Source organism: Drosophila mojavensis, unplaced genomic scaffold (assembly GCF_018153725.1).
Source record: "Drosophila mojavensis isolate 15081-1352.22 unplaced genomic scaffold, ASM1815372v1 contig_16, whole genome shotgun sequence".
NCBI classification, from domain to species: Eukaryota; Metazoa; Arthropoda; class Insecta; order Diptera; family Drosophilidae; genus Drosophila; species Drosophila mojavensis.
This window is the reverse complement of record NW_025318693.1, coordinates 931,577-1,179,274: the sequence shown is the minus strand read 5'-3', so window position 1 is coordinate 1,179,274 and position 247,698 is coordinate 931,577. Positions and strand designations below refer to the sequence as shown.

The window sequence follows — 247,698 nt, the reverse complement described above, 5'->3', positions numbered from 1 at the left end:
TCGATTCGAGCACCAATTGCTACCAAAAACTTACCTGTCTGTTGGTGGACAGCGTATGCAACAATAAGGGTGCGGCGCGAGGGTAGTACACAGGTCCATGCAAAAATCAACCCTCGCGCCAAAAAAAATGAGGCATATTGCGTTCGGGTGGAATCAACTACAAAATACTCGCTCACATTTGAGTCTATCCAATGCTAATGGCAAAATATGTACCTGTATTTATAATTCTTTAATAAAACGAACAGCCAATAAATACATAGTAGCTATATCGCTCGCCTGAAATATTACACGAAACGGAAATCTCTCTTTACCTGGCAAGCGAGTATATGCTTAGAGTGGGTCTCAAATCGGATGCGTCATTTTCATTGAAAATGCGTTTGCCCACTTGGTTACAGCGCCAGTTGCTCTGCCCACACGAGCACACACATTAATATGCATATGCAAGTGTGTGCGTGTGTTACATTTACACGCGGGCTACGTGACCGCCCTGCTATTGAGCGACTTTTTTCCTACTTCCGCGAAAACAGAATACGCAGCAGAAAATCAGATGCTGTTGCGTATTTGACGATTTGTTGTTTCGGGTTTTTCATTCACTTTGTCATCATCGGCAACTCGTGCAATAGATAGAACGCATACATACATACATATGTATGTATAACGCAGGAGGCAGGAGGAAGTGTGTGGCACGCGAGGCATGCCACAGACATTAACATAGTTAGAGGCAGAGGGTTAGTTTCCTTTCTTCGCTTTGTATCTGAGCCCTGTGTCTACGTACATGTGTATGTGTCTGTGTGTGCGGCGTTGCTCTGTGTCCCATTGCTGGGCGCTGACGTCACGATCGCCCAATTAATAAATGAGCTCATTAAACAAATAACCCAGCCTGCATTGTGTATGCGCGTGCATGCGTATGTGCGTGTGCGTATGTATATGTGTATGTATGCATGTGTGCACATATGTGTAACTGCGCATTACATACGTAGCAACACAAGAATACTCAGAAAGGGAGCTGTGGTGGTATTACACGTACCAAGAGACTCAATCTGAAGTTTCTATACAATCCACACAAATCAGGAGACTATGTGAGTTTACCAATTTTTATCGACAATAACTTATAATTAATAAAGAAATAAATGCATAAAATTAAAATAAATAATTACATATAATAGACACAGTATACGAGTATATACGAGTTTATGTAAATTTAAAATTCGCAGCGAAACCCCATTTCCAATGTGTTCAGAGCATAAAAAGTATCTAGCAGATGCATTAGGGCCGTCGACAATCTATTTTTAGTGCGTGGGGCGGCTCGACTGCGACTGGGTGCATTTCGAAACGTGGCGAAAGTGGGATCGGCACTCGCTGCACATCACTGTCGTTGTTGTTGTTGTTGTCGTTATGGTTGTTGCTGCTGCTGCTCCCTCTCAGAGATAATAAATTTGGCGCACAGCTGAGAAATAATCATGCCCCGACAATGCGGCGCGCGTCGTCTTCAGTGTGCCCTCTGTTCTCATTTTGTTTCAGTGTATTTGTGAGGCATCTGTAAATTTTGCGCCAATTTGTGCGGCTGCTTCTGCCCTGCTGCCCTGGCGAAATACCTGCTGCCAATTTTGAGCGAATTTTTGCGCCAAAAACCAAAACCAAAACCTGAATCAGACGCAGCCGGGCAACAGCTACCAAACACCGGGCACCACCTGGAGCATGGTCACCTCTTCCCGCCAGTCCTTCCGGGTCCTACACATGTTGTTGAGCCGCAGCTCATGGCTGAACAAGTGCTTTGGTTTTTTTTTTCTTACTCCTCTTGTATTCTTCTGCTTTGTCTGATACCCTGTAAATGTATGTAGCCCATTAAAATGTCGACAACTATTTATAAATGCAATGAAATTGATTAAATACCTTTTATTAAATATAAAGTCACACTAATACGAATACTAATTACAAGTATTAATGCCCATAATATGAAAATGTTGTTAATTAGAATTCCAAGACAAATTTTTATTCGCAGCTGAAGCCGTAATTGCGCCCAACTATGATTCATGATGTTTATACTTCAGCAATGAGTGTTTATACTTCGAACATGCCATTAAGCAAATGGATGTTCAAAGATAAACAAATTAGTATCCTGTTGCTTTAGTTGTATAAAAAATGCAATTAATCAATTAATGATTTTTTAGATCGAAAATATTGCACAGCAATCGTGTAGGGTATGTGCTAGTTGCGACTCGAACTGTGCAGCAGTGCGGCTCAAAGAGAACGCAAATTCTTGTTTTTCAAGAGAGGGAGGGGGGCGGCAGGCGGCTAAGGGGTAAGAGGGGTAAGAGGGGTAAAAATAACATCTGCTCTCAAAAGGCCGGAATGCCTTCAAATCGACTGCAATGAAGAAACAGCAAATCCGAACTCTCGTTCTAATGACAAGCAAGCGACATTGAGCAACTGTAATTTATATGTATGTCTACTAAATATGTATATACATTAGAGATATACATATATGCATTATACATATATATGTACATATGTACTATTTTATATATAAATAGAAAAGATTTGATTGATTGATTTTATAAAATAGGGTTACAAACTATAGTTGGAAAAAGTATTAAAATTTTTACAATCGTATATTATTATTGATGAGCAGAGAATATTTTATTTATAAATAAAACCGAAAGTGAGAAAAGTGATATTAAACACATATACATATATAAATACATGTATATACATTAGCTTGAGTTTACAATTTGACTTCGTTTGAATTTAGTAGTAATCATCTCAGCTCAATCTAAATGAAGTTTTTGTTATCTTTTTATATCAGTTTAGAATGCTAAAAATATCCAGATCTTAACTAACTAACTTATGGAATATAGTTGTCAAACAAGTCCATCAAAGAAATGTCGTAATAGAGACACTCGAGTTCCAAGGGATCGAATTCGCTGGACCAACATCGCATGTACATATGTATAATGCTAGAAATAGAAGAAGAAGAAGAACTCCGCGTACGAAAATCGAGTACCGAGCATTTATTTTAGAAATATACAACCTCGCGCTTGGGAACCGCTCGCTGAATTTTCCCAACGCCTTCGAGATCTGTGTGAAAGACAACAGACGTCGGCGACAGATTGGCTTTGGCATACGATCAATAAATATAGATACGATCCACAAAGGGGGCCCTCCTAAAAAGCGCAAGCAAAGCTGGGCCTAACCGCTTCAACACGTATACATATACAAAGATATATGTATGTATGTACATGTATGTATATGTATGCATGCGTTCGTTCGTCAAAAACAGTTCCGGTTCGTATATCAGCTTCCACACGTTTCACATTTGTAATTGTCGTCGTTGTTGTTGTCGTCCACAGTGCTAATTTGGTTCATTTATCTCGGCTTTCGGGCAGGCACATAAATATACATACATACATATACATATGTACATACATATATCTACAATTGCTCTATGTGCCTGGTTTATTTTGGGGGTACGCCTAATTGCAATAGTTGCCCGCTGTCTGAGAGCTCATAAATCTCACGCGCCTCCGATTGCAGCGCTGATTTCGCTGCGGCTGTGCGGAGTGTCCAGTGTCCAGTGTCCAGCGTGCAGTGGCTAAGCGCATAGATAGCCACGGCAGCCGCAATTAGGCAAAGAGAAAGACAAGGGCAACGGCAACGGCAACGGCAAAGCAAAGGTGATCTGGGAGTTTGTCGCGCTCTCACAGGCCAGGGACCCACCCAGCTGGCCCGTTTCGAGTGACCAATGTCCAGCTCATAATTCACGAGGCGAAGGAACGAGTTGCGTCTGTTGTTGTTGATAGATGCACAGCTCGAAATGATATATGCATGTGAGAAAATGCATAAACACATGCATATGTATACATGCATGCATATGCGTGTCTGTATATCTATATATCCCATGTATATTCACATCTTGTCGGGGGACTGTCGGCGCTTGAATAAATCAAACCAGCGCCTTGCAAGTGGGTCAGCACTTGGTGTTGGCCTCTTGCCTTGCCTTGCCGCGTGGCATGCCTCAGTAGCGGCCATTGCATGCCGCACGCCAGTTACTGCCACCGCCAACTGACCCACTTGTGGAAATCTTAGCGTTCCGTTAGTTTCTCACACCCAAAACTGGTTGAGAACCAGCGACAATTGTCGCTCGACAGAGCCAGCCGCGCGGAAAATGCCAAACAATAGGCACTCACAGAAAGAGTGGGGAGGGAGGGGAGGCCAGCATCGCCAGATATGTAGACATTCAGATTGCGACTGCTTTTCCAACTGGTTTTTCTCCGTCTTCTGCGTTTTCTGTTGTTTTTTGCCTTTTTATTGCGTCGCCTTTGCCTTTTGATTGTCTCAGATTTTTCCTGTTTTTTTTTTTTTTTTTTTTTTTTGTTTAATTCATTTCGTTTCTTTTCTTGTTGGGCCTTTCTAATGCACAGGCGAACAAAAGAGTTTGTTAGGCCAGCTCAGTGAGCGCTTGACTCGGGTTCAGATGAGTTATGGACCTGGGTGTGGTGACCTCTTGACTGGGACGCTCTGGTGGTTGCTTTCGCCGTGGCTCTACTTTATATGCACTTCAATTTCAAATGTTGCGCTAGACCCAAATGGACTCTATTAAGGTAATGCGATACGTGGCGCATGAAAAATCAAAAAAATGTTCGGCTGCCCTCCTCCCCCTTCCCATAGCTCTGACATTGATGCATCTATAGCTGTAGCTGTAGCTGTATCTAAATAGTTTTTCTGTGCTCCGCTAACAGCATATGGTCAGCGTTTGGTCAGGCGATCGAGCGATGATCCGTAAATAATAAAAAAAAGAGAGCAAATTAAACTATTTTTGGCATATTCGATTACATTGTTGCCCACTCGGGCCGACGCGCAGCTGCCCAAATATTTTGGCTTACGCTGTCAACAATTCTCTAATGGAAAGTCGGGTAGCGTGCAAGTTTTTCAGCTGCCTTCCCCGGCATAGGGTCGAGTCGGAGGCGGGGGCGGAGGCTGCCCTCCCTATTACAGACTCTTTTTTCTAATGCCGCCGTCACATGATAAACTTTTCATTTGTTTGTAGTCCGTCTGCTGCTGCTGCTGTTACAAATATACACATTTATCTCTATACATATACACCATATACACATATGTAAATATGTGTGTATACTAGTTCCACATCCAATCCCTAGCTCGGCTCTGCCCTTTGTCTGTCATCAGAGAGCGCGCGTGCGCGCGTTTTGTTTATTTTTATCTGCTGCTATTTCAGTTATGCAGCCGCTGTTTGGCTTTTCATTTATTTACTTGAATTTTTGCTTTGTTGTTGTTTTGTCACACGCCCTGTGCGCCTGTTTGCATTTCCACGTCCATCTCTCCGGCTGCAGATCGGCGGCAGCTCCAGCCTCGTCTTGCATCTCAGCCAGCAGCTCCGGCTGACTTCCTGTCTAAATAATTGCGCATTCAGCGCAAACACATCCCCAGTAAGGGGGGAGCAGCAAGGCAGATCTAAGTCGAATAATATATACACTATATGCGACAGGTAATCATAGTCTCTGTATGTACATATTTGGAAATTTGATATTATATATTTAAATGCGATTGTCAGTTAAATACTTGGGCAATCGTTTATATAATTCTATGTACATATGTGCGTACGCCATGATACCCCTATTTAATGTTATATGTAAAGCTAAGTAGACAAGCTATAACACGACCAAAGTCCACATGACAACTCTAGATCAAAAAATGTACTTGAGACATACATACATATATCTTTATTGTATTGATCAATATAATTTATTGATTTACTGCCTATTTCCGAAACTTTAAATACAGGTATTTCGTCATCGACATTGTTTTATCTGATTTCCGCAATTGTATTATACATAGATACATATGTATATATGTATGTATAAGAATCTGAGTGAATTTCATGGAACCATTTTATTGTTGTTGTAGATTCAGCCCATGAAGAAATCACATACGCATAAAAGAGTGCTTTTGCTAAATGTGTGTAGATAAGAAGAGTTTTGTACATACATACATATACACGTACATGTATGCATGGCGGCAGTTTAAAACATGACGACTCACACTCACATACTGTACCTAAATTTAGTATGAGTCAGTGTGTGTGTCTTACAGAGGACATTGCGAAAGCTGCCAAACATTGAGAAATTGTAAGAGACCCAATAAAAATCTAGATAAAACATTATTTATTGCTATTGTTGTATTATTATTGTAGTCGGTAAATTCGAAAAGTCCATAAAGTAAAATAAACATAAAATCGAATCAGTAGTTCTAATTGGCAGCTTTCTACAGTAGCAGTAGACATCATTTACGATTATGAATGACTGAAAGTACGAGGTAAAGAGAATGTGTGCGAGGGATAGACAGAGAGAGAGAGAGAGATATTTATATATACATGCATATAAAAGACTCACCGATATGTTTGCAATGTTTACTATTTATTTTTAAATAATTGACTATATTGAGAATTGTGTAAGATCATAATCATATGAATCGCAATAGCTGTGTGTCAAACGTCAATCGTATCTTGTCCCAATTGATGATCATTAACGCTCAAGACGCGAAAACGAAGGGAGCCGAAGTCCCTCGTTCAGAGGGAGAGCTGTAGTATGATTTTTCTCTCCAGAGCGTCAAAAAGAGACAAATGGTCAACTGTTATTTGCTAGCTACATACATACACACATATATAGATATGTACATACTTAGGTATGCTAAAAAGTAAATCATAAGTCATTTTTGGATGGAAAAGCAATATACATTCTATTTAGTTCTGCTAAATTAGCTCATTAGTGAGAGTTAACAACATCAAAGTAGTCTATGATTAAAATATTGACGATCTATTTCAGATCTCGTTTTGTGGTTAATGTGGTCAATTTTCTCGCTAATCGACCGATGTATACCGTTAAGTAGTGTTAAGTGCTACCGCAAAGAAAGAGGAACAGGGAAGAACAAAAGAAATCTGATTGAATCCGCTGATGACGTTTGGCTTTCAGCGCATAGCTCTGTGCACGATTCACACAGCGCCCGCTGCATTGATATTTTAATGACGCATTCTATCAGCGCATTCGTCATTTGCTGGCATCATAAACAAAAGATCGAAAATTACGTTTTATATCCCTGCAACATAAGCAGCTGGTGAATAAATATTTAAGATCATTCAAACATGCGGGCTAATGACTTTCCATCGCATTATTATGGAATGCTTAATAAGAGCTCAACGTATTCTTGACTGATCTATGGGGGCGGGTCTAGGTGCTCATCAATGATCAATTGATAGCCTACTTTGTGTTTAAATGTGATATTTGATATGTAGCACTCAATTCTTTGAAAATTGATATACATTCTAATACTTGGTGGTATAAATATTCATCGATTTTAATATAATTATCCCTCTAAATCATTGCAAGTAAATCCTTCGGTCAACATCCACGATAAATTCTGATTGGAAGCACATTCGAACACAGCGCAAATATATATTCGATTACCTTTCATCGCCATGCTTAGTCTCCTATCGATAGTTGCGATATCACGATGTCAGCTGATTGCGAGTTCGCAGTGCTGTAAAATGCATTTGTTGTTGTTTTATAATCGCTCAGCTTAGATTTATAAGAAAAACATTTGTTTTAAATAAAAATGATTCGCAAATTGCATTGCATACTGCGACTAAACAGCACAATTACTCAAAGCATATATAGACAGCGGGCCCCAACGATCCATTGCAGAAATTATGCAACGGATGAAGCAAATGCGAATCATAAAAATGACAGCTCCAATACGAAAAGAGGAGGAGCTGCCGGCTCGTCCAAGAACCTGCCTAGCATACGAAATCCCTTTGCAGCCGCACACGAGAAGACCAAAAACTCTTATCTGACAATGGTGGAAATCTTTGAAGAACGCGATGTGCACAGGCGCAACCATGTGGAGTTTATCTACGCCGCATTGAAGCACATGCCCGACTTTGGAGTCGAGCACGATCTGGAAGTCTACAAGGCGTTGATAAATGTTATGCCCAAGGGAAAGTTCATACCAACCAATCTGTTTCAGGCCGAGTTCATGCATTATCCGAAACAGCAGCAATGTATTATCGACCTGCTCGAGCAGATGGAGGACTACGGCGTCATGCCCGACTACGAGATGGAGGCAATGCTGTTGAATGTGTTCGGCAACAAGGGACATCCGTTGCGTAAATACTGGCGCATGATGTACTGGATGCCCAAGTTCAAGAATTTGTCGCCCTGGCCCCTACCTGATCCCGTGCCCGACGATACGCTGGAAATTGCGAAGCTGGCTGTGGAGCGCATGTGCACAGTGGATCTACGTTCGAAAATCGATGTGTTTGAGACAAGCGAGATCAAGGACTCGTTGGATGACACATGGATTGTGAGTGGCATGAGCCCCGAACAGTCTAAGCTGCTGCGTGAGCACTCCCGCCAGAAGGCGCTCTATATTGAGGGGCCGTTCAACATATGGATACGAAATCGACGCATCAATTATTTTACATTGCGCGCCGATGCGGACCCGGAGTTCCTTGCGCAATTGGACAAACCCCAGGTGGATGAAGATGATGTGACCCAGATTGGTGTGCCGCTCTTTGGACGTGCGCCACCACGTCGCCACAATCAGTTGGGCAAAGTGCGCTCGGTACATCAGCAGGACGATGGAACTATATTCGCCATCTGCGCCACGGGGACCTCCACCAAGGACTCGCTGCTCTCATGGATTCGCCTGCTGGAGGCACATGGCAATGCGTCGCTGGGCGAAATACCCGTACTCTTTAGATTCACATCCACTGTGCCCGCCAAGGCCGAGCAAATCGAGGGCCCCTCCAACCTGCCAGCACACTCCAGTGATACAAGTAGCAATAAGGAGCATCCGGACAGTAGACCGTAGTGAGTTCACTAAAATAAAATAAAATTGCCGAGCAATTGTCATGTGGAGTATGTTATCGTCTAGGTTTTATTAAGTAGGCGTGGGCGAAATTAAAATTCGTACATGGTTTTCAATTTAAAATTGCATTGTCTAAAGAATCAGAATATATATATATATGTGTGTATGTTTACTGGAGATATACATATATATACTGGAGCAGTTGAGCTTAAAAGAAAAATCACAGAACTCAAACTAAATGTAAACAAGATCTGCTACAATTTCAGCATATACTCAGTTCTCGTATATGCTTATCGAAATCTCTAAACTCTAATTTTAAGTAATATGTACATGTTTCTATATGTAATCCGTGTTGAGATATATTGATAAGCTTTAATAAGTATTCAAATCTGTTCACTGTCCGCCAGCAGAGCCGGTTTGCGCATCTATTTTTGAAATAGATGAAATTCCGTTTGCTCCGCTGAGTTTTATCTACTTCGCTCGCGTCTTGTTGACGGGAAATACTTGGGTGACTACACCAATGCCCTTGCTGGACATGCCCTCGCGGAAGAGTATGCGCATGCCAGGTCGCACATACTCCGGGTGTCCGACGAACTCAAACATGACGGAGGCCGAGTCATTGGTGCCCAGCTTCTCACCACCCATGATGCCACGTATAACTGCCGTCTGACGTATGCTCCCAATGTGGACCGTTGTCTGAAAGCCCACGTAAATGGCGGTTGCATGGAAGAGCACCGAGACCTTGGCCTAGAATGTAAATAAGTTGTGCTATAGATATTGCTGTGTGTTCAGGCAGAAATATTCGAATGCTCAACTCACTTGAAAGAAGTAAGTGCCATATGGCTCGTCGATATTTCCTGAATCACCCAACAGAACCATTCCGCTTCGCAACGGTGGCAGCTCCTGGGTGGGCGTGAACGATAGCGATGCACTTTGGCCAGCGCGCACAACTCGACATGGAGCCTTGTTCCGATGTATGGTATGAACAGTAACTGAGTGGAAGCTGCCGTTCGGTAGTGGTCCAATTTTCATGGGCATATTTTCGGTGAGGACGCCCTGTACCAGCAGGCCGCCAACAACGGATCCGACATCAGTCACCCGAAAAATTTCATCGATTTGAAACTCGCATGGCTCTAGTTCTAAGCGATCCTTTTCAGCATTGCTGATGCCTGGAGACAGCACGTAGAGAAATTTTGTCACCAGATTGAGTCCCGTTCCGGTTACATTCGAAACGCAAAATATGGGCACAATATTCTCAGACACCTGGTTCGACCCAGCCGATATGGCCTCATCTGTATTGGTGACAATAAACGGCACTTTGCGGCAGCCGATATTCGTGAGCAGAGTGCGCAGCTCCTGCAGTGTGGCATCTGGTGATGTAATATCCGTTTTGGTAATCAATATAAAGAATGGCATATCTAGAGCACGCACAATGGCCAAATGCTCCTCAGTGGTGTCATTGCATCCGCTGCCAGCGGACACCACAAGCATCGCATAGTGAGGTGAGTAGCCGCTCAGAGCCTGGACCGTTGTGCGCATATAGCGTCGATGACCTGCCAGGTCCATGAATGTAACCAGCTTTGTGGAGCGATCGCTTATCTCCTCGGCAGTCATCATTTCATTGTACTTGTAGTTGACCACATTGCCCAAGGCATCGAAGCCTAAAGTTTCATGCGAAATGCAGGAGGTTCGACCTGAAAAGAGACTCCAATTAGAGCTGCTCCAATTATATATAGCTTCACTTATTACCCGACTGAATCTCGTGCATGTGCCGAAACATGTTTAGTCGCGCACGCCCATGTCCATTGTCCAGTTCGTCTTGTGTAAGCACGCCCAGCAGCGTGGATTTGCCAGCATCAGCGCCACCTAAAACGGCGACGCGCACCTCAATGTTGTGCTGATCATCAGGGATCTTGCGTACGAGCACTTCGGCAACCGAGCGCCGCATGTCAACTGTCTTGCGTCGCAATACGGATGTGCTGGCGCCCAAATGGTGGGCCATTTGCTTGAGCGTGGTAAGAGAGGCATTCATGTCCTTATCGCTGAGGCCCTGCAGGTGGCCCGCATCGGAGACGCCGATCTCATAGATGGCCTCACCTTGTCCTTCGCGTAGACGCCATTTCATTTGGGTGACCAAATGCTCAAAGCGTTGCTTTGACGGATTCACCAATTTGAGCTTGTACTCCACATTGCCCAGCTGTGGCTCCGGGGGCAGAACTCCCTGCTCAAAGTCAAAGATTAGATTACTTTTGGCATTACTGCCCGTGTTGTTGTTGTTGCTGCCACTGATTTGGTTGCTCTCATTGACATGACCATCCGTCTCATACTCGCTGCTGCCGCTGCTGTTGCCATTCAGCTCTTGCTCTTCGTCGAAGCCATCGTCTGGTTGATTTGGATCGAACAGGCTTAAAAACGAATCCATATTGTGGCTGCTGTGAATGATCAGAGGAAGAGAGAACAAAGGAACGATCACATCATATTTTATTTGCTAAACATTTTTGGCCAAGTGCGCCATTGAGCGAATATACATTATATTTTTGGCTTAGCCTCTTTTGCTTGTAGTGACCTTGAAACGCTTGTTTATGTTTGCATGCATACACAAACACACACAGTCACACAAACACTGCTTTGGGCACGTATTACTGTTCCTATTTACACACATACGTGTAACTATTACTTTACATGCTTATTTAATATTATTATCAAATGGAAATATTCTATTACTTTATAATTAGCGCCTCCCTTAGCTAAATCAGACCGAGTACGACTCGATGTTTTGCTATGTGCGCCGAATGTGCCACTGGCCCGAAAAATCGATTTTTGGGACGCGGGCGCTTTGGGCCAGTCGTTTCACAAACACATGTAATACTTATGTATTCATGTGTCCAAGCACACGCACATGCACATGGACGCACACACACACACATACACACATGTATTTCACTCGGGTAACTTGCTCTTGGGTGCGCTTCACATCTTGCAAGAATTTAAGTGCTTTTCGTTTTCCGTTGCCTTTCGATTTTGTTTATAACTTGTTCTGTTTTGTGGCAATCACATGTACACAAACACTGAAGAGCTTTCTGCTTCCTGTTCTCTACATTAGCGCATATGCATAATGATATGTCTTATGTTTGGTTTTGCTTTGCTCTCCATATTGGCAGATTGTGTAGCGCATGCGGCAGTCAGTAAAGCGTGGACTGCTGCTCATTATTGGCTTGTGTTTTATGTTTGTTTTTCGCATTTTGACGTCCTCGACGCTGCTTCTTGGCTTTCTATACAAATCGCTAGCTATGTATGTATTTGTTTTGATCAGCTGTGACTGCGACAGCTGAATGAAGAAATCAGATAACGAATTTGCACTTCTAGCGTAATTATTATCTTTTCAGTTTGGCTTCTTTCACAGGAAGCTTTCGATAGTACTTACGTGCTTATGTTTATGAGTACGTGTCAATTGTATAAAAATAATTAATTGCAAATAGCACACCTAACCAAAGTTAATATATAAAAGAAGGAATATATAAATTATATTTCTCTCCTTACATTTTTATGAATATTTTACTCAAGCAATTGAAGATGCAAATTCTGTTTATGTGGATACGAACTTTTCATCATACTTACATTTCACAATAGGTCTTAATTTGCTTTGAGTTAAACCTGTTTATTCAATGCTATGCAATTTATATTGAGTAATAATGCACTTGGATTGCGTGAGACGCTTTCGACTAAATATATGTTCAGCTATGTAAATCTAACAGATATTTACGAAATAATCATAATTGAACACTGTGAACTAATAATTTCGAAAATTTGCGCCAAGAAACACGCTGAACATAAACAAAACTTCTTATTTCTTACATTATTGTTTGTAAATAAAATTCAGCCTGGCTGTGCAAGTGTGTAAATGAAAACGAAACACTAAGCGTATTCCCTCTGCTCACATTTTAATCGACTTAAATTTATCGATAGGATATCAGCTGTTGCTTAAAAATTGCGACTGCAACAAAGTGACAATTCGTTACAATTCATGAACTGGTTTTTGTTTTATAATTATTATAGTATAAGCTCAAATTATGTCTTGCTTGAATATTGATACTTAAAATAGAAATGAGTGTTGTAATTAATATATTTAAATACTAAATGTGCGTATGCCAAAGAATATCTATAAGAGAAATTTAAAAATAGTAAATTACATAAATAAAACTAAATTTATCTGAAATTATTATTACCGCCAAAGTCATTTTGTCATTTACCAACACAGGATAGAACTGAGGCTGCCAACCGCCTCAGATGTGAAACCGTACTGATAATAATTTAAATACTTGTTCTTCAAGCATTCCCACTTAGTTTCTGATCGTTGCCAGTGCAGGAACACGTTGATAGAGAATATGCCCACCGTCTACCGTGGAACAATTGTACACACGAAGTCATTTAATGAATTCGAATCGTTTAAGGAGGGCTTTGTTGCCGTAGAAGATGGGAAGATAATTGGCATTGGCGGTGATTATGACAATTGGCTGTCCACTTCCAAGATCAATGCGGACTTGATTAGCGAAGTGAGGCTGTCTCGATTCCAGTTTCTCTCCCCGGGCTTTTGTGACGGTCATATTCATGCTCCGCAATACGCACAAATTGGCCTGGGAATGAGTGTTCCTTTGCTGGATTGGCTAAATACGTACACGTTTCCAACTGAAGCAAAATATGTTGACAAGGAATTCGCGCAGAAGATCTATAGAAGTGTTGTTGTAAGTAGCTGTAACTCATAATAATCACTATTAGTTTACGTTTCTTATCGGCCAATCATCACATTGTGTGCTCACAAGCACTCACACGTGCACACACACATACATGCAATCAAATTAGCTTCCATAGTAAGCTTTTGCTGGCCGATCATTTTAACGATCGCTTTCATTCCTAAGCACACATACACACACACGCACAACTCACTGCATATGTATATATTCTGTGTCTGCTTCGTTACACCAGCTGATAATTTGATACTCTATATAGGAAGCTACACTTCGCTGTGGCACCACTTTGGCCTCCTATTTCGCTACCAACAATTTGGAATCAACACTGATCTTAGCTGAGGAAGCGGCACGTCAAGGCCAGCGCGCATTGATTGGAAAGGTCTGCTCCAATTGCAACAGTCCCGACTTCTATGTGTGAGTGTGTAGAAACATGACAATTAATCAATTGATCCGTAAGTAATCAAGGTATTATTTACTCTGCAGGGAGACGACAGATGAATCGGTCAGGGGAACGGAAGCATTTGTTGCAGCAATACGCAAACTGAACAATCCCCTTGTGTTGCCCACTATAACTCCGCGATTTGCGCTCAGTTGCAGCATGGAATTACTGCAGAAACTGGGTAACATAGCTAAGCAATACGATTTGCATGTGCAGAGCCACATTAGTGAAAACTTGACTGAGATAGAGGTGGTAAGAGACATCTTTAAAACGAGCTACGCCAATGCCTACGATGATGCGGGACTGCTAACGAAAAAGGTTTGTTGAATGTTGACTTAAAAAAACCTTCAAGGAAACCTAATCTGTTTCTCTAATACAGACTGTCATGGCGCACGGAGTGCATTTGCAGGATGATGAGATTGCCTTGCTTAAGAAACGTGGAACGGCTATTATTCATTGTCCTGCTTCCAATACCAATTTAAATTCTGGCATTTGTGATGTACAGCGTCTTATTAAGGCTGGATTAACGGTGGGCCTGGGCACGGATGTGTCTGGGGGGAATTCCGTATCCGTACTAACTGCCTTACAGCGCGCCATAGAAGTTTCCAAACATCTTGACTTCTTTAAAAAGCAAAATATCTTAGGCACGGGGCGATCTGAAACGCAAGATAACGACTACCAGCAATTGACGTACAAACAGGCTTTCTATTTAGCCACCTTGGGTGGAGCTAAGGCATTAGCCCTAGATCATATTACGGGTAACTTTTCTGTTGGTAAGGATTTTGATGCTTTGCTGGTGGACGTGAGTGTGCTGGAGAAGCCACATCGTCCGCTTACTGTTGACGAGCTCTTGGAGAAATTCATTTATACCGGCGATGATCGCAATATTAAAGCCGTATATGTGGCCGGCAAGCTGGTTAAGGGCACAGTATAATTAAAAAAGAAAACTGTGATTGCTAACGATAGCTCTTCGCAGAGAAATGCATAATGAATTTATTGCTATTTCCGTATATATGAATAGGTCTATTTTAAATGCTGAAAATAAAGGGCTCTTTTTGGGTTGGAGTAACATTAAATCAAGTGTTTTACATTCTATTCTATTTAGTACAGTTTTGATTGGTCAACCACACACATTATTTCATTTTTACAAACAGTTTTATATGTACTCGGATATATATATATATATATATATATATATATATATATATATATATATATATATATATATATTATTATATTTAATTAGATCAGCTTATTTAGTTTTCATAATTGCATAGGCGTTTATCATAATCACATATTGGGTTGGGACCAGGTCATTTTGTTTTTAACGCCAATAATTATAATAATTGAGCTTTTGAAGTATTGAGTATAAGATATATAGAATTGTTTGTTTCACAAATCATAGCTATAGAATGTACAATTACCAATGATTTAAGGATTATATGATGTTCAGATCTAACATCTGTATTATCAACATTCCTAACGGCACAAACTGTTTAATTACAATTTATTAAATAATGTTTTTTTGCTCTTTTTTGCTCGTACACAGTTTGGTTTGTGTGTATTTGTGGGAATGTGGATGGGCACCTAAGATTTAGTTACAAAATTAAGTAAATTGTCCATAAATATTTTAGAATTTCAAATCGGGTTCATTTTGGGCTAACTAAAATGTATATGCCTTATGTGGCATACACAAATACTTTGACTTTACACATTAAAGCTTACACTCTTACATGGCTTTAAACTAGGTTTAGCTAATAGAAGGATTGTTAAATCTATTGGTGTATATATTAATATATACTTATAATAGCTTTAGGACACATTTTAAGCATTGAACATGTTTTGCTGTGTGGCATCGTTCTCGAAATCTGTCCAAGCATTATTTAATTCAATAAAAATCAGCTTGGCGATTTCCTCGTGTTCCGTTCCATTATGCTGTAAATGTGATATAGTGTATAAAGAAAAAAAGCATGAAATAAATGAATGAGCTCACCTTATCTGGATGCACAGCTAGGCAGGCGCGTCGGTAGGCCTTCTTCACCTCGGCGGGTGTAACCATGGTGGACATTTCGCAGCGTTGCCATTTGGCATTCTCCCAGAGCACCATATGCATGGAGCAGAGCAAAGCACGTATATTGTTTTTCTTGCCGTCAGTCTGTAATTCCAATATTACTACAGGTATTCTTTAGGTAGATAGTTACAAATACTTACCCATTCCATAATGCGCACCTTCTTCGGATCCATATCTTTCACCAACTCCTCTTTGCGCATCTCGTTTATGGATCTCGGCCCCTGATTCATTTTGCTACCAAACGAATAGCCCTGCTGTCCCAGAATATCTGCAAAAATATCTGAGCTCTTGGCTCCGCCACCAGCGCCTGGTTGCTGCGATGATTTTTGCGCATCAAAGTGCGTTCGACTATAGTCCGGGCGTGATTGTTGAGCTTGTGGTTGTGGTTGCGGCTGCGGCTGCGGCTGAGGCTGCGGTGGTGTCCTCACAAACGGTGGCTGTGCTTGCTGTTGAGGTTTAGCTTGTGGTTGAGGCTGCGTTTGGGTCTGTGGTGGACTTGGCGCTGGCTTGTGCGTCGGGCTGGAAAATTGTGTAGGTTGTGGACTATGGCCAACAGGCGTGCTGCCCGCCGACTTAGCACCAAGCGTGCTGCGATTAAAGTTTATATTTAGATCAGAAGCCAGGTTGGCAATGTCAGCAAACGGATCTAGTGGTTTTTGTGGTTGCGTAGGTGATGGTTCCTTTCTGGGCGCAGCTGGTGTTGTGACGAAGGTCGGTACCGTGCCCACAAAAGGTGGCAGATTGCTGCTGGTTGTTGGTTTTAGATTGGAAGCCCCGATGCCAACATTCTGATCCATAGAGCCAAATATGTCAAAAAGATCTGCATTGATCTGCGGCTGTTGTGTAGTCTGCTGCAGCGGTGGGGGCGGCAACACGTCTGGAATGGGTGCCGATCCAATGCCAGTGGAGTCATCATCGCCAAAGGCACCTAACAGGTCGAAGCTAGCATCTGAGCTGGGCATGGCACTTGCCAGTGGATCAGCCGCAGCTGCTGCAGCTCCAGCACTTGGCTGTTGATTCAGATTGAGCAAATCAATGGGAGGCGAGGGTTCTGGCATTGCTGTGGGTGTATCATGAGCAATTTCCGTAACATCGGGCAACACTAACGGCGAGCTCGATCGTTCCGACTTTTTAACAGACGCTGGCGGAGAGGATTTTGTGCTGGGCTTGGTCACTACAACCAAAGTAAATCGATCAACATTAATTATTTATCTCAACTAAAGCGAGCGTGAACTTACCGAAATTATCCAGCATCTCCACATACTCTAAATCAGAACTAAATAAGTTTTGTGCATTACGTTTGGACTTGGCTGGCAGCCATGGTGGCTTGTGGCTGGGCGGAGTTTCTGTATCCGTTACGCTTAATGAGAGCGACACGCAGAAGTTTGGCGGCACCTGCTCCGGATCAGGCAGATCATCGAGATCATGGGCATTAAATGTGATGAGTGTCTCTGGCTCGGGCACAAAGCCAGTATTAATTTGAAACTGACAGATCTTGAGGCCCTGCGGTCGCACCATGCCCTTCAACGCATTACGCGCATGGTACAATACAATAGTCAAGTCCCCACAAACTGTTAAGTTGATTGGCAGCACGATTTTGCCTGGACCCGCAATGTATAGCCTGAAATAGAATAACATTAAAATTAACCAATCTATATGTGAAGGAAGTTTTTTAGTTTACCGCATTTTTTCGTAATCTTGCAGCGTAGTGAGAAGCAACATTTCGTTGCAGTAGACCTCCATGTAAAGCCGGCAGCCATCACGAGCCTTGGTCATGCGCGGCACGGGCTGACAGCTGAGCGAAACCAGGTTGATATTCTTGTAGTGCGGAAGGAGCGGCGTGGGCCGCAAAATATCACCAAAATAGTAGAGATATCGAAACTCGGAGGGGCGCAAATTAATTGTGTGGCGTTTAACAGCAAATACTTGCACCGCGTCCTCTGGTTCCCGCAGCAAATCTGCGTACATAAGCAGAGCGCATATAACAGTGGCCGCTGTGCAGCCGCCCGAGTCGCCAGTTTGCACAATGACAACAGATTTGGGATCTGCGTTAAGGAAGTTATACATATCCGCTGAAACAGTGAACAGGCCCTGAAATAGAGTTTAGTCATTAAAAGTATTATGGGAATGTATCTTCGCACTTACCTGAAGATTGGGGGCGTGTGCCTGTGGGCATCCATATACAGAGCCCGCCTCCACAGTTCGTACTGGTGGTGGCAGGCGCGGTACAGTTCGTGGTCCAAAATTATAAATGCTTATCTTTTGCGGTGCAAAGCGACTCTCCAACGACAGGCGCACATCCTCAATGTTATTCGTTTTGTAAGTGGACTCGAAGCCATCCGAGGGGCAGGGCATTACCAGAACTCGCGAAGTGATGTGACTAATGTCTAAGTCGTTTCGTGCAATCGATTGTTGCATCGTTTGCATCACCTTGGTTGAAGTATCTTTTAGGTTCTTGAACAGAGTGCCAGCACCGCCACGCAGAGAGGACAGCAAGCTACCGCTGGCATGATTTGCCGTCGAGGTCGATGCAGCAGGAGCAGTTTGTGGTGCATTCGTAGACATGGGCGTTGGTGTGGGCACAGCCGTAGGATTTGGATTGTCGCAATAGAACTCGGAGTGGCTCGTTTCGGGCATACTTCTCTCTGGACTATGGGCTGGCGACGTCTCTATGGGCATTCCGCGCAAATCCAACGGTCCCTTAAGCGACCAGTTGCTTGTCTCAGCAATCGCTGCCAAGCGCTCCAAGACCATTGAGATGTCATAGCGTTCAGCTGGATTCACTTTAAAACAGCCTTTTATAATCTCGCGAAAGCAATTGTAACGGGAATCAGGAGGCATAATATAGTTGGCATTGATGATACGCAGCTTGCCCCCATCCTCAAATGGATGTTTTTGATAGCACAAAAAATATAATATACAGCCAAGTGCCCATATATCGGCCTTGGGACCAATTGGATAATTCGACCATGTGTCCAACATTTCAGGCGCACGATACATGGGTGTGGTCACCGTATTCAGCTGATCCTCAAGCATATTGCGTTGATGTGCGGTCCATTCAAATGTGGGCGCCATTACCTCCTTGCTGGCTGAACCAAAGTCGCAAAGTTTGATCTGCTTGTCATTGCCAATAAGGAAATTTTCAATCTAGCAATGAAATTTATATATATAACGATTTGATTAGTTTTTAAAAGGCATTTGCTGAATAGTTCTCTCGTCTTGATATAGACGATTAATATATTACTACATACATAAGTTAAATTCTATTCTCGCTTGCAATAAATTGGGGTTGCTTTTCAATTGACTTGACTGGATTCACATTAGGCATTTACAGTTCCTAATTACCTTTATATCACGATGAGCTATGGGCGGCGACTGTGTATGCATGTGGGCAACGGCGCGTGCCATTTGATAGAAGATGCGCAAAATAAGAGGCGGATCGAGCGCTGAATTGTCTACTCTAAAGCAGTCCACCAGAGAGCCACCTTTTGAAAGTGATGAAATTATAAAATAGGATTCTACTTGATCATTGTAAGCCATCAGTTACCCTTGCACAGTTCCGTTAGCAGTAAAAACTGTGCGCCATGATGGGATGTAGGAGGAATGCAGCTGGTGCCAATGCAAGTGACAATATTGCTATGCCCAGATAGTTGCTTATGGACGCTAATCTCATTGTTGATTGTTCGGCAGGCCTGCTGATCGGCGGCGATCAAGCGCTTGAGGGCGTATTCTGTGCCATTTTTCACATCTTGTGCGACGTACACAAAGGCATATCCGCCTGCAAATAGAAGGGGAAACGTTGATAGCAAATCACACTGATAAGCGGGGGCGTTCAATTTCAGTGACGACCCAAACTCATTTATATAATTAAATATGCATTATTTATAAGACCGAAAATCAGAAATTTGATACTCTTTTCTTGTGATTACGAGTATATGTGTGTGTGTGTATGTTTGGCAATGTGACTCATGGGTCAAGAGAACGGCTGAAGAACGCTTGAACTTTAATAACAACTTGAGGCACCAATACTACTGTGAATACAGCATGTATGACTCTTAGCGTACATCTCATACTCGCTAACAAAGCAACAAGTCTTTCATTCTGTTTCACTGCGAAAATCAGAAAGCGGAAATGAAGAGCTTGTAGATGACGTTGTGGTGTCATTGTTGGCTGCTTTGATGGTAATTACAAACTTTCTGAAGAATCCAGCCATATTTAACACTCTATTACTATTGATTTTTATGCACTTGCTTGGGGTTAGATTGTTTTTGTTCGTATATTCCTCATTTTTCTAACCTTCGGCTATGACACATTTTGTGCGCAGCTTCAATCCGGAGATTTCCACATATTGGCCAACGTAATCATTGTCCATGCTGCCACTGTTCACTGTGGCATTAGTGGAACCTCCTCCTCCTCCATTACCACCTGCATCGGATGTGGTGTTAAAGTAGTTAAAGTTTAGCGACTTGAAAAAATCGCCCATATTACTCGACAATGGTATGTTGTGTGTTATAATTTTTGATTGCTGAATCGCGAGCTAATTTTAGGGTTTTTGTTTATTTTAACCGAGTTTAAACATTTTCGCTGCGGACACAACAAAAATTGCTGCGTTGCTTTAGTATTTATTACTTCTGTTCTGGTATTTTTTTTTTGCTTCGTTGGACGGGCATAAATGGTCAGCTGTTTGCTTAACACCGAGTTTAACAGTGAAGCATTTTAACATCTACTCATTTTCAACAAAGCTCCATTTTTACAGTTGTTGTTAAGACATTAAAAAAAAAAAAGAAGATAACATTAGATTTTGAAATTTGAAAAATATAAATTATTAGATTTTGCACAGCTAGCCAAAAACGACGCCAAAAATTGGCTTACATTGGAGATTTCAGCATGAATTAATTTCTGTTAAGTGGAGTGATATGTAAAGTGTGGAGTGATTATGCTAAGCCTAATATATGTAACGTTTTTCAAAAAATAATTTTATATAATCTTTTAAATGCCTTAAAGTATATTTATTTATTTGCTTCTATGATTGGATAATTTTTTTTTAAAGTTAAATATTGGAATATAAAGAATATTTTAAAATAGTTAAGTTAACAAAAATACACTATGCAACATGTATAGACTTTTGACAGTGTACTAGCTAACTTATTTTCTAGATTAAAGAAAGGGAATACGAAAAAGATTTAAATTTCCTTAGTAAATTTTAAAACTAGTTTAGATGTAAAGTTTAATAAACGTTTAATTAAATTACCTTAAGTTAGCATTTGAACGTTTTTGAAAAATATTTATTCAGTTTTTTTTTGTAAGAGATTTAGTATTGTGCATATTAGTACAAATGTCTCTAGTCTTATTTATTTCTAATTCACGGATATTAACCTTTGGCCTTCAGATAATAATTTCCGTTAAATATTGGGGGATTGCGTTGACCTTGCAGGCAGAGTTACCCGCATCTTTAAGTCTTATAAATATGTATGTACATACAGTTAATTACATAAAGTATAAACCCTAAAAAAATAAATATTTTCCAAAGACATTTTCAGGCCTTTGAACTAATACAAGGTCGGTTAAACATTTGTCAATTACAGATACATTTGTACACATTATGCTGTTGAAACAGTCTTCGATTTCCGCCGAGACTTATAAAAGACTTAATACAAATAATCAACAAATCATCGAGAAACAAATAACAATCTTCAGTCTTTGTTTTCGTTTGTAAACAAATGTGAAATGCATGACAAAATACAGAAAGAAAGACCAAATACGATTTTAAAAACCCATTTACGGCACAAATACTGTCTGTATCTGTTCGAAAGCAGGGTACGTTGTGGATTGCGATACCAATGACAATTTTATTTTTCTGCTGCTTTCGTCGTTGTTGTTATTGCTGGCCATTGTTGTTTTGCGTAAATTGCGCGTCTCGGGTAATTTTGACACATTTTAAAGTGTCAAGTGTGCAATTTTGTTACATTTGCATTTCTAGCCAACGTAACAAATGCCATACAATAATAATGACAAAAAAAGAAACATTTTTCAGATAATGATGGCTTTGGCTTATCATGCGAGGCTCAATAAACAATGTTTCGCAATTAGTCAAATGAGTGCAGTTATTCTCGGGCTGCGACTGCAGCCATTTGGACTTATCATGGGCAATGCGATTTAGCATTGACACATTTTCCATTAGTTGGCAATAATTAAAGTTAATAAATATTTTTCCACACCATTTAGCCGCGTAACTAATATGGTTAGAACTTGTGAAATGTAACGAATTGAGGGCGAATAAAATACACATTCTGTTTGGACAATTGTGCGGGAAAACACGTCTAAGCCCGAGAACAATAATGAGTTGCCTTGCACCACTTTGGCTGCTGTTGGTATTATGGGTGCATTGCGTATACGCACAGAGTTACCGATCGATGCCCAGCGATGCGCTGACATTTACTCTGTATAATCCTTCAAGTGGCCAGCAATTGGTACCAGTACGTTATATACTCTCACGCACCGTCAACAATAATCTGATTGAGCTGCCATCGATGGGCAGGCTGTGCTCCTGCCAGGACTACGCGTGCAAGTGCTGCCTGGGCCTGGGCCTCGGCGTGATAAGGGAGGACGTGTGTCTCAACGTCGCAGGCAATCTGCGAGACCTCAGTGTCAATTTTGTCGTTGAGCTAAACCATCGATCGTTGGTCGACTTTGACATATCGCCCAGAAGTCTGCCGGATTTTTGCACGCCCTTAATGCTGCCGATTCCCATTTTTGCCTGCCTGCGACTCTATAACATACATATCATCGACCGGAGTTTGTATGCTTGCACCTCGCTGGTATTTAAGATGCTGTTCCAGCAGATGTTAGAATACAAATTGACCTGCTTGGAAGTGAGCGTCAGGGGCGTGGCTGTGGTTGCTGAAACGGACTGGAATAATGATCAGATTCAGCTAAGGACGATTCAGCAACAATCAGCAAACAACAAACTTGAAGTCTACGCTGCATAAGTCGATTGTATGGCCCATGGTTTATACATGTACACTCATCCATCCTCCACTCATTCTGTTAAATAGTAAATCTAACAAAGGAAAAAAGTGAAATTTTTGTTAATTAAAAAAAGCATTTTATTCAAAAGCCGCACCAACAAGAAACGACACAATAAAGCGCTATGAAAATTGCGAAAATTGCTAATAAAAAGTTGGGCCAAGTGTGTGGCAGCTGCGTGCGTCTGTGTGTGTGTGTATGCATGTGTATGCATATGATGCGGCTGCCTTGGATTTGTATCTGTATCTCAGCATCTTAAACAAGGTACACAGCTCATTGGAACACACCTACTTCTGGCCACTTTCGTTTAACCACTACGGCACATGGCAATTATTTTTCTGCCCGCTATCAAACAGCATGCATCTGAAGCCGACAAAACAGTATACGAGCTTACGAGCAACCCAAGTGCGACTCGGAAGAAGAATTGGGGCTGGGGAGCGCCGTTGGCACTTTAGCGTGATGGGCTGTCAAATGGTAATTTGTCACTTTAAGCATATAACTAATCGTAGTTAAAGTCTAGGCTCTTGTACTTATCAACTTTTATTAGTAAAATTTATGTTTAAATAACACTGGCCAACACAAGTCGGATGTAGCTTTCCAACAAAATTAGGACTGTGGTTTTAAGCAAAATTGCCGAGCTGACTTCGACTTGAGTCACTGAATAAGTCCAAAATGTTTGGCGCTAAACTTAAAACTTTTTTATTAGGAAATATTTATTCTGTACTAAAATATCACATCTAACTACATCTTTATTTATCATTATCTGCTGAAACACATTCGCCGAAAAAGAGAGTGTAAAATGGAGAGTATGAATAAATTTAGTCAAGTTAATTTATATGACAAATTATCACTTTTCTCTTTATTAGAAACCTTGTTGACTTGTGTAATAAACGTTGCTATTGTTGACCATTTTCTGAAGTTGTAATTATTTATTTGACATATCTAAAAGAAAATTGGTGAAAATGACAATGATAAAAAGCATTACATTAAAATTTTGTTAAAATAATAACAGCAACGGGGGTGTTGGAAAAATAACCAAATAATAATCAAACAAGACTAAAGGGGAAATTATATTGCACTTAGAAATTATTAAAAAAAAAAAATAAATTATAATATTATAAATAAAATGCTGTTAACAAAATAAAGATTTTTTTTTTTAAATATGAGTCTAATAATAAATTCCCTGCTCGCTTTTTTTTTTTTTTAAGTTATATTCAAAGAACTGGTTTTATTTATTTATATTTTTAAATGAAATAAAAAACTTTCTTGTTTAACTTCTAAATTTTGCGTTATTTCCATTTTTAGAAGAGACAATCAAATAAAAAAATCCACATTAATTTTTATTTTTAATTGTTTTGTTAATGCATATTTTAAAATTTCAAGACCTCAAACTCTTCTTTATTTAATTGATTAATGTGGTGGTAGATCAATACTTCTTTTATTCCTAGCAGAGATTTTTTGAAACCTATTTAGTTAAGCTGCGCTGTAAATTCATAATTACAGAAGAAGTTAGACCAAAATATATTTATAAGTGCCAATTGCCTTCATTTGCATGACAAATTAAATAAAACAGAATAATATGTATTACAAATTACGCGCAACTAATTAATGATACATTAACTGACGTTTATTTTCAAAGATTTACATTTGTATATTTTTAAAGCATTTTCTACCTCAAATATGCTTGTATGATTTAAATAATCAGAGATAAACTACAGTTACCCAATCATCGGATCAACTGCACTGATGCGAAACAAACGTCGTTGACGAGTGGACCGCCAAAAAAGAAATGAAATATTGTGAGTAAAATTTGGATCTCTGCATTCGCTCTTTTTGCCACTGATGTTGCTTTTGTTGTTGTGATGTGTGTGTTTGTGTTGTTGGCTGCTGGTGCAATTGCGCAATTGTTCGCAGATTTTGGCCGCATTGTTGTTGCTTTGGCTTTTATTTGGCATGCTTTGCTTGAGTATTCGTCTGCCCCTTCTGCTGCCCCTTCGATCGACATTTTGTCTGTGTCTTGCTGTTTTTTCTTTCTCCTCGCTGGTGTTTGCTTAGCTGTCTCAAGCTCAAGCTTCAGCTCCAGCTCGGTCTGGGTCTCTGTCTGAGTCCCAATCTAAGTCTCTTTGGCCAGCTGTTGCTGCTGCCGACGTTGCTGTCGGCGTCGCTGGGTATACATGTATGTGTGTTTGTGTTAGTGGTTGTTACCGTTGCCAACATCGCAGTTACCTTCGCTGCGGCGGCTGCTGCTGCTGTTAAGTTGTTGTTGGCGTCGGCGTCCAAACACATATAGATTCCCCCAGACATGTGTACATATATATGTGTGTATGTATGCATAATAATTTTTACTTTTTTCTGTCGTTTTCCAGCTCGATGCTTTTTTACTTGCAAGCAAAAGTTTTTCATTTGCGTTCAGTTGTATTTCGGTTCGCGTTGCGATCTGTCGCACATTTCGTCTGGCTCGCTCGCAGATACAATAAAAACACAAATTAAGAGCCGTTTGTTGTGATCATCGTCAGCAAGGCGTCAAGGAGCAGCAAGTATTGGACTACTTAACAAACAGGATATTAAGCCGAAAGTTAAAATCTAACGTGAGTTTTTTCTATATGACGCATAAATTATATATTTCGAATATCAAATATTTTAGTTAAGTAATTGTTGCCTCTCAAAAATTTCATTGCCTTAAATTATTAGTTCTTGTGCTTCAATTCGAATTCTTTAGTATTTACGCTTTCAAATAATCTGTGAAGTATTTAGAGCCCGACATTGACTGATATGCCGTAGATATTATGACATTGATGCCTTTTGAAATAAAAGCGAATGCTTAAGAGATTTTATGGGTCCACAGCTTACCGCATTTGTGTGTGGGATTGAATGAGTTGAGGCAATAGCATCTGCATATTCGTGCATAGTAGTTTAGATGACAGGCTTTATCCATCAAACCTACGGACCTTCAACTTGGCATTCGATTGATGTGCCCGAAAGTTAAAAAAAATTTCACTTTCAGTTGCGACACTTGGGCGCAAAAAGAAAAACGACCCAGGCGCTAATACACACACATTTACACTTCTTCACTCTTGTCATAAGCCGGAAAGTGCTTGCCAATGCTGACTAACATGCATGTGTAATTAAAGATGCTGGCAAAAAAAAGACGGAAAAAATAATAAAAAGTAAAATTAAAAACAAAAAAAGACCATAAGTAAAAAGCATTAATTTTAAGAAAAGACCAGCCAAGAGACCGACCAGCAGCAGGGCTACAGCATCTTTAAACTTTATGATCTTTCAAATTTCACATTTCATACTCGCACTAACAACAAAAAGTACAAATATGTTTAAGTGAAAAACAAAAAAATCATGTAAAGTTTCTCACTTTTGGGTGGGAAATGTTAATCATAAAAAGTAAAAGTGAAATTAATACAGCGCCGGCAAGCATCACAAGCAACAACAACAACAATAACAACAAATTACATTAACCGCATACGGCCACATTTGCATTTTGCACATGACAACAACTGCAGCAACCACAACAACAACAATAATAGCAACGACACCAGACAAACATTACGACAATCGCTGATAACAATAAGCAACGAACGTTCGATTGTTGACCCGACTACCAATGATATCGGACATCGTTAATCGGCAACGGCTCCGATTTAGATTCATTAAGTGCAGCGCGCAACGTGCGAATATTGAAACAAAAGCGAAGCAGAAGTAGCTGAAGAAGAAGAAGGCGCTGCCGTTGCTCACGTGGGGGCGTATACGTAATTTGAATGCAGTCTTTGTTTGCCAGATCAATTGGTATTGCTCGCAGCGTTGCCAATCGTGGCTGGGAAGTTGCTGTTGCCTTTTGATTGACAAGCTGACAAGCTGAAGCGACCGAGGGCCCTAGAAGAGCAGCTCTTACAAGAAAAGTGAGAGTTTGAAGTGTGTGTTTGTGTGAGAGCTGTTAGAAGCCGACACAACTCGCACTCGAGCTCGAACTCAAAGTCAACACACAAGCTCAAGAGTCAATGAACAAGTCGGCGATTTGTGCCGCTGTTGCCAGCAATTGTGCTCAATTGAGCTTGTTGCTATAAACGTAATACCCAATTAATGGCAAACGGCACGCCTTGAGTGAGAAAGCCCATCATTAAATGTGCGCCGTCTGTCGCACTGTAGTTGTTTGTCGTCGTCGCATGCAAATGCTGAGCGTTTTAAGTAGTAGCTCGTAGTAGATAACCTCAGCGTATAATGGCCAACATCAATACAACAACAACAATAACAAATCCCAAACAGCCAGAGATGAAATTAAGACCTAAGCTCAAACTTAAATTGCACACACATAATAATAATTGCAGTTTGCATTTCAACATAGTTATGCACATAATAGCAAACCCGCAGGGCTATGACTCCGGCTCTGGCCATGCGCCGATAAAGTGTTTCAGTCGCATTTCCTGTCTCGCTTCTTTTCAAAACTTGAAGTGATGTAATTTTCATTGAACAAAAGTGGCCAAAAAAAAGAGAGTGAAAAAAATAAAAATAAAAATAAAGAAACAAAAATGACGCTACGAAGACGCAACGGCAAAGCTTCAAAAGGCGAAACATCAGTTGATGGCTACGACGTCGATGTCGGCAGCGGCTGTGCCGTGACATTGAAGCCGACAGCGCTGGCATCGCTGCTGGCGTCGACGCAGCTGTTACCGGGCAGCGGCCTAAAAACGCTGGCCGACACTTAAGAAAAGGCTTATAGAAAAAGAGACCAAGCGCTCAATAGCAAGCGTTGACTTCTTTTTGACGTTTGGGTTTTTTCTTGCTTTTGGGTTTTTGATTTGTTGTTGTGCAAAAAGTAAAACTTGTTTTTGTTGTTACAGTGCGCGGTGATTGCGACGATTTCATAACAACAAAAACCACAGAAGCAGAGCCAGAGCCAGAGCCAGGCCAGAGCCACAGCTAGCGGTAGCAGTTGTAGCCAGTTGAACTGGGAGCGCGGCGCACTCAGCCGCGTCGCCGCCAACTTTGAGTTGAAAGTGAAAGTCAGCAAGTCGCGAGCCGCGAGCCGCGAGCCGCGAGTGGCGAGTGGCGAGTCGGCAGTCTGAGTTTGAGTTTCGGCCACGAGCACCCAGATTGACCGAGTCGTAGTCGTGCCGTGAACTTTGCCGTGCGCATTTATTGAAATTGCAATTCACAATTCGCTTAATTGTTTTTCTCATTTTGTCGGTAAATTTTCACTCATTAGTGGCTCGCTGGTAGCGGTACGCGGCGTATGCGTAATATCGCAACATCTCAGTTCATTCAGCCCAATTATGCGGCCAATCAATAGGCCAAGCTAAAATTGATCTGACGCAAATTGCGATAAATGGTACTGCAACTCGGCCATCAATCTTAGGCGCAGCACTTACATAGTTAGTTACTTATCAGATTGATTGGCGTGGGTTACGCCCTCGAGGCGTGATGCCAAATCAACATTAATCAGACCGAAGCAGTCGTGAGTTTGTTAGAGTTTCGATACCAGATTGAGCTACTGACAGCTGAAATGGGCTTCCCAAATTTTGACTCTCTTCTCTAACTTTTCACAGAATTACGTCAAAGCTTTATGGCGTAATTAATGCAAAGCTAAAATCTACATCAGAGAAGATATATCTCAAGGGCGAATATCGAAATGAGATTTTTATCGAACTTTTACTAGAATGTAAATATAAATATAGCTCATAGGTTGACATAAGAGTGTAAACAAGATGAACTCGTCTTATCCGAACAATTAATTGCTATCGTTCAGCACATATACATATATATTTTATTATATATTTTTAATATCTGCAATTTCAATATTTGTTGAACAAAATCTAAAAACAAATTAACAAATATTTTCTGTGTACACTAAATGGAAAATATTTGTTTTTTTTTTTTTTTTTTTTTAGACTTCAAGCCGATAAGAATTAGTTAATTAAAGTAAGCAAACTTGTATGAACATGGTTTGTTTTATACAGTAATCCGATTTGATATAGATGTGTGATATAGTAGGATGATTAGAGCATATAATTCTTAATAACAAATAAATTATTTTTAAATATGATACAATTATAAAAACCTGTCTAAGTGTATTCAAAAGAGTGAACTTCCTCTTTTAGATAAGACTTGGCGAAGGCAAACTCGAACTTATGTTGAAAACTGTATCAGTGAAGAGTGTTCCAGGTGCAAAAATATTATCAAATACGTTGGTTTGTTGTTCATAGCCAAAGGCAAGGCATTGACTTTGATGGCATGACAGCTGCTTAGCTAGGGCTTAGCTGCTTAATGCAACTATGAAGGAGGCGTGGCCGTTGCAATTTTACGCCCCAAACTGTCATGAGTTGTCGCATTGGCACTGAGTGGAAAATAAAAATGTTGTTGCCGGCAATCGACAATCTACAACCGACAGCCGACAATTTCCTCATGCCACAGCGGCAAACGAAAGTTAGGCATTGCATTTTTTAATTGCTGTTTCGCTTTCTGAGCCCAACTCACCAACATCAACAGCAACACCAACCACATAAACACACATATACATACATAGACACGCAGATGCAATAAAAAAAAAAAAAAACAGTTTGCAGATGCATTCAGCTCGTTTGGCTGCTTGGCTGCTTGACTGGTTGTCAATAATTAAATAAAGAGCAGCGCAACCATCAATAATGAGCCAAATTCAATCCAACGAGGTGTTGAAAATCATAGCAATCCGAGTCAAGCCAAGGCTAATTAACCGGCGTGAAAACAAACACAAAAAATTCCAATTTGCAATTTGTTTTTCTAAAGCCGCAATTAAATTTTTGGATTATAAGAATCCAAAACAAGAAATTAGGCATTTGAATACGAATTTATTATAATATTTATTAAAAACAGGCTAATTAATATATTCACTAATTATTTAAATATGTCAAATATTTTTATTTTTTATATATATTAGTTAACTTTTTTTATATACACAAATTTTATTGAAATATATAAATATGTATATATATACATATATATATATTTTTTTTCGTATTTTTTCTTATAAGTATATTTCTGCATTTAGGCAAAGAGACAAAACTGTAAATATAAGCTACTCTTCGAACTCATTAGAATTTTTAATTCATTTCTTATTTATTTTGTGTATTACCTGTTTATTAGCCATTAAGGTTTATTGCCTCGCTTATATTATTTTTAGGCAATTATTTCGAAATTTCCACAAATTTCAATAAGAGAATTTTTCTCACGATAAAAAATACATGACAGAAGCAACGCCCTCTTTTGGGTTTGTTGCGAAAGATATAATCAAATGTAACAAGCTTTAACATAATTTATCTCTATCGAAGTTCATTAATTAACTTGAACCTTTAAAAAGGTAGAAAGCAGCGCTAAGCCCAGTGGCAGGCCTAATTTACGTAAGGCAGCCATGCGACGTAGTAAGTCTGAAGCTTCATTCCATGGGAACGAAAAACTTTGCTTTAGCCTGTAACACATATCAAGCTTAGGACTACTAAACATATATACAAATATGATTACGTACATAGTTATATATATAACACTTTGTTTGTAAGGGCACTGTAAGGGCACAGTTAGCTTGAAGCTGTTTGATGAACTCGCTAATCATGAAATTATAATAGCAATAAGAAGTTGTTGTAGGTTGCACACGTATACCCAGTCACGTATAATGCTCACCTAATAAACTCTCACTAATTTGATACAATTTTGCATCAATTTCACAGCGCACGCACCAAAAGATGGCGACACTGACGATTGCAAGGGCAACAGCGGCAACGGGGCGTATGAGTGCTGTGGCATTAATTATTTGCGGCGCGCTGCTGGTGGGCGTAGCTGATGGTAGCAATGGCAATACTAGCGGCGGCAGCAGCAGCGCCACCGGACGGCCTTCACTGCTGCGCACCGAATTGCGGTTTGGACGCAACCTGGATCCATCCAAGGTGCGCGTGGTGAGCGTGAAGTCGAGCCAGGGCGAGGATGTGGAGATTCTAGTGGGCAAGAACAGCCGCAAAGCGCGCGCCGAGGAGGCAGCCGGTTCGTTTTTCGTGCGCAGTTCGGATGTCAAGCGGCCAGCGGCTCAAACTAGGAATGCCAATGCCAATGCCAATGGAAGTGGCCGCCAGCTGGTCTTCGAGCATACGCCGACGCTGCTGAAGCAGAGCGAGCTGGCACTGCAGCAGCAGGACTATCGTCAACGCAAGGCCGAGGCCGAGCAGCGACAGGCGAAGTTTATACAGCTCCAGCTGGCCAAGGCGCACAGCAAAGCCTTGGAGCAGCGAGCGCTGGAGAGCGGCAGCAGCTCGCGAAGCGGCCGTCAGCTCGGCAGTAACGCCGCCTGGCAGCCAGTCTATTTCCAGGCACAGCCAACGGCATACAACAAGAACTACTCGTTTGCCGTGGAGCGCCAGTGGCAGCCCTTCACCTATGCTGCCCCAGTGGAGGCACAGCCACGCGTGCTGCGTCATGCGCAAGATACACCAATCAGCTTTCCCAGCGATCTGCAGTACGCTGCCTCCGAGCCGCTGGAGTACTACAGCCGAGATGAACGCGCTTATCCCAGCCACAGGTCTCGGCCACCACAGAACCTGATTACCAAGCACAACTACAACGCCTTGCCACAGAAATCGAAATTCGTCACCTATATGCCACACTCTGTGGTGGTCACGGCCAGCGCCGGCGTGGCTGCACCCTCGGCCACGCCCTCACGGCGCCCCGTTCAGGCCAGTCCGCATCGCAACCCCATTGGCCAGAGCACGCACAACGTCGTCGATGGGCCAGCAGTCACACTCATCGAAGGAGTCCGCGTTCCAGACACTCCCGAGGACAAGGTGAAGACCTGGCGCAATGCGCGCGTGCTCAACAACCAGCTGGTGCCATATCCCGAGGGCTACACGCCGCCGCGCGTCCAAATGCCCAGCTTTGACAGATAGGCGCGATCGGCTGGTGCCTCCACACAGCTGCACTTGGAATATTTCTACTATATTTATTGATTTGTTTATTTGTTAAGTTATTTATAAATGTTACATTAAACTTGAAAAGTATATGCCCCACAGCTAATGCATAAACTGATTCACGGTCCAGATATTAAAGTTCGACTTGCGCCAGATGCGTATGCAGGTGTTGGTCTCAATGATCACATGCACCACATGAATGGGCGTGGTCTGCATGTAGCCATTCTCGGACAGCCTGTACCGATAAGGCAGCTGCAGTTCCAGGTAAACGAATACCGCTGGATACTTCACGGTGATGGCAATGCTGAGGCTGTTCCGCTTTCCGTTGGGGGTATCCACGCATATTTTCGACGTGAACTCGAACTGTAAACGGAATACTATTAAGTTAAGAGTCTAATAAAAGAGAGTACTCCAATTAAGATGACCCGATAAGGACTTAAGACTATATAAGGGAAGTGAACTCAACTCAGGGCTACGCTAGCTAGATGAGTGCTAGAATAATTAAATATACATCTGATCAAAAATTTAACTAGCTAAAATGTTATAGTACGGGACGTAAGTCTAGAAGGAATCCTGAACCTTTTCCGATCAATCAAATCAGATTGGCACAGCTTGCCAATTGGGAGATCAATTTTACTTAAAGATTACAATAATATTTTCAGTTCATCTATACTTATTCTTGAAATTATATATTTTATATTATATATTTATGCACTCTATTTATGTGTGCCACAGAGCCTTAATTTTATGAATATCAAATCTGAAAACTAGACCTGAAATTTGCATTTTTAGCTGCAGAGTGCGAGATAATAATATAACATCGATAATTGATAGCTTTAAAATTGCAATGTTGGTAAACAAACTTGATCTGTGCGTGTTATATAAAGTTCCGCAAATTAATGTTTAGTCTCTATCCCTAATATGTGCAGAGATCGACGAGCGCATACAAATTGACAGGTGGACGTTGTCCTAATCAAAATTATATAGTTATGGGGTCTGTCACTAAAATTAATTTCATTTAATTATCCTTAACATCACATTTACAATAAAATAATTTATCGAAGTACATAGTAAAGTACAGTACTCACTGTCGTAGGAAATGGAACTTACCTCTAGCTCCGGATCTTTAATTCCCACAGCACTGGCAATGTTGGTAGGAAAGAAGTAGGTGCGTGAGAGTTGAGTTTCGCCACGTCTCAGCTGAAACTCCAGATAGGCGTTGTGCTCATTGAAATCACCCTGCAACAGATCCTTTATTGGTATGATCTTGTCATACTGTACTCCATTGGGCCGCAGAGTAACTGCCCAGGTGCTCGAGTTGCGCGGCATGAGCTGCGACCACAGATGAATATGGGCAACGACATTCAAATTTTTGGTATCGATGGTTGGCTCGTCACAGACCAATGAGATGTTTAGAGACTTCGTAGGCTTATCGTAGAGCGCCACAATGGCAACGGGAGCAAGAAAATCCCGAGCCCAATAGTGCAGCAGCTGTGTTGGTGTTAAGCAAATAGCATTATCAAGAATCAAGAATCAGGAATGCAGGTAGTAAAAGCTAACCTTCCAGTTACCAAAGAAATCGATACCAGACCACGAAGGAGCTACCCAGACATCATTTAGCTGCCAGTAGAGCGCACCCATGGTATTGTGCTCCGTATCGCGCAGGGTGCGATATAGCTCCGTCTCCACCTTGGTGGCCATGGCATGCGATATTTGACTGAAGTAGATTAGCGCCTCATCGTAGTCCTTGTCCTCGGGCAAGGGCAGCGGCAAATGCTGATGCAATTGGGTGGTTATGGGGACCATTGCAAGTGGATGGTGCTGTCGATGGCCCATGACTTGTGCCAGATCGTTGTCACTTCCTTTGGTCCGCTCCCAAGCATAGGATCCAGGAAGCGATTGAATTCCATACTCACTCGCGAAGCGTGGTCGTGGGTAAATATTTGGATCCCAAGCATCCTTAAAGTAGTCATAGAAATGCACTGCAGTCATGGTAAAAAAAAACAAGCAGTTTGATAAGCTTATCAGGCTTATTATTGTCTTTTAATAATACCATCTCCATTGTGGTTATCCTGTGGATTCTCCGATATGTAGTTGTCCCTCTCGCTTGCCTTGCCATTCGACGGCGAGGACACCAACGGCTCGGGGCGGCTGTTATGTGAGACGATTTTTAGCTCGTGTATAACAGTGCCCAGGTACAGCTCGCGGTATTCGGCCTTGAAGCGATCGATATCGTGATACGTGTGATACCAGTTCTGCACGAGTGCCGCCTCATTCTCATTGTTGCCAGCAAAAATGGCAATGCTTGCGTGATGGGACAGGCGCTTGGCATTCTGACGCACCTCTTCGCTCACCGAGGCCAGAAATTCGGGCGTCGTTGGGTACATGGCACAGGCGAACATCATATCCTGCCAAATGAGTATGCCCAGGCTGTCAGCCATATCGTAGAAATAGTCCGATTCGTAAACACCGCCACCCCATACACGTATCATATTCATATGCGCTTCCTTGGCCGATTCCAGCAGGTAGGCAACTGAAAGGATATAAAAGATAAAATAATAAGATCAAATACTGAATGTATTCCAAATATTTTGTATACAGGTTTTATATCAAATACATATTATATATAGTAAATAATAAAAAAGACTGTTATATACGAAAAAGATGACCCCATTCCCTATAAAACTATTCATTTTTTTAGTCGATATATTAAATTTATATCAAGTCTTCTATCGGTTTTTCAAATAAATTTACTAGCAGATAAAATAAGATACTTTCATTATATCTTAAGATGCCAAAAAATTATATATATAGTTCGGTATGAAATATAAATATAATTCAGAATAAATAATCTCCTTAAGTCCAATGCAGATCAGACAGAAGACACCAAGAATATTTAGAGACATATTTCCCTTAGCTTGGAATAACTTGCCATTGAATGAGCCATTTAGGTCATGGTTATCTGCTAGTCGTGCATTTTATTTTCATAAAAATTGTAAACAAATATTGTTCTACAAGCAATGCATTTCAGAAGCTATCAGTAAGTTCAGTTAATGAAAATTATTTAATGATGGGGTAAAACCAATCTTACATATTACATTTGAATGGGATATTCCAAGTTCTAGTTCATTTTGATTAGTTTGCATTTTCAATTGAAATTGAACATATTGAGAATTGCAACAATAGGTTTCGTCTCTAACATATTTAAATTCAATTCATACTCACTTCTTTCTGGGCTTTGTTGCTCTGGCAATATATGGGATGGTATATAGTTGCTGCCCTTCATGAAAATCTCCAGGCCGTTGACGCGAAACAGAAATGTGTTGCCTCGACCATCCGGCGCCGACCGCTCAATTAGCTCCAATGTGCGAAAGCCAACGCGCAGCGACTTCTGGGACATGGTCTTGGCACGCACTTCCGGTCCAGATGGATCCAGCCAGGCGTTCAGTGTAAAGTGCAGCGGATAGAGCTTCTGATCGCCATAGCCATTGGGCCACCAGGCAACGACTTCCTCCTGCACAAACAACAAATGCACTTGACACAGATGCCAATGAGTTCAATTGCCGGCCGAGCAATTAGCGGACGGTACTCACAATTGGCACAGCCTGATCAAAGACAATTACGGGTGCCAAGTAGCTGATCGGCTTGGAGATGTATGTGTCGATGACCACGGTCTGGTTCAGTAGCTCGCTGGAGACGTTCAACCGTTTCGCATTTAGCAGATTGGCAGCTTGATAAAGTGTTTGAGGGGGCAATTTCAAGGTCTACTTACACGGCATAGAAGACTAGCTGAGCATAAAAATTCTCTTTGCCTTTGGTGTCCATAAAGCAGCTAATGTGCATGTTCCAGTGTGTTTCATTGCGACTGATGTCCACGTCGACGTCGCGTAATAAGGCCACCTCGTACATCTCCAGCTGCACGCTCTTCCACAGGCCCATAGAAGGCACCGCCGGTCCCCAGTCCCATGCAAAGCTCGCCTGCATCTTGCGCAGCATATTGACATGGCACTCGCCATGATAACGCTCTGGCGGGCAGGCTGGAGGCACACTGCGATTTGCGGCGTCCAGCGCTCGCGCCTTAGCTAGAGCTGCCCACACGGGCGATTTGATTTCCACCTCCAGCACATTGTCCCTCTCCAGGAGCTTACTCACGTCGTACGAGTAGCGCACAAACATATTGTCTGTGCGTCCCAAGAGCTGACGATTCAGCCGAATCTCGGCTACCGTGTCCACACCATGGAAGGTCAGATTGAAGCAGCGCACGCGCTTATAGTGATCCACATCAACTGCACGAGTTTGGGTTTAAATGATCAAATTGTCGCTGCACTGGATGTCAATGCTGCACTCACACTTGAACTTGTTTGTATATGTCCAATTGTCGTAGGCCATCCAACGGAGATCCACATCGTTGTACGCATCTAGCACATTGGGCACGGCCAGGGTCCGGTGGAAGGCACTGTATATGCCAGAGGGCAGTGTCTGATTAGCAGGTAGGGTGAAAGCTGAAACATATAATGGCACACCATAAACAATACTCAAGGAATGGCTTTCATCTATTTGATAAACTAATAATGCAAGTAAACGCGCACCGAAAGCTTATCGATAAGCAAAATACACCCAATGCTGATTGTATGGCAATTCATGAAATGTGTATTTCTTGAGTGTTGTTGATCATTGTTGTTTGTTAATTAGATTAATCGAATTGCCACTGACAGCTGCCTAATAATAAGCTAATACTTACACCCATTCTGATTAGATATACTCCAATTAGTGCCCAGCACGATAATTTCGACAGCATCGCCTTTGACCCGCGTCCCCATCAACAGGTGGAGCAGCAGTCCAAGTCTCAGCAATTTACCGTAATCGGTGTCGCCAGCTTCCCCAAGTAGCCAGCTCCTCATTTTTTGTTTTGGCACGACTGGCACGACTTATTTACAAATATTTATAAACCTCTTTAAGTTGCTGATTTAATGCTAAAAAAGCAACAATTCAAATTATTTCAATATATATAAATACACTTTTTCCTTAAGAACTTGAAGTTCGTACCGCTGCTTCCCAAAGTGCAAATACTTATACGTCTGGCACTGGGAAGGGCTGCCAAGAGACTGCTTGATAAGTGCCGGTCGATCGGTATTTGACGATCGCCGATCGTCGGGTTCTAGAGAGCGTAGAAATGCTAACAGCGAGACAGAGAGAAAGAGAGGGCCAGAGAGAAAGATTATGGGTACTCATAGCACTAGCTAACACACGAATGCAATCATTTAATTAGTTTTCATTTGTTTACTCTATATATTTTTGTTAATTATTATTAATATATCAAATATATATTAATATAGACAAATAAGTATTATATTTTAGTCGCTTGTCTTGAACATAAAAACGTGAATGGGTTGTAAGTAAACACAGGCTATTGCAAAGTTAAAAATTAAGTTCTATTTAGTATACAAAAAATGGTTTACTATAAAAAAACTTAAGTAAATATTAGTGTCCACTCGTCATTGTTAGATTTGATTACAGCACTCCAATATAATATATTTACTTGTTGGAAAGCCTCACGTGAATGCGGTAGAGTGAGAGTGCTCTTGACACGCGGCAGCTCGACTAGGAGATACCCTTAACCCTGAGCAAACAAAATTGGATATATATAACTTTAATGACAATCAATTTATAAGTAAGGACATGGATCTGATGAAATTTATTGAGATAATTACATTTCCAGATTACATTAAATAATAATTATAATTTTGAAGTGCCCCCGACTGAGAGATACCCATTATTTTGATCTGTTATGTTCCGAAATTTAAGCAAATATGTTTAATTAGCTACAAATGTGTTTAGCAGGCATTTTGAAGTGTTTCTTATCAACATTGCCAAATAGATTAGAGAAGAGCATGAAAACCGTATATAAACAAAAATATGGGATGGGTATTGTGCATTATAAGCAAGCATTTAGGATTTATTTTATGTTCCAGGAATATTTCGTTTATCCGCAGAGCAAAACACTTTCCATACAAATTTCGTATTGAGAATCAAAGCTATCTATAGTCAGGGGCGTGGGCACAAAAATTGAGAAACTTTGTATGTTAAATTTAGACATTGCATTTTGAATCAGATTCTTGAGCAAGCTTTAAATTCTTTATATAAAATCATTTTCTAGTCGATGTGTATATAAATGTGTATATACATTTGGTCATATACCACTCAAATCATATATTGATTCATGGTCTTAACAGCGATCTGCTCCGCACTGAGTTTTAAGCAAGACGAATCGTTTTTGAAGTCCAAGTAGATATTTTGCACCGGCACCGTCTGTGTGAACCCATTCATTGAGAAAGTGTGCATTTGATTTGCAAGTTCCGGATCAACCAGCTCCAGGTAGACGAACAGGGCTGGGTACTTAACGGTAATGCGCAAGCTGAAGCTGTTTGCATAGTTCAGGTTTGGGTTGGTGCAGTCGACACCGACAACTTCGAGCTGTTTAGACAAAAAAGTTATAAGAGAGTGTAAGAATATTGAGTACGGGCTTACCGTAAGTTCCGGATCTCTCAGTCCAACAATATCCTTAATCGGCACCGGGTAGAAATAGTTTTTAGCCACAACTCGATTATCCTCATCCCTTAATAGAATTTCCAAGAAAATTTCCTGCTTGGAGTGGTGTTCGTAAAGGACAGACTCCAGAGGTATGGCCAGCTGATCTATGGCACTAGAGCGCTACAAAAATAAGGCAATATTGATTCACTAAAAATATATATGGTTTTTTGTAAGGCTTACTAAACCGATGGCTCGAGCGATAGCTTTTTTGGAGAATATGTCTTTCCATAGAAATGTATTAATAAAAATATTATAGAGCTTCACATCGGGACTTTCCATATGTTCTTCGCGAGTTACAGTTATATTCAGCTGATCTCGGGCATCATTATATAGTACAATGATATTAGTGGATGCCAGGAACTCCTTGGCCCAATAGTAGACTATCTTGTAGTTGCCGAAGAAATCTATGCAGGACCAAGTGGGCGCTACCCAAACATCATTCAGCTGCCACATAAGAGCACCCATTGTCTCATAGTTGCGACGCCTGCTTCGAAAGACATCCATAGCCAACTTGGTGGTCATCGCCTGTGACACCTGACTGAAGTAGATGAACTCGTCTATGTTGTCCTCCCAGTTCTGAAGTGTGAAGGGAAGCTGGTAGGCTATTTGCCGTAGTAGTGGTATAAAGCCTTTGGGATCGTGCTGACGTTGGCGTATTAAAGCCGCTAGGCTCGCATCACTCGTATCCTCGCCAAGCAGACGTTGCCAGGACGAGCGCATGGGCAGGCTAGCGTAGCCGAACTCAGAGACGAAGCGAGCCGGTGGATAAATATTCTGTGCAAGCGCGTCTCTTTCATCTTCATAGAGGTGAACTGCAGACATAAAATGGAATTATTATAATTGGAATTACTAAAAAAATAATTATGATTACCGTCGCCATAGTTTGGACTCTGCGGATCCTTGGCTAGCTCTTTGCCGGGTTCGATTACGCCCAGCGAAGGCGTGGAAATCATGGGACCTGGTCGCGGACTAAAATCGTTCCGCGAGATTATGTCCAGCTCAGCGCACAGATTGCCCATGAAGAGCAGCTTATATTCGTCCTCCAGGCGCTTCGCTTCGGTTCCAAAATCAGTTCGATTCTTCACCAAATACAATTCGATCTCATTGTTGGTCACAATCAGAGCCAGGCTGGCATGGTAGGCGATTCGTTGGGCATTTTGCACTGCCTCCTTCCGCATGGAAGCCATGCGCTTACCATCGATGGGATAGGTGGCCTTTGTGAAGGTCATGTCCTGCCATACCAGTAGCCCATAGCTATCAGCCAGGCTGTAGAAATAGTCCGACTCATAGAGGCCACCACCCCAGACTCGAATCATATTCATGTTGGCATCAAAGGCCGATTTCAAAAGATGTTTCACTGTCAATAAACGGACTTATTATTATGGAATTCCATTGACTTACTCGGGTGCCAATCACACACCTTTTTCCGTATCGGCTGATAGTTCAGGCAAGGTGTGAGCCGGCACATAATTCACACCCTTCATGAAGATGGGATGGCCGTTAACACGGAAATAAAATGTTCTACCCCTCTCTGAAATAGTACGGATGTATTTAGTCACACTTTGCTTTGGACTCAAAATGATCCTACCATCCTTATCCTCCACTAGTTCGATGGTGCGAAAGCCAATATGCAGCAGCTTTTGAGAATCAGTTCGTAAGTTTAACCTGGGAACGCCCTGGCTGCGATATCCCTTCAAGTCGAACAGCACGGGATAGAGCTGCTGTTTCCCATAGCCATTTGGCCACCAGAGCTTGACTCTCTCCTAAGCATTGTTAGTGACAAATTAAAGCAGCTCATATTTGCCTATGAACGTATTTACGTACTTTTGGTATGTGAATCTGAAACTCCAGGGTGGGTGAGGCATAGGTAAGATGCTTCTCTTCTACGATAAATGGCTCATCCAATAGTTCGCTAGAGACGTGAGAGAGATGAATATATGATATATTGGCTAATTTTCTAGCTTTAAGTTTCCCGCTTACCTGGCATACACGATAAGTTGCACATAGAAATTCTCGGCATCGGGTGTCTTTAGGAAAGCACGACAGTCCATTGTCCAGTGGGTGTCATTACGCTTGATCGCCACGTCGACGTCTCGCAATATTGCAACGGTATAGTACTCGATGGTAACGGGCTTCCAGATGCCGGATGACAGTGCGGCAGGATTCCACTCGCCACCAAAACTCATTTGTATCTTGCGCAACATGTTGCGATGGCATTCGACATCGCCGCGAGATTGCGGACAGCTGGGTGGAGCACTATTGCCATTCTGCTCCAGTTCCATGGCACGTGCATTTGCCTCTATCAGCGGGGAGAGCAGCTCGATCTCTAGTTGATTATGTTTCGGGATGAAGTGCAGCAGATGACCCACCGAGTAGGAGTACCGGACGAACATATTGTCCGTTTCGCCCAGAAGCTCGCCATTTAACCTGATCTTGGCCAACGTATCAATGCCATGGAACGTCAGATTGACTAAGCTGTCCTGGCCCGATTCGTCAGCTAGAAATTCGAATGCGTAAAGAAGATTAGGAAAACCATGAAAACAGGGAATCTGCAAGGCTGCTCAAACCCAAATCAAACGTTGTGCTGTAGATCCACGTCTTGTTCGCAATCCAACGGAGCTTTACATCGTTGCCCGGCTCCAGTATATCTCCATATTCATCCTTAAGAGCTGTATAAACGCCGGAAGGTAATTTTGCAACCTTAAATTGCTTCGCTGAAAATACAAAACAATGATAAAGCGTTCCCAAATCACTGAAGTTGCAGTTAAAGAATTTTACAACCAATTAATTGCCCAAGCTTTGACAGCAACAAATCGAAGTCAACGTCAAATACTTTATCTTATCGCACAAATACAACGCTGGGGAGGCCGGGAACAATGCGAATTTCAATACTAATTTGATATTACTCAGCAAACGCATATAGACCAGAAATAGCTCCGATCAAGGTAAAACTGTTACTCCAAATACTCACTGGAATTGGCTTCCCGCAAGGTCCAGTCCTTGGACAACTCATTGACTTGCACCTTCCTCGCGTCCAGTTGCGGCAGTGCGAGCACAATAAAGCATAACAAGTTTATTATTTTGAGCATGATTTCTTTCTTTTCAATCAGCGTCGCATTTGGTTTATTGACATCTTTCTGTATGCGCTTTGTTATTGTTTGAAATCTTATCACTGATGTAGACGTTTCTTCAATTTATTTGCCACACTTTTCCGAGCACAATGTATCGATTCGGCGTCACGTTAATAACTGAATCATTGGCAAACTCTACAAACATTTCGACCCATTTATTGACAGCTTATCAGCACGATTGGCTGTGGTGAGATTGGCTCTGCGCTGCGTGGATATAGCCTAACATAATTAAACCACAGCGTCAAATTTAGACATGCGGCGAAATTCAGGTGGCCCAAAATCAGTTCTGTGTAGAGGGGAGACTGACTTTTAAATGTGCATTTAGACTTTTAAAGCCATTCATTTCCTTTATCAATTAAAAATCAAAACAGATTAATATGAAAATAAAGCAAATATTGAATTCAAAGAAATTACAATTAAAATATGTATTTTAGTAAAACAATGAGTTAAGTGAACAGAATAATATTATGTAACTATGTTGGTCCTACAAATTAAGTTAATCTTAATATGCTTGTCTTCAGACCAAGTCTTATATACGAATATTCCAGTTTATTGCAGTGATATTAATGACATTTATAAATATTTTAATTGGCGAATATTTGAATCAATTCCCATTGCATATATTTGCATATAAGTATGGATTTATCTAAAGGTATAGATTTATCTAAAACCTTTTACTTATGTATTTTAAAAACACAATTTTCATAAATTTTTAATAAATTGTACGTTTAATCACATTTAGAAAAATATACATCAATTTTTCTTAACTAAGGTATAAATTGTTTTATTCATTAATATTTATAATATAAAGAAGTTCAACAGATATTTTAGGTGAATTATTTTAGTTAATTATTTTTGATATTTAAGAATTGCATTGTATTAATGCCTTTGCTTAAGCATGTTAAGTTCATAGCAGCTGGCTGCTTAGTGCGCATGGAATTTGAGGATCAAGCCAAAGAACTTAACTAGATACTAACAGTTAATATTGGTGTTTCCTTATGGTTAGTCCCGGATTCTCTCTTTTGTTTGCATTGCTAACTAAAACTATTTAATTACACCCGACCACTTACACAAGCATACACAATACACCCACACACACACACACACACACACATTTGTCTAGATCGCATCTATAGCTGCCACTTTGAGTGAATGAATGCTAGCAGAATCATCATCACCATCGTCAGCGCCAGCAACGGAAGCTGCGCATGGTGGTAGCTCTGACAGCCGCCGCCCATCGCTGCCAGGTACTCATCCTCGGTCAGGTACTCCCGCACATGTCGCGTCTTGTTCATCATCCAGTAGAAGGCCTTCATGTTGCCAAGTCTTTTCAGCTCGGCGCCAATATACTTACGTATTTTGGCATTGTATCGATTGAGCATGCGCTTCTCATCCGAGCTCAGCATGGTGCCGTCGATGAGCTTCGGCTCGTAGGGCACCAGGGTGACAGATTGGAATGCTAAAAAGTGCTCACCGCTGGTCGTCGTTTTGCCGGTGTCCAACACCTCCAGCACGTTCTTGATGCGCACGCCATAATCATCGCGTTTGTAATAGCCAGACTCTAAATCAAGGAAATGAATAATTGGTCAGGACGATATTCTAATGAAGGGTATGCATCAGCTACTTACCACTGGAGAAGAAGTAGCCCTGCTTGAAATGGAAACTGTTATTCTGTCCGTAGGCCACTGAGATGGGAGCTACATGACAAATACATTGATTAGTCAAATTGGAGATTCATAGTTGATCCATTTCACACTTACGCTCCTCGACAGAGCCGTAGGCGCCAATGCCATGACCTGTTGCCTGAGGATAGTCGGTCATCTCGTGCCACACCTTGGCGCGCACAACGCTGTCCAGCCCGGATGGCTTCACCGAAGCGGGAAATATTAGATCCGATATGTGCAGAATGCCCGCTAGCACGGCTGTGTACGCCCTTTTCATATCGCGCGTCGGCTCACCGAAAATAAAGGTGCGCGACATATCCGTTGTGCCCTCCAAGTACTGCACGCCGGATTCGATGACCAACAGACTCTGGTCAGAGACTTCAATGTCCGTCAGATTGTTGGAGATGTAGTAGGGCAGGGCTGAGTGCTCGCCGTAGGCGATCACTGTGCGCAGCGACAGGCCCTTGGCATGGGTCTGCGAAAGCAACCAGAGCTCTACCTCGTACTTGATCTTCTCCTCGGTCCATTGCTCCGTATCGAATCGGGCCTCTAAGTTGCTCATTGCCTCGCAAATAGCAGCGGCATCGCGTATGTGTGCCAAGCGCATGCCCTCCTGCTCCTCCGAGTTCTTCTGCGCGCGCATGAAAATAATTGGCGAAATGTGCTCTACGACAACGTTGGCAGGCACGGCCGAATAAATGGCTTCCGAGGCACCCGGCTCCTGGACGCAAGGCGCTGGCACAAGGATGCGCCTCCAGATTTGCACATAGGTTCGTATATCGCTCCATATGTGCTTGTACTCCTTAATCCTGCAGAGAATGAGTGAAGTGTATTAGTGAAAAGATAAAAGATATATAATATTTATATTATATAAATAAATGTTTAATACGTACGAAAAAAAGAAATGTAATAAAATAAATATAAAATAATATACATATATATATATAAATAAATAAATAAATAAAAATATAAAATATTAATAATGTCTACACATATGTATTGTATACAAAAATATTTAATTTATAATCCATCTGCTTAAAATACTTAAATGCCTTTATCAATCCATTGATTCTAAGTAAATCCATTTTATTTCGTAACTCACCTGACACACAAGTCGTTGTAGCAATCGGTGCGCAGGTGCAAATCAATGCCAAGACTGATCTTGCCGTGGTCCACATAGAAGAAAATGTCCTTTTGGCTGACAATAGCAAATGACTAAAAGGAAACAAAAGTTAGGTAGGTCTGGGAAAATAATGTCTGATGTCTAATGGGGCATACCTTCACCACAGGTGTGTAGGGAATGTCTGTGCCTCGAATGTTAAATAGATATGCGATTTCCGTCAGCGACGTAATAATCATGGCGTCGCAGTTCAGATGGGCCAGTCGGCGACGCAGCTCGGTTACTTTATCCTCCCACTTCTCGCCAGCAAAGTCGCGTGCCTGCACTTGGATCACATGATGTTTGGGCGTCTCTGGTCGCTCAGAGCCCCAAATCATGTCCACCAGATTGATATTGATCTTAATCAGTTTCAAGAACTTGTCCGCCAGCTCACGTTCCCAGGTCAGCCATAGATGATGCGGCACCAGCTGTGGATCGGCGCCAATGCGTTTGTTCATGCGCACCTGGCTGCCCAGCCAGCTGGCAATGCTGACATTGCCGTCGGCCAGAAAAATCTGCCAATCACAGTCCAGCTCTCCGTCCGCCTGCTGCACAAAGCGCTTTTCCAGCCAAATGGCGGCGCCACCTTGAGTTACGGCCGCAACGGCCCGATTGCCCGTATAGCCGCTGAGATAGTGCAGACGCTGATCGCGTACCGCCACCTCCTGATTCAGATGCTCGTCTGTGGAGGGCAATATATAGCCATAGATCTCCGGCCCCTCAAGTGTGGCGCGAATCAGCATTTGCTCCCGCATCGCCAGCAAACGGCTGCGATACATGTTGGTGGGCTGCATCTGCAAATAGAGGGCGCAGTTCATTAGCATTCACGGATCGATAATCCCGGGGTTAGTTCATACGCACCGGCCTGCCCTTGCGGTGCTCGCAAATTTCACGTCGATAGCCGACAGGTGCCTCTGCCGCAGCGACGCACAGAACTATCAAAAGAAAATGCAATAAAAAACAATGTTAAATACGTGAAAGGAATGTTGATAAATAACGTTAAAATTATTGCCATTTGATTTGAAATATGTTTGCCCATCGCCTAATGGCCCCACTAGACGAACTATAAATGCCTAAGAATAGCAACAAGTGCGTCACAATATTATTTTCTGTGATCCAAGCAAATTTCCCACGCTCGCTAAAAATTCACTTGGCCGCGTCGGCGTATGTTTATTTTTGGCCAAGATTGAGATGTCGAGGCAAGCGTACTGGCTTCAATACACCGTTAAGTATACATACATATATTAAAATTAATTGCAATTTCAATTTTGCTTTCAACACTGATTATTTGTGCATCGTCCGCGTTGAGTCACCCACTGGCCACGCTGCGTATGCGTAATATGATGTATTCTCACCGTGCGGACCTGAACAATTGCCCAGCGAGACTTCCGCTGTGACAAGTGACTGACGGCCATTCCATTGCCAAAATATTGTCCAACCGCTGACGTGCGATTTGTCAAAGCAACCGAACCAAGTTCTCTATGGTTTCTGCTCAGTCCAGAGCATACATACTTAGATATTTATGTAGAGCATGAATTGATTTATGGCCCCTCCCACAGACAGGCTGGGTCCCAATTTCTATTATTAAACTTTTAGCTAGAGAGAGGTATAAGAACTTGGTCATAACGTTTGCAATAGGCCTAAAAATGTTACCTTGTTAGCTTTTTTAATTAAAGGGCTCTATAAATAATATATTACATATTTATAAAATATTAAAATATTTGTATACGATATTTTTGATTTAAATATTGTTTAAATAAATAAATGTTCAATATTATTTCACTATTGAGCTTAAAAACCCAAAGAAAGTGTATTTGTGTTTCATCATATTTTCAGTTTCTTAGGTTTCTTAGATTTTTTGGTTAAAGAGAAAATATATGAATTTAAGTTTCCTGTTAATAGGCGCATATTCATATGTACCGAATTAGTTTTTGCTATTGAAGAGAATTATGTGGAATATTTGAATATTCATACGCATATTTCTGCACTCAGTTATGTTCATGTTTGATTTTTGATTCGTTTTGGATGTTTAAATTTAGACATTATGCCTCAATTGATGAAGCATCTGTAGTTCTAGACTCATGAAATTTTCTGTTTGAATGGCGAAGGTCGTTGCTAATATTACGAATTTCAAGTTTAAATAGCCTTAGCCATAGCCATGTGCAAAATGGAATTTGCTTTTTCAACAAGTAAAAACATAAAATAATGTAAAAACCACAAAATAGTACAAGTACTTACCCAGCAAGATGCTCAGTGCCAGGCGGCAGATCCGAATCCAAATCCAATTCCATTTGGCTGTCGTCATAGTTGTTTGTGTTTGCACTTAAGATTCCCCAGAGCGTAAAACTAGTGCTCCGACGGTCGGGAATTGTTTGTTTTTTGGCCAGCAAAAATTAATAGTACTCTTCTTCTTCTGCTGCTTCTGCTTTTTTGGTGTAAACAAATCAAATGGTTGCAATTAATGAGCATGAGCTATGGTCTAAGGAAATGGAATGCAGTGGAAGCTTGGCATCTTTAATGGCCATTTGTCAGGGCACTGCACTTTTCCGGTTAATGACCGGAAAGTGTACAAGTGTGAGTATATGTATGAGTGTGTGTGTGTGTGCTTTCTTTTCACTTTCATTAAATTACTTGTCTTTTTCCAGTTCGTTCTACTTATTGCAGTGGGCGTGCCGCACCACACAACAATGTCTCTTATTCCTAGCCATCTGGGTGTTGGCTCTGGCGCTTTCTACTAATTGATATGCGACTCGTTGGACATTGCAACTTCTAGCTACATATTCCCTCAACGGCTCAGCGGCTATAACTCATTCATTCAGCTGCTACGTGTATATATGCAAAAATAACTATGATATCAGACTATTTTTGTATTTATAACTTCCGTTCTTTTGCGATCGGTGTGTATGTATGTGTGTGTGTCTTATTTTTCATTTTTGGAAAACCGAAAATTTGGCAACCAGTTTTGTTTCCTTTTGGTTTTTTGCTTTGTTTAGATCTAATTTTGGTAGTTTTTACGAAACTTTTAATTGTTTTCTCTTAATTGATCAAGCGTAAAGGCGGGCATAAAAAAGAACTTGCTACTCATGCTGGAAATGAGCCAAGCTCTATGTTTACATATGCAAAACAATCCCAGACTGTGTGCGTATATACATACGTACATACACATATATATATTGTATATATTTCGAACCAATCATTCATTTGGAACTGAAATAGGCGTGCGCCAAGTTCCATGTGCCATAGAAGGCAGCTCAAAGGGAAGCGCAACGCTCGTCATCTGTCGTGGCGATCTGCCCGCCAATCAGAGATGGCAAGCAAGTTGATTGATCGTGATTGATGGCGATTAATGACTATTTATGCCCATCAAACTCAATTCAAATGCTGCGTGATATGCATTTCACAATTTCGATATATCGACAGTTAAATTATTTTCTATTTATTTATATTTTTTTGCAATAATTTGACAATTTGATAAGATTGTATCAATCGGATAGTAGCAGGCGTGTTTTGCATTTCAAATGATCTTGAAGTGAGTCTCTGGGCGTTGCTATATATTATTGATATTGTTGCTTTCATTGCGGTTGCCCTTGTTTCATTGTTACAGAATTGGCACGACTCACAGCAAATGCTGCCCACAGCCAACAGCCAACAGCAATTCCAGCAATTGCATTGAAGGCAACATGCCATAGAGAAAATTGCTATTAATTATAAATAAAACAAATGCAAACAACTTGTGGGCGCACACTTCATAACTACTTAAATGTGAAAGCGCCAACTTTTGTTTTTGTCACAACACCCCCGCTTGGCAATTATGTGCTTGGCTTTGGCAGCCCAGCCAAGATGGGAAACACGAGCTATCATCTTAAATATGTGTAATTGTGTAACTCTTATATGTGCATATATCCTTGACTGCATGCTAAACAGTTGCCAGCTTAACAATAATATAAACAATCGCCATGATAAATGCGCTCATATTACACTTTGACTGCCAACTGCCAACTGGGAACTGCGGACTGGCTGACTGCCTGCCCTTAGAAGTTCATTGCGGTTAGTTGTTAAAAAAAATATAAACTACAAATAAAACATAACAAGCAAAGCGCAAACAATAACAAAAATTACAACTGACATTGGTAAGCCGAAGATAGAATACGCTTTCTTATAGGCATTTATATACTTTTGTAGCTAGATATACTATAATATGGCAGTTGATTTCGTAATAAACTTTAATTTCTTATGAGACATTCTTGAATATAGGTAATTCGGATACTACTTCTAGGTATATGAGCAGTATTTGTGGTAACGTTACATATGAACAAAGACAAAAATCAGAATATGGCTATAGCAGTTATAGGAAGTTTTCCGATAACAAGGTTCGTTAACAGTATTTATAACCTTGCTTTGTAAAATTATGCTTTATTCGAAGCAGTGTAGGAATTGTACATATATACTTTGAAAAACTATATTCCACTGTTAATTCTATAAGAAATAAAGTATTTGTGGTAACTTTTTATTGATATAGACATATCCGTATTTGGATATTTTAACTTGTCATAGATGAATATACCCTTTCTTTGCTGCGTTACACATTTAATGAGATAATCATATCCACTATCCTAAGAAAAGCGGCACACCTGCACTACAAATAGGCCAACACAGAAAACAAGGCAGACAATTTATGGACGCGCTCTGTTTGTGTAGTGCAGGGGCATTGTATCAAAGAAGCTGCAATGCTGTTTATTTTATGCTTTGTTTGTTTTTTAGCTGTTGATCCAATGCATTTCGTTTCAATTTCAATTTCAATTTCATTGCAATGCCGCGACCGCGACCGCGACTAACAACCAAGAACACACTCACACTCACACTCACAGGTGACTCACGCGCATAAAGCCAAGAAAACATTGTGCCAAAAACAATATAATGTATATATAGGATATATATGCACAACATAAACATACGAGTATATTTACTTATTTTATCTTACAAATTCTTTTTTAATTCTGCGTATATATTGAAAATGCAAATATGCTTCTACACAATAAGGAAAGACTGTGATATTGTGCGGAACCAAGGCCATGGATTATAGAATTTTAGAACCTATCAACAACATTAGATTGTGACAAACATTTTAGAATGACTCCATTTATCAGCACTAAAGATCATACATATACTAGTATGAGCTGTTCCAAAATTCAATTAAATATTTAATTATCTAATGAATGCTTAGGTCCTATATATATATTGTTAACAAAATAATCTTCCAATGTTTCAACTATGTTTTGAAAATACTAAATGACTAATTGTCAATTGTTTTGAATTTGGATTAGGATAATCACTTCTGGAAACAGTTTATATTTATTTTAGATTAAAGATTTTATCAAATAAATTTAATTTCCTTTAAATACGTTTATATATACTTCTGATCTCATTTTAATGTATTCATTGTTTCTTTTCAAAATGTTTTTGTGTGAGAATTGTCAGGTTTTATTTTTTAAATATTTTAACTGTTTCACTTTATATTCAGAATTAACAACCCGTTTCATAGATCTTAAATTTCCATTTAAATTTAGTCACAATCCAACAAAATCCTTGTATAACAGGCAAATTTGATGCAAGAGTGACAAATAGTGTGTAAAACATTAATAATTACACGCTGTGCACTTTGTAATGCTGAATTATAATGTGGAATAGTACGTATACGACGCGTATGTCAACGTTGCACAGCTGTTTAAAATAGCAACCGCATTTTAGAATATATCTGGTATTCTACCTTTGTAGTTTTTACAGAATATGTTCACACGACTCGCTTGCAGAATGAGCAGACAGAGAGGGAGAGAGAGTGACAGAGTACGAGCGAAAAGCCAAAGGCGAACCGCACGCGTGCAGAGCAACAAGCAAACTGAACAACATGTTTCATGTTTGCTATTTTCTGTGCTTTCAAATGTGAAAGATGAAAAAACGCTCATACGAGCGAACGCATACACTACTTACACATACACTAACACCGACTCACACATACGCACACACCCATGCTCATGCATTCATGCATACCACTATTTAATTCGTTTCAAATAGAATTTATTTTGAACGCACGCAACAGTGGGAGAGAGAATCCAACAACAACTACAACGAGAACAACAACAAGTCGAGCGAGAGGCGCGTGAGCGAGAGCTTTGGCTAACGGCAGACGCGCATTAGACAAGCAAATGACAATGCCGCTGGCGTCGACGCCGCCGGTTAAAAAGCAAATTGTGAAAAAAACACGCGTCTCTGCTTAGCTGCATCACAGTAGTTGCATTTCCTTTATGCGCTGCCTTCGCTTTTGTTTGTGTAACATAATCTTGACAATTTTTATTGTATGTGCTTATAACTTTTATATGTGGTTTACATTTCGTCTCTGACAGGGAAGCCGGATTGGCGTAGCGTGTATGTGTTGGGCTTCCAACTATTTTCAACAATTTTGCAATTGCCAGTGCTAGAATTAGAGTTGTGAAAATTATGTTGTCAATTGACATTTTATTGCTTTTAAATTGACAATGATCAATAGGACAGAAATCTAAAGTTTTTTTTCGTTTTGGCAATTAAATAATTCAACAACCACTGTGCAGGCGATTGCATAAGAGCACATAAACAAAAATTCAACACAGAAAGACTGGCCATCCGCAGTCTCTTAATCTCAAAATGAATTTGTTTATTTCCCTTCAGTCACGATGCCGATGTCGATGGTGATGTGCGCGCCTCTTCATTTCGCCCATTAAGCTCATCAGACAACTACAACAATATCGCTAAAACACAGAAGACTCAATCAAATAGGCAGCGTAAGTTCTTTTTTCCTCTCCTGTAATCTACTCTCTCTCTCTCTCTCTCTCGCTCCCTCTCTTGCTGCTGTCAATAGTGATGGCGCATGGAAATGTTCCACATGTGCCTTATATTTATTATGCTGCATCGAGCAACAATTGTCGTTGCCCTCGAGCTTTCTCACTCTCTCGATTCTTTATGGCATCGTTCAATAGATCGTGCTCTCATTTGTTAGTCAATTAAAATACGCCTTTGATGCGCCGATGTGGCAAAGCTTTTAATCCAATGCAATTAGTCGCTTTGGTGCGTTGGCGGGTTTTTGAAAGCGGCAAAGTTTTCAATCATTTCTGGTTGACCTCTGTAAGTTTTTATTGGGGCAGAGCGATGATTTGCTTTTTGTGTTTTTAATTAAAGCTGTTCACCAATATGGAATAATCGGCTGCATTCAAAGCAAACAATTTTCTTTTAACGTCTAATTTATTGTTTATTTGAGACAAATTCTCTAAAAAAAATATATATACATATATATGTAATAATATACAGAAATATCAACTTCAATAAATTATAATTTATTAAATTGCATATTATGTATATATGTGATTAGATTTATATATATTTCATTTCCGATTTTTGTATCATATATGATATTATATATGTAAAATAAAATATATATAAAAATAAAATATATATATCACAAATAAATTTGTACATAGTTTTGGAAATTCAATCAATTAAACAAGTCAATGAAATGTTAAGAACATTCACATTGCTGGAATTTAAAACCAAAATTCAAAATAACGAATTGTCAAGCTTCTGGTATTCTTTCCTGAAAAAAGGAATTGCATACTTTCAGGCTGCTCTTAAAATATTTTTAAATTTTTATTTATTTTTTAATTGATTTTAACTTTATCTTATGCAATGTGAATTTAAAGATATTTATTTGTGGGTTTTCATAAATCGAAAATATTTATTCTGACTTCTTATCAGAGTCGCAATAAAAGTGTTCTTAAATCTAGACCAAATTACTAAAGATAAATAATTTTGTATTGTCTTGAACAGAGAAAAACTTATAGAATAGTGTCAAATTATAATTAAACAATATGGCAATTTATTTCTTTTTATTTGTTTTCGTTTTGTCATTTTTTACGCATTTGCATCGTGCTCTAGTCGGCAAACGTTGGACCCAGCATATGGAGACGGGTCGAGTATTTGATGCTGCTCCATTTGATAAAAAAAAGCTCAATCTCAAAAGTAGAAAATATATACAATGCACCAGAAGCAGTCTGTGTTGAAGACTTAAAGACATTCATCGGTCTCCTCGTTGCCCATGGCAATGATTACGGGTGGCGATAGATCCACATCGAGTAGCTTCATCTGTGCATCCTCCTGGTCCAGATCATCCTTGCCCAACCGCTGCTCCTGCATCTCAATGTCCAGCGTACCATGTTGACGTTGGAAAGACAACACAAATATGACCAACGAGATGACAATGAATAAGACGGCGGTACCAGAGCAGAGGGCAATGATTAGGGTGGAGCGGCTGCTGGATGCCAGTGAGAGGTGAGCGCTGCGCTCATCGGCCAAATTGCTATCAAATGTTTGACCCGCATTGTGTGGCGGATACGAGACAAGAGGCGTTGCAGTGCTATCTTCTGCCTTGGCCTTTGGCTCCTCTTCCGACTGCTCTTCAGACTCCTCGGATGTGTCTTTTTCAACTGGCTCGACAACGATGCGTTCCGTTTCCGTTTCAGTTTTCTCTGTTTCGCTCTCCTCTCTGCTCTCATCTTCGGCAGAATCATCACTTGCTTCAGCTTTAGCTTCGACTGGGGAGGCTGTTGAGCTGGGCTCACTTGGTGGCACGGATTTCGGAGAGCTGGACTCAACTGCTACAACGGACGGTTGCTCAACCTCCGGTTTTATTTCAGCGGCAGCCGATTGCTCTTTGTTAGCTTCTGTGGGCTCGACAGAATCTTCAGTTGATTCTTCCGATTCCTCAGATGACTCTTGAACTGATTCTTCAACTGGTTTTTGAACTGCTGGCTCCGTTGATACCACATGAACCGGCTGAGCAGTGCTTGGTGCTGCAGGTTGTACATTCAATTCTTTGCCTTCTCTTTCAACGTCATTTCGGACTGGTTCTTCATGCTGAGCAGATTCAACTGACTGCACTGGTTGAACTGATTGAACTGGTTCAGTTGATTGATTTGATTCAACTGATTGAACTGCTTGAACTGATTGAACGGGTTGAACTGACTGAGCTGATTGAACTGGTTGAACTGATGGAATTGACTGCACTGATTCTTTTAATTCAACGGATTCAACTGCCGATTTGACTGATTGAACTGGCTGCACTGGCTGAACTGCTTGAATTGATTGAATTGACTCAACTGATTGAACGGGTTGAGATGCAGGAACTGATTGAGCTGATTGAACTGGTGTCTCCGAAGTATTATCCACATTGTGCTCATCTTTAGTATTCTCAACTAATTCAGGCTTCGGTGTTTGAATTTCTTCTTTTACATCTGGTGCTGCCTGTGGCTCCTCCTGTGTTTCCACATTTACTTTTGAAATATCGATGGGCAGCAAATCGTCAACACCTTGTTTTTTGGTCACCTGATGCTTGGGCACTTCAAATGTGGGTGGCGGTGTTGTCACCACCTTAAGCAGTACTTCATGTTCCTTTTCCAAGGCTAACAGATTGGTTTCTGTTATGGGCTGTTCCGTAATTGCACGGTTCTCATCAAAAATTACGGCCACCAGATCGCTGGTTACACTGGGCAACGGTCTGCTCTCAGATCCCACCAAATCGCTCTCAATCGCGACCTTTGGCGTGGTTGACTCAGCTACTTCAGGCTGATTTACTGCTAGTGGTTGCTCATTCTCTTTCTTTTCCGCTGCCGTTTCGGTTTCTGCTGTTTTCTCTTCCTTAACTTGCTCAGCCTCAACTGCTATCTCTTCCTTAGCGGGCTGCTCAACATTTTCAATCTGCTTAGCCTCTTCAACTTGCACTGGGGCTTCGTTAGCTTCAGCATCTAGAGTTTTTGGCTCACGTACACCTTGAGCTGCTTCTGAAATAAAGTAGTCATTTAGTACTTTTTCGCTTATGTTTTGTTTTTAAAAGTAAACCCACCTGTTTGCTCATTGTTGTTGCTTGTTGCTTTCGGCTCAGTTTCTTCATTGTTAACCTGTATGGTTGCCACGAGAACAGAGGAGTCTGCCTCGATTTCCGACTCTACCTCACTCTTCACCGCATTGCGTATGCCCTGCTCCAGGCCTTCGCCACCAAGCGCAACAAAGCTGTTATGTTCAACATCGTCGTCAACTTCAGCAGCAGCAGCAGCCGCAGCAGCAGCGGCAGCGGCAGCAGCCTCTTCGGCCTCGAGCCGAACACTCGTCTCGTTGACAGCAGCAACAACTGTCGGATGGGGATCAACATTGGCTACGCTCGTCGGCAGCAGTGGTGGGTTTGCCGTGGTGACTTCATCAATGTCAACAGCCAGCTGGGTTGTTGACTCGGCTAAAAGTAAAGTAGAAAATAAATAAATAAATAAAACTAGCTTATATTTCATGTGTGATCTTGATAGTTATAATTAATACGTTATCATAATAAATTCATAATGGAAAAGCATTAAGAACTGCATTTCACCAGCTCAACTTTCTCCCTGCTCCACTCAATTCAAGATTCAACAACAAAAATATTATAAATAATAGAAATGCACGAGATGCATTCTCATAGACATTTCATTAATAGCTAAGACGCTACAAACTTGATAAACATGCCATTTAACCAAATCGTAAACTAATATAACTGCCATCACATACGCGCGTCAATTATCATTTTATGGCCACGACAACCCAACCCAATCCATTCAGACAAATACATATACATACATATATAAATATATGTATATATTGTACATATATGCATTTGTATGCATCCACAGAGCTATAATCGCCGTCATCAGCAGCTCACATTTTCTCACACATTTCCATTCAGAAAATGTTCGGCTGTCGTTCCTCATTCCGGTGCAGTACCTATCTAGATGCATATGTCCATGTCCATATCGACGTCACGAGCAACCCAAATTCAAGTCCAGAAAAACGCCCGCGCCTCATAATTCAAAATGCGTCCAATTGTCCGCGATGCAGTGATTAAAATTCCAAACACACACATATGACAACAACAACCACAGACAAACAAGAAAAAAAATCGAGGAATCCCAAATTAGTAACACAATAAACAAACCAACGAGACTCGGCAGACCGCCCCATCCAACAGGCAGTCGCCCAAAGTAGCTGCTTTATTTATGATTCGATTGTTCTTCCCCGACGCACACACACACACACACACACAGGCTCACAAACATGCTTCACATGAATGCAACTGCATTCGTGGAAATTGAAAATTAGTTATCTACTACCCTGCACGAGATACGCATCTACGTTGGGCTCAATGACCATTTCTCTGCCACATCCACACACATCCACTCCAATCCCTTTGGGAACGCCTCGTAACAAAAATAACAAGAACGAACAACGGCAGCGACCAAGTGTCTAAATGTCTTAAAATGGGACAAGCCATGCGGCACAAACAAAAACAAAGACACAACAGCATCCAAATGAAATGGCATTTACACAAAATAAAAGAAATCGATTTTCGACTCAGTTTTCTTTGCCTGCTGCACCGCCCGCTGATGCGGCTGCAGCGACTGCAGCGACTGCCGCGGCTGCTGCAGTTGCCTGAACCGGAGCAGTGTCATCTGCCTCTTCCAGTCTAGTCTTTTATAAATGTATATATACATATATATATATTTGTGTGTATGTGTGTTAAAAATTATCTTTGTGGACGCATTGAAATGGCCTCATGTTGTGTGGCATGTTTTATAGGTGGGAAAACACTCGTACATACATATGTTTCACTGTTACAATGTGTAAAAGCGAATATTACACAGAAATATCCTGTCTCCTAAATAGTTTGAATAAATCATTTAATTACAGATGACATTATCCATTATTATTTGCCCAACAAGTTTTATTTTCTGCTCGCTTTCTTTATATGCGTGATTTTATTTATTCTATTCTATTCTATTTTCATGAGTTTTTAAATTTTGAATATATAAGAGCTTAATATATAAGCCTTTGCTCTAATTTTTATTAAAGTCTCTTAAGCCGAAAAATCCAATGGAAACTTTTGGAACTCAAATTTATTCAGTTTCTACTTCTCTATTCTGTGAATTACACATTCTAAATACATAAGACTCTTTAGAAAATTTCAATGATTGACATATTTTTGAATTAAAGAAGCTATTAATTCTTAACATAAAAAATTCAAAGAACTGAGCTACAATGTTAATGACTGCTTCTTAAGATCTTAGTCTCAAGCGTAAAAAATAAGGAACCGGAAATCGTATGGAAACTTTTACTCATAACGCGAGGAATTATAAAAGCTGACTATATCAACATTTCTGGTTTTTTTAGGGCCGTTGAAATGCCGTTAGTTTTTGTATCAATGATAATTTTTAAGCATACAAGCGGAAATGCGATGCAAAAATTTCGCTTTGCAAGCCGCATATCAATATAGAAGCATATCTGTAACTGCGCTTAACTTCCGCAATATGCAAGTAAAGAAGTACATATATACACATACATATATATATGTGTATAGGCTGATGACTGATTAACAAGGATACCAGCAGAAATATAGCCCGACCTTAGCTGAAGATCATGCTGAGTAATAATAATGAGGAAAGTACAATTTCTAAGAGTAATTTTTCACTGAGGAATATGCATAATCTAATCATATTCGTATTTATATGTACATATATAGAAAGAGCTGCTTGTACATGAGTTCAAAGACATCTGTCCTTTGAGAGTGCGGTTAGCAGCTAAATCATTTTATTGCGTTTGGTTCCATTGTTCGAGCTGCTCGCTACCAGAAGCTTCTATATACAATGGGTCTGCTTTCTTTTGTATTGTGTTGTTATTTTAGATGGGGCGAGCAATCTAAATGTGAAATGTGAAAACCTAAATATTATATGTACATCATCATTATGATATTCAACATTAAATTTGTGCTTTCTAAGAATTTAGTTTTCAGTCATGGCATGAGTTTTGAGAGTATATTGGCTGACCCCTTCCTTCCCGTGAAGCTAATCAAACTCAATTATCTGAACGGCTCCGCTTATCTGAGTTTTATCGCACAACTTGAACCCAGAGCGCTGCACTCGTCTCAATTGCCCTGTTACTAAATATTATTGAACTTTCGCACGGTGCTGGGATTGGATTGGATCGGGTTGCGATTAGCGAGGGGCCATTTATATGACACCCGAAAGCTATTGGAGATTTGTTGTGGCTTTGGCGGCGCCTCTTCCGTGGCACAATTACACGAACGCGACTCTTTTGAATTATGCCACCAACAAAAGCCAAAAGAAGGAAAATGGCAATGATGTGGCTGCTGCGGCTGCTACTGCAGCTAAATAAGTCAAAGGCCTATAGCGATTCCAGCGATAACAACAACAAGCTCTAACAACTACAACAGCAAGTTTATTACGCCAACCATCATAATGACGATGAAGATGAAGTAGCTGCAGAGCTGAGCTGCAGCCGCAGTTCACAGCCGCAGCTGATGCAGTTGGCGTATCTGATACGAGTACTTACAAGTCAGTGCCAAGCACGGAGCAGGCATCGCAGCCAGCATCATAAAGAGCAGCGGCAGCAGCTGAGACGACGCATGTGCGGGGGCATGTGGCCTGTTCCTGTTGTAGCATCTGCCAGGAACGGCTTTGCAGCTGTCCAGTGGATGGCTCTTCGAAATGGCCATGTTGAATGAGTGATTGATTATTCTGTCGTTTCTTGTTGCAGCGTTCGTCCGAATAAAACTGGCCCAAACACCGATCGACGACACGCACACTTCTATAGTAGTTTAATATCAGACAGTGAGCGCGAGAGGGAGAAAAAGATTCTGTCTGTTCTTTCCCACTTCTTCTTATTCAGCTGTCACTTTCACGTTCTCTTCAACTTTAATTTCAACTTCGACTTCGACTTCGACTTGGACTCAGGCCATGCAGCGAACCGAACGCGTTGGCCACTCACAAAGAACTAAAGTTGAGAACGCGTGCGCTCTGGAATTTTGTTGCCTCTGCCTGTGCTCTGTGCTGCTGCCAGGCAATGCACACCACACACCACACACAAGAGTCCGTCGTTTATTGATGACGCTGACGTTGTCGTGTAGGTCGCTGTCTCTGTCTCTGTATCACTATCCCTGTCTCTGTCTCTGTCTGTGCCTCGGCCTCTGGCTATGGCTCTGCCACTGCCATTGCCTCTGCCTCTGCTTCTGCTGCAGCCGCTGCCTCTGTCGCTGCCGTCAGCCGGCTGCCTGTTGGCCCCTATACCCGTCTGTCTGCCTGGCAGATCCATCAACATGCGACCATTTGGGCGAAGCTGCCTTGCATTTATTTGCTTTTGGATAATAATAGGGCAGAGGCAGGCATACGGCTTCTGAGTGGGCCTACTGTGTGTATACATGTGTGTATGTGTGTATTTAGCTTGTGTTGGTCTGATAAGTGCCTGTAAGCGCCATAGAACTCGTTGAACCCCTCTGATCAAGCTTCTGCGTGGGGTAAGCCAATGTGTACCAACATATTTGCAGGGCCCAAGCTGATATACTTTACATCATCATCATCATCACCAGCATCATCCTCTTCATCATGAAAGCCTCTTCAGCTTCGTAGGTAGCCAATTCGCTGTTACGCACTTTGTGCTGGACACTTGGGTCGTCGTGCCGCAGTTTCAGTCTCTCGCCGCAGCCTCTTCGCAGTACTTGTATTGTTTATTGGACACAATACAAAAACCCCTCCATACAAAGGAGAGCAGGAACAATGGAAGAAACAGCTTCGGGCCAGCCACCGCATTGAGCATCAGCTGTAGCACGCAATGAACCAGGAATGGAACGGTAAACGGTAAACAGCAGCAGCTACAATGTACGTTCGAGTAGCATATACATACATACAAATATATAAATGCATATATGTATGTACATACATATATATTTCTGTATTCAAATCGTAATGTGACGTTGTGCGATATCTGTTAATTCAAATTGATTGAACCTATTTATTCGCCTTAACTACATTTTATTTAATGCTCTTTGACCAGGCATTACATAAACTTTCAAAATAATTTTTTTATTATTATCTAGCACAGTGCTATTTTTGTGCCCTTGTGGAGAATATGTTAATAATATCATTAAATGTGAAAGGCATTAAAGTGTGCTCCACATAAACGTATGAATGACCCAATAAAACCAAATCTAACTACTATTTGTCTGCCTATTTGGCATTGAAATAGGTTTCCATTCAATTCAGACTTAAACCACATTATGAATAGATATATATTCTTAAGTTGTGAAATAAATAATTTGAATGTAAGATTATTCTAGCAATAATATAGTCATTCTTATGCCTATAATGAATTCAGAAGCTATGAATATATAATAATTTCCAATAGCATTATATAACACATTGAAGGAATTCTAAATATTTTGAAATTGTAAAATTTGAGAGCATACCCAATTTGCTTAACTTTCATTCAGCAGATAACCACAAGATGGTTTTGTTATGAGTCCACTTGGATCATCAAGCAAGATAAATTGCTCAGTGGTTAGCAACATGCAACATGCAACATGACAACTGCAACCACAAAATGACAAACATCGCATAAACCGCACTTCACATAACTAGCAGATGTCCGATTATGGGTTTGTTAAAATTTAATACATATGTATGTAGGGATATATATGTATATGTATATGTTGAAATCCATTTTTGAAAATTTTCCAATTACATGAGATCAAAATCTGGCACGTGTAAGCAACATAATTAAATTCATATTAAATGACATACACATAAATAGATTAACTATAGATTGCATTCAACGCGTTCCATCCCATATAATTTCAGCTCGAACTTCTATCAATGATCTGATTCCAGCTCTTCGTTCAGACCCAATGAAGTCAATCAACCCAACGGTGATTCAAGTGCGCTCAACTCGCCTGCAAGCTGTGTTCCATGGGGGTCTTTAAGTGCAAGTTGACTGGCTGATTGATTGATTGACTGAATGATTGAATGACTGACTGGTTGGTCGGACAGAATGGCCAGACTGAAACTTCTCGATAAACTTTCGACACTGACGACAAACACGATGACGTTGACGACGAAATGTATGGAACTATTCATATATACCTAAATACACTTAAAGAAATAAACAGTTAATAAGAATGTAAACATATATGTATATAAATTGATTTTCAATTTTGTAATAACCCAAATTCATATTTAATAATAATAAAAATACATATATAGTCTACTCTCGTTATTTCGAAACTCGAGGGACTCTTAAAAAATTACGAATTATTGAATGTTTAAAATATTAAATGGATCGAAATTTTTGAGAGAAAATAAATAAATCTTCCAATTATCAATTATTAAGAAATTTTATTTAACTGCTATAATTTTACATATTCGTTCTGAATGTTCAAATTATTAAATCTTATTATTTATTATTTATTATTATTCTTTGAAAAGAACTCATTTATTAGAGTTTGCCTCGAAACACAATGCTGCTGCTCAGACTTTTCAATAACTTTAATAATTTAATTATAGAGTAAGCATATACACATATAAATAGGCAACATCTCTCCAGTGTAGTAGAAAATTATTTTTTTAATTCCAGTGTATTCAAAAATATATTTACATACATTTGTTGTAGCTATGTGTTTTTCTTTCTTTTGTTTTTGTGTGTGTGTGTGTTGGTTGCTGATGTTGTTGTTTGAGTAGGTTTTCCTTGTAACATTCGCCGTTACGTGATGCGGCCAGTTCAATGGATCTCGGGGACTCGGGGACTCGCAGTCGCAGTCGCAGTCGCAGTCGGGAATCTCTGCTTCTGCCTCGACTTAACTCGACTCGACACAGCTTGTCGGCCCACTGTTTATGTTTTATTGATTATGGCGGCAGCAGGTAAGCCCGGGTCGTGGCATGAAAAATTTGACTAATGTGAGCGCGCCTTCAGATTCAATTTAGTCGTTAAATATTTAGATTTCGTGTACGTTTTTTTTCTTTCTTTTAGATCGCTTGTTGTAGCGCAGCCAAGCAACAGGAAGGAATCAATTGGTTTTCCTTAGTCATGACGATGAGACGGAGATGGAAACGACTGTCGACCGTTGGCTACTTCCTCCAAAACCCTCCAGTGTTCCTTTTGTTGTTGTCTATGGCGACGGCGGTGGCAGGCGCGAGTTGTCGTTGTTGTTGTTGCTGCTGTAGTAGTAGTTGTTGTTGTTTTTTTTTTATTGTTTACTTTTTGCTTGTCGCAGTGCTCACAGCATTTTACGATCGGCAATTGCTCAGCCAGTCAGCGAGCTGTGGCATTGCCGTGTCTTATGACTCAGACCGATGCGGAAAATACCTTAAGCTATATATAATTGTAATTAGAGAAGCGAACCGAGTTGCCGGCCAGGATGGGCAACAGTTAAATGGTTCTTGGCAATGGTCATCAGCTACCTGCTCTTTCTACTTGACTTGGACTCATAAACACATTAAGAAACAATTAGCGCCAGATTAGCGCTGTGCTTAGCCATTTTGCGGATTATTTGCTGCAGCCAAGGCCTCGATCGGGTCTTTTCCCAAGCGGCATCAATCACTTTCGTTTTATGACCCGGCAGCCGCGGTTGCCCCTGCTGCAGCTGATAAGCTGCATCGGATTATGTATGTATGTGCATACAAATGCAGTTACTCTTACATATGTAAATATATGTATATAGAGAGGCAGCTCTTTGGCTGGTGCTGATGCGATAACCGAGTAGAAGGGCTAACCCTGGCCGGAAATGCAATGCGTACAGCCCGACTCGATTCGTATAGTCTTCAGCTGAAAATGACCAAAATAAATATTGAAAAAAAAAACCGAGAAATGGTGAAGTTTATCAGACAGCAAGAGCACTCGCAGTGAAAAGTGAAATGTCAACTCATTGTCCCAGGGAAAAGTTGAATCAGCCTTTGATTTAAGGCCGATATTTCGGGCTGTGTGCGCGTACATTATGCAGATGTACACCATTTCGAATTTCGAATTACGAATTTCGAGTTTCAAGTTCAAAGCAAAGCTTACAAAACGGCAGTCCAGATCAATTAAAAAGCGAAAGCATATCCAAGTCTTTCATTACCCTGTCTTTACGCACAAACCAAAATAAATAAGATGGATGCACACTGGATACGCGTATCGAGAAATTCAAATATCGTAATTACGTTTCCATAAAGCAATAATTTAATTTTTAAATATTTCACTTACCGGGATCTATGATCTATTAAAGTAGCGAGTTTTAGAGATCGGGAACATTCCCCAGATATATCTCAAATTACATGGATCACAGCTATTTCACACTAATTTTGTAATTTTAAATTTAAATGATGAGCACAATAAAGTGAACTCTTAGTCAAGTTATGGTTCAATCGGCTTTTAATCCATACAAAGCGGTCAGAGATGCAATTCAATGATCTGATAAAAAAATAAATACCCACATTAAAAATAAAATTTAAATGTATTTTTAATACGGCTGTAAAATGCCCTCGTCAGGCAGTGTATGAAAGTGGCCCGAACACGCCAGGTTGCATTATATAATTATCACACGTGTGAGTTAATATGTGCCTATCATAGGGAGGAAGAGCAAGGCAAATATGTTGGGCAATCGGGTGAGGTATGGGAGTGCAAGTGCCTATTACATAGAATCCATTAGGCGGCAACGAAAGAAAGCTAACGAGGTGATAACTGGTTGGGCTTGAGTCAATGCCGGCGCCTCGCTTGACGGAGTCTGAGACGAGCTATGCCCGTGGCCTCAATCCCTTTTAATTACCGGCACTCGCTAGTTTAATTGTCAAAGCTTGTTGTCAACTGTTTACCCACTCGGACGCTGGCAGCACGCGTCGAGCTCAACGGATGTGTCACAATATTTAAATTAGCGTAAACTGTTTTAACGCCAAAAGACAAAAAACCAAAAAATTACCAGACACTGGGCCGTGGGCTTGCCCAATGCAATGTAAAATACATACCATATTTATCGTACGTGAATGTATGACCAGCCAGACAGACAGACAGCAAAACGACCAGACCAGACAGACAGACAGAGAGATAGTTAGATAGTCACTTTGGGGGTCAACTGTGGGTCAGTGGGTCGGTCGGTGAATTTGACCGGGAACTGAAATCGAAATTGAGTTGGTTTGCCCACACTTGTGCCCGAGAGAGTGTGTACGAGTGTATGCACAACATTTTACAACCCCTTGCCAACTTGTTGACGCGTTATTAAAAAGCCATATAGACAAACAAGCTATCCGTAATGAAAGCTTTTCAGCCAACTGCTGTGTGTGTAGTGTTGATGACGACGGCGGAGCACGTGGGACGTGCTGTCAGTCAATTGTTTTCAAGTATTTAAGTACACACACTCACACATACACACACACATTCGAGGCTGACACAGTCAAGCGTATGAGTAGCCGTAGAAATCTGGGCATGGGCTGGAGTGCTGGCAGAGCAAAGATCCTAAATAAGCAGACGCTCTGCCGCTGCCACGCCGCAGTCGGCGAAGCTGGAACTCAGCCACTGCGATCAGTGCTTATATTAGGCAACAGGTTATTGCAATTCAGCGAAAATAACGGAGACGTAGACGGAGATGGTGGCGGAGGCGGTGGTGGAGACGACAATGGAACGTGGTGGAAGCCGCGCCAACTCAAGACGATAAAAAAAAATAAAATAAAAATAAAACAAAAACAAATATGTAAGTAGCTCCCAAAAAATTAATACACTGCGCCAAAAATTTCTTGCATGCGCACAAAATATGCAAGGTGTGTGCTAAGACATACACACAGACGGCATATACATACATATGTAAATTGAATGGGATTTTCATCAAAATTTCCCATACAGCAAAACTCCCTTGTCGACTTTTCAAAGCAGCTAAATAATATTATGATATTGAATAACAAATAATAAAGTAATTATTATGAAAATTGTTGAGATGGCTTGGCAAACTATTGTAATGTTTCAAAATAAATGAAAATTAAATTGATAAAATTTCATAAAATTAAGAAAATTAAAATAAATGAGAACTGAATTTAAAACATTTGCCTAAGATGCAAAAAGTAATTGAAATACCTGCATGAATCCTTGAATTAGTTATGCATTAATATATTGTTGATTATTAAGAAAAAATATTTAAAATATAGAGCTACTTTCGATTCATATTTTTATTTAATTGAACCATTCAATAAAATTTATATGGAGATTTATCGATTTGGATTTCACTTAAAGTACATTGCGAAAGAACTTAATTTTTTTACTTTCATTTTATATAATTATAGGAAACGAATTTTAATAATAATATAATATACTTTAATAAATGTGATGTGTAATATTTATAAAAATATTTATAAAATAAAAATAAATAAATATAAATAGTTTTATATAAATATTAAATAATTGAATTTAAAAAAAATTATACTACATACATGTACATAGTATTCATAAAATTTAATTTAAATTTAAATATTTAAAGTATTAAAATGGTCAACATTTAAAAATACAAAATTTTAAAAATAAAAATATTCTCAAAATAAAACCTGTTCTTGCAGTAGATCACCTATTTTTTAAGCACTGTAATTGAAGCGTTAACAGTTTTTATTTATGGCCATAGGCTCTCTTTCAGTAGTGGGCTGCTATAATTAAAAAACTACCATGGCATTTTGCCAAGTCATTGGGTGAAGCATAGGTGAGAAGGAGGAGAGGGGGAGAGGGGCAAGGTTTCAGGAGAAGAGGCGGTCAATTGGCTACAAGTATTAAGCGCAGTGTAGAAAACTGACGCTCACTTGAAGGTAGTGGCGTCCGGATGCGCCTCAGCTTGGGCGCACAGGTAAGGCACACGACATGCAGGTGGCCGGCTGGCTAACTGCCTGCCTGGTTGGCTGGCTGGCTTGCTGAGTGCGCTCAGTGGCTCAGCCGATTGGAGCTTGGAGCGGCGTGAGTAACAAGCCCTGCGACTCGACGATTGTCGCTCGGTGCGGCCCAAAGCCGCAAACGCGTGCACAGTCGATAAAACACATTCGAATCGAACGTTAGCAGCGAGCGCTGGCCACGATCGCGACGACGACGAAGGCAACGACGACAACGACGACGAAGAGGGCAACGGTGACGGCACTTTGATTGCAATTTTCATTCATATCCATTCATGCGAACATATTGCGACTGCTTCTTGGCGCTGGTCTCTGTGCCTCGGCCGTTGTTTTTGAAAGCTCCGGCGGCACTTTCTTCTTTCATTGTGTGCGCTCGATCCTTTTGGCTCTGGCAAAGAAACGCGTGGCAGCTTTCATTTTCGATCGATAGCGAACCGGTTCGGACTAAACGGTTAATATTATTACTTAATCCAGCTTTCATGCAATCGCCATCCTGCCAGCCATGAGATTGCTGCGTCTGGGCCTGGATTTCGTCATGGTGGCTCTGCTGCTGCGCCAGGTGCTGGCCACCATAAGACATTCGCGCGAAATTATTATCACAGATGCGGTAGGTGTGGTGGCACCAGCTCTGCCTGGGGAGGAGAGACCGTTTCAAGCTCTGTGACATGCGCGCGCCACTGGAATTCCTAATTACTTGAATGTCACAACGCACGCGTCGCTTGGCCTCCAAATGTCAAGCAATAAATGTGCCAACTGCGCGTGTGTGTGTGTATGAGTGTGTGTGTGTGTGTGTGTGTGTGTGTGTTAACATTTGTGTTAGCCAAGTAAATACCTGAGTGTGACTTCCTGCCAATATTTGCTCGGTTTTTGTGATCGTTGCAGGTGCGCCGCATACAGCACGATGGCTACAATGTGGAGCAGCACAGGGTAATAACTAAGGATGGGTATGTGCTGACCCTACATCGCATACCCCAAGTCCAGCTGGATGCGAATGGAACGTTCTACACCGTACTGCGACGCCCTGTGGTATTCTTGCTCTCCGGCCTCTATGCCTCGTCGGATGTGTGCGTATGCGTGGCAGGTCTTCCGCTTGACCTGGTAACTGATATCTGCAGCTGTCCATTTGCAGGTGGCTGCTCAACGGACGGGAGGACTCACTGGCCTATTTACTGTGGCGCGCTGGCTACGATGTGTGGCTGGGCAATAATCGCGGCAACATCTATTGCCGCCACAATCTGTGGCTCAACACGACAGATCGCGAGTTCTGGAACTTTAGCTGGCACGAGATGAGCGTCTACGATATGCCCGCCCAGATTGACCATGTGCTGCGCACTAGCGGCGTATCGCAGATGCATTTCGTGGGCATCTCGCAGGGCGGTACAGTGTTCCTGGTGCTCAACTCCATGCTGCCCCAGTACAATGCGGTCTTCAAGACGGCCACGCTGCTGGCTCCGGTTGCCTATGTGGACAATACGCAAAGTGGATTGGCGAAAATTATCGGACCGATCTTGGGCACGCGCAATTATATCTCCAAGATCCTCGAGGGCGTTGAGATGTTCTCAACGAACAAGTTCTTTAAGAAGTTTCTGTCGATGACCTGTCTGGACAATGAAAAGCCTTTGGTGTGCATCACCCGGCTCTGGCCAGCGGTAGGCTATGATACGCGCTTCCTCAACAAGACGCTGCTTCCGGATCTGATGGCAAACTTTCCGGCGGGTGGTTCCGTGAAGCAGCTGATGCACTATTTTCAGGGATACGTGTCTACCAAATTTCGACAGTACGACTACGGCCCGGAACTCAACTGGCTGCACTATCAGCAGCTGGAGCCACCGGAGTATGTACTGGAAAATGTGAAGACGCCGGTCACAATTTTCTTTGCGGAGAACGACTATATTGTGGCACCAGCGGATATCTGGCGTCTGGTCGCACGTCTGCCCAACGTCGAGGCCGTCTACAAGGTACCCTGGAAGCGCTGGAATCACTTTGACTTTATCTGCGGTCTGGGTGTACGCGAATACATCTTCGACAACATTGTGCTCTCCATGAATCGATATGAGCAGCGCCGCAGGCGTTGATCAAAAAGTCCCACAAAATGAATGTTTTTCTGTGCTGCAAGAGTCAAGTGATATGATACTAAACAGGCTCTCAGATTTTCTCTTGAAATCATATCGCTTAACTCTCCCAACAGAATGGTGGCCATAGAGTATTATATGCCAGGGACCTTCAGCCACAACTTCTACCAGTGCCAAATACTTAACTAAGAATATATATTGAATCCATGGTTGATTCTTTGTAAGATATTACCTGCGGATATACGTACTGATTAATAAATATATTATTTATAGTTTCGACTTCAAGTCTTTGAAATAAAACTAGAATAAACTGCTTCCGAAGGGCAGTTAGAAACTTATCGAAATCGAGTTTAGAATTTTGAATAGAAATAGTTGCCAATAAATTTTAAATTAGTATTCAAATTTTGTACAATTGAATTTCTTTCTCTTATACCAGTTTTTAAACTGTGAAGGCTGTAGTATCTGCCTGTACTTCGCATCGCCTAATCTATATCAAGTTAACTTGGTTTTTTATTATATTATATTTATACAATTACAGAAATCACCAACATTTAGAAAAACCCTTTTTTGCCAAATATGCAAAGATGCACACCTTCGAAACCATAGAGGATTAGAGTCGAACTTATATTTACTTTAATTTTCTTATCCTACATCAGTCATAATATAAAAATGTTAAAATATTTTCATATGCGTATTGAATCAATTTTTCATAAATGCAAGAAAAAGGATTGATAAGACTGACTGCAAAACGAAATGGAATACAGGAACTAAAACTAATAACAACCGAAATGAAATACAGATAGTTCCTTTTGTTGCACAGCAAATAAATTTACAATCTTTAATTCAATGACATTAAGGATATATTAACAGTGGTCTTTTAGTGGTTTTGATATTTACATTCCGCATTGATTTGCTTATTGAATCCGTCTACGTTATTTACATCATCTGTTGTCTAATGGAGTGCAGTGGCGCTTATCTTGAGCTCAATGTAACGATGCAGAGTCAACGCTTTTTTGCTTACAATCGGGTGGGTCAGCGTGCCCAGCAGACTTTTGGCTGCCTGGAAATCGTTCTGCAAGGCGAAAGTAACGGCCAAATTGTACCGGACAACGTTCTGGGCAGCATCGAGGGACTTTAGCTGCCAGTCACGTGTCTCCAGATCAAGAGCATTTAACGAATTCACAAAAGTTGGCTCCAGATGGTCGCGCGCCTCTCCGGATTTGTCCATCATCATTAAGGCCTCGCCCGCATACATGTGGCCCAGCAATCTGTATTTTAAAAATATTATTATAAAATTGTCTCCCACATTCGTAGCAAATGGACATACTTGTGTGCGTCGGAGAGACGCTCGCTCTGCAGCAGATGCTTGGCCATTTCCAGTGCGGTGACGTGATCACCCAGGCGCAGGGACACAAAGCTGTGCGCCGCATAAATAGCATCCAACATGTTTTCCATCGATTCTAAGCTAATCGGCTTCGATGGGTTGCAAAAGTTATTGTCCTGTGTTTGACTCCATAGCTGCTGTGACGAGTCTTTCGGATCCAGTGTTTCGTCAGGTGAGGCAGCCATATAGAAACTGGCCTTGTATTGTAGAGATAGGGTGAGAGCGTTGCGCAGGCATAGAGCTGCAAATTCAAGTGTTGGCTCCGGCACCGCAGTGGAGTGCGCTCTGCAGGGATGCGCAAGAGAAATGCATACAAAATTACAATTCGCTTTTACAAGGCTAACATTTTGATACTCACCCATATGGTTTAGATCCTGTTGAGTTTAGGCCACTATCTATCGTATGGCGATCCTTTCCAGGTAGTTTTTGCTAAAATATGTAATAATATGAGCAGAGAAATGGAATTGATTAAGGCATAATGACTTACCGCCTCATGCTCCATAATGCAAGCTTCGGCCATTCGATACCAAAGACGTGGATTACTATGGTACTGCTTGACTGGCACCAGGAAGCACTGAAACGCCTCTTTGGGTCTACGGAGATGCAACATGGCGATGCCCAAGTTATACATGATCTCACACGATCGTGCCAATCCCATTGTTTGCAGAGAGCATTGCCGTAAATTCGATGTTAGCTGCTGATCGAAGCGCAGTGCATTCTGAAAGAATTTTGCCGCGATTGCATAATGCCGTACACGCAAATGGATAACTCCCATATTGTTGGCGATGCACGTGCTCAGTTGCGGCGTCACAGTTCTAACAAAAGAACGAATAATGCCATTAGGTAAACAAATTTAAACCAATGACTAATCTAACTTACCCGGCCTGGGTGCAGTCATCGTTGATGCGCATCAGCTGTTTAGCGGCCATCTGAAAGTCTTTCATGATGTAATACTGCTGCGCCTTCAGCGCCGCAATCTCTGGTGTCCCATCCTCGGTTATGACCACAGGCTTGCGATTAAGCACATGCGTTAGCAACTGCAATAGCCGGAGAATGCTACCGTTTTCGCCAGCAGCTCTCGTTACACTACTATCCAGAATTGGCGTTGCGCTCGCCACAGCTGTGGGCGCTGTTGTGGATGCAGCACCTGATGCAGCGGCAGCGGCAGTCGAGGCTGTAGCTGTTGTGGTTGTCGGTTCCTCCAGGCTGCTACTGGGACTTGCGCCGGGTGCACTAGCCACTAGATTCAATTTATACTGCAAATAGTCGAGAAATGCTTCAGCACGATTTAGCTGATTGGTGGCCAACAGCAGCTGCAACTGCAACGTGGCAACAAGCGCAGCCATTTGCTTCTCCAGTGCCTCCAGCCTGGTCACCAGTGGCGCCAGCCTATCCAGTGCGGTGCCGTACATATGCCGATGAAAGTATATGACCGCTTTGTTGTAGCGTGCCACGGTAAGGGCGCTGCCGACATTCTTTAGTGCAAGCGGCACAGTCGGCTCGCCAGGCGCCGGTTGGTCATTATCCAGCTTTTCAAGTTCATTGAGCAGCGTCTGGTGTTGCAGGCAACCAGTTTTGTAGTAATTCACCACCGCCCGATTGTGACGCAGTATAAGGCCGCTGCTCTCACCTTTCGTCTCCAGCTGCTGTAACAGCTCCAGGCATCGGTCATACTCCCGACTGTTGGGCGGGAAATAGGTTATGTCTGTGAATGTATGGATTTATGAATTGTGTGCGGCGCTTACTTGTTGAACTGTTCATGGGCCTGGCAGAGTAGATTGTAATTTTCGTCATCGCTGTCTTGCGTTTTCGTCGGAGAATCCGCAGAGTCCATGCCAAAAATAAAAAAACAAAAAAATCACACACATACATGACAACCCTATTCACACATACGCTTATGACAATACTATAGCTATCCCGCTCGCACATCACAACGTTGCAGCCCTGCGCGCAATGACTGAGCCGGCACGCACGGTTGCATTGTGTGCGTGCCGACCTGATGATCGGTTTCTTAATTAATTTTATGAATTTTGTGTTTGACTAATTTTAAAAATAAATATAAAAACTAATATGAAAGGTTTAATAACTTAAATTAATTTAAGAATTCAAATTAAAAATGCAGCTATAAATCAAAAGATAAATTATTACAAAAAAAAACAGTACACAAATAATTGTTTTAATAAAATGTAATTGTACAACAGGGCTTTCTTAGCGGGATAAACTATAGATACGTGAAATAACACATACAAATAGGTTTGGCTCAAAATAGTTAAGCCAGAGATTATCTTAAAATAAACGGAAATAGAATTACTTACCCTAACACTTTGCGAAACATCACGTTTTTTAAATTTAAATATATAAGCGAAAATTGTTACGCATTAGTTTTGGGGTAAAGTGTATTATAAGTTATGATATACTCTGTAAAAATACATGTCGAATTGCTTTGCGTCGATTGCTATGGCTTAGGTTTTCAAATAATAAATAAAACACTATTGGAAAGTTTAGTAAAATACATGTATTATTATTATTGGAATTATTTTGAGTTGATTCGAAATACAATACATATATTGTTCACTAAAATAATTCAAAAATATTCAGTAATTTGCACAACAGTTGCAACTGTATAATTATACATATATATAGTACTAATCCATGGATGTGGAGGGTAACTTTTTGCTTTACTATCGCAATTATTAACTCAATCATTCAAATTTTATACAACAACTAAAGTTTTTGGAGTGGGATGAGGTGGAGGAGGAGCAGGGATGTGCTCACACTCGGATTCGAGACGTTCTCAAGCCCTACAGACTTGTCCTGCAATGGGACTCGTTGCGATGAGACGGTGCGACGGCCAGTCCGTACTGGTTTGATGGATGTATGTATGTATTATGTACACTAGAAGGTAAATATGTATGTATATTTTATATATATTATATATATTGTATAGTATATAATTTGTATTGTATGTATACCATTGCATATAAACATATTAATTTAGCAATAAAAATTCCCAATACTTCAGCTGGAGCATGCTTAACATTAACTGAGCCACATCCGCTCGCCCCAGCTGAAGAAGCAGTTGGTGTTTCAATTTCTTTTTAACATCTATTATTTCGTTATTACTCGTAACTGGCTAAACACACACGCACACATACAACACACGGATTGATTTTGCCTAATTGGTTTTTCGTAATTTTCAATTCTTAAGTTTTGTTCGTTTCGAGCTTTTGCTTCATTGCATTGCTACTGCTGTTATTGATATCCTGAGCGGGAATCAGCGACCTTATGTGTTGCGTATCTTGCCGGGCACATAGTTTTTATCGATGACATTCTCCTGCAGGAACATATGCAGGCAGCGCTCGTTCTGCGCCAGCGGATGTCCGGCTATCTTATTGATGAACGCCTCCAATCCCTTTCTTCGCTCTTCGATGAAATTCTCGTCAAAGAGACCCTCGTCGCCACGGAAAGGCATCTGTCGCTTCCATGCCTTGCCAGGCAATGGCGGCACCACAATCTGCGTTTCATCAACCAAAACTAAATGAGAATGTGGCTCAAAGGCATCCGTACAGCATGCTTACCTTGCTATCGCGCTCCAGTTCATTTCTTAGCCATTCAAAATCGCTGTAGCGGCGTCGCACACTCGATTCCTTTACTTTGAATACCGGCAAATTGGTCTGTCATAAGAGTAAAAATATTGTTCAATATAAAGTTGATTTTATACAATTGCCCTCAAAATATTTGTATCTCTTATTCCAGCCCGCATATCATACTTCCGTATATCAGAGTATGACTCAAGTATATTTTAATGCCACCCAAAAATCGGACACAAAGCGAACGTCTGTGGACAATGCTACACAAAACGCCTGCTGTTATACCCTATTGCTAATACAAATGAATTGTTACTACATTCATGTGTTTTACTTATATTGGGTATAATTGTCGGCGGTTGTCAGGAGTCTTAAGATATTAAGAGATCCAAAAATGATAAACATTCAGAAATAATTGAATCCGATCGTATTACATACATGATTTATAAGCATTGAATATCGATATATAAATGTAACTTAGTAAAAAGCAAATTGAGAAATGCAGACAGGGTATCCAACAGTCAGGCACTATCTATACTAGTTCACTTTTGTTGTGAGTAATAAGTATTGCTCAGCTTATAGGCGTATCAGACACAGCACACATTTATACAAATGCCCCCAGAGCAGTTACGCACACACTTACACAACCACGATTACTTTATCACCAGTTTTGGCACTTTTGTGCAAGCTCTGCTCGCTGATATTTTGCATACAAATGTAGATGACCCGCTGGAGCCCCGACATAGGACTGTATTACTCACCCTCATGCGCACTTCATAGTCTGTGTAGCGCTTCTTGCCCGCCGCCATGGTGGTTAACGGATTGACAACGTCGATTTCGAGGAAATTTGCGGGCACGGCGTAGGCATCGTCTAGCGTTTGTTTCTTAACATTGAGACGACGGGTGGCGTCAGCGGTACCGTCGGACTCAACCATCATAATGTTGCAATCTGCTGCTGTTTCTGCTTACGGACTTCTAGATGCAAGCACGCCCCTCTTGTGGTCAGTCTTTGCCACGAAATGTCGCAGCGACCGCTTTGCCTGCAATGCAAATAAAAAGAAGAGAAACGCACACGCACACAAGAAACGAGTTTTTGTATTTGTCGCTCTGTTGTGTATTTGTCGTGGTCTTTCGTCTCTGCTGGCGCTATCTCTTTGTTTGCTGCTGCTGCTGCTGCAGTTGTTGCTCTTTTAATTTTTACTATCGGCTTAGCTTAGGTAATTGTGGTGAAATTTTAATTACTACGCTCGCTTTCAGTTTGATTCGCACGCAAAGTTCAATCGATGCCACATTTAGATGATTTACAAGTGTTAACTAGTTTAATTTAATTAATTGTACATAAAAAACACTTTCTACACTTAATCCAATAATGCCAAAATGTGCCTAAAAAATACAGTGCAGGGTTGCTATATAAAACTCAGGGCTGTATCGGACAGATGAACAAAATACTGAAAAATACTGAAAAATTGTGGTCACACGTAAAGTCATGTGACGGCACGTGACGTCACAATAAGTTTTACACAGCCTGACCCGTGTCAGAGTGATTTTTCTTCGTACTTGCAACGACGTCGCAGGCCAAAATTTTGCGTGTGTGTCGCAGTATTATTTAAAACGGAAAAATTGTATGTTGAAACGCCAACTTTAATTGAAATTAAATCAGAAAATTTGATTCATGAAATCTAATTGAAACCGATTGTTTTGTTTTGTTTGCAGCTCGAAATTTGCTGTGCACTTTTCAAGGTAGAAGCAATCGCGTATAACAAAAAATTCATTTCGCAAAATGAACGCCCAACAAGCACAACGGGAGCATGTCCTTGCTGTTTCCCGGGACTTCATCTCCCAGCCACGTTTGAGTGAGTATCCAATTGCTATCAAATTATGTGCGGCTTGTGAATTGTGTATTTAAAAATTGTATTATTGTCGTAACCCGTGGATAATCGGCCGCCATGACAGTTTGTACGAATCGTTTGCAAAAGCAGAGCACGAAACAGAAAATCAATATAGTGTTTTTGGCAACGTTATTACTCCTACCCATTCGAGTGAATTCACTAAATGTATCATACTCAATGGTCTGTACATAACAGGACTTGAATCTATGCCAATAAGAACTAAAAATTCATTTTTAATAAAAATTTTCATTGTCACATGACTCGATCATCAAGCTCAGCTGTTTGCTATTGCCATTCAAAGCGCGCTCCCAGAGAGCACCTGACTAGCAAAAGTTGGGCAAGCGAAGAGTAAAAAGAGAAACAAACTGCTGAAAAATGATAAAACCAATGTAAAAGTAGATTTCTGGTACATATTAGTACATAAACTAATCTTAAAAAATGGCCAAGAATTATCATGTATAATGATAACTTGTTTTCAGTGGAGTTGCTTTTATGTAACGAACATTTTGAATTGCATTTCACGCATTCTTCCATTGTCGTATTTTATGTCAATTATGCAGCTCGTGCTTCAAATAGCAGCTGCTTAAAGCCAGTTTGCCTGTCAGCTGACTATTTAACCCCGTAACACTCACTACGAATTTTTGACGTTTGCTTTCTTATCGGATTCTTATTGGCAACCACTTGTGCATTCATGTGAAGAGCGCTATTTTAACCTAAAATAATAGTTAATATGAAAAAAAAAAAAATATATATTAGAAATGAATTTTAAATATTTATTTGTTGGTATTTTTGTTTGTCTTTGAATGAACAGCTTACAAGACGGTGTCTGGTGTGAATGGTCCCTTGGTCATTCTCGATGAGGTGAAATTCCCTAAATTCGCTGAGATTGTGCAGTTGCGCTTGGCAGATGGTACTGTACGTTCTGGCCAGGTGCTGGAGGTGAGCGGCTCCAAGGCCGTTGTCCAGGTCTTCGAGGGCACCTCTGGTATTGATGCGAAAAACACGCTTTGCGAGTTCACCGGTGATATTCTGCGAACGCCCGTCTCTGAGGATATGTTGGGTCGTGTGTTTAACGGCTCTGGCAAGCCCATCGACAAGGGTCCCCCAATTTTGGCCGAAGACTTTTTGGATATTCAAGGTCAGCCTATCAATCCATGGTCGCGTATCTATCCCGAAGAAATGATCCAGACTGGTATCTCTGCTATTGATGTGATGAACTCGATTGCTCGTGGTCAGAAGATTCCCATCTTCTCTGCTGCTGGTCTGCCGCACAATGAAATCGCTGCGCAGATCTGTCGGCAGGCCGGTTTGGTCAAGCTGCCTGGCAAGTCGGTACTTGATGATCACACTGATAACTTTGCCATTGTGTTCGCCGCTATGGGTGTGAACATGGAAACTGCCCGTTTCTTCAAGCAAGATTTCGAGGAGAACGGTTCCATGGAGAACGTGTGCTTGTTCTTGAACTTGGCTAACGATCCAACCATTGAGCGTATTATTACACCCCGTCTGGCTCTGACCGCCGCTGAGTTCTTGGCCTACCAGTGCGAGAAGCACGTGCTGGTTATCTTGACCGATATGTCTTCGTATGCTGAGGCTTTGCGTGAGGTGTCTGCTGCCCGTGAGGAGGTGCCCGGCCGTCGTGGTTTCCCCGGTTACATGTACACGGATTTGGCCACCATCTATGAGCGCGCTGGTCGTGTTGAAGGTCGCAACGGCTCAATTACACAGATTCCCATTTTGACTATGCCTAACGATGATATTACCCATCCAATTCCCGATTTAACTGGTTACATTACCGAGGGTCAGATCTACGTTGACCGCCAGCTCCATAACAGACAGATCTATCCTCCAGTGAATGTGCTGCCATCTTTGTCACGTTTGATGAAGTCTGCCATTGGTGAGGGCATGACCCGCAAAGATCACTCCGATGTTTCCAATCAGTTGTATGCTTGTTATGCCATCGGCAAGGATGTGCAGGCCATGAAGGCTGTGGTCGGTGAAGAGGCTCTGACGCCCGATGATTTACTGTATTTGGAGTTCTTGACTAAGTTCGAGAAGAACTTCATTTCGCAGGTGAGTAATCAGTGATTGATATCATGAAATAACAAATATGCTGACTTTTGCTTTTTGAATTCCCCCAGGGTAACTACGAGAACCGCACTGTCTTCGAATCCTTGGATATTGGCTGGCAGCTGTTGCGTATCTTCCCCAAGGAAATGCTTAAACGTATTCCGGCCTCTATTTTGGCTGAATTCTATCCTAGGGACTCGCGCCATTAGATTTTGTTTAAAATTGTTTTGTTTTTGATTTATGTCCAAAATTTTGTTTCATTCATAATTTAAGCTGGTGGCGCAACGTGCGGCGTGCCTCCTTCTGCAATAATCCGCTGTGTATGCGTCTATACGTATACGATATACACACATATATACACATTAACTACAATATAATCCACGAAAAGGATATTAATATGATAATATCTACGTATAAAATCTGATTTGTGTATACATAGAGAGAGCCGAAGCGCAGTCTAAACAATAACTAGTTAAATATTTTCTAATCACTATATAAGCGGAAACTATTTTAAATGTGTGTTTTAGTAATCAAAATTTGTCAAAATATCATAACGTGTACATAAACTCAAATGAATTAACCCCAATCCACACCTTAAATGAAGAAGAAAGAAAAACAAAACAAAATAATGAACATTCTCCTTAAAACTTTGTTGCCGACCCGTCGATAATTTGTTAAAGTTTACCCATTTTTGTTAGGTTTTAAGTGTGTGTGCTCTGTAAATGTTTATTATTTCTCGATCATTGAATTGTTCAATTAATTTCGTTTCGCATACAGAATCGTAGCATTCCAAAACCAAATTAAATAACGCATATTTGTGTTTCTTTCGCTTGCGTCGCTTTCGGTCTTCTGTTTATTTTGTATTCGATCAACTTTAAGATGTTACAACACTTCGCACAAGTATTAAAAAAAAAGTTCTCTTTAGCACTCCCCGTCCCCGTCCCCTCACTGTTCCCTGCACCGAAACAATGTGAACCATTTGTACAGCAACTAAACTCGACAAACTAAACAATGAAATATGAAAAGTGCAAAAAAAGAAATCTGCTGCTTTAAATGTAACAAAATGTTTTTAAACAAAAATCTAAAGAAAACAAATTACATATTAAAATTATATTGATTATTTGTTCGTTTATTGTCCTAAAGTAAATAGAATGTTATTTAAAGTTGAAACTATGCATTGCAATGTTGTTTGTTGTCTGTGGGAATAGGGAGAAGATCCGCAACTATCAAATGAATAATAGACGAATGCAAATCCAATAAATGTTCAACGCATACATATATATTTAAATAATACTAGAACATTTAACTATGTATGTATACATTATACGAATGATAAATTAATAAATTACGCTGCAAGTCATGTTAAATATTCATTCAAATGGATTATAAATTTATTATACACAAAAATATATTAATACAATATATATTACAAGTATATGCTAGAAATTTCAGATTATTTTGAAAAGCCCATATACTCTTCCTTTCGTGAGCGTGTATTTAAATCAACTCTCAATTTAAATATCCAGTGGCAACCCTAAACTTCTCTTTACGAACCGAATGATATGCGAAATCGGCGATTACCGTTGTAATGCTGCTCGTTGGCTTTTAGTTCGCTTTTGAGACTGAGCAGTTCAAGTTGAGACGTGCCTCGTGTCGTACTATGTATTTGTGGTAGAACTTCAAATTGACTCGATCCAAAATGGCGGAGCCAGAGGAAGTCAAGTCTACACCAGAGGTGAAAGTGGCCAACAAAGGGAGTATTCTCTCGCATTGCTTGAAAGCCATTAAGGCTTTAAACAGTCGCTCTGGGTCATCGGTGCCTGCGATTGTTAACTTCATCAAGTCCTCCGGCTACGAGGTGACCGATATGGCCCGCATGAAAAAGCTTGTGGCACGGGCACTCAAAGTGGCGATGGGCACGGGTGACGTTGTGCAAGTGAAGCGCTCCTTTAAAATGTCAGCGACGGCAAAGGCGGAATCCAAGGCCATGGAAAAGATGAAGGCCAATCAGCAGAAGAAGTTGGACAAAGCAAAGGCTAAGGAGCAAAAAGTCAAGACCAGAACAAAGCCAGCGACTAAGAAGGACAGCGAAAAGACGCCAGATTCGACAGGTGCAGAGACGGCAAAACCAAAGCAGCGTAGAAAGAAGCCATCGGAGCGCCACACAAATGAGGTTTACTTTAATATCTCACGCCAATGCATATCCCCATCCTATTAATCGCATCGTATCATTAACCCTTGCAGCCCGCAAAGAAAAAGTCGACCGCAAAGATAGCTGCAGTTGGTGGTAAGATAAAGCCTGAATTGGCTGCGGGTGAATCAGACCAGACCACTCCTAAGAAGCCCAAAAAAGCCCAGCCAAAAGCTAAGCCTGCAAGTGCCAAAACAAAGGCTTTGGACAACGAAGTCAGTGCAGCGTCCAAATTGAAGACGCCACGAAAGTCAATTGGAAGCCTAACAAAGAAGGTGAACAGGCCGAAGATACAGAACAAGTCCATTAAAAAGTTGGTGGCCGGCAGAAAAAGCTTTGACGATCCGGAATCTGATCTGACGGATTCAGGACCAGCTGAGGCCTCAACCCCATTAAGCCCAACTAAGCAGAAACGTATGGCCAAACAGATTAAGTAACAAATTCCATATGAATTGTGAAGTTTCAATTCAAATTTTGTTTTGTATTTTGGATTAGGCAATATGCAAAATGCTTTCTTGTTTTCAATGTTAATTAATTAATTAATGTCAAATTTGCTTAAATTATGCTCGTCCTCACGTAGCTCCACATTTATAGTCTAATTTATCAATGTAAAAGTCGGCTAAATCGAATTATGATAGTCAATAAAATGTACCTCTACACTAGTTAATATAAATCTTGCGTTTATATATTATTAAAGTTATAAATGGATATTTAAAATGATATGCATATTTAGTTAACAAATTGCAGCTACTGCAGTTGAATATTACAGTTTTTGGCGCAAAGAAGCCTCCAAAACCTTTGGATCCCTTGTGGTGGATTGCGACGCCAGTGTGTGGCTTCTTCGCACAGTTATGTACCCCACCAAAAGCTGTTCACTCCGTTTGCAGGACGGCGTGTACTTGAACTTGAGAGCAGCAGTCACAGCTTCAGAGATATGGTAATTCGACAGCTGTGCTTTCGTCCCGCGCAATAATTCTTATTTTTACAAATCGTATCATCATGGCAGCTCTTGATGCGCGCATATTCACAGCTTCGGTAGCAATAGGACTCAGTGTTCCGATTCCTCTCATTCTCCACGTAGCCTTGCTTGACGATTGTACTTTCTGATTGCCTTACGTTGAAAATATGACAAATGGTTTATGTGTTTTCAGCGTATGTATGTACTTGTATTTAAATATGCATGAAACGATAGGCGAGAACAGCCGGTCCTCAGTTATAAGATTAAAACACGAACATACACATGTAAATAATATTTTACATAGAAATTCACTGCCATTAATACTTTCCGTTTGAATTCTCAACTTCCCGCCAAAGCATTTGAAAATTTTTCAACACTAAATACTAAGAGTGGCGCAGTTCGCGTGGGAACTAGCTCTTTAATAGATCAATTAAATAAAGTTAAAGAAATTCCTTTAGCTACGAAGTAATTTTGAAAAATTAGTTCAGAAGCTTAAAGGAAAATATCATAAAAGCTATACAACACAAATTAAAGATCAAATTTTTTTATGATTTAGATTTTTACGTGCGTAACCAGGTGCCGAATAACCGATGCGGATTGATCTAACTGATAGCACGTGTAACCTCGAACTATAATTTTCTAATAACCATGCGATATTATTATTGCCCACAGGTTTAGAAAATTGTTTTACCGGCAATAAAGTTATTGATTAGATCGCAATATGGGAAAGGCATCAAAGGACAGGCGTGATATATTTTACCGTTTAGCCAAGGAACAGGGATGGCGAGCCAGAAGTGCGTTCAAACTACTACAAGCAGATGAAACGTTTAATTTGTTGGAGGGTAAGATTTGAGCAAATCCATTAATAAAATTATGATAGCTCAAAAGTTTTCTAATTCGTAGGCTTAACACGTGCGGTGGACTTATGCGCAGCACCTGGAGGATGGTCACAGGTTCTATCGAAGCGTATGTACGAACCGCGATCGGAGAAAGACCGGGAGCAAGTAAAGATAATTGCTGTGGACATGCAGGGTATGGCACCAATCGATGGCGTGACTCAATTGCGGGCCGACATTACTAAGGAGTCAACCGCAGAGGAAATTATTAAATTTTTCGATGGCAAAAAGGCGGAACTGGTTGTCACTGATGGGGCTCCCGATGTCACCGGTTTACACGATTGGGATGCCTACATGCAGGCAGAACTATTATTGTCAGGTTTAAGCATTGCAACCTACATTCTCGAAGAGGGCGGTACGTTCATGGGCAAAGTGTATCGAGCAGCAAACACCAGCCGCGTGTATTTACAGCTGCAGCGATTTTTTAAGGATGTGTGCCTCTTCAAGCCATCCGCTTCACGCAGCTCAAGCATCGAGGCATTTGTGGTATGTCGTCAATTTACCATGCCTGAAGGTCATGTTCCATGCAACTTGACGTTGGAATGGTTCGACAAGCCGGAAGAGGCACTGAAAAACATTTCGGGAAAAATGGAAAGAACAATCGTGCATTTGCCATTTGTGGGACACCAGTGTGAATATGATGCGGATCTAAGCTACGAGCTGGTGATTATGCCTAGTTACTTGCAACTAAAATTCAGCAATAACATGTTTCTTTCTAGGATAAAGATTATACTACACACGATGCTGTACAAAAGCCACTGACAGCCGCCTATCGGGAAGTGATAGAGAAAACAAAATCTATAAACCTTAAAAAGAATTATTTCGTTGTTCGCCACGACGAGGAGGAAACATCTGCAGAGCCAAGTACAAGTAGTAAAAGTAGCAGTGCCTACGTTGTTCCTGACGACGAGGAGGAAACATCTGCAGAGCCAAGTACAAGTAGTAAGAGTATCAGTGCTTATGTTCTTCCTGATGACGACGAAGACACTTCTCCAGTGCCAAAAGGAAGTATTAAAATTGGCAGTATTTTCGTTGGTCGTCACGATCAGGCAGAGCCAAGTAAAAGTGGACAAAGCTGCAAAAATTCATAGTCCATCGACGTCTATAGCATGTTTATATACTTTAAGCATTATAGTGGCAAGGAGACAGCTTTCTAGTATAAATATATAATGAAAGTCCAGCGTGTCAGGGAATAAAAGGCCCATATTTTATATACATTTCTTTGACTGATGATTCTTATAATATATGTATATATTATTCCTACAGGTTCCACATTTTTTGTAAATAGTGTAATTAATTGGTTCTAAATATATTTATAAATAATGCACGGATAGCTTCTCTGCTGGTTTTACTCCATATTTGTACACTTTGTTGAGACTCTCGGGAAAGTCAGGCAAAAGGTTATTAAAATTCTCCACGTGATGCGTATGCTGTTCAGTCCAAATACCATCGCCGGTGAAATGAAATTCCGATTCTATCAGATATAAAATCAATGTTAATATCTCACTATTCTCCAGGGCGTGAACATTGGGAACAGGCAGTTGAAGCTCTTCCATAATTTCCGGGGTCTGCAACAGCAGCAATTTTTCCTCAATCCGTTTGCTAAAGCAGACAAAAGAACGAATTCAAATGTGTTCTGTTGCTATAAACTTGATCACTACTCACATGGGATACAAAAGCAAGTGTATGTTTCGGAATATGTCCTCTAGTTTAAATTTTTTACTTTGTAAGTATTCCAGACATTGCTTGATATGAAGAACGGGTATGTGACACCAGTTCGGATGCCGCGACAGCACATTGCGTAGCAATTGTTCATCTTTTTCTAAAATATTTCCCAGATAAATTACAATGTCACGACCTTTTGTACGATCCGAGCCATCCCGTGCAAATCTATAAAGCCGAATCAGAGATGATTGAGAATATATATGTATGTCATGCTAGATAAACCTATAATGGAACTCACTTGGCAAAGGCTTCCGAGCCGCATGAAAGTATATGCAACGAGGCACAGCGTACACGGAGCTGGTTTAAGTAGTCCAGACGCAAACGTGCTTTATTCTGATAGTGTACCAGGCGAAGCACGCGCGGATTGCTACCCAGCACTTGAAACTGCTCTATTTCATTTAGATCGCGAAGGCGCTCGAAGACAGTATCTGGTCCTAGGGTGAGCACTTCAAGACATCGAAGAACAGCATCCTCCTTAATGCCGAAGGATTTCACGTGCTCCAGTGTTTGCTTAAGACCATCACAAGTAGACATTAGAATTTTTGGCCGACGATATCCAATATCACGGATGTCTTGGTCATTAATTGTGGGGATCTCCTTTAGAATACGACGAACGTTGTCTGCATCCCCGTGCAGAAGGAAACTATTTTTACGCAACCGTTCAGCTGGAAACTTAAACACTGTAGTTAGCAACTCGACAATATCCTGCACGGACCGGAAACTCTTGTGGCGTACTCGCCCATATACACGCCATAGCTTCTGCAAATCTGCATCTTCCATTTGAAGACGTTCGCGCAAATATGCATTTAGTAAATTTTGTCTTAAGGTCTTTAAGGTGACGCTTTCATCAAGGTGTTCTTGCAAGTGGAAGTTGTTCAGCTGGACAGTCGTAAAGCATTTCATGAGACGTTCCGGCACATTAACATCATATGGTATACAATTGTGTGCTTTCAGCATATCTATTGGCTTGTTTATAACAGTTACGTATTTAAAAAGCGTTGGGATGGTGATGTTTTGGAATCCGCATTCAATGAGAACACTATGCCGATTGGCAAGTGTTGAGGCGTTATAATAAATAATCATCGGTTTTGTAACAATATCATCGACGCTGTAATTCAACGATTTTAATGTGTGATAGGAATTGAGCAGGTCTTTTCGCTTGACGGTTTTCAGCTCAGGATGCTTTTCTAGCGCCTGGGCCCAAGTACGATAGTTGCTGCCTGAAAGTCAATTTAGCCATAGGAACGATGTATTACCATTATTATAAGTACATACCTAAGGTTCGCGCCAAGTAGCTAGGATTCAAGGAATCCTCCGTTGTCCGTTCAAGTCCGCTTGATTTGCTCGGCTTTGGGTTATCCCCTTTGTTGGATGGCTTATTTAGTGCAGCTAAGCCTCGTGCTAAATAAACACAGCCGCGCGACAGAAGTTGGGCTTGACTTTGACTAGTTCGCAACATATTTATGTCATTTTAAATTCTATTTGCTCGCGGAAAACAATTACAATGTGCAACAGTTGAGGTATAGAATATTCGATTAATTACATTTGCAGCTGACAACAGCTGATTTGGCGCTGCCAACCTACGTAAAGAAGTAACCAAGAGCAAAATTAAACCAGTTGCCACTATCAGAACGACGCTACACGTGCGTTTATGCATTTTGAAAAGAACTATAAAGTTAAATAAAGTAATACTTAATAATGTCGCTTTTACGGATCAGGTATATGTTCTAAAATAGATAGAATTCACTTTTCGCCCACTGCTTACATATTTAAAAAATCTATTGTAGGAAACCGAAAACTCGGAAAGGAAAGAAAGTGTTGTTGGCCCGTGAGCCGCAACTCATTGAGTCGGCACGCACTATGTTATTCGTGGACGGACGCAAATGTGGTGGCAATGTAAAGCTCTGTATGAAGGATCTGCAACAGCTGAAGAAGCCGCTCGTTAAAGTTCTAAACCGTAAGAACGATATAACGCCATTCGATGATCCGTCTTCCCTGGAATTGTAAGTGAATTCACGGCAAATTCTATATCACCTGAATTTAATTGTACTTATATTTAGTTTAACAATGAAAAACGATGCGGCGCTTTTCACATTTGGATCAACGTCAAAGAAACGTCCAGATAACATAATCATTGGTCGTATCTTTGAAAATGAAGTACTTGATATGTTTGAGCTAGGCATTAAGCGTTATCAGTCGATTTCAGAGTTTAAGAACGAAAAGATTGGCGCCTGTGTGAAGCCCTGCTTAGTCTTCAATGGTCCGAAATGGGCCCAAACCGAGGAACTGCGTCGCTTGCGAAATTATTTCATAGACATGTTTCAGCGAGAAAAGGTTGAATCCATACGTCTACAAGGCATAGAACACGTACTTAGTTTCACGGTCACCGAAGATATGAGCATCCTCATGCGTTCATATAAAATCTTGCTAAAGAAATCCGGTCAAAAGACCCCGCGCATTGAGCTTGAAGAAATTGGACCATCGGCTGATTTTTCAATTCGTCGTACGAAGATTGCATCTGATGATCTATATAAACTGGCCAGAAAGCAGCCCAAGCAGCTTAGGGTTACCAAAAAGAAGAACATCAGCACCGACGCTCTGGGCAATACAAAGGGACGCGTTCATTTGGGCAAGCAGCAGACGGGCTCAATACAAACACGCCGCGTGAAAGCGCTGAAAAAGTCACCGGAGGAGAAACGTGCAGATCGCCAGAAAAAGAAAGTAGCACTAAAAGCAGCCGCAGTTGAGGCATTGTCAACAGCCGATTGATTTACAAAAAATTATTTTAGATTTTAATTAGTTATAATTGCAATAAATTGGTCCAGTTTAAAATATGGTTAATATATTGACTTAACTAAAAATATATACATATATATTCTTCTAGTGTATGGCATTGACAATGTTTTTGATGCGACGAGTTTTCGACTCGGCCAAGGCATCCTCGAGCGATTTGATTAGGTACACTAGACTGCTGACATCCGTTTGCACTATGAGATCCTTACGGTGCCGTCGCTCATCCTCATTCATTGCTTTCAGCTCATTCTCGCTACGTTCGGACGTATCTATTTCGAGCAGTTCACGATTTTCGTTTTTCGGCTCAGTATGCAGATACAGCTTCATTGTTATTACTATATTTGATTGTTGCAGCAAACAGCGAGAAGCAGTGCGCACCTCCAGACGCCAGTCAAGGTTGACTAGTCGGTAGGCACGAATATTGGCCGACTTAATAGAGCCCTCTACGAAATGTCGCTTACTTGTGACAAACTGTTCAAGCACCTCTAGCACATCGTCACTTAAATCGGGGAATATATTGCGCATATTAACCCGTTCACCATTAGGTCCGGACTTGGTGGTTACATGGATTAACAGTGATATTAAGGCTTCCACTGCCCGTTGCACCGCTTCACTATTCACATCGCCTGCATATTTTTTGGCTATCATGTCATAGCGCTCCAAGTTGGGTCCGTTCACCAGGTAGTCAAATGCCGACTTACATAGTTCTAGGACTTCACTGGCCGGACGTTGTAGTAACGCCAAATGGTCGCGTTCCACTTGGCTTAATCGTACTGATGACATTATGTGATTTTCTTTCAAAATAAAACAATTATTTTACATCCAGAATGTAAACAAATCTGATTTCATCTGATTATTTTGCTTAATGGTATGCTGTTCATTGCTGAGCTGCAATTGATACTTTCAGTAAGTATTCCGAATACAAATGAGTTTATATATATTTCTTTAAATCTATGTAGATAAAACCTTCAGATTTAATACTTTTTCTTTATATTTGGCTGCGTACTGCAATTTATCTAATAAACGCCGCTTTACAATTTGCATTTGCAGCAAGTTGGCAATTCTATTACATTTAATCGATTTTGCAATCGATTGTTAGCCTCTTCTGCTTTGTTTATTGATTGCAGATGGTGTAAACATATTAATTGTATTTATTTATTTATTTAAACAAGTTGCCACAACAGTATGGATTTTGATAGCCCGGAAGAAAAGGAGTTTCCAGGGCTTTATGCCTCTGAAGCGATCGATTCCAAGTCCAAAAAGAGCAAAGAAGAAAGTGACTGTAAGTAGATCAAAAGCTGAAAAAGGGCGCTACAACAAAAATAATTTGCATTTCTTAATTAGTTAGTGAAGGTGACCATGACAAGCACAGCAAGAAAGATCTGCTCATAGGTCGACGAAAGGATAAGAAAGATAAGGGGAAAGATCGTGGATATGCCGCCCTGGAAGGCGAAAGTTCGCCAGAAGAAGAATTGGACACAAAGTAAGTTAAAGCGAACCTTGAAATCCTCTAAATATCGCCTATAATTGATTTTCTCTATCCACTCAGAAGCCCTTCAAAATCGAAGAAGTCAAAAACTTTTAAATTTACGAGCTCAAAAAGTAAGGAAAAACGTGAAAAATCACGTGACAAGGAAAAGGAACCAAAAGCGTTAGAGGAGGAGCCGCCCCAAAAGGCAAAAGAGAAGGAACGTGAAAAAGAGAAAGATCGACACCATGATGAGAAGGAGCATAAAAAGAAAGATAAAGAACGCAAAGAAAAGGATAAAAAGGACAAGTTCGAAAAGAAAGATAAAAAAGATAAAAAGAGCAAACAATTGCAACAAGAGGACGCGAGCGAAGTTGAAGAAGTCTTAGCCCTTGGATATCCTATCTTTGGTGTGTCGATTAGCCTGGCCACAGAACGTTCCCGATGCCATGATGGAATCGATTTGCCGCTGGTAGTGCGTGATTGCATCGACTTTCTGCAGCAGGAGCAATCGCTCAAATGTGATCACATTTACAAAGTAGAGCCCATTAAGACGCGTTTGTTGCACTACAAAAGATTATACAACAATCGCGATAATGATGCATCTGTGGACGATATACCCACCGCCTGCAGTTTGCTAAAATTATTTCTGCGGGAGCTCCCGGAACCGGTCTTAACTACAGATTTAGTAGCACGTTTTGAGGAGGTGGCTTCACATCCCAAAGTCACCGACCAGCAAACGGAGCTGCAACAATTACTAGAGCAGTTGCCTAAATGCAATCGTACTTTGTTATCATGGATTCTATTGCATTTTGATGCTGTCATACAGCAGGAGCGTTACAACAAACTGAATGCTCAATCTCTAGCAATGTTGCTCAGTCCAACACTACAGATGTCACACCGCCTAATGGTCGTGCTATTATGCCACTGCACGAATCTCTTTCCGGACGTGAAGCTGATAAAGTGAGTAAACATTGGCCAGATTAGATTAAAGTGCGCATCATGCGGCCGTAATATGACAGATCTCCAGAAACATGAGTGTAGCACCACGCAAACGTACTCGTTTTCGTCGAATCGTCAGCTTTTTGTTGAGGCAGCCATCAATCTAAATACTGTAAAGGAGCCTTAACTAAAATTTAATATTTCTTGCAGATATGTTCCGCCACTTACGTCTAGCAGTCCTGGACTCCCGGACAATCCGGAGGACATTAAGACAGAGCTACGCAAGCAGGACAGTCTGCTGACTCAGATACACAGCGAAATGAATGCGGGCTTTATTACAAAAAAGCGTGAGGAACAACTTTGGGAGGTCCAACGTATCATTACGCAGCTTAAACGGAAACTTAGAAGCTGTGAAAAGAAGCAAGAGAAGTCTATTGATGAACTAGAGCACACCACCGCTGCACCACCAGCACCAGCACAAGCATCTCAGTCAGCAGCCCAACCAACCGAACAAATACCACCCACCACCAATCAATCAACTGTAACTGCACCCATCGTCAGTGAGGATACCATTGACTCTGTGCCGACGCACACGGTCACATCGCTCCAGCAGCATGATGAGACTAACATTGCAACTTCGCCACCACCCATAGAATACACCGTTGATAAGCAGACAGGATATTTGCTGTTGTCCAAATCAAATCCTCAGCGAGATGATCTTTTGCGGCTGCAAATAGAATATGACGAATTAATGAATTGGCAAAACGAGCTTAAAACTCGTATTCTTGCCGAGCGCAACGAAATCTTTCGCATGAAACAATTGTATGAGCAGGAGCTATTAAAAGCACAAGCTGCTCCAACCATAAGCCAGGAGCAGCTGCCTGCGGAGGGTGACTACGAACGAATCATTGAACATTACACGCGAGAAAATGCACTTCTTGAGCACAAAAAGCAAATGCTGGGCATGGAAATCAAGGAAGAGCGACGTGCCTGTATTGCCCTTCAAGTAGAGCTGCGAATGCAGGAGTTTTAATTTATTCAAATTATCTGTCGAACAAAGCAAATTCAAAAGATATCTCAAATATAAGAAAAAGCTTAGCTTTAAACAAAAGTATTCCCGCGCTTTTCTGCAAATCAGTTGGCAGCACAGTTTTACAGCAACAGCTGTTTAAAGCTCAACTACTGCAACAATACACAGAATTTAACCTTGCGCCAAGTTGGCTGAAAGCTTTTAGTGAATAGCAATTGGGATTTTGCAAGTCGCGCAGCTGCTTATTGTTTTGCATACCAATTTTTAAACAATTTATTAAAAACAAAATAAAGATGTTGAAGCAAGTTACCAAGCAATTGGCGCTGCAAGGCGTGCGCAACTTTTCGGTCAGCCAACAGGTGAGCAATAATCAGAAATAAATCTTTTTAGCCACTTGACGATTGGCTCTTGCGGTTTACGTAATAAAAAAAATTTACATGACCACATAAAAAAGAAAAAGATTTCTGCTGAGGTCTGAAATAAAATATATTCACTCTTGATCATACTCAGGTTCGTTGTTAACTGAAATTAAAATATTTTATTATTCTTATTTTTTAGAATAACTATAAGGTGACCGTATGCGGCGCCTCTGGCGGCATCGGCCAGCCGTTATCGCTGCTGCTGAAGCAAAATCCCTTGGTCACGGATCTGTCCCTGTACGATATTGTGCACACGCCCGGTGTAGCTGCCGATTTGTCTCACATCGATACCAAGAGCAAAACGACTGGATTCATGGGTGCCGACCAATTGGGCGACTCCCTGAAGGGTAAGTGGATAGGGCCATAAGTGAGGTTAGGTTTAATAATCCAGACTGGAAAATTAACACATGATCATAGGTTTAGTATGGTATTTTGTCTTTTATTCTAATTTAATTTGCAGAAACAAGAACAAATCAAAATTCCTATTTTTTTTTTGTTTTTCATGTTTCTCATATGCATGTCATAACCGATAAGCGTAATTGATGTGATAAGAGGAAGTTTATTAGACCTTTATAACTGGCTTTTAATCTGTGCGCGAACTTATCGCCTCTTAACAGTAGCCTATTGTTTGGAGCATAATACAAAAGATCAAAGTGCTTTCATATAAATCTAGTATTCTCGTTTAATCTTTTTTATTGTATCAATTATCTCGGACAGGTTCTGATGTCGTTGTCATCCCTGCTGGTGTACCCCGCAAGCCAGGCATGACTCGCGATGATCTGTTCAATGTCAATGCTGGCATTATTAAGGACATTTCGAACTCCATTGCCAAGAACTGCCCCAAGGCTCTGGTGGCTATTATCACCAATCCCGTCAACACCTGTGTGCCAATTGCTGCCGAGATTCTGAAGAAGGTAAGTTTTGCTTAACTCGACCACATAAGGAAGGTTGTCACTAATTGTGCTTATGCAGGCCGGCGTGTATGATCCCAAGCGCTTATTTGGTGTCTCTACCTTGGATGTGGTACGTGCTCGTGCCTTCATTGGTCACGCACTCGGTGTTGATCCCCAGAGCGTGCAGATTCCTGTGATTGGAGGCCACTCCGGTGTCACCATCCTGCCAGTGCTATCGCAAAGCCAGCCTCAATTCAAGGGCAACCAGGATGCCATTGAAAAGCTGACTGTGCGCATTCAGGAGGCCGGTACTGAGGTGGTTAAGGCTAAGGCTGGTGCCGGATCTGCCACCTTGTCGATGGCCTATGCTGGCGCTCGCTTTGCCGGCTCCCTTCTGAAGGGCCTCAATGGCGATAAGAACGTTATCGAGTGCTCGTACGTGCAGTCCAACATTACTGAGGCGACATTCTTCTCCACGCCGTTGGTGCTGGGTAAGAATGGTCTGCAGGAGAACCTGGGACTGCCCAAGCTGAACGACTATGAGAAGAAGTTGCTGGAGGCTGCCATTCCCGAACTTAAGAAGAACATTCAGAAGGGCATTGACTTTGCCAATGCTTAAATGTTATCAGCTCGCAGCTACACACTAGCCAGTCAACCAGTCACTCGGCCCCACTGTTTCCTTCATTAGCTATCATTTAAAATTCATGCCAGCATTGGTTATTTACTTAACAAATTAGATCTTCTTAAGTTGAAAAGTGTAAAACAATCGTTTGTCCAAAGATTAAAATGCAAACCGCTCACCATCTTTCAAAATAATACTGATACTTATGTACTTTCAATTTTTGGGAATCAGTAAAAATATGTTAGATGACATATGGATATAATATTTGAAAATTTACGTTTAGCATCAAGAGGGAATGGTTTTATCCCAATAAATCAGGATTTTATATACACATATAAATATCTAGATTATTTTCAATCTTTTAATAAGTTACCAAATCGATGCAACAAAGAGCTATTTGCCTCGATAGACTAATTTGCTTTGATTGATGACTATTGTTACTATGAAAAATATTCTTCAAGAAATGCGATATATAATTTAATTTGGCAATAAACAATTCGCAATAAACGTAAATAACCTTATAGCATATTAAAAATTAATATGGAATATTAAATTACGCCAAAGGCTGTAAGCTCACAGGTTCTGTTGATGGGATACATACATAAATAAGTTATTTTAGGTCATGATTGTAATTTTTAAAGCTAATTCTTCATTTAACGATTTTTTCACAAAAATTTTATTTATTTTATTTAATTTATTTTTGTTTAATTAGCGAGGTTGACTTTGACTTACAAATATAAATTTCCTCCTGTCTTCTAGTAATAAATGACAATAAATATAATGAAGTTTGAGTATGTGAAATTAATTTTTCTAAAAGTTCAGCTTTCAGTAGCTCCTAAACCAGAATATTCCCTAAAGTTAGTCCTTTTGCGCTAAATATATAATATGTGTATGCTTATTATTTTGGTTGCTTGTTACATTGAGATCAACTTGAACTTTATATGATTAAAATTAAGCATATGAAAAATATTCAGAAAATCAACTTTGTGGGCTTACATAATCAGGTTAGTAAAGCATAAAAATTTGAGTTCTCACATTAGTTACGTTCATAAATATATATACATTATAAATATATATATTATATGTATTAATATATTAAATCAGTGCAGCCTGGGAACGGATTGTCTTCAGTCGGCATATAGTAAGCTGACAACGTAATTGATAATCTAGCCACTGGCCAATTACGTAAGTTACGTAACTGGCAGTGTGTTACGTTGCTGAGTATATGTTCGTATTTACGTTAAATTCGAACTGCAAGTATCCAAATTATTTATAAATCAATCTACACAGTAATTCTTCATAGCTATTACTAAAGTCGAATTGGCTAATGATTCAATGATTATCAATGTATTAAAACTTATCTTAACATTATAAAATTATTTAAAAATGTATCAGGGGGTAAGTGTATTGAATTGCAGCAGCTCGGTAAGGGTATTGGGTCTTTAAGTTTTATTGTTTATTTCATTGATGCACAGTGCGAAATTCTAATCACTTCAGTTTAGGTCCGCATCGCCTTCAGCCAATCTGTGCCAAACAGTTTTCCTCAGTGTATGCGCAGCTCAGTCATGGGGCATACTATGTTTTCCTGAGGCTCACATACACACACCAATACACGCGCAGCCAATTAAGCTTCATTAAGATCAATTGAAAAACTTGCCCGCATGTCATATTTGCGTCTCTCTCCACCTTCCCCGCGATATGCTATGTTTGCCTGTATTTGTCGACGGTTTGTGACTAGTGCGTACACATTTTGGAATTCTTGACATATCGCATATTCATATTTATATACATATGTATGTGAATATATGTATGTATATACATATGTATATATTTAAATAAATTTTGTACATACATGCATGTTTCGTTGGAGATCGTAAAAAAACAATTGTCAAACATAAAAAATCTTTAACGTATCTTAAAGTAAACACATATAAAAATATTTTTGATTAGATCATAGATTGTTGAAATATAATTCTATTCTGATACTTTAAAATATAAGAAAAATTACTATCTAGATTAGATATCGCCATCTCACCCGAGGAATCAGAAATCCTGAACATAATAATATATTTCATTCTTCTTCTAATCTTCAAGAAGTTCAAAGTGTAATCGCTTCAATCTTCTTCAACAGATAATTTGACTAGTCTTGAATGACTGTAATACTGAATTGATTAACAATAATGTGATGACGTCTTTAATCAATATATAATACCTTCAATCAAGATAGACAATTTGATTTGCTAGTGGAGAGTGACCCAAGTTCCATATAACTCGAATCTATTTGACCAGCACACGCCCCCGACTTAATTATCGACGATCAAAAGGCAACGATAACAGCACCAAAACAATCAATTGATACAATTTCATTCATAAAATCTGATCAAAATGCAAGCAAAAATCAGGGAGCACTCAAACATGATGACGCTGACGACGACAATGGCGACGACGACGTCGATTCGATGTCTCCTTCTACTGAATGGGCACTGAGTGACCAATTGGTCGGAGCGTTTTTAATGAAATAATGAGCAGGAATCAATTTCAGACGCTTACTACATACATAACAAATACAAATACAATTTTGCCGGCCGGCCGGCGTTTTTCATTACTTATTGCACTATATATTAAAACAAATTGGTAGTCATGGATTTTCCAGCAGAACGCCCAAGTCCCAATGTCACTAAGTGAGCGAGCGAGTGAGTGAGTTTGTAAGCGACCTTGTACAATTTTATTTAATTACAAACAATTAAGCCACACACATCGGCCGAGCAGCCAAAAACGATATGCGACGCCCACAACGACAACAAAGTGCTATAAATTCAATTATAAATTAAGAACACAAATTTCAGCAGATGCTGCAATCCAGTTTATTCATTCATAAATCGTTCAAATTAAATTTAACGTTGATCGAGTTAGGTATCGATACCATTGATTAGTAATCGATGTCTGCTTTTGAATTTCTGCAATCACTGACATACATACATACATAAACAGTAAAGGACTTCATAGGCGGCAGCCGATATTTAAATATTTAAATATTATAGCACTGGAGCACTTTTAATTTTTATAAATTGTAATTTTGAATAAATTTGGAAATTGCATTACTAGATGGAGTTTCGTAGTATTGTTAAATTATAATTTAATGATCCTTTCTTTTCCTTATGTAAGCTTCCTCAGGCTTTCAAGAATCGATATTATCAAAAGAATTAGTAACGTCTTAGTGTAGTTAGAGCTTTCATTAAACAAATGGAGATGACCACTTAATTGACTTATCCTTTAACAAAGACTTCGCCGCATTTATATTTTTTCTCGTCAATCGTTCAGCTATCCTATAAATCTTTCAGATTTTGCTGCTATAATCACACCATTTAAGTAATCAGAGGCAAACACAGACTGCATCCACATCCACGTTGAGCCACATTAAATGGCGCCTTTGGCTTAAATAAGTCACAATTGTCAACAATTAATTTGAATTACGCGCGCTGTGTTGCGATTTTTTGTGATCCGAGAAGACTCCGACCCAGAGCCAATTACAAGGGCCAAGGCAAGCCAAGCGAAGTGGTTGTCATCTTTCATATGTATATTTGAGCTCCATATGCGCTCTATACGATTCTGATTGGATTTAATTTATTGGCGTGTTCTCACTTTCACTTTGATTGCATTAAGTTGTATCTGCTATATTTCTTACACCAATAACACGACAAATGGGTAAAAATAAAACGCTCTGCTTATATATCAAATAAAATTACTTCAAATAATTTATTCTTTTTTCGTTCATCACGGATACATTTTTTATATGTGTGTGTATATATATTGAGTAATATGACAAGCAGGTATAAAGACATCAAATGGCTGTAAATATCAAAAACCTTTAAATTAAATTAATTAATATTTTGATTTCGTGATTGATGTATTAGTATATAATACATTCCATTTAAAAAAATATGAAATGGGCTTTCTATTAAACAGGATAGGAGTTCCGCTATATCAAAACCCAATCTCACATTTAGGACGGGCCCACAATTATTATATCAGATTAAAGAAATTCCAAAAGGGGTTTTATTTAATATTAAGAGAATATGTTTTAGATAATATATGTAGATTAGATTGAATCTATTTAAAATGCATATATGTACACATATATTTTCGAATCTTCCATATTATAAAAAAAATTCTTGGGTCGTAACAGACATTGTGTCTTGTTAATGTTAATAAAGTTGGAAATATATGTAATATCATAGCAATTAAATAATAAAGGAAAAATAAATTTTATTTTCAAGCTAAATACATTTTCTTAAAAAATAGAAAATTTATTTATCATATTTATATTTTCTTAGTTTACAGAACTGTTTACATAATTCAGTGTTTATTAGATTAGTATTAGACCAATATTTATATAAGCTGCGATTTAGCTAACGTGCAAAGCACGACTCAAGTATTGGAATATTTTTAGAAATACATTTATGACCGCGAGTCAGCTAGGCAGTTGCCGTGTCTGAGGGCTGTAAATACTCTTATAGCTCGTGATCGTACGGGTCAGATGTCAAAGACGTCCGCACATCCGTTGTTATGGAGCCTGCGCAGAGTCTCATCATGTAAAGTGCTATGCTAAAGGGGGTAACAAGTGGACAGGCAACAAGTGGACAATGGGCAACTGCAACCCCAAAGTGCCATAGAGAATTAACAAAATATGAAAAACTATACATCTTTGTCATGTCGGGGCCTGGGGCCCGATCGACTTGGAGACATTGTCTCGTACCGTGGGCTGCGGATTTCGAAACGTAGCTGTTGTTGCTGGCTGGCTGGCTGGCTGTGGCTTGGAGAGCGTCTGCCCGACAGCCGACAACAAATAGCGACAGCAGAAATGGAACTAAAGTACAAAAACTATTTGATATTTTATGCGGGATTTTAAATTGATCTTAACGAAGCTTAATTGGATGCAACTGTATTGGTGAACTGCTATGCCCAACTCTGGACTCTGACACTACGTACATATATATGTATATGTACATGTGTGTGTTTGTGTGTGTGTGTGTTTGTGCACGCCATATTGGAATTTCGTTGGCGCAGATCACAATTACATACGAGTGCGAGGTATACGATCGTATATAATATACATATATACACACATATACATATATATGCATGCTTGTGTGTGTCTGTGAACGTAGATATGTATGCTGAGAGGCATGGCAAAAAGCAAAGAGCAAAATAAACAAAAAAAAAAAAAAAAAAAAAAAAAAAACACATACATATATGCATAAGTATATCGTAATACAATGTGATAATATTCAACTGGAGGATGAGAATGCTGAATGCTGAACGATGATGATGCCGAGCTGATGCTGATGCTGATGCGGAGTAGAGACTGTCACTGGGTTCAAAACAAATATGTGCAAGTGCGGCTCGTGTTTGTGTATGTTTATGCGCCTGTGTGTCTGTGTGTATCTTAATGGTTATGGAAAAAATATGAAAAATTGTCGCAGTGGCACTCGCATTCAACAACAAAAGTTTAGGCAGCGCAATTTGGTTTGTGTGACAAACTGTACCAAGTTTCACAAGTTGATGAAGAAACCCAGAATGCAAATCTGTATTTGATTTTAGAGCAGATCACTAAAATGATTACTATTATTACAAAAAGAACGTAGTAAAGAAAAAAAAAAAAAAAAAACAATTGCCAAATATTCATATTTCTTAAACATAAACATTAACCCTCATTCCATGACCTCTCATTAGTATTTTTTCCATCTTGCTATGTCTATTTAGATAATTAAGATCAAATCAAGACATTCAAGGTATTGATATAATCTCTATTGCCGAGATCTTGGCTACTCATTAACTCTGTCTGGATCCTTTGCTCCCTTGACTCATTGACTTTTTCGTATCGATCAGATGCTATCCTCGTTGACTCTTCTTAACCCTCAAGGCCTTGAGCCGGCAGGAAAACTCTCTGTCGCACACCCCACCCGAGGATATTCCCGCACCATAATAGTGCCCACATAATTGGCGCAATCGCAATGCAAAATGTTGTCTGATTATTCACACGCAAGCATTTACGGACTAAGGCTGAGTCGCATCATCTCTCCTACTGTGGGGTGGCTTCTTTCTTTTGCTCAACGCCGATCGCGTGTTTGTTTCCCATTCTCGATTCTATTTCCGCTGCCCGCATTTTGAAACCTGCAAAGACAAATCCAGACAAAAATGTTGCCCCATAGCGCGACCAAAAGTATCAAATTGTTGCTGTGAGATTCTTTCATGAGTTTTCTGCCGAATTAAAATGGGAATTTTTACGTTTAGCCTTAAGCGTGATGCGAGTTGATCCTGGGAACTTCAGGTTAAAGTTTTTGTTTCTTTTGCAAGGTCAATGCGGGCAGCAGCTAAGTTTATCGGCATCGGGATTGGGTGGTGCGGATTGATTAGAGCCTATAATAAATAGTGAGAATAGTTTAGACAGTTGATCAATAGAGCTCCAAGGAGATTAAAATGGGGTATAGTAATTGACACCTGGCAATAGATAAAATCAAAAAAGATTTACTAATTAAATGTTGTTAGGAGGTCACTTTTCCTACTCATTTACCAAAGGAACAGGGCTTTTATTTTTTCTTCACTTTCAGCGAACTCTTCCCTCCATAGAACCATCAGATCATATGTCACGCTACATTCTTCCATTCGAATTAGAGGCCCTCAATAAGTGCATATGGAATTCGTGTATATATATAGCTCTAAAGAGAGAGTCAGAACTATTTAAGGGCCAACGATTGGTGAACTTTCTTACTGACACTAAAACTAATATCTCTTCCAACTTACACAATTTACTCCCGCTTTTCCTCCCCGGTCGAATTCCTGTCGTGAAATCTTAAAACTTATACCAATGACCCACAATTTATTGACTCGTAAGTGCCCGCCTGTCCGATACCAGCATTTGGCCAAAAGGTCGAACGCGCAACCAAACGCGCGCCAATCCTCCAAGGGTGAGGTTTAGCTTAGGGGCGAGGGTGACACGCGCAGCAGCAGAGATATAGTGAAACGGGGAGCGAGAGAGGGAAGGAGATGCCCTTGCAAGCGTGCGACGCGATCCTTGAGGTCATGTGGTGGTAGGAAATAACGATAGCAACGCGACCCTCATGCGATCGTATGGCGTGAGAGAATTCCAATTAGAATAGTTCATAACGTTGTATAGGGATTCGTTTTGACCAAAGCTAATCGACAGAAAAACATTTGCAGGCATGCAGGCAGGTGATCAAATGCTCATTATTTAAATAATGCAAAAAAGTAAATATAAAATAAGGATATACATTATATTTGTTGACTATGGACAATGAGAAACATCTATCACACTTTAAATTTTATTCTTATACATATTCATTATATAATCTATTAATCATTATTAAACGATGGCATGATTATTATGAAGACAAATATTCGGAATGCTATAATTCAAAGTGTATTTGAATACTAGATTCTAATAGAGAATGTTTAAAAGCTTGTAAGCAAATACGCCCTGATACTAATTTTCCCAGGATATTTTGATCCTGTTCGTCAGTTCTGCTGGCTCCTCTCGGTTTCGAAAAAGTATACGTATAATACCCACTGGGAAGTGTCGCGAACTGGCAGCGAGCAGATTCTCAGGGCAAAACAAAAACCACACCCCACGGCTGCAAAGGCAAACCCAGAGCCAAAGGCAAAGGCAAAAGCAAAAGCAAAAAGTCACACGCGCCAGCATAAAACACAAACACAAGCAACACAGCCGGTATCTCGCCCAATGCTCTCGCTCTGTCTCTCTCTCTCGCTCTTCCGTAGCACTGCTGTGGCGACGGCCATTGCTCGTCGCTGATTGGTCGAAACTGGCTACGCTGCGTCGCTGCCAGCAAATTGGTATAAAAGGGCAATCATCGCGACTTGTGTGCTCAATTAAGGCCACAGGCACAGAGTCGAGCGGTTCGTCGTGCACGGAGCGAAATCATTGCAGCGAGTGAGTGAGTGAGTGTCGCTGCAGCATCATTCAACAGGAGTGGCGCATAAGTGAAGGCGAATGCTTTTGCGCGTGCGCCAAAAACTAAATGCAATTAATTCATTTACTACAATTAGTGATCAGTGACAATTGATTTTGATTTTGATTTCATTTTGTGCGCACTTTGATTACCGACTAAATGGATTAACACTTGAACAACCTATCAAAAAGAACTTTAGAAAGTGGTTTATTGTGCGAGTGCGAGTACGAGTGTGTGTATTTCTGACTGCGTCCCTTTAAAATGGAGCACGCCACCTTCGATGATCAAATCTTTGGTGACTTTAGCGGCGGCCCACTAAGTCCGTTGGGCGCCAGTAAACCATTGCTTCCGACTTCCACGGCGACGGTCACTCACAGCAGCCTGCATCCCGTGATGCTGGGCAGTGTCGTTCACGAGCTGTGCAGTCAGCAACAACAGCGGCTGCCCGATTGCAACACTATTTTGCCAAATGGTGGTGCCGGCGGCGGTGGCTCTGGGTCGCCCAACTATGCGCAGAAAATGGACTTTGGCAATAAGCTGGGCTGCTTCTCGCCCAGCCAAAAATACGAGTACATGACAACGCCCCAGAAACTTGTGGACCAGCAGCAGCAACCACAGCAACATCATCAGCATTATGCCGTAACGCCGCCGCCTCCACTCTCGCATTCCCACAACCACAATGGCATGCTGCACCACAAGCCAAACCAGCAACAGCAACAGCAGCAGCAGCAGCAACTGGTGGGCATTATGAACGACTATCATGCATTAAATGGCAAGTTGGATTACTCGCCCAAGGATCCGTACGAGCCTCAGCCGCAGCATGTTCAGCTGCAGCACCAGCAGCATTTGTACGGCGGCAGTCCGCATCATAGTCATGCGCATGGCCACGGCCATGGCCATGAGGATGCCAGCAACGGCAATGGCAATGGATTGCTGGAAGCGACACCGCTGTTACTCAGCAACACGTCAAATGGCAAGCATAAGAAACCGGAGGATATGTGCGTCCAACTGGAGAATGGGTCGTCAACGCCGAATGGCATCAGCAATGGCAATCCCACCAGCAACGGCAACAGTGCCAGCAGCAACAACAACAACAGCAACAATAATAGCAGCAACAGTTCCGTTGGTCCTGCCACGACTGGAACGGGGTCGGCGAGCACAACGGTTGGTGGCGTTGTCGCTGTTCCAGCCGCCAAAAAAGACAACAACAAGAAGAAGGGCGATCCCAATGGCATAAAAAAAAAGAAAACGAGGTAAGTGCTGAGCCGACAAAACTATTTTCAATTAACTTAACGACGGGAAATCAATGAAATTATTTCACAATTTATATATCGCACAATGGGGCGTATACTTAATGTGCGCGCTGCCAGAGTTAGCAACCGTCCTTATTCGTGGACGGCAGGGGACACACTGAAATGTGACTTTACTGCTTAAACAATAACTAAATTTATGATGCGGTGACTATTTCGATTTGAATGAACTTTATTCTAATATCATCTATTAATACGCAATCTAACCCTATTTGATACAGATACAGACACAAATACAGATACAGATACAGATACAGATACAGATACAGATACAGATACAGATACAGATACAGATACAGATACAGATACAGATACAGATACAGATACAGATACAGATACAGATACAGATACAGATACAGATACAGATACAGATACAGATACAGATACAGATACAGATACAGATACAGATACAGATACAGATACAGATACAGATACAGATACAGATACAGATACAGATACAGATACAGATACAGATACAGATACAGATACAGATACAGATACAGATACAGATACAGATACAGATACAGATACAGATACAGATACAGATACAGATACAGATACAGATACAGATACAGATACAGATACAGATACAGATACAGATACAGATACAGATACAGATACAGATACAGATACAGATACAGATACAGATACAGATACAGATACAGATACAGATACAGATACAGATACAGATACAGATACAGATACAGATACAGATACAGATACAGATACAGATACAGATACAGATACAGATACAGATACAGATACAGATACAGATACAGATACAGATACAGATACAGATACAGATACAGATACAGATACAGATACAGATACAGATACAGATACAGATACAGATACAGATACAGATACAGATACAGATACAGATACAGATACAGATACAGATACAGATACAGATACAGATACAGATACAGATACAGATACAGATACAGATACAGATACAGATACAGATACAGATACAGATACAGATACAGATACAGATACAGATACAGATACAGATACAGATACAGATACAGATACAGATACAGATACAGATACAGATACAGATACAGATACAGACACAGACACAGATACAGATACAGATACAGATACAGATACAGATACAGATACAGATACAGATACAGATACAGATACAGATACAGATACAGATACAGATACAGATACAGATACAGATACAGATACAGATACAGATACAGATACAGATACAGATACAGATACAGATACAGATACAGATACAGATACAGATACAGATACAGATACAGATACAGATACAGATACAGATACAGATACAGATACAGATACAGATACAGATACAGATACAGATACAGATACAGATACAGATACAGATACAGATACAGATACAGATACAGATACAGATACAGATACAGATACAGATACAGATACAGATACAGATACAGATACAGATACAAATACAGATACAGATACAGATACAGATACAGATACGGATACGGATACAGATACGGATACAGATACAATTACAGATACAATTACAGATACAATTACAGATACAATTACAGATACAATTACAGATACAATTACAGATACAGATGCAGATATAATTATTATAAAACTTCATTTAATCATTTAATCTGTTCTTTTACATTTACAGAACCACCTTTACGGCTTATCAACTAGAGGAACTGGAGCGAGCCTTTGAGCGTGCTCCGTATCCGGATGTGTTTGCTCGTGAGGAGCTGGCCATCAAACTGAATTTGAGCGAGTCGCGAGTGCAGGTTTGGTTTCAGAACCGACGGGCCAAATGGCGCAAGCATGAGCCGCCACGTAAGACTGGTTACATCAAGACGAACACACCGCCGACGGCTGCGCTGAATAGCTCATTGGCTCCGCCTTTCGCCAGTTTCCCGCAGACGACAACGGTCACGCCGCCGGGCAGCATGGACAGCTGGACGAGCTATCAGACACCCTACGAGCTGAGCCCACAATTTAGCCTACTCTCGCCGGCGGCGAGTCCCTATGGCACCTATTCCGGCCAGTACGGCACCTATGTGCACGAGAGCCAGCTCTTTCCCATGCGCCACTTTGACTACGGCAGCCCGCCGCGCATCGAGATGAACGGTACCGGCGGAGGCGGAACAGCCAGCGGCAATCCAGATACTGGCGATGGCTACCAGACGACAGATCTTCAACAGCAGCAGCAGCAGCAGCAGCAACAGCAGCACCTTGACGGGAGCACCAGCACCCAACTGATTACTGTGCACCAGCAGTTGAATGGAAAGTATCTCAGTGCCGAGGAGGCTAAATATGTCCAGGTGCAGTGCCAACCGCCCACGGGACTGGAGGAGAACACAGCTACCTGCCACATGGATGGGCATCACTATGTGGCCGCGGGGACAGCTGCATCCGGCAGCGATGACAATGACAGTGCTTTGCATACTGTGATCAAGAGCGAGGAGGCGGGCGTTAGTGTTCAGCAGCAACAGCAGCAGCAGCAGCAACAGCAGCAACAGGCGCAAAGCTATGTCCTGCCGCCTTTTTTGAACTAAGAGAAATGCTCACACATCGACGTCAGCAGCGACGCTTCGTCCCTGCCTCTGCCTCTGTCTCTGTACTCGCATCAGCACGCTTCAAACGGCCATTTTGATTTCATTCAATTTCAATCAAATCCATGCTGCCCGAAATTCCGTGGTATGCGTGTGTGTGCGTGTGCGTATGTGTGTGTGCAGCATTTCCAAAAGTTTTCAAGCTATAGAAAATACCATAAAAATATAGAAAATATGGCAGCAATTAGCAGAATTGCTGCCATGGGTTCCTTGTAATTTTAAGCATAGTTAAGTTGACCGACAACAACAACAACAACAACAAAATCAACAAGTCTTGCCAAAACTTAATGCTTTTTATTAGCCTTACTATCAAAATTATAAAATATATATATCATACATTGTTGGCTTTTCCCAATCGCCAACATGTACGGAATGCATTCCAAATGTGCCTTATTAGCAGTAACCAGATGGATGAGACAAAGCCTCTCGCTTTCTCCCGATTCTGGTTCATAATTATTGCCCCTAGTTGTATGTATAAATGTAGTATATCAAAAACTGTTGTGTAGATAGACAATAAAGTGTTTGTATGTTTGTATAATTGGCTTATAGTATATAAACAAAACCAAAAAATATTTTAATACATATGGTATATGAATCTTAGTAATCTAATTTCGAGTTTCAGTTGCTTCAAGTTTTCATTAGTCTAAGATCTAGCTTGCTTCTTAATATGAAATACTCTAGGATTTGCAATGTATATATGCATAAACAAAATAATACATTTATATATTAAATAATAAAGAAACATATTTTGTACCGCACAGAATTCATGTCAAACAAAACTATGAACGGAAAACAGAAAACAGAAAACAAAAAACAAACAAAACATCAAAAATCATATATGATTAGATCAAAATTTTCTCTTATTTTCAAACATAAAATTAATTTTGGTTGTTTTCAAGATTCTTCAATTTCCTCAAATCGCCTTAATATTTAAATAATAGGGCAAATTTGGAAATTCGATTCGTTTGGTGCCTCTTCGTCATACGATTAACTAAGAAGAACCGTTGCCTTGGTCCAGAACTGTCTGCCAATCGACGCCTTCAAAAAATGGATGTGCCTGCAGCTGTTCATAGTCCAAGCGCTGCTCCGGTGACAATTGAATTAATTGCTCTAGCAAATTTCGTGCGTTATCCGATATGTCCACAACATCTGACGGATATTGTACACATCCGTAGAGTTCCAGATGCCCGGGATGCATTACCTTGTACGACTGCAACAACCAATCAATTAGAATTGAAACAAAGGTAAATCGAATGGAGTAACTTACCACGCCCAATAGCAGCTGGTAGAGTACGATTCCATAGCTCCACCAATCTGAGCGAAGGGTAAGCGGTCGTTCTGGGGCCACGAAATGATTTTTTAAAGCTTGGAAACTCAGCGCCTTATGCACGTAGTTGTCATCAGAGGTTAGACCCTCGTTCTGGTAGAAGTATGTGAGCATCAATTGGCCAGACTTTCCCAGCAAAATATTTTCCATATGTAAGTCTCGCAATATAACACCCTTGCCATGCAGACTGTGTATAGCTACCGCCAGCTCGCAAGCCCATTGACGCAAGCAGACCTCAGGCAAACGCCTCGCCGTCGTCTGCTGTCGTCTTGGAGTCAGCGCTCCCGCCTGCAAGTTGCTCAGAGTATGCGAGACTGACTTAAGTAATTGTTGCGAACTGCGCACCAGCTCGGTAACATCACTGGCAACTGTCAATGGCTGTTCCGCAGGAAATAAGTTGGCGTAATCAACACTCTTGCTAGCCGTAGGGGTGTAGCTTTGTATGTAGTCGTAAAGGCGTCCACCCTCGGCCTGCTTGAGCAACAGGAAAATCTTCTGGTCCGACTGGAAGTAAGCCAGCAGTTGGCACATGTAGGGCACACGTTGTGGCAGAAAAATGCTTTGGGTGGGCGAATTGCTTGCTGGCTTCTCGATGCCCTTCATTATGCACGTTGGCCGCGACTGCGGTTCTGTGATGCACTGCACCTGCATGACGCGATCTCCCAACACTTTCAGGACCTTGTACTTAGCCAATTGATTCCAGGCACATTCTAATTGCGTTACACTGTCGACTTCATCTAGAGAAAGTTGAAATTGCAGCTTCCTGTTGCCATAACGAGCGACATCGGAACGCAAGAAATTTGCATAAATATCATCGGCACGCGCCAAATATTTGGCAATCTTGGCCTTGGCAATAAACTTGCGATCCTCATTACTATCACATTTAGAGCCCACAAGCAAAAGCTCCACGCCGCGCTTGTAACGCCTATGAGCATCTTCATACTCCAAATTGACCTCCGACTGTACAGCATGACTGAATTCCAAGGCCGCCTCATAAATGTAGTCGCTGTCTTCGCTCTCCACCGAAGCCATAGGCGTCAGCAGACGCGTGTAGTCGCGCTTAGATTGTTGTTCCTGTTTTTCCACAATCTTATCTACACTAAGCTGCTCTTGCTCTTGCTGTTCATTTTGCTCGCTATCGCTACTAGGTTTGTCACAGCGTGGATCCAAGAGCACCATGCCATTAGCGTCGTGTGGATCGTAGGGCAAATCGAGTTTATCGCAAATTTCAGCTATTGCACCGCTGCCAGGTATCTTGAGTGAGCGCTCCACATACAATTTTCGTAGCGGTGATGAATTTGGTGATTGCGCTTCGCTAAAGAATTGTGTGAAACTGTTGCATTTATATAGCACCGGATGCTGGGCGGCAAAGTCAAGTAGTCTGAGTATATAGTCTTTACGTAGCTGTATCACATCCTCATCGAAACGTTTAAAATAGCTACTGTCTGTTGGCTCGGGCACTTTACCCGGCAGCTTCATACTTTTGTGCCGGCGACTGAGTTCCCTATGCAGACGTTTGACCTCATGAAATCTTTTCCATACTACAAGACACGTTAGTGCCTGAGGCACCGAACGGGGGAAGACCTAGCAATAAAGTGCTTAATAAGGTTTATAGTACGTACAAATCAGAAATACTTACAATCGACGTAATCTTGTAAATAGTATAGCCTCCCTTGTGCTGTTGCGTATCAGTTACTGTGAAACTGTGTATCCATCCTCCCAGATTTAGGGTCATCGTAGCACGAGAAGATATAAAATTCTTTTATTAATGAGTTTGATTTGATTTGGTAATGGAGCCCAATTGTGGTTGCACAAACTGCTAATTTTCTCTTTTCGCTTCTGCTGTTAACTGATTTTCGTAAATGTATATTCAAGTATGCATTGTACGTAAAACATCATAAATTTTCTTTAGTAATTTCATGTTATATTGCCTAAAATCTATCTTCGGCATCTTCTTAAATTTTTTCCATTATTTTTGTGTTGTTAAACAGAACAGATGGGAAGGAGTTATAACAGACAGACACAGTAACAGTATCGAGCATTAACATTTTCCTAAATGTAAATAACAGTGGATATTTAAAAGTTCGCCAAATCCTCGGACAACTAAAAAGTCATCAAAGCATATTTATCTTAACTCAGAATTATATATTTACTTAGAAATTATATATTTCAAATTGAACGCCAAAAAAATTATAAAATAAAATATATAATGAATAATTGGTAGACTGGATAAGAAGGCGCAGATTAGACTTTCTAAACTATCGAAAAATATGTTTACCTAAATAACATGGAAAACTAGTGCTCAGTATATCATATAATAGGTAATGAGACAAAAAATTATAATAACTCTTTTGTATTATACTTTTATTTATATTTTTATTTGGAAAATACAAAGAGTAAATACACTCGATAGTAATCGCTAATGTACCAGCAGACATTAATATATATACCGAGCAGTACGTTTTGTAATGATAATAAATGCCATGCACAAAAGCCGGCTAAGATGTATAATTTTTTTAAATATTAAAATTCTTCTATCATATATAATTATAAAATTTTGTCGTTACACACTTTACTTATTTATCGTGCGATTTTGTCTCTTATCGATACTTTAAATATGCGTTCATCGCTACTAAAGAGCCATCTTTTTTTGCCGCGCCTCTGCCTCTCATTCTCAGAGACATTTTTGAGCGACCGACGACAAAGTAAGCGTTTAAAATCAATCAAATAATACAAATTAATATCGTCTTGTGACAGTGTGTGTGGAAAGACAGTTAAAATTATAATAAGTTTTAAAAACTGAAGAAAAAAAATAAAATAAAATAAATTAAGACGCACGCTCGCTCTCAGTGTATAAATTATTCATTTTACCCCCAAACGTTCTTTACTGTACTCGCAGATTCGTGTAGCGTCCACGACGACATTGAAAACGGAACGGCAGCCGAACCGAGCGTGCGAGTGAACTAAGCAGAGCGCTTGTCAACTCAAAAAGCAGTAGAGAAAAAGAAGGCGACGAAGACAGCAGCAGAGCATAATCGACGCCGCACGTACCGGGAGCATTTAAAATAATTTTTTCTGTGGATTAATTTTACTAAAAAGGATTTAAACACAATGACTGAACGTGAAAATAACGTCTACAAGGCAAAATTGGCCGAACAGGCCGAGCGCTACGATGGTGAGTACGAAAAAGGGGGACGAAAAAATTTTTTTGTCAGCGGAGCGCCAAGTTTTGGGGAGGGGTCCAGAGACATTGTCGTCGCGTGGCCTGCGCTACGTCAAAAATTGTGGAAAATATCCACAATTTATACAGCGGGTGACAAGAAAAGTAGAAATTATTAATTTTGCAGACATGTGTAGGTGCGCCCGTCTGCCATACCATAAGTATAAGCAGAAACAGCAGCAGCGTCGAATCGGCGTCGCCGCCGCATCCGATGAGTAGTGTTTCTGCGAAAAGACCGAATACCGAATGAAAAAGAAGATGACGAGGAGGCGAGGCAACGCTGTTGAAAAGAAAGACTGTGAAAGAAACATGTAAAACAAACCTGATTTTTACCGGCAAAAATTCGCGTGGTTTTCGTTTTTGCGTTGGCCTTTACAAAAAGGCAACTTTGTTGCGTATTAATTTATATGTATATATATTTATATATATATATATATGTATTTAGTAGCTACTTAACTAAGAAAATATTTAGGATGGGGGGATTTTTCAAGTTGAAATTTTGTGTATTTAGTGTTCGGCTATAGGCGCGCAAGGGCTGCGCAACGGGGAAATTACATCGTTGCTAAGGGCTGTTTTGTAGTTGCTTTTGTGTTGCCAAGTCAAACTTAAAGTAAAGTAGACAAAAGGAACATGCAACCGTAAAGGAGTAACAATTAATTGCATATTTAAATATGTTAACGGTTTGCCTTTGCTTGTATTCGAAATCAGTGGGGGACGAAAACTTCGTCGTTCTCTTGTTCCTTTCGCTCTATTTCTTCGGCACTTAAAATGTGCTTTTGTTGCGCAGCAGCAAGGCGGCGACGTCGTCATCATATGCCGTACTGCGAAAAATCGATGAATGAATCGATTGTGTGACTGGGGCCTCACAAATCGTTGAAGTAACGATCACCGACCGCTGCTAGACGTTGGAGATTTTTTTTTTTTCAGTTTTTGTTTATTATACGAATTAGTGATTGTCCCTTTTACTAAAACTTTTCGAAAAGAACTTTCTCGCATTATTTAAGGGCAGGAACTTGGCAACTCTGCTTCATAGTGCAGAAAAGAAAAAAAAATTTTGCACTAGCATTACTCATGCTTCTGTGCGCATGTGTGTGTACATATGTATGTATGTATGTGTGTTTGTACGTCTCAGAGAGGCATACGCACGCACGCTAACCGCAACTATCTTAACTACTCACACCATCCCGGTCGAAAATTGTTGTTGTTGCTTATTTAATTAAAAATACTTCAATTAATTAAAATGCTACGGCTGCTCAAAATGCAAAACGCTAGGCAGCTGCCGTTGTTTTTGGGAATTGACTAAAAAGCGCGCGCGCTCAACGACGTTGCTCAAATGTGTTTCCGTGTGCGTTAAAACGAGATAACTAGTGTTGCTGACACAGACACTGATGCCTCTTCTGCCCCAATACAGTGGTGGTCAGAAGTTTGCTAATATGTTTCTTGTATTCGGACAGAGGCAATAGCTGTAGTAATTATATCTAACAATTTTACTAGCAATTGACAGGAATACTGCCAACACTTAACACAGGCAGTTTTTTTTTTTATCTCCTTCCCTCTCGCCGTTGCTTCGCAGCTCCAAAGAAGTCAATCAACTATTAGCAGCCACTGCGGTCACGCACACAGGCATACTCCTCGCACATACACATGTGTACATTAAAGTCTGTATCACATGTTTTTCTTCTTATTTTTGCCTGCGTGAGCTCCAAACTGTCCTCGTCTGTGTATTAGTGCGAGCACTTGGCGTTGGCCTTGTCGCACTTGCGACAGCTTTGGTCATGCTGGAGAGACTAACACAAATGCATTCCAGGCAGCCGGCAACGTCTGGCTTGCTTCTCCTCTAGACCCGCTTCTTCCCCTACGAAGCTCCTACACAACGCCAACTTTTACCCCTTTCCCCCAGCCCCTCCATATACATTAACGTCAGCAGCGGTAGTTAGCCTTTAAGTGTGCTTTCAGGTGCGGACTGCTGCTGCTGCTCCCGTTTATTCTAGCTACGTCTTTTCGAGGTCGCTGCTGTGCACTTTTTTGTTGACGTTCAGCTTAATGTCGTCAATAGAAAACAGAAATACAGAAGAAGGCAGAGAGAGTTTACAAAATGTTACAGATTGACTGTTTTACATGTTCTTGTTTTAAGTTTATTTTATTTAAGTATTTTTATGCTTGAATATTTATACTTTTCTAATATACTCAGGCTAATAACCTGATAGACACGCAGATGAGTAATGAAGAAATTGCAAATACAATACAAATAGGCGTATCCATGTTTAAGCATATTTTATGTCTTGCCAAGCTCATCAGCAGCAACCGGAGCCAAGGGTGTATCGCTCGCATTAGACATCCTTTTGCAATGTACCTTTGTTAATGGCGTCACAAATATTGCCAAAGTTTTAAACAGCATGTTAATGTGACGTATATGGATGTATATGATGGGTGGGTGTCTTGTACATATGTGGGTGTACGGGTGTACGATGAAATGGGGCGGCGGATTGTTGATTTTGGCTTTTTGACATATTTTTTTGCTTTTGCGTTGTCATGCCGTGGGAATTTCGCTTTAATTATATGGTATTATATTATCTGGGCTTGTTTATTTTTTCTACAATTCCACAAATCTATATTTTGAAAAATTGGCATATTTTTGGTAGGCTCATAGTGCTAGGTGTTGGAAAATGCGTTACGATTCTGTGCCAATGCCAAACAACAATTTGAAGTTCACTGAAAAGTAGCAACAACAAGATGCGACTAAATTGAGCACAGTGAATCACACAGGCAACTTTATTTTCGAATTTTCACAGCTACGTGCTGCAACAGTATATAAAAGTAAACGAAAAACAAAGCTCCCGCTGTTTGAACGTAAAAAATCATGAGGGGTATGATGGGGGCGGCGTTCATGCTTAAATACATACATAGTCATATACATATATGTTAGCAGCTCGCAACTAGAGAGGGAGAGAGAGAAAGACTGATGAAGAGAGTAGTGCAGGCAATGTCAAAATGCCAGAATTACTCTATTTAGCACCGATTTGTTTCTATGTGTCCTACAAATATATATACATATAATTAACGTGTGTGTGTGTGTGTGTGTGTGTCAGTTGAAATGTTATCAATACGCACACAAAAGTAACAACCGACTCAAAAGTTGCAGCTGTATTTCGAAATAATTCAGTCACTGCAAATGCATGTGATTCATGACGCGGTTTTGAGCCGATGACGCCTTTCGCATTGTTGCCTAGCCTAGACAAATGTGCAATAATGTGAGTGACGAGGTGTTATTTTCCTGATTTTTCTTATCATGACTCTCCATGACAAAATTGGCCTAAAGCTGGCAAATAGTAGTCACAGGAAACAGCTATGTATATATCATCTACCTGAGTGTGTGATAGGTTATGTCATTAAAGATTGGGAGTTTGTCTACGCATAGATAGCGAATATGCGAATGTGAGTGTGGATAGCCGATAATATGGAAAAGCAAACAACTACAGTGGATACTAAGTTGAGGTAACTAATGATAGAATATTTATTTTCAGCATATCACAAATTCCGGCAGTGATTATATAAATTAGCATATTAGGCGCCTAAGAGAAATTTATTAAATGTATTTTGTTTATTTGTTGTGCACTTACAGAAATGGTGGAGGCCATGAAGAAGGTCGCTTCCATGGACGTTGAGCTGACCGTTGAGGAGCGTAATTTGCTATCGGTTGCCTACAAGAATGTAATCGGAGCACGTCGCGCTTCATGGCGCATCATTACCTCCATTGAACAGAAGGAGGAGAACAAGGGCGCTGAAGAGAAATTGGAAATGATTAAGACCTATCGTGGTCAGGTGGAAAAGGAGCTGCGCGACATTTGCTCGGATATATTAAATGTGCTCGAGAAACATCTCATTCCATGCGCCACGTCCGGCGAAAGTAAAGTATTCTACTATAAGATGAAGGGCGATTATCATCGTTATTTGGCCGAATTCGCCACCGGTTCGGATCGTAAGGATGCTGCTGAGAACTCGCTGATTGCCTATAAGGCAGCAAGCGATATTGCCATGAACGATCTGCCACCAACACATCCCATCCGATTGGGTCTGGCTTTGAACTTCTCGGTAAGTTAAATAACGCAGATAATGTTTGATTGAATATCAACTCATTAAAAGCGTTTTTTTTTTATTAATCTTAGGTGTTTTACTATGAGATTCTCAATTCACCGGATCGCGCATGCCGCTTGGCGAAAGCCGCATTTGATGATGCCATCGCTGAGTTGGATACGCTAAGCGAAGAGAGCTACAAAGACTCGACACTGATTATGCAGCTTCTGCGGGATAACCTCACATTATGGACGTCCGATATGCAGGCAGATGGTGTGTAATCGCCTCATAAATGATATTGATTTATCATATATTATTCACTTCCATTTGACTAATGTAATATATATTTTTGTCCTTTTTAAATATAGATTCCACAACAGGTGATGGCGAACCCAAACAGGAAATTCAGGATGTTGAGGATCAGGATGTGTCGTAATTTAAGTAAACCCCCGCCCTTCCATTTAAAACACAAAACAAAACAAAAACATATACCTTCTAAAGTAAATATAATACATATAATATATATGCATGCAACAATAAAAGAACACGCGCAACCGGGTAGTAAACAAGAATAACAACAAAAACAGCATCATCAGCAACAAAACATCAACAGCAACGATACGCGACAACTACTCCAAGGGCAGCAGCAACCACAGTAAAATATAACAGCAAAACAGAAAGAACACGAACAATAATAACAACAATGGCAACATCTACATCAGTAGCAGCATCAGCAGCAGCAGCAATACCCACAAAGTACATACAACAAATTCAGCAGAAAGCGGCACAAAGTGAGGGTGGTAATGGGCGTGGCTCTTGTTGGGGCTAGATTTAGGTGCAGCCATCGTCGTCTTCGCTGTGGAATGCGAATCTGTGCCCTGGCTCCCAAAGCTATACAGCAGCAGCAGCAACAACAAGCAACTACTACATTTGAAATTTTTTGCATTCGAGAAACAAAAGCATTATATTATATTTAAATAAATATTATATTTAATTCTGAGAAGCGAAAACAAAATAAACTCATTTCAAACTAAATACACACACTCGCACACACACACACACACACACAGTAAGCAAAACGTACATTTCATTGAAAGTTGGCATATTAATCATTTTACAATCTTATCAGCATAAAAATGAGAACTACACATAAAATTCACATCTTCAATTTTAATTTTAAGCCAGTCATAAAAGTAATGAAATGAAATAAAAGGAAATAACACTCAAAAATAAAAATACAAAAATTAATAAGCGCAAATTGAATTAAAGCGAAGCAAAGAAAATCGTAAAAACAAAATACCAAAACAACAAAATGTATGAAGTAAATGCATGAACAAAACAGCAACAATTAATTTTAATTTAATACGAAACGAAAAGCAAATGTGAAGTAAGAACGAAGTGAGCAAACAAAAACAAAGTCAAGCTTGAATAAGAATAAACTATGAGGGGAAAAGAAATGTTAGTTAAAGCGAAATTCGCACGAATAAATTTAAAACGAATTCTTAAGCTTAAATTTGTATGTATGTTAGTGTATTATTCAAAAGACACGGAGACACTGACACCGACACAGACACGAAATTCAAACACGGAGCAATCAATCACCATTTAAGTAAATAGAAGAGCTTTCTTCTTGGTTAACTATTTGATTTCTCTCATTCTCTCACCGCTCTATTGCTCGCAAGTAAAAGATTTAGGCGCAGTTTATGTTAGTCTTTTGATAAGTACAAGAGTTTGTTTAACGTTTTTGAATTCACTTCGACACAAACATTTCAAAAAACAAAAGTATTTGTAGTTGCTAAATAAATGGTACACATATATTTAAATATATATTGTATACATCTTAGTATATATACATTCAGATATATGTACTTGTATATTTTCTATGCCTACCACTTATGTAACTTGTAGAGAATTCGAATTCGAATATTTCCACATGAAAAGATCATCCCAAAATAACTACCTGCGACAAAATGTTTGCATTTAAAAACAATAATAAGAACAAGCCAGTAATTATATAATTTATTTTAGCTGAAAATGAAAAATCAGAAACGAAGTTTTATGTTTTCCCTATTTGTTGCTGCGTTCCAGGAAAACAATTTGACCAGAACAACAAACTTAATAACCAAATTGAAAAGCATTCCGTTTCAAAAACTTTCTGTCTGCACTTGTGAATGAGAAAATTTTATAAGTATATACCCGCACACATATATATATATATATATATATATATATATATATATAGGTGTGTGTATGTATTTATATTGAAAACGCAGCCGTGAAAACCCGAGCAGGAAATTGGAGCGTTAGGCAGCAGTAAATACTTAAATAATATCGAAAAACACAAGTTTCTTAAATGAAAAATGAAAATCAGCAAAACAAAAGCTAAACTGACATTCGTATTCATTTCAAATAAAAATAATTATTAAAAAAAAAATTGCGCATAAATTAATATTACATTGCTGATTGATTCAGATCCGCAGGGAAGGCATCGATATTTTATTTAGGGACGTAAGTAGGTGGGTACTGCGAATGTGTGGGCTACTATTAATTATATAAAGGAATTTTGGATTAAGTTTATATTTCATTATATTCCGGACAACTATTTGTGAGTGCATTTTTTTTTATATATAAAGGGCAGCCGTAAAAGTTAATATTATTCAAATTCTATTGCATATCCTACATAATGCTTAAATATGAAAGACCCTCATAATTAAAATCGCTTAGCAATGCAGATATTGTTTAATATATTTAATATGATAATTTTATTACAAAATTATTTAGCTTATTCAGGATTTGGTGTGGGACTTACAAATTTAAATTAATTTAAACATGGAAAACAACATAAATTGGCGTGAAGGGAAAATCATGGAACATGTGTCAATACAATGCAGTAGGACCGCATCTCAAAGTGCTCGAGTCTACTTCAGCTCAATGTCAAAGCCAGTGGCATTGAATACACTTGCAACTGCAGTGGAACTAGGTCTAGTGGCCATTGTTTGGGCTGTGTATGGCCAACCATCCGAATAGCCCACCACCACCACCGTCACCACCATCGCAAGCACATAACAAAAGAGGTACGCCACATACTATACGATACGGCATGTCATATGGCATATACAATTGCTTATATGTACATATATCTAAATATGAAAATCTAGGCAAATTGGCAGACAGCAGCACAAAGTAGAGAAGCCAAAAGGCCTAACGATTTATTTGCAAAACGTCGGTAGGTCTTGAGACAACAAAATATTGGGAAATGACGCTGCAACTGCAAATTGAGAAGTTGAAAGGCTTGGATAATTACAAAGCGTGGTCGATGACAGTGCGTGCGTATTTGGAGTCCGAAGATCTATGGACGGTTGTTGAGAATGGACCGGAGAACAATGAAGAGGTAGCTATTTGTCCAATATTCCATTTAGAGCTCTCATTTATTGCCCCAGTTAATCAATTGCAGTCACTGCTGAAGGATAAGAGAGCCAAATTCCTGATACTCTGCTTGATAGAAACGAAGCTGTGTCAGTTTATGGTCAGCATACGCACGGCCCGAGACCTTTGGAATTATTTGCGCACTCAGCATTCACTTCGTTAGGGCGTCCAGATTTTCTGTGCGAAATCGTGAAAAGAAACCAATAAAAATATGACATGTATATTGGCCCCAGCACTGTTTACCTCGCCTTATTGGGGCAGCTCTATTATCACGGGTTGTTCTTCCGGATCCTCGTCGAGTAAGCCCTCAAAATGCCAGTTTAGCTGCTTGACCAGTCTCTTCATAAGGCGCTCAGCGTTTACCATGAGACCACCAGCGTGGAGATTTACTAGCAGCTCGCGAACATCTTTGTAGACTGTGTTGTGCATGGTAGGCGCCATCAGCTCCTCAGGCAGATGCGGCAGTTGATGGGCCAGCACTTCGCTGTATTTCATAAAGGCTAGTTTGTATTTGCTAACAGCCGTCTCCGAGTGTGCCAGCAAGGCAAGCACCTTCCGCCAGTGGTCCAAAGATTCCACTGAATAGCCAACTAAAAAGAACACAAACGCCAGCTGCACCTCCTCAATTAGTGCATCGGAATTGTTTTCTAACTTTTCGAACAGTATGTCCACAGCTGCTATGCAGTCCATCGCATGTCGCGAAACATCCGCTGGAGGTGAATTCTGTGGAACACGTGTGGGCACAGCACAGAAACGTGGCGCAGTGCCCTGTACGGGCTTCAAGTAAGGCAGCATCTCACTCTCATCCAGCAGCAACTTGGCAGCTGTATTCCGTTTGCTGATGTTGTCCGCTCCACCACGTGGCCTGTCAGCATCCGTACAGGACTCTAGCTCAATGTTAGTACGAATTGTTCCCAATTCTGGGCGGCAGCGATTTACGCACGCCTCTGTAACGCTGCCAGTTAGATCTTTCCACTTACACACATAGCGATAGTCGTACGGGGCCAGAACGCGCTCAAGTTGTGCTAAGTTCTTTCTTATACGGGTACGCTCTAGCTCCGGATCTGCTGTCTGACGTGGTCGCAGCTCCTCCAATTCAATATCCCATTCACGTACAAGAATCTCATTAGGATGAAAGAAATGGACGAAGCCTACACGAGGCGCAGCGTCGCCATACGGACCGTGGGATGCGCACCACACATAATGCACACCTGGCGGTATCATTTTAACGCCACGAAAATCTGGACCAATGGTATACGAGCACAAGTCAATGCCAAACTCTGTGCCCACAGGAACGCCGGCTATGACCAAAACGGCGCCATCTGCTAGCAGGCGCAATGCTAATTCTGGATCCATTTGCATGCTGGAATTGTCCTTATTCATTGTAAATGTGTATCCTTGCGTATTTATTACTGTAATTCAAATATGAAGACAACTAGTTTCTCGCTCTGAAGGTATCTAAGTAATCGTTTACATTCATATGTTCATTTTGGAACATGTTCAGTGGAACTACTATTTGGTTTTTTGCTTGTATTTTAATTTTTGTCTAATTTTTACAAACACATTGCAGAAATGTAAAATGCACTAATTTCCTATCAAATTTTATTTAAATATATATATTTATATATATTTTAAGATAATTGAGACTGTTTTTAAAACATGAATGTTGTAAGCACGCCCGATAGGCTCCGTATTAATCGATAGTTTGTCAATTCTTAATCGATTTAACAAGTCTAATGAAATTCGAGACCGATAGAAAAGTTTTGATAAAGACGTTTGCTTGCTGTCGTCCAAGCGATCAATATTATATTTATTTTTCAGGCAATATTGCATAGGTTGCTATTTTCTTATTTTGCCGATAGACAATAGTCTTAATCTGAGTACGTCCGTTAAATTAGCTAGCAATCCCATATCATTTGTTTACGATAATGCTGATAAAATGACAGTAATTACGCTAAAAATGTTTTAAATAAATACAAGGTACAAATATTTGTAAGCTTAAAACTAATTATATGTATTATATATATTAGTTGATTTATTTACTACAAAATTAAGCAATTAGTACTGTAAACTGCGCTTAGTGCCTATATCGTCAAGTATCTGGCGCAGTTCCTCGTCTTCAAAGCGACCCTCCAAAGAAGGTATTAAAGCCTTAGCCTCTTCCGGCGCCTCCGGGCAGAGATTGCCCAGAGCGGCAAGTTCGAATTTGTGCAGTTTCTTTTGCATAAGTAAACTAGAAACAAGAAAATTGAATCAGAAGTTATGCTTATTGTAATGAGAGGCATTTTATGTTTACCTGCGTACGGACATAATGGTCTCTTTATTCTTGAATTTTCGAAAACTGTCTGTGTAGGCGTAGGTTTTCATGAAGACCTCTGAAAATTCCTGCTCTTCGTCAGCGGATTCATTTTGCCGTTTGCGATGATCCAGTAACATGTGCACCTCCGATATGAGCAGTGTTTCAGCATTCTCGAACTCTGAAAGACAACAACATGCGGTATATGAGAATAAATTAGATTGCGAAATTTTTCAATTCTCTTTGCAATTTACAAGTGAGATGCAACTGAATATAATGCTACAAGTTTAGCCAAAAGTATGAGGTCGAATGTGGCCATTTTCCACCAAGAAATCATAAATCTGACGCGTTTTGTTAACATCGATCTTAATAAGTCGCCGTGCATCGCCCAGCCTTAGATGCCCCAGCTTGGCTTGCTCTGCAATAAGCTGGTTTTTGTGCTCCAAATAGGCCTGTGGTATTAGACGCGCCACGCTACAAAGTGTACGTTCTCCTGCATCTAGCTTAGAGTATCCTGGCAGATCTGAAAAGAAAAATGTTGCTGTCAGTAGAGGTTTATGATAGTATAGGTTTATGATAGTTAATAATAAGCTTAATATTATACATGGCCAAAAGCATAAGCATGCATACATTCACTATACAAATGAATTTCTTATACATATATTTATATATATGAATATGTCAACATATTTGAATTGATTACCCGAAATATCCATTGGACTAGCCTTCCGACGCGGACAATGCATATACACTCTGGAGCTACTGCCTTGAGGCAGCTGGTCAACATTCTGGTTATTTTCGAAGTGGTGCACCAATTGCTGCCAGTCGTAAGCATCGTTTTGCCGTTGCCGTGCATAATCTCGCTGAGCCTGCTGGCGCTGCTTGTAAAGACGCGTATAAAGCGAGCCGCCGTAGAGAGTGCGCACGCCATGCTGCCGTATATCGTAGAGCCAGTGGAGTCGATTTTGTAATTGGCGATAATTGCGCAGCGACTCCACCAGCAGATCGAACTGAAAGGGTTTGCAAACTTGCATGAGGGCAAGGAAGCGCATGCAGCTGACATCGCTACGAAAAGCGCTCACATATTTGGTTATCCAGCTGACAGTGCGATTTGGCAGAATGAGACCATGGTCACGCATAATTTTGTAGCGTCGCTGGCGTTCTCTAAAAGTACATTGGCATTGGCTTGTAATTAAGGCAGGTTTCAATAAATGGGGCTGCTTCAAAATTACCTCAGACGATTGTTGTATGCACGGACTAGTCCACACTGCAGTGCCTCCACTAACTGCTGATCTGGTGACTCATCTTCAAGCTCATCATCAGCGTTTGCTCTTTGCTGTTCGATCATCACCGACAGCAGACCCTCGGCAGAGGAATCGTAGGGCGTGTCGAAATCTCCGCGTGCGCATCGATATCCTGCATTGATTTTAAACTGAATCGACGATATGTCATCGTGCCGAGGCGGCTCCAGGGATCGCATTTTGAATACATATGGCATGCGCTCGGGCAGGTAACAATTTCGTGCATGCTGCAAGCCGAGCAACCGCTCAAAGATGCCACCGAAATAGCAATCGTGATAGTGTCGTCGTACCTCCTCTGGTGAGAAACGTCGTTCAAGTGCATTGGCTATGGCATCCCAGTTGCCATAGCCATTTGTGTGTAAAGCTTGCAGCAGTGCACGCTCGTCTCGTGCCACCCAACCAGAATCGTTTGCAAACACCTGAATATCATCTCGAACTATAATGTAGGCATGGCTGTTGCGATGACTCCCGATTTCGCGACCTCGTGAAAAGCACTGCAAGCATATTAGGACGTCCAGGCATTCGGCACACTTGATATATGGCTCTGCGAGGCAACAGCGGCACATTGCACATAGAGTAGAGCCCGATGAGTGCTCGGCTTCGCTATCCTTATTCTCAACTCTGTCTACATTTTCATCGAGCTGATTGTGGAATGCAAGCTGATTATAATGAATCGTTACACACTTCGTTTTTCTATCAGCGCGGGCACGAGCAAACCTGGCAGATGAGCGCATGACCTCACGACTGTTAGCTTTCTCTGTAAAGAAGTAATTTAATGTTTGTTAAGGTGTACATGGCGCGCCATGTGGACCCCGTGGCTCTTGGTTTGCATCACTTGTAAGTTGCTAGTTGGGCTGCTGAGCCGTTTGTTATTGTTACCTTTTGGAAACTGCAGGTCTGCTGCATCCTCATCGACCATGTCCACTGGGTTCATAAAGGACATGTTGGTTCAACTTTATTTATAGGCTGATAAATAAGATTTAAAAATTATTTGCGAAGTTCGATTTGTTTTCACGCAATGCCGCTTTTTTACTAGTACTAGGGCTGCAAAAAAGACGCCTGCGATTGTAGCGTCTTGCAACACTGTTACTAGTTAGGGCTGCCAAATATTTTCTAGAGTCACTGCGCCCATAAAATACCAGTGATATGCGAGAACAATTTTATGTTATACAACACTGTCAATATTTAGCGGCATGCATTTCTGGTGTTATTCATATATTGAAGCAGCAAACGGTTCTGAAGCTATATTCGCTGTTGGAAAGTGATGAGCGACGTTGAGGTTGCGCCGCCCATAAACGATCCAGCAGAAAACCTTCCCAAATACTGTGACTTCTTTAAATATTTGCTTGTTGAGGAGCTGGTGCTGGAACCCGATTACCGACAGATCCATTACGGCAAGTGTGCCGTTATTGGACGCCTTTGTGCCATTCCAGATCATTTTAAACTGGAAAACGTGTCGATACCGCACCTGCCAAGGTAACTAACTACCTGCATATGCTTTTACACATGCTTGTACTCATCCTTCACCACTATATCACAGTGTATACAAACTGCCTACTGGCACTGTGTCCCTGCTCCTACTGAACTTCAGCTACGAGAACAGCTGCACAGGAAGTCTGGCTAACGGAGCGTACTGTATTATGCGTGGCGAGATTGTGCTATGCAACGTGCAAAAGCCGAATAGCCCCACTTTGACCACACGGGGTTTACACGAGCAATTGCTCCGATTGGACGACAACGGCAAAGAGAGGTCCACGTTATTAGAAAACGTGCAGAAAACTCACAAGCCTGCGCTGTACGTATGGCACTCAAGTCGGATTGACCAGGCCGAGGAGTTAATTCAACGTCGACTTGAGATTCGTGTGCTGTGCAAATAGACAGATATCAAGAAGAGCCAATGAAATGCATTCTCATTTTTTGACCACGTCACGCAGCAATCCTCAATTTTATACATTCTCTCAAGTGTTTGACCGGCAATCGGCAAACTTGGATCCTCTGTGGAAAGAGGAGTTACAACAATCGGCTTGGCTCAGTTTCTGGGAACGCGAAGGTCACGAGTTTCTGGAAGAGAAGTGGCACAAACAATATCCCGAATATAAGGAGGCAATCGAGTTAGCCACAGCCGAGGAACAAGCAGCTTGGCAAGAGTTGTGGGTAAAACACGCCCACGATCAAAGCGCACATTTCTGGCACATCTTTTCATGTGTCTTGGAGAATTACGAACGGGACTTGCATAATGGTCTGCAAGATGTTGGTCAAATCTTAAGCGATATAGACGATCAGTTTTCGTATTTAGAAATACATCAAACCGACGCCAGTACAGCAAGTACTGAATGCAGCGAGGCGGATCAGGAATACCTAATCACTAACGACGAATCTCTTGGCGAGGAGCAGCAGCTAAAACTGCTTGGATTACCCACATCTTTTGGTGCAAGGAGTACAAACGACCGACGAAAGCCAAAGCAGAAACTCCCAAGTGAATCTGAGAGTGAGAGCGACTCAAATCGTTTAAGCATGTCCAATGAAAAGGATGAAATTCAGCTTGACCTCAAGTCGCGGGCAATTAAGAAAACAAAGCGACAAAAAAACTCAAAAATCCCCCAATTTATGCGAGATGATAACCTTTTGCTTAAGTATTGGTTCAAGCGCTTCTCGCTTTTTTCACGCTTTGATCAGGGCATTCTCTTGGATCGCGAAAGCTGGTTCTCAGTGACTCCAGAGAAGATTGCCAAGCAGACGGCTAGGCGTCTCGCCAGCGACGTCATTGTGGATGCATTTTGCGGCTGTGGCGGCAATGCCATACAATTCGCCAACACCTGTGGCCGCGTAATTGCCATCGACATTGACCTAAAGAAATTGGCGATGGCCAAGCAGAATGCGTCTATTTATGGTGTGGCCCATAAGATTGACTTTGTGCATGCGGACTTTTTGCAGTTTGCCCGCACCACACGTTTGCGACCCGATGCGATTTTTCTGAGTCCACCCTGGGGTGGACCGGACTATCAGAAACAGCAAACTTTTGATATTGAAGAGAATTTGTTGCCGCTGGGCGCGAGTCCCTTGATGGAACATGCACGACGGCTAACGGAGAACATTGGATTCTTTTTGCCACGCAGCTCCAATATTAAGCAGGTGATTGCGCTAACGCATGCGGGTGAGCAGTGCGAGGTGGAGCACAACTATTTGGATACGCGTCTGGTGGCAATCACAGCCTACTATGGCAAGAGCTTGGTCATGAAACAACGGCAGAAGACTGATAAATGACTATCAGCATGAATTTGGGTTACATTTTAATACGTTGGATTAAATCGTGTTACATATAGCAAAAGAAGCTAATATCGATCAGTTGTACTACTTAATAAGTAATTTCTATTTCTTTAACTTTATCGAGCTTTAGATTTAAGTATGTAAATAGACTTTACTTACATAAATTAAGCACATTGTTCACTTTTTGTGATTAGACATAATTATAGTTTTTATACGTTGGATTAAACTGTTTGTGGCTCTTTCAAAGGTCTTAAATTCTATTGTAACCGCATTGATAACAATTTTACTGTGCGACTGCTGCGACTCTTTCTGGCAAATCCCGCTTTGTTGATGCACCATTCTGCTCGCAAAATAGTTGCCAAGTCACCGGGCAGAGCGTAAGGACTTTATCCAATTTAGACAGCTTAAACATGCTGTTCTCTCTCTCTCTCTATCTCGTTCTCTCCGTGTCCTGTGCAGCCCCGCTCAGTTTGTGTGTGGTAAGATTGCAGTGACCAGTGGTCATAACCGTAACGTCCCTCCTCTCCATTGGTCCGAATGTGACTTTTAATTAAAAACGCAAACGGAACTAAACTGGCGTCTATTTTTAAGAACTTTGTGAAACAACTCTAAGCCTGGCAACCGGGCGGGGGGGCAATTAACATGTTCCATGTCACAAAAGTTTCACATAAATTCCAGCGTAGACCGAACAACAAGGGCAACAGCAACAACCCTTTTCGCCGTTAACAACATACTTAGAGCATCCCTTGGGTGGGGCTGTATTTGCGGAATTTACAGCTACCTAAATAGCCAAACTCTGCTCTCCCTGGATATCATCATCAGTATTTTCGCTCCTGCTCCCTAATTAGTTTGATAAACTTATCACTCGCCCGAATGTAGCTTTAGCAATTTTAAGTGTATTATTTTGATTGAGTGAAATATTATATAGCAGTTACCATTATTTGTGATATAATATTCTTACATTTACTCATTAACTATAACTATTAAATTTTACTCATTAACTATATTGTTTTTCTTATTTGATTACTTTTGTTTTTTTTTTTTTTTTTAATAAAAAATGAATTATGATTAGGTGATTTTTTATATAAAAAAATTTATTTAATTTATATAAGTATACTTTCAGTATATTCTTATTATTATTTATTTTATTTTAGTATTTCCTCTTATTATTTCTACTAAGTTTGTCTTTCGAGAATGTCTTGAAAATATTTCCTCTTAATATTGCCTCTTAGTTTTTCTCTTAGTATTTCCTCTTAGTTTTCCTCTTAGTATTTCCTCTTCTTTATTTCCTCTTAGTATATCTCTATATCTATATATGTATTTCTTCCAAGCTTTTCTCACAGTCTTTAATGCTTAATTGAACGATTACTTCATGTCACTTCACTTTATTGCACTGCACGATTGACCCCCACCAGCCCTGGGCGACTGAAGAAGTGCTCCAGCTGTTGCCCTTTATATAGGGCGACTTTCACTCAGTCACTAAGTCACACTCAAATGTTGAGCCCGGCGCCAGGTAGAGATCGTGGTTGTCGAGCTTTCAGTAACCAATCCGAAGACTCTCTGCTGCCTCAAGCACTTTAGCTTCGTTCGCTTCGTAGGAATCGTTGCAGCCGAGCTCTATGTGAGCAATGGGAACACTCTCTGCTGCTCAGTCTAGCTTCGTAAGCTAAATATAAATATCAAATGAATACTACTACATACACCTAGACAATTTAAATGATCTTCTGTAGCTCTACTTTGTCCAGAGAGTCATATGGAGAGACAGATTGTGAATTAGACAGAGAGACGGACAGAGAGATGTACAGACATACATACAAACAGATATATAGACAAACACGCATAGTTAAATCGGATAACCTCATTACTTGTTACATATATGTGTGATATGCTAAATATTTAGCATATATACATTAATATTTATAATTATTAATTAACAGAAGAAACTACTGCCTACTTCTGTTATATTTTTCTCTTAGGACTTCTGCATAGTCAGCCTCAATTTCTGGCTTTTATTCCATACATATTTTAAAAAGGCTAGATCTAGCCTGAAATCGGCTAAACTGGCGACACTGATTGCAGCTTGTGTTTACTAGTGTATGGGAATGTGCTTTCTCTTGTGTAAGCAGAAAAGCAGAAGCGAAGTATTATTGAAATATCAGTCTCTCTCCCTGAACCTTATAGGGGATCTCGTAGTCAAACAGTGTCGACTAGAGCTATCTTACGTGTTTTATTATTGTGAAATAAAATTTAACAATTCCAATATACTAAGACCTTATTAATCTGATATGATTTACATAGTATGTGTATATAGATTTCAGGTTGTTTTACTCATAAATCAGCTCTAAATGAAAATTTTGGTCTGTTCCGGCTGCTCATCATGGTTAATTAGCTGCGCGCAGAGGCTGCACCTGCACAATCGCATTTTCCACTGTCTGTGGGCTTCGTTGACGGCCTAATCGCATTTGATATTGTCAAAACTTGTAGCACAAATAAACCACCCTGGCGTTTAGGTTTGGGCAGGAGCTTAGCCCTCGTCATCGGCAACATCGTCAAGTGGCACAAATTACAGATCAAACATGCAGTCAGAGCTGCAGTTGGACTTCTCCGACGGGGTGGGATGGTACGGTGCGGGACGGGGCGGGGAGAGGCGGAGCGACCATTTATCAAGACCGTTGACAATATTACGCTTAAAATTAAATAGCGTAATAAAAGGGTGACTTAATTTGTTTTTGCCCAGGCAGGCGCCACCACTCACGATTACGGGAGATGATGAGCTGTGAACACGTGTTTGCTTTCTAATAAAATATTTGCCATATAAACAACGACGACGGACCCAAAGGAATATTGCTCTTATATCCTTGGTCTTCGTATTTTATTATTGAAATCTGTTTTTTTTTTATATATATGTCAACCCCTCAGCAATTACGCGTATCTAATAACGGTACCAGACAGTATAGTCCTACATAGATTTAAGTAGCCGATAATGCCTCGATTGACGCGTGACGCAATTTGTTTGTCTTTTATTAACATTTACTTTTCTGTATAGCATTTCCTGACTGTGTGAATGAATTGTCCGAATCTCCTAGCGATTTTAAGCTTAAGCTCTAACAACAATTTCATTTAGATTTGAGCTTGAGTGCCAACCAGACAAAGAAGTCTATCGCAATGAAATAAATTGTTTTATATTATTTTTTTATTTATTTAACTGACATACAGTAAATAATCGTTTAGTCATATGAGCTTTACCTAAAATAATATGAGTGCTCTTGTTATTTACCAATCTTAGCTGAAGAAACATTATAATCTGATTGACTTAAGACATAAATCAGTTGAACTCTACCCATTTTACCCATATTGTATATTGATATTTGGGAGATTGTAATAATAGAATAAAATAAAAATACTTCAATACACATTAACATGCATGTTTATTTATTAATTAAATATAGATAATATTATTGAAGTATAAGTTCGAAACTTGTTGTATTTGTATTTTGTACACAATCTTGATACAAGCTTTGGTGTATATTTTACGCAGATCAACCGGTGCCTAGGGTATTCCCTAGTTGACGCTACCGACTAGAGATTTCTGACTTGTTTTAATAGCGTAATCATATAGCTGAGATATTTTTTCGATGCTATCAATGAAAGAGAATCGAATGGGAATGCATGAAACTATTCCAAAATGGCGGCACATTTGACTTATTGATTAACCGTTATTCATGGCTTGGGCATTAAAATTAATAAACGTTGCCCAATATATGTATATGTATATATACGTACAACCACAGCAGCAACAACAACAACAATAGTAATAACAATAACAATAACGCAGTGCCCGAGCACTTGCGTACAAACCAGCAACCACAACAATACCAACTTTGTCTCGGAGCAATAAAAAATGCCAAGTATATCCACAAAATAAGAGCAATAATATTTAATAAATGTGCACACACACACACACACTCACACAAACAATATGTTTTTACTTTGGTGGTTGAATACGAAAAACCATAAATAAATACAGGCGCGCAAACAAACACACACACACACACACATAAAAGCAGCGAGCGAGAAATAAGCGCATAAAAAGATTAAAACGTGTTGGCATCTCTGTGTATATACATACATACATAGGTAGGCAGGCAAGCTTTCTCTGTATGTGTGTATGTGTGTGTTATTCCCTTTTGGCTGAATGCTTGAGCAAGGCGAACAGGCGAGCGGGCGGCCTGTCCGACTGGGTAGGCATGGGCGCGCAGATAACTTCCGCATCCCTGGCATCCCCGCCCACGCCAACCCCCGACATCATTTTCCGTGGCATTTCGGTGAAAAAGAATGCTTTTGATCTTCACAAGCGAATGATTTTTAATATGACTTTTTGCTGCTGATGACGCTGAGGTCGTTCGACGCGTCGCCTTGTTGCTGCTTTCAGCTCCAAAATATGTTTCCCAAATGCTTGATGCAGGCACCGAGGCAGAGACGCAGCGAGTGAAGTGAGCACAGACAGTCAATCAGTCGATGTCCTTTTGCACGGAGTTTTTTAGCCCGCTGCTGCATATAATTAATCAGCTCAATTAAATGGCAATGTAATGCACTTTGGGACACACACACACACACATACAAGCACACAGAGAGGACAATCACATATGCGCACACATACAAACCCACACAGATGCATAACCGCAGCTCCTAAAATTAGGCTAGTTCAAAGGGTCTCATTTGCTGTTCGCTGAGGTTGGGAGCATAGCGGGGTAGGGGGTGGCATTTGGGCACAGGCATAATGATGGTAATTTGTTGGTTTGGCCAAAAGAGCAAACGGCACGCTTGGAATTTCAATTAATTTCCATAATTTCCAACGCTTTATGAACGAACAGAACAGAAGCAAGGCGAGGCGAGGCGAGGCAAAACAAAGCAAAGCAAAGCGAATGCGTCGCGATTACGAGGGTGTTTTTTGTTCAGCCAACAAAGCTGAGCTGAAACCATTGGAATCAAGGGCTCCTGTCTGCCTATCTGTCGGACCAGCCCCCTTCCCTAATGTGCGAGCGTGAGTTCGTCCCAAGATGAGCACGACCTTAAGGTGAAAGTTGTCCTTCTCTCATCATCATTATCGTTAGCATTATCATTATCATGGAGAATAGTATATACTAGTTGCAATCCAATTTTATTAAGACAATACGGACAGCTCAGGCTTTTGGCTAAGACAACCTAATTGCTAAACACGCATCGAACACATGTTACTCAGGTGTGCAAAGGAAAGCTTAGTTACTTACGATAAGCCATAGCAAAAGCGCGTTTTTCCTCAATATTGTAACAAATCGAAATGTTAATACAATAAATAGTAAAGTAAACTCTTATACGATGTTGTGAAGATGCTCGGCCTCAAAAGTTGATTTTCAACTGGCAGATTGATCTGTAAAAATGCTCAAAGTGTACAATTTTATTAGGTATTATCAATATTAATTTAAAGAGCCCCATTGAATTCATATAAAATAAGGTTAAGGCTCAGTTCTAAACGTTTTGGACTTTAAATGTGCGTTTAGAGATTCATACCGACTTTTATTATTTAAAATGTAAACACGAGTACGAAAAATGTTATATTTTTATTAATCCCAGAATAGATATAAAAGAAATGAAATCGAAAGACCATTCTCTTCACAAATATATTAACGCAAATTCACAATTGCCTACGGTTATAATCTTTTTTTTTTGTTATCAGAGATTAAAACTAATACTGTTTTTTATCTCTCTATCTTTCTGTAATTCTCTATTAATTTATTTGTTACTTTTTCCTACTTCTGCTTCAATTTTAATATGCAACATCCTTGCTTATATGGCGCTCTCATATCAAAGCCACATTAATTATAATAAACAAACAAGCAGGAATAATCTATCCTACAGCCCAACTTTCAAATAAACTTGCCTCCGCCGACTTGAGTTGTTAAAGATATTGCATATTGTATGCATATACAAAACACACGGGCAGCATGCTAGACAGATTTAGCTAGATGAGTTCTGGCTATCATCCTAATCACGGATACATAATATATTCCTCTCATACCTATTCAGAAATAAGCTTTGTTCGCTGAATTCGCATTCTACAGGAGTTACGGTAAATGTTTTAAAAATAAAATGTATCAACAATTAAAGTTTTAGGTGATTTATTAAAATTTTTGAGAAGTAAAATTCGTAATAGTGTTGAGGATTGATCTCGAAAAACTCATCATCAAGTGAGCATTTGAGCTAACGGTAAACACAGTCGTCGGCTGATCGCACATTTGTCTCTAGAATAAGAAACCGAATGTTCTGGATTATGAAATAGACGCAAACATAGAAGCATAAGGAGACATCCAGAACATTCGATATGCAGTAGAAGTAGGTATATAAGCGAGCTGTAAGTCGAGCCAAAGTTCATTCAGTAAGTTCATTGTGTAAGATCAATGTCAGTGTGTCGGCTCGGTTAGTTAAGTTCAAATCGTCGCTGTACGTGAAGAAGTGTACTTGTTACTGAATATTGTGTTAAATAAACTTTTTGTGTTGCGCCTACATATACCGTGTTTCATTTAAGAAAAACCTTCAACAGGTTATGGGCCCAGACAGTGCTAAACGTGTAATGTAGTGTGAAATCGAGTGCAAGTACAAAAGTGAATTAGTGGCAAATTTGTAACTAAATAAAGACAATGAAAATGGAGCCATTAAATATGAGAATTGAACGATTACGCGACAAAGACAATTGGCATTTGTGGTGTTTTATGATTCGTACGCTATTGGAAGAAGACGACGATGTTCTTGCCGTTTGTGAAGGTAGTTTGACGTGTCCGACACAGGAGTCTGCAACATACGAGAGAGACTCGAAAAGGTTCTTGAAAGCTGATAAGACTGCAAGGAAAATAATTATTCATTCTATCGAGAGAAGACCGATGGAATTGATTGTGAGCTGCAAAACAGCAAGAGAAATGTGGATAAAATTGAACTCAGTGTATGATATGAAATCAGAAGAAAATTTATCGGCTATTCAGAAACAGTTTTTTGATTTCAAATGGATTGAAAGTGAGAGTGTGGACTACAATATTTCAAAGTTAGAAGTTTTGTGGAGCAAGATGAAAAATCTTGGAAGTGCTGTGCCTGAAACAATGTTAATGTCGCGAATCCTGTCATCTTTGCCTCAAAAGTTTAACTATTTTCATAGTGCGTGGGATTCGGTCGAAGACAGCAAAAGAACATTGAACAATTTGACGACTCGTTTAATGACAGAAGAAATGCGGTCAAAAGAACAAGAAGTGGTACCTGAAGAGTCAACAGCGTTAGTTGCCGGCAACGAAAAAAATAAAAGAGAACATGAAAATAAGAAGAAAATTATGAAGTGCTATAACTGCGGCGTGATGGGACATCTGAAGAAGGACTGCTACAGGTGTTATATATGCAAGAAGAAAGGCCACAAGAGCAACACCTGTCACCAAAGGAGAAATGCAGGAAGTCAAGCGGAAAATAATCAAGGAGAATCGGGTGAATCATCGAGGAAAGGATTGATTGCGAGCAGGGACGGCAGAGAAGATGACGTGTGGGTGATCGACTCAGGAGCTTCTAATCACATGTCAAGGCGTCGAGATTGGTATTCTACTTATGAAGAATTTTTGGAGCCCCTGAGGATAGGCGTAGGTAACGGTAAATATATCACGGCGCACGGAAAAGGTAATATTGATATTGAAACTTATGTCAATAATAATAAAAGGGCGACGACAATGTTTAATGTTTTGTATGTTCCGGAAATAGTTTACAATTTATTTTCTATTATGTCAGCTGCAAAAAGGGGTGTTGATTGTCTTATTAAAAATAAAGGAACACAGTGTTTGTTGAGACGTGATAATAAAATAATTGCAACGGGTTCTAGGTTCGGAAACTTATTAAAATTAGATGCGAATGTTTTGATGCCAAAATTGTGTAATTTAACAAGAAAAATAGAATCGAAAGAAAGTGATTCTTTACAAGTATGGCACGAGAGGTTTTGTCATCAAAACGTTCGACATGTTCGCGATTATTTGAAAAATAAGAATATTGATTTTCTAGAAAATGATTTCTTTTGTGAAGGATGTGCTTATGGGAAGCAGCATCGGCTAACATTTCACAAAAATATTGACCGTGCAACAAAGACACGAGAGATAATTCATACTGATGTTTGCGGTCCGATAGAGGTAGAGTCTATTGGTAAAAAGTTGTATTTTGTTAGCTTTAAAGATGATTATTCAAGTTATCGGGAAGTTTATTTTATACGTCATAAGTCAGAAGTATTTGAAAAACTCCAAATTTTTATTCAGGCAATTCAGAATCAATTTCATGAAAACATTAAAGAAATTCACAGCGATGGGGGTAGAGAATATATTAATAAAGAAGTTAAATTGTTCTTTAATAAGAAGGGAATAAAACATATTGTTAATGCTCCTTATACACCTGAACAGAATGGAGTTGCGGAACGTGAGAATAGAACTATTATTGAAGCTGCACGATCAATGTTGCATTCTAATTCTGAGTTACCATTATTTCTATGGGCAGAAGCAGTAAACACTGCAGTTTATGTAATTAACCGCACAGGTCCAACAAAACATGGGAATGAAACTCCATATGAGTTGTGGTTCAAGAAAGAGCCAGATATCGGAAATCTTAAAATTTTCGGGACTGAATGTTTTGTACATGTACCAAAAGAAAAAAGGAGAAAATTAGATAAAAAGTCTATTAAAGGATTTATAGTAGGATACGTTGAAAATTGCAAAGGATATCGTGTATATGTTCCAAATATGAGAGATGTAATTATAAGTAGAGATGTATGTTTTAAGCCAGAAAACTTTACAGCTCAGTTTAAAAGGCCTGAAATTTTAGTTGACAATTCTGAAAGTGAGACTAATGAAAGTGAATACGAAAATAATAAAATTGAAGATGAATCAACTGAACATAATAATAGTGAAATGGGTCGGCGATTGCGAGATAGATCACAGATTCGTATGCCAGATTTTTATGGTTGCCCTGTTACATTTATTACACAAAGCTTGCCTTTAAATTATAATGAAGCGTTAAAGTCTGATGAAAATGTATCTGAACAAAATAATTGTAATGCACCTTACCGCGAAGCAGTAGGAAATTTAATGTTTTTACAAGTTGTTTCAAGGCCAGATATAAGTTTTTCTGTTAATGTAGTTTCCCGAGAGCTAGAAAACCCGAAGCAGCATCACTGGACGTTAGTTAAGAGAATATTTCGTTATTTGAAAGGAACGATGGATTTGGGAATTTTATACAGTAAAATTAATAATATTTTTGAGACATATAGTGATGCTGATTATGCAGGTGATAAGAAAACTCGGAAATCTACATCTGGAATTTTGTGTAAATATGCGAATGCTGCAATAACGTGGCAAAGTAAAAAAACAACAATGTGTAGCTTTATCAACAACAGAAGCCGAATATGTAAGTGCAGCTCTAGCAAGTAAGGAAATGATATGGCTAAAGAAATTGTTTTTTGATTGTAACATTAATTTAAGTAACTACATCTTGTTTATAGATAATATAAGTGCGATTAAGCTAATCAAAAATCCTGAATTTCATCAACGAAGCAAACATATAGATGTTAAATATCATTTTGTACGCGATTTATTTGAGAAAGATGAGATAGATGTAAGGTATGTAAAGAGTGAAGAGCAGATCGCTGACATTTTTACTAAAGCTTTGCCAAAGCCCAGATTTTTGTATCTAAGAGAGAAATTGGGAATGAAGAATAAGGGACAAATTTGTTATAGAGATGTTGAGTTTTAGGGAGGGTGTTGAGGATTGATCTCGAAAAACTCATCATCAAGTGAGCATTTGAGCTAACGGTAAACACAGTCGTCGGCTGATCGCACATTTGTCTCTAGAATAAGAAACCGAATGTTCTGGATTATGAAATAGACGCAAACATAGAAGCATAAGGAGACATCCAGAACATTCGATATGCAGTAGAAGTAGGTATATAAGCGAGCTGTAAGTCGAGCCAAAGTTCATTCAGTAAGTTCATTGTGTAAGATCAATGTCAGTGTGTCGGCTCGGTTAGTTAAGTTCAAATCGTCGCTGTACGTGAAGAAGTGTACTTGTTACTGAATATTGTGTTAAATAAACTTTTTGTGTTGCGCCTACATATACCGTGTTTCATTTAAGAAAAACCTTCAACAAATAGATATTACAATTCCTGCTTTGTTTGACATTAAAAAAAGATAAATAGATTTTCATTTCAATTCATTTTATTTATATTTACAAAAAAAAAAATAAAAATAAAAATAAAAAGGAAATGTAAATTCAAGCGAATATAGTTTTTATATGTTTATTATAATACTCTTACTAAGTATGAATACATCATATAATCAATAGCTAATAGTGCGACTAGTGTGAATTTTACCTAATTTTCTGTAGCCATATTTTATATTTATTCAATATAAATTCCATATGTACTCCATTGCCAATAGCTCGAATTAGTGTTCATAAATTTTTTGTAACCATATTTTAATTTGTTTAATAATAATAATGATATAAAATGTTTCACTTTTCAAGTACAATAGTACACCGTTTGATATTAATGTTTCAGCTTGACGTGCCACAAAAAGCACTGGAAAATGTTTAATTAAATGCGCAGCAATAATATGCAATTAAAAACTCAGTTATTATTATCAAAAACCAAATAAATTTCTAATTACAACAGCTAACGGGCAACGCTCGCAAGTTCTGCCATTTGGTTATTTGGCTGAAATTAATTTTTGGGTTAGGTGCGCAGCATTTTCAAGGGGCGAAGGCAACAAAAACTCATTTCGACAGCGGTGGCCACAGTTCCAAATTGGAGTGCCTATGACCACTAGCAGCAGTAGCAGCAGCAACAACAACAACAATAACATCAACAATAACAATGGCTGCATTGGCCAAAACAGGATTTAATTAAAAACTCAAAATGGCGGCTTAGTACCTGCTTTGCGTTTGTATTTGGCTTTTGTGAAGTGGCCCGGCGAATGGGCGAATCGAGAATTTTGTAAATTGCGCTCATTATGGGTTTTGATTTTTGAGTGCCAGATGAGTTTCTAATTAATTTTTGCGCTAGGCATTTATTGAAAAATGCTCGCATAAAACACACAAACCCACACACACACACAGCTATCAAATTGTTGCAGTTATATGAAGCAAATGAGAAAATGACCGAAATAAAACAAATTTAATGGCGTTTGTTTCGAGCCACTGCCCCAAAAGCCATAAAAGGCATTCTATACAAATTCATCCAAAAGGCAGATAACATAGCAACATCAACAACAACAACAACAAGAACAATAGCAGCAACGGCAACAACAATTTCTAAAAAAAAGGAAAAAAATCGACATTATAAACAACATTATTAAAAACATGCCGCAAATGTTTTACTGCGCTCAAATTTTTGAGTCCATTTTGTTGTCGACGCTGCTCCGTGAGTGGGTGGTTGGGTGGTTGCTGGGATGGCAGGCGGACTGGCTGGCTGACTGGCTGCCTGCCGGGCTGTACTAAGCTCATAATGATGTTCAGCGGGCAAATTAATACTGCTGTCTCGCTTCCACTCTGGCAAGCTAATAATATTAAGCGCTGCCAAAAGCGGGAGTAAGAGAGAAAAAATGAGAGAAAGAAGAAAACGGAATTGGCTTGTGTGTGTGTGCGTATATATATGTATATATGTACATATGTATATAAGTTCTACAAGGTGCTGTTAACAATCCGTGTTCGTGTGTCAAAGAGTATATATATATATATATATATATATATATATATGTGTGTGTACGTATATGTATTGGTGGCATGCAATAACGCAGTGCTCAATAATAATAAAAATATTTCGGAGCAATGCGATGGGATAAAGAAAGTCAAGCTATGCGATAGATATGAAAGGAGTATAAGTATAGGGATAAGTATGAGCTTAAATATAAGAATGAGTATATATAGATAAGATTAAACCTAAATCAGTCAACATACTTGAGTTTATGATAGAAAACGTCATATAATATTCATTTATTTTTATATGTACTTCGCTTGTTTTGTACACGCAATTTACGCTCTACATTTCCAGATAAGTATGCAATACTTTTTTAAAACCCTTATTTTTATTCTAATGAAAACCGCAGTTCACTCCTGTCGCTCTAACGATAATATAATATGGCTTTGTTGCTCTCTGCCTCTCTCTCTCACTCTCTAGTGCTGCTCCCCATTCCAGAAATTTGCGTAATAATTCATAATGAAAAAAGTTTTTCCATCCCATACTTGCCAGTTTTTCCTTCGCTTTCACGCTATATGTATACGTATATAAATATGCTTTTTTATTTGAAAATAAATAAATATTAGGGCCATAGCGAGGCAGCAGCAACAAGAACTACATTATTATCGTCATTATGATGAGCCGCCTTCGCTAACGGCGAAGTTTATCAAAAGGCCAAGTAACAATGGCGATGGCAGCGGCTGAGACTGAGACTGCGACGCCTTCTCGTTCCAGCTCGCTTCATACAGATGCACGGACACATGCGCAGAAGCAATGTACACACACACACACACACACACACATACTCGTGCATATGCATGTGCATTCACACACAGCTTTACATGGCCACTTGTAACGTGTGGAATTTGTTTACCCTTATTTCATTACAAAGAAATATTAAAATTGTGGTAAATAAACAAATTTCGAAAATTTAAAATGTATAAATACTTTAGCTGTTTACACATGCACACACGCACTTACCTATGCATGTGTGTGTGCACATATACATACGTTGTGCGCTCTCGTGTCTGTGTGTACTCTGCATACATTCTCTCGCTCTTGCTGCCGCATGAACAATTTGCTCTCTCTCTCTCTCTCTATCTGTCTCTCGCTCTCCGCCTCGCAGGCAGCCATTGCCCGCGCCATGCCAAGTGGCTGCCCAATTCTTGTGGGTACATTAGCGCTAATGATGATTGAAACGACAAACGTGTCGCCTCGTCCTGAGCCTCAGCTCGAGCACAAGAGAAAGAGAGCGAGAGAGAAAGAATATGAGAGCGAGAGAGAGCTAAAGAGAAAAGCGTTAACGAATTCCGTGCTTTGATTTAAAATTTGTATCTCGTGCCAAATTTAAACTTCAAGGAGCGAGAGGCTGCGCCAACAAACGGGCGAGGAGCTCTCCGTACAGCCACTTGGTATCCCATTTTTCTTCTCGTGCCGTTTTCCCTTTTGCATTGATTCACTTTGATGGGCGCTAATTGGGGTTTCTGTGGTGGTAATGATCGTTGGTATTTTCTGTAGTTTATCAAGTGGTAAATTTAAAAGCCGAACACTTATGTATAAGACGAGCGAGAAATTTAATGTATGAGAAGTAAAATAAGTATAATTAAAAACAATTTTTTAAAATGGTAATTAAAATCAGGATTTTAAAAAAAATTAATTTGGTTTTTATACTTATTTTTAAATAAAGATATTTTATAATATAAAATTAATTATAGAAGAGTGAAGTTGCCTACTTTAACTCTGAATACCGAGTGTTATAATATGGGAATATAGTAAATTCTTGCAGTTACGTTTAATCAATTATGGCATGTAATTATTACGCTCCTTAATCAGTAAATGTTATTTCTACCGCAACGCCATATTGTTTTCCCGTTAATAATTCAAGGCACCGCCCACTGAACCACTCACCCGCTCAGCCACTTCACCCTGCAACCAGCCAATTATCCATTTATTTCATAATTTCAATAACTTTTCATACAGTCGCGTGCGGGCTGAGAGGAGCGGGGCGTAGAGGCTAATGGAAGGGTGCTCGCTGCGATAGGTGGGTGGCTCGTTGGGTGGGTGGTTGCGTTTTTATGTAACTGCTGGTGGTTGCTCCTGACAATCTGAATGATGATGATGTTACGCAGCTACTGCTGTTGTTGCTGTCGCTGCCGCTGCCACTGCTGCCACTGCTGTTGCTGCTGCTGCTCTGTCGCTGCTGTGTAAATCCCGGAAAAAAGCAGAAACAAGCTGGATGCGAACCGCATCCCACACGAACATGAGAAAAATCACAGCCACGAAGCATGCAGACGCACACACACACACATCCACAGAGACACACACAGAGAAAGCAGCGCTGCTGCCGTCGACGTCGACAATTGCTGCAGCAGATATTGTAAAAATTTTACGACCAGCAACTTTTGAATTCAGTTGAGTTTGCAACACGTTCTCGTTCGCATGCGGCTCGAAAGGATGACCAGATCTCCGGCTTACGCGATTATCCAATTCCCTCGGCTTCCGCTGTAATTGACGAAACGCGCGCAATTGTAGGCAACATTTTATGCCGTCGGCTAATTCAGACTTTCAAGTGGAAAAGTGCATTACATTCAAAAGAAATTTAAAGATGCAGCTAAACAGTTATATATTATTTAACTGAACTAAACTATCAAAATTTTGGAGCAAATACGAAACGGAAATTTTGGATAAAACTGAAATTAATAATTTCCCAAAAAGGTTTGTTTTGCCATTCGAAATTGAAATTGCCTCCATATAACTTAACTTAACTTAATGAAGTAGAATTCATTTAATTAAATTTATTTATTTATATATTCGCATATTTATCATAAATAACTCGTTATTCAGTAACGATTTGAGTTCATATATTATGTATAAGATGTATTCGAAGAAAATAAAATGAATCTCAAAATGAGGTTTTATTAAATCGTAGCGTTAACTTTGTTTACTGTAATCGAAAAGTAGAATATTTTTTAATCCAGCTCTCTGTATAAATACAAATAAACAAAATTTGTTTTTATATATATATTTTTTTTGCCACGATAGAAATTTTAAAGGAATTTTACAAGTAAATATATAAATAATTTTTACATTTGCTCGCGTCTCTCAAAGTTCAATCAGTTGCTGTTCCCACTTTTGTAAAATTGAATTACTTTTAATCAGACGAAACTTATTCAGTTAGTAATCTAATCTTAATAGAATATTAATTAATAAAAAACAATATTATCCAATCTTACTGGATCTATACGAGAGCTGTGATCAGAAGCTCAAGAGCCATGAGATTATAAATAGTTATGATACTTATTTTATATAAGGATCATGAACTTTTTATCAAATGTTTGTTTGTTAGCTTGTTTTAATTTTGATTAAGTCTAACAACAATTAGGTATTTTTAAACTTCTTGTCTTTATAGTACTATCTGCATATATATCAGTTCATATAGTATTAATTAGTCCACTTACTTATTTCGCACACCTTATTCCTTACTTATATTTATTGTTCAATTCAGCTTTAATGCTTTAATTTTAGAAATGAAGGCAATAAATACCTTGATGATAGATCTTTAACGATGCATTAATAATTACAAGTACATGAATTTAAGAAAACAGAAAAAAAATCGCAGTTAATATGAGCGCATATATATTGGATATATACTAAAAATATACTGATAATATATTGAAAAAATCTCTTATTAGAAAATTGTATATTCATTATATTCAGAATATATTTAAATAATATATATAAAATATATTTAAAAAACATATATGTAATAACTTTTTACATTATGTTTATGAAATACAAATCAATAGATTGAAATTGGAAATAAAGTCATTTTCTCTTTTTCAAATTATAAAACAAAAAAATTTAAAAATAATCGTAAGGAATAATTTACTTTAGTTTCACTATATAATGTGTAACATAATGAATTTGTTATTTATAACATAAGTTGCCTTAAATTTGATTTGCTTTCATTTTATTTAAATTGCAAGATTGCTGAAATCAAAAATCCCATTTATAATTGTCATTAGCATAATGCAAAAAAAATATTTAATTACCTGTATTTTAGCCAACAGCTTCTATAATTTTAAGTTCAGATATTTTACATGTACATTTTTAACTTGAATTATTAAATATTGTAGCTACTATTAAATTCGAAAGCCAAAGCTTGCATGTTGTGTCTGGGTCTTTTACTGAGCTCAGCTGTCCACAGTTATTTGTATTAGACGCCTTAATGAACCTAATTTATTCAATATAAGCCACACAACTTGACCACGTTTGTATATACCATTTATTTGTATGTATAAATTTGCACTTGCATGTATACCCATATATGTATGTGTCTGAAGCTGTCTGGCTATCAGATGGATATTTAAGCACCTGTCCAACAACAACAACAACAACAACAACAGCAACAACAACAGCAACAGCAACAGCAATGCCAACAATTAAGCAGCAAACTGTGACAAAGTCTCAATTAGGCTATCAAATTGCCAGCAGGGACAGCGACAATAGCTGAGCAGGACAGATGCACAGAGTGAGACAGACAGAGAGCCTAAAAAGAGAGAGAGAGAGAGAGAGAGAGAGTAGGAGAGGGAGTGAGATAGATAGAGCGTGAATGAGAGGAGGAGAAAAGCATTGCAATTAAGTGCAATGAATGTACTCACTGTGCAACTGAGTGTGTGTGTGTGTGTGTATGTGTGTGTGCGTATGCGTACGGCTTTGTCCGTGTGCATGTGTGTGTGGTAGTCTGCGGTCATTTGCCGTTGCATCAACCAGTTGCTGCTGCCCACCATTCATTGCTGGGTCAATTGTTTGGCTAAGCTAAAGATTCTGGACTTTGGATAAGGCAATGTGTATTTGAATGATGATCCCCGCCGGTGGCTCTTGTGCCAGCAATTCCCTTTTCACTTCAAGCAGCTCAGATTACACGCGCTGGCCGCTTTGGTTGTGGTTGGCCAAGTGCCACTTAATTGTGGGCATAATCAGAGCTGAAGACAATTGCAATGGCAATTGCAGTCGTTGACACCTGAATGCCATGCGGATAGCCAAGGTGGCGACAATTTAACATTTAACACTGCTCTTGGCATTTTTCAGCTGACCAACAAGTGAGACGGAGGTGAATAGCTCGGAATTGCCGTCGTCGACTTGTGCCGAATACTAAGCATGTTGCAGAATCCTTCCAAATATCACGCAAATCCCTTGTCACACTTCCTGGCATTGCATAACACACAAGCCAGCAGCGTGGCACACGCACATGCACACGGACATGGACATGGACACGGGCAGGGACAGGGACATGGACATGGACATGGGCATGGACAGCTGCAACCGCATCATACACTGCCAACGGCGGCGTTAGCTGCAGCAGCCGCGGCAACTGCAGTGACGGCAGCGGGTCAAAGTTCGTATCAAATGGAGCTGCAGTCGCACCAACAGCAGCAGCAGCAGCAACAACAACAACAGCAGCAGCAACAACAGGAACAACAACAGCAGCAGCAGCAGCAACTTCCCATTGGCCTCCCAACACCCACACAGGCACAATCGCACACACACACACACAACCACCACAGGGAGCAGCTGGCGACTGCGACGTCGCACGCGCAGCTCATTGAGGCGGCCGCGGCGCATACCTCCCTCGATGTGGGCAAGTCGTTTACAATAGCCGCCATTTTGGGTCTGCAACAGCAGAGCAAGGAGTATAATAATGCCATTAATCTGTCGCTCAATGGCGCCACGTCAGCAGCGGGCACAGGTGGAGGCGCTGCTGGTGTGGATGCTCTCGACCAGGATAACAATAACAGCAAGTGCTACAATAGCAACAGTGCCAACAGCAACAGCAATAGCAACAACAACAACAGCAGCAGCACTAGTTATGGCACCAGCAACAACAATAACAACAACAACAATGGCCCAAGTGTAAATAACTTCAATTGTGATAGCAGCGGCAGTCGCTACCTGCCCGCTGTGCAACATACTCTTCCGCATCCCCACAGCCACTCCCACTCCCAGCAGCGGGCAAATTTTGCTGCTGCCGCTGTTGTCGCCGCCGCCGTCAGTGGAGCGCCCTCCGCACTGCAGAGCTTGCAACAGCTCCACCAGCATCACGCGCAGCAGGCCTCGCTTAGCTTCCAACGTGACAAGCTCAAGTCGGGTAGGTCGAATCTAGCATTAGAGATTAGCTTATTGTTAATCATAAATTTTTTCCTCTTTCACTGCCTTTACAGACTCGCAGAAGAAAAGCGGACTGAAAAATAAGCGCGTCCGAACTATCTTCACACCAGAGCAGCTGGAGTGCCTGGAGGCGGAGTTCGAGCGCCAGCAATACATGGTGGGACCCGAGCGTCTATACCTAGCGCACACACTCAAGCTGACGGAGGCCCAGGTGAAAGTGTGGTTCCAGAACCGTCGCATCAAATGGCGCAAGCATCATTTGGAGCTGACCCAACAGCGTCTGGCACTGATTAGACAAACTCAACTGCCAGGTGGAGGAGTGACAGCGGTGCCAGCATCGGCGAACACTACGTCTTCCGTGGAGCTGCCCCTGAACGCCGGCTGCAGCACAGCCTCGCCGAGCCTGCTAGAAGAGGACAATGAGGACAGCAAACAGTCGCTATCGCTACCGCTACGTCCAATGAGTCGAGCAGCCTCCGAATCCGATTTATCCATATGCAATGACTCCCTCGATCTAGACGGCGATAGCCTTATGGATGGCAGTGAGGAGGCATAAGCACTCCGTGCAGACAAATATGTAAATATAGTAAAATAAATCTGTTTAATACTCACTAAATTCTTATTTAAATATAAATGTATATATTTATTAGAAGTAAAGACCCCCTTAGTTTAATATACTTTTACAATTACATTAATTACGTTTGCTTAGCTCTTATCGAATTACATATGCATCTCTATTTTATAATAAGGTGCGTACATATGCAATTATCACACACTAAAGAGTTCAGTTATTGCTGTGTCGCCGAGACGACTCTATCGTAGCAGGAGAGATGCACCACCTGGCCATTTGGGTAGCGCACAAAGGCCGTTTGGTTGGTGAAGCGTTTCCTGCACTCGGGACACAGAGTGGACTCATTTATTTCGAAGCTCTTGTTCTTCTCCTTGGCGAGAGAAGCTCGCAGTCGTGCCGCTTCGGCTTGCAGCAGGCCGCGCATGATCTTACGCTGGTGGCTTTCGTTCATTTGGGTGCGAGCCACCGTCTCGAAATAATTTTTCAGCTCATGCATGTAAATGTCATCGGGCAGATACTGGAAATAGAAAATGAATGAGTGTAAGTAAAAATGGCCAATGAGATAACTGCAAATAAATGGCGCTTACTTCGATAATCTTTGTGGGATCAATTTTAATGGTATATGTGTTGAGCAAGTCCACTGCGACTTCTTTGTTCGGCCTAAGAAAGTCGGGATGCAAGGTAATGCCCTCATAAGGTGGTTTTTGCGTTGGCTTCAGTATAGTGAGAAGCAATATGTTGAACACCTCCTTATCGTCCTCGTACTTCGCCTCTGCGTATGCTTTAGCTTTGTCCACATCGCCGAAAACTTGTATATATATGGCTAGCACTTCGTCGTGCTTTTTAAGTCGACCTAGGATTAGGGCTCGCTCCTCCAGCAGCACTGTGGTCGGAAAATCATCCAACACGCGATCCGGGGAATAATGTTGCGACTCCTCCAGCATCTTGTACATCTTGGCGCGCAAGGGCTGTAGCTCGGGTGTTTCTTCTCTATCAATTAACGACACTATAATAATAATATTGGGATATATCAAATTATCCGACTTACCCCTTGGCCTGCAGAGCCAGTAAGCGTTGCACCTGCTCGCTGTACTGCTTAAGAAGTGCATTGTGACGTAGGGTGTTGGTGTCATTCCATTCGAAAATTATGTGCTCGAGGTAAGGTATGACGAGAGCCTTGTGCTTACTCAGCAGGAAGTCAAGAACTTTGGCACGAGGCAGCGCCTCCACGGCGATCAGTTCGTCGGTGAATATTGTTAGACCTTCCATCGGATTCTCAGTCAATACCCAGTCAGCAAATTCAAAAATTAGCGGTAGATTATCCGAGCCAAGTGACTGAAGATAGGTTATGGTGCGTTTATGCCCCTGCAATACAGATCCCTGGATATTCGCTTGTTCCTTCAGCAGTGTCAGGGCCTTTTTGTGTTTTTTTTTGCCATCGTAGAGAATGATCAGCTCCGAAAGCTTGTTGTGTTTCTTTAACATTTTCTCAGACTCCTCTAGGTGGCATTGGTTTAGTCGCAGCAGAGGCGCAACCAGCGCATCATTTGTCTGCAGATAACACTTCAGCAGTGTGGTATCAATTATTTCCAGTAGGGACTTTGAGCTGCTCTTGGTGTCGAGCAGCTTTACCACTTCTCGTTGACGGGCTTGGACCAGAAATTCAATAAGCGCCAAGTACGCATTTTCAAGGTCATGATCCTCCAGCTTCGGTACACTGGATGGTGGAACCACAGCATCTGAAGTGTTTTTTGGCTCCGGAACTAAGCTAGGGAATAGGCGTATCACATCATAAGGATCAATGGCAGCTTTCTCAAACTCTTTCATGGCTGCTGCAAACTCTTTATTGGTAAAGAGCTCTTTGGCATAGAGCATACGTATTTGACGTATGGTCTGTGCTTTATCAACGCCATCTTCTTCGGAAATTTCCTAGAAATGGATGCAATATTAGCGTAACTCATGCTTGGGGCACATTTAGAGTAAGCTCACAGTTAATTCAATTGCCAGTTGGAATTTCTTTTGCTGCAATAACTCTTGTCGCTGCATTCCAATGTCCACGAGGCGTATACACCACAGCTCAGATGACGCGGCGGCGAAAATGATGCCTTTATCGGAGCGAACAAGAAATCTAGTATTTTTCAGCTCCGGTATAGATTGAACTAAAGTGTCCTTGCCCACCAAACTGCGCACCTCGATGGTATTTTTAGTGCGTCCAACAGCAAAAGGCTCATCCCAAACTGAAAAAAAATCACTAGTGTTTTTGCTTATAGTGCGTATAGCAAAGAATTAGATTGTATCAATACCTAGAGCCAATAGCGGACTTGACCATTGCGTCAATGTAGTTCTGTTCATGCCAGTGTCGACGTTATTGTCTATGGCTTTGTATTGGCCAAGATCGATGAGCATTAGGTAGTTGTCTTTGGATATGCCCAGCATACTATTTCGTATAAGGCAAATATTGGGCTCCTGGCTTATAGTGGACGACGTACGTATGAGCTTGTGCATCTTCGGAGGATTGTAGGATATCTTGCAATGGAGAATGGATTGTGTGTAAAGATTATTGAATTATTATCAAGTGACATCACTTACATCGTATAAAACGTATTCATCTTTGTAGCCGACACAGATGAGCTGATTTACCCAGCACATTGCCTTGGGAACATCAAGGAGCTCAATGGCCAACTCCAGAGAAGCAAGCTTGTCCTTTTTCCAGAAGAACAATATCAATCGACGTTTGATAGCGCAGCCTATTCGTATAAATGTGGCCACCTCGCCCGTAATCGACTTGCGTGTGTCCACATCCATTGTGAATAACGTACATCCTTTAGTTTCCACAGAGCTATGCATAAACTCAAAATTGTTCTCGATCCGGCTTACATCACACACATGAATCATATTGTCGGTGAGTACAAACAGCAAATTTTCAGCAGCCACCACTTCCATTTGCGTAATAGGCTTCTTGCTGAAATTCTTATTGAACATTCGCATATCGACGTCTGTTTGATTTTCCACTGAGTACATGATGAGCTGACCGCTCCGGGTGCCCAAAATGACATGATTACCTAGTGGTCATAAGAATGTTTGTAAAAAGATCATATTATATTATTTATTATAGGTAATTACTTACCAAATGCTGTAATGGCTTCAATTTGAACTCCCTGTTTTAGTATTGACTGCACACTGTAGGCCGTATGCATTTTGCTTTTTTAATTGGTGTAAGCAAATGCCTGAAAGCAAAGAAAACAAATATTAGTGGTTTAGTCCAACCCCAGCCCGCAAAACAGCTGATATGAGGCCCACACACGAGCACTAGGAGTACCAAAAGGCTACAGCAATCGCATAATTTTACAATATTTGATAGGTTTGCCGTGCGGTTATATTATAGATAAAGGTTAATATTTAAAAGAAAAATTAAGAAAACAAGCGTTACTGCAATGTCTTTATTATACATACATATGCCCACATCTACCGGCAAAATGAATGTCTGTCGTACAGTGTGTGGGTACTATATCTGCACGCAACTTTGCAACACTGCCTATGGCACTGTCACCCTGTGCAATAAATATGTCCAGCGGGATACGGCGCGCAATTTGTGAGCAGGTAATTAACTGAAATAAATTATTGAAGCATATGTACAATTTAATTCTATATTTAAAACAGCTGCCACAATTGAAAAATATTTATTATGCGTTGGAAGTGCCTTCTAAAGTGCAGAACAGTACTGCTACACGACCACTGCTTCAGTGGATTTTGCCGGCTGATGTTGCACAACATGAAAATGAATTGTTGGACTCGGTAAAAAGACAACAGTTTGATACCTCATTTATTGAAGATGTTCGTGTGGTGCCCCGAAACGGTCGCAATGCGGCCAAAGTGGAATTCCAGATTCAACCCGATGCATTTGCAGCACATCTTCTTCAGGCAGATTCAGTCGTACCAAAGGCGTCAGCCTTTCAGGAGGAGCACGTTGTTGTCGAGTATAGCTCACCCAATATAGCAAAGCCCTTCCATGTGGGGCATCTGCGTTCCACAATCATAGGTAATGTGCTGGCCAATCTTCATCAGCATTTAGGTTACCGTACGACGCGTCTTAACTATCTGGGCGATTGGGGCACCCAGTTTGGCTTGCTGGCACTTGGCGTCCAACTGGGGAGCATTAGCGATGATCGAATACGTGAGGCACCAATTGAGACGCTATACAACGCATATGTCATGGCCAATAAAGCCGCCGCAGAGGATCCACAACTAGCTCAACGAGCTCGTGAACTGTTCACATCGCTGGAAGCGAACACAGATCCAACTCTGTCTTGTGAATGGCAGAAATATCGGCAGTACACCATAGACGAGCTCACAGGCATGTACGATCGTCTGGGAGTGCATTTCGATAGCTACGAGTGGGAGTCGCAGTACTCACAACGAGACATCGGAGATGTCCTCACGCAGCTACGTTCAGCGGGGCTGCTACAAAGAGAGCACGATGGTCGTGAGATCGTTGTTGTGGATGAGCGTCGTGTTCCTGTCATAAAGAGCGATGGATCTACCTTGTACCTGGCGCGTGATATTGCAGCATTGTTGGAACGCCAGAGGCGCCTGCAGTTCACGCGCATGCTCTATGTTGTCGATAATGGTCAAGCGGATCATTTCAATGCCCTATTTAGTACGGCAACAGCGCTAGACGCAAGCTTAAAAGACAAGCTGCAGCATGTGAAGTTCGGACGTATTCGTGGCATGAGCACCCGCCAAGGCAAAGCCGTATTTCTCCGTGATGTGCTCAACGAGGCACGTGACGTGATGAGGGAGAAGCGCTTCGCGAGCGCAAGTAAGTGTGAAATTATTTTGTCGACACTTTTGTCATTCAATCTCCACTTGCAGCCACTAAAGCTAATAGCACACTTAATGATGAACACGTTTGCGATATTCTGGGGGTGTCGGCTGTGCTTGTGAACGTGCTGAAGCAGCGCCGGCAGAGGGATCATGAGTTTAGCTGGCAGCAGGCACTGCAGGTTAATGGCGATACAGGCATTAAGCTACAATACACGCACTGCCGCCTGCACAATCTTCTAGAGCGTTTCGGAGACATTGAGCTGGCGGAAATAAAGCCCAGCTGGCAGCATTTAACTGAAGAGCCATCAGATGCGCTGGCTGTGCTTTACGAGCTGGCACGCTTTGACCAATGTGTCTGGCAGGCCAAGGAGCAGCTGGAGGCCCATGTATTAGTCAACTATCTGTTTGGTTTGTGGTGCGTGATTGTCGCCGAGCAAATTAATGAGCCCTAAACTAATCTTTAATCTTCACTGTCAAACAATTACAGCAATGCAACGAGTCGCGCACTGAAACGATTGCCTGTGAAGCAAGAGAAGTGTCCAGATAAGCAATCGCAACGTCTTCTCCTCTTCCGTGCGGCCAAGCGAACGTTGCAGCAAGGCATGCGACTGCTGGGTCTGAAGCCTCTAAACCAAATGTAGTCGAAATTTTTGATATAATATAATATAGTTTTTTTTATTGAAAATTTGAGGAGTAGAAATACAGCGTCGCTTTGTAGTTCGCCGCTTAGCGCTTCTTCCACGTGTACTTGCGACGTGCGCCTTCCTGTCCGTACTTCTTGCGCTCCCGCCGGCGATAGTCACGTGTCAACAAACCGGCTGCATGGATAAATACAAAGTAGATATGTAAAAGTAATTAGTGACAATTACATAAATGCTTTTTAGCCGGCAGTTACACTTACCCAAACGCATTGACTCAATCATCTCTTGATCAACAAAGCTGCGCAAACTCATGGCGATGCCCCAACGAATGGCGCCCGCCTGACCGGATGGACCGCCGCCCTCCACATTGGCCTCCACGTCAACTTTGCCCAGCATTTCGCTGTAGTTCAGAGGAAAGAGTAACTGAAAAAAAATATATATATATAATAAAATGTAATCGTGTTAGAAGTCAAGTTCAGAGCGCCCGAGGCGGCTATTGTCTATATGTATGTGCATGTGGAACTGCTCAACTGGATCTACGTATTCGCTGCATTGTATTTTAGCGTATGTAATGAAAAATAAAACTGCGAGAGTATTTCCTGCACTAAAATAACAACAATAGATATTTAGAAATAATGACAAAATCGTTACCCGAATTAAATGGCTTTGAGCCAATGCCCAAAGCTGCAACAAATTATTGCACACTCGGGTCTAAAGCAATTAACTGCCTGCATTTGCGATGTTTCTAATATTAGCTATCAAGAAAAGAGAAAATAATTATCTTTTAAGTGAGAGTAACCTGGTAATTTACTCCTTAGATATTTCATAACCTTTTATCTCTTATAGAAACCGAGTAGACGCCTTGGATTTGATTGTTTACTATTTTAGCGATATTTGTATTACTGTTAGGTTTCATAATGTGTAACGCCGGCATTTTTTACCTAATAGTGTACTAGGAATTTACAATGACTTTTGTTTTATTGTAATGAACAGCCGAATCGATTTGGCACAGTGCGAAGGCCCGTATTTATAAGAGCTGGAGACTTGTTTAGTCGAGCTCTTCCTGCTAGATCACTTTTACTTGTTTACGTACGGCCTATGATTACCTCACACTTGTGAGGTGATATTTACTGCCGTATATGCATATTTCCAAACTCTTAACAGTTCCTTTACATATGCTGTTATTTTTCTTGAACAGTCTATTCACTGTTTTACAAAAATACAGCAAAGAAACTGGCTAAAACGTGCTATAAATTATGTATTAGGAAGCAATTAGCTACCGCATGCATACTCAAACTCAATTCGAAATATAATAATTTCATAGTACAGATCTATTAACAACTAATACATGGTATATAAATAGGCAAATTAATACGGTCTGACGTCCGAATTAAAATTCAAATGTGGGCCTGTTCCCAATATCTAAATGAATTTATATAATGTTAACCTCTTTTTTATTTTTTGACAATTTTATGAATGCGTGGGAAAGCAAAGTCAACGAGCTTGGATAGCATCCACAAAAAATCCATATGGTCTACAGCACACAAACAATAAACGTTATGATTAAAAACGAATAAACAATAAAAATACATAATAAAAGACATTAACAAAGCAGAGATCACAAATTTGGCAAAAGCGGACAATGAAATAAATAAAAAAAGAACGCGAAAAAGAAGAAAAAACCAACAACAAAATAAACACAATCAATCATTGAAGACTTGACAAAATTTATTTTGATTTGTTTGTGTATATTTAATTTGTTTAAGCAATTTGTCAGATGACTTCACGCAGCAACAAATAATCCGCTTTAGCAACAATTGCGCAAAAGATTTTTTAATTAATTATACTGTCAATTAAAGTAAGTTCCAAAATATCAAACTACTCAGTGAATCGAGAGACAGAGACAACCTCATAATAAACAGGTTACCAAAAAAAAAAAAAATATTGTCTATGTAAATATCTGAAGAGAATGAAAATTCTGGCTAGCCGGCATAAGACACTTTGAACCGGCGCTTAAAGAAATCTCGCGTCACATTTTATTATGATTTAAATGAATTTTATAGCTGATTCTCTGGAGGGTTCGAAAAGCTCCTCGCTTTGCGCTTTTCCCCCAAACAATGAGCGCTGTGCATAGCGCGTGTATGTGTAACTATCTGACATGATGATGATGATACTGTTGACAGCATATGGAGGTATATGTATATGTATATAAATATAGTATATATACTAAATGTACATTCAGCCTCATTGGCGCGCGCTGACTTGTCTCAAGTTGGATATGCTCAACCACCTCCCACATTCGCATCTACAACGAAACTTGTCTTGGTCCGCATTATCATTTCGGCGCAGTTCTTTTTATCAGTCAATTCTCGCTGCTCAAGTCGCGCCTCAAGTCGCGGAAAAATTATATATCGCGAAATCGAACACCCGATCTTCAGTGTTGTTTATACCTTTGGAAAATAGAAAATGTTGCGCCTGATGCAAGTCGAACGGCCTTGGCCAAGCCACTTTTAAAGGCAAATTAGTAAATCAATTAAAACGTGAAGAAAACTCGCATTCGCATTTAAAAACTGTATCATTTCCTTTTTTGGTAATTGACGTTAACAATATTCCTAGCTCAAAGAGATTTTTTTTAAATATTTTGTATATGCGAGCTTTACGTTCTACTTTGAGAAACTACAAAATCTTGTACCGTCAATTAATTTAATGCTGTTATTAAGACTCACGAATGAAAGTGGATTTCGGGGAATTTTACTCATACGAAAATCGTTGTCTTTATCTCGCTTCAGTATTATATTGCAGTTTTGTGTTGCAATCATCAGTTGTATTATCCTTTAATTTGGAGATATTCAATTACATCAACGCATTTGAGTGCACAGCTTGGGGGCAGCGGGGCGCCTCAGGTTCAAGGGCACTCTGAAAGCAATGCAAAAATACAGCTCATCTCGCAAACGCTATGCCTTTCCATTGGGCACAACAACTTGCTCTTCGTAGCGCCGTAGCGCCTCCCGTGCCCCAAAGGTTTTCAACCGTACAAATTCAAATTAGTTTCAATTATAATTGAATCAACGCAAGCCGAACGAAACGAACGAAGCCGAACCGAGCCGATTCAAATAAAGGAACGAGTAATCTGCTATTAAAAGAAACGACGCGAAATGTTCGCAGGGTTGCTTTGGGGCGGCGCAGTTTTCAAAATGACGTTGCATCGTTGCAGCTAAACGGTAAATTACAAATGGCGCTTCCGGCTCAGTTCAAAACGTTCAGTTCGCTCTCTTCTTAATGAAGTATGTGCATAATATATAAATGAATTTATATTTGAATGGCAAGAAACCCTTTTTTAGAATCTTATTATTACAAGTATAGAGAATTATACAGATTCACTTAGATTTATAGCAAGTCATGTTGTAAACAAATATTGTTTGTTGGCGCAAAAAACTTTCAACTGGCCAATGGAATTTAAACCTGAGAACTGCAAACTGGTTTTTCTACTTCATCTATGGCCTCTCGTTCAGAGAACTCCATTAATTTGTGCGCATAATCATTTAAGAGGTTTTTTCCGTTCCATTATCTGATTGACCACCAAATTCGCCAATAACTCAGCTCATATGTTCCGTTTGGTGCGAATGAAGAAAGTTTGTTTTACGACTTGTTTCCAGGCTGGATTTGTTAAGTTTTTTCGTAGCCTTATTTGATATATAGTATTTATTAAACAGGTTTGAAATTCACAGAAATGTTTCAAAAAGATGGTATAATAATTTAGAATTTAATTAGTTAAACAACAGACAACGGTGTTATATTCAAATTACTGACTTTTAAATGTTTTTTTTTTTTCTTTGCAATTACAAAGCGAAAACTCATTAAACGGTTTCACGTTATTGTCTTTGAAAAGTTTTTACATCAGCAACGATTAAATTGCGCAATGGGTAGAGAGCTGTGAGCTGCAATTGCTATTAAACAAGCAAATAAATTAAATAGAATAAATCACCGCACAATGAACATGTCTAAATAAAAACTAAATGAGCTTTACTTAGGCGTGCCTAAATAGACCCAGTTCCTTGACACTTCAGATGCTCAAGCCAAGTTTCCCTTCTAAAGAGTAGTTAAATTTTAATTTACTGTTTCGCTATATATAGACTTGAGCTAGAGAACACAAATTACGTTTCACATCGAATCATACCTGAAGCACAGCCGAATGATATTTAATGGAATTTACTCAAAAAATGAACGTTGACATAAATTGTAAATAATGTGAGCAAACAATATGAGGATAGAAATAAACGGAGAAGCAAACATTTCGTAGAGTACACAATACGAAGGGAGATGTGGGAGTAGAGAACTTGTGTTATGAGATTTCTAGAGAGGATAGAGCCACTCTCCATATATGCGACTGATTTGGTGTAAATATTAGTAAAAAGTTACTCTAAGACTTACTCAGATATAGCTTCTGGATAACAATTTAAGTATCTTGAGAAATCTAAGTTAAGAGTATAAATATTTTAGTCGTCAGCTATGGAGTACTCATAGATCAGGTATAGCAGAATTGGCCTCAAAGTGCAATTCAAGATTAAGATAAACCAGACGAGTCGAAAATGTTCAAAATTGGATTGTAAAGACTCTTTTAAAGTCTACTCAACAGCTGGTTTTTATTCTGTTCAAAATATAAAAGCTTCCACTAGACATTGAACTAGACCCTATGCGAAACCCCGCCCCTGTTCCGTTTAGTTCATATAAACAGTAGCGCCAACTGATAAATCTCAACCCGATAACAATAAAAACCAAAAGTTGCTTTGTGCCCCATGATGCTGATGATTCTGTTTATATGGTCGGCCTTATCGCTGCGACAAATGAGATGAATGCTTAGATAAGTCCCAGCTGAGATTGTCGCATTCGGGGTGCGCAGAAATCTATAGCGAGTCCGAAAGGAAAACGATCGCAGGGAAAGTCAGAAGCAGTACAAAGTGACGCCAGAGTTAATATTTGATTAGCGTTTGTGCAGATTATGCGTTTGGGCTGGCAACGAAAGTAAACGCGAATTAATAGTGATCCAGTTTCGCATGGGATCACACACAAATCAAGGTGCAAATAACTCTCAGCTAAGACTCAAATAACATAAACATTCTCCTCTTATTGCTTTATTGCAGCTGAATCGAATCCAAACAAGAGCTTAATCAAAACTCAATATCAGCCAGAGTCGAATATCAAGAAACTGGTCTATAAATTTTTGTTGCTGATATTGGAAAGTTTTCGATTGGATTATTTGCAACGTGCGCAAGTGCAGCAAGCCAGACTTGGGTTTTTGAATATCTGCGCATATTTGCGCATTTTAATTACAAACAGCAACAACAACAACAGTGAAGAGAGCAACTGCAACAGCAACAACTCCAACTGCAAGTGGAACGAGAGAAGCCAGCTAGCAAGGTCTGTTCGTTGCTTTCGTGGTCGCCATGGAGAATCTGGGCTACAAGGAGGGCAGCACGAAGCCGCGTCGTATGACACGTTCGATCAGCGTCGTAACCAAGACCGAAGTAGAGCAGCCGCTCAATGAAAATAATGCGAATAACCGGTAAGTGCCAGTTGTGCCCAGAGGCCAACATTCAGCCCATTCAGTTATTTATACCCAAAACGTGTGCATAACGAAGATAAACGTCCCTCATAAAATAAAAACCCAAAATCGAAAGTGAGTGTGAAGGAAAATAAAAACAAACATGACAGGATAACTTTTAGGTGGGGCCAGCAGTACGATGATATATATATAAATATACGAGTTTACAGTTAGCCGATGCAGGTTCGAGAAGAATTTAACCATTCAACAATGACAGCAAATAGCTCTCTAGTTCATCATCTACATTATTCCCACGCTTGCGAGCTCATGAAAATCACATCACATTAGAATTGAGATTGCGCATCGCTGGCGAGCAGCAGCGATCTTATAATTGGTAAAATAAATTAAATTAGCATCAATTGTCAAAGGTACCATTCGAAGTTGGCCGAAGCTTCAAGTTTGCATAATCAATATTGTTTTTTTTTTGTTATTATATAAAGGCTCAAGGTGTTTTTACACCTGATTAAACGCAGCAAAAATGAATTATTGCGTAGAGCATTGATTAGTCAAAGAAATCCCACCTACAAGGTTTTCTTTTAGTCTCTTCTATAACTCAATCTCATCAAATTGCTATGGTGCCAGCCGCTGTCGCAGACTGTGTAACATTCCAGTCTTCGCGCTGCTGTCTCAGTCACTCCAACCCAGTCCAACTCCCACTCCCGCTCGTCTCTCTCGCTCTTTCGTGGAAGCTAGTTTTGATGTTTATTTTTTTTGTTTTTGCTTTTTTGGCAATCGCTCTCGCAGCTCTTTACTCTCTCACCAATGTGAAGTGTGTTTGTGTGTGTGTGTGTGTGTAAGTGTGTGTAAGTGTGCGTGTGTGTATTTGGCATTTCAAGCCCGATCGACTAGCTGCTGAGCGCTGCTTAACGCTTTCCATCAGTCGGAATTGAAACAACAATGCAGGCGGTCGCGTTTTAGTCGCTGGCTAAAAAAAAAAAAAAAATATTCGACAAAAACGCGTTTGCAGTTCGTAGTTCGTCAGTCATAATAAAAACAACAGTTAGAGCAAAAACAACAATAACAACAACAACAGCGCCAACGAAACGGAAGTGAAAAATTCGCGTTTTCACACAACATTTTTGCATTTTCCGCCCGTTAGACACACATTATACAAGCGGCACAAAAGGCAACCATTGTTAGCCACTTGGCCTGTCTCTGGCTGTCTTATTGTCTGCCTGTCTATCGGATCGGTCTGTAGATGGGTCACTCAGTCAGTGGACAGCCCGGGCTCTCCTATGTGTGTGTAACCGCGCGATCGCATTTTGGAAATGAAATTAGAAATTGAAAATAGTTCATTAGCGAATTGGCATCATCCGTGGACATGGCTGCAAACGGTGTACGTACACACACACACTCGCACACTCATGAATACACCCACACACACTCTCACACATAAGCAGCTAAGTGCAGAACAATGACGGACTTAGAATATGCGTCCCTGGATTCAATGTGATTGCTACCTGAAATTATGCAAAGCTGCATTCGAAATAATCAACAGCAACTGCAATTGGAATTGCGATAAATCGCAACAGTCTGAACCGGCGGCAATTGCTGCAGCTGTGCTGCAGTTCCTGGCAGGCGTGGAAAACATTTAACATAGTGCATTAATTATGCATACATATACATAAATACAGCAAAATATTACATGTATAAATAGTAGTTAGTATATGCTAACTCCGCGCTTTTGCATAACTTAACATATTATGCTGATAAACCGCTTCTCCTCCATTGTGCAAGCCTCAGTCAGCAAACGTGCAGCGGCCGCACATTCAGTGTCATTCAAAACAATAATAAAAACAAAATAAGAAATATGTGAAAAATGTCTAAACAAATAAAAACAAACAAATTTCTGAAACCTGAGCATGATAACGAAACTCCAATACACTTGCACATAAATTGATTTAATTCTCAAAGAGCTAATAAATTTAAGAGAATATTGAAATTGTGAAAAAAATTTAAAATACTGTGCTCAAGTTGGGCATAGCTTCTACTTGATTGCAGTCAGACTTTCTCTGTTTAATATTCATACGAAAACTTACATCTATATACAATATATACTATATACTTGAAACAAAAAAAAAAAAAAGATGCGCAAATATGATAAAACCTATTTAAAGAGTGAAAGGCGAAAAATATAAATTGTTAAATCATAATTGAATTCAGAGAAATTTGAAAATTATTGTTTTTGCTTGAGTTTAATAGTAGTGTCAAAATATTAATTTTACATTAATTTTCCTTTCATATTGATAGTATGGGTTATAGCTCTTTAATAAGCTTCGAGCTCTCTCTCGATTCGACCTCCTGCATTCCCTAAAGTTTGCTAGCTGTATTTAACATCATTTCCGCATTACCATTCTCTCTAAACTACTCAAAAATACTAGAGGGTATTTCAAAATAGGACAATGGGAAACACAATTCGAATGATGCACATCATCCTCTCTAATTTAAGGCGTAAATGCTATTATATGATTCAAGAAGTTAGCCGGTGAATGACTGACTTGCAAAGTACATTAAAGTCTGTTATACTCATTTTATAGATGAATAACAAGAATGAAAAAAGACAGCAACAACTAATAACGAATTGTTCTCGTTGTACTTGAAATAGTTTCAAATCGATTCCACCCAATCTAATGGTGCGATGGCGCAATAACACTGACGCCATGATCGAAGCTCAGTATCCGACAACTGGTGAATTTGAATACATGGAGTGTGGACCATCGCCGCCGGCGGAGAGTGCGCCGAGCATGTACGATAGCTTTGAGGAGCCAACTAGCGAGCTGAGCGTGCAGATCTGCAATGACACGCTGAGGATTAGTCTCATCGACCAGATGAAGAGTGCCGCTGGCCGGGTGCGTTTATTTGAGGACATCGAGCAGGGTAATGTGGTGGCCGAGAGTATCGGCGCACATTTCGAAACAGCTTCCAAGCTCGAGAAGAATCTGTGTTACTTGTGGGCGGCTTTTCTCAAGCGCTGGGATCTGCTCGAGGGCCTCTTAAAGGCTGGCGCCGATCTGCACTTTTATGACCAGAACGGGATTTCAGCATTGCATTTGAGCGCGTTCAGTGGATGCTTGGCCACGCTGAATCTTCTCGTGGCCAAGGGCATCAATGTCAACTTGCAGCCCAAGTGCTACACTCCACTGCACTGCGCCGCGTTCGGCAATGCCGTTGAGGCAGCCAAGTTCCTCATCAACAGTGGAGCCCTCATCACCAAAGACACCAACAAGCCCAACTGCGAGGAGAGCCTGCTCCACTGCGCCGTTCGCTCCAATGCACTTGAGTGCTTGCAGCTGTTCATTGGCGAGGGAGCCGACGTCAATTCGCTGAAGCCCAATGGCACCAACGCCATACACCTGGCCGCAGATCTGGGCCACCTGCAGTGCTTGGAAGCGCTGCTGAATGCACCCAATGCCGATGCCAATGTCCGCATCTGCATTCGCGAAAAGGAGTCGACCGCTCTGCATCTGGCAGCCGATGAGGGCAACGTCGAGTGTGTCGATCTGTTGCTCTCCAAAGGTGCTGATGCCAAGCTAAAAAATCATCGCGGCTTCACCCCACTCCATCTGGCTGCGCGAACTTCTAGCCTGGAGTGCGTGGAGTCGCTGCTGCGCAATGGCAATGCGGACGCAAACGCTGAGGACTTTGATCATAGGACGCCGCTGCATGCGGCCGTTGGCAAGTCCGAGAATGCCTATGATATCATGGAGACACTCATCCAGTGGGGCGCCAATGTCAACCATAAGGATATTTATGGCTTCACCGCTCTCCACTTGGCCGCCCTCGACGGACTCGTCCAGTGCGTCGAAATGCTCATTTACCATGGCGCCGATGTCACAACGAAATCTAAGAAGGGCACATCTGCTTTAAACGTCATTACACGGAAGACACCGGCCTCGGTGGCTATGATTCGTCAGAAACTTGATGCGGCCATTACCCTGCATCATTCACAGGTGAGTCGATTCACAATGGAAGATCTCAACCGCTAATCATTTATTTATTGTTATGCCTGAACAGGATCCCGTCAATCGTGAGGTGGAGCTGGAGCTGGACTTTCGCCAGCTGCTGCAGCATTGCCATCCACGCGAAATTAGCTACTTGAACACATTCGTGGATGAGGGACAAAAGGAGATACTGGAGCATCCGCTATGCTCCTCCTTTCTGTACATCAAGTGGGGCAAAATACGAAAGTACTACATCGGACGCCTGATCTTCTGCTTCAGCTTTGTGCTCTTCTTGACGCTCTACGTGCTGACCGCACTGGCGCACAACTGTTACAACGGCAGCAAGGACGACAACACGACAATCCAGGCGCAGGAGCTCTGCCAGAAGCAGTCTATACTGGGTGATATGCTGCGCAATAATCCGTTTGTCATGGAAATGCAGTGGTGGGTGCTCGTGGCGATTACAATAGTTGAAATATTTCGAAAGCTCTACGGGATTACGGGCTACTCCTCGTTTCGACACTATGTGACGCAAGTGGAGAACATTATGGAGTGGTTTGTCATCACCAGCGTCTTCGTCATCTCGTACATCTACACGAAGCAGACGTACACGTTCCAGAATCATATTGGCGCATTTGCCGTGCTGCTCGGCTGGACCAATTTGATGCTGATGATTGGGCAGCTGCCCGTGTTCGATGTCTACGTGGCCATGTATACGCGAGTGCAGGGCGAGTTCGCCAAGCTATTCATGGCCTATTCGTGCATGCTGATTGGATTCACAATTAGTTTTTGCGTTATCTTTCCATCGTCGTCGTCATTCGCCAACCCGTTTATGGGATTTATCACAGTGCTGGTGATGATGATTGGGGAACAAGACCTGTCGCTATTAATCAACGATCCGGACGGCAAGGATCCGCCCTTTCTGCTGGAGGTCAGCGCTCAGATTACGTTCGTGCTCTTTCTGTTGTTCGTGACGATCATTCTGATGAATTTGCTGGTGGGCATTGCGGTGCACGACATACAAGGCCTCAAGAAGACAGCCGGACTCTCGAAACTGGTGCGACAAACGAAACTCATTAGCTACATTGAGTCGGCATTGTTTAATGGCTATTTGCCCACATGGTTGCGAAACCTGCTCCACTACACGGCGCTCGTCTCACCGCAGGCCTATCGCGTGGTGCTGTGCGTGAAGCCCTTGAATCCCAGCGAAAAGCGATTGCCGCGCGATATACTTATGAAGGCCTACGAGGTGGGCAAAATGCGTAAGCACTTTGGTCACACAATCTCCTCCAAAAATCCGGCCGAAAATTATCTATCGTACAAAAACAAGTACAACAACAGCGGCTGTGTGAACACAGCGTACGTGTTGCCCGATCCTGATCCCGAATCCACACAACTAACAGCGCTGACCAGTAAAATTGACGACAATGCGGATCGCATTGAATTTCTCACGCAGGAGATTCAAGAATTGAAGCAGGTGCTCATATCGCAGCAGCAGCAGGCCAGCAAAGTGATTGACAAGCTGCTGATCGTCATCTCCAACCAACAGAAACAGCAACTGCGTAAATAACTGCTGCATGATGCCATTCACTATTATTGCTATTATTATTATCTTTTCTAAACATACGAATCATAAAATTCTTAGCCCGTAGACACTTCTTGAGTGTGTAAACCATTGCGCCCAAGAGCCCGAAAATTGTTGATATTATATTGTAGTTAGCGTATTGATTACTGCAGCGTCTAACGCTCTACCTAATAATGCTATTTAGCTCTATACTATACAATATATGTATTTAACCTAAAATATATATACATATATATATATACAGATATATAAATAAAAGCTAGTTGATAGGTCTTAGAGGTGAGAAGCTGGCAGGTTTGTTTTTGTCTGTGTCTGGTTTTAGGCTGTGTCTTTATTGTTTGGCGTTGTCGTAAGAAGAGCGTTTAAATAATGAATAATTCTGAAAGTTATATATTTTATAATATTAATAATAAACTATCGATACATCTATTGTATTAAATATCTCTCGGACTAAATCTGATTTGTTTCTATGGAAGGACTGACTGTTGCGAATTAAGAATATGTGGATTTCCAATCAATATTACATATCAATTATTAACTAAATATACTAAAACCGAATTGGCTTCGAGCTCCCTTGACTAATTTGATTATTCTGTGCTAAGACAAACATTTTCTACGGTTTCAAGAAGTATAATTGAAAATTGGACTCACCTGTTCCTTGCACTCTTCACTACTGAAGTACGAGATATCCTGGCCATTGATAGTTATTTTTCCTGTGCCGGGCAGACGGACAGTGACGTCGGCACGCGCCGTTTTGCGCAGGCACTCGTAGGTCGTTATGTACTGGCGACCCTGCTCGTCGATCTTTGGCTTGGGCACCTCCAGTTGCTTTGATTGATCAATCAGGGGTTTTAAATAGCGCTCAATAAATGCTTTGCTTTTGTACGAATATGGTAAGGAAATTAAACGATCCATGGCATTGGTAAAGTTCTGGTATTCAATGTCCGCAATGTGCTCGACAAGCACTCGCTCCAGTTGATCCTTCGGCAGTAGCTGAAAGCCAGCCGTTTCGCTTTAAAAATAAGGTTTACGTGAGGTTCAAGTATTATGCAAGAATTAATTATTGTTACTTACAGCTTTTGGTTTTCATCTGGCTTGTTTCCACGCCTCAACATGCGCTCTTCAAGGTCATACAGCTTGTTCGTTTCCTCAACAATGTCCTATAAAAGAGTATTGCCTGATGTTAGCATATTTTTATGATAAACGAACTAAGACGTACGTGTAGCAGCTGGAAAAAGTTCGGCTTGCCCGTGTAGAACATGCTGTGGAAGGGGCGACCCGTTTCATCGAACTCGGCTGCCTTACGTGCTGGAAACACTTCTTCAGGCGATCGCATGGCGGGACGCGCACGCTTGTCAAACAGACCGGAGGGAAAGAGATACGCGATGGCTTCCTGAAAGCAATATTTTGTTATTAACTGCAACTCATCTGTTAATTAATATACTTACATCAATGTCTTCTTGTGTAAAGGTTTCTGCGTCAGCGCCCATCATATTTGCTAAATGCCGTTTCCCAATTTGAAACTCCAAGTCTTGAGTTTTCATAAAGTCGTCGTGCTCCTTAGCCCGCTCCAGATAGGCTTTCATGGCTTTGCTCACCTTTTGCTTTTGCACAGCAGCCGGTGTGGCCTGGACAGTCACCTGTGTAGCGTACGGCGCCACCGCTAGCTGAAATGTTATGCAAACGAATAAGTGAGTTGTTGACTCAACCTAAATCTATGCAATTGTAAATTTTAAGGGAAGGATCCGCTTACCGCTTGGGCACCGGGTCCTTTACTGTTTCTAACAGCATTCTGAAGGAAATTTCTGTTATTTTTTAATAAGTTTAAGCTTAAAACACGCAGCGACATTATTTTTGTCTTAGCGCACGGTGAGGCAGGAAGAGGAAGACACTAATCAGCTGTTTTGCGCCATCTGTGTTGAGAAGTGGCCCAAAAAAACGGTTGGCAGCACTAAAATTTCAATTGAATATGCGCCAAATTTAAAACAAATACAAAAACGTTTTTCGGCATAGGTAATTAGGTATTAATATAAAAGGCAATCAAAATCTTATCAACAAGAAATTACTCGTATTAAGATTTTCAGAGTGCATTTGAAAGATAAATTGAAATGGGTTTTTAATTACAGATGCATAGACATCTAAGAAAAACAAAACAGTTTTTACTTCCATATAGTTATTATTGCACTTGATTATCTTTCACACGTGTTTGCTGTAATTAATTTGGCGTTATAGTGTAAATAAAACTCATTAATTTACCATTGTCCTTACAAATGTTTTTTATTGACTAATTTGAAAACACAATTTCAATGCTGATATTTTTAACTATGGAAAGTAAACACAAAACGAAAAAATAATGCAATGAGAACTTTTTCAACAGCTAATTACTTGTTTGTACGCTATATATATTTAATTATAAATAATTGCCTAAGCTTAGAGAAAAAAATTGTTATCAATTGCATTATTAGGTAAAATGCAGCTACTACAATTTGTTCTCTGCCGTCTACTCCACATTTCTTCTTGTTATCATTTTTGGTCGTAGTACAATTTATATAAAGCAATTACATATTCATAATAGGGCCACTTCTATTTCCACGCCTGTTTGAGCAGCTTACGAGACGCTAAATGCCTAACGATCAAAGAACCCGAAGTTAGAACGACCAGTACTATTGAAATTAATATATAGTCGAAATCCTCCTTCAGTAAATCAAACGTTTTTGAAGGCGCAACACGCGTAACAAATATATCTAAGCCCGTGGCTACGACTAGACAGGTACTCTCCAAGCCGCTGGGAGCGGTATAGATATTACGCAAACGTGCAACTGTTTGATTATAGTTGATGTAATTCTCAGTTGGCAAAGGCAGCTCAGGTATATAGGGAATGGCACCTTCTTCACGTCCCTGAGTTGTGGATGATATTGGACGACGTGGATCCAGCAAATGCCAGGGCATTTCTACAATACCACCACTAGCAGTGCCAACTATATGAGTACATAAAATAGAATTGAATGAAATATTTTGATACAGATAATTATATAAAATGCCGTCTTACTTAGGACATGCTTGTTGGTGATGCCACGTTCGGTGATTGTCTCGCGCATGGCTTCCACTATTGTGGGTATGATATAAGACTGACGCTCCACGAGCGGCATGGACGGTGCCTGCAAGGAACTCCAAACGCTGTTGTTGGCCTGCGCACTGCCCTCATATAGTTCAATAGTAGCTGTTGTAAAAAAATCAATATTTTCAATAAGCCTATGACAATCATTTCGCATTAGTATGCCTTACTGATTTCAGTGCGTCGCACTTTGTCGTTGAAGTAAGAGTAGGCTAGCCAGTTCTCGGAGTGCACAATGTGCAGCGGCGCGCGCACCTTCCGATGCGTCATCGAGAAGATGACTGATCCGGACACAACATCAATTAAATACATATTGAGCACAGCTGTATTTAAAGAAAACTAATTAGAATTGAGTTATTTTTCGCTTGAGCTGACCTACATTTGTGAGTGGCATCTGGAGCCTGTGTAACGAAGGCAACTAGGTTAGGATTAATGTACTTATAGAGTACTGAACGATCGCCCAGTACACGGCCCTGGGAGTGCACGTGCTCAATAGGATTTTTGCTAGCAACGCTAATGATTTGTTGTTCCGAATTGTGACCGCCCAGACGAACATTCCAAATGGGTAAAGCTGACAGCTCCTAGAGGAATATGAGTTAATGAGTATCTAACACGCCAGTTATCGTTTTTTTTTTTTTTTTTTTTTACTTACACCGCCTGCATATTTCACATAGTAGCCCTCGAGTTCAGCAGTTTTTAAATCAGCCGTGTACAAATACATACCATGCGCCTGTAATGATTAAGATGAATGCGGGTTAAGTCACATTCAGAGCATGTTAAATTTGTATTTACCAATGGCGTCGCATGTTTAGGCTCCACATGAACTTTATTGGCGCCATCCAATATTAAAACACCTTTAACATAATCTTCCTCTGTTTCGGGTAGCAGTGCCAACTGCTTGATTTTATAGTTCAGTTGGAGTAGCCCACCCTCGGCAGCCTGTCCTGTGATGGGATTAAACCGAAACAATACACCATTGCCATTTTCCTGAAAAGAGGTTAAAATTAATATGTTTCTCGAAAAATGTAAGATGTACATTTAAACTCACTACAGATTTAGCTACAATAGCGCACAGAGGCTGCAGTGGGAAGTGCTTAGAGCTTCGCTGCACAATCAGACGCATCTGTTCGGAGTTTTCGAAGCCCGCCACATTGGGTAAATAGAGTTTCCAGTGATGTTTGCCGGTTATATTGTCAATGCCAAAGATTTTGCCAGAGCGAGTCAGCAATACCAGCATCTTATGCAGTCCAAAAGAATCGCGGACAAGTCCAGCACGTTGCGTGTCCGTTGGTGGAGGACCCAGCCCAATGACATGCAAAAATAGGCTCTTAATTTGTAGAGCTTGCGTGGTAATGCGACGCATAAAAGCAGTGGCAATGTCACCTAGGGTATCAAGAAAATAACTTTAGCAAAATCATATATATTTTAAATATATTCAGGGCACATGAATGTGTGTGCTAGTAATGTGAAGCACAGTTAATACATGAGCAACTTACGCTTTAAATTGTTTGAATCCACTTTGGCAAGCATTGATAAAATATATGAATCGCATTTTGTTTAATGGCAGCGAAAGACTAGAGGCTTACCTGCTTTGCCCTTCATTTCATTTTCCAGCGTTCCTTCCGAATCCGCTAAGGGTAAGTCTAGGAACTGCGTATCAATAACATTCGCCAAGGATTCCTCACGCGCCCAACGTACACGACCTTGTTGTACAGCAACAATGGACTCGGCGCTGGTGGAAAGCAGAAACAGACAATTTTTTCCATCGCTATTGCGATTGGATTTACAGTCAAATGATCGAAGACTAGGAGATCCATAGTGGTCAGCAAAGGCTACACTTAAATGCAGTTCAGGCACGGGACTGCAGTCGTCCAAATAAACGGCATTAATATTAAGCATCTAAAAAAAAGCCCAATTTTAAAAAAAACTTGATTTTTTTTTGTATAAATTTTACTTACATTATTTATCAAATCGGCATAGGCAATAACTTTGCGCCTGTTAAAGCTGCCGACAATAAAGCTATCGCTTGAAAGATCTGGACACACAGCCTGATCCTTGTTAACACTGACGAGTTTTTTATCTACAATCAACGCACCATTTAAGCCCTGCAAATATATTGTTTTAAATAATCCAGGTTTATTTATTTTAATAAAACTTACCGGTAAATCCTGGATTTTGCTGCTCGGTTCGGATCCCAGAGGTGTGGCAATCACTTGCGTGCTCTTGGCTAATAAATCCAAGCTGATGAGCTGCTTGCCATCCAGGCAAACATAAAACGAGCCACTGAGCAAACAACTCTCTGGATTTATCCAAGCAGCCATAATCTTGCTTGTGCTGCCTGTTGTGTGTCCGGACGTAGCAAAATATGAGGTGACCTCAATGTGACTACGCCATGCAGGCACCACATGATACAGCACAGAATTACTGTAGAACCAGACAGCGTCCTGTGCCCTCTCTGTATTCAACGGCATTATGGACCATTCCCATTCGATTGTGCCAATATTCGTATTCCAGCCTCGCACAAGCGCTGGTGCGTGGCCCTGCACGGTCATCATGTCAAAGCCCAAATGCGAGCCCATGGGGGCAGCCGCCGTGTCACTGCTATCGTCAGCGAAACCGCTTACCTGTAGCAGCTTTATATCACCTCGCGGCTTCTTCTCTAGCACCTGTCGCCAGATAATCTCACCGGTCTTTGGGCATAATGAACCAATCACTTGCTCGTGTGTACTTAATAGCACACGCGGCTGAAAATGGTTAAGATCCACGTAAACATGCTTTAGACTGCCTACATGCACGCTTCTCCTGTTTATGGGCAAATCTTAGTCAATGGTCAATGTTCAATATTTGTGTCACTTGCCAGTCGAATTTTTTAATCTGGTCCTCGTACAGCCCAGAGCAGGTGCTCAGCAGCAGCAGCAACGAGAGCAAAGAAATTAGCGTACCGGCTGAAAACTGTAGGAAATCCATTTGCGTGCGGTTCGCTGTGAAACCTCCTTTAAAATGTATTAGGCACGAATTGTGCAGTGACCGACACGTTTTTAAGTTATAAATTAATGAAAACGTCAGTAATTTGTGTTTTCCGTCATAGTAAAAGGGGGATGAGACGACAATTTTTACAGGGCTGCAATTATCTAGTTGTATCGTTATCAACAGTTGTCACAGACGTTGCTCAGCACTGGTTTGTGCTATCGGAAATCGGTGTGCATATATAGTTACTGGGACAAACACTTAAAACATTATACATATATTTCACAAAAAACTATTTTTCGTTATCCCTATTCCCTATTTTATTTTCCGGCTGTAGTATGCTTGAGCGCTGACCAAACGAACTACGAAAAAATACCGTAGGGTTTCCCGTTATGTTTATTTTTGAAGCTGAAGTTGAGTTTTTCAGTTCAAAAAGTTGCTGGGACAATTTAGTTTGAATTCATTTGTGGAGCTTAAACTATAAAATTAATTAAATGTGAGTTTTGTCTGAATTTAATAACTGAAGCACTTCTAGTTGATTTTTTATTTTTTTTTATTTATTTTTTTTTTTTTTAAGAAATGCCGAATTCTGTCCGTTTATCTGATGAAGAGGTAGCAGAATTATGGCACTGTGTGATATGGGGATTTCCATTCGCAAAATTGCAGAAATAAAAATACTGTAGAAAGTTTGCTCAAAGACCCAGAAAATCATGGAAAAAGGCTCCGCTCAGGTCGTCATGGTTGACAACAGAGAAGGATAAAAAATCTAGCGGTTAAAGAAAATATTAGTGCATCTCAGATACGTTCTGTTCTATGGTTAGTGGTTCTGTTTTGTCTCTGCCGATATCCACGAGACGTGTACAACAAATTTTGAAGAGCTCGGAAAAAGTTTCATATGAAACAAAAACACTCTTGAAACCGGAGCTATTGCCAAGGCATACAACTGCTCGACTACAGTTTGCCAACAAATACAAATTATGGGACACTGAGTGGAGAAATATAATTTTTAGTGATAAGAAAAAGTTCAATTTAGATGGTCCTGATGGCTACAAACGTTATTATCGCGATGTGCGAGCCCCAAAAAAAGTCCACATATCCAGAAATGTTCATGGAGGGTCTATCATTATATGGGCTGTGTTCGGCTATAATGGAAAGACTTCAATATGTTTTATAACGCATAGAATGCATGTACAAAATTATGTTGACTTACTAGAATCTGTTTTAGTGCCATTTGGAGAGTATTATTACGGTGACCATTGGAATTTCCAGCAGGAAAATGAAATTTGAGCGCGTCGATCTCAGAAGATATAAGAGCTAGAAACGTGAAATTTTTTAAATGTCCGTTTATAGTGCGAATATGGAATTTATTGCCAAACATCGATATCCCGTTATTTTTATCGATGTAAAACCTTATCGAAAATCGGCTATCAAATTATATCTCCTACATCTTTAGAGCTAGAGTCGCAAAATTTAAATGTAGGTTCATGTGTATTTAATATAATTTCGATTTTTGGTATTATACATATATACAATAGGATTATAAAATATGCATATGAAATATATGAATATTAAAAAAAAATCAAGTATAAGATTGAGAAACTGGAAGTCTTGTATTTAATCAACGGAATCAGAGATACTTGACGTTATATAGAGTTTCAATGTTACCGCCAACATCAAAGATCATGTCTGTTTTTATCTGTGCCGATCCAGATTTGCACCGATGCGTGGAATTTGAAGAGCACCTTGATTTGAATTATAAAGTTGCAGTTGATATTCTTGTGCTAAATGTCTTTTATTATTGGCATTCATAATTTATGAAGCTAAACAATAAATGGTAACAATGTATAATAATTGGCCATTCGGTGGCAATATTGGTGGATATTCCTTTTGTACAATAATTGTCATATTTGTAGGGAGAAAGTGCTTTTCACTGAAAAGCTACTACATACGTATGTCTAATTTAGTATAAGGTGTATAATTTGGTCTTAATAATTACTATATAGAAAATGGAGAAAATTGAAATGGATACGTGCTTCACATGTGAGGCGTTAAATGCACTACATATTTTGTGACAGTAATATTGAGCGCTCGTTGGCTTTATACTGCAAAGTTTTCATTTTTTCATACTGGGAATGTTCACCAGCTCAGCTCGTCAGGCAATCCGCCAGGATATTCGCCAGTTAGGCAGGCAGTGCAATGACCTGTTGGCTTGCCAGATGCCACATGCTTGCGCTGAACTGTCTGGACCAAGCCAGCTACACTCAGGTAGGCTAGACTGTCGGCGCCCACATGACGGGCCAGTTGCTTGGCGTTCAACTTGTTGGCGATAAGCTCTTCGCGCGTGGGTATGTTGATGCCCATGTAGCAGGGATATTGGAGCGGGGGGCTGGCTATGCGGATATGCACCTCCAGGGCCCCGGCGTCACGCAGCAGCTTGATAATGGGGCCGATTGTATTGCCGCGCACAATTGAGTCGTCTATTAGTACCAGTCGCTTGCCGGCTACATTCTCAGACAGGGCTCCAAATTTCTTGGCAACGCCCAGCTGCCGCAAGCGAGTCGAGGGTTGAATGAACGTGCGGCCCACATAGCGGTTTCGACACAGAACCTCAGCAAACTCCAAATTAGACTCCCGGGCATAACCATGAGCTGCCGCAGTCCCTGACTCTGGCACTGAGCTCACAATATCAGCATCAACTGGTGCCTCGCGCCAGAGCTGACGTCCGCACTCCAAGCGAACCGAGTACACCATTTGGCCCTCAAAGATGCTGTCGCTTCGGGCGAAGTAGACGTACTCGAAGATGCAAAAAGCCATTCGCTTAAAATCTGGACGCTCCACAATATCCACGGTCCGATAGCCCTTGCGCGTCAGCTCCACAATTTCGCCGGGCTCCACTTCACGCTCATAGCGGGCGCCAATAGACAAGAAGCCGCAGCTCTCACTTGACACCACCCAACCATCAGCTGGAGTTTCAGTGCTGTTGCCCGCATGGCCAGAGTTAATGGGTACAATTTTACCAATGCATAGCGGCCGATTTCCATACGTATCTCGTACGGCATAGATCTTGTCCGTCAGCATGATGACCAGCGAATAGGACAATGGGGCAAACATCATAAAGTGCCTGATGCGTGCCGGCCAGTTGGGTCCGTCATGCTCAGACACGCCCTCCGGCGCGCAGCATAGAGATTGAGCTATCAATTCACTATCACTGTGTGTGGACAAGCCGACACCACGACCCAACACTTCGCGGCGCAGAGATTCATTGTTAACCAGCTCGCCGTTGTGGGCCAGCGCCATGGCGCCATGTGCCGTGTGCACGACAAATGGCTGACAGTTGACCACCTCCGATGCACCGGCAGTGGAGTAGCGTGTATGGCCAATGCCCAAGTTGCCTCGCAGCTTCTTCATCGAGTCGTCGTTAAACAGGGTGCTGATCATGCCCATGCCCTTGTGAACATTGAAGTTCTTGGAGCATTTTCCCTCGCTTGTTGCTATGCCAGCCGACTCCTGTCCACGATGCTGCAGAGCTACTAGGCCCAAACATATTACGTGAGCAATATCTATCTGGGTGGGCCAGTCGCCACAGGCGATCGCACCAAAGACTCCGCATTCATGCGTTAAACCGGTTAATTCCTTACTTTCAGCAATGGACAGCGTTGCAGCCGACGACGTAGGCAAGCTGGCCACCACCTGTTGATCATGACCCTCAATGCGCACATGCTGCTGTTGTTGTTGCTGCGGCGTCGACACGTTGTTGCTGCTTAACATGTTGTTGAACTGCTTATCACAGTGTGGAATGAAGTGATTGTTAACCAGCTTAGCTAATGCAAGACTTTGATCTGCTTTACCTGATGATTTATGCAATGGTTTTATATTCATAAATCTTCGCGACAGAGACATAAAAAACTTACCGCGATCATTGACATAAGCCTAAGATCGATGACACTATCGATAGCTGTTACATCTATAATATCGATATTTCCAATTGGTCTCATATGACCTGTAAGTCAGTAAGTAATAACGGATAGTTTCAGTTTAAATGCTTTTTAACAGAAATTTATTGAATCGGTATTTATAATACAAATAATGTTAACACAAATTAAAATTGAATTAAAACAGTTCTATTTACATTGGAAAATCATAAAATAGTTTTTAAGTTTGTTGAGTGGCTAATCACATATTCAAAAAGTATCTATCATAGGGAATTTAGTAGTCAAGTACATCCACTTAAGTTTTCCGACGTGCCTCAACAAATTAATCAATCAAGCTTCGTCATAGAAATAATTTTATTTAATTCAAAATCTAAATTTCTTTTAAGTACCTTCTACTTGCTATCAAGTACGTGAATCTTGGAACTTTGCGTATTTTAAGTACCTGAATGATAAACTTTAATCAAGTTGTCGATCGAAATCAATGAAGGGAGTTTTAATGTTTCGTTGAAAAGAAAGGAGCATGTTGTAGTTTCTGATTTTCCGCCTCGTCGAGTAATGTTGTTGCTGCTTCTATATCCGACTTTATAGCCTTGATTAAGTCATCTAGAGACTTGAAGTTTTGTTCGGGTCTCAGATAGCCAACAATGCAGATCCTTAATGTTCGACCATACAAATCACAGTTGAATTTATGCATAATGTGCGTTTCTAAACTCTTTTCTTTGTTGTTGTAGAAAGGATTCCATCCCACGCTTAGTACCATTTTGTACACTTCGCTATCATTTACTTTTGCCCACCCATAATAAACTCCTGTTTGCAGGGATTCGGGTAGAGACTTCACCACATCCAGTGAAAAGTTTGCTATCAATACAAATCGTAAATTAATGTGAATCATTATGTGATCACATAAGATTTAGACCGGCTTATACCTGTTGGAATACCTAGCTCCTTAGAGCCACGACCAAATCCGCGAACGATTTCACCGCTGACATAGATAGGCAACTTGTGTATCATATTTGTTAGTTGATGTTACTGGGGAAGTACTTCGGTTTGTGGTTTTATGAAATGCGCCTTATTGTATTTCCAGATTTGGCCTTGAGTGCTTTTTCTGAAACGATTTGCCAATTAAGTATTATTATGGGAGAGTGCTATAATTACAACACCACTCACAAAACTGTTGAACTTGCCATTGCTGCTCGGATTATAAGCAAAACCGTGAGGTCCCAATCAGCTGTTAACATGGCTGCAACTGCTGACAATCGAAATCGGAATCCGAACCTCTTATCGAAATATGGTACATAAAAGGTTTTGTGTTTATGCGAATGCACATATACACAAATTTTCTAAGATAAGAATTTTAATTTGTTGTAGTATTTTTAATCAAATACTCATATGATATTAAACCGAAGTCAGAAATGGACAAACTTTGCCGTGTCTGCATGGACGATTCCGTTACATTGGTGGATATATTTAACGAACGGCAACAACCATCAACAGAGCAGCCGAGCCTGTGTGAAATTTTAAATGAATTTGGTGAGGTAAAACAGGATGATGTCCTACCACAGCAGATATGTTTATCCTGTGTGTTGGCGGCACAAAACGCATATAAATTCAAACGCACATTCGAGGAGACTGAGCGGAAGCTGTTACTGCTGCAAAATATTAAAATTTGTGAGGAAGACAATACTGCATTACCCTGCGTGCAGGCAATCTACGATAAGGATCGACAAGTGGTCAATTTGAGCTGTGTAAAGCTGGAGCCACTCAATGAGGATGAAGTCGCTAACCAGGAGGACGAGCCGGAAGAGGATGATGAAAACGAAGAGCCAGATGAAAACGAAGAGCCAGGCGAAAACGAAATTGGATACGGAAGGCCATACAAATGTCAATTCTGCGAGAAAAGCTTTGGCCGGAATTATCTTTTGAGCGTGCACGAGATGTGAGTGACTGGCAGCTAACTAGTTGCAGACAAAGCTAATCTTCAGTTTCTTATATGCTAACCAGGCGCCACACTGGCGAAAAAATACATTTCTGTGAGATATGTGGTAAAGGTTTCATCCGAAGACACGATGTAAAGGTTCACATTCGTACCCATACTGGCGAACGACCGTTTCAGTGTCCTCAATGCCCGAGAACCTTTATACAGAACCACGTTCTGAAGGCACATCTTCGTCAACATCCCACTTTAAATTTTCACTGTGATCACTGTATGAAAGGATTTAGGCTGCGCTCCCAGCTAACCACTCACCTATCTCGGGTGCACGAAACATCGAATAATCCGGTCAAGAAGCCTGGCACTAGTCAAATTAAGAAAGAGAAAAACAAAACTAGGGTAGGGAAAAAAATGGAAAAAAAAGAGAGACAGAAAAAAAAGAAAAGCACTATAAATGCTCTAGAGCGTGGACTACGAAATGGATTAGCTCCAGTCGCTTATGAAGAGCTGGACGTAAAATGTGACTTAGACGACTTGGAAACAAAGCCAAACGTCGAGCTAAATTCCTTAAACATAAAATGTGAATCAGTAGACTCGAAGATGAAAAGATATAAACTAGTGCAATCCAAAAAAGTACTGCCCAAAAATTGTTCTCCACTTATGAAGGGGATATCGAAAGATATTAACAACATTCAGTAAGTAATTTTGTAAATGTTTTAAAACGAATTATGTTTATGTGTTTCAAAATTTTTAGACGGAATGGCAAAGCCAATAAATTTTTCTGTGAGACTTGTGGGAAGGGCTTCAACCGTAGGTGTGCATTGTTAGTACACAATCGGGTTCACACAGGAGAGCGCCCATACAAATGCCAATATTGTGGATATGCATTTACCCAAGCACAGGCCCTAAAAAGACACGTGAATAGAATTCATAAAAATAGTGTTCAGGATGTGCTGGTACCAACGACCAAGCGAGCGATCGTTCGAATAGCGCGTATTCACTTACCTCCAAGTGCCACGAATTAAGAGTGAGGACTGACCAAATGCTATTGATTAGCACTGTTCCATCTGTGTTTTATTATTTATTGCATTTGTTTTTATGATTATTGTTTTATGTGAATTTATTATTTGAACTGAATTAGGCAATGACGTACTAAAAAAAATAAATGTAGATTTTATTTAAATCATCAAAAGCAAGTATCATTTAAAACAACTATGATACCTAAGATCATTTAAATTACATATTTTAAAAAGATTTTTTAAACCAATTGAGTAATAATTACCAGTTTTAAAAACTTTGCTATATTTTGCTTACATCTATGGCAATTATCCATACAATTAATAATAAAACAGTTTCAACGATTATTTTTTAAATAATTCGATAACAATAACAACATCAACAGTAGGTTGTTTCAGTTGCAAAAATCGAATTTGATTCCCCTCGCATGAATCGTTCTCATTTCCAGTCACGAAAATTTCCATTTATCGATATTAAAAAATAGTGGATGGGTTGAAACATTATCCACCTCTAGCCGTGATTATCTAAACATTTTTTATGTTAAAATGAATATTAACGTTAGAATTCTAACTAAAAGTGTGGCACAGCAATATGCATTCAAGCGAATTGGTGAGTACCTACGATATTTTATTGCTAAATGCAAGTATTGACATACTACAATTTCAGTCACATTTTCCACTAAACCGACACAGCAGGCTGCAGCGGCCGCAGTGCCGCAACAGCAAGAAGTGACGGGTCCGACAGTACGCAAACCCATTGTGCCGGCACACTATCGTTTTGTCTATCCCGAGTTTCTGCCAGATCCCAAAGTTGAATGGCGCAATGCAGTTCGCGAAAAACTAGAGCGTCTTGACATGATCGATCGTCGCCGTCAAATTGAACTACCTGAGTTTTATGTGGGATCCATTCTAGCTGTTACTAGCTCCGATCCTCATGCGGCTGGCAAGACAAGTCGCTTTGTGGGCATTTGCATACATCGTGAACGCTGTGGACTGCGCGCACGCTTTATTCTTCGTAACGTAATCGACCATCAGGGCATAGAGGTGGTCTATGAACTGTATGATCCGACCATACAGAAAGTCGAGGTTTTGCGTCTAGAGAAACGTCTCGACGATAGTCTGTTCTATTTGCGTGATGCTTTGCCTGAGTTTAGCACATTTGATGAAAACATGGAAGCGGAACCTCTGGAGGAAGGAGCTCCTGTGCCTATCAACGATATTAAAGTAGTTTTGCGTCCACGACCGTGGTTAGAGCGATGGGAACGACAAAATCTGCTTGGCGTGGCAAACATTGAACAATATATAAAGGACAAGCATCGCAAGTCAGCCGAAAAAGTACAGAAGCCATGGGAAAAATACGACTTGATGAAGCAATACCGAGCTACAATACCAGAGGAGGAGCAAAAGGAGATTTTCGCTGAGGTTCACACCGAATTGCACACCTTGGAGCTGCAGCGCAAACGTAACAAAAGGAAACGTACCTTTGTCAAACCCAAACACCTGGCATAGTTCATCCAAAGTACTGCATTTGTTATTCTACCTTGTAGTTCAATAGAACCTAAAACACGAAAAATGAGAAGACAATTGGCATTTTTTAAGATGGAAAGTTGAACTTTTATGCATATATATATATATTAACATGGATTATGCTACAGTAGTTAGTATTAGTTAGTCATTATTGTAGGGGAGCGCCTAGCAGTTAAAAGCAAAATAATTTACAATCCACGTTGCTAAATCGATCAATACACGCGATATTTGTAAAAATTTACAAACGAAATCGTTGCATTCCAGCCAATGATTGTGACTACAATATACAGGAGAAAGATAATGGGCAGTGCGATGAGTATGAGGCGCGTATTCTTTAAATGTGGAATACCTGAAAGAGTAAGAATATCATTAGTTGAGATATATCTGCTGTAATTTATACTCACAGTTGTAGCCCAGAAAAGTGATGTAAACGTAGTAGCTCATACCCATTAGCCAGAATGAGTTGCCCAGGAATCGAGATATGAACCATGTCTGGCTGATCAACCAATTGTAAAAGAACAACTGAATGAAATGCAACAGCATTAAGGGTGGAAAGAAGGCATTTAGATGGACATCGAACGCATATCCCCATTCTATGTCTGGCTCCAGATTATTGGTGCGCAAGAAGCGATTTGTAACCAACCAGAAGAATGACGCAATTATGATGCCAACAAATATGCAATCAACGAAAACCACGTAGAATATGAAGGAAATACTTTGCCAAATGGACAGGCCAAGTACATATGCAAAGCCCAAGGAGGTTACTGAAATCAAAATAGAGATATTCATTACGCTTTCGGATTTTTGTACGTGCTTCCCATTTCGAGCCACTTACCACAGAGACAAATAACCAACAGCACCAGAAATGCAGGATCATCGCGGGCGAATTGAGATTTGGTTTGCTTCCTGTAGTTAAAGTTTCTATAGACTTTTTGGGGCGCTATAAATAAATATATCATCTGCCAAAATGCAAATTCAAAATCCATTTGATTGAATTTGAGTAAACGCCGTAGATATTTGTAGCTTTTTGATGTCGCGGAGAGGCAATCTTTGCGATATCCAACTGGCGGGGGCAGCGGCGAATGTAGTCGGGATGCGCTTGAATAGCCAGACACCACGGATGGCGTTGGAGATGTTGTGTACTTAACGTTACTATATTGGCTCATTTTCCGTGTTATTAAAAACTAAATATGTAAACGTAGTCTTGCATTTTTGTCTGCAAGAACAGCTGAGTGGTAGTCTAGAGATGAAAAATAAATTTATCGAATTAAGATAATATCGGACTTTCTGACAATTTATAATATCGATAGTTAGAATGATGAACTTATTGATACGAATAGTGTGACCGAAGCTATTAATATAACCCGCCAAGACATATTTAATTTTGAAATTAAATATTCTAATATTTTGCCACATATGTATTTAACTTTTATATTTTAGCTGCTAAACTTTCAAGGTTGGATAAATTATATAATTTTTTTAATCATATTAATAAAATTAGTGTTATTTTGTCAATACATTATATTTTTATCATTATGTGATTTCACATTAAAAAGTATGGGAATTTTGTTGACCAGATTTGACTAGATTTCTATTGATTACAAATTGAATTATCAGCAGCAGCTGAAAGTTATATATTTGAATCTTTCAATCTAGTAAAATCAAAGTATTATCACAGTATTATCATTAATTTGCTAAAATAATTTTTTAAATCGACTTTGAAAATACTTTCTATACCTATACCTATAGTTTAAATGTGCACGACGCCAAGAAACAACATACAAAAAGATACTTCTCGTGAAAACACGCGCTAAACTCCCACAATTTCTGCAATAGTTCAATAGAAATATAAAGTTTCAGCTGCCACAATTAAGGTATCATTGAAGGCATTTTTCAACGCTATGCGACATCAAGGGGTCGCCTAACGGCCAACGGTCAACCGATCGGCCAGCCGGCTACGGGCAATTTATGGCAGGGAGTCTGAGCAATTGCAGTAGGAAAATAAAATCAAGAAAAAAAAAAAAACAATAAGCAATCTTTATCACATTTATTGCAATGCCCTTTGGCATTGACAACAGGCCAGGATCACAACGCAAGCATAAGACAAAGGCGAGCGGGTGCCAAGGGAAAACGTAGACAGAGAATCAGAAAAGGTCAAACAATGACCGGCGCATGCACAAAAGGAGCAGCATGCGCGCGCGCGCTTCATACGGACACATTTTGAGGTCGTCTTAGAGGTCAACTTTGGACTTACTTACGCATGTTGTAGACACAAGAGTTCCATACTCAAACTCGAACTCCATTCAACTCCCCGCTGCTGCTGCATGTATTGAGTTTTCACTCGAAATAGGGGTTGAGATTTTCGATGTAGGCATTAAATCTCTCAGTTAACTCTCCATCTCTCACTCTCTCCCTCTCTCTCTCTTTTCAATTTGAGTTCAGTTCCTCAGATTTCCACTTGGGCGATCTATCTATGTCCATGCAGCATAGGACATTTCCGGATTCCATTCAATTGTCATATTGCAACAATTGTGCTTTTTATTCCAAATGTTTGTTTTTTTTTCGGATTGCTTGTCACCTTTTCTTAGGGCAATGGTTATTGGTTTTTTAGATCATGTTACGTTTTTATGTTTGATCAGTAAATACAGCGATCGATGTCAAGACAAGACAAATGGCCAAATTTGCCAGGCATTGAACGCAGCTCCCTTTATGCAACGGCAGCCGTCTCGTCTTGGCGCCCATAAAAATTAAACGAAAATTAAGCGTAAACACGAGAATTCTGTCACATAAATCCCCCCGGGCAGATCACAGCTTCGCTCTGCACCTTGCCTCCAACTATTTTTAGTCCTTGTCGTAGACTTGGGAGCATGAGCTGCTGCAGCTGTTTACTCGTTCGCTTCCTCGCTCACACACACACACACACACACACACATATTCATATATACAAGCATCTGCTGACTGCAGTTGAGTTATGCGCCGCTGAGGCCGCTACTTGATTAACACATGTCCTGCCGGCCATGCGGGCGTATCCCTGACACGCAATTCCTCAAGCGTCACAAGGGGCAGAGCTGCTGCCACAGTAGTCGCAGTCGAAGTGGCAGTAGTCGAAGCTATATGTTAATGTTTAGTTTGTTGATGCTCTTAACTCATTCATTATGAATTGGAGGTGTTAAGTGTGCCACATGTGTGTGGCAACCGCGCACCAGTTGATTCCATGTAAAAACTAAAGCAATGCTAAAGCTTTGCTTTTGGATTCTTTATTGGATTCCTTATATATTGAGTGCATAAATATTTGAGTGAGTTTCTGTTGAATATGCCGTGATTTTAATATACTGCTAGTCTATATCATAGGATTAATATTAAAGGTAGTATTTATACTACTAATCATTGACAAAATTTTAAATTACTATTTAAAGTCTATGAATAAATTCAATTCATATTTATTAAATTTTAATTATCTTTTTATATTATTATATTTTTATAAATAGTATTTTTGTAGTTCATTAGACATACATGCTTATATGTATTGAGTAAGAAATGGCAGACATTATTATTCGTCTTTTAGCATAAATAAGTTTATATTAATATTGATAAACTATATATAGTTTCACCTACAATTTAGGCAGAATGAATAAATTGAATAAATATGTTTCATATTTTTTAGAAAGATTTATTCAGTTGTCTTTTTTTATCAGTTGAATAAATTTAAGAAGGAAAATTCTTCACGCACAATATGTAAGCAGCATCGTACGCATTATGAACAATCACGCTGCATATTTTTCCGAAACTATCAACCGCAAATTTGTTATATACTACACCCCAAGTACTGTTCATGCTCCATAGAGAATGCCATAAGATTATGATCATGAATATGAAAAATCGTCAAAATACAATAAATTGACGCGAGCATAAAGAAAGTATTCAATCATAAGACGCAGAAGTAATACACAAATCCTGAAGGAAATCAAACAATGACGCCACGAGTTCGAGGGAGGATAGAAGCCGGGGTTGAGACCGAGATTCGGGGTGAGGCAATGTTGCGCGTGCGCAGCGCACGCTCCCATTAAATGTTTACGCTATTACGCTCGCCAAGGAGCTGGCAGCCAGGCAAGGAATTTTAAGGACCCCGATCCCGACCCTCACACCGACCCTCGCTCCGGAAACACACAAATCTTGCGCGCCAATATCGCGACCCTTGATGGCATTTGGCTGCTGCTGCTGCTGCTGCTGCCCTTAGCACACGCTCAAGATCTATAGCTCTGACCCTGGTCTCAGTGGCGACCCCGAGGTGAAGTTCAAATATGCATTCACAGTTTCTTGCCTTACAAATGATTTTCTTATGCCTGCTCCTTTGGGGATTTGTTTTTGTTTCTGCAGAAGTGACATTTAAATGAGCGCGGGGTTAAGTCGAATCCTGGTTCGCCGCCTGCGATCCCATTTGACATCTGTCCAAACTGGAGTTATGAAGTTATGCACTAATTTCTGGTAGTTTTTAGTAATCTTTCAGCCATGAAAAACTCCTGCTCCATGTTCTAAAGAATGTGTTAAAAATTGTCTCTCTATGTGCCAGGACATCTGTGTGTGGGTGTTCGTCAGTTGAGAGTAGAGGCTTCCTTATATTTCAATGTGTTTCCTATTTCAATAATTTAATATGCTGTTGATATAAGTGAAATTTAGTAATTTTAGTAAATCGAAGCTAGAAACTACTATTCCTAGAACTCCCATTTACTTTGGGTTTAGGATATAAAAAAATACTATAATCTTTTATAGTTCGATCGATAAAGAAGTTTATGTAATATACTCTCCTATTAGCAATCGACTTCGTCTTTGACCTTTTAAACAGTGAAATCTTATATTAATGAAAAATTGTAAAACATTCGAATTTAGTTGACGCCCTGTTTCATATTTTATTCCAGCCAATATTGCATACTCAAATAGTATATAGGTACATCTTCCACAAAATAGTAGACTTTCCGGGATGTCTGCTCGAATTTTACGGCAATTGCACGCTCATAAAAAATAAAGATTATTGATACATCTTCTAGATATCGCCCTATCGAGAGCGGGTTCCGATTTCATGGCCATCGGCTTGCATTTTGTTGGAATGAATGAGACTATGTGAGGATCGGTCCAATTAGCAGAGGACAATCGACGACTAGAAACAGATAAAAAACTTCACTTCAGCTAATCCGGTCAGTGAGTGATTGGCGTGCTTCGGCTCAGCCAGGATCTGCTTGCAGAATTCAATCGCCAAGCGTTGCTTGAATGGAACTCGAATTCTGATCGCCAACAATATGAAAATGTCACGCTTATCGGTGCAAAACAACGACAACGATAGAGACGAAGATCTAGCCGAAGACCCGACAGGCGACGGTGAATGAGGTCGGCAGTTGCCTTTGGCTAGTGTTGTGGTTGCACTCAAAAGGAAGTCGAGACCGATGGCTACACCCAGGGCCCAGTTTGAGTTTCATTTTCAGCCAGTTGCTTTTGTTTTTGTTTTTGTAGCCGCTGCACGTTGCCTTCTGCCTTCTGCCTGCTGTCTGTCAGTCGAGGGAACTCCAACGCCGACGCACCGGGCAGCGAGCACATGAAACCGGATGAAACATGAAAATAATAACAATATTCGTTCGTATCCTGTGCCAGGATATTGGCGCGCTGTCCCATTGAAATCGTATTTTCATGACAACAACGAACAGATTTGCGCCGAAATGAGATGCAGGCGTTGCTGCTGCTGCTGCTGCGGCTGCGGCTGCTTATGTCCCGTGGTTCCTATTCTCCTACTCCTGCTCCTACTCCTACTCGTGCTCGATCTCCTCCCAGCTCTGGCCGCGTGCCCGTCCATTTAGCACCGTCATTGTGCTGGCGAGCCGTATTTGAATGACATTTGAATTTGTGCATAGACCTGAACAACTATTCAAACTCCATTGTCGGCCGCTGCATGGGCGGCAATTTGTTGCAGGACCGATTGAGGATCTATTCGATCAGCATTTTATGCGATGAGTTCATTATGCCGTCCGAGCTGCAGCAGATGATGCAGCAGCAGCAGCAGCCGCATGCCAATGCCTAACGAACAATGATTTGAATATCCTTTATTCTCTTTAGATTAGAGAATACGAGAGTTCTTGCGGAAATCAGATATATAAAATTTTAATGGAAATAATCAAACTATAAATATGTACCTAGGTATTAGTTAGTGAAAATAGGTACTCATTGAATACTGTTAGTTAGTTACAGAGTTAGGTTTTCTTTTAAGCAAAACTCAAGAATTTTGTTCATTTTTAGTGAGTAAATCAGATAATTAAGTAATATTTTAAATCGTTTCCAACTTGAGCTTATTTAATTGTGTTGATCTATGAGGAGGAAATGAAACTTATAATATTTGCATTATTCTGTTCTAAATATTTGATTTATAAAATATTTTCGTGTATAGACTCTCTGGCTTAGTTGACAAATAGTCAACTAATGCAATGCAATTATACTTTATATTATATATTTCCAAATAGATAATAACGAATGAAATTACCCTGTACAGAAAGAATATTTACTTCCAAAATATGTAAATCGATTAAAATGGATTTCAAAGAAAAGATATTTACGATCGGTAAGTACTACTAATTCTAAGTCTTCCTATAGATAGACTGACTTCGTATCCATTTCTCTTTCTCTCTCTATTCTTCTATATACCGAATATTACATACAATTTGACAAAAAATAACGATATTCCCTTTATACAATTCCAATAAATGAATACAATCTTTTCAACATTTGATTTTCATAAAAAATGTCGGCCACGCCCATGTTAGCCACCCTATAACATCATGCCCCCACTTGAGAAGTTAATTACATAATACACTCCAATTACCATGTCAATTTTTTTAACCCCCAACTACATGGTTTTTTTCCATAAATAAAAGAGGGAACAAAAAACACCCTAAAAAAGTGCGCGATAAGTGGCGCTAAAAATCATATTAGGGGTGTTTACGAGACTCCTCGATTACAACATAATTTAAAAAAAGGAAACATGGCAGGCGGTAAGGGGGAAGCAACAGGCAGTGAACAAAGGACCAAAAAAACGGAAGTTGTTTTTTTTTTTATGAAGTGCCTTTTTATTGGTGGTTAATTTGTGAGTGCACTCGATATGATGAGGGTAACTCGATGAGGATGATGATGCAACAAGTCAGGGGCAGGGTCTTGAGGTGATCACAATAAGAAAAGACTAAGCAAGGGTTCCTCGGCGGCACGGGCTATTTATAAAGATGTGCGACAGTCGAAGGGTTTCTCGGAGAGCGCGTTCCTTTGATTGCCCAACGTGTTGAAAGGGTAGACTCAGCGCGTGTTTTTGTATCTGTTGCATTTGTGTTTTTGTTGCTGTTGTTGTTGTTTTTGTTGTTGGGCACATTTCGAACACTTTTCAAGTTCAATGCCGGGGATCTTGCGGTGCCACGCTGCCATAGATGCGCCGTGTAATCCCCGAGCGTTGATTGGCCCACCATTAAATCTACTTACGTGCTGTTAAGCAATACGAGGGGCTGCCTAAAAATAAAAACAAATAATTCAAACTCTTTTCGGGCACTCTGCCGAGCTCATATTATTTTCTTGTTTTTATTGGGCGTCGTTAATTTTGGATTTTTCTACCCTTGCTTTGTATGTAGTAAATAGTGGATAGGGCGGGATGAAAGTGAAAATTACGTATATGTGTGTGTGTGTGTGTGTTTGACATTTTTAAAAATATAAAAGTGTTATAACGCGTGAATGACAAAAAGGGGGGAAAACGATATATGTTTGAGGGTTGGAACTATGTAGAAGCAAAATGGCGGCAAAGCAGGCATAGTTGTGTAAGTAAGTCCAGTTACAGATTCTGATAATCCAAATTTTCATGAGTATGAGTATCAGTAAAAGGAGTTACTTACTAAGAATAAACCTATTATATGGACAGCACTTCTACAAGTTGATTTTCTAAGTAGAATTGAGCTAATGTTCAAAATTTTCAGAATATTTCAATATAAAAGAAAAATGAAAAGGAAGTTAGCAGCGCGACACATTAGAACGAGAAAGTTCAAAATGGTTCAATCATTTTTAGAAAAGAGCCCAGGCTAATGTTTTCAAGTATATTAATTGTAATATTTAAAAATTATTTTAATTTTAATATTTGTAGAAGAAATTTTAAAATGTTAAGCTTAGCTGATCGATTTCATATGTTTTCCAATTTGCTGAGAGAAGGAACACACCTTTATTTCAATGACCTTATGCTTTAGGCTTCACTTATTCCAAGTACAGTATATATTTTGATTTTTTAAATTTGGAAAAAAAAAAAAAAATCATGTCGAAAACTCTAATTTATACTTAGAAGTTTTTCTAACTATGATTATATTATTAAATATTTTTATATATATTAAAAAAATATATTTGTAGTCTCTTAATTTTATAGTCAATATTAAAGATATATGAAAAATATAATTTATAATATAACACTTTTAATCATAATATCCAACATCATCAAACTACACAATTTTATTCTTGCGTGGCAAATAAGGTGAAGAACTACGCAATTATCGTGACTAATTAATCTCGACTTGTAACGATAGCAAGCTGGATAAATGAAAGCAGATGTTTCTGTTGACAGCCACCACCGAAACGGCTTATGATTGAGCCCAAAAAAGGGTTAAAATGTAGAAAAATAACACCTCATTCGGAGGGTACTGAAACAGCTCAGAATATTGGCATAAAAGGCAGCGAAATGAGTTCGTTGCGCTGCGCTGATTTGGCAAAAATCAATGACATTTGCAAATGTGGCAAGCTGAGATCTAGCCACAATTCAATTGAATTAAGGAGCAGCTGGAAATTGTGTCTAGACGCAGACAATTGAATGAATGTGGGCAAAATATGTGCAGCATAATGGCTGCACTTCACGTAGAACAAATAGAAGCAGGCGACAGCTCTGATGGATGCGGTTGCAGGCGTAGGCGACACCTGGCTGCTGAGTGAAAGGCTTGCGATTTGCTCGGCCTGGAATTGGGATGGGGCAGTGGCACATTGCACATCCCAATTGCAACGTGCCAGGCAGCCCAGCTCAAGGGTAACCCAAAACCCATATCCGCCCATCAAATGTTTAATGTCTTGATATGTGAGCAGCAGTGACAACTTGTCGAGATTTGTGGGCCCTTGGCTATACCTTGACGGTATCGTTTAACACCTGTAAGTTGTTGCCCCAGCCTGATAATGATACCTGGCCAGAGCATGTCTAATTGCTCACATTACAGAACTCCAGCTGACATTTGCACTTCTCGCTGCACAAAGACCAATAAGTCGATCTACAGGCCAGACCCAAGTCTATCTGTACCAGATACCAGATCTATTCACATCTTTGTCCAAAAGGAAAAGTATCTGTTACTGAAAGATACAAAAAACAACTACCTGTTTTTTATTCACATGACAAAAAAATGAGAAGGAAAAAAAAAACAACAGAGGCTAAAACTGGCAAAAAATATCGATTTATTCGGTATTGTGAAAAGGTTTCCATGGATGTTGCAACCCTCCCCGAGTAGGGGATGTTTACTCTACCCACCCTATTTGCAGCATTTGCAGTTTTTCTGCACATATGAAACCATTTTTTGTTTATTTTTTGTTCTTTTTTTCAGGCACTTTTATTTACTTATGTTCTTTTTTCCTATATTTTTATTGGTCGTAATCGCGTTTTTTATGTGCGAAGCGTGAAATTGTTCGCTTCTGATTGTGCAATAGGCGTTTTTTGACTTTTCGGCTTGTGTTGCAAACATTTTGATTGGTTGTACAGGATCAACCAGGGGGATGTGATATATGCTAAAAAAAACTCGTATATATATGGGCTAAGAGATGATAGATGTGAGGATATAATAGGTATAGGAATGGTATAATGTAATAATATAATTTCTATAATAAATTTCTATAATCTAATTTCTAATAGTAAGGATATGTATTCTATTTAAGATCTAAAGCTTATCGGACTTTTCCATTTGCTGGGTATGTTTTATTTTCGAGACGTCCAGCCTGAATGGTATCCCAGGCATCTACGATTACTCTGTTGACTCGCCGACATCTGCGTCGCCGGCCTAGCGTAAATATAGCATCTAAGTAAAGGCTGCAAAAAATAAAGAGGAAAAAATCTCTCTGTGTGTGTGTGTGTGTGTGTGAGGATACAAGAAAATCGAACTCAATCGAGTAGCCCACACAATTTTGATTGTTTGTGCGCGGCAAATGTAGCAAACTGTCCAAACGAAGGCCGCCAACGGCTGTCCAGTCCACGGCATTGTCTGTCCAGTGCAAATAGTTGAGGACAACGCCACGGCGGACTACTAAGTAGGACGCGTGTGCAACCCCCACAGACACACACACACACACACATATACAGAGACACATAGACACAGACATGGACAGGCTGAGGCAAAGGGCATCAGGCACACGCTGCTGTCGTTTATTTCGACTTCCTTTTTCTCTATAACGGATGCTGGACATTATCGATGGCACAGCCAGTCCAAAACAACAACAACAAAGAGATTCCTTTTTTTTGTTCCATGCTGCATGCATACGAATATATATACATATATATGCATGTGTATATGTATAAATGGCTATGTATATTTTTAACCATTGTTATTTTTCGTTAACTAAAGTGCCATCAGGGGCAGATGTTTTTTCTATCTTCGAAAATGTTCATCATGTAGGCGATTCTAGTTTTTCCATCTCCCTCCCACTCCAATACAAATATACATACGCCTATATGTATGTATGTATGTACATCCCTAGCATTCTGATTCCGATTTACATGTGAAGTGTGGACTGTGTGGAACTATAAACATTTTTTTCTTTTTAATGCTGAGTGGATTTGGTGTTTCATTTTTGTTTTTTGTTTTTGGCAACCTCATTGGGTTAGTGGGTATCTACGGGTGTTACCACCTTTCAGCATCATTCACATACACATACACACATACATATTAGTCAGCACCCGGCCGGCGTTTCGATTCAGTTTTGCATATTTATCACAGAATGTGTTGCAATTAGTTTTGGTTTTTGCACTTCAATTGAATTCGAATTTCAATGGCGCACTCATGGAGGTAGAGTAATTAGTTCCCCAATCTCAATAATGGAATGCACAAAGAGGCCCCTACATAGAATGCAAGTTTTAAATTATTGCCACAAAAAGTAAATTAAACTATTTTCAGTTTCAGTTTCTTTTCAGCCAAATGAATTTCGAAATATTTCATGAACGGCAGTACTTTTAAAAGACGATCTATTAGTCTAACTTTTAAAAAATATATAATCTTTGCCTGATTTATTTGTGTATCCCTCGCTGAGCCGAGGGAAATTATTGTAAAATAAAAACTCCTTCGGCCTGTTAACAAAAAGAATCTTTTTGTTTTTATCCCATAAAAAATTGTATATGCTCCATGAACATAAGCGGTGGCACGCCCAGTTCTATACCAAGTTGTAATGTTTTTCGTTTTATAGCGTTTATAAGCGATAGATATAATTTAGCTCATGCCAAAACACTCACCTGGCTGAAGCGTTGGCATCTTTAGGTCTGCTTGTTAACGGGGCCTATTTAAAAATTCGTTCCATCTACCAACACATGGGCTCGATGATGAACGGACCTTGGTCAGCTGTTGGACTGGTTGAAGAAGCGAAAGTGGTTCTTGGACCGTGCGCAATTCCAGTGAAAATTGTTTACAGAAATAAATTATCGGCTATTCAGCAAATCCTTCGGCGGCGTGTGTGTGTGTGTGTGTGTGTGTGAGTTAGGATTGGTTTGCATGAATAGCGAGGGATATTGTTAGGTGCCGATAGACGGCAGCACATGACGTCATGCTCAATGGATCAGAGCCAGGCCATAATTGGCTACAGATGCTGGTCGAAGGCAATTTTCTAATAATAACGTGTAGACCTTAACAATTCCGTTCCATCTCGTCTCGTCTCGTGCTGAATGTGGGCGCCGTCTCTGCGAAATGGCAGTCAGCAGCTACATAGCTCATCGGATCAGGCGGCAACGGCTGTTTGATAAGGGCTCGTGGTCTGCGACCTGGCGGGGTGTATTGCCAGCCATCCAGCGTCTCATGGTCCATGGTCAAGAGCAGTTATAAATGGTGAGTGTATCGCTGGCATTTAACGGCACCCTTGCGTGTGTTAATCAACTGAACACCCACACAACGTGCACATCGAACCCACGCCCCCATCCCTCTGTCCCTGTCCACTATCCAGCTAGTGTGTGGCATTACGCCCCCTCCCAGCTGCCCATGCAGCGCTGGCTAGTTTTGCCATAGTGAAAAACCTTGTAACACTTTTCGACTCAACTTCCTTCCAGCTCCGTCGAATTATTTCGGAATTGTTAGTTGGCTTATTTTTAGCTGTTGAGCATCTGACGCGTCTAAAAATGGCTACCCACACCCTAGACCAAGTCCAGTCCAACCCTACATAACCCCAACCACAATCCAGACTCAATATATTCAATATGGCGTGCGCTCTGTGGATTTTTTTTGTACACTTTATTGTAGTTGTCGTCGCAGTTGTTGTTGTTGTTAGTAGTTCCGGGGGTGGTTGTGACTGTAAATACCTATTTTATGTTCAGCCCTGTGGGAGATTTTTTTCGTGGCATTAATAATACTTTCATGTTTACCATTGTGTGCTGGCTGCGGTTCTTATGTAGATTGTAGGATAAGCCAGACGATATATCGTATATATAAATATAAATTTATATATATTTGCTTGAAGGGTAACAACAAAATGGAGGCATTTTAGTTCAAAGTTAGGCCAACTCTTCTTTCGTTCTCTAAAAACTTCATTAAAATAAAATAATTTTCTTATCAAATATTATCATGGAAAGTCTGTGAGAGAAATAGTCGATTTCATTAGCATATATCTGAAATAATTCCTTTATGATATTTTAAAAATGAAAACAAATATATATATATTTCACATAAGTGAACATCAAATTCTGTCTTTAATTCCTGTCTTTAGAACTTAGAGGAAGCTCAAAATGCCCAAGCGGATTAATCGAATTCACGGAAATGGAAATCGTAATTGATTTTTATGTATATTGATATTTATGTATATGGACTAATAGCCAGAGAAAGAGGAACGGATCTATATCAACACGGCTTATACATCTAATTAGAAATCTACATATATATCATATGGACTTGAGTACACAATACTATAACTGTAATATTATCCCTCCCACTATTACTAGATGATTTCATGTATAATAAATAAAAGATATTTCTAGATATGATATTGGAACTATGAAATGAACATTTAAAAACTTTATATTGATGTCAATTCCCTTACATTATGAGAAAATTGCTTTAGCCTAAAAGACATTTTGATTTACAAAACCTTTCGCTACAAAAAACGCACAAGAATTTTGTAGCTAAAGGTGCAAAATGAGCAACAGCTGCTAGAAGAGAAGAGGGAATTGCAGTAAATACAATAGAAACCGGAAAAATGGCGCATGCGCAACATCTCAAACCGAAAATTACACCTTTTAAATGGTCAGTCAGTCAGTCAACGACCATTCGAGACTGTGGGGTATCCTCGGCGACCCCGGCTAGTTTTACTTAAAAGAGATTCGTCTTTCTATTATGCTCCGAGTTTTTTGTCTGCGAACCGAACAATGGCCAGAAGGATGGGAACAATACCACAAGCCGAGATAAGAGCTGGCAAACAAGACTAGGGATCGACCGAGCATCGTTAGGCAGCAGATTGAGGTTAAGATTCTGTGCGGCAGATAAACATCTTAGAGCTGCGCTTGCGCTTGCCACAAGCCAAAATAGAGAGCCGACTGTCCAGTGGGTTATTAGCAAATTACGTGCGCTCAAATGGACAAGAATCTGGAAATGTTCGACTAAAGGGATATGCAAAATCTTATTTCAGATTAGATCTTTGGGTTGTTGACCAAATATCAGCTGGACCACCATAAAATTTTTACATGAACTTACAGACAATATTTTCTAAACTCTATTCTAGGCGGGGCCCCATTTTGAATTTAATTTCTATCTATCATAAATATCAATTATTGCAGTGTGGGTGCACAGTTTTAATGAGGGAAAAACGGAAAATTAAAAATATTGAAAACTATCTAATGAACAAATATTCGAGCTATGTCGTGTCTATCCCACACTCAAATCACTTGCAGCCAATCAGAAGCCAGCTGGAAAAACTATTTATAAAACGCCCAAAAATGCGCCAAGGGATCGAGGGAAAGGAAAATTGGTTTTCCAACTCAAGAGCACGCGCCATTTGTAGGCAAAGCGTGTGCGACGCATGCGCAGTTCCGAGTGAACTCCCCAAGCGATCCTCGCGATCGTCGCCAGATCCCTTGAAAGGCGTTGCCCATGAGCGTGTGCTCATGAGCGTTTCATTATTATTATATAATTTCCCCCCTCTCAGCTCATATGCCATGCGAATTGTGCGTTTTCACGCAAAATGCCAGACAATGATCGATCAAGGGAAGTACTTAAGCCTGGACGATCCTCACAGCTATTTCTCTCGCCAGGCCAATTTGCTCGGGTCACCCGCACAGTTTTTTCACTTAATAGCCCGAGCATTTAGCCCATGATGGAGCAGTTTTTCAATTAACCGTTACACCACATTGTGTGGCTGTTGTGTAGGCGAAAATTTCCATAAATCATCTTCCGGAAAAAGCCGCTGACATCTGGCAACGATCATGAAACTATAGAATCTTATATATGAATTTCTTTATATCGCATATTATTCTTTATTCAATATTACATAAAAACATTTGGGAAACTCTATTTATTTGTAAGTATTTTACTATACAGGTGTTTCTTCACACTGGGATTGTATATTACAAGGTCATTCAAATATTCTGACCTTGATTTACATTTACAGCTAGAAACTAATTAAACTTGAATTTTGATCCATTTGCTCAGATTGCGCATAATATTTTGTAAATATTTGTTTATACAATACACTTAATATATCTATGTTTATTCAATTTAAAAATCGTGGGCATTTACACATTTTTGTTGAAAATTTCGAGTTGTAAAATCTCTAGATTTGTACTTCTTTTTGATCGATATCAAAAATATTGTCATTATGCCGAATGAGTTAAAGGAATAAAAAATAAAGAAAATCATAAAAACTTTAAATTATTCTTGAAAAATTGTTCGTTTATTGTGGCTTGACTTAAGACTGAAATTAGGCTAACAAAATACTGCAATATCAATGAAAAGAGAGCACTCGCTTATTTTTCTTCTTCTTTTTTTTTTTAAGACTAAACATTTATTATGTAAAGAAAATATAATAGTTATACACTAATCGCTGCTGTGTAACTGTGACTTTGGACTGATTGCTTACGAATTAAGTTAAGTTAATGTCGACTTAAACTAGGAATTTTTAAACCTTTTTCACGGTTTTTGTTCGGTTTGTGATGTTAGTTTTTGTTTTAGCTTGAGTTTGCTTTCGTTCGCTGGAAATTGAAAACTGAAAGCTGAAAGGATACAGAGAGTAGAGAGAGGCTAGCAGAGAGAGGGGATAGTTACTACATAGTTGCATTAGATCTACAGTTAGAGCTAGACACGAATCTATGGGGCTGTGGGCTTAGGTCTAGAGTTAGTTGGTAGCGTTTTGGCGCATTTTTGGCTTATGTACAATTCTCGACAACAAAATGAAAACTTAAATTACGAATATATACAATTTTGGACAACGAAATATGTTAATAATAATAAAAATATCTAATAACAATATTGTGGGCCGCCGGCGCTGAGTGGCTCTTAGGAGTGCGCATTACGGGCCATGTGCACGAAGAGGCCGACGGGTCCGTCGCACTTCTCGCCGCACATGTTGCACTTGAAGACGTCGTCGCAGCTGTGATACCCCATGTGGATTGTGTAGAGCACAGCGTCCTTGAAGTAAATATCACAATACTTGCACTCGTATATGGCCGGAGCGCTGCTGCCCGTGGATGTGGCTGTGGATGAGCTCGATACGGTGGCGGAGGTGGCAACGACGGCAGCTGGAGGGGCATTGCTGCTGCTGCTGGCATTCGAGCTATTGCCGGAGCTGGAGGCCGTTGAGCTGGCGCTCGTGTTGGCCTGCGGCACACGGCCCGTTTCCATGGACTCATCCGCGGAGCTGGCACCAGAGCAGGGATCATCCGCCAGCTGCTTGTTGGCGCTGCTGCCGGCAATGGGCGACGAGGCCGTGGGCAGAACACTGGGCGGCAGTTTCAGTTGCTGCTCCGGCGATGACATCGCAGCCGATTTCAGCTGCAGCAGCGTGTCCAGCTTGAGGACACGACCTTTGCGGCGGGAGGTGCTGCTGCTGCTGATCAGAGGTGTGTCATCGTCTTTCAGCTTCAGGTTAATGGCCATGTGGCCACAATTGCTGTGGGGCTGAGGCTCCTCCTTGACCGGAGTGCCTTGTGACAGATCCATAGCTGAGTCCACGGATTTGCGCTCGAAATCATCATCATGCTCATCCTCCTCGTTGTCGCTATGCGGAGGCAATTGCTGCTGTTGCTGCTGCTGCTGTTGCTGCTGTTGGTGTTGTTGCTGTTGTTGTTGCTGCAACTGATCACGCATGCGCGGCGACAACTGTGCCAGAACCGCTGCCTGCTGCTGGGCAGCGAGCATCTGCAGATTGAGATTCCAGTAGGGGAAGAAGGCCATGTTGCGGTTCTGCTGAAGCAGGCTGGCCAATGGCGGCAGCAACGCGCTGGACAGGCTGGGCGCCTGCTCAACGCTGGCCACGCTCTTGGCCGGCGACGGTGGGGAGACGGGCGCCACAGCTGCTGGTGCTGATGTTGTGGCTGCTGCGGCTGCAGATGGGATGGGAAATCCTTGGAGCGCGGCGGATAGCTGAGAGGTTGCGCTTGGTGGCAGCACAGGCTGCTGCTGTTGCTGCTGCTGCTGCTGTTGTGGCTGGGGCTGAAGTTGTTGCTGCTGGTGCTGCTGCTGTTGATGGGAGGCAGCTGATGCAGCACTGCTCCGCTTGCTGGAGCCGCCACAGCTGGAGCTGCTGCCCGAGAAGGACTTGCTCTTGGGTCCGCGCCGTGTGCCATAGACATCGATGACCAGGGAGGGATTGGGCGTGCCATCCTCGTCCAGCACCATGCCGGGCTTGTGGCCATACTTGCGCAGATGCAGCTTGAAGCTGTGACAGTATTTAGTGGCATAGTCGCAGTCGGCACAGCGATACTGATAGACGGAGCTGTGCGACTTCCGGTGGGAGTTTAGCATGGACTTGTTGACGCAGGTGTAGCTGCACTTGTCGCACTGGAAAGGCTTTTGGTTCTTGTGCTTGCGAATGTGGTACTCCAGATGATGCTTGAATTCCGTCACAAAGGGGCACTTGGCGCACTGCAGAATCTTGTCGGGCTTCATGTGGGTGCGCGTATGCGCCCAGAAGTCCACCTTGGTGATGGCCACGACGCCGCACGTCTTGCACTTGTAGTTCTTCATCTTGCCGTGCGAGTTGTAGATGGGCATGCGTATGTTGCTGTCGTCGTCCTCGGACTCGGCCATGTACTTCATGTCCTCGCTCGAGTTCGACATCAGATCGTGCTCCTTCTCGGGCTCCACGCTCGATTGCTGTGACTTGGCCGGCGACTTGGGCGGCGTCACGTCCATTGGCGGCGTCAGCGCCTGCAGCTTGTCGCCGGTCTGTATGACCGTTGCCACCGCCGTGGGCACGGCTGTGGGCGTGGGCTGCGGACTGGGGCGCATGCTGCTGGCATAGTAGTGCTGCATGGGATTTGGCAGACCCGGCGGCGTCAGCGGATTGAAGCCGCCCAGTGTGAGATGATGATGCTGCTGCTGCTGCTGCTGCGCTGCCTGAAAGTGTTGCTGGTATTGCTGCTGCTGCAACAATTGCTGCTGGAGTGTGCTATCAAAATGTTGTAGGCTGTTCTGATCATTGTTGCTCGGCGACGGCGTCATGGCAGCCGCACACATCGTATCCATTGGCTGCTGATGCTGCTGCTGCTGCTGGTGCTGTTGCTTGAGGTATTGCTCTAGCTGAGTGCCAGGTGCATTGGGTGAGGGCAGCGGCGATTGCCTTGGGCTGCTCGCTCCGCTGTTGCTGTTGCTGTTGCTGCCATTGTCGTGATGGTGACTGTGGTGATGCGACATCGGCTCCTGCTTGATGTTGGCGGCAAACATGCTGCTGTACCAGGCATTGTGCTGCTCGTAGTTGGGCGCCGCGGTGCTCGTCTCCCAGTTAGGCATGTTGCTGGTTACGGCTGCAAAGGAAGGAACAAAGAGCACACGGTTAAGATTGTAATTTGAATGTATGTGGTCAGTGCGCCTGCGTCGAGTTTTTTATGCTTTTTGTCTCAATTCCTTTTTTTTCTTGTTCTTGTTTTTTGTTTGCTTTTTTTCCAAGTGTTTTTATTTTTGCCACCCCTAAGCCAAGCGTGCCACCCTGCTGCTAGGAGAGAGCGTGTAGCGGGGTGGCAATTTGAGTGAGTTTTGCAGAGGACAAAATGGCTGGTGAGGCGGACGGGTGTGGGGTGGTACGGGATATCCTTGGGTAATTGGTCTCACCTAGCGCTGCTCGTGCTACGGATATTCGTGTTATATATTCCAATTATTGCGTTTGTGATTGTGCTGCAGTGGATCTGGAGCGGATGCTGTGTGTCTGGTCGCTGGACGAGCAAATTTGTGACTGACTGTCGGATTGCAAATGGTCGTTGCTTATATTTGGGCCAGGTAGGCGACACACGCGTCAAGGGATTAGATGGGAAAAAGGTGAGCGAAAGTCAGGTATCGGGTCGCGGAGTCGCGAGTCGCGCACTCACCTCAGCTTCTTGATCCATTCAAACTGGATTAGAGCGGCAACAAAAACAAAAGCGGAAAAATGCAAACACGAGAAAAAAGAAGAAAATTACGCGCATTGGATTTGGATGATCCGGGCCGCGAAACTTAAGCTATGCAGATTAGAACACAAAACGCAACGAGTTTTCCCCTCGCACACGGCACGCAGTGGATTAAAGTTAATCAGCGCGAGCAGCCAGGAGCGAGCATCGAGGATTGGATTAGAAGGCGCAGCCTGCGACGACGAATTTCACGTTTAATAATAAAAAGCAAAAGGATTTAAGTTAATTGTCGGCACTACGCGGTATATGGTTGAGTAACTGTATATATAACTGAATATAGTTAGGCATATATAGAAAATATATATTTGCATAAATCTGAACAGTCCACAGCTGGCGAATTTGTCAGCTTGGGCGATTATCATTATTAAACGGTGCATTTTAGTTTGCAATTTGTTATCATGGAAAGCACATAAATTTCTTTTTAATAGCAATTAAATTATTGTTATTTATGCAAGTTTATTTTAATGAGATATTTTTGAAAAGCTGCACGCGAAATTTCATTATATTTCGTTAAATTTCTATAAAAAGTTCGTCAAAGCGATCATAGAACGCAAATAGAATCCCAAAAGCCAATGCCAGAGAAAAAATTAAATCAAAATAAAAATCAACATTTGTATACAATGGGTATTATACGGATTCTACGAATTCAACTCAATGCAATTCTCTTTTTGCAATAAAAAAAAACTTAAAAACTTATTATGAAATCTGAGATATTTGGTATGGCGAAAATAGCGAAAATCTTATATATATTAACAAATTCTTTTGTAAATCTGTTAACTTTATAAATACTCGAATCTAAAAATAGTCTTATTTATTTTTAACAATTTTTTAAATTTCAATCTAATTAGTAATTAAACAGCCCGCAAAATATCGTAAATAAATTTTATAAACAGAAAGAGATTTATTTTTTGTTAAACATTCTCAGAATTTCTATTTATTCAAACCTTTTACCAGCTAATATGAAGAAGCCATTTAATAATCCCAAATACATATATATATATATACAAAAAATAAATGTATTTTTCTGGAATCGCAGAAATTGATATTTAATAACCCAGTGAAACTTGTATATGAATATGAAATATTTCATACCAGAATTATTTTTTGCTTTCAAATGCTTGGTTAAGAGCTCTCTATTTTTGCTTCTATTTTTTGTTGTTTTTGTTATTTTTATTTTAGTCTTTACTTTGATTTGCGTAGTTTTGAAATATACCCAATAAATTTTCTATATATTTTTTGGTTTTCTTTTTTGTTGTTTGCACTTTTCCTATTGCAATTTCACTGCAGTTGCCGCATTTTTGGCCAATTGTTTGTGCTTTTAAGTAAATATTATTAAAAACGCAAAACGTCAGCAGCAGTCGGCTCTTGGTAATGGCAACGCAGCAGGGGCGGCGGTGGGTGATGACATGGTAATTGGGATTGGAGAGTGCGGATCGAGCTGACTGCTAAAATATCTACAATACTTATGCATAATTGATGGTACAGGAAATTTGGCGCTGCAAAAGTTCTCTAGCAAAACAACAAAAGCAATACATATATACAAATACATATACATAAATATGTATATATTGTATAATGTGCTTAGCATATTTATTTAATTTAGCTAGTGATATTTTTAAGAACCCAAATTAATTGGCTTGTCAGTGCAACAGAAACAAAGAGGGAGAGGGAGATAGACAGAGACAGAGAGAGAGAGAGAGAGAGAGAGAGAGAGAGAGAGAGAGGGGAGAGAGAGGGGCAAGGGGAGAGGGAAAAGCTTACGGTTTGTCTACTTTTTTGCACATGCAACAACAATAACAATAGGAACAACAATAACAAAGCAAAAACTAAAGGCCAAGTGTAAAATTAATATTACGCCGGCTACATGCCGTGCAGGAGCATCAGCAGGAGCGGGCCAAGAGCGGGCCACGAGCAGGAGGCTTACAAGGGGTGGCGAGGTGCTGGGCAACGAGTGCGAAATGCAACGCAACCGAAACTGCAAAGTAAAGTAAACATGTGCTAGTCGTTTGGCCAACCCCCCTGCCCCAGCCTCCTGCCGGTTGCCTCCTGGTCCCGCCTTTGCATCCCCGTCACCCCACACACAACACAGTCGCTCCGCACACGAACCACAACCACAGCCACCGCCCCCTTTGGAAAAATATCATGAAAATGGCAAAAATGGAAAATTCAGACGCAGAAAATGCGCCACAAAAAATGTTTTTGTTGTAAATGTGTAACGGCAGGCGATGGGCCAGGGGAGGGAGCAGGCAGCGGGGGCAAACTGCAGCGTTTGTCGATGAATGTGCATTATAAAAAATTATTTATATATTTAGTTGTTTAGTTGTTGCAAAAGGCAATTTTAATTATGCATGAGTAAATAGATGTTTATCGCGCGCGTTTTAAGCAGAGAAACTGCATGGAAAATAGTCGAGGAAAAGTCTTTTCAATGCCAAGCGTAAATTGTCAAATGCAAAAAATTGATCATCTATTCGGTTCTTCTCTGTTCTATTGTCAGCAAACATTAAAAATATGCCAAAGCAGCTGACAATCATTTTAGCAAATAGTTGCCAAGAAAAGAACAAAAAAAGAAATGAATAATAAAAATAAATAAATATAAAATAGTTAAAAAGAAAACACAAAGAAAATATTTCTTTCAGTTTTCATTCGTGCAGTGAGAACTATTTTGAAATGCACTTTTGGCAGGCTCAAACAAAATGGACATTAAAAAATTGCACCGTTGACTTTGAATTATAGTTGAGTGTCTAAAATTAAATATTAAAAATAAAAAAAGGAAAAAATGAGAAAAGGCGAATATCAAAAGAAATTGCTAAAAAGCCATAGGACGGCGCGAAAGAAAGGCGGGCAAAAAATACAACATGCAGTCGGACATGTAAACAAATAAAATTAGCTGCCAGGCAACGAACGAGCGAACAGGGGGCAATGCTGCGCTGGCCGGGGAACGCCGGGTAGTGTCGGGGTGTGTGGGGGGAAGCCCGTGGCGCGGTGGGGCGTTGATGGGGTGAGGCCTGGCAAACTGCACGGGCAAAAAACAAGTTCGCCAGATCGGCTAAAAGCCAGACAGATTTTGAAATATTGTTTTAGAATTTTTGCTGTTGCATTTTTAGCAAGCGATATGTAAGCAAATGTATGTGTGTGTGTGTGAGTGTGGCTGTGTGTGAATGTGTCTGTGCGTATGTGTTTGTCTTTAAGGTTAGACACAAAAAGAAGAGTTCGACAACAACAGAAACAATCAAGTGAAAAAAAAAAACATTCGAAGACAGATTGAGTTTTATTACTAAGGGTATCCCCTTATATAGTATACTAAATAGTAATTAAAAGCTTAGCAAAACTAAAGCCAAAAGCATGTTTCTTTTATGTCTTTAAAGAAAGCTTTGTTCAAAAATATGACAAACCCATATGAAACATTTAATTTCGCTAATTTTCTCCTTAAAGAGGTTTATATGGAGTCCAAAAATAAAGCTAAAAAGTGATGTAAAACAAGATTATTTTACCCTAATTTCCTATTTTCAACATATATAATATATATTAAATATAATAAAAAGCAAGCTACACGACTTAACTCCAAATCCACAGCTAAAGCAATTGGAATATTTGAACATACAAATTTAGATAAAGATTTAAATCCATAATAACATTCGCATCATTTTTACTCTCTTAGACGTTATTTAGTTAAATCGAGCTTTATGTTTATCTGAATGCCTCAACATTTTGCGATTTGTGCTATTCCTTAGAAATACTATGCACTATTTAAAGGCGTTCCATTGTTTTTGTTTATTTCTCTAATCGCTGCACCGTTGCGGTGTGGAGTGCACTTTGCTCTCTAACTGTAAACCTATTACTATTGCTCTTGATTTATGTGCTGATTTACCGCCTGCTGAGCACGCCAAATTTTGAAGGCTAACTGAGAGATAATAATAATAGTGGAAAGTGATATTTACATACCTTGGGCGACTGTGGGCAAATCTCAAAAAGTTTTTGTCCGAAACGGGAATCGGGAACAGGAGCAGCGGCTGCTGCTTCTGCTTCTTCTCCTGGTGCTGCTGGCGTGTAAGCTCTCGCGCTCTCTACACTTGACCGCGGCACCGTTAAATCAAACAAAACGGCGATAAAAGTGCGTGCGAAACACAAACCGCGCACAGCACACAGGCGCACGTTCACACACACACACACGCACAGGGAGTCGTAGGAGTGTTGGTGTGTGGTGGCTGCTCCTTTTTGGTCGTTTTTATCTCTTTTTTTGTCTTTGCTTTTTAGCTTTTTTGTGCGAAGTTCGCGCATGTGCGAAAAAACTCTTCTGAAGGCTGGCCAATAATTTGTAAATTGTTTACGAGTGTTTAATATTTGTTTGCGGCTAGACTTAACACAATCACTGGCAGTTGATTTACTATGTAGTTTTTTATAGTGTTTTTGTTGTTGTTTTTTTGGGGGTTTTTTATTTAGAGCTACTGTGTTTTCGGTTTCGCTTTCGTTTTAGTTGAGACACTCGTCGTCCTTTTTGAGATTGCTGTTGGTTGCTCCAGAGCGACGTTCGGCTTATGCGAGGCACTGAGCACGACTGACACGGATTCCTGCTCAACTAGCACTAGTCATAGCTGAAAATCTCCGCATAGTGCAGAGCTCTGGTCCAAAAGCCACTCAAATGCAAAAGAAACAAATGTCAAAAATGCACGAACAAAACCAAAAACACACACACAAAGTACTCACACACCAACACAACACAATCAAACAGAAACAGAACCACACTCACACAAACGCACACGCACAGCGGGTCGTGCTGAGAGCCAGAGAGCGGAATATGCTCGAAAGAGCGAACTAAATTACAACGGTACAAGCAAAAACGCACTCAAAACGGCTGCTGGCTGTAACAGACTCAATGGCTCTGAGTGCTGTCCGCCCCGTCCCCATAAACGGCGTGCATTGACTGGTCGCTGCCTCCCCAAGTGCTCTCTCTGTCTCTCACCGTCTCTGTTTCTCTGTCATCCTGCCCCGCTCGCTGTCCCTCTCGCGCTCCCTCACCGAATGCTTCTTCAGCGAGCGCACTCTCTTCGTCCTGATGCACGCGTCTAATACGCATCCTTTGGCTACGCGCTGCATTTTGCTGCAGTTCGTAATTGCAGCTGTCGTTTATTTTTGCCAAATTTCGCTTCACTATTGATTATTGATTTTCGGTCATTTTCGTCGGCCTTTGACCGCTGGTACATAGAGCTCCATGGAGCTCTCATCCCCTGCACACGTAGGTGGGGGCGGTCGGCTGCTCGGTGTCCAACTTAAAGCCAACTAAACAATGCTGATGGAAAGTAACATGCAAGCAATAATAAAGCATGCTATGGAGCTTGTTGATGCGACTCATCAAGTGTTGTACTTTCGCTTTCAAAGGACAGCTAGAAGCTTGTGCGCCATTGAAACTGAGATGATTGAGAGGAAATTAGAAAATGAGATAACTTGAATCATGGAATCTTCTTATAAAAAAATGTATTTAAATATATTTAATAAATCTATTAGCGAATTAAAAAATATATTGGTATGGAAGGTGTACTATATTTAGGGCATTCCTCTTTAATTCTTTCAATTGCATAAATTCAATATAGAACAATTTTACCAAACAAATTTCATGCGAGCGTTGTAAATGACATTTGCAATTTGTTGGCAATATTTACAAAACAAACGATGTTCGAAAACGCAAACAAAGCGCGAACAGTATGCAAATACATATGCGCAGCACACGCGCAGGACATGGCAGAACGCTCGCTGCGAGGCAGTGGCTGAACAGGTAGTTCGAGCAGAAGCAGGAGACGTGGCAGGGGCACTGCAGGCAGGCCTCGCATCATTGACGCTGTCAACCGGATTAGAAGTGCAACCGGACTTTGTACGCGGATTTGCGAGCACTGAAGAAAGGATTAAAGGTGCTGCTACCTGGACCGACCGCTGCGTTCATTAATCCCGCGATCTGCAAGCGAACCGCGGCTGCCGGGAAACTAGAGCAGCAGCGACAGCAGTGGTCCAGAGCCAGAGATTTAAAAGTGATTTAAAAGTTGCAGTGGGCGACTGCATAATCCAACATTACGCACCGTGTTGCAGGATCAGGATCAGTGACTTTGATCCTGATCCGAGTGCTGATCATGTGATTAGTGCTGCTTAAGGCGGGCGCGGGCGGGTGTGTGGAGCCGCTGATGCGCAAGTTATGTAAAGTTGTCGCAAAGCCAAAACAAATGTTCCTTAAGCCGCACTCCTCAGTCCTAGTCCTTAGCGCTTAGACTGCAAGTTCGCACATGTTCAGCGGCAGCGCGTCACGCTTGACCTTTTAATTGATGATCGTGATAATAACTGTCATCTAATTTGGCCCGAGCACTAAGTTCAAGTGCTCTATGAAAATGATACGCTGGCTTGGCCTCAACCATTGTTCACCCAATGTCAACAGACATCCTTGAGATTGAGTCTTAACATCCTTAGTCCCGCTTTTTTCTTCAGTGGCTGCGGTGGTGGTGGCTCGGGATCAAGATCTCATATGCAAATGCGAATCTTGCGGTTGGCTGAATTTCCATTGATGTGCCCATGCCCAGAGTTCCACACCCCAAAACGCTTATTTCAGACCTCATTAGTTTTGTTTGCATTTGGCGCACTTTTCAGCTGACCTCATCGAACAGTTCCTTGAGTTTTTAAGCTGATTTCATGCCATGGATGATGTGGCATTTTCTTTTGGATTTTTTTTTCTTTCTGTCTTTCGGGTTTGCTTGTCTGTATGTGGTTTCTTTTTATGCCCCTTAAATGATAATTAGTTTTTCAGTTTTGTATAGTTTTTATTTCTCCAAGTGCTACTGGACAAGCTAATTGAGATGCGATTGCTTGGTTGTGCAGGATATATACAGAATACCCATGAAATGCTGATAGAATGATCTAAAAGAAGTATAATTGTATAAATAAAGTATATGGCAAACTATAAGGAACCCATGTCCTGATTCATAACTCTTCTTTTGATATGACTTTTGTTATATTGAGTTTCATTTTTGTAAGAAATATACTTTAAAATTGTACCCATTGTTGCCTAAATAGAATCATATTCTAAGCTATGCCAGAATCACAATGTTTACATTGTAAGTGTCTGAAAATTGCATCGAAATAAATCAAATGACAAACTGCTCGCCAGAGATACGCCCACTTGGGTGAGAGGTGCGTCGTTGTATTCGCAGAAATGTTATGCTAAACAGCGGGCACGGACGACACATCCGTAAATCCTTTTTTAGCATGAAAAACCGAAGGATTAAAAAAGGAAACTAGAGCAACAGCGACCCAGATAGAAACAAACCCGACAACACAAACAGAAACTGAAACTGAACCAGAAACAGACAGAAAAACATGAGCATGGCGAAATAGTTGCTCTAATTTTGATTGTTTGTCCTAATGGCTACGCCGTAAAAGTAGCTGAAAAGCAACAAAAGCGTGAAGGACAACGCGAACATTGGTGCAGGACAATTGCCCGCTTCGGTGGCTTGGTGGCCGGGTCCGTGCTGTGTTTATGATTCCCACATCTCAGCAGTTAGATGATGCTTTCACATATTTTGCATGCACCCAGGCATGCCGTACCAGGTAATCAGCTACGGCCAATGGCTTAACAATGAAACTCACTGGAAAATCACGAGAAAGTTCCTCCGGACGGGCAGGCGTTGACGCCTCGAAATAAGTACAACTCGAGCATCTACTGCACTGAAGGCTCATTAGACTGCTCTAGTTATGATTGTCCAAGGACTCGGCGGCACCGCGGCGACTGTGAGCGACAGAGACGGTGCGAGGCAAAAAAGGCCGTGATCGTACTTCCGCGTAATGTTGTTTTTTAGAGCCGTGCAAAAACCATAAAACATTTAGTTTTTTATGGCCAGGACAAAGCAGGTAGTCCGATCTGATCCCAGGACTCTGGCTGTTTTGCGGATGCGGCTGCTGTTTTTTGTCCCTTAACCCTTTCACCATTAACAAAAAGAGATCTTACCAATTCTCTTGCTTTCTCTTTCCCTCCGTGTCCTTGCCAAATTCCTGCGAAACTGCCTACGCTATATATATTTGTGTGTGTGTGTGTGTTTTTTTTTTTTTTTGTTTCTAGCTAATGCCGCTGGCTTTGTATTCTTTATGATGCATCGGTTGTGTTTTTTATGACACCCATTGTTCCTCAACTCGCAGGGCGAAAGACTCGCACTTCCTTAACCCTTTGGCGAAAGTTCTTGGCCTGTTTGCCCGAACGGGTTAAATGCAAGTCTGTGCATTTTTTATGAGCGCTTTCAAACACCGTCCACTTCCACGAATTCAGTATCCGCTCATTAGCCATTCCAAAGGGTTAAGCTCGATGGGTTTCATTTTATGATTGCCCTAAAATTACTCGACAAATGAAATGAATTGCACTGTATTTACGATTGACAGAGCTGGACAATCGTTTGCCCGAGAAAACTTTTTCACTAGACTATAATAAAAAAAAAAAAAAAAAAAAAAAAAAAAAAAAGGAAAATATAGTTTTTTAATATTTATTATTTTTATTTCAATATTTTTTAAAAAAATTTAATTTTTGTTATTTGCAAAATGTGTATTAAAATATACTTCAAAATGCTTTTTAAAAATGGTATGCAGGAAATATATTGGGAAATATATAGAAGATATTTTATATGCATAAAAGACAATTTAAATTTTTAATTAACGAAATACTTTATATTGAATATTTTTTCCAAAATTATTTCATATATTATATGAACATATTAGCTCGTTTAGGCAGTCTTTTTAAGTTACAAAATTTATTTATAAATAAAAAAGAGAAAGAAAAAGAAAAAAGAAATTAATTAATGATACTTTATATGCTGTCTATTGTATAATACTTCGAGCCATTGCTAATTAGTTTTTGTTTTTTTTTTTTGTTTATTAGAGCTTGTAATAAATATAAAATTAAGATTAACTCATGAATTAGGTCCTGACAAAATAGGTAACTATTTTTTGTTCTTAAGAGAAAAAGAAACCTGAGCCAAATTTTATTTGAATAATAAGCAAAATCTGATTGACATAAATGGGAAAAGATTTATTACGTTGAATACTACTCATTTTAGGATCTGAAGTCTTTCTCGTTTTCTACATTTTATAAACAATCACAGAAATTATTAAATATTAAAAGAACTACCTTACTTTATTTTATTTTTTTAAGAAAGCAAGAAGAGTAAATGAAATCTTATATGTATATTCTGCTTAAAGTTATAAATGCTTATATCATTTTATATCTATATATATAAAAGAAAGTTGTGTAAAAGTGAAGACTGCTTATAACTTGATTTGGGCTGAACCAATTTTCATGGTTTTTGATTTGTTGGATTTGTCTCCGCAACGAGTTTAGTATAGGGTCTTAAAAATACTGAAAAAATTTGCCGAATACTTGAAAAACGCGGTTTTTTCCCCAAATGTTCAAATTTTTTTTATACCCAGTAGGCTTGGTAACAGTGACAGTTTTGACAATAGTGTAGAAGTAAATAAACAAATGTAGTCAGTCAGTCTACGGCACAGCCTCAGGCGAACCTGACTATTCATAAAAAAGCACATTTGTTAAAAAAAAAATTTTTGAAAAACAATACGCATACGGACAAAAGCAAAATATCTCGAAAGTTCAGGTAGGTATTGTTGAATTTGTTTTTCTCAGACATTATTTTTGTAAATAATTTATATTTGTATTTCTCGACATTATTTTTTTGTAAATAATTTTTATTTATATTTCTCGATTTCTCGATATTTTATGTGGTTTTGTGCGATTGTGCATATTCAGTATTACTATTAATGAAAATGCCGCGTCCTAGAAGATCTAATCTTTCCCAGCGGACCCATAATGCAATTAGGCTACGGAATACCGCGAGTCAATTATCTGACGAAGAACGAGAAAGGCGCCGCGTTAGTACCCAGCAAAGAAGGGCCTTAATTCGTGCTTCTCAAAGAGAGGCAGCCCGTGAAACGGCAATAAGAAATGGTTCAAGGATTGATTTGAATCGAGCAGCGTTTCGATATGATTGTACCATTGACTACAGCTTGAATCGTTTAGTTTGCATTGGTCCAATGGACGTTGTTTGCCAGCATTGTGGCGCATTGAAGTTTGCTGGTGAAACGCCCGGTTTGTGCTGCCTTAGTGGTAAAGTGACATTGCCATTAGTGGTCTCGCCACCAGAGCCATTGCGTTCCCTGCTTTATGGCGAAACACTAGAATCACGACATTTTCTAGCGAACACTCAAAAATACAATGCCTGTTTCCAAATGACTTCATTTGGGGCGGAAATTATTGAAGAACACGGATATAATCCGACATTTAAGGTAATTTACGTTAAAAATTTTATTTTCTTATTTGGGATAATGTAGTTGGTTAGATTTCTGTAAAAAGTGTTTGTAAATCTAACTATAACTATGGCTTTGAATGTAAAGATTCAAGGCCAGATTTGCCATCGCATTGGATCATTGCAACCTATTGAAGATGAACAGCACAAATTCTTGCAAATATACTTCATGGGCAATATGGAAGAGCAACTTGATCGGCGCCAAGAAATCAACACTGCGATGAAAAGAGCAATTCTCCAAGATTTGCAGCAAATGCTTCATGAACATCATGCATTGGTCAAGTTGTTCAAGACCGCTTTAGAGCGCATGCCAAGAGATGACTATAAAATAGTAATCAGAGCAGATAAAAGACCAGCTGGAACACATGAACGCACATTTAATGCTCCAACAATCGATGAAGTGGCAATCCTGATTGTTGGTGAAAGCTTGGAAGCACGCGATATTGTGCTTACACGACGCAGTGCTGCGCAACTACAAAGAATATCTGAAACGCACCGTTCATATGACGCTTTACAATACCCGCTGATGTTTTGGCAAGGAGACGATGGATATCACTTTAATATCAAAATGATAAATCCATTGAATGGTAAGATCAATCATTGTTTTCATTTTAACTTTATATATACATTTTATTCTGTTAAATCCTAAGCAGAGGGAAATCTATGATACACTGATTAATGCAATTAATGATGGAAATGGTGGCTTATTTTTTTTGGATGCCCCCGGTGGAACTGGGAAAACATTTCTCATGTCATTGATTTTGGCAACTGTACGTGCGAGATCCGAAATTGCGGTAGCAATTGCTTCTTCTGGAATAGCGGCCACATTGTTAGACGGATGCCGTACGGCTCACTCAGCGTTAAAGTTGCCATTAAATCTTCAAGCTACTGAACAACCGACATGTAACATTTCAAAACACTCCGCAATGGCCAAAGTTTTAGTAGCATCAAAAATTATCATATGGGACGAATGCACAATGGCGCACAAACGCGCATTAGAAGCACTAGACCGAACATTAAAAGATCTGCGCAATGACTCGAGATGTTTTGGTGGTTCAATGATTTTATTATCTGGCGATTTCCGACAAACACTACCAGTAATTCCAAGATCTACTGCTGCCGACGAAATAAACGCTTGCCTTAAAGCATCAAATCTGTGGCGATATGTAACCAAACTTCAACTGTCTGTAAATATGAGAGTTGCATTGTTGAACGATCTATCTGCTGATGATTTCTCGAAGCAGTTGCTGAATATCGGTAATGGCCGTATTCCTGTTGACGAAAGGAGTGGCTTGATTTCATTTCCTCAAAATTTTTGCAATTTCGTCTCCTCAAAAGATGAGCTTATCAACAAAGTATTTCCGAATATCATTGCTTTCCACAAAAATACTAAATGGTTAAGTGAGCGAGCAATTTTGGCAGCTAAAAATAAAGATGTGGATGACCTTAATTTTATAATTCAAAATAAAATCGTTGGTACTCTGTATTCATTTAAATCTATCGACTGTGTAACAAACGAAGATGAAGCCACTAATTATCCAACTGAATTTTTGAACTCCTTGGATGTGCCTGGTTTACCACCGCACAATTTACAACTGAAGGTTGGCTCGGTAGTTATCATGCTTAGAAATTTAAACCAACCAAAACTGTGCAATGGAACGCGTTTAGTAATAAGAAAACTGTTGAGCAATGTTATTCACGCGTCGATACTCAAAGGAAAATTTAAAGATGAAGTTCTTATTCCAAGGATTCCGATGATCCCAACAGATATGCCCTTTGAGTTTAAACGAATTCAATTCCCGATTCGTCTTGCCTTCGCCATGACGATCAACAAATCACAGGGCCAATCTTTGACTATTTGTGGCCTCAATCTAGAAAATGCGTGTTTTTCTCATGGTCAATTGTACGTGGCATGCTCACGTGTTGGCAAACCATCCGCATTATTTGTTCTTGCACCTGACCAAAAAACGAAGAATGTCGTTTACCACAAGGTGCTTGAATGAAAATCTGATTAATAAATTAATTAGAGTGTATCCCAACCTGAACAACATACCTTTTAATCATTTTTTACCTAGAAATAAGGGTAGGGCAATGCAACGCTTGCTGGGACTGCTAGTACATAATAATGTAATATTCAATAAATTCAAGTCTTTAAATCTTACAAAGGTCCGTTACATTATCGTTGTGATACCACAAATCATTTTACTTCTGGATTGACGGCCTGACTCCCTATCCGAGTGACCATTGGGTTACATTTGTAATGCGCCTGAAATGAATACCACTAAGTCGGCCTTGAATGTTGTTGCTGGCGCATTAGAATCCAAATGCATTTCAACAATGGGCAGCACAATTGTGGACTGAATTCGAGTCCGTTGTGCTAAATCCCGAGCTTAGACAATTGGCAATTTGAAATAAGCGCCAAAATGTGCTGAATCTCACCCCGAGTATATCCTCAAATTCTGACCATCACCATCTAATCAGGCCGGCCGGGCAGTTACACATTTTCACACTTTCGTGAACCCTGCGGTGCAGCGACGCCAACACAGAGCCAAAAGCGGATCGAGCTAGAGCTAGAGCGAGAGCGAGAACGTGAGCGGTGCCGGGGTTGGGCAACGGCTATTGGCCGCAGCTGAAGTTGACCCCTTGTCAACGTCCAGCAGAGGTTGAAATTAATGCGAAAACTGTGAATGTGTCACAAAAATTGCGTGAATATTCGGGGTCACGCATAAGACGCAGCTTCAAGAAGGCTGTCCGAGCTGCCCGAGCTACCAGAACTGCCCTTGCTGCATAGGGGTGGCCAGGGTCAGGACCCCGGGCAGGGGCTGCAATTTTCAAATTTATTGCTACACAAACAGCAATGCTCTAAATTGTAACGATTTCGATTCGCACACACACAGTCGAGCTGTAAAAAAGGATTTTCTATTCTATTGTTTTGCATGTAGAGAAATGGCTTTCGAGGATCGTGGGACTGCGGCTGCGGCTGACCCCTCGCCCCTAGCTTGACCTTTTTTCGTCTTGATTCAAAATAGTTGGCACATTTAAATAATTATTCATTTCCTCGATGGCATTCAGTCCACAATGGTCATCAGCGATTTCAGTGTTTCCATTGCAAATGGCATTTAATTGTTGACCCCGGCAGCAGCGTATCCATCGTCCAGTTTATGACCAAATTGTAACGGATTTCGGCAAAAATCAAATTAAAATTCTGCAGCTGCTTTAGGCTACATAGAAACTATTTTTCCAACGCACTTTATCAGAGTTTCAATTTAGAGAATACTAATGCTTAGACGACTTTTTGCACTCATTTTCAGAATGGGAAAATTTATACAAATTATATAGTTTTATGTTGTTCAAAATGTTACAACTTTCCAAACTGAACTTTTCCTTCATTCACTAACGTTCGTTCAATATTGAATTGATTTTCTTTCAGAAGAGTACAAATATACATGTATTTGTACTTTCGGGTACTTTTATGGTATACTCTAAAAATAACCATCTTTAAAAAAGGACATTTTATTTTTTAAATTGTGCAAAATTATGAATATCCTACATTCACCTTGAAATTAAAATATCGAAAATTAAATATCGAATAATATCAGGTTTTAGTAACGTAGAGCTATGAAAATAACAAATTTTCTTCTTATATAAGAATTAATGAATAACTTTTTTCATATTGTTTATACTAAAAAAAAAAAAAAAAAAAAAAAAAATGAATTTACAGAAATGCTTTACGTATTTTTTAGTTGCATTTATTTCAGCTTCTACCAGAATAAATTCAGAGCTTTTTTCTCTCTCTCTCTCTCTCTCTCTCTCTCTCTCTCTCGCTCTCCCTTTCTCTCACTGTATTTCTCCTTTTTACACAGACAAATAGTTTTATGCATGATTGTATATTGATATGAAGAATTTGAAAATGTTTTCATGAAGCTTTCCCATAAAAAACACATTTCTGCCAAGTAAATATATAAAATACAAATACAATATAAAGCTTTAAGTATATAGGGAAAATGTACATTAATTCGTAAGTGCAGAGCAGCAACCTGAAGATAAAAAAGATTAGCTTAATGGCCTGGCAGCTGGTCTCCTACACCTACATTTCCTTGCCTCATCCTCCTCCTCCTGCTCCACCACCTCGTTTAGCAAGGACTGTAACAATATGTCGCTAATGGGAAATGTCGGCAGCCATTTTGTGCCAAAAACAAAGCCGGAAAACACAAACGAAGTGCGAATAAAAAATTGAACTGCTTACGAAAAGTAGACGGGCCTATTAGATGCAAAGCCCATGTTAAGAAGGATGAATTAGACATGCCGCCCCAGCTTGTTGCGCCAGCAACACAGGTATTAGACGTAAGTCAGGCACAACAAAGAGAGCATATTTTATTCTTTAAGGTGTAGAAATGCCAAGCAGCAACGAATCCCAAATACTCTACATGGAAAATAATATAAATGGGTAAATGATATATTTGAATTGAATCCTTTCATATTTCCACGTGATATATTTAAGCAAATTTTTATATAGAAGTAATAATTATGATGGGGATTTATAATACATGGATGGAGCTTCTATTTAACTTATTTCAAATATTCAACATCTCAGATGATTTCTTTTAGATACCCTAACACAAACACGCCCACATGTGGAATTGGCTGTTTAGTTTCGTATGTCGCTTGGTGAGTTATTGGGAGTTGGAACTCCCCGTTATGCCATGAGTATAAACACCACTGTCATTTATTTTCGTATTATCATAATGAGTACTCGTATATTTTTATGTGAATCTCTTGCTTTTTGCACCAAGCACTTCCCCTCGCACATGTGTCGCACATACATGCACAAGTTTTTGTGAGTGGCTGTGTGTGTCTGTGTGTGTAAAAAAAGACGAAGATAAGCAAAAATAAAAGTGAAATACAAACACAGCACTCGCCTTCGCATTCGCATTCGCATTCGTTTCTTGTTAAATTATCACCCAAGACAGCAGCCACCCTCCCCAGTCTAGGGCTGGCTATTTATGCTGCCAGCAGCCACCCCCACAAGTACTCACACACATGCACGTACACACCCACTCACACGTAAAGCATACGAATCGCTGGCAGCCCATTTACTTCTTTTTTTTTCGAAATAGTTCGTTATGGGTTTCTTTTTGCTTGGCCATACAGGGTAGAAAGTTCAACTGAAAATTATTTTCCTTCGGCCCTTAGATCTGAGAGAAGCTGAAAATATTAGAAGCAATCCCCAATAGGCAAACAACTCAAGTTTGTCTTACATATATTATAATTGGTCATCGTTAAGTCCGATACCTTCTATGTATGCATTCAATTCGAAGATAGATTTGTAGAAATATAATTTATACAAATTGGCATTATATTAGTTTTTTTCTTAATCCATATACAGTGAACACTTACAGTTTGAAAACATTGCTTAGTTCTTTTCTTTGGCTTTTCTCTAACTCTGTGAATAATTGACTTTTCTAGCTTTTCCAACTAAATTGTTTTTCGATAATTCCCCTTTGTAACTAAGCTTATCAATTCTTATTTTTAAATCCCATAAACTACTTCAATACAGTTACATTCGCCACTCGCTATGCTGTTTAAATAATTTGTGACTTATAAAAAAATATTTGAATTGTGGAAGCGTTTTGTTTGAACAACTGATAAAGTGCTAAAAACACATCGGCACTTGTTTGCCATTGCGGTCATTGTACTTTTTGTGATTTTCTATTCTATGGAAATTTTCGGGTAAATACAAAAAAGTCAACATTCACAATTAGTGATTGTGGTCGATTTTCCATTGCAAGAGAACTTCTCGACAGAGACAAAGCAAATCGCTGCAAGTTTGTAATAAATATATGAAATGCATTGTCAATTTCAGTTATTATTTATATTAATTTAGTTTATCATATGAATTAAAAATAATAGAAGAAAATTAATTTCACATATATTTTACATTTAAATTTAAAAAAGCACACAAATGAAATAACATGTTTTTTTTTTAAATTTATATTTATATTTATTAAATTAATTTAAATTATATTTTTCATTATTTATAAATATTTTCGTAAATAAAGTTTATATTCTAATTATATATTATTATTATTTTTTTAATTTTTATATTATTCAAAAAGCTGAGTTGGTTACTGTTATTATTATTATTTTTTATTTCTTTTATATTTTTAAATTTTATTGATTTACTTTCATATATATTTTATTATTTATTTATATATTTATATATTTATTCATTTATTCATATCTTTCAATCTATTCTGAAACCTTTTTAGTTGATGGAAACTATCTTTTGGAAATATTTCACTGTATTTATGTCCTTTGCCCACTATTCATCGAATATTGTTCTACTTTATTCTCTATATAGTACATATACTTCTGGGCCTCATCAAAAAACCCATCTAAAACATTCCACACATTCGCATTTGCTAACAGCAGCCAATAACATTTTATGGCGCACGCCATTGCTATGTGCCACACACTCAAGCACACACACGCACACACACACACATACAGCGATCAACGAGTGAAAAAAGAGAAAAACTGACAGAAAAACTAATTCCACATAATGGCCAATCTACATAAAAAAATCGCTCGACATGAAAACCAAAAATCGATGAGCGGAATGGCAGTGGAGTAGCAATAGGAAAAAAGGAGAAGAAAAAGAAGGAAAAAAAAAAAACAACAAAAGCAACAACTGCGACTGAGTCACAAAATACCACCCCGCATAAATTTGCAAATAATGAAATGGTAAAAAAAATGCACACACAAACAGAAATACTCACATACATATATACACACACACATAGAAAGACAGACGTGCACGGTTCACCAAGGGGCGACTGGCGAATAAAGTTCCAAATCATGAAGCATACAAAATGAAAATCCACCCTCGAAAAAAGTTGCCACGTTTTTTCCTTTTTTTTCCATTTTGGGGGAAAAAAGAAAGCAAAAAGTATTGTAATGGTCTCTCTATGTGTGTGTGTGTGATGCGTCTGTGTGTGGGTGGGTGGTTGGTTGGTTACTTGGTTGCTTGTTTCGCTTTCGCTTTGTTTGCAAAACAATCAAAAGCGAACGATTCGTCTCCACTCTCCCATAGCTGCCTGGCCACCCTACCCCACGTTCCGTTGCCTGCTCGCCCGGCTGCTTCTATTACTCCTGGTCGGTGGAGCGTGGTCCTTGGAGCACATGGCCGGCGTTGGCCGCGACATTTGTCGTTGTTGGCGACATTAAATGTAGCTAGAAGTTGTTTGTATTGTACATTATATGAGATATACCCTGTAAAAAGCAAACGAAGCGGGAATCTTAACACTTAAAGCAAACACTTCCTCGAGCATTGTGCGGGGTATTGTCGCTTCGTCCTCTTCCTACCTATTTCCTGGCTTTTCTTTTCGTTTCTGCCCAACGCAAAACCAATTTCAAGAATATTTTTATGAGCACTGTGAGCCGCCGTTGGCGACATGGACGCGCTCAAGGAAGGAGCAGCTTTATTTTATTTTTTAGACGTGCACCAAGACCACTGCCAGACGCTAATAACGTTTGTCGAATTGGAGGAGCTGCCCGCTCTGGGAGAGCTAGGTAATTCTGCTTGGATTGCTGTCCAATTGGAAAAGTTCTTACTGAGGGAAATTGTTGCAGTGGGAAGTTCTTAAAATTGATAAAAATATTAAAATATATCAAATTTAATATTAATATAAATATAGTATTAAAGTAAGTGTTACAAGATTGTAATAGAATATTTATATTTATTTTATATTATTTTTTCCTACCAAAAAAAATTTTTTAATTCGTTAAATATGTATTCTTCGTATATGTATGTAATAAATATATATTTTTATTTTGTTATATAATTTTTATATAATGTATAAATATTCTAGATATGTATATTTTTATATATGTATGTATGCATAAATTAATGTTATATCAGAAGGGGCTTTTGCGAATTTTTTTATTTTTATTTTTGACTAGCAACATTTCCACATATTGTATTCATTTATCTATATATGTCCATATAATAAATTAAATAAATGTACGTCAAGTTCCTGCAATTGGATCTTAAAATACTCTCATGCTATTATGAAATTCAAAATAAATAAATTTGTGAAAAATAAACAAGTGAATAATTAAATGAGCCTGTTTAACAAAGTCTTTAAATGGTGCTTCACATAATAAACATTTCTACATAGTTTCATTTCACATTTGGCAACTGTACGAGACTTTTCCCGTAATATTTTGTGCTGCTTTTTATGTGCCTTTTTAGCAAATTACAAAACTGCGCCATTTTTTCGGACATTCTATTCGCACAGGACACAAAACTGTGTGCCTATAAAACAACAACAGAAATACAGCGGAAATGGCAAATACCCACATGCACACACTCTGTTTATGTGAGTGTGTGTGTGTGTGAGAGAGAGAGCGAGAGCGAGCAGTGGGACAATTTTCAACGTTGCTCCCGAAAATATGCAACATTTTTTATATGTTTCTGCTTCACAAAGTTTTGCGTCATAAAATTTTTTTTTGCTGCGGCTGCCACTTTTGTGTTGTGTTGTGGCTTTATGTGTAAATGTGTGTGTGCATGGGTGTATGTATATATGTATGTGTGTGTGTGTGCTTTTTATGACCCAATATGGCCGCCAAGCGCGGCGTACGTGTTTCGTTCAGTCTCAGCTTCTGCGATTGTGTGGGTTTATGAATTATATAGATTTTTATACGGTCGCATATTATTTTTGTTTCTATTTTCTTTATTTTTTTTGCCCTTGCTTTACTATCTCTTCCAGCACGCCGTTCTCTTTTTTCCTCGAGCAATAAAAATGTCTTTTTATATGCGGCACTATCTGGCAGATCACCCTGCATAATGTTGGCCCGTTTTTGTTTCTGTTTATGAATATTTGCTGGGCCTGAGCTTGACTTTTATGTTTTACTGGGCTGGGCTACCAAGCTGGCATTTCATTATGCCAATATTCGTATATAGAATATATATGTTTTACTTGTACGCTTTGTGCGCTCTTCTCTTTTGCCTTTTGCCTTTTGCCGTTCGCCTTTCGCCTATTGCGCGCTGCTTTTGTCATTTTTGCATTAATTTCATATTTTGTGTGTGCGCTGGGCTGCCGCGCTGCTGTTTATTCCGCATAAATAATAAATATTTTTGGTTATTGCGTCTGCACAGCATTAATATTATTTTGCGCACACACACATACACACTCACACACATATACACGTTAGCATCCTGCATCGTGTGCGGCAGTCGGGACAACGCATTGCCGTGAGCTTTAATTTCGGCTCATTTTTCGTTATCAAAACATTAGGCCTATGCGCATGTATTTGTTGTTTTTTATTCTCACACATAAATATTTGCAATTAAATATGCGAAACACACACACACACACACATCATCTACACGCCACACAATAAACAGGTCGATGGATTTCAATAGAGCCCAGGCGTTGGCCACTAGTAAAATATCCAAATATTGTTTATATTTGATTTAGGCAACAAATTTCATGCTTATCCAAATTTTCAAGCATTTTAATTAAAAATAGCAAAGTATATTCGAAATTTTTCAATCGTACATTGGGATATTTTTGGAAAAATATATCTGCCCTTAATTATATTTGTTTATTTACTGTAGATTAGAATTAATATAAAACTAAAGTTAACATACAAATTAAACACGTAACTGGGGCCTTCGGCTTATTATACATTATAATATTATATTACATTACATAAAAATATTCCATAGTCATTCGTATTGTATATTTTCTTTAGACAAAAAGAATAATTATATAGGCACTCTGTTAATATTAAATAGTCAGCTAATATTAGATATATGATAGCAACTGACTTAAAGATTTACAAGTCCCTTTCTCCAACTGGACTTTTAATTCAATTGTAAAAATCCCTAAAAAATCCCTTTGGGTAATTTGCTGCGTTTGGTAATCTGGACAACAACCATCTAAGTGAGTACAAATTCTGCACATTAGACACATAAAATTATTATCAAATTATAATTCGTAAATATGTATACCCTTTATTGTTTGACATGTTTACATATTAAATTTCGTAATCCGTTGTGTAAATCTCAGCGCGCCGCGTCATATTGTATATTGCCTCATACACACACGTACATATTCATTTGCATACATTTAAATGTATGACAAGCAAGCGTACATATTGTATGTATTTCTGTCTGTGTGGTTGTTGTTGCTCGATGGCGAGTGCTAGTGCACCCGGGCCAATGAACAATGGTGTTATCAATAACATAGACCCACATGTGTTTCTCATAAGACGGACGGGCGGCCGATTGATTAAGCTTCAAGTGCCGTTGACAGCTAATCGGGTCGCATAAGGCGCGAGCAATCAAATTAGTGTCTCAATTGTAATGTACTTAGCAAAACTATTTCAGCAACAACAGTGTACTTTGCTCAGAGCGCAAGATAGAACGAGAGCGAAAGAGAGAGAGAGGAGCGCGCCAAGCTTGCCCTGCTAGGCGCTGCGACTCTTTGTGGTTCCCAGTGCAAACGCACCCTCATTAACTACGCCTCTGGCTGTTGGGCAAATGCGCCGTTATCATTTCATGCATTTGACAACAGCAGCCAAAAGCAACTGAGCCTCGGAGCTCTCGGCACATTGTTCAAATAGCTTCTCACGCAGACGGTTTGCTATAAAACAGCATAGGTCATTGCGAAATACTGATAAACACAGTGCACAACGCGAAAGAGGCAACACATTTAGTTTTTTTTTTTCCGCCATGGCTGAGGAGTCGAGGACAGTCGCGGCGTCCTGCACGGAAGCAGGAGTCGATCAGCTGCAGTTTTTGCGCGACAAACTGCAAAAGTTTCAGAGCAAAATCATGGGCGATTTCGAGCAGCGCCTATCCTGCATGATAGAGGACGTCATGCAGGACGTGCGGCAACAGGAGCTGCGCGCGCAGGAGTTCCGCCAGTTCGACACCTCGCGGGGCAGGGCCAACCACGCAAGCGCCACCTGGCACAATCGCCAGCAGCAGGCTTTTGCGACAGCAGCGGAAAATGACGTCAGGGACTGCCCAAATGGTCGGGCGCATGCCCAAAATGAGACAACAGCAAAACATGAGCAGCAGCAGCCGCAGCAGCGAAAAGATCGAACGCGACGTCAATTGCCCGACAAGGTGTTCGTGGCGCGCGAATCGTACCTGACGGCGCTGCTGCAGGTGGAGCACATGCGCACCATCTACCACATATTCTCAATCATTCTGGTCATGTTTCTGATGAACGTCATCTTCTATGACTACTTTGTCGAGGGCCGCATCAATTTGGGTCTCGGCACGTTCCGCACGGGGCTGAAGCGTCTGCACTGGGTGCTGGGCGCCTGGCTGCTGGAGCATGTCTTCGTGCTGGCGCTTTACTATGCATTCCAGGGCTGGGCACTGGTGCGTGTCAAGCTGCAGACACACAGTGAGTCTCGAAAGTAATTTGCCGAAGCCAAAGCCTAATAAGAATTTCAATTCCCTTACAGAATCGCTGCAACGCTTCTGGTCACACAGCTGTTTGATCCTGTACATGAGCGCCCAGTTCGCCTTTGGGTATGTGTCCACCTCGCTGTGCCTGAAGTTCCAGCTGCCCTTCATCAGTGCCTGTGTGCTGCTCCTGGAGAGCACGCGGCTGCTGATGAAAATGCACGCATATGTTAGATACAATGCGGCCCGGGTGGTGCAGGGCAAGCAGAAGACGGACGATTACGGCGAGCTGAAGGATGCTCGTCCCTATTTGCCGCCCCTGCGCTGCTACGTATATTTTCTGTTTGCGCCCACCCTAATCTACAGGGACACCTATCCACGCACGAAGCAGATACGCTGGAAGTTCGCGCTGGCCCGCCTTATGGAGGTCGTGGCCATTGCCTTCTTCTACGCCTCCATACACGAGCGCCACATTCGCGAGTATTTTGGCCAGTTTGGCAAGGAGCCGCTGGGGCCATCTCAGGTGATTGTCAAGGTCTTTGGCATGATGCTGCCGAGCGCTGTAATCCTTTTGTGCGGCTTCTATATGATTCTCCACTCGTGGCTGAACTTTACGGCGGAGCTGTTGCGTTTCGGGGATCGCATGTTCTATAAGGACTGGTGGACGTCGCACACCTACGATGGATACTATCGCAACTGGAACGTGGTGGTGCACGACTGGCTGTACGAGTACGTCTATAGGGATCTGTATACCTACGTTTTCAAGGGCTCCAAAGTGGTCGCCTCTCTCCTGGTGTTCATGATATCGGCGCTGGTGCATGAGCAGGTGCTGGGATTCGGGCTGCAATTGTTCTTCCCCGTCATGTTTATGTTCTTCGGTGTGTTGGGCGTGGCGTTGGTGTTCCTGATGCGCAGCGCACCCAAGACCCTGGGCAACATTTGCATCTGGTTTACTCTCATTATCGGCAATGGCATGATGATCTCGCTCTATTCCATGGAGTATTATGCGAAACGTAATTGTGACCTGCGCTACGAGCGCTGGACGGACTACATAACACCTGCGATCTGGCGTTGCTATCATTAGCGAAAGAACTTTTTTTTTTTTTTAAATCGAATGTTAGTTAGTCTTACTACTTGTAATTTGTACACATGGCGTACGTTTCGTATATTAGGTAAATAAACTTAGGGAAAAATTCGTGAAAGGCTTTCAAATTTGTGTTTGACTGAATGGCCACAAAGAACTTAAGGCTATAATTGTAACAATGTACCAAAAGGTGTATGTCCTTAACCTACTGTAAACATATTTTACATCAAGGTGACTGATGGTTAACTCCAATCTTATTGAATACTGTCTAAAATTAACACAATGCTCGCTACCAACTCTACTAGCCTCTGCCTCTGGCTCGTCCTCGTCTGCGTCCTCATCTCCTTGCTCCAACTAGACGCAAACATTGACATTATTGGCTGTAGTTGGTTGCGATGCGGATGTCTCGTCTTCGACATGTTTACGACGAAATAGGATCACATGCGGCTCTGGCGCATGCATCATGTAGTGCACCCAGCCGGGACTCTGTTGAACTCCAAGGTTACGCCATTCTGTCTCTGTCATTAAATGCGATTTGGGGACATGCTTGGCCAAGTCGGGAGGCAAAATTACGTGCCTGCAAGCGATAAGCCGAATGGTGAATAAATGTTATTGGTTATTATCCATCAGATCGTTACCTATACTCATATTTGTCGTCAAAGTACTTTTCGGAATATTGAATTTGATCTGCGGGCATGGTAAATAATATTTATTTATTATTTGAGATAATAAATGTCTTTTTTCGTGGCGGCTCAACGATAAATGTTGAGCACTAAAAATGTCAGTGTTGAGAATTGTGTTAGCTTTATAGAATATGATTTCTTGGCAGTTGCGCGAACTGTGTGGTTCATTTAAATTCAAATAGAGAGTGCGTTACTGGTAAAATAAAAACCTATCAGAAAAAACACGAAGCAATGCTAAATTATTTAACCAAAAACTATTTTTCTGATATTTAGCTTTAGGGATATCTAATAAGCAAAACATATTATTTGATGTTTTACTCATTTGGTACTGTTGTCAATGATTCATTTTGGAACTGCTTAATTATGTTATGTTAACAGAAAATTGCAGAGTTGCCAGAGCGCAATTACGACGCGCTACGCTTGGCATTGTTTGCTATTTTGTTTTGTTGTGCGCAAAAATAATTTAAAATTGTTTATTGTAATTGAAGCAAACTAAATAATGGATGCAACAAGTATATTGGACGATGCCAAGCTGGAAGCATTCCGTGAGCTAAACTTACTAGAAAAGCATCGAGTTGAGAGTTTCAAAGATTGGCCCTTTTCATCAAATTCCACATGCAGCATTGGCAAGGCAAGCGAGCTGTGAATTTATTAGTAGCATACAGTTAATATTTATTTCGACTATTGTGTAGATGGCCGAAGCGGGGTTTTACTGGACGGGCACCACGCGTGAAAATGATACCGCCACTTGCTTCGTGTGCGCCAAAACCCTAGATGGCTGGGAGGCAGAAGACGATCCTTGGAAGGAGCATCTGAAGCACGCTCCACAATGTGAGTTTGTTAAAATGGGTTGCGCTGAAAAGGATTTAACTGTAAGTAAAGAGACGGTGAAAGCAACAAACAATATTTGGTATCGAAATGCATTCATTTACTTTCAGGTGGAGCAATTTTTGAACATTTTTGGAACTGTTGTAAAGATGAATATTTCAAAGAATATTAAGGATTTTAAAACCAAATTTGTGAAAGACAATGAGGCCAAGCTGAAGAGCTTCACGCATAATCAATCTTAGTTTCAATTTTTATATACATATTTAATAAATTACTTATCGTTTTTTTGAATCGTGAAATTTGCATTTCTGCCGCTCATTTCGTAGCAGTGCGCTGTTAAAGATCTACCAGGTGGCAACTCTTCAAAAAGTTAGTGCTATATTTTGCATTACACGGATTGTTTGCAGCGCAAATGCATTTTGAAGTTTATTTATTACAAGTATTTATCCGACAAGTGTTCGATGTCCACAAAGAATCGCTATTGATGAAAAGGGTGTGGAATTACGCATCATGTTGAAACACAAGCTCGATAGGCAAACGAAGGCTCTTGATCTAAGGAAAACTGAATCACTGCCAACAATCGACCAAAAATTTTATGCCTTTGAATGCAAGTTGAATGAAGAACTAGCGCAGCTTGAGTTACCAAAGGAGATTTCTTGTATTTACAATCCCGTCGAGTATGCGTCAGACTTACATTGCGCATATTTAAAAAAGTATTTAAATGGAACCAAAAATGTTGTGTTTATTGGCATAAATCCTGGGCCAAAGGGGATGTGCCAGACAGGCGTAAGTAATATTTATTTTATGAATGTGTTAATATGTAATATATGCTTATAATATTATTTGTAGATACCTTTCGGCAACGTTGGCACTATCCGTAATAAGATGCAACTTTCTGGTGAAGTGCAACAGCCGCCCTTGTTACATGCTAAACGACCTGTTACAGGCTTAAATTACAGAACTGAGGAGCAGAGTGGATTACGTTTGTGGAATCTATTTGAGGAATTGGCTGGTAGCCTTGATGTATTCTTTCAACAATGCTTTGTGCACAACTTATGTCCTTTGGCGTTTTTTGATGAAAAAGGTGGGAATGTAACACCTGACCACCTGAAGGGCGAATACAAGACGTTGATACGAGACAAGTGCTTGATGACATTAGAGAAGCAGCTCGAATTGTTGCGGCCACAGTTTGTTGTGGCTATTGGATCGTGGGTTGAGATAGAGCTTAAAAAGAGTTCGTCTTATTGTAAATCAAACGCAACAGTGATTCGTTTGAAACACCCAAGTATGCGTGTGCCCAACAATACAAAGTGGGCAGAAGAGGCGAAAGCATTTCTGGAGGAAAAAGATCTAATCAAATACATATGTAATAAGCCACAAGGCTATAGAGTGTTAAGCGAAGAAATGGAAGTTCACCTGAAAGTATAAGTATGTATATACATATATACATACAAATATATGTAACTCAAAATCAATATCATTCAATATGTGCACACATCCAGTTCTGTTGGACTAGCCAAACAAACGCCAAAAGCAATATGTAGGCTTGTATTTCCTCTAAGTTTTCCCCTAAGTCTTTGAACTATCACACACTTCACGTCACTTTACTGCATTGCACTATTGACCCTCAGCAGGCCTGGGCGACTGAAGAAATGCTACAGCTGCTGCCCTTTATATAGAGCGACTTTCACTCAGTCACTAAGTCACACTCAAATGTTGAGTTCGGCGCCAAGTAGAGATCGTGGCTGTCGAACTTTAAGTAGCCAATCGGACGACTCTCTGCTGCGTTCGTAGGAGTCGTTGCAGCCGAGCTCTAAATCTCCAATGAGAACATTCTCTGCTGATTAAAGCACTCTAGCTTCGATTTACTTAAATATAAATACCAAATGAATACTGCTGCATACATATGGACAATTTAAATAATATCTAATTCTAATGTATGTGTGCCGCCACAGGCAGCAGCGCACCAAAATTGAAACTGCTCGCAAAGAGCTGCAATTTCTTCTCTTTTGAAAGAAGAGTATACCAATCATTTGAAATTTTCATTATTTTAGGAGGGACATAAAATCGTTGATGTGCACAAAGAATACTTCTTCTCGACGAGAATGCACACATTCGCACTTACAGTATGAATGTGCTTGTGTACGAAACGATAGCTGTTTATGGGTTGGTTGAATGGCTAGTGTATTAACAGAAATGAAAATATTTGAATCACGGCCAGTGTTGCCACACTATTGCCGTTGAGTTGCCAATCACATTGTGGCTGTGAACAGCTGATTTTTGCTTGTTATTTTTTTGCTTGCCTGTGTCGTGGCGTCGTAGTCAGTTCTGTTTGTGTTAGTCTGCGAATAAATTGCAATATTTCCATGCCAAATGGCCGCGTTTATGGAGGAGGCCCTTGTGGAAGCGAGGCGAGCACGTGACGCAGGCGAGGTTCCCGTTGGTTGTGTGTTTGTGCACAATGACAAGGTAATAGCACGTGGCGGGAACGAAGTGAATGTACATCGGAATGCAACACGTCATGCGGAGTTCATATGCATCGATGCCACCTTGGCGTACTGCCGTGAGAAGCGTTTGCCAGCACGCCAGGTGTTCAGTGAGATTAGCGTTGTGGTCACTGTGGAGCCCTGCATCATGTGCTCTGCCGCATTGCACACACTCGCCGTCAAGGAGATCATCTATGGCTGCGAGAATGATCGATTCGGTGGCAAGACAGTGATAGATGTTGCCGCCGTGGTTGGCCAACAGATCAACATAACGGGCGGTGTGCGAGCGGATGAGGCAATGGCCTTGCTAAAGGACTTCTACAAGGGCGAAAATCCGGCAGCACCACCCGTCGCAAAGAAGAGGAAATGACTGGATCTCAGTTGAAAGGCGAGAAGTGAAAAGAACAAGCACCGTAGTCACCTTAAGCTTCAGCTTATGTAAAACCGTTTTGTATATGTTTTAATTTATTATAAATTTTAAGCATAGAGTCTAAGCTAAATATGGCGTTCAGAACGTTACATTTAATATAAATACAATTACTACATGAAGAGCAACAAGATGTTGTGCATATAGTCGAAGGCTGTGCCAATGCAGGAAATCAAAAAAAAATTATTTTATGTAATTCAAATTGCACCATCACCAGAATATGATATTGTTAACCCTTGTGAAACTTATTGGTATTGCACTAAAACCTAAGCTAGTCTTTTGGCTCGTCATTTGCTGCGCAAGCTGCCCCGGATCGGGGAGCGTGCGGAGCAAACAATTGCGATTGCCTTTTACAATTTCTAAATTAATGCTATCGATTTATTAAAATGTATGTGTATGTTTTAGATGCGCAGATTGCGACGTCTGTTGCCGATGTTGACCCACTCCAGAGGCACACTGTTGCCCACGTTGTATGAGGCTGGATTGCAGCTGCTTAGCTTTCTAGCTGGCTCGCAGCGACGGCTCACATTCCAATAGGCGAAGCCTTGCGGGCAGCGATATATTTGTCCCTCGATGCGGCCTGTTTCCTGCGAGTAGCCGCACTTCACGAAGACTTGGCTGCATTCATCCTGGTTCAGTGCAAAGTGTCCCTCCTCCGGACAAAGAGGCTCTGTCGAATGAATCGGCACCTAAACGGAGACAAATTTGTGGGTTAGTAAGACTGTACGATTTGCTATATCTAACAGATACTTGCCATGTTTAGTGGTTCCGCTGCCTCATCAAACAGCTGGGTACGAGACGATCCCTTGATGAAACAGGTGTCATTGGGTTCTGGTTTGCCACAGCGACATGATGCCTCCTGATAGACGGTGCCATTGGGACATTGGAACAGTACAATATTCAGATTCGACTCCGAGTTCTCATTGCACTGGTAGAATACACCGCATTGCTTGGAATGTCGACGGAAGCCGGACGGGCAGACAAACAAACTTTGCTCCTCGGTGGTTGTTGGGCAGGGAGCACTTGAATTATTGGGTACCTCAGGCTTTGGTTTCTCTTGCTGTTCGGTGGTTGTCTCCACTGGTCTACTTGTAGTAGTTGTATCCGTTGGCTTAGTTGTAGTTGTATCCGTTGGCTTAGTTGTAGTTGTATCCTCCGGCTTATTTGTTGTATCCACTGGCCTAGTTGTAGTGGTATCCACTGGCTTACTTGTAGTTGTTGTGTCAACTGGTCCACCTGTGGTGCTGTCTGTGCTGGTGGTGGTCTCTGGCTTACTTGTTGTCTCTGGAACCATAGTGGTGGTTGTCATATCTGTCCATGGTGTCGTTTCACTCGGTTTTGTTGTTGAAGTCGTGCTGCCTGAGGAGCAATTGCCAGACACCTGATCGGCGTAGTTACATGTGTCCAGGGATGTGTCCCAGACCGTGCCCTTCGGACAACGGAACTTATATACTTGATAGGTATTCTTGTTCTTGGTGCAGCGATAGTAAATGCTGCAGTCCTCTGGATCAGCGTGGAAGCCTTCAGCAGGGCACGTGAAGTTGATTGCCGGAGCCTGAGTAGTAGTTGGAGGGTAGCCTGGAACTGATCCAGTTGTCTCTGGATACATTTCTGTGGTTGTATAGTCGGTGGGCTTTGTTGGGGTATCCGTTGGCTTCTCCGTGTAATCTGTGGGCTTTGTTGGTGGTCCAGTTGGTTTCGTTGGAGAGTCTGTTGGTTTCGTAACTATTTCTGTTGTTGGCTTTGTTGGTGGTTCCGTTGTTGGTTTCGTTGGCGGTTCTGTTGTTGGCTTTGTTGGTGGTTCTGTTGTTGGCTTTGTTGGTGGTTCTGTTGTTGGCTTTGTTGGTGGTTCCGTTGTTGGCTTTGTTGGTGGTTCTGTTGTTGGCTTTGTTGGTGGTTCTGTTGTTGGTTTCGTTGGCGGTTCTGTTGTTGGCTTTGTTGGTGGTTCCGTTGTTGGCTTTGTTGGTGTTTCTGTTGGTGGTTCTGTTGTTGGCTTTGTTGGTGGTTCTGTTGTTGGCTTCGTTGGCGGTTCTGTTGTAGGTTTCGTTGGCGGTTCTGTTGTAGGTTTCGTTGGAGGATCTGTAATTTCGGTTGTTGTGACGGTTGGATTTGTTGTTGTATCTGTTGGAGGTTCAGTTTGACCCGCACAGCTCGGAACATTCTGTGCATGATCACAGGTTTGGATATCTGCATTCCAAGCAGTATTCTTGGCGCACATAAATTCGTGCTTTGTGTAGGAGTCGCCTGTTTTCAGACACCTGTAAAACTTTCGGCAATTGTTAGGATCAGGCATGAAGCCTTCGCCTTTACACTCGGTACCAGGTGGCAAATTAGGCACCTGGGTTGTAGTTTCGGGAAACATCGTTGTTGTTGGCGGTTGCGTGGAAGTGGTCCACGATGTTGTGGGCTGACTTTCAGTTGAGGTTGGTCTAGTTGTTGTTGTAGTCCATAGTGTCGTTGGAGGTTGATATGTTGTTGTTGGCTCAGCTGGAGTACTTGTTGGTTGGTTGGTTGTCGGTTGGTGGGTTGTCGGTTGGTTGGTTGTGGTCTGTCTATCCGTTGTTGATTCTGTGGCTGGCTCAGTTGGACGATTGGTAGTATTGATTGCTGTTGATGTTGGACCCTCCGTGGTATTGTCACACGGACCCTTATCGGACTCAGTTGTAGCACTACCAGGGCCATCTTCGGGCTTTGGATTGCACATATTCAGATCGTGATTGCAGGTTTGTAGGTCCTGGTCCCAAACTGTGCCCGCCGCACAATGGAAGGCCACCTGGCTAAAGCCGCCCTTGCCATTGCTGATGCAACGATAGAATTTCGCACAGTTGTCTGGATCGCCAATGAAGCCTTCACTTGTACATTTCACATTTTGAGTTGAGTTTGTTGGCTTTTGTGTAACAGGCCTTGGGGTAGTTGGTTTTTGGGTTGAGGGTTTTCCCGTTGTAGTGATCGGCTTTTGTGTTGGTTTTTGGGTTGGGTTCTGTGTTGTCGGCTTTATAGTAGATGGTGTTGTGCTTGGGGATTGCGATGAGCCCTGATTAGGTGTGGTAGATGTTGCGATTGGCCGTTGAGTAGTGGCGCTACTGCCGCAGTTTTTATCTTTGACGGCCCAGGCATGATTACAAGCTTCTATCTGGGCGTCCCATACAGTTCCGGGCGGACACGAAAAGGCCACCGTATAGAAACCACCTCTATCATTGTCCACACAGCGATAGAACTTGGAACAGTCTTTATCATCGCCTAGAAATTGGCCATTAACATTACAATCACCAGATGGTTTCGGCGACGGGGTGGAGCTAGAGCTACTGGAGCTTGATGTTGTAGAACTGATATTGTTGCCAGATTGAGAGCTTGTAGATGTCGTTTGCTCTGTGGAGCTGCTGCTTGAAGACGATGATGTAGAGGATTGGTTATTGCTGCTGTTGATGACCCGCTTGCATTTAAGGCTCTGCATGTCAATCTGCGATGGATGGTTGCAGCTGTTGGCCTCGGGGTGCCAAAGGGTATTTGGTGGGCAAGTAAATGAAACTTTCATAAATCCACCCTTTCCGTTATCAACGCAACGATAGAATTTCGAACAGTTTTCTTTATCGTCTAAGAAGGTTTCCTCACTCTCACATTTCTCTGCTGGCTTGAATGGCTTCTGCGTTGTTGTTGTGGTTGGTTCCTGGTTGGATGATCCTTGATTCGAAGACGATTCTTGGTTGGATGAAGAGCCTTGATTTGATGACGAACCTTGATTAGAGGATGATCCTTGGTTGGAAGATGATCCTTGATTAGAGGAAGAACCTTGATTCGAGGATGATCCTTGGTTAGATGATGACCCTTGACTTGATGAAGATCCTTGATTAGAGGACGATCCTTGGTTAGATGACGACCCTTGATTTGAGGATGATCCTTGATTGGAGGATGATCCTTGATTAGAGGACGATCCTTGATTGGAGGATGACCCTTGATTTGATGAAGATCCTTGATTGGAAGACGACCCTTGATTAGAGGATGATCCTTGGTTAGAAGACGAGCTTTGATTAGAGGATGACCCTTGATTAGAGGATGATCCCTGATTAGATGAAGAGCCTTGATTAGAGGACGATTCTTGATTAGAGGAAGAACTTTGAGAAGAAGATGATTCTTGATTAGAGGATGAACCTTGATTTGATGACGATCCTTGATTAGAAGATGATTCTTGATTGGATGATGATCCTTGATTGGAAGATGATCCTTGATTTGATGAAGATCCCTGATTGGAAGATGAGCTTTGATTTGATGAAGATCCCTGATTAGAAGATGATCCTTGATTGGATGATGATCCTTGATTGGAAGATGATCCTTGATTTGATGAAGATCCCTGATTGGAAGATGAGCTTTGATTTGATGAAGATCCCTGATTAGAAGATGATCCTTGATTGGAGGATGATCCTTGATTGGAAGATGATCCTTGATTAGAGGATGAGCCCTCATTAGAGGACGATCCTTGATTAGATGAAGAGCCTTGATTAGAAGATGATCCTTGATTGGAGGAGGATCCTTGATTGGAAGACGAGCCTTGATTTGATGAGGAGCTTTGATTAGAGGATGATCCCTGATTGGACGACGATCCTTGATTAGATGAAGAGCTTTGATTGGAGGCTGATCCCTGATTGGACGACGATCCCTGATTGGAAGACGAGCCTTGATTTGATGCACTTCCTGTACCACTAGCCATAGCTTTGCATTCTTCTTTCTGTACATCAGTTGGATGGTTGCAGCCCTTTGATTCGGGATCCCAAACAGTACCTGGTGCACAATCGAAAGCAACCTTATCAAATCCACCATTTCCATTATCGACGCAGCGATAGAAGCGCGCACAGTCCTTTTTGTCAGGCAAATATGTTTCCGAGTGCTCGCACTGGCCGTCAGGATTTGAGGGTTTACTTGTTGTCGTGTTCGATGAACTTGTGGAATTTTGAGCTACAGAGGAGTTGGATGTGGTCGATTGATTGCCAGAGTTCGAAGAAGATGAAGAGCTTTGATTGCTGCTCTGATTGGAAGACTGATTGCTGGAGTTTGATGACGATGAGCCTTGATTGCTGCTCGACGAACCTTGCTGACTGCTGTTTGACGATGATCCTTGCTGGTTGCTAGATTGATTGTTGCTGTTACTATTGTTTGAGCCGGAACTGGAACTGCTTGATTGATTGTTTCCGTTGGATTGTTGGCTGGAAGTGCTGTTGCCAGCTTGACCATTTCCGCTGCTGGAAGAGCCCGATTGTATGTTGCATTGTTTCTTTTGATCTTCGCTAGGTAGGACGCAAACTTTCTCCTCTTGACTCCAAACAGTGCCTGGACCACATGTAAATGGCACCACTTCCAAATTGCCATCAATATCCTTGCGACATCTGTAGAACTTGGCGCAATCCATTTTATCAGGTATGTAGGTGTTCTCGTCTTCGCATTCGCTTGATGCAGGCTGGTTTGTCTGATTGGATTGGTTGCTGGAGCCGCTGCTCGACTGATTGTTCGATGAGCTCTGGTTGCTCTGGGTGTTGCTGGCAGACTGGTTACTGTTATTGCTTTGATTTTCGTTATTGTTGGAGCCTTGGCTGCTGGAATTTTGACTGTTGTTCGCGTTCTGGTTGCTGCTTGAAGACTGGTTGCTTCCAGAGTTCTGGTTATTACTGGAAGATTGGTTGCTTCCAGAGCTTTGATTCGAAGAACCCGAGCTGGCTTGTTGAGTACTACTACTCCAACTTTCTGTGCTGCTGGAAGACTGATTGCTGTTCGACGATTGTTGGTTGCTGCTCGCCGTGGATGACTCCTGGTTGGAGTTTGAGCTCGATTGATTCGAGGAACTGTTGGAAGAGCTCGAGCTATTAGACGACGAAGACATTGAGGAGCTTGTCGAAGAACTTTGTTGACTGCTGGACGAAGATGACGATGAGGTGGTATTCTGATAGCTCGAGTGGGACGACTGTGTCGAGGTTTGCTCATCGCTGAGAGGATCGGCCTGGTTGCGGCAGCCGCCATTGGCACGAACTTTGACTATATGGTTGCAGGACTGCAGAGACTCATCCCAGGCAGTTCCGTCCGAGCAACGAAAACCAATTTTATTGTAGCCGCGCCCATTGGAGATGCAGCGATAGAACACGGTGCAGTCAATGGGATCACTCATAAATCCATCATCCTCGCACGACACGCCCTCCTCCTCAGCGGCCGAGCGCAAAGATGATGAGCTCGAAAAGGATATGACTGAAACACCACTCAGGCCTGTCAGTCCATAATTTGTGGGCAACTGATTTGCAGTAGCATAGGTGTGCAGCTCCAGGGCGGCGGCGGGTGTTACGGCGCTACTAAGCATCGCATTATGTCCATTCTGGTTATTGACGAGCCCATCAAATGGCAGCTGGCTGTCTGTCTCATCGCCGACATCGATTTCGTTCATGTACGGCTCGCACTCTCCGCGTCCGGCCAGCATCGGAGGCAGACACAGTTGGAGGGTGCGCGAGAAGACTGTGCCCTCCTTGCAGGCGAACATGTACGGTTTGATGTAATGCTCGGAACGCTTCTCGCAGCGGTAGTAGATGCGGCAGTCGTAGTCATCGGGAAACAGGCCCTCCTCCGGGCAATAGAAGGCAACATCATCGGGGCCACTGCGTCCACGGGCTGACGAAGATGGAATGTCTGCAATAAAAGTCAAGCGATATACTCGTTTGTAAGTTGGATTTAGTTGGGGGCCATTGCGATTAAGCATATAAATTAATATTGTCACGCCCAACGGCACTGGCCGAGTGCATTTCAGTCAAATGTTTGTCAAAGGATACATACGTTATATATGTACATGCACATATATAGGATATGTGCTGGCAATTCAGAACCGGCCGCTGGAACAAACCATTCAACTGAAACTTCCTGTCACAAATGCCCCGCCTGAATATATTTTGCTCAATTTCATCTGACATTTTGCGCTCCACCATCTCACATTCTCTCCCTCTCTCTCTCTCTGTCTCTTAAAGCGGGATTTTTCGCGTTGTCAAAATAAAATTGATAATTTATTGTCATTCAATGGGAGAGTGTGCTGTTTTTTTATTTTTTTTTTTTTATTATGTATTTGGAATCTGCTTCTTCTTATACTGCTGCTGTCGTGCATTCCAATAAATTTAAATGCATTTATGGCCCTTACAGCGGAACAAATTCATTTCGAAAATGAATTGTGCATGTTTTTTTTTATTCACGTACCCACAGCTCCATTGGCCGCAACAATGTTTTTTTTTCAATTTTTTTTTTTTGTCGACATGCCTTATAAACCAAATTGTTGTTGCGGCATGCAAATCTGGCAAAAACATTGTAAACGCGCGTCTAAAAATTAGACCCAACAGGGATTGGCATAAATTTGCATCAGTCACTATGCGATTTTCATTGGAGCCATGTAAGCCAAAGCCAATGCTTTATGGCCTGACGGCGTGCCCTCAGCCATACAGGTCCATTTACTCTGCCAAAATTGCCAAAATCCAAGGCCCATAAAACTTAATTATGGCAAATGTATGTGGCTCACTACTCCAGCTCAACGAAATGGCCCTTTGAGAGAGGTGGAGAAAAAAAAAACGTCTACGGCTCAGTACAAAATTAGAAATGATTTGCCTAACTCCAAGTAGAAATCGTATTATATAATTGCAAGCAAATATTTAAGTAAACCAATATGTCCTATAAGTCAAGTTTCTTAATTGCTAACCTGAGTCATGGCTTGATTGACAGAATTTATTTGGCTAGAACAGAGCGAATGATAGGATGATTTTATTATTATTTTTATTGACTTTTTTGTTTTTTGTTTTTTTTTTTACTTATTACATTATATTAATAATGTATCTCGGCTGCTGTTGTCTATTTACCCAGCTATCCAAGTCTCTTTAGTGATTCTGCCTCGAATCGCCTTTGCATAATATGTTTTAATAAAACCCAAAATAAATCTATTGCAATTGATATGAAGAGCGTGTTGACTGCTTTTAGAAATGCATAAAATTCAAGTAATTCAACAAATCCCATAAGCCACTTTACATGGAAACATAATATCCAATTTTAATGGAAATATTATAATATGCAGAGGGACCCCGAAAAGCGTCGCTCCCATTACTCTCGCTCGCACTCGGCGCGCATGGCTTTCGCTGAGTCTAAATTGACCGTTTTGTGATTTTAATTATATATGATGTTTACTTTGGAACTTATGCAAAATGAAATAAAAGGAGCGACCGCAAACTTATACGGCGCCCAGCAGGCGACAGGCGTAACGGGTCCCAGGCCACAGGCTGACCGCACAGCATGTCCGCAAATAGTTTTGGATACGCCATGTTCCGGGAAGAACACTGGCACTGCCGAAATCTGTGTGTGTGTTAGTGTCGTGGTGTGTTGCGTTAAAATTTCAATTTGCACCATTAAAGCACATTATGGCATAGTAAATGTAGTTATTAAAGCTTAAACTATACGCCGTTGGCTTATAGGAGCAGCCACTTGATACTCTGTCAGAGGGTAATACAATTTGCCATGCAACGTGTTTATATGCTATACTAAGGTGTAGTATACTCACAATCGGTAGATATTTCCCTATGATTGTTTTATTTAGTGCAAGACAGAACACATCATAATTGTCTCTATATATATTTATATCGCTCAATGTCTTCTACGGGATTATTTTAAAGTTTTCTATACCACTATAGTATAATCTAAATATTAATATGAATGCTTCGTCAAACTAAACGTGAAAATTTATTTGGGACTTTCTCCTTTGTGTTTTGTTTATTTGGGTTGTTATGCATAGCTTTGGTGTGCGAAAATTCCAGCTTCACATTTTAGGAAAATGGTAAATAGTAATTAAAATTGTTCCATTCTTTTCATAATTAAATATTTATTGAGCATGGTCGTTGTGATGCCTTATTAACTAAAAAAAAAGAGATACATAGCTGGAATTTTTCGCTTAAGCTTTGAAGAGAGAGGAAGCAATGGGAATACTGTTTCGACAATTTAAGTATAAGAAGCAATCAAAAGAGAAAGGTGCATAAAGAGAGGGAGAGAGAGAGAGAGAGAGAGAGAGAGAGAGAGAGAGAGAGAGAGAGAGAGAGAGAGAGAGAGAGATATGCGTACGTATAAAAAACAATTAATATGTGAAGCTTAGCTATTTTTTAAAATATTGTATAAGGCATGAGCTCATTAAAGCTTAAACTATATATTATAAATTATGTTACTAGTTCTTTCAGCGAGATTTGTGAACCTATGGTAATTCCAAGAATACATATAACACCTATATATTTTTCCATGCTATATTGCATACTAACTAATTAATTTTATAGGAAGAGATTAACTATAAGAACTTATTTATATTACAACTCACTTGGAAAACGTTCTATAGCTATAACTTTGCTCAGCTTTACTTCATAAAGGATATGCAAAATAGTTATTTAAAAATTCTGTTGTATATATAATTGGTTATTATCCAAGGCGAGTTTCGTGAGAAGCCTGAGCCGCGATTTGATTACCTTGGCTTGCAAGCCGACTACAGACTAATATAATAAAGCAGCTCATCCTATTCTCTTTTTGTGTAAATGCCAACGTGGACAAAATAAAAGAATTCAGATGTCAGTTTTCATTTTGCCTTGTGCACTGCATTCCGGCGAGCTGGAAGCTATTTTCGCTTTGTACAAGTAGTTGCATGTTGTAAATATGATATTTGGAATTTTGAGCTGCTGTCCAAGTTTGTCGCTCCCATGGCATTTGCTACTATGACTACGACTACCACTAGTGCTGCTGCTTCTGGGCTTGGTATAATTTCATTTGCGTCTGGTGGCATTTTGTCGCTAACTTTATGTTGAGCAACGTACGTGTGCGGCCAGGATGGCGTCAACAGTTTTATGGTAGATACACCAAGTGGGACAGACAGAGACAAAGAGTGAAGAGTGAAAGAGAGAAAGATATGGGGAAACAGAGAGCTAGAGATAAAGAGATGGAGAGAGCTAGATAAAGAGAGAGAAAGAGAGAACGTAAAGAAGAGGTAGGGGCGTATTATTTCTCAATATCCTATTCATAAAGATTTTTAGATCGAAATCTATAAGTCTTTCAATATTAATATCTATGTATAAAGAATATTTGTTTTTATTACAGCTGATTAGCTTTCTCAAATTTTCTATAAAATCTACTATAGAAATATTTATTCAACTTAAAAAAAAAATTATTTTAAAAATTATTTTAAGCTGCCATCTTTAAGTCAAGGAAATCTGTATGAGAGTATGGCAACTGCCACAGAGTATCTGCTAGTCGTATATTTTATTGACTTGATTACCTAAGCTGGCTCTCATTTTTGTTTTTGTATGTTTTCTGGTTCTCTCAGAAGTGTGTCTTTGGCTCAGCATTAGATGCGCCAAATGACCAGCCAGAAGAAATTCAATTTATTATGCAGCTTGACTTTTTTCTGACATTCTGGGCGAGATGACAGTGCGCCTGATGCTGTGACAGTTGCTTCGCATAAAGCCTGGAATGGAAAGAGCACACAGTACGCTAATTCCAACAGCTGTCCTTGTTGAAGATTCCGTTTGCTCTTTGCCGCTCCGCACCCCAGTGGGCCCTCTGCCCTCCGCTTGCTCTGCTGCGATTATAGATTTTGGTATGCGATGCGGCAGCTGCGTTTGAATTTCGCGCTGCGCTGCGCTTGAACAGATTTTAATATTGGAAATGTCCTTGAAAACATTGCAATGACCAGTGCATCGAATCCGACAACATTACTCATACGCAGCGTGTGACACCGTTGCCCGCCTGCCTGCCTGCCTGCCTGAATGTCTGCCTGGGTTTCTTGTGCCAACTTCCTCATTGGCATGCATTATTCATTTTTCGAGATAAACTCGGTAAGAAATTGCTGACAGCTGCCATAAAAGATATTTAATATCGAACTACGTTTTGTCGCACATTTAAATGGAAATTATATTTGACTTGGCAGCAATTAATTTGAGTTTCAACAACTTAAGAGCTACAGTGCCTGTCATGTCAACTAAGTAGTTGAGATGGCACGGAATGCCTGCTTGCCTGATGGCCTGCCCTGCTTTCATGGCTGCCTGCTGGCCCGGCTGCTGGTAAATTAAACATAAAGCGCTTTTAGTTAGAATCACGTTCGTCTCAATTAAACTACATTAAATTCAATTAACGAGCAGCAGGAGGCAGCTGCGCAAAATATAAGCAACACTCCCATTACGGTTAGAGGCGAGGGCTCGGCCTGGGATGCCAAAGATCTTTGTGTGCGAACGACCTGACCTACTATAACTGGCAATAGAGCCAGTGACATTGTCTTTCTCGGCCGGGTCTACGTCGTCTACGTTACAATTGACTTTCATTACTTCTTACAATCATGTTGCATTATTGAGCGTTGTCACATTGGACAGGCCCGTTGAGATGAGAGAACGAGTCGACGAGTCGACGACTCGATGACTCAACGATCCCAAGACTGCGTGCTGCACGACGCGTTAGTTCGTTCGTGTAATTAAGTTTAATATTTAATTTAATTGCATATTGTAGACATACAGTTACAGCAACTACAACAACTACAGCAACTACAACAGAGCAAATGAGTCATAAAAGGACACGAGCACGCTCCGAGACATTGCCTGGCTCAAAATTATAATGAAAGCCGGAAGCGAAAAGGCTTTCAGACAAAGTTGAGAGTATCGTCGCCTTAGCCACACCCACAACAACCAATTGCCCAACTGGCAAAGGTGAAGGCGAAAGTCCAGGAATCGCTTATAGCCACTGTCCTGTGTTCGTGACTTCTTAGCCCCAGCAGAGCTCCCACATACATACACACATACATACATATATGCGTTGTCTAGCGCTTAGTTACTTTATTTTATGTTGACCTCTTTCGGCTGCATTATTATCATTGGAGTTGTGCCTGACCTGCTTATGGCCGGTTACTTTATGTTCTTGGCATGGGATTATGGCATGTTAGCAGTCAGTTTGTGTCTGGGCCTTTGGGCGTGTTCACTGTATTAAACAACTTGTTCTTGGCCATCTAATGAATTGCGTTCGCAACCCAATTTGCCAGCCAAGCTAATGATGCATAGCCACATGGCTGCTCCTTATGCAATAATAATCAGGCTCTTTAGCTTTCGACTCAAATTGATTCATAAACATCAAAGTTTATGTTTTATATAGATAATCAAGCGGTTTTTGTTTGCGGCGAACATTAACACAGGCATTAAATAAATGTTTTAATAAATATCTTAAACATGTATTTTGATTAATATTTGATGCTTTATATCTATAATATATATTATCTAATCAAGCAGTTGTTTGAGCAGAAACCAACGCTTTTAAAAATCAATTTAAATGATTAAAACCAAAATTCTTTGGAAAATATTTTCTATAAATATAATAAATATTTTGGCAAATTTTTGAAAATAATATATTTATTCAAATAAATATAAATATAAATATAAATAAATATAAAAAAATTCAAATAAATTGCCTATATATATATTTTTAAGCACATATTTTAAATAGATATATAAATAAATATTATTAATAGGCATTTTAATAAATATTTTGAATAATATATTTTAGAATAATTAAAATAAATCATGTAATAAGGATTTTCATATTTATTTTTATATCAACTTAGTATATTTGATTAATGAATTCCGCAGTTTACGCTCGAGCGAAATCTGTGTCAAGCACTAAAATATCAATAAAATAAATACATGTTTAATAAAATGAAAATTCACTAGGCCAAAACTCAAATTATTTTTTGCTTATTCAAACGATTCTATTATATGTATACATAGTTATTTAAATATTTTATTTATTGCTAAAAATGCAAACCGTTTGAAGTTACTTTATTGAAGTCTTAATTTGATTGCAAGCTCAAGCATCTGACTGTGAGGCGCTTTAATTAAAAAGTTTCAATCTCCTCATATTTACATACTCTGCTGCACCAAAAATGTGTCAACTTTTTTTTATGCACATTAGTTATTGATTTGATGCTGCAAAGTACTTGGTTATGCCCAATGTTACAGTTATATTTCATTGGTTTCTAGCAAAGTTGCCCATTTCTCGGTGAAGCGTCAATAGCCGGCAGTTATTGGGCGTGAAAAGTTAGATATTTGCATGTTTGAGTATACCTCACCATTAAGTAACAATCCTAACAATGAGTGAGTGAGGGTTGCTGTGTGTGAGTGAGTGCCAGTGTGTGTATGAGTGTGTGTGTGTGTGTTGAAGCAGCGGAAGTCTGTGTACAGCCCACGGGATTCAATTAATTTCATTTGTAGTGCGGCGCAACGAAACGCTGCAAGCGATTACTAAACACACACTCACACACACACACACTCGCACACAGAGACAGAGGAAGCACATGCACACATACCGACACACCCTGACTAGCGCAAAGTTGTACTTACAATATTTTCAATTAAGCTGCAACAATACCACAAGAATAATAACAATTACAGCAGCAACAGCAACAGCAACAATTTTATACAATGCAGTACATATATGTGTGTATGTAGAGGTGTGTGAGTGTGGGGTAACTGCAAAAGCTCCCATGCCACGCCCAGTCACTTTCCAATCCACTCTCAGGCAGCTCATAGAATGCTAAACCAATCTTAAGAGCGGGTAGTGTGAGGGCTGAAGGAGGTGCGAGGGGGCTGGCCTGGGAACTCACAGGTTGCGTCTATTGTATTACGCCGTATGCCTGAGATACGGTTGATATCAGCTAGAGCAACTGCCAGAGTAGCTGATATGCATTGTGACAGAGCACCGGCAGTTAACGATGTGGCGTCACCTTTAGAATTAACTTTGCCTGGCGCACCTGGAGGAACAATTGCCGTAAAGCAGTTAACATATTAACATCTAGGGCAACTGGGCCAAGTTAATACTTAACAGTGATTGAATTTCGTCGAAATTGAAAATTGATTTAAGCCACTAGCTCTTACTATTATTATTGCTGCAGCACTGTTGTCTCTATTATTTAGATAATCGGCTCAGCTTAAGCCTTGTTAATTCCATATTCAAAATGCCTCTGCGCCTATTATTAAATTATATTTGCATACACAGCCCTGTGCATTGTTAGTCCACTCGCTTGCTAAGGTCAATAGCATTGTGTTTCTAATCGTAAATTAATAATTGTGCAGACACACCTCAGGTGTGCAACACCTTTGTAAGCTTTGAAACAAAAGGTTGCCCTAAGGCCACGGAAGCTCTTAAGCGAAGGGCAGACAGCGGAGCGGCATAGAATGGAATAGAATATGCCTAGCTGGACTAAGGTCTGCTCAAAGGCCATGTAATTTACCTAACTTCAGCAGCTGCCATAAAAATGAGAAAAAACCAAAACAAAAACAAGCTCAAACTGCAATTCAGACTCGCGTCCTCAAGTGGAAGTTATGCACGTGTTAATTATTTATAGGAGTATCAGTTGAAATGCAACTGGAGAGCTGCAGAGCTGGAATACCAGAGAGCTGGCCATAAGAAGCTATCGCGCTGCACATACCTGAATACAGAATGCCTGAGCTGCTGGCCAGAGTTCTCTGGAATAAATTATACAAATTATTATTTAGTCAGGCAGCTGCCTGACACTCTCACACTCTCAGGCTCTAGGCCAGGCTGGCCGATCCGGTTAAGGCAAAAGTTATGCGCAGACAAATCGCTTATTTAGATTAGAGCTGACAGCTGCGCAGCCGCAGAGGCAGCCGGCAGAGCAGGGGCAGCGGCAACTGGCTGCAATCTCGATTTACAGTCGGTTTGCTTAACGATTTGCTTGTTGTGTTGCATTGGCGTCGCAGTTGCGCCAACAAGATTGTTAGCAGGACTCGGGGCGTTGCTGTAATGCCAACTAAATGTCTAGTTAAGTTAAGCGCAGCTGCTGCTTGCCTATCTTTGCCTTTTGGTGTGCGATCATTTTCAATTAGCCGCTCACAGTCAGCCGCATAAGTAATGCTCCCTGTTAAATTTACTCCAGCCTGAGGTGCACAAATTACCGCTCAAGCCACATGCTAATAAAATGATGTGTAAGACGGTGGCTGTGGCGAGCTGTGATCGTGAATGATTGATGACAGCTCACATGGGCTGGGCTAAGTGGCACTCAAGGATTATTAAATGGACTCGAAATGTGAAACGAGACAGTTTTTGCGCTGACTTTGTGCATTTGTCATAATAAAATTAGCATTTAGCTGGCGCCGAACTGAGCTGCCTGGGGGGAAAGTCTGCAGACAAGGATTTACCGGCAACTGCCTAGAGCTGCAACACTTATCAGCGTGTTGACAGCCATCACTACGGAGCCAGTTAGCAAGAGGAAAGTGGAAAGTGGCAAAGGCAACAGCAACAGAAGCAACAGAGGCAACAGAGGCAACAGAGGCAAAGGCCCGATGACAATTTTTGCAATTTCTAATTTGCCTTTCACCCACTTGTTTCATGTGCCACTGCAGATATCATTCCATTGATTGCGACGCGCAGTGGCACGAGGCAAAACAGTGTATTGCTGCAGCTGTTGCTGCTCCTGCTGCTCCTGCTGCTGCTGCTGCTGCTCCTGCTGTTGCTCCTTGTGCTTCAGTGTTTGCCCCAGGGAACTGTCTGTCTGCGCGTTGGCTCGTTTGCCAGGGCGCGGACGTTTGCCCAGCTGAATACCACACAACATGCAAAGGAGCAATGATAGTTGGCTATATTATTATTGAAATGACTAATTCAATTTGAGCTCCCATGGGCCAGCCCACTCACTGGTGGGTGTGGCAGCATTTAAGCCGACTATCGCTTTTCGCTTAGCTAACAAACAACGAGATGTTGACTTTTTGCTGACTGGGCCAAACTAAATTCAAATCACGTACGGGGTCCATTGCCATTTTTTCGTTTTTCTTGTTTTTTCTTTTTTGCTGACCAATTTCACGCAGCTGCAACAAATCAAAAAGCAAGCAGCAAATCGAGAGTCGAAGCGAGTCGAGCGCCGTCACAGACGGCGTCCGAGAGAAGTGCTAAATAAATTGAAAAATTCTAAATTTTAATAAAAATTGTCGCAATATGGCTATGAAATTGCCATGAGCTGCGGGCCACCGTCAGCCAGGAACAGCACTGGCAATGGTAGAGGCAACGGCAACGGCAACGGCAACACAGAGATGGCCATCCCATGGCATATCCATGGCAATCACGTGATCCGCATTCGTTGCATCGCAAATTCATTTTGTATGCCAGTTCAAGAAATTAAGTGAGTATATTGGTTTTGTGCAGATTGATATTCTATGACCTATTTGAAGATTTAGATTATAGATTTAATGTGACATAAATTTAAATGGATATAAATTAGGGCGTTGCTAATCGGCAATGAGTATATATATAAATTTGATGATCTATATATTAAATTAAGCGATTAAATTAGTTGTCTGAAGTTAGAGTCGTATAGATTTTAAGTTTGAAATATATATAAATTCTGCAAAGGCAAATCGGCAAGGACTCTATGTATATAAATTATATGATTAATGTGAGTCAAGTAATGCCTGTTAGAGTGCATTATTACACACATTATTTTTGTTAAAATCTAAACATATCATCCTAAAGAACAAACTTTAATCAAAATACTGTCGAGTCCCGATAATTCGAAATGGCAAAGGTATATTTTTTTCGACTTGCACATTAATTCAAATTATTGAGAATTATCAAGAACTTTTTTTTTTTTTTCAAGGGTATAGAATTTTTTTTTTTCGATTTATCGCGATTTTCGGTTTACCGAAACTCGACTCGAAGTTATATGATTAGACATTTACTTCTTACCTCAGCTAATGTTGAGCTGCTTAACAAATTTAATATATACCTTTATATCTAAATATGTATTTATATATTTCTTTAATTTTTAAGAGCTTGCTAGGCAAGTTACTATAACGAAGGTAGCTTACACGAGTATCATGCCATCGGCTACGCCCGATAACAAAGCACTTCACTGTTGCTTTTTTGATGCTAGAAGAGCATCGATTGATATGTAGTTGCCAGTAGGTTAGTATGAGCGAATTCTGATAGGTGTTTTTTTTTTTTTCAATTTTTTTTTGTTTAATGTTTTTATTGGTATATCATACCCTCTAATCGAAATAGATAATCGATACAATTGGGCGTGTCTAAAATGGGTAATTGGTTTTGCAATTGAACTAAATATATAAATGATAGTGGAAAAAAATATTCAGCAAATTCTTATTAGGCAGTTTGCCGGAAGAAGAAAGATATAGCTAGGCTTTAATAGCTGTCAACAGAGAAGATATCTGCCTTAGGCCATTAATTGAGGTCTATCTATTCTGTATAGGATATCAACTAGTTGCCACAGCTTGAATTGAGGCTTTGGCTGTGGTTGATGCCGTTGAGTGTCGAGACGAAGGATTTAGTTTGTCGCCATTGAATCGGCCGCGTAAGCCCTGCTGGCATTCCCTGTGTGATTTTGTCACTCATATTTCATTGGCAGTTCAGTTTATTGTCCCGTTATTCTTTATTTGTTGTGTGCTGAGTTTTGTTGCTTAAATGCGCTGCATATTTCAATTTAATTTTAATTGATGCGATGTTGACACATATTTGAAATTTATTAAGTGCTTAAACTAGTCGAGGAATGCGCTTAAACTAAAAAATAGAAATATGCACATTTATTAAATTGACAAAATCAATATTCCACAAATGACATGATATAGATTATTAATATACGGACAGAGCACGTACATATAGCAGCAAAAAATCAGCCACGGATCTGGAAAATTTCTTTTCAGTGGGGCGTGCGTATGGTATAAAAATGATAATAATTGGGGCAAAAACAATCGCAACATTTTATAAACTGTATTCAACGGCAACAACAGATTTTTTCATCGCACAATTTTAACATTTTAATTAATAATATTTCGCATGCGTTTATATCCTCTGGCCACAAAGGACATTGTGCACTTGTTTGGCAATATGATTTTGACAGATAATTAGTTTTTGCCTGCACCTTGACCTGCCAATAAAAAATATGTCTATCTCGATATGGATTCAGATATACCATATCAGGACTATAGGCAGTACTTGAGTAGTAGTATAGCAAAATATCGCTCTTGCTTGTATTTTAAATAAAATTTGATTGGAGTTACAGTCAAGCTAAGTTTTGTCGATCGACTTCAGATATATATTTTATCAGGACTATAGACCTGATATGTTTAATATAGACTTGAGTAGATATAGCAAAATATCTGCCTTTGTACATATTTCAAATGAAATTTGATTAGAGTTTCAGTCAAGCTAAATTTTTGATTCCGTAAGTGAACTCTGAGGATTTATTTGCGGATATGGCTTAAACAACATTTCGATATAATATATTTCTTGATATGTTGTGCTAAGCGAAATTGTGAATATGTTGAGAAGTAATCAGGTTATATTTACCTCGAGCTATGGCGGCGCCAATGCAAGCCCCCAGCAGCAGCAATCGGCAGAGCCAGCGTATTTCCGTCGTCGTCGTCGTCGTCCTCGTCGCCATTTTGTCGAGCTGCAAGAATGGCGTCATCTTTGGCGCCATTGCGTTTTATGTTGCCAAAATGTCACAACAACTGCAAAATGAGAAGAATAGGAAGTGTTGAAATAACTGTGTATATATATATATGTGTGTGTGTGTATGTAATATGCAACAATACGGAACGCGTTTGATCCGAATTGCGCAAACAGCTGTGCGTTAAGTGAAAGAACTATGCAAAACATTAACTTTCAATTAGAGGGCGAGGCAAGCCACCACGATCCTCTGGCTATTTTGCGCATCATAAATTCCAAATCAATTTTCCTAATTAGCAAATGTCGCTGGCAATCAAGGATGCTCCACCAGAGTTCTGGCTGGCAGCGAGCAGGAGACACTAGCGCGAGCAGGAGCACTTTGAAGATGCCGCAGTTAAATGAATTACGCCACGTGGCGCAGTAGCCGAGCGAGGAAGCCGTGTCAGAGTGAGCAGACGCAGGACCCATGTGCAAAATTAACTAGGACCGGTACATTCTCTGCTCCTGCTGCGCCGCGTTCCGCTAACACAGGCTCCCTGCTCGTTGGTCATTTTGACGCCTGCCGTTTCGCTTTCATTTCCACAATTTGCACGCGCACTTCATTTGCGCGGTCGCTTCCTTTGGCCGCTCGGCTTTTGTTTTGGCCCCAAAGCCCATCTAATAAGTTAATTGTAACTGCGCTGCACTTTTGCCGCTTTTGAATTTATGATTAGCCGCGGCCAAGGATGACGATGATGTGGGCTTAGCTGTCCGTTCCAAGTGCTTAACGCGGCTCATAGTTGGACTTCTTTTGAGGCGGCTTACAGTTATTATTATTTCTTTTTTTTTTTTTTTTTTTTTTTACTTGCTTGCTTGCTCTTCTTGTTCTTCTTGGTCGTTTTGTAACTTAAAGCCAGAGCACGCGGTTCGCATAAATGTCAACTGAGGTCCTGCTGCGTTTTATGAACTCGACTTTTATGCATTTCTAGCGCTTCCCTTTGAATAGCACTGCCATAGGAATCCCGGGCCGGCGAAAGAGCTCCTCCTCCTCGTCGTCATTACTGTCGTTTGCGTTTTTCCTGGCAGTTCTCTGCTGCTCCTGCTGCTCCTGCTGCTGACTGACTGTGCGTCAACTTCATAATAATGGCCTGACTCTCTTCGCCCCTTTTCCTGCTGCCAACACAAAGTTTCAATACCACACAGTGGGTTCGATTATGGCTCGGGCATGTTGATTAAGCGTAATTCGTTCACTCGTGTTGAACAGTTTTTGGAGCAGCCTCAATTGAATAGTTCTAATTAATTTGTAATAGTTTTCATATTTCATCAAAGTTTGCGTGAGTGCGAGGGCTGTGCGGCCCACTGTCGCTTCATTTATAGTTACTTGACACGGCAGCTGTAGCTGTAGCTGTAGCTGCAACTACAACTGCAAGCTGGAAAGATTCTATTAACCTAAGAAATTACGAGAAATGAAAACTTATTACGAGAAGTCATTAAGATTCAAAGAATTAAAAACTTCAAAAGTAAAAAGTGGAAATAAGGCTGGGCCGAAGCCAAAGCCAAAGCCAAAGCATCTTCGCTAACAGCGCAGCCATACAAACTGTTTTCGGTCTTAAAGAGAAGCCAAGCCCTGTCCCAGCCAAGCCCCAGTCAATGGCAGTGCGCTTTGCTTTCAAGTTTTAACTACTTGACGGCAGAAAGGAAGGTCATAATTGTTAATGGGATTTTTGTTTAAACGTATAAGTGCAGCCGCAGTTGCGAGAAACAAAAAAATAAGTGCACAATTCAATTTTTATTATTTCCTGCCTGCTGCAAAAGTTGTAATTTGATTAAAAATTCGGCGAGTAAGTTTGATTAAAAAACTTTTGCTTTGACAATTATTAAATGCTGCATATTAAATCATTTGAAAGGGTTCGCTTAATGTCTGGCCATTAAGCCAGGCAAATCGAATGAGTGGAATCAGTCCGCATCGCATCGCATCGCATCGCATTGAATCGAATCGAAACGAGTCATTATTGCCACTCTTATCAATGTTCCCTGACAGTTTGGGTAACTTTGTGAGCCATGTTCCGATGTCAGCGACAACAACAACAACAACAGCAACAACAACAACTCAAAGGCTAGCAGTTAACGTTTTTCATATAGCCTCGGCATTTTTATCAGCCATTTGCCGACTCATTAAGCGAAGTGGGCGTGTCTGCCCTGTCGTTGACGGTTGGACTGCATTTTAAAAACGTCATTGGCAATTCGGTTTTACATGCTTTTAATTGACGTCGTCATGCAATGAAATTCAATTTATTCTGCACACCGTTAATAGTAATTCATACTGATGCAGGAGGCGGTATACACTTCCACAGATCGAAGTATGCACGACTCCGGCCCTGACTTGAATGTGTGTGCCACCTGCGTGCACCTGTTCACGGAATACACGCAACTCCTGCTCCTGCTGCTGCTCCTGCTCCTATTCCTGCTCCTGCACGTACGTGTAAGTACATGCAACAGACAGATGGTTGGTTGGCTTGCTCGCATTTAAGTCAAACACTGCTGTGCAACATGTCGTATGCGTAACGTGAGCTCAACTTCTCCAGCCAGGCGTATGAGTAATAGTTCTTGAGCCAAACGAACAAAAGTTTGCAATTAAAAACGCGCCATGAGTGCAGAATGCAATCTAAAATTGCCAAGCAACAATGATAATTATACGAAATATTTGAAATTCACAAACTAAATGCAAATGGAATGCTTAATAGGCATTTACGAGTGCCTTTCGATTTGCTTCAGTTCTTCATTTGAATATATTCGGTAGCCGTTTCACACCTTCTCTTAATGCTGTTCCATACTTTCGCAGTTGTTGTTGCAATTTTGTCTCAGTCGGTTAACTGGAATTGCTGCCAGCCAAATAAAAAACCTGTTTCTGGCTTAAATAGCGGCTAATAGCCACTTAACGCTTATATAATTTAATGGAGCAGTCAGTTGGCATCTGACTCAGCTTTAAGGTCGCGTGCCCGACTCGAGTTGAATGACTTTTAGAACGAAAAGAAAAAAACAACAACAACAATAACAACTCAATTTCAAATGATGGAAAAATATGAATCAAATATTACAGATTTCGGTAGAGGACTGCAATTTCAATTGAAATTAAAAATCACAGCATGCATAAAGCTGCGGCCTAGCAATTTTTAATTAAAGAATCCGCTCGCCCCTCAGCCCTCGGCCCTTGGCCCTCGACGCGCCGCTGATGTTGATTTTGATGTCAAATCTAAATTGTTCATTTTGCCAAATATTAATTGACTTTTCATGGCTGGCACGAAACATCATTAACACAAATATAATTACGTGACAATTTGATGATTCTCCTTTTTGCCATGCACTAATCAAAAAGCAAAATTAATTACGCCGGCCCGAAACGAAACGTAACGAAACGAAACGCTGACCCACCCAGCCACCCGAGGGATCAATCAGCAAACAGACCAAAAGGTAAACAATAAACAGCTGCAGAGCTGGCGAGCAAATCCCGGCGATGTTTAAACAAACACAGAACCTCCAACGAACACAAAAAAAAAAAAAAAAAAAAAAAAAAAAAAAGGTTCGCCCAGGCTGCGGGTTAACTTTGAAAAATGAAAGTCCACTTGGGTCGCCAAGCCGCTGAGCCAAGCAGCGTCACATTTTTCAATGGCCAAATAATAAAGCCCACAATATCAGCTGGGAGTTATAATCTGTTTGCCGCTTTTTCATTGCCGCCATTTGGTCATTTGCTTGGCCGTGAGGTCCTGTGACCTGTGTCCTTTTATTCTTTTTTCTCGTTTTGCTGGCGACGATGCGGCTAAATGAAACGTAAATTTGCAGCAATTACGCGGGTAAATATGCATTTAAATAAATTTGCATACAATTATTTACTGCGCCAGAATCTAATCAAATTTATCAAATTGCGCTGCGTTTGCTTTATTTGTTGTTTTTGTTTTTGTTTTCGCTTTGTGCTAATCATCTTTTCCAATGACAAGCTCAAATAATTGAAATTTGAATAGCTCCAACCCCTGACCAGATTGCACTGTTGGCTTATGTTTCGGCTAAATAAAAGTATATATATGTATCTACTTATATATATGAGTGGTAATAAGCCAAAATGTTTTATGTGGCATCTCGTTTATCAACTCACAGATATGCATATAAGCGCATCCACTTCGCTTTGTTCGCATCGCTGGCATTGTGCTGGGCTGCCTGTGCTCGGTGATAAACGACCTACTAAAAGCGACGCTAAATATTGATAAGCACTTTATATGTATGTATGTATATAACTACTTTTGAACGCATTCATATGAGAGCTTTTGTTTTGGCCACTGGAAAATATATAAACCATATACAATATAATAACTGTATATATAAGTATATGCTATTTTAATTGCTGGTTTTAATTAAAAATCAATTTAAGCTATTTGTTGTATAAATTAATTAAAACTGTTTATAAATATGAATATAAATATATATATATTTTAGTTTAATGCGTTCGACTCATAGAGAATTATTACTGAAATATTGACCGTATTTTATTTGTGGCATCTATTTATATTTGATATATTGGAATCATATTATGTATATATGTATAAATGTTATGCACAAAATATATAAATAATCAACATACATTACACATTTTGTTTCAGTTGAATAGGCAAAGAGATATCTAATTAGTTTCGCCTAAACAGATATTTAAATAATAACTTAGACTGAAAAGAATAAAGAAAAAATGCGGAGCTAAATACCAAAGCAGCTACGTCTTCATGATGCTCTTTCTCTCTCTCTCTGTCTCTCTCTCACTCACTCACTATCCGATGATACCAAACTAATACCACATCAATTACGTCTTCATGGTGCTATGAGTCTGAGACAAGTATATTCGTGCTCACCCTCTCCCTCTTCCTTTCTCCCTCTCTCCCTTTCTCTCTCTCTCTCACTATTCGTTGATACTAAACTAAACACCCAAGCAGTTTCGTCTTCTTAGAGCTACAAGTCTGAGACAAGTGTATTCAATCTCTCACTCTCCCTCTCTCACTATCTCCCTCTCTCTCACTCTCTCTCTCTCTCTCTCTCTCCCTGTCTCACACTATTCGTTAATATTACACTCGCGTAGGCAATTCCTTAAACTAATTTGGACAGTCATCTTTTGAGCCTCGGTTGTCTCTATAAATAATATTCGCATTTAAGAGGAGCTCATCGCAGCTTGAGCAGGCTAAACATGTGCCTAATTTTAAATAAACATTAACATTTGCTAGATTTTCATTGTTTCGTTTCTCTTTTTTTTCTGCCCCGGATTTTTGCATATTTTTTTTCCTGCAGCGAATTAAAAAGCACATAGCTTTGCTGCAGATAAGCCACTCGAAGATTTACGACTCAGTCAGAGACGAGCTGTTCTTATTTTGTTGCTGTTTTTTTGCTATCGCCAGAGCAGAATTCTCAAAAATTCACGAGCTAAACTAAACGGGGGACGGCTGGAGGGGGGAGTAGAGCGAATAAACAACGCACGAGATTTTCAACGATTTGGAGTGACAAATCCGGCACGATTTGGAGCTGTCCGTGTGTCGGGCAGACGCAACTTTGTCGCAGATTTATATGCGATGTCAGTGGAAACGGTTTATCACTTTGGCCTAGGCCTGTTCGTACCTTTTGCAGATTAGAGGCCACCAGAAGGGGGCGGCGAGCGGCAGGCGGCTGGAGCGCCGTTGCTGGGCACAATTGCTAACCCAATTTCGGGCCCAACTCGAGCTGTGCCAAAGGTTGAATATTTCTGTAGAAAATTCCCCGTAGATTTAGTGCAATTTCATTTACTTTTGTCTTGGCATTTAGTGAGATTTGTTGGGTAGTCGACGCTGTCGCCTGAGATGGCTGAGCTCACAGCTCCGGCTGGCATTGTCAAGGATAAGGTAACATTTCAATACAATATACAATATTGCCTGGCCTTTTCCGTCCTCCCGAGATTCCAGTAAAACTGCTGAGAGTCTGTTTAAATATAACATTCAGCTAAAAATATATAATTTTCTTAAGTTGTCGCCCAGACGACATGCAAATGAGCTCCTAAGCAGCTTTCCACTTGTTTGTCAGTTATTTATTGCATGTTTCGAAGAATTCCCCGCAATTCAAATCAATATTTGTATTTATTTTTCCTAGAGAAATTCGAAAATGTTCATCTGGTTTTAATTTTTGCATAATGATCTAATGAATAGCAAATGTGAACAGTCTGCGCGAAAATTCAATGCTAATTTTCGACTGAAGTCATTTGCAATCAATTTCGTTTAGCTGTACAGACAGAGAATTGGGAGCTCTAAGAAGCCCCGCCCCTCATTTGTTGCCGTAGATCCCAAATCAGCGCAAATTGGTGTTAATTATGAGCTGCTTTAATTGTATCAACTAGAAATGAGTTGATTTTCATATTTATATTTATTTAATTATCTGTTGGTGGCTCTCATTCACTCACTTCTGCTCCTGCTGCTCCTGCTGCTGGCTGTTGGGAAAGAATTACAAAGAAACCTTTTTGATGTCAATCATTCAGGCGCTTAAAGAGCTGTCAGGCCCGTCTATGTCTAATAAGACGCCGTTTGGTGGCGGCGTCAAAGGAATTTAAATTAGCCAAGGCAACTGTCGGTGTCGATGCAGTCGGTGTCGACTCCTGCTCGCACTTGGCGCTCTCTGCTAATGAATCATGATGCTATTATTTTATGTATTTTGTTTTCTCTCGTTTCGGGTTTTTGTTTCATTATTTTTCGGGCTACGCAACGATCCTGGTGTAATAAGCGTAAAACTTTTTGGCAGCGCAAATTTTTGGTTTTCTTTCAACTTTTTTTTTGCATTTTTTTTTTATTTTATTTTATTTTATTTTTTTTTTGTGTCTTGGCGCCGCGCCGAGTTTTCTGTTCAGCATTTCAACCAATTAGTTGGCAGTTTGTTGGCTTGTTTCATTGCCGCTGATTGACAGCAGTGCTTTTTCTTCATCTTCTTCTTCTTTTTTTTGCCCTACCTTTTCCGGTGATGAGGGATGACCCAAGTCATCTAAACCTATTCGCCAGCTTCAGAGCCGGCATCTATCGGCATGGGCGTGACTCTTAGCTATTTTGTTGCCTTGTCTGCCAGGAGTAGCTCCACTTTCAAATTGGCTAATTTAATGCCGAACACCTTGCTCGCACGCCCCCCCGCACACGCACCTGCACACTGACGTGCCCACGCCCACGCCCTCACTCACGCCCACGCCCAGGCAATTGTCATTTGAAGTTGAGCTGTCAAACTCTTACCACATCCAGCAATTTGAGCGTGTGTGTGTGTGTGTGTGTGTGTGTGTGGGTGTGTGCCAGACACTCTCAAGACGTTGCTCGCCCGAGTAACTATGACAAACACTTGAGCTCCTTTTGACTTTCTTAAATTCTCAATAGCTCATGTCCTTTTTAAGCGCCTGTTCGCCTCTCTTTGCCTCGCTCGATCCCTCTTCATTTGCCTCTACTAGCTCTGCTAAAAGAGAGAGAGAGAGAGCGCATCTTTCTCTCCTGCCTTTCATCATCTATGGCTACATTCCCCACATTTGCGTTTTCAATTTGGAATTTTGAAATGCTTCGTAAGACGATTTGCATTATGAGCTGCAGTGGCTGCTCAGACTTGCATTCGGCTGATTGCTTGGCATAAACTGGCATACAAATCGGATCTGAGTGTTGCACGGCTTCTGGCAAGCTACTTCAAGCGCAATTCAATTAATTGCGGCTTAGTTTTATCTTGCGCACGGCACTAAAATGTGATTCGTTCGACGGAATTTATATTGGACACACTGCCGGATGCTAAGTTATTTCCTGTGTCACCTTCAATTAGGGCCAATCACTCATATGCGGCGGACAAGAAGTCAAAATGGCCATGTCCTGTTGGGTCGTTCCTTTGATTTGTTTAGTTTGGCAATCTTACACAGCTCGCCGCACGGCAACCAAGTGGATTAGGCGTGCTAATGACAGCTCCGGACAAATAAAATGGTGTCCTGTTTTTATGGGACCATGCCCGCCACCACCCCGCACCCAACAGAGTCAGAGGGAGCGCTGGCAACAGCACAATAGCAACAAGCCAGCAGGCGACAGCTTTTTGTCAAAATTGACATTTCGTATGCGAGAGGCGTGCGGGCGGCATCGTCTGCTGACGGTCCATAAGAATATATTGACATAGCCGTGTGCTGTGGCCCGTCCGGCGTCTGTCCTCGGCTGACGTGTGCTGCTGGTACAACGGTGCGTATGATTTTTATAAATGCCGTGTCGTTGTCGAAACAGGAAGCTCACGAAATCGATCGACATTTGCGCTCTTTGTTCTGTCTACCGTCACATAGCACACGATTTTTTTTCGCTCTCATGTGTGCGAGTGTGTGTGTGTGTGAGTGTGGGTGTGCTTTGCATGGCATGATGACTCGCAGTGAAATCAATTGCTATAAATTTGTACGGCTTCTATTTTCTTTTAATATAATTTTTTTTTTTTTTTTTTTTTGTGAGTCTTCTCCTGTGCTTCCCTCTGGCTCAGCCTCCCCACTGAGCGCAATCAATCGACGCTCCCTCACACCGAAATTTTCTTCTGGGTCGCCCTGCGCTGAGCTTTTCGATGCGTAGAGCGAAACTGATTTGTCAGGGTCATACAAAATATTTGCCGTGTCGATTTACACAATAATAAACAGGCATATTTTTCCATTTGTGAGCCGTTGTTGCTGTTGTTGTTGTTGCTGTTGTTCACAAACTCTCTGCACGTAGCGGATATATGTTGCTTTGTTGCTGTTCTTATAAGTCGCATTCTTGGAGTATGTGGTGAGGCTTACGTTCACGAATTGTCTTGCATGCAGGACAAAGTTATATGACGTGACAGATTTTGTTGACAACAATCAAATGCTCTCAATTATGTAAGTTGATTATATTTGCAGACAAAAAGTAGTCAAACTTGTTGGAAGTTTGTCGAAAGGTGAGAGACTGACTTTCCTGTCTAGAGGAAATATCCTGAGATATATGTAGAAAAGTTGACCAAGACTTTGAAAGTTACTTTAATATTTCTACCTCAAACCGAAACGAGGCAGTTTCAGCAATAATATTTTAGCAATTTTTTTAAATAATTTTCTTTGGATTTACTTTAAGCAGTAAAAAACATTGTTTATTTTTAAAGGGTATCTGCAGTTGAGACAACACTGGCTGGCAAGCACGTGCGCAATCTGCCTTAGCGATGATGATGATAAGCAGAAAAAGAAGAAGATGAAGAAGATGGATAAAAAAAAGCAGTCACACAAACAACAATGTGAAGCCAAGTGAAATTGCAATATGTTCGCTGGACTGGAGAGGAGCCGATGGGGGTCTCGACGTACAGGAAAAACAGCTCAGATCTTGCAGTTATGTTTAGAAAACTTTTCAGGCACGAATGGCCCGCAGCAACACGTTCCAGTTGCTCTGTGGAAATTTGCACGCAGCTTGTCTGTCAGACGGCGGGGGTGGGGGCAGGAGTGAGTGGTAAATGTGGGCGCTGGCTGCACTGTTTTTGCTGCCATATTTCAGCACCCTTGAGGTGTGAAATAAACACACACACACACACACATACTGTCTGTGTGTAGGTTTAAGTTTGAGGCTGCACTTTAGTCTGTCGAGTAGAGTATATCAAATGTTTACTTTCAAACTGCCTCTCGGACAGGTCCATTTGAATGCTAACTAGATAAAATAGTTTTCCAAATATTTGTTTCTCTTTATCTGTGGCTTTGTTTTTTTTTTTCTTTTTCTCCTTATAAAAATGCCAGCTCAAGTGAATTTTAAATTGAAATATATGAATTCTACATGGTATACAAATAATTAACAATTGAATAAAAAAGGAATTTCTCTGACTTTGTTAGTTTTAATTAAAATAGCTTGTAATCCTATTCGCATCTGAGCTGTGGATCGAATTGTTTTCTATTTCATTTTGGCAAATATGTAAATGTTTACATAGATATCGAGAGCAAGAAAAGCACATACGCACACAAACACATACACACACACACACACACACACACGCACACTGTCACAAATATATATTGCACTTTTGCTGTTTACATTGTTTCGTATTTAATATCCGTTTTCAATTGAGGCAAAATCTTATTAGAAATTATTTCCCTTCATTAAATATTTGTTTATTGCTGGTGTGTGTGTGTGTGTTTGTTTGTTGCTGCTGCCATTGTGTGCTTTATAAAAGAGTTGAACCAGACCAAAACAGTTTGACCCGACGACCGTCTGGCCAACATATATTGTTTGTATTCCTTGTAAGCCCTAAATATACGAAGAGTATTGTTGTTGGAGTTGTGCGTGTGCTTGGCATACATGGCGTATGCGTGTTGTTGATACAGTTGATTGGCTTAACGGCGTGACCAGTTTTGTCACACAATAATTGTCTATTTTCTCACTATTTGCACGAGCCCATTCAATTAGGCAACAAGCCGCTCGCCCCACCGCCGTTGATTACAGAGACAAAAGGATAATAAACTATTTGCCTTGATGCCTTAGTTGATTAAGTCACAGTTCAAACGAGTCGAAATGAAATTGTCTTGAGGTCGGCTAGATAATAAATTGAAATAGAGCCGAGTGCTCGTTGCTTGTTTAATGCGAGTTTCAAGAGTTTTCTGTAAATTTCGCATTTGAAAAGCAATAAATTCAATGCATATGCTACCTCCAATGATTTTTCCACAAACTGCAGTTCAATTTGTGTTCAGGCTTCACATTTTTTTGCCGGCTGCTCTTCTGTTTGCATGTTGTTTATGAAGTGTTTGAAATTCGGACGTTCAACTGTGCCTTGTTTGTTTGTCTTTCATGTTAATGGACTTTACGCTCCCCCAGACATGAGCCACACCAGATAGACGCAGTGCAGTCCAGCGAATTGAATGCATCGGCATACGAACATCTATGGCGCGATATATAGACACGATTTGCCTTCGCTCCGCCTGTGTTTGCAGCTGACGCCGTTTTCGTTTGACTGGGACAGCGGCTAGAGCTTGTCATCAGCTCCACGGAAAATTGGGGGCGCGCATCATTTTTTAGTGAGCAACGTTTTGGCTGCGAGCCTGCCACAAATTGCAATTAGTTTTCCCCAACTCTTTTTTGCTTTTCTACTTTGTCCAATAGCTCGCCGTGCCATGTGTGTGTGACTAATATTAATAACCAAGTGGCAGCTGACGAAATATTTGCATACAATTGAAGACATGGCGGCAATGTGTGATATATCTCTGTGAGCGTGTCTGTGTGTGCGTGTGTGTGTCTGTGTGCGATGTGCGATGTGCGCGTCATGGCTATAAAGACAGAGCGCACATAATCATAAATAAAATACAGCACATCGCCACGCACTCACACTCACACACACACGCACATGCCACATGCTGCACGACAATTATTTGTGTTGCTGCAACACGCCAAATAAACATTTTTGTTGCCTGACTGGAGCTGGGTCGAGGGCTGGGGCTGGGGCCGAGACGAAAGTCATCATAAAAATGAAATACAAGGCAATATGGCTTGTTAAACATGTGCGCTGGCTGCTCTGGCAGCACTTGTCAGCAGTATTTTAATATGTATTGCCCCCCGTGCACCAAAACGTTGCATATTAAATGCGCGCTCATAAGTAGGCAACGAGTCTCGTTTATTTATTTTCAACTCACACTTATACATATAGCATTCGCACGAGCTCGCCTCTCACCTGCCCGAATGCAGAGCTGTCGAATAAATGATTTTCATAATCAAAGCTCTGTTGGAGCTACCTGGCATTGTGTGGCTGTTGAATGTGCTCTAGTATAACTTAGCTACGGTCTTTGAATTATAAGTCTTTAGAGAATGTTGTATACAAAATATAATAAATTTATCTAGCTAATTATGTGGAAGATATAGTTTTGGACTCTGCCATATAATACCTATAAGTTCTCTAAGGTATTTAAACAAAGTCCTGTTTCTATAATTCCAATGAAACTTCAGCTTAATATCGACTATCTTACGAAATCTATCAGACATAAACTACAACTCACTATTTCTATTTCCATTCAATATATAATTAACTGTATATAGCTAGTCTTTTGCCAGAGTAGCTGAATCAAAAGCACATTCACTCGTTCCGCTCATTATGGATTATTAATTCCATACACACGCACACTCTCGCACATGCATGCATGTGACGTATAATAAGTTGCCGGCAGCTGTTGGGGTCGCCATCGCTTTAAGCTGGCAACTTTATGCCAAATATGGGCTAATAAATCACACATGTGTACGGCAACTATAACAACAATAGCAACAACAACAGTATGAAATAATAACAAAACTTTTGCCATATCCTTTGCTATGCATATTTTGGCCCGCT

General features: G+C 40.5%; 47 protein-coding genes and 2 long non-coding RNA genes across 68 annotated transcripts; 26 read left to right on the top strand and 23 right to left on the bottom strand.

Annotated features, from left to right (window-relative positions):
• The first annotated feature begins 7,542 nt into the window (after positions 1-7,542).
• LOC6573777 (evolutionarily conserved signaling intermediate in Toll pathway, mitochondrial) lies at positions 7,543-8,933 on the top strand. The gene has a single exon (XM_001999800.4). The coding sequence runs from the start codon at positions 7,627-7,629 to the stop codon at positions 8,881-8,883; it is 1,257 nt and encodes a 418-aa protein (XP_001999836.2). The 5' UTR covers positions 7,543-7,626; the 3' UTR covers positions 8,884-8,933.
• LOC6573778 (GTP-binding protein 2) lies at positions 8,927-12,807 on the bottom strand. Of its 2 annotated transcripts, none has more exons than XM_015167127.3 (4): positions 12,499-12,807; positions 10,630-11,312; positions 9,700-10,574; positions 8,927-9,627 (listed from the first exon to the last, which is right to left on the bottom strand). In XM_015167127.3, the coding sequence occupies exons 2-4, from the start codon at positions 11,300-11,302 to the stop codon at positions 9,352-9,354; spliced, it is 1,824 nt and encodes a 607-aa protein (XP_015022613.1). In that variant the 5' UTR covers positions 11,303-11,312; positions 12,499-12,807; the 3' UTR covers positions 8,927-9,351. The 2 variants fall into 2 exon arrangements, with proteins under 2 accessions (XP_015022613.1, XP_001999837.1); XM_001999801.4 differs by lacking the exon at positions 12,499-12,807 and adding an exon at positions 11,605-12,146.
• A 367-nt stretch (positions 12,808-13,174) lies between these two features.
• On the top strand, positions 13,175-15,143 carry LOC6573779 (guanine deaminase). The gene is made up of 4 exons (XM_001999802.4): positions 13,175-13,622; positions 13,888-14,042; positions 14,112-14,385; positions 14,447-15,143. Exons 1-4 carry the CDS (start codon positions 13,266-13,268, stop codon positions 14,999-15,001), a joined length of 1,341 nt encoding a protein of 446 aa, XP_001999838.1. The 5' UTR covers positions 13,175-13,265; the 3' UTR covers positions 15,002-15,143.
• LOC6573780 (cyclin-G-associated kinase) lies at positions 15,021-20,784 on the bottom strand. The gene is made up of 9 exons (XM_001999803.4): positions 20,435-20,784; positions 19,686-19,916; positions 19,484-19,623; positions 18,284-19,285; positions 17,820-18,229; positions 17,377-17,759; positions 16,279-17,312; positions 16,061-16,222; positions 15,021-16,002 (listed from the first exon to the last, which is right to left on the bottom strand). Exons 1-9 carry the CDS (start codon positions 20,619-20,621, stop codon positions 15,892-15,894), a joined length of 3,660 nt encoding a protein of 1,219 aa, XP_001999839.1. The 5' UTR covers positions 20,622-20,784; the 3' UTR covers positions 15,021-15,891.
• Positions 20,785-22,420: 1,636 nt separating this feature from the next.
• LOC6573781 lies at positions 22,421-23,481 on the top strand. Its single transcript, XM_001999804.4, has one exon. The coding sequence runs from the start codon at positions 22,477-22,479 to the stop codon at positions 23,125-23,127; it is 651 nt and encodes a 216-aa protein (XP_001999840.3). The 5' UTR covers positions 22,421-22,476; the 3' UTR covers positions 23,128-23,481.
• A 1,349-nt stretch (positions 23,482-24,830) lies between these two features.
• Positions 24,831-32,198, top strand: LOC6573783. Of its 3 annotated transcripts, XM_015167128.3 has the most exons (3): positions 24,831-24,963; positions 25,531-25,752; positions 30,871-32,198. In XM_015167128.3, exon 3 carries the CDS (start codon positions 30,886-30,888, stop codon positions 32,074-32,076), a length of 1,191 nt encoding a protein of 396 aa, XP_015022614.1. In that variant the 5' UTR covers positions 24,831-24,963; positions 25,531-25,752; positions 30,871-30,885; the 3' UTR covers positions 32,077-32,198. The 3 variants fall into 3 exon arrangements, with proteins under 3 accessions (XP_015022614.1, XP_001999842.2, XP_032587205.1); XM_001999806.4 differs by lacking the exons at positions 24,831-24,963; positions 25,531-25,752 and adding an exon at positions 28,141-28,502; XM_032731314.2 differs by lacking the exons at positions 24,831-24,963; positions 25,531-25,752 and adding an exon at positions 30,677-30,783.
• On the bottom strand, positions 32,110-37,234 carry LOC6573784 (beta-mannosidase). 2 transcript variants are annotated; one of them, XM_001999807.4, is made up of 10 exons: positions 37,144-37,234; positions 36,839-37,070; positions 36,447-36,599; positions 35,870-36,383; positions 35,691-35,787; positions 35,323-35,611; positions 34,151-34,630; positions 33,658-34,079; positions 33,208-33,588; positions 32,110-32,460 (listed from the first exon to the last, which is right to left on the bottom strand). In XM_001999807.4, exons 2-10 carry the CDS (start codon positions 36,996-36,998, stop codon positions 32,200-32,202), a joined length of 2,757 nt encoding a protein of 918 aa, XP_001999843.1. In that variant the 5' UTR covers positions 36,999-37,070; positions 37,144-37,234; the 3' UTR covers positions 32,110-32,199. The 2 variants fall into 2 exon arrangements, with proteins under 2 accessions (XP_001999843.1, XP_032587196.1); XM_032731305.2 differs by having other exon boundaries at positions 36,839-37,185.
• A 497-nt stretch (positions 37,235-37,731) lies between these two features.
• LOC6573785 (beta-mannosidase) lies at positions 37,732-41,939 on the bottom strand. Its single transcript, XM_001999808.4, has 10 exons — positions 41,660-41,939; positions 41,256-41,402; positions 40,669-41,185; positions 40,513-40,600; positions 40,277-40,451; positions 40,109-40,219; positions 39,560-40,045; positions 38,869-39,500; positions 38,626-38,808; positions 37,732-38,571 (listed from the first exon to the last, which is right to left on the bottom strand). The coding sequence occupies exons 1-10, from the start codon at positions 41,775-41,777 to the stop codon at positions 38,299-38,301; spliced, it is 2,730 nt and encodes a 909-aa protein (XP_001999844.1). The 5' UTR covers positions 41,778-41,939; the 3' UTR covers positions 37,732-38,298.
• Positions 41,940-42,524: 585 nt separating this feature from the next.
• LOC6573786 (xaa-Pro aminopeptidase 2) lies at positions 42,525-50,538 on the bottom strand. 2 transcript variants are annotated; one of them, XM_015167130.3, is made up of 8 exons: positions 50,410-50,538; positions 46,881-47,067; positions 45,504-45,577; positions 44,762-45,436; positions 44,586-44,698; positions 43,580-44,292; positions 43,448-43,516; positions 42,525-43,380 (listed from the first exon to the last, which is right to left on the bottom strand). In XM_015167130.3, exons 2-8 carry the CDS (start codon positions 46,945-46,947, stop codon positions 42,950-42,952), a joined length of 2,142 nt encoding a protein of 713 aa, XP_015022616.1. In that variant the 5' UTR covers positions 46,948-47,067; positions 50,410-50,538; the 3' UTR covers positions 42,525-42,949. The 2 variants fall into 2 exon arrangements, with proteins under 2 accessions (XP_015022616.1, XP_001999845.1); XM_001999809.4 differs by having other exon boundaries at positions 46,881-47,064.
• Positions 50,539-52,540: 2,002 nt separating this feature from the next.
• Positions 52,541-58,531, bottom strand: LOC6573787 (neurofilament heavy polypeptide). Of its 3 annotated transcripts, none has more exons than XM_001999810.4 (3): positions 58,095-58,531; positions 54,568-54,954; positions 52,541-54,505 (listed from the first exon to the last, which is right to left on the bottom strand). In XM_001999810.4, exons 1-3 carry the CDS (start codon positions 58,255-58,257, stop codon positions 52,734-52,736), a joined length of 2,322 nt encoding a protein of 773 aa, XP_001999846.1. In that variant the 5' UTR covers positions 58,258-58,531; the 3' UTR covers positions 52,541-52,733. The 3 variants fall into 3 exon arrangements, with proteins under 3 accessions (XP_001999846.1, XP_015022617.1, XP_043863210.1); XM_015167131.3 differs by having other exon boundaries at positions 52,541-54,502; XM_044007275.1 differs by having other exon boundaries at positions 52,541-54,499.
• A 100-nt stretch (positions 58,532-58,631) lies between these two features.
• Positions 58,632-60,215, top strand: LOC116803725. Its single transcript, XR_006356641.1, has 3 exons — positions 58,632-59,055; positions 59,128-59,416; positions 60,031-60,215. It is a non-coding gene; the product is annotated as an uncharacterized LOC116803725 (long non-coding RNA).
• Positions 60,216-65,519: 5,304 nt separating this feature from the next.
• LOC6573788 (lipase 3) lies at positions 65,520-67,773 on the top strand. The gene is made up of 3 exons (XM_001999811.4): positions 65,520-66,029; positions 66,305-66,486; positions 66,552-67,773. The coding sequence occupies exons 1-3, from the start codon at positions 65,925-65,927 to the stop codon at positions 67,495-67,497; spliced, it is 1,233 nt and encodes a 410-aa protein (XP_001999847.1). The 5' UTR covers positions 65,520-65,924; the 3' UTR covers positions 67,498-67,773.
• A 524-nt stretch (positions 67,774-68,297) lies between these two features.
• LOC6573789 (CCR4-NOT transcription complex subunit 10) lies at positions 68,298-71,302 on the bottom strand. 2 transcript variants are annotated; one of them, XM_015167133.3, is made up of 7 exons: positions 71,194-71,302; positions 70,624-70,674; positions 69,758-70,558; positions 69,366-69,693; positions 69,237-69,307; positions 68,822-69,163; positions 68,298-68,762 (listed from the first exon to the last, which is right to left on the bottom strand). In XM_015167133.3, exons 1-7 carry the CDS (start codon positions 71,211-71,213, stop codon positions 68,447-68,449), a joined length of 1,929 nt encoding a protein of 642 aa, XP_015022619.1. In that variant the 5' UTR covers positions 71,214-71,302; the 3' UTR covers positions 68,298-68,446. The 2 variants fall into 2 exon arrangements, with proteins under 2 accessions (XP_015022619.1, XP_001999848.1); XM_001999812.4 differs by lacking the exon at positions 71,194-71,302 and having other exon boundaries at positions 70,624-70,763.
• Positions 71,303-71,378: 76 nt separating this feature from the next.
• Positions 71,379-73,854, bottom strand: LOC6573790 (sorting nexin-12). Its single transcript, XM_001999813.4, has 3 exons — positions 73,227-73,854; positions 72,457-72,552; positions 71,379-72,392 (listed from the first exon to the last, which is right to left on the bottom strand). Exons 1-3 carry the CDS (start codon positions 73,401-73,403, stop codon positions 72,162-72,164), a joined length of 504 nt encoding a protein of 167 aa, XP_001999849.1. The 5' UTR covers positions 73,404-73,854; the 3' UTR covers positions 71,379-72,161.
• A 123-nt stretch (positions 73,855-73,977) lies between these two features.
• LOC6573791 (V-type proton ATPase subunit B) lies at positions 73,978-77,594 on the top strand. Its single transcript, XM_001999814.4, has 4 exons — positions 73,978-74,087; positions 74,179-74,318; positions 75,166-76,427; positions 76,496-77,594. The coding sequence occupies exons 2-4, from the start codon at positions 74,246-74,248 to the stop codon at positions 76,631-76,633; spliced, it is 1,473 nt and encodes a 490-aa protein (XP_001999850.1). The 5' UTR covers positions 73,978-74,087; positions 74,179-74,245; the 3' UTR covers positions 76,634-77,594.
• Positions 77,595-78,019: 425 nt separating this feature from the next.
• Positions 78,020-79,277, top strand: LOC6573792 (histone H1, early embryonic). Its single transcript, XM_001999815.4, has 2 exons — positions 78,020-78,597; positions 78,669-79,277. The coding sequence occupies exons 1-2, from the start codon at positions 78,124-78,126 to the stop codon at positions 79,050-79,052; spliced, it is 858 nt and encodes a 285-aa protein (XP_001999851.1). The 5' UTR covers positions 78,020-78,123; the 3' UTR covers positions 79,053-79,277.
• Positions 79,278-79,965: 688 nt separating this feature from the next.
• Positions 79,966-81,686, top strand: LOC6573793 (putative tRNA (cytidine(32)/guanosine(34)-2'-O)-methyltransferase 2). Of its 3 annotated transcripts, none has more exons than XM_044007273.1 (4): positions 79,966-80,415; positions 80,477-81,132; positions 81,189-81,311; positions 81,381-81,686. In XM_044007273.1, the coding sequence occupies exons 1-4, from the start codon at positions 80,295-80,297 to the stop codon at positions 81,558-81,560; spliced, it is 1,080 nt and encodes a 359-aa protein (XP_043863208.1). In that variant the 5' UTR covers positions 79,966-80,294; the 3' UTR covers positions 81,561-81,686. The 3 variants fall into 3 exon arrangements, with proteins under 3 accessions (XP_043863208.1, XP_032584169.1, XP_001999852.1); XM_032728278.2 differs by having other exon boundaries at positions 79,967-80,149; positions 80,246-80,415; positions 81,189-81,686; XM_001999816.4 differs by having other exon boundaries at positions 79,967-80,415; positions 81,189-81,686.
• Positions 81,687-81,718: 32 nt separating this feature from the next.
• Positions 81,719-83,747, bottom strand: LOC6573794 (transcription termination factor 5, mitochondrial). Its single transcript, XM_001999817.4, has 4 exons — positions 83,470-83,747; positions 82,433-83,414; positions 82,135-82,359; positions 81,719-82,071 (listed from the first exon to the last, which is right to left on the bottom strand). Exons 1-4 carry the CDS (start codon positions 83,651-83,653, stop codon positions 81,783-81,785), a joined length of 1,680 nt encoding a protein of 559 aa, XP_001999853.1. The 5' UTR covers positions 83,654-83,747; the 3' UTR covers positions 81,719-81,782.
• Positions 83,748-83,800: 53 nt separating this feature from the next.
• Positions 83,801-85,057, top strand: LOC6573795 (ribosome production factor 2 homolog). The gene is made up of 3 exons (XM_001999818.4): positions 83,801-83,912; positions 83,982-84,197; positions 84,255-85,057. Exons 1-3 carry the CDS (start codon positions 83,893-83,895, stop codon positions 84,961-84,963), a joined length of 945 nt encoding a protein of 314 aa, XP_001999854.1. The 5' UTR covers positions 83,801-83,892; the 3' UTR covers positions 84,964-85,057.
• Positions 84,964-86,014, bottom strand: LOC6573796. The gene has a single exon (XM_001999819.4). The coding sequence runs from the start codon at positions 85,768-85,770 to the stop codon at positions 85,075-85,077; it is 696 nt and encodes a 231-aa protein (XP_001999855.1). The 5' UTR covers positions 85,771-86,014; the 3' UTR covers positions 84,964-85,074.
• A 66-nt stretch (positions 86,015-86,080) lies between these two features.
• On the top strand, positions 86,081-88,786 carry LOC6573797 (ralA-binding protein 1). Its single transcript, XM_001999820.4, has 4 exons — positions 86,081-86,269; positions 86,332-86,470; positions 86,537-87,418; positions 87,608-88,786. The coding sequence occupies exons 1-4, from the start codon at positions 86,173-86,175 to the stop codon at positions 88,428-88,430; spliced, it is 1,941 nt and encodes a 646-aa protein (XP_001999856.2). The 5' UTR covers positions 86,081-86,172; the 3' UTR covers positions 88,431-88,786.
• On the top strand, positions 88,700-90,555 carry LOC6573798 (malate dehydrogenase, mitochondrial). Its single transcript, XM_001999821.4, has 4 exons — positions 88,700-88,786; positions 88,986-89,193; positions 89,564-89,760; positions 89,819-90,555. The coding sequence occupies exons 1-4, from the start codon at positions 88,721-88,723 to the stop codon at positions 90,356-90,358; spliced, it is 1,011 nt and encodes a 336-aa protein (XP_001999857.1). The 5' UTR covers positions 88,700-88,720; the 3' UTR covers positions 90,359-90,555.
• A 4,102-nt stretch (positions 90,556-94,657) lies between these two features.
• Positions 94,658-98,004, bottom strand: LOC122756785. The gene is made up of 2 exons (XR_006356640.1): positions 95,118-98,004; positions 94,658-95,012 (listed from the first exon to the last, which is right to left on the bottom strand). It is a non-coding gene; the product is annotated as an uncharacterized LOC122756785 (long non-coding RNA).
• Positions 98,005-98,258: 254 nt separating this feature from the next.
• On the top strand, positions 98,259-103,019 carry LOC6573799 (homeobox protein B-H2). The gene is made up of 2 exons (XM_001999822.4): positions 98,259-99,602; positions 101,305-103,019. Exons 1-2 carry the CDS (start codon positions 98,611-98,613, stop codon positions 102,197-102,199), a joined length of 1,887 nt encoding a protein of 628 aa, XP_001999858.1. The 5' UTR covers positions 98,259-98,610; the 3' UTR covers positions 102,200-103,019.
• Positions 102,529-105,619, bottom strand: LOC6573800 (ribosomal protein S6 kinase delta-1). The gene is made up of 3 exons (XM_001999823.4): positions 105,223-105,619; positions 103,524-105,167; positions 102,529-103,466 (listed from the first exon to the last, which is right to left on the bottom strand). Exons 1-3 carry the CDS (start codon positions 105,316-105,318, stop codon positions 103,248-103,250), a joined length of 1,959 nt encoding a protein of 652 aa, XP_001999859.1. The 5' UTR covers positions 105,319-105,619; the 3' UTR covers positions 102,529-103,247.
• Positions 105,620-106,183: 564 nt separating this feature from the next.
• On the top strand, positions 106,184-111,538 carry LOC6573801 (14-3-3 protein epsilon). The gene is made up of 5 exons (XM_015167136.3): positions 106,184-106,288; positions 106,483-106,758; positions 110,426-110,895; positions 110,970-111,150; positions 111,246-111,538. The coding sequence occupies exons 2-5, from the start codon at positions 106,695-106,697 to the stop codon at positions 111,311-111,313; spliced, it is 783 nt and encodes a 260-aa protein (XP_015022622.1). The 5' UTR covers positions 106,184-106,288; positions 106,483-106,694; the 3' UTR covers positions 111,314-111,538.
• Positions 111,539-113,604: 2,066 nt separating this feature from the next.
• Positions 113,605-116,015, bottom strand: LOC6573803 (protein AAR2 homolog). The gene is made up of 2 exons (XM_001999826.4): positions 114,547-116,015; positions 113,605-114,480 (listed from the first exon to the last, which is right to left on the bottom strand). The coding sequence occupies exon 1, from the start codon at positions 115,684-115,686 to the stop codon at positions 114,553-114,555; it is 1,134 nt and encodes a 377-aa protein (XP_001999862.1). The 5' UTR covers positions 115,687-116,015; the 3' UTR covers positions 113,605-114,480; positions 114,547-114,552.
• Positions 114,134-114,538, top strand: LOC6573802. Its single transcript, XM_001999825.4, has 2 exons — positions 114,134-114,268; positions 114,332-114,538. The coding sequence occupies exons 1-2, from the start codon at positions 114,134-114,136 to the stop codon at positions 114,464-114,466; spliced, it is 270 nt and encodes an 89-aa protein (XP_001999861.1). The 3' UTR covers positions 114,467-114,538.
• A 275-nt stretch (positions 116,016-116,290) lies between the features above and the next one.
• Positions 116,291-118,975, bottom strand: LOC6573805 (DNA-directed RNA polymerase II subunit Rpb4). Of its 2 annotated transcripts, XM_001999828.4 has the most exons (5): positions 118,780-118,975; positions 117,832-118,657; positions 117,303-117,763; positions 116,854-117,122; positions 116,685-116,780 (listed from the first exon to the last, which is right to left on the bottom strand). In XM_001999828.4, the coding sequence occupies exons 1-4, from the start codon at positions 118,841-118,843 to the stop codon at positions 116,887-116,889; spliced, it is 1,587 nt and encodes a 528-aa protein (XP_001999864.1). In that variant the 5' UTR covers positions 118,844-118,975; the 3' UTR covers positions 116,685-116,780; positions 116,854-116,886. The 2 variants fall into 2 exon arrangements, with proteins under 2 accessions (XP_015022623.1, XP_001999864.1); XM_015167137.3 differs by lacking the exons at positions 116,854-117,122; positions 117,303-117,763; positions 117,832-118,657 and adding an exon at positions 116,291-116,536 and having other exon boundaries at positions 116,600-116,780; positions 118,780-118,957.
• An 87-nt stretch (positions 118,976-119,062) lies between these two features.
• On the top strand, positions 119,063-119,777 carry LOC6573806. Its single transcript, XM_001999829.4, has 2 exons — positions 119,063-119,376; positions 119,441-119,777. The coding sequence occupies exons 1-2, from the start codon at positions 119,165-119,167 to the stop codon at positions 119,775-119,777; spliced, it is 549 nt and encodes a 182-aa protein (XP_001999865.1). The 5' UTR covers positions 119,063-119,164.
• A 25-nt stretch (positions 119,778-119,802) lies between these two features.
• LOC6573807 (trimethylguanosine synthase) lies at positions 119,803-121,413 on the top strand. The gene has a single exon (XM_001999830.4). It carries the CDS (start codon positions 119,803-119,805, stop codon positions 121,162-121,164), a length of 1,362 nt encoding a protein of 453 aa, XP_001999866.1. The 3' UTR covers positions 121,165-121,413.
• Positions 121,414-135,346: 13,933 nt separating this feature from the next.
• LOC6573808 (GATA zinc finger domain-containing protein 10) lies at positions 135,347-139,717 on the top strand. 2 transcript variants are annotated; one of them, XM_044007482.1, is made up of 3 exons: positions 135,347-135,658; positions 138,035-139,091; positions 139,165-139,717. In XM_044007482.1, the coding sequence occupies exons 2-3, from the start codon at positions 138,104-138,106 to the stop codon at positions 139,665-139,667; spliced, it is 1,491 nt and encodes a 496-aa protein (XP_043863417.1). In that variant the 5' UTR covers positions 135,347-135,658; positions 138,035-138,103; the 3' UTR covers positions 139,668-139,717. The 2 variants fall into 2 exon arrangements, with proteins under 2 accessions (XP_043863417.1, XP_032589677.1); XM_032733786.2 differs by lacking the exon at positions 135,347-135,658 and having other exon boundaries at positions 136,979-139,091.
• A 10-nt stretch (positions 139,718-139,727) lies between these two features.
• LOC6573809 (vam6/Vps39-like protein) lies at positions 139,728-142,971 on the bottom strand. 2 transcript variants are annotated; one of them, XM_001999832.4, is made up of 7 exons: positions 142,810-142,971; positions 142,272-142,744; positions 141,986-142,208; positions 141,672-141,919; positions 140,731-141,611; positions 140,270-140,672; positions 139,728-140,199 (listed from the first exon to the last, which is right to left on the bottom strand). In XM_001999832.4, exons 1-7 carry the CDS (start codon positions 142,877-142,879, stop codon positions 139,900-139,902), a joined length of 2,598 nt encoding a protein of 865 aa, XP_001999868.1. In that variant the 5' UTR covers positions 142,880-142,971; the 3' UTR covers positions 139,728-139,899. The 2 variants fall into 2 exon arrangements, with proteins under 2 accessions (XP_001999868.1, XP_032589675.1); XM_032733784.2 differs by lacking the exons at positions 142,272-142,744; positions 142,810-142,971 and having other exon boundaries at positions 141,672-141,933; positions 141,986-142,097.
• A 205-nt stretch (positions 142,972-143,176) lies between these two features.
• On the top strand, positions 143,177-145,871 carry LOC6573810 (probable arginine--tRNA ligase, mitochondrial). Of its 2 annotated transcripts, XR_006356684.1 has the most exons (5): positions 143,177-143,282; positions 143,343-144,501; positions 144,555-144,921; positions 144,994-145,343; positions 145,391-145,871. XR_006356684.1 is itself a non-coding variant. In XM_001999833.4 (4 exons), the coding sequence occupies exons 1-4, from the start codon at positions 143,220-143,222 to the stop codon at positions 145,145-145,147; spliced, it is 1,743 nt and encodes a 580-aa protein (XP_001999869.3). In that variant the 5' UTR covers positions 143,177-143,219; the 3' UTR covers positions 145,148-145,871. The 2 variants fall into 2 exon arrangements, 1 of the variants encoding a protein (XP_001999869.3); XM_001999833.4 differs by having other exon boundaries at positions 144,994-145,871.
• Positions 145,163-158,167, bottom strand: LOC6573811 (28S ribosomal protein S9, mitochondrial). Its single transcript, XM_001999834.4, has 7 exons — positions 158,029-158,167; positions 157,724-157,942; positions 157,495-157,668; positions 157,350-157,435; positions 156,927-157,287; positions 145,408-145,570; positions 145,163-145,324 (listed from the first exon to the last, which is right to left on the bottom strand). The coding sequence occupies exons 1-7, from the start codon at positions 158,122-158,124 to the stop codon at positions 145,233-145,235; spliced, it is 1,191 nt and encodes a 396-aa protein (XP_001999870.1). The 5' UTR covers positions 158,125-158,167; the 3' UTR covers positions 145,163-145,232.
• On the top strand, positions 147,544-156,561 carry LOC6573812 (transient receptor potential channel pyrexia). Of its 3 annotated transcripts, none has more exons than XM_001999835.4 (4): positions 147,544-147,737; positions 150,289-150,710; positions 153,355-154,699; positions 154,764-156,561. In XM_001999835.4, exons 2-4 carry the CDS (start codon positions 150,592-150,594, stop codon positions 156,258-156,260), a joined length of 2,961 nt encoding a protein of 986 aa, XP_001999871.1. In that variant the 5' UTR covers positions 147,544-147,737; positions 150,289-150,591; the 3' UTR covers positions 156,261-156,561. The 3 variants fall into 3 exon arrangements, with proteins under 3 accessions (XP_001999871.1, XP_032589674.1, XP_015022624.1); XM_032733783.2 differs by lacking the exon at positions 147,544-147,737 and adding an exon at positions 149,872-150,223; XM_015167138.3 differs by lacking the exons at positions 147,544-147,737; positions 150,289-150,710 and adding an exon at positions 151,571-152,085.
• A 359-nt stretch (positions 158,168-158,526) lies between the features above and the next one.
• On the bottom strand, positions 158,527-162,520 carry LOC6573813 (ER membrane protein complex subunit 1). 2 transcript variants are annotated; one of them, XM_015167139.3, is made up of 12 exons: positions 162,248-162,520; positions 161,550-162,192; positions 161,349-161,495; positions 160,977-161,289; positions 160,887-160,907; positions 160,439-160,773; positions 160,183-160,377; positions 160,043-160,120; positions 159,770-159,971; positions 159,561-159,713; positions 159,325-159,495; positions 158,527-159,253 (listed from the first exon to the last, which is right to left on the bottom strand). In XM_015167139.3, the coding sequence occupies exons 1-12, from the start codon at positions 162,355-162,357 to the stop codon at positions 158,859-158,861; spliced, it is 2,763 nt and encodes a 920-aa protein (XP_015022625.1). In that variant the 5' UTR covers positions 162,358-162,520; the 3' UTR covers positions 158,527-158,858. The 2 variants fall into 2 exon arrangements, with proteins under 2 accessions (XP_015022625.1, XP_001999872.1); XM_001999836.4 differs by lacking the exon at positions 160,887-160,907 and having other exon boundaries at positions 162,248-162,519.
• Positions 162,521-164,130: 1,610 nt separating this feature from the next.
• On the bottom strand, positions 164,131-166,355 carry LOC6573814 (amidophosphoribosyltransferase). Of its 2 annotated transcripts, none has more exons than XM_015167140.3 (2): positions 166,269-166,355; positions 164,131-166,205 (listed from the first exon to the last, which is right to left on the bottom strand). In XM_015167140.3, exon 2 carries the CDS (start codon positions 166,123-166,125, stop codon positions 164,494-164,496), a length of 1,632 nt encoding a protein of 543 aa, XP_015022626.1. In that variant the 5' UTR covers positions 166,126-166,205; positions 166,269-166,355; the 3' UTR covers positions 164,131-164,493. The 2 variants fall into 2 exon arrangements, with proteins under 2 accessions (XP_015022626.1, XP_001999873.1); XM_001999837.4 differs by having other exon boundaries at positions 164,131-166,134; positions 166,206-166,284.
• A 42-nt stretch (positions 166,356-166,397) lies between these two features.
• LOC6573815 (putative riboflavin kinase) lies at positions 166,398-167,548 on the bottom strand. Its single transcript, XM_001999838.4, has 3 exons — positions 167,457-167,548; positions 167,216-167,394; positions 166,398-167,147 (listed from the first exon to the last, which is right to left on the bottom strand). Exons 2-3 carry the CDS (start codon positions 167,298-167,300, stop codon positions 166,783-166,785), a joined length of 450 nt encoding a protein of 149 aa, XP_001999874.1. The 5' UTR covers positions 167,301-167,394; positions 167,457-167,548; the 3' UTR covers positions 166,398-166,782.
• Positions 167,549-167,584: 36 nt separating this feature from the next.
• Positions 167,585-169,364, top strand: LOC26528271 (zinc finger protein 852). The gene is made up of 3 exons (XM_015167141.3): positions 167,585-168,225; positions 168,291-168,914; positions 168,974-169,364. The coding sequence occupies exons 1-3, from the start codon at positions 167,702-167,704 to the stop codon at positions 169,242-169,244; spliced, it is 1,419 nt and encodes a 472-aa protein (XP_015022627.1). The 5' UTR covers positions 167,585-167,701; the 3' UTR covers positions 169,245-169,364.
• A 342-nt stretch (positions 169,365-169,706) lies between these two features.
• Positions 169,707-170,814, top strand: LOC6573816 (39S ribosomal protein L19, mitochondrial). Its single transcript, XM_001999839.4, has 2 exons — positions 169,707-169,845; positions 169,903-170,814. The coding sequence occupies exons 1-2, from the start codon at positions 169,782-169,784 to the stop codon at positions 170,742-170,744; spliced, it is 906 nt and encodes a 301-aa protein (XP_001999875.2). The 5' UTR covers positions 169,707-169,781; the 3' UTR covers positions 170,745-170,814.
• A 55-nt stretch (positions 170,815-170,869) lies between these two features.
• Positions 170,870-172,019, bottom strand: LOC6573817 (protein unc-50 homolog). The gene is made up of 3 exons (XM_001999840.4): positions 171,598-172,019; positions 171,167-171,526; positions 170,870-171,111 (listed from the first exon to the last, which is right to left on the bottom strand). The coding sequence occupies exons 1-3, from the start codon at positions 171,926-171,928 to the stop codon at positions 170,975-170,977; spliced, it is 828 nt and encodes a 275-aa protein (XP_001999876.1). The 5' UTR covers positions 171,929-172,019; the 3' UTR covers positions 170,870-170,974.
• Positions 172,020-185,902: 13,883 nt separating this feature from the next.
• On the bottom strand, positions 185,903-194,227 carry LOC6573819 (protein hunchback). 2 transcript variants are annotated; one of them, XM_001999842.4, is made up of 2 exons: positions 193,573-194,227; positions 185,903-188,994 (listed from the first exon to the last, which is right to left on the bottom strand). In XM_001999842.4, exon 2 carries the CDS (start codon positions 188,978-188,980, stop codon positions 186,527-186,529), a length of 2,454 nt encoding a protein of 817 aa, XP_001999878.2. In that variant the 5' UTR covers positions 188,981-188,994; positions 193,573-194,227; the 3' UTR covers positions 185,903-186,526. The 2 variants fall into 2 exon arrangements, with proteins under 2 accessions (XP_001999878.2, XP_032589408.1); XM_032733517.2 differs by lacking the exon at positions 193,573-194,227 and adding an exon at positions 189,299-189,419.
• Positions 194,228-210,496: 16,269 nt separating this feature from the next.
• LOC6573820 (sterol O-acyltransferase 1) lies at positions 210,497-212,590 on the top strand. Its single transcript, XM_001999843.4, has 2 exons — positions 210,497-211,393; positions 211,455-212,590. Exons 1-2 carry the CDS (start codon positions 210,709-210,711, stop codon positions 212,477-212,479), a joined length of 1,710 nt encoding a protein of 569 aa, XP_001999879.1. The 5' UTR covers positions 210,497-210,708; the 3' UTR covers positions 212,480-212,590.
• On the bottom strand, positions 212,517-213,344 carry LOC6573821 (cyclin-dependent kinases regulatory subunit). Its single transcript, XM_001999844.4, has 2 exons — positions 213,118-213,344; positions 212,517-213,056 (listed from the first exon to the last, which is right to left on the bottom strand). Exons 1-2 carry the CDS (start codon positions 213,174-213,176, stop codon positions 212,834-212,836), a joined length of 282 nt encoding a protein of 93 aa, XP_001999880.1. The 5' UTR covers positions 213,177-213,344; the 3' UTR covers positions 212,517-212,833.
• Positions 213,345-213,487: 143 nt separating this feature from the next.
• On the top strand, positions 213,488-214,289 carry LOC6573822 (baculoviral IAP repeat-containing protein 5). Its single transcript, XM_001999845.4, has 3 exons — positions 213,488-213,793; positions 213,855-214,034; positions 214,101-214,289. Exons 1-3 carry the CDS (start codon positions 213,662-213,664, stop codon positions 214,230-214,232), a joined length of 444 nt encoding a protein of 147 aa, XP_001999881.1. The 5' UTR covers positions 213,488-213,661; the 3' UTR covers positions 214,233-214,289.
• Positions 214,290-214,364: 75 nt separating this feature from the next.
• Positions 214,365-215,465, top strand: LOC6573823 (single-strand selective monofunctional uracil DNA glycosylase). Its single transcript, XM_001999846.4, has 2 exons — positions 214,365-214,776; positions 214,840-215,465. Exons 1-2 carry the CDS (start codon positions 214,501-214,503, stop codon positions 215,416-215,418), a joined length of 855 nt encoding a protein of 284 aa, XP_001999882.1. The 5' UTR covers positions 214,365-214,500; the 3' UTR covers positions 215,419-215,465.
• An 804-nt stretch (positions 215,466-216,269) lies between these two features.
• LOC6573824 (tRNA-specific adenosine deaminase 2) lies at positions 216,270-217,031 on the top strand. Its single transcript, XM_001999847.4, has one exon. It carries the CDS (start codon positions 216,364-216,366, stop codon positions 216,844-216,846), a length of 483 nt encoding a protein of 160 aa, XP_001999883.1. The 5' UTR covers positions 216,270-216,363; the 3' UTR covers positions 216,847-217,031.
• On the bottom strand, positions 216,920-236,218 carry LOC116804076 (serine-rich adhesin for platelets). Its single transcript, XM_032729822.2, has 3 exons — positions 235,279-236,218; positions 217,658-223,563; positions 216,920-217,592 (listed from the first exon to the last, which is right to left on the bottom strand). The coding sequence occupies exons 1-3, from the start codon at positions 235,409-235,411 to the stop codon at positions 217,305-217,307; spliced, it is 6,327 nt and encodes a 2,108-aa protein (XP_032585713.2). The 5' UTR covers positions 235,412-236,218; the 3' UTR covers positions 216,920-217,304.
• Positions 236,219-247,698: the final 11,480 nt, after the last annotated feature.

Coding starts and splice junctions, on each gene's coding strand:
- LOC6573809 (XM_001999832.4), bottom strand. CDS start 142,879: ATGCATACGGCCTACAGTGTGCAGTCAATACTAAAACAGGGAGTTCAA. Junction 142,209..142,271: donor ATGAATACGTTTTATACGAT/GTAAGTGATGTC, acceptor CTCCATTGCAAG/ATATCCTACAATCCTCCGAA. Junction 140,673..140,730: donor CTGGCTCTGCAGGCCAAGGG/GTAAGTCGGATA, acceptor GTTAATTGATAG/AGAAGAAACACCCGAGCTAC.
- LOC6573784 (XM_001999807.4), bottom strand. CDS start 36,998: ATGAGGAGCTGGCTACTTGGGGAAGCTGGCGACACCGATTACGGTAAA. Junction 34,631..35,322: donor GCAACAAAGCCCAGAAAGAA/GTGAGTATGAAT, acceptor ATATCCTTTCAG/TTGCCTACCTGCTGGAATCG. Junction 32,461..33,207: donor TTAAAGATCCGGAGCTAGAG/GTAAGTTCCATT, acceptor TTCCGTTTACAG/TTCGAGTTCACGTCGAAAAT.
- LOC6573819 (XM_001999842.4), bottom strand. CDS start 188,980: ATGCCTAACTGGGAGACGAGCACCGCGGCGCCCAACTACGAGCAGCAC.
- LOC6573800 (XM_001999823.4), bottom strand. CDS start 105,318: ATGACCCTAAATCTGGGAGGATGGATACACAGTTTCACAGTAACTGAT. Junction 105,168..105,222: donor TTTACAAGATTACGTCGATT/GTAAGTATTTCT, acceptor CTTTATTGCTAG/GTCTTCCCCCGTTCGGTGCC. Junction 103,467..103,523: donor ACCAGCTGCTATTGGGCGTG/GTAAGTTACTCC, acceptor TGGTTGTTGCAG/TCGTACAAGGTAATGCATCC.
- LOC6573799 (XM_001999822.4), top strand. CDS start 98,611: ATGGAGCACGCCACCTTCGATGATCAAATCTTTGGTGACTTTAGCGGC. Junction 99,603..101,304: donor ATAAAAAAAAAGAAAACGAG/GTAAGTGCTGAG, acceptor TTACATTTACAG/AACCACCTTTACGGCTTATC.
- LOC6573781 (XM_001999804.4), top strand. CDS start 22,477: ATGAGTTGCCTTGCACCACTTTGGCTGCTGTTGGTATTATGGGTGCAT.
- LOC6573777 (XM_001999800.4), top strand. CDS start 7,627: ATGATTCGCAAATTGCATTGCATACTGCGACTAAACAGCACAATTACT.
- LOC6573780 (XM_001999803.4), bottom strand. CDS start 20,621: ATGGGCGATTTTTTCAAGTCGCTAAACTTTAACTACTTTAACACCACA. Junction 18,230..18,283: donor CACACGCCCCCAATCTTCAG/GTAAGTGCGAAG, acceptor ACTCTATTTCAG/GGCCTGTTCACTGTTTCAGC. Junction 16,003..16,060: donor TAGCTGTGCATCCAGATAAG/GTGAGCTCATTC, acceptor TCACATTTACAG/CATAATGGAACGGAACACGA.
- LOC6573785 (XM_001999808.4), bottom strand. CDS start 41,777: ATGCTCAAAATAATAAACTTGTTATGCTTTATTGTGCTCGCACTGCCG. Junction 41,186..41,255: donor CAGCACAACGTTTGATTTGG/GTTTGAGCAGCC, acceptor TCGAATTTCTAG/CTGACGAATCGGGCCAGGAC. Junction 40,220..40,276: donor ACTAGTGGAGGATAAGGATG/GTAGGATCATTT, acceptor GTACTATTTCAG/AGAGGGGTAGAACATTTTAT.
- LOC6573801 (XM_015167136.3), top strand. CDS start 106,695: ATGACTGAACGTGAAAATAACGTCTACAAGGCAAAATTGGCCGAACAG. Junction 110,896..110,969: donor GTCTGGCTTTGAACTTCTCG/GTAAGTTAAATA, acceptor TATTAATCTTAG/GTGTTTTACTATGAGATTCT. Junction 111,151..111,245: donor GTCCGATATGCAGGCAGATG/GTGTGTAATCGC, acceptor TTTTAAATATAG/ATTCCACAACAGGTGATGGC.
- LOC6573802 (XM_001999825.4), top strand. CDS start 114,134: ATGACGCTGCAACTGCAAATTGAGAAGTTGAAAGGCTTGGATAATTAC. Junction 114,269..114,331: donor GACCGGAGAACAATGAAGAG/GTAGCTATTTGT, acceptor AATCAATTGCAG/TCACTGCTGAAGGATAAGAG.
- LOC6573805 (XM_001999828.4), bottom strand. CDS start 118,843: ATGTCCTTTATGAACCCAGTGGACATGGTCGATGAGGATGCAGCAGAC. Junction 118,658..118,779: donor AGACCTGCAGTTTCCAAAAG/GTAACAATAACA, acceptor ACTTCTTTACAG/AGAAAGCTAACAGTCGTGAG. Junction 117,123..117,302: donor TAGTCCAATGGATATTTCGG/GTAATCAATTCA, acceptor TTTTCTTTTCAG/ATCTGCCAGGATACTCTAAG.
- LOC6573789 (XM_001999812.4), bottom strand. CDS start 70,712: ATGGACTCTGCGGATTCTCCGACGAAAACGCAAGACAGCGATGACGAA. Junction 69,694..69,757: donor GATGACTGCACCCAGGCCGG/GTAAGTTAGATT, acceptor TTCTTTTGTTAG/AACTGTGACGCCGCAACTGA. Junction 69,164..69,236: donor ACAGGATCTAAACCATATGG/GTGAGTATCAAA, acceptor GCATCCCTGCAG/AGCGCACTCCACTGCGGTGC.
- LOC6573798 (XM_001999821.4), top strand. CDS start 88,721: ATGTTGAAGCAAGTTACCAAGCAATTGGCGCTGCAAGGCGTGCGCAAC. Junction 89,194..89,563: donor ATTGGGCGACTCCCTGAAGG/GTAAGTGGATAG, acceptor TATCTCGGACAG/GTTCTGATGTCGTTGTCATC. Junction 89,761..89,818: donor CTGCCGAGATTCTGAAGAAG/GTAAGTTTTGCT, acceptor GTGCTTATGCAG/GCCGGCGTGTATGATCCCAA.
- LOC6573824 (XM_001999847.4), top strand. CDS start 216,364: ATGGCCGCGTTTATGGAGGAGGCCCTTGTGGAAGCGAGGCGAGCACGT.
- LOC6573797 (XM_001999820.4), top strand. CDS start 86,173: ATGGATTTTGATAGCCCGGAAGAAAAGGAGTTTCCAGGGCTTTATGCC. Junction 86,270..86,331: donor GAGCAAAGAAGAAAGTGACT/GTAAGTAGATCA, acceptor TTTCTTAATTAG/TTAGTGAAGGTGACCATGAC. Junction 87,419..87,607: donor CCGGACGTGAAGCTGATAAA/GTGAGTAAACAT, acceptor TATTTCTTGCAG/ATATGTTCCGCCACTTACGT.
- LOC6573788 (XM_001999811.4), top strand. CDS start 65,925: ATGAGATTGCTGCGTCTGGGCCTGGATTTCGTCATGGTGGCTCTGCTG. Junction 66,030..66,304: donor AAATTATTATCACAGATGCG/GTAGGTGTGGTG, acceptor TGATCGTTGCAG/GTGCGCCGCATACAGCACGA. Junction 66,487..66,551: donor CTCTATGCCTCGTCGGATGT/GTGCGTATGCGT, acceptor GTCCATTTGCAG/GTGGCTGCTCAACGGACGGG.
- LOC6573823 (XM_001999846.4), top strand. CDS start 214,501: ATGTTGAAACACAAGCTCGATAGGCAAACGAAGGCTCTTGATCTAAGG. Junction 214,777..214,839: donor AGGGGATGTGCCAGACAGGC/GTAAGTAATATT, acceptor TATTATTTGTAG/ATACCTTTCGGCAACGTTGG.
- LOC6573811 (XM_001999834.4), bottom strand. CDS start 158,124: ATGTCGCTGCGTGTTTTAAGCTTAAACTTATTAAAAAATAACAGAAAT. Junction 157,669..157,723: donor TTACACAAGAAGACATTGAT/GTAAGTATATTA, acceptor TATTGCTTTCAG/GAAGCCATCGCGTATCTCTT. Junction 157,288..157,349: donor CCAGATGAAAACCAAAAGCT/GTAAGTAACAAT, acceptor TTATTTTTAAAG/CGAAACGGCTGGCTTTCAGC.
- LOC6573779 (XM_001999802.4), top strand. CDS start 13,266: ATGCCCACCGTCTACCGTGGAACAATTGTACACACGAAGTCATTTAAT. Junction 13,623..13,887: donor AGATCTATAGAAGTGTTGTT/GTAAGTAGCTGT, acceptor TACTCTATATAG/GAAGCTACACTTCGCTGTGG. Junction 14,386..14,446: donor CGGGACTGCTAACGAAAAAG/GTTTGTTGAATG, acceptor TCTCTAATACAG/ACTGTCATGGCGCACGGAGT.
- LOC6573793 (XM_032728278.2), top strand. CDS start 80,295: ATGGGAAAGGCATCAAAGGACAGGCGTGATATATTTTACCGTTTAGCC. Junction 80,416..80,476: donor AACGTTTAATTTGTTGGAGG/GTAAGATTTGAG, acceptor TCTAATTCGTAG/GCTTAACACGTGCGGTGGAC. Junction 81,133..81,188: donor CGGATCTAAGCTACGAGCTG/GTGATTATGCCT, acceptor GTTTCTTTCTAG/GATAAAGATTATACTACACA.
- LOC6573806 (XM_001999829.4), top strand. CDS start 119,165: ATGAGCGACGTTGAGGTTGCGCCGCCCATAAACGATCCAGCAGAAAAC. Junction 119,377..119,440: donor TCGATACCGCACCTGCCAAG/GTAACTAACTAC, acceptor ACTATATCACAG/TGTATACAAACTGCCTACTG.
- LOC6573817 (XM_001999840.4), bottom strand. CDS start 171,928: ATGAGCCAATATAGTAACGTTAAGTACACAACATCTCCAACGCCATCC. Junction 171,527..171,597: donor GTTGGTTATTTGTCTCTGTG/GTAAGTGGCTCG, acceptor TTTTGATTTCAG/TAACCTCCTTGGGCTTTGCA. Junction 171,112..171,166: donor CACTTTTCTGGGCTACAACT/GTGAGTATAAAT, acceptor TTACTCTTTCAG/GTATTCCACATTTAAAGAAT.
- LOC6573778 (XM_015167127.3), bottom strand. CDS start 11,302: ATGGATTCGTTTTTAAGCCTGTTCGATCCAAATCAACCAGACGATGGC. Junction 10,575..10,629: donor CATGCACGAGATTCAGTCGG/GTAATAAGTGAA, acceptor GTCTCTTTTCAG/GTCGAACCTCCTGCATTTCG. Junction 9,628..9,699: donor ATGGCACTTACTTCTTTCAA/GTGAGTTGAGCA, acceptor TTTACATTCTAG/GCCAAGGTCTCGGTGCTCTT.
- LOC6573794 (XM_001999817.4), bottom strand. CDS start 83,653: ATGTTGCGAACTAGTCAAAGTCAAGCCCAACTTCTGTCGCGCGGCTGT. Junction 82,360..82,432: donor GGCTCGGAAGCCTTTGCCAA/GTGAGTTCCATT, acceptor TCGGCTTTATAG/ATTTGCACGGGATGGCTCGG. Junction 82,072..82,134: donor CACTTGCTTTTGTATCCCAT/GTGAGTAGTGAT, acceptor TGTCTGCTTTAG/CAAACGGATTGAGGAAAAAT.
- LOC6573790 (XM_001999813.4), bottom strand. CDS start 73,403: ATGATGGTTGAGTCCGACGGTACCGCTGACGCCACCCGTCGTCTCAAT. Junction 72,553..73,226: donor ACTATGAAGTGCGCATGAGG/GTGAGTAATACA, acceptor CTCTTATGACAG/ACCAATTTGCCGGTATTCAA. Junction 72,393..72,456: donor AACTGGAGCGCGATAGCAAG/GTAAGCATGCTG, acceptor GATGAAACGCAG/ATTGTGGTGCCGCCATTGCC.
- LOC6573807 (XM_001999830.4), top strand. CDS start 119,803: ATGCATTCTCATTTTTTGACCACGTCACGCAGCAATCCTCAATTTTAT.
- LOC6573820 (XM_001999843.4), top strand. CDS start 210,709: ATGGCTGAGGAGTCGAGGACAGTCGCGGCGTCCTGCACGGAAGCAGGA. Junction 211,394..211,454: donor TGTCAAGCTGCAGACACACA/GTGAGTCTCGAA, acceptor ATTCCCTTACAG/AATCGCTGCAACGCTTCTGG.
- LOC6573792 (XM_001999815.4), top strand. CDS start 78,124: ATGGCGGAGCCAGAGGAAGTCAAGTCTACACCAGAGGTGAAAGTGGCC. Junction 78,598..78,668: donor CGGAGCGCCACACAAATGAG/GTTTACTTTAAT, acceptor TAACCCTTGCAG/CCCGCAAAGAAAAAGTCGAC.
- LOC6573795 (XM_001999818.4), top strand. CDS start 83,893: ATGTCGCTTTTACGGATCAG. Junction 83,913..83,981: donor ATGTCGCTTTTACGGATCAG/GTATATGTTCTA, acceptor AATCTATTGTAG/GAAACCGAAAACTCGGAAAG. Junction 84,198..84,254: donor GATCCGTCTTCCCTGGAATT/GTAAGTGAATTC, acceptor ACTTATATTTAG/TTTAACAATGAAAAACGATG.
- LOC6573816 (XM_001999839.4), top strand. CDS start 169,782: ATGAATATTAACGTTAGAATTCTAACTAAAAGTGTGGCACAGCAATAT. Junction 169,846..169,902: donor ATATGCATTCAAGCGAATTG/GTGAGTACCTAC, acceptor CTACAATTTCAG/TCACATTTTCCACTAAACCG.
- LOC6573786 (XM_015167130.3), bottom strand. CDS start 46,947: ATGACGACAGCCAAATGGAATTGGATTTGGATTCGGATCTGCCGCCTG. Junction 45,437..45,503: donor AGCACCGCAAGGGCAGGCCG/GTGCGTATGAAC, acceptor CTCTATTTGCAG/ATGCAGCCCACCAACATGTA. Junction 44,699..44,761: donor CCTACACACCTGTGGTGAAG/GTATGCCCCATT, acceptor GTTTCCTTTTAG/TCATTTGCTATTGTCAGCCA.
- LOC6573796 (XM_001999819.4), bottom strand. CDS start 85,770: ATGTCATCAGTACGATTAAGCCAAGTGGAACGCGACCATTTGGCGTTA.
- LOC6573814 (XM_015167140.3), bottom strand. CDS start 166,125: ATGTTAAGCAGCAACAACGTGTCGACGCCGCAGCAACAACAACAGCAG.
- LOC6573787 (XM_001999810.4), bottom strand. CDS start 58,257: ATGGCCATTTCGAAGAGCCATCCACTGGACAGCTGCAAAGCCGTTCCT. Junction 54,955..58,094: donor TCCGTGCTTGGCACTGACTT/GTAAGTACTCGT, acceptor CTTTACTTTTAG/CCGAGTCAACAACCCAGCTG. Junction 54,506..54,567: donor CAACAACAATGAGCAAACAG/GTGGGTTTACTT, acceptor ACTTTATTTCAG/AAGCAGCTCAAGGTGTACGT.
- LOC6573822 (XM_001999845.4), top strand. CDS start 213,662: ATGGATGCAACAAGTATATTGGACGATGCCAAGCTGGAAGCATTCCGT. Junction 213,794..213,854: donor CCACATGCAGCATTGGCAAG/GCAAGCGAGCTG, acceptor ACTATTGTGTAG/ATGGCCGAAGCGGGGTTTTA. Junction 214,035..214,100: donor GCGCTGAAAAGGATTTAACT/GTAAGTAAAGAG, acceptor ATTTACTTTCAG/GTGGAGCAATTTTTGAACAT.
- LOC6573812 (XM_001999835.4), top strand. CDS start 150,592: ATGGAGAATCTGGGCTACAAGGAGGGCAGCACGAAGCCGCGTCGTATG. Junction 150,711..153,354: donor GAAAATAATGCGAATAACCG/GTAAGTGCCAGT, acceptor TACTTGAAATAG/TTTCAAATCGATTCCACCCA. Junction 154,700..154,763: donor TTACCCTGCATCATTCACAG/GTGAGTCGATTC, acceptor ATGCCTGAACAG/GATCCCGTCAATCGTGAGGT.
- LOC6573791 (XM_001999814.4), top strand. CDS start 74,246: ATGAACGCCCAACAAGCACAACGGGAGCATGTCCTTGCTGTTTCCCGG. Junction 74,319..75,165: donor CATCTCCCAGCCACGTTTGA/GTGAGTATCCAA, acceptor TTGAATGAACAG/CTTACAAGACGGTGTCTGGT. Junction 76,428..76,495: donor AGAAGAACTTCATTTCGCAG/GTGAGTAATCAG, acceptor GAATTCCCCCAG/GGTAACTACGAGAACCGCAC.
- LOC26528271 (XM_015167141.3), top strand. CDS start 167,702: ATGGACAAACTTTGCCGTGTCTGCATGGACGATTCCGTTACATTGGTG. Junction 168,226..168,290: donor CTTTTGAGCGTGCACGAGAT/GTGAGTGACTGG, acceptor TATGCTAACCAG/GCGCCACACTGGCGAAAAAA. Junction 168,915..168,973: donor AAAGATATTAACAACATTCA/GTAAGTAATTTT, acceptor CAAAATTTTTAG/ACGGAATGGCAAAGCCAATA.
- LOC6573803 (XM_001999826.4), bottom strand. CDS start 115,686: ATGAATAAGGACAATTCCAGCATGCAAATGGATCCAGAATTAGCATTG.
- LOC6573815 (XM_001999838.4), bottom strand. CDS start 167,300: ATGATACACAAGTTGCCTATCTATGTCAGCGGTGAAATCGTTCGCGGA. Junction 167,148..167,215: donor GGAGCTAGGTATTCCAACAG/GTATAAGCCGGT, acceptor TTGTATTGATAG/CAAACTTTTCACTGGATGTG.
- LOC6573821 (XM_001999844.4), bottom strand. CDS start 213,176: ATGCCCGCAGATCAAATTCAATATTCCGAAAAGTACTTTGACGACAAA. Junction 213,057..213,117: donor GACGACAAATATGAGTATAG/GTAACGATCTGA, acceptor TATCGCTTGCAG/GCACGTAATTTTGCCTCCCG.
- LOC6573810 (XM_001999833.4), top strand. CDS start 143,220: ATGGCACTGTCACCCTGTGCAATAAATATGTCCAGCGGGATACGGCGC. Junction 143,283..143,342: donor GGCGCGCAATTTGTGAGCAG/GTAATTAACTGA, acceptor TATTTAAAACAG/CTGCCACAATTGAAAAATAT. Junction 144,502..144,554: donor GAAGCGCTTCGCGAGCGCAA/GTAAGTGTGAAA, acceptor CTCCACTTGCAG/CCACTAAAGCTAATAGCACA.
- LOC6573808 (XM_044007482.1), top strand. CDS start 138,104: ATGTTGCAGAATCCTTCCAAATATCACGCAAATCCCTTGTCACACTTC. Junction 139,092..139,164: donor ACGTGACAAGCTCAAGTCGG/GTAGGTCGAATC, acceptor CTGCCTTTACAG/ACTCGCAGAAGAAAAGCGGA.
- LOC6573813 (XM_015167139.3), bottom strand. CDS start 162,357: ATGGATTTCCTACAGTTTTCAGCCGGTACGCTAATTTCTTTGCTCTCG. Junction 160,774..160,886: donor GGATTCAAACAATTTAAAGC/GTAAGTTGCTCA, acceptor TTGATACCCTAG/GTGACATTGCCACTGCTTTT. Junction 159,254..159,324: donor CACCAACAAGCATGTCCTAA/GTAAGACGGCAT, acceptor GTACTCATATAG/TTGGCACTGCTAGTGGTGGT.
- LOC116804076 (XM_032729822.2), bottom strand. CDS start 235,411: ATGGCGCCAAAGATGACGCCATTCTTGCAGCTCGACAAAATGGCGACG. Junction 223,564..235,278: donor TGGCGCCGCCATAGCTCGAG/GTAAATATAACC, acceptor CTTTTATTGCAG/ACATTCCATCTTCGTCAGCC. Junction 217,593..217,657: donor CAGCGGAACCACTAAACATG/GCAAGTATCTGT, acceptor GTCTCCGTTTAG/GTGCCGATTCATTCGACAGA.